This window comes from Triturus cristatus, chromosome 12 (genome assembly GCF_964204655.1).
Source record: "Triturus cristatus chromosome 12, aTriCri1.1, whole genome shotgun sequence".
Taxonomy (NCBI): Eukaryota; Metazoa; Chordata; class Amphibia; order Caudata; family Salamandridae; genus Triturus; species Triturus cristatus.
In genome coordinates this window covers 759,111,858-759,400,215 of record NC_140595.1, presented here as the reverse complement: position 1 = coordinate 759,400,215, position 288,358 = coordinate 759,111,858, and the positions used below count along the sequence as shown (strand labels likewise).

General features: G+C 42.9%; 3 protein-coding genes across 3 annotated transcripts; all 3 read right to left on the bottom strand.

Moving 5' to 3' along the window:
* Positions 1-35,854: 35,854 nt before the first annotated feature.
* Positions 35,855-64,901, bottom strand: LOC146782731 (vomeronasal type-2 receptor 26-like). The gene is made up of 5 exons (XM_085637214.1): positions 64,863-64,901; positions 63,021-63,245; positions 41,331-41,437; positions 36,898-37,052; positions 35,855-36,783 (listed from the first exon to the last, which is right to left on the bottom strand). The coding sequence occupies exons 1-5, from the start codon at positions 64,899-64,901 to the stop codon at positions 35,855-35,857; spliced, it is 1,455 nt and encodes a 484-aa protein (XP_085493340.1).
* Positions 64,902-68,013: 3,112 nt separating this feature from the next.
* Positions 68,014-76,853, bottom strand: LOC146782730 (extracellular calcium-sensing receptor-like). Its single transcript, XM_085637213.1, has 4 exons — positions 76,804-76,853; positions 74,587-74,878; positions 71,371-72,201; positions 68,014-68,094 (listed from the first exon to the last, which is right to left on the bottom strand). The coding sequence occupies exons 1-4, from the start codon at positions 76,851-76,853 to the stop codon at positions 68,014-68,016; spliced, it is 1,254 nt and encodes a 417-aa protein (XP_085493339.1).
* A 28,364-nt stretch (positions 76,854-105,217) lies between these two features.
* Positions 105,218-283,451, bottom strand: LOC146782729 (extracellular calcium-sensing receptor-like). Its single transcript, XM_085637212.1, has 6 exons — positions 283,165-283,451; positions 246,681-246,972; positions 161,220-162,050; positions 151,197-151,421; positions 106,209-106,332; positions 105,218-106,131 (listed from the first exon to the last, which is right to left on the bottom strand). Exons 1-6 carry the CDS (start codon positions 283,449-283,451, stop codon positions 105,218-105,220), a joined length of 2,673 nt encoding a protein of 890 aa, XP_085493338.1.
* Positions 283,452-288,358: the final 4,907 nt, after the last annotated feature.

The following is a 288,358-nucleotide window of genomic DNA, read 5'->3' as shown; positions in this document are numbered from 1 at the left end:
CTCTGTGGCCGACTTGCATGGGGCCTGCTCCAACGCCGAAAAAGGAGATAAAGAGTCTGGGCATCTGGCTCGACCAGGATCTCACTTTTAGTACCCAAGCCAGGAAATCCGCCGCCACCTGCTATGGTCTGCTCCGAACCACACGAAAAGTACTTCCTCTTCTACCTTGCCACTCTAGAAAGCTCCTGATTCAGGCGCTGATCCTCTCCAGGCTGGACTACGATAATGCCCTTTATCTGGGTGCTCCCAATTCAGTCATTTCTAAACTACAGGTGGTCCAAAATTTGGCAGCAAGACTTCTCATGGGCACAAAAAACTGCTGCTCAGCCAAGCCTGCCCTAAGAGAACTCCACAGGCTCCCGATACAGGAGAGAATACACTTCAAGGCCCTCTGCATCGCGCCTAAAAACCTTCAGGGCAAGGGTCCGCCTTTCATCAAAAACCTTATCAAACCATACAAAGCCACCACAAGCCTCTGCTCAGATGAACTCCACATGGCCGAGGTCCCCAGAATTAAGAAGGCTCAGACAGGGGGCCGCCTTCTTTCCTGCAACGCCTCTAAGCTCTGGAACTCCCTTCCTCTCTTTATCTGCAAGGAAGTTAACCACTTTACATTCCGCAAACATCTGAAGACATGGCTATTCCCATAATCCCATCTGCTCCTCTATCCACCTCCGCAGTGCTCGGATGCCTCCGAGTAGCCATGCGCTATACAACAACATTTTTCAGTTCATTTCATTTCATTTCAAGGGGTCCCCTGTGTGCAATTTTTAATAAATCTGACACTGGAAGCAGTTCAGATTTATTAAGACAAGATGTTAGGTACCAAACATCACATAATACAGTGAAGCCATCAAGAAGCTGGTGAACTCATAATGATGAGTATACAGCCCATGTACTCCTCATGGCTTCCCAGTTCACTTACAATATCCAGGAATTGACATGGATATTGCAGGGGCATCTTCGCAGGGGATATATTGCACCCTGCCTTAGGGCTAAAGGACTGCTAGAGGGGTATCTCACCTATATCCCATTCAGTGTCTGTGGGCATGGCACACAAGGCTGTGTGCCATGTCGACTCTGGTTATGTGTGCACCAAAGAACAAAGTCTGCAATGGCAGTGTGCATGGCCTTGTGGGGACCCTAGGGTGGCACAATTCATGCTGCTACCCTTGGGGTCCCTCTTCAGTGCCTATGCCCTAGGTACCAAGGGTACCATTTACTAGGGACTTACAAGGGGTACTGAAGTTTTGCAATTTGGGAAACAAAAGGTACAGTTTAGGGAAAGAGCTTCCGGCACAGGGGACTTGGTTAGCAGGGACCCTGGACATTTCCAGTCAAAATTACATAATTTTCCAGGCAAAAAGTGGGGGCTAACCATGTCCAAAAGAGGCACTTCCTACAACTGGTAGATAGTAATGTAAAGCCTCATTGTACCCTGAAGATGATGGTCATGAGAAAGGTATTCGAAAGATAATCCTTCTGGAGTAATCTAGTGGAATCCTTTGCTTGGGAATCTGTTACATATGCAGTTGTTGCAATGCCTTCTTAGGCCCACTTTGGTTCTCCATTTTAGTTTTATATTTTGTATGTTTTAGGCTGACATTGTTTTAGCAATGCTATTTTTACATGTTGTGCTTGTACAATATTATTCTGAGAAGACGCTGTACATGCTGCTTGTTTTCAGAAATTCGTTCCCTGTATGTAATCAGTACACTCCGTTCAAGGCAAGGAACACAGAACAAAATGTGATGGTGCCTGGATTGCCCATTTGGAGACAGCTTATAAAATCTAGACATTACATTGCATCAGAGCTGTAACTCTAACACAGTGGCTTTTATTATATAAATGTTACACTGGCCTTCAGAGATCAGAGAGGAGCACTCTGGTCATAATTGTCCTGGGACCGATCCTGTGTGCAACATGCAGCTCTGCTGACACTGATCCTCCATCCTGCAGAGAAGGATTGCCAGTTCTATTCCAGGCCAATTCCCTGGTCGAGCTCAGGCTATCCTAAGAGATTGGGCAGAGGGTACACCACTATGCTCTCAGAGTAGGAGTAGTGATAGCTAAAAATATATAGAAATAATGCCATAGTTGGACTGTTGATTCTTTACACTACATTCATCATGCTGGTTACATTGCTTTGTTTTATCTAACTATTAATCGCAGCTTATTCTTTCTATGCAAGACTATAATTGTTTCAATAAATATTTTGAAAACTTTACTCATATCTTTCTTATTTGTACCATGGGCATACATATGTAAACAGCGAAAGGTGTAAGATCTGTTTCCCTGATTCCTATAAGGGTCAGAGTGTTATGCTTCAGGTTGCCAAAATTAACTGCCACCCAGGATGGTTAGGGGTCCAGGTAAGGCGCTGTGAGCTAGCTAGAAATTGGTCCGACAGTCTCACATGGTATAGATGGAGTCAGTCCCAGCTTTCTTAAGTTCTGTCATCCTAATACGCAGTCCTACCTTTTCAAGTGGGAACAGTATAACATGGCACCACCATTGTTCAGAGGTCAGGTAATTATTAAACAGGTCTTTTGAGTAATTCTTGAGTTTGCCCATGGTACCCTGTTCACCTTTCAACAGAGACGACAGTGGTGTTAGGGACAAATCCTCCTCAGTATTATCGGGAGCACCAATTTTTTCTGTAGGTTGTTCAAACTTGAACGTTTAAATGGCGGCTCCACTGTAGTAATTCACTGTCCGAATTCCATTCACTACCATGGTGAATGTAATAAATATAGCTGCAAATTGCAGACCTGCTGTTACAGCACATTTACCATTACATTGGCTGTAAAATGGGGGTGGAGATGTTACCTTTGTGGTTGAGGCACAAAAAGTTTAAAGAACTTAAGTATTCTATTCATGGGTCACTTTTCTAATAATAAATACGATACATAATAACATTTCACATATACACTGAAGCAGGGCCGGACTGGGAACCAAAACCGGCCCTGGCAAAGTGCTCGGCAGGCCCCCGGGGGTTGGGGGTGCCGCCGAGCTCTTTGCCAGGGCCGGTTTTCAGCCGATTTTGTTACAGGGCCGATTTTGCAGCTATGCTGCAAAAACGGCCCTGTAACAAAAACGACCCTCAGGGGCCCAAAACCGGCCCCCACCCCTGCGGCGCACCGGGGGATTGCCCGGTGCCCGCTACAGCCAGTCCGGCCCTGCACTGAAGCTGCTTTACTAGGCCAATGCAGAACTTATTTAAAATACCATTATCACTTCAGGAACCCACAAATTGGTTCCAAGGTGCCCTATCATATGTATTATACAACACTTGACTGAGTCCCCACAGCAATGGCAGGGCTACATGACCAGCATTAGCCGGCTACACCCATAAACAAATTTACCACCACTTATTGTAGGGGAGCTACGTACTCTCCATACTGGTCTAGTTAGACTGTATAGACGTTTAACACAATTTGTTATGCACACAATAACAACTGCCTTCCCGAAGGCTGTTCAACCTGTCCAGCCACAGTTAGTTGTGCCTGTGATTAGTTTTGCAACTATTAATGCTATTATGGGCAAGAATTCCACAAGACGGGAGGAATTTCCGTTCTAGATTGCACAAAAAGGAAAACAGCTTGAAGCAATGTTTCCCCTTGTGGGACCCCAGGATAAACATAAAATTATCACTATATGTGTGATACTTGTGATGGTTACCCCATTGATGACTATGTCACTTGGGGTACAGTCTTTGCTGCAATTTATACCATAACCCATGATACACCTTCACTTGCTGTTTTGCCTGAAGTGCTAAAACAGTTTCAAAATGAAGATGGGCAGCCCCTGCCCTGAATTGGCGGCTGAAATAATTGGCAACTTTGCCACAGCATCTCCAATCATTTCAAGGAATATTAAATGGGAAGCAGTAGCACTGCTGATACGACAATGCCTAGCGCAAGTTGCGGTAGTGGACCAGGAGCACGAGTTACCAAACATTATTGTGGACATTTATACATCTATAGGTCAAGATAACTTGGGAGCTAGACCAAATAAGCCACAGCTGAAAGGTAGTTCTGAAAAGGACAATAACAAGCATGCACTTAAGTCTCCTAAAAACACTAAGACAAACAAAAAAATAAAGAAAAAGTAAAATCACAGGGTGGATCTCTGCAACCAGAAACCTCTGCTAGATGTTATAATTTACATAACAATGACACAATAAAGCAGCCTGATAGGAATCAATACGCTGATACATGTCCTTCTCGTTCCTTTCAGGACTTGTCGGGCAAACGATCTGAGAGGGGGTTCGATTAGAACACAGACAAGAAGAGCACAAATCTCACCTGATGTCATCATAAAAAAGGAGGAGAAAAGTCCACAAAAAAAACCAAATTAAAAAAGAAGGTTGCAGGGATTTCAGCTAAATATGCCACACATATTTATAACTCTTCTTCAGAATAAAACCTTGGCAGTGACTCTGCTATGCAGCACGGCAGAGTTCACGATAGTTCACCAGAATCTTTTAGGGTTGATTTTTTTCAGGTCTCTTTTCCATACTTTTGGTCTTGTGGATTGAACCGAGTTAAGTTTCACAATTTCCTTGATAAAGAAGGTAATAATATGATGGTCTGACCAGTCACAGGGTTGGATCGACTCTAACTGAATGGATTAGAGATTATTATATCCAGGATTGAACCTTTATCGTGTGTAGGGCTGTTACAAATTTGGGTGAGGTCTAGGTCTTCTAGGACATTTTTGAGACTGTTGACCACTGCATTGTTGTGATCGTCCCAATGGAGATTGAAGTCTCCAAGGAATATTTGGGTATTTTGGCGCCCAATGTTCGTTGATACCATATCCATGAAGTGTTCCGTTGTGGTAAATATTTCATTACCGGTACTATTTTTTATGCGGTAAAGTCTAGTAAGAATAACTCAGTAAATATAAGAGGCAGAATCCGTGGTATTAGAGGTTCTAAAAGGCTTTATTCCTCTATAAAGGAATTACAGTTCGAACTGTAGGCTTCAAATTCCATCACCACGAAGGTTCAGGAAGGGAAGGCAATACATTATTGACAAGTAATGATATTTATATGAAAAGTATTACATTAAGACAGATGCAAGAGGCGTAACAGCTGATAATACAGATAATGATACACATACGTAATGAAAAAAGGCGTAAACATAGGCGTAACTAAATACGTCATTAAACATGATGTCACAAGTGGGTGGATCCATAAGAGAATCCTGCAATGTCAGCAGAAATACTTGGCAGAGATGCACGCGCAGCCGCATGACGTGTGATTGACGTGCAACTAGAGGGTGAAGGAGACTTGACATTTAGCTCTACATGTGGAGACAGAAGTCTGAGGGGTCATGTCAACCTAATCCCAAATCATATCTAATATCTTATGTTTAAAGAACTGTATTATCCAAAAGGAAAGGTCTCTCGGACGGAATCTATTCTATACTGACTGTTAGTGTGTGTACAAGCGTCTAAATGTCTACATGAGATGCGAGGGGGCAGGAATCTTCCATGGTAACAGGGGCTATGAATTACTTGCATGAGGACAGTGAGGCCTGGCCCTTTGCACGGTAGCTGGAAGAATGTTTACCTAAACTACTAGACAGGAATGCATCGGATGAGGAGCGGAGCAGATAATCTTGAAGGTGAAATACAGTTTTTGGCAGGCAACAGGCTGGATCAGGCACCGTTAGCCGCGCAGGGAGTAGGACAAAGTTCATGGATACAGATGCAGGTTCGGACTGGAGCTTTTAGAGGCAGAAGGCAGGAAAAGGCTTGATGGCAGAATTCAGGGCCTACTCACCTGAATCTGTAAAATGTGGAAAGTGAACCACATAAAGTCGGTGGCCTTTCATACTTAGGAATGGAATATCTGACCCATTCATGGCGGATCTGAAAGAGGACATGTTGACGGTGGACGCACATGTATTTGCGTCTTCATAACTGGAACTGGAGGGAACATACATGTACTTGTAACATGCACATGGAGCCGTTGGGGTCTACGATAGGGGACATAACTGATCACAAAATTCATATTTCCTCATTCCCTCCTTGTCCCCTACGGACCCTCAGGAGATATCGATCTTCATCAATCCATCGATCTGGTCATATAGCATCATTTGTTCTTCTTTCTTCTTCCGGGATCTTGAACGAAAACTTGGATGCGGGATACACGATGTGGCACACAGACCACAAATCGCTGGCCCACATTGTAGACATAAGCAGCAACTGAATAGTATGAGAAAGCCAATACCTAGGAAGGATAGGATCCTCCATCCCCAGGCTGACAACACGCTCCAGAACCAACCAGACCAAGTCCAGGTGCCCGGACTCTGGTGTATCTGGCTTATAATCTTATGAAGGCGAGTTATGGCTTTATATACTGACGGCGAGTTTTCTGGTATGAAAACACAGCAACTTGATCCGATGACCCTACAAGCTCCGCCCCTATCGGCCAGGATGACGTCAAGGACAAGACGATTTTGAAGCACAACAATCCGCATCGCAGACTGCTCTTCTGTTAAATTTCCTAAGGCGGAAGTAGTCTCGTTCACTACTGCTTCAAGGGTTCTAGTTAATCTACGTATCAGCTTACTATTAGTGACTGTACCTATATAGGGAAAGAAACCTTTATTGAAATCTGTGTATTGTTCCCATGCCGTTTCAGTGTAATCGACAATCGGGAGATCTCTCTGCTGTCTATTGTGTACTAAATGGGTATTTCTGTGATAATCAGGAGGGGCTAGGAAAACAGGTGGCAGAAGGAATGCTATGTAACAGGTACCATCCCAATCTAGAGGTAGACGTATATATGCGGTCTGGCCACATATGAAGTAGGAATGACGGGAAGCTCTAAATGTAGACTTGCCTTGATCACTGAATTTTATTACAGTGGTGCATTTACTATGGCCCATGTGTATGGAACCATTCTTTCTTACACATAATTCCCCTTTAACTGGGAATACTGACATAACGGATAAGATTGGCGTAGCTTCGGATTCAACATTCAGAATCAGGAGGTTAAGTGTAAAATTACCTAATCCATATACTTCATTTTCTAGATCAGTTCCTGTTCTTTTGGGAAGTCCCTCCTTGTTAGGGTAGCAGACTTTAAGCAAAACTAGGTTCAGGTTTCCCCATACCCAGTTGTCTTGATAAACTACGGGATTTGAATCTAGGGAATTAATCAAACTAAACCATGCTCCACAGGAGCCATTGTGTGTGAACGGATACGGAAAGAGGGGCAAAACTCCCTTATAGTTCTGATAGGGAGGGAGTCGGCCACATATCCAACAATTTGTAGCATTGCTGGTCTGATGGGAATGATGTAACATACTAATGAAAGTGTTGTTGCGCAGCGCAAATCTATAAGACAACTCATGCGGAGGTAATTCGCTAAAAGAATGTTCTGCGGTAACATTGTAAGCATGCTTAGAAATAGGGTAATACATATGTAACAATACACTAGAAATGATGATCAAAAGACTTAGAAAAAACAAAATTAATAATGTAACTGCAGTGACTACGAAGCGATTTACAGTACGCATGTTTTTTAAGCTTTATCTGTCTATTTCTCTCTCTATTTCGGTCTAGAGGATACATGTCAGAGACAAATTCAACCGATTCACCTTGGAGAGGACTTAAACAATCAAATTGTCTGACTTGCTAGACCTTAATTTCAGTTTATAGAGTTCATTTTTTGTCTGTTCAACCAAGGGGAGCTTTGAGTCTGTCTGTGAGGGAATGCAGGGCTGAGTGTTCACATCGGACGGTAGTCCATAAAATTTCTTGATATGACTCGAGTGTAACCACCCTTTACGTCCCTCAACCTTCACGGCTGTCCTTGTTGTCAGCAAGACGAGTTTGGGCGATTTCCACCTGGGCTCCAACTGGGTCTTCCGGTCGAAGTTCCTCACAAGAACCAGATCACCTGGAACCACGTCATGGGGCTTCACCTCAGTGTTATCGGGAAAAGCTGCAGCTACCTGTGAACGACAAGATTGTAGTGCAGACATCAAGGAAGCCAGGTAGTCTGTCAGCATATTACAGTCAACATCAGTGATTTTGCGAGGTATAGGCGTCCCCCACATATTTGGTGGTCTACCGAAGATCACCTCGTACGGGGATAGCCCTGTTCGAGAATGTGCTACCATTCTCATATAAAAGAGCGCAACTGGTAAGGCTACTATCCAATCGACACCTTTTTCTCTACATATTTTGGACAATCTAATTTTCAGAGTTTGATTATGACGTTCCACAAGACCTGCTGCCTCGGGATGTCGAACACAGTGGAATTTCCATTGGTAACCTAACAGAAGTGAAACGTGTTTCATTAGTTCAGATGAGAATGGCTGGCCGTTATCTGAGTACACGACACGTGGTAAACCGAATCGTGGGAAGAATTCTCGAACTAGCTGTTTGGCAGTAGTCGGGGCAGTGTAATCTGAAACCGGGTAGGCTTCTGTCCAACGGGAAAGAGCACAGACAACTACGAGAACATATTTGAATCCTCGACATCGTTCCATCTGGATATAATCCATCTGGAGGACTTCAAAAGCATGATCGGGAGGTTGAAATCCACCCTGCTCTACGGGGATGCTTTTACCTGCGCTGGACTATGTATTGTGTTAATGATGACTTGAACCATGGAGTCGGGAAGAAACCATATAGATTTTTCCTTCGTCATCCATCCTTGATCCGTTTGGATCCCTCCTAATTCAGTCCATTTCTTTATTTCTTCTGGTGTAGCATGTGTCTGTATGTCAATTACATCAATTACATCAAGGGCGGGATCCTTAACTGTCATGCAATGTGTTGGTGTCGGAACTATTGTCTTTGTCGTGTCAGTTGTATGGGTCTGATTCTGAGCAGTCTGTTTAGCTGTTCTGTCAGCTAGGTCATTACCCTGAGAAATGATATCGGTAACTTTTGTATGGGCTTTGCATTTCATAATCGATATTGCAATAGGTAGATGAATCGCGTCTAATAGGGCTTGAATGAGGGGTCCGTGTTGGATGTGGGCACCGTGAGAAGTTAAATAACCTCTCTCTCGCCACAGTACGCCGAAGTCATGGACGACTCCGAATGCATAACGTGAATCTGTGTATATGTTGACTTTCTTATTTTTGGCTTGAATACAGGCTTGTGTCAGAGCGATGAGCTCTGCTGCTTGAGCTGACAAAGTGTTAATACAATTTGTTTCAATGACTTCAGTGTCTGTTGTGCCTGCGTAAGCGGCCACTAACTCTCCTGTACTTGTTCTCATACATGAACCATCTACATACAATGTCAGGTCTGGATCTGATAAAGGGATGTCTGTCAATTCTTGTCTGGGTTTCGTCGTGATAGTAATGACTTCAATACAATCATGTGCTAATGGATCTGTTCCATTTACGGGCAAAAGTGTGGCAGGATTTAACGTATTACAACGTCTGATTTCTATATGTGGCTGAAACAATGTTAATTCATAACCGGTGAGTCTTGCTATAGTCAAGTGTTGTGTTTGTGTGCGGTTCAAGAGAACCTCTACTGCGTGTGGTACTTGTACTGTCAATTGATGTCCTAACACTATGGCATCGCTTTGTCTGATTGCTAAAGCTGTTGCTGCCACTGATTTCAGGCACGCAGGAAGAGCCTGAGCTACTGGATCTAATGTACTAGAGAAATAAGCACATGGTTTGTGTGATCCTGCTTGTTCCTGAGTGAGTACTGACAAGGCAGTACCTTCGCGTTCTGTAACAAAGAGTGTAAAAGGCTTACTGTAACATGGTGTTGCTAAAACAGGTGCTTGGCATAAAGCTTTCTTTAAGCTTTCAAAGGCATGTGTATGTTCTTGAGTCCAAGGGAGGACAGTCGATGTGGCTGCCTCCTGTGTTGTCAACTGGATGAGTGGTTTTGCTAGAAATGCATATTGAGGGATCCACTGCCTACAGTATGAAGTGAGACCTATAAAAGCCCGCACCTCCTTTTGTGTCTTTGGTGGTGACATGTTAGCAATTAACTGGATGCGGTCGGGTGTAAGCTGTCTTCCCTCCTTGGACAGCGAGTGCCCAAGGTAAACAACTTGCTGGACACAGAATTGCAGCTTAGAAGGGGACACCTTGTGCCCCTTGTCGGCCAGAAATCTTAAAACCGTCAGTGACGCTTTTTCACATTCAAGTTCGCTTCGGGCGGTGATCAGCAGATCATCGACATATTGAAGCAAGGCAGTGTTAACTGGCATGTGGATACTGTCAAGTTCTCGTTTCAGTGCTTGGCTATAGATGCTGGGGCTTTCTGTAAATCCTTGAGGTGCGCGTGTGAATTTAAAACTTCGTCCATTCAAACTGAATCCGAACAAATATTGACTTTCCGGATCTATTGGGACGCTAAAGAAGGCATTCTTGAGATCAATTACAGTGAAGAACGTTGCTTCTGAGTCAATAGCTGTTAGTAATGAAGAGATATCTGGGACCACGGGGTACTGTGGTACAATACATTTATTTAAGTCGCGCAGATCAATAACTAATCGATATACTGGTGATGCTTTTGGATCCGTTCTTTTAAGAATCGGAATTATCGGGGAATTACATACATTGGAGTCGGTTTCTACAACCACTCCTTGTGCAATGAGTTTGTCAATGATTTGCAGCAAAGCCACAACAGCATCTGGTGGTAACTTGTATTGTCGCATTCGTGGTAGTACTACTCCTGTTTTTAGTGTGACTCGATATGGTGTAATGTTCATGCAACCAACATCAGTTGGGCCTTGTGCCCATAGATGTGTAGGTAAATTCTGCAGCCGGTGATCCATGTCTCTGGACACGTAGTGACCTTTGAAATCACGTAAAAATAATCGTACTCCTTCCGGAGAACAACATATTATAGCTCCTAGAGCTTTCAATGTTTTTATACCTAACAAGTTTTCTGGACATGATTTAGTAAGCAATAAATCTGTGGTTCGTGTCAATGGACCAACCGTAAGTGGAAGGGGTTGCGTTACTTCATTAATGATAGGCTTTCCTGAGAATCCAAGGGAAATATTCTGTGAGCCTGAGAGGGGTGCCCCTGGAACTTCACTGCGTCGTATAGTTGTTCTGCTTGCCCCTGTATCAAGTAAAAACTTTCTGTCTTCCCCTAATAGTTCACTATGTACATAAGGTCCCTCTTGATCTACAGGAACCTCGATAAGGGGTAAGCCAACTTCCCTCTCTAGGCTATTTCATGTGTATCGCTGATAATCGGGATAGTCATTTTGTGCATACTGGTACATCTGTTGCGTTGTTGCTTGTGTGGCAGCAATAGGCTGCGCTTGTGGTGGTGCTACGGTCTGTTGTAGAGCTGCCTGTTGCGGAGCTAGTTGTTGCGGAGCTGACCTAGGTTGTGCATGCTGAGGGATTTGTTGTTGATTCTGATCCTGTCTAGGTGGACGTGGTCTTTCCTGTGTTCTACCCGTGGCGATATTATGTTTCAGAACTGGACAATCGTGTATATAATGACCTTGTTGCTTACAATAGTTGCATGTCCCTTTCGTCGGACCTGCGGAATCACCTTTTTTATGACCATCAGCTGGAACTGACTGGGCAACAAGCATTTTCATTTTCGTATCTTTCATACGTCTTTGTTCATGTTCTTGTTCTTCTCTAATTCTATTGTGGTGATATTGTAACATCTGTAACATCTGTGACGGGGTGTTACCTTGCCAGGTACTCTCAAATTTCAATACTCTATTCTTAACTTGCGGCAGGGAATTTTCAACTAATTTTGTCACAAACAGATGTGGATATGACTCGCTACTTGCTTTTATGCCACTATTGATACCAAAACATTTTTCAAATCGCGAATAGAAATCACTAGTGTCTTCATCTTGCTTTTGTTTACAGGCTGAGATTGCACCCCAGTCCTCCTTTTTCGTAGTTAATAAACGTGGCAGTACCTGTACTAGTAATCCTGGTAGTGCTGTAGTCTTTTCCCCAAGCCCTGATCCTGCAGCTCGGGCCTTTTCTTCGTTTTCTAATGCTGTCCAATCTATCTTTTGGTCTCCCACCTCCCATTCCTTTTCTTTGAGTTTCTCGTAAACACCGGCAGGCATTAACACTTTCAATATTTTCATAATGTCGGGGTAGGTATACTCTCCCATGAGCAACATGTCTTTTATCTCACGGTGGAAACCTGCTGGATCCTTGTCATGGCTGGGTACTACTTTCTTCATTTCTAATAATTCAATTTTAGTTATAGGCGTGTACACAAACACGCGTGTAAAGTTATTATCTTCACCTCTGATTGGGTGTACTTCGCGTAACGGATTCTGTCTATCTATGTGATACATTTTTCTTCCCATAGTGGGATTTGGAACGTGTTCTGGGTATGCGGAAACTATATACTGGTTTCGAAATTCTAGAATTTCTTTAATCAAATCAGTACCTGACCCTCTCCATTTATCCGTGAGTAGTTCTGTCAATATGTCAGGTAAGGGTCCAGGATCGGAGTGTTGGCTTTTATATAATATAAGGAGGTGTTGAATCATGTATATACTAGCTAAACGCTGTTCGTCTGGGGCAAGATTCAGAAACGTGTGTGCTAGTGCGTCATCACTGTATTTGCGGGGACTGTCAGCCCATTGTACTGCTGACCTGGCTAATTCTTGTTCATCCATGGAATCGAGCATATGGTACCCCCTTCGATCTCGGAGTAATTTATCAGCGGCTTGGAATAGGTGTTCAGGGGACCTTGTATTTAACATAGGGGCTTGAAAATGTCTGTTACATTCTGGACGTATCGGACGTATCGGATCATTAAAGCCTCTAGTATTATTATGGGGTCTTCCTCTACCTACGTAAGCTATCGTATCTAATTGTTCTGATTCTTGCTCCTCCTCTCCCTCTGATTCAATTCTGTCTGCTTCTCGTCTTTCTTTATGTATTCGTTCTACTTCCTTGCGGATCTTTCGATACATGGCGATTATACACGCCTGTCTATCATGTTTCTCGTCTGATATGTTCTGACCCCATTTGGCAAGTTTTTGCATGGTATCATGATCTGCCTCAGGCCTGTCTTGGTTCCTGATCACGCAGTTTATGAAAAAACGTAGTAGTTGTCTTTGTACATCCACTTTCTGGTATTCCATAGCTTCGTTAATACTTTCTGGGCCTCGCCCTGATTGGACAAAGTGATATATATTGTCTAGGTGTTCAACCATTCCTGGTATCGTCATTAAATACAATGTAGCTCGTCGTATACGTAGTGATGATAGTAGCAATCTGTCCTGTTTACCTGGCACTGGATCGTATCTACAATCCACAAGGTGTTCTTTAAACATGTCGGATGTCGCTAGTTGGGGTGTACGTTGGAGTGCTAAATCTCTAAGGGTCTGTTTATTTCGCGGCGGGGTGGCAAACATGTCTGTCGTACCTCTTGTAGCACCATCTGAGGTGCTGGGCAAGAAAGGATTTGTTGGATGTAAGATAGAAATTGTAGATGCGGGAAAAACGGTAGAAACGGACGGACCTGTGGGAATGGGCGTAGGAGTTTGTTGTTGCGGGGATACAGACGGATGATCTTGGCGTTGAGCACCATCGGTGGGCTGTGCGTGTGGCGGAGCATTAGCATTAGGGGTGGGCGGAATTTGCGGAATTAACCTTCGCAAATTATCGCGAGAATGTTTAAGATTATCGCAAACAAGCAGAAATATCGCAAAGATGCGGAAGTTTTTTTCCGGCATGTTCGCGAGATTTTCTGCATGGTTGCGGGTCGCCAACTTACCCATGTGGTTGCTTGCGGGCGCGGCCATCTTGTTTTGAGTTGTTCTCGCGGTGCATGATCGCGAGAAGAAAGACGTGATCGCGCGACGCATGACGTCACTGCGGGCGCGACCTGTCGCGAGACAGCGCAAATGGCTAAAAACAATACAACATCTCATGGAGAACGCGACCGGATCAAGAAAACTTGTCGGCGAACGCAGGGATTCAGGTAAGGCGATCGCGCGCGCGCGAGAATGTATCATTTTACAGCGCGAGCAAGAAACAAATTATCGCCAAGCTGCGGAAACCGGAATTTTTGACATTTTCGCGCTCTCCGCGGAACGCAAAAATGTCAAATTATCGCAATTTCCGCGAACGGAACGAAATTTTTGCCCAGGCCTAATTAGCATATTCAGGAGCTACATCATCTAAATAGGAAGAAAGGAAAATATCTTTTGCTGTTTTGGGATGTGCTTTTATCGGGAGCAATGGGGGTGTCAAGTTTTTCGGTATTTCCGGGGTGGCCTGAGGTAACCCTTCGGCCAAAAGAGGATACATACCATTCATAAGAGTGTTTCGTTGTCTGTCTACTTGTTCTGCTTTTACTCGGGTACCTTCCTCAATTAATACATTTTCTCGGGTTTTATTCGAGTTCTCCCTACCTTTCTCTTCTTGTCTGAGCGCTTTTTCTGTACGTCTATATGATTCTTTACGCCATAATTCAATGGCATCTTTCTGTGACTGTCTGGCTTTCTTTTTCCATAATTCTTCTTCTACTCTCATGATGCAATCTGCATCCCAGGTCCCCGCTGCGGGCCACCTCTGACTTTCTGGCAACTCTTTGGTGTAGTCCACCCATAAATCAAGAAATAACACGGCATCTAGGCCATGCTTATGATACATAAAGTATCCTGGAGTGTCCCTAGGTGGAATGGGAACAGCTTCTTCGAGTACCCCTTTTCTGGTTTTGATCTGTCTTAGTTTTGAAAAGAGCGGCATTTTTAGACCTTATTATTTGAACACACTTAATACAATAAATACAATAATGAACAATCATTCACACCACAATATGTAGAACGTATTAAAACATTTAACATTTAATGAACGATGATAATTAATAGAAAACTAGTTACTGACATAATACTGACACTAAATAATACTGAATTATATGCAAGACATACTAGATATACTGCTAAACAGTACAGATACACTGCTAAAACAGTGCAGACCGGATTTGTGTACCCAAACCCGTCTTGACCGGCACAACCTATGTGCACGTTTAAATGCCTCCCCGGCAATGGTACTCACCGGGTAGCGCGGAACGGAAGGCCTCGGAACTGAACTGAAACTGGACCGGACTGGACTCAACTCGACTGGACTCGGAACTTCGGAACCTGGTGGGCCTCTGTATACCTCGGATCTTGCTCTCTCAGCTAGGCTCTGGTCGGGATACTTCGCACTTCTCACCGCCTCGTCTGGGTGTTGATCGCAGCCTCAGTCACCCCCGCCTGGCGGGAGGGAGATACAGGAAATCCTGCAGGTACGCGTTTTTGTCCGTTCAGCTGTGGCAGGAGACCGGGCCTGCAATGCACCTCCGGCGCGTGAGATGAGAAAGTGTCCCTGTTCGGGCGCCAATTTATGTGGTAAATATTTCATTACCGGTACTATTTTTTATGCGGTAAAGTCTAGTAAGAATAACTCAGTAAATATAAGAGGCAGAACCCGTGGTATTAGAGGTTCTAAAAGGCTTTATTCCTCTATAAAGGAATTACAGTTCGAACTGTAGGCTTCAAATTCCATCACCACGAAGGTTCAGGAAGGGAAGGCAATACATTATTGACAAGTAATGATATTTATATGAAAAGTATTACATTAAGACAGATGCAAGAGACGTAACAGCTGATAATACAGATAATGATACACATACGTAATGAAAAAAGGCGTAAACATAGGCGTAACTAAATACGTCATTAAACATGATGTCACAAGTGGGTGGATCCATAAGAGAATCCTGCAATGTCAGCAGAAATACTTGGCAGAGATGCACGCGCAGCCGCATGACGTGTGATTGACGTGCAACTAGAGGGTGAAGGAGACTTGACATTTAGCTCTACATGTGGAGACAGAAGTCTGAGGGGTCATGTCAACCTAATCCCAAATCATATCTAATATCTTATGTTTAAAGAACTGTATTATCCAAAAGGAAAGGTCTCTCGGACGGAATCTATTCTATACTGACTGTTAGTGTGTGTACAAGCGTCTAAATGTCTACATGAGATGCGAGGGGCCAGGAATCTTCCATGGTAACAGGGGCTATGAATTACTTGCATGAGGACAGTGAGGCCTGGCCCTTTGCACGGTAGCTGGAAGAATGTTTACCTAAACTACTAGACAGGAATGCATCGGATGAGGAGCGGAGCAGATAATCTTGAAGGTGAAATACAGTTTTTGGCAGGCAACAGGCTGGATCAGGCACCGTTAGCCGCGCAGGGAGTAGGACAAAGTTCATGGATACAGATGCAGGTTCGGACTGGAGCTTTCAGAGGCAGAAGGCAGGAAAAGGCTTGATGGCAGAATTCAGGGCCTACTCACCTGAATCTGTAAAATGTGGAAAGTGAACCACATAAAGTCGGTGGCCTTTCATACTTAGGAATGGAATATCTGACCCATTCATGGCGGATCTGAAAGAGGACATGTTGACGGTGGACGCACATGTATTTGCGTCTTCATAACTGGAACTGGAGGGAACATACATGTACTTGTAACATGCACATGGAGCCGTTGGGGTCTACGATAGGGGACATAACTGATCACAAAATTCATATTTCCTCACCGTGAAGGCGAGGTTCTCACCTGGCAGATGATAGATGGTGTGTAAAGAGCATAATGGTTTGCCATTGCTGGTGATGTCGAGGCATATGTATTCACAAGAAGGGAATACATGGGATATGGATCTGTTTACTGAGATATTGCTACGGTGTATACAGACGATACCTCCCCCTGTCCTATCAGTTCTGTCCAGTCTGATGATGTCGTAGTTTGGGGGTACTAGTATTTCAATGATTGGTGTGGAGGATTCCTTTAGCCAGGTTTCGATTAACATTATCAGGTCCGGTTCTTGTGTGAGAATGAGGTCAGCTATGTCAGCTGCGTGTCTAGAGGCCGATCTACAGTTTAAGAGTATGCATTTGAGACGGGGCGTGATGAGGGATGAAGTAGGTTTCTGAGTGAGGGGGACTCTTCTTCGGTTGTTGTCGATGACGCCTCTAGTGTTGAGTTTAGTGGTCCTATGGGGGTTGGGGGGGATAGTTGGGATCATCATTGCGCGGGAGTGAGCGGGTTCATGGGGGCGGGTTCATATGAGTGTAATAGAGAGAGTAAATCGCTCTCCGAAAGCGGATTAGTGCTTCGGATTGGTCGGGTGGATTTATTACGGGAGGGGACTGAATTCCAGCTGGGAAGATTGAATTTCGAGGTGACTGTTAGGTGGTTCAGAGGCCAGCTAGATTTGGACTGTCATGTAGCTCTAGTGAACCACGGTTGTCTGGATATCCGATCATTAAGCGCCTGAAGTTCTTCTTTGATTTCATTTAATGAGATCATGATCTCATCAAGCCTGGGGTTTGGTGTGGATATGAGTAGGGTATGGGGCTGTGTTATGGATGTGGATGCCTGCAATATGGTCTGGTCGGGTTTGTGGACTGGTGCAGGTATGAGTGGAGTTGGAAGGTGTATTACGGGTGTGAGTGGATGGGTTGTAGGTGTAAATGAGTGGGCTGTGGAGGTGGATGGCTGGGATGTGGGTGTAGGAAGAGTACTTGGGTCCAAAGTTTTATCAGAGGGCAGCATGTCTTCAATGTGGTAATGGAGTTTCCTATTATGTTCTAACCCCTGAGGTGGGGGTGGTGGTCTAGAGTGGGGGATGTACATGCTAGGAGTGTCAGTGTTCAGCAAGGTTGAGGTAGCTTAAGTGTTAGTAATGGAAGGGATGGTGTTAACAGGGGGGGATCTGTGATTGTAATTAAGGGGGATTAATTATCTATTGGGGGTGCGTAGGTAACTGTGGTCGTTCTGGGTAGGTGTATTATGTGTGTCAGGCGGCGTGGTAGTGGTATGTGTCTCCAATGTGAATAGTAGTCGGTGTAATAGAGAAACAAGTTTGGTGGGAGGGTTTGGTGAAGTGATGTGAAGTGTGTTGGTGTAGGGGGTAGTCTGGGTGGGAGTAGCGTATGATTCGGATGCAGGTAAAGGTCGGAATGGTAGTGGGGTGTGGTTGTCAGAAGGGATAGGCAATGGGATATTTTGTGTACTGGTGGAGGGACTAGCCTGTGTGGCAGTTTAGGGTTTAGACACTTGTTCTTTAATAATAGGGAAGATGTTATCCAGGAGGTTTAAACTACGGTCTATGGATTGCATGAGGATGGTTCCGTTATTGTAGATGGTGATGGTTGCAGTGGCTTGGAAGAGATGGGAGGGGGAGATATAAATAACTAGGCCATGAGCAGTTTTCCTAGTGGAGGAGATCGCAAATAAGGTTAGGAATGCGTTCCTCCATTGCGCTCTTAATTTCGTGTGGAAAATGATATCATTGGTTGTGAGTCAATTGTGTATTGAGAACTAGGGATCAGCGATAGGTGTTTCAAGGTGAAGTTTTATAAAATTGTGCTTATATCGTTTGGCTGAATTTTTTGAGAGGTTGGGGGTAAATGATGGTGTAGGTATGTGTGCCTGTGAGCTCCATGATATGATCAGCACAGTTGGTGAGATGTTAAGGGCGCAAAGTGTGTATGGGGCTCGTATAGGGGTCCGCGCTGTATGGTGTGTTGGGCGGGCTAAAGGAGGTGGGTGGGTATGGGAGGTGGGGGTGTTGTCAACTTTAGTAGTGGCTAGGTTTTAGTCTGGGTGGGGAAAGGGGATTGGTTCTAGAATCCAAGTGATTGCGCTATTGGCGTCTCGTGCGGGGTAGGATGAGGGACAGGCTAGGTAAAGGACAGAAAGGTACAGTAGTGGATTCAATTGCAAGAGGTTTACAAAGAAATTCTGACCTGAGATAAGTGGGTAGGGTGATCGGTGGACGTAGATTATGTGTTGTATCCTTGTGATGGAACCATTCCAATTTAGCTGCCTCATTAGGATAGAACCTCATAGACAGCTGTGCAGTCCTATGTCTTTTTCCATTGACTGTGGATCGCCTGGTGTAGTCTTGTTTCACTTTCCCATCATCTTTTGATGTTTTTAGTCTTTTTTCAGTTGTTGTGTTTTGTGTTGGTTCCACAGGGGTTGCTGTTAATCTCTGATTAGAGTGACCCATGGCAGGGGGTGGGCCTCTCACCCTTGTTGTTGGTGTGGTCAGCCATTTTGATCTATGCCCCAAATATACTGTCAGCCATGTTAGCATGAAGTTAAAAATAACGATAAAAGTTAAAATAAGAATACAACAAGTAAAGGTGATATTAAGGTGTCCACGATGTTGCCGCTACAGTCATTGTTTACCCGGTGTGATCGAGCGGCGGTCCGTGAGGAGACTGAAGCGTGATGACTTGCGATGCTGCGGTGCGAACCTGCTGCGCCGAGGACAACCCCTCACCTCGTCTGTGGTCCACAGGGGTCCGCTCTCGCTGCGTGCAGGAAAGCCTGCCACCACATACAGGGGTCGGGGGGTCGTGTTCCTGCCACCACGCAGGTCGCCTGCAGCCCCGACCGGTGGTCGCAGAGGTCCGCTCCAACCTCCTCACAGACAACCCGCTGCCTCGCTCGCAGTTCAAAGCCTGCGTCTGATCGGACTGAGGTAGTCTGTGATGATCTCTAACGCCTCGATGACAATCACTCAGCTTTGCTGATGGCGGCCAGTCAATCGTCCCTTCCAATGGCTATATCCAGGTGAGCGACGTTCTCTGATCTTGATCCTTCCCAGAATAGCTTCATAGGCTGTCTGATTAATTCCTGGTATGCTTGTACTTTCTGTTCTGTTCCGTGGCTGCCACTAACAGGGATATTACGATTATGGGATCCCAAGTGCTCGGAGCTCCTTCGGAGAGCTCCTACCAGTCGGCTATCTTGGTAAGATACAATGAGCCAAGTTCCTGACTGCTACTGAAGTAGTCTATGTCTTTGATCTACTTTACAAACTCATGATGGTCTCCAGTATGAACATGAATACCCCATGCCCAGTAATATATTGCCTCTTGAACAGTATAACCATATTATATATACCGATGATAAGTGTTCTATAGGCACCAAACTGCACTACTCAGTGTCCTGAGTTACAGTACATGGTGCCATGATGGATGAAAAATTCCATCCTCAAAAAGCATTTACACGGTCCCTAGGGGATTGTACTGCACAACTAGCTGAGTTGAAAGTCTTGATTCTAAGCTAGAGAATATGGATCCATAATTTCCTACACTTATAGTGTGTGATGTGTATTACTGTATCCAGTCTTTTAGAGAAATTCTACTTTAGTGGCGCCTGAATGTATTTAGAGATTCAAAAGGGAATACTATAAAACACAAGCTGCTTTGAGGAAAGGTGGCACAACTTAAAGACAGTTTGCCACTGGTTCATGTGATACACACATTGAGTCATCAGCTTGTTGGAATACATGCTATAGGGAATTCATTGGCTGATAACGCAGCCAAATCTGTAACTGCGATTACTTGTTCTCACACAAGGGTGGATGAAGCTATCATGGGTGCCATCAATGCTTCGGTCAAATGCACTGCTTTACCTAAAAAATGTCTAGAAAAATATTCCAATCACTTAAGTCCCCAAAATATTCCTTTTGCTACCATCTCAGAGTTAGGTGATCTTGTGATTCCCAACCCAAACCGCAGGCTAACATTAATCATAGCTGCCCATGAGGGTGTAGCGTCTGCCAGTTGGTCTACTGCAGAAGTGCTATTAAAATCATGCTCTTTACAAGCAGAAAAAACAGTATGTCCTTATTTGTAACATTTGCAAACAAATTAAAAGATCCACCATTGTACGCCCACCGAAAAAGTTTCAACTAAACCTCTCCAACATGTGTACCTCATTCATTGCGGTCCCTTAAATTTGGATGACGTATTTAAATTCAGTCTACTTGCTGTAGATTATTGCTTCAGATTCCTATGGGTTTGACCACAACGATCGGCTGATGTTCACACTGTTATTAAGATTTGCACATTTTTCTCGGGGCATATGCAGTGGCTTACTTCTGCTCAGACCAGGGCCCTACTTTTGCCTCCAAGGTTTACAGGGATACAATGGGAACCCTGGGTCTTGCTATGAATTATTCCTCTCCATATCATCCTGAGGGAAATTTGATTGTGGAGAAAAATAACTGTGACTTAAAGCAATACTTAGCAGCTAGAGTATTAAGTTCAAGTCATAGTTGGATCAATCGCTTGTATGGTGTCAAGAGAGCACTAAATATTCTGCCTAGACAACCCTTGGGTGGTCAGACCCCCTAAGAGGTCCTGTTTGACATCTAGGTGTATGTTTCGATCCTAAATGTCCTTGCACAGTGGCGGCAGATTAACCTTTTGACATAAATGCAATTTCACTGTTTTATAGGAACTACAAAACTTCCAGTATGAAGAGTGTAGAAAGCTTTCAAATAATTCTACCTTTCAAGGAGTGAATGTACAACCAATGTACAACCAGCACCTTCTGGCTGGATTCCACAAGTTGAGGATTTAATTGGGGAGAAAATTGCAATAAAGAAAGAGTGTGGCCCATATTACTGAGCACCAATGCCAGTCCTCGGCATTCAAGGTACAAGAACAGCGATTTTGCCACCACTTGTGTGCTATAAAGGCAGGCAACTTGTATCAATTGATCAAGTAAAATTGTATCATGTGGCCAGTACTCCACAGTAGGCCATGAGGACACCTGTGTCGTTCCCTGACTCCTCTCACTACCGTACAGAAAAAAGTTCTCTACAAGTTTTAAGCAACACCAATGTTGTATCACCCCCTGCTGGGGAGGGTGGAAAATTATCTATTGTTGATTCCTGTTACCACTATGAATACAAGCCATACCCCATATGTGAGTATATCACTTGCTACAGCTACTCCAAACAAGAGTTATTCATGATGAACCCACCTTTTGAGGTGTCTACCTATTCTCTTCTGCCTTCAGCAGCACCTGCTTTTCAACAGATTGCTTCTGGTTACTTTGTTGATGTTGATGACTTCTCTTCTGACATTTCACTACAACAATCAATCAATCAAACAAACAGGATTTGCCAAGCAAGGCTAATCACCCATGAGGGTATCCAGGTGCTGCCAATCCTGCAGCCTAGGTTGGTTTAGTTGAACAGTCAGGTCTTGAGTCCTTTACTGAATTCCAGCTGGGAGGATGAGGTCCGAAGGTGGAGTGGGAGACCGTTCCAGTACTTTTGCAGCAAGGTATGAGAAGGAGGGTCCTTCACTGTTGCTTTGGTGGATGTGGGGGGTATGAGCGAAGGAGAGGGATGCAGAGCACAGGTGTCTGGAGGGTTTGTGGAAGTTCAGGTCCTGGTTTATGTAGAGCTCCTACCAGTCGGCTATCTTGGTAAGATACAATGAGCCAAGTTCCTGACTGCTACTGAAGTAGTCTATGTCTTTGATCTACTTTACAAACTCATGATGGTCTCCAGTATGAACATGAATACCCCATGCCCAGTAATATATTGCCTCTTGAACAGTATAACCATATTATATATACTGATGATAAGTGTTCTATAGGCACCAAACTGCACTACTCAGTGTCCTGAGTTACAGTACATGGTGCCATGATGGATGAAAAATTCCATCCTCAAAAAGCATTTACACGGTCCCTAGGGGATTGTACTGCACAACTAGCTGAGTTGAAAGTCTTGATTCTAAGCTAGAGAATATGGATCCATAATTTCCTACACTTATAGTGTGTGATGTGTATTACTGTATCCAGTCTTTTAGAGAAATTCTACTTTAGTGGCGCCTGAATGTATTTAGAGATTCAAAAGGGAATACTATAAAACACAAGCTGCTTTGAGGAAAGGTGGCACAACTTAAAGACAGTTTGCCACTGGTTCATGTGATACACACATTGAGTCATCAGCTTGTTGGAATACATGCTATAGGGAATTCATTGGCTGATAACGCAGCCAAATCTGTAACTGCGATTACTTGTTCTCACACAAGGGTGGATGAAGCTATCATGGGTGCCATCAATGCTTCGGTCAAATGCACTGCTTTACCTAAAAAATGTCTAGGAAAATTTCCAATCACTTAAGTCCCCAAAATATTCCTTTTGCTACCATCTCAGAGTTAGGTGATCTTGTGATTCCCAACCCAAAACGCAGGCTAACATTAATCATAGCTGCCCATGAGGGTGTAGCGTCTGCCAGTTGGTCTACTGCAGAAGTGCTATTAAAATCATGCTCTTTACAAGCACAAAAAACAGTATGTCCTTATTTGTAACATTTGCAAACAAATTAAAAGATCCACCATTGTACGCCCACCGAAGAAGTTTCAACTAAACCTCTCCAATATGTGTACCTCATTCATTGCGGTCCCTTAAATTTGGATGACGTATTTAAATTCAGTCTACTTGCTGTAGATTATTGCTTCAGATTCCTATGGGTTTGACCACAACGATCGGCTGATGTTCACACTGTTATTAAGATTTGCACATTTTTCTCGGGGCATATGCAGTGGCTTACTTCTGCTCAGACCAGGGCCCTACTTTTGCCTCCAAGGTTTACAGGGATACAATGGGAACCCTGGGTCTTGCTATGAATTATTCCTCTCCATATCATCCTGAGGGAAATTTGATTGTGGAGAAAAATAACTGTGACTTAAAGCAATACTTAGCAGCTAGAGTATTAAGTTCAAGTCATAGTTGGATCAATCGCTTGTATGGTGTCAAGAGAGCACTAAATATTCTGCCTAGACAACCCTTGGGTGGTTAGACCCCCTAAGAGGTCCTGTTTGACATCTAGGTGTATGTTTCGATCCTAAATGTCCTTGCACAGTGGCGGCAGATTAACCTTTTGACATAAATGTAATTTCACTGTTTTATAGGAACTACAAAACTTCCAGTATGAAGAGTGTAGAAAGCTTTCAAATAATTCTACCTTTCAAGGAGTGAATGTACAACCAATGTACAACCAGCACCTTCTGGCTGGATTCCACAAGTTGAGGATTTAATTGGGGAGAAAATTGCAATAAAGAAAGAGTGTGGCCCATCTTACTGAGCACCAATGCCAGTCCTCGGCATTCAAGGTACAAGAACAGCGATTTTGCCACCACTTGTGTGCTGTAAAGGCAGGCAACTTGTATCAATTGATCAAGTAAAATTGTATCATGTGGCCAGTACTCCACAGTAGGCCATGAGGACACCTGTGTCGTTCCCTGACTCCTCTCACTACCGTACAGAAAAAAGTTCTCTACAAGTTTTAAGCAACACCAATGTTGTATCACCCCCTGCTGGGGAGGGTGGAAAATTATCTATTGTTGATTCCTGTTACCACTATGAATACAAGCCATACCCCATATGTGAGTATATCACTTGCTACAGCTACTCCAAACAAGAGTTATTCATGATGAACCCACCTTTTGAGGTGTCTACCTCTTCTCTTCTGCCTTCAGCAGCACCTGCTTTTCAACAGATTGCTTCTGGTTACTTTGTTGATGTTGATGACTTCTCTTCTGACATTTCACTACAACAATCAATCAATCAAACAGGATTTGCCAAGCAAGGCTAATCACCCATGAGGGTATCCAGGTGCTGCCAATCCTGCAGCCTAGGTTGGTTTAGTTGAACAGTCAGGTCTTGAGTCCTTTACTGAATTCCAGCTGGGAGGATGAGGTCCGAAGGTGGAGTGGGAGACCGTTCCAGTACTTTTGCAGCAAGGTATGAGAAGGAGGGTCCTTCACTGTTGCTTTGGTGGATGTGGGGGGTATGAGCGAAGGAGAGGGATGCAGAGCACAGGTGTCTGGAGGGTTGGTGGAAGTTCAGGTCCTGGATTATGTATGCTGGTCCATGGTTGTGTAGGGCTCTGTAGGCATGGATCAGCATCTTGGATTGACATCTCCTGTGGATGGGGAGCTAGTGGAGCTTCTTGAGGTGGGGGGGTGATGTGGGTCCACTTTGGGACATCAAGGATGAGCTTTGCTGCTGAATTCTGTATGGTCTGCAGTCTCTACAGGAGGTGCAAGGTGCTTCCTAAGTAGAGTGTTTTGTTGTAATCCAGCCAGCTGGTGATTAACAGTGTGATTACAACTTGAGTGACCATGTGTCAGGTGTTGATGAGGAGCCACTTGAAGATCTGGAGACTACATGGTGTATATGATTTTCTTCTTTGGCTGAAACACACTTATCTGATCTCTCTGTGGCTTTACATTTGGATTGCAGACTCATTACTTTGCCTACTTTTTGGATGGGATTTGTGTCAGTTTTGTTCTTGCTGATATATAAATATTAACTCCCAGAGAGTTCTACTGCAGAACTGGTAGTTAAGGTGTTGAAACCTCATTCATATTTCCACAAAGTGCAAAGAGACCTGTCCCTTGTGAAGATTTCTGCTTTTCCAGTGATTGATGGAATTGTTTGAGATAAGGTCTCATATGATATTTTCTGTCCTAAAGAGAAACTTCAGGTTCCTTATGTCTTTAAGGTTGCGATGGGTGACGTGATTACTCCTGGCATTATATCTGACGATTGGGATGTAAAAACCGTTACCTCAATGCTCTTAGAGCTTGATTATTATGCTGTATTTGAAAATGAAGATTTGTACCTTAACTCTGCTAATTATGGAAACATATTTTGCTAGCATTACAATGCACATCATCATGTACACAGAACTAGTGTTCCACGTACAGTTTTCAATTTTACACAGTGGGAACATTGCCTGACTCCTCCAGTGGGTAGCTCCAAGACATGCATGGACAAATGTGCCTTTATTTGGGGGGCATAATCCTTTAGATTCTGTTTCCTTTTATTTTAAACATACCCCCCTACAAGGAGAGAAAAATATGTTGACCAATTCGGATTCATTCATTTCCCAAATGGCTCTAGAAGACTATTGTAAATACACTATTGATTTTAAATCAGTTTGGGGAACTAGATACTAGAAAGTGCAGGGAACAGACACTTTATTTGGAGTCTGTATGATTCTGATACAGATGATTTTCTTAAATAAGACAGTACATCAGACTACCTGCTTGGGTCTAGCCAAAATTAAATAAATTGGTTAGCACAGCTTTCCCTTAATTGCTTGTTTTGATAATTGGCAAAATCTGGTAAATTACACTGGGGAACTGCTCACTAGTATGGTACAAAATGTTACATAGAATTCTACACTTTCAGGTCCTAACGGGTGGCTATTGTGGTTAGTGGACACCAATGGTTGTCAGGTATGTTTTTGAACTCTACACAGGGTTTTAAAGCTAGTAGACTGGACCCTCATTACATTCAGTCTGATCAGTCAGGGGTTATTATTACTTATTCTATGGTAAAAGTATACCAGCAATGGCTGCACCATTGCACTTTATCTGAAGTAAAAGAACATATTTTATCCTTTCGGATGACATGGGTTTGTAAGATTTTGTTTTAGGTCATAGTTCTCCACGTTCTAAAAGATTCATTTATGCTGCTTGTAATGTAGTTTGGAAAGTATCACAAATGGAAGTTGGCGTACTTTTGATGCTAGTTGATCAAGCTAATTTAGAAAAAGCACTTGCTATGCTACAGGATTTGTAGAGTGCATGGTGGCCCAGAAGCATCCCAGCGCTAAGAGAAAGCGAAAGCACAGCAAGCCTGAGATCAGGCATACTCAATCCTATGAGAGGTCACTGTAGACAAAGCCAGGTTTTAATGGCTTTGCGAATGCGTAGATCATTGACCTGATACCTAATGACCAAGGGCAGATAATTCCAGAGCTTATCTACATTCAATTGAAAGGAGAGCCCTCTCACTCTCTGGCTTTTTTAACTCCAGGAACGGTGTCCAGATGCTGGTTGGAAGAATGAAGGGCCCTATTTGTGGTGCAGTGAGTGACAATCTTTTGAAGGATGTGTGGGCCTTTCCCTTGGAAAATTCTATGGGAAATGCACAAGGATTTGAATTCAATTCTTTGAGCAATGGGAAGCCAGTTCAATGCCATCAACCCCAGCTGAGCTGATGGAGACCTGGAAATACCCAGTAACATATGAGAAGCTGTATTTTGTACCACTTGAAGTTTCTGGATAGGAGCAATGGAAGAACCCAGGTAAAGACAATTCTCGTAGTCCAGGTGGGAATGGATGAGTTAATTACTTCTTGTTGTTGATAATGGCATTAATACATTTCCAACTCATATTTAAAGTCTAAATAACATTGCATCGTCTACAATTGACATTATAGCAATTAACATGTCTTCCTTATACCATGAGCAGAGTCATATTAGGTTGATTATGCAGTTGAGCTGGGCACTATAAGTTTAACATTTTTGCTGCTTGCCATGGCGGTACTTGAACACAACAGAATTGTTTTTGCCTTTTTATTTAACACGTAGGCAACAGGTCATGGCTAATAAGGACGCTACATATACAATGTTAAACAGTGAGACGTTCACAGTAGCTGAGACACCTTCAGCAGTATGGTGAATACATGGGGTGATCTCATTGCTAATTTCAACATTTCATTTCACATTGGGCTGAAACATTTTTCAATGGGCAGATATGAGTCTTTAGGGGAGAGTTTCGTCCACGAATTGTAGTCATTGCCATTTGATTGCAAATGTGTAAGTGGAGAACAGAAGGTGTTCCTTAGTGGAAATTAATGTGCATCTTCGCTCAGCAACTCAGTCCTTTGTAAAAAGGTGCCACTACTCGGGGCATGTAATGCTTCGGCGGCCAATCTGGCATGTCATCTGAAGGGAGAATCAGCTTTTTCAATTCATCCAGTCATTAGATTACTTTCAAATGCAAGTAATTTGAATTTTGAACAATGAAAGTTGCTGTGGGATGACAGCAGGTGTCCCATATGTTTTTTGGTCTCCCAGATAGTAACACGTTGCTATTCTGAGCTATTTCCGCCAACACACTTGGTTACAGAAGTTATCCTATAGCCCTCCATTCTAACATGCAAGGTTAAATTTGACAAACTGAGCAGACTAAAAGCCTTATTTCTTTCAGAAGGATATGGCACTTACATCTGCCCTTGAAACCTCTGAACTTCAAGTATCAAGGTTATCCTGTGAAATTAATTCGATACTATGCACAAACCTGGCACACATCTTCCTCTTTTAGAAAGTAAAGCACTGAACACACAAAATGTAGAACATAGAATAAGACTTTGTGAAAGTCAGAAGAGGTCCAATAAATATGACGACTGAAGCATGAGTTCATATAAGTCACACATGTTAAAAGTAGATCAGTTTTCTTAAAATAAGAATGTTGAAATAAATCTGGGAACACCCGTATTAGAATAATTATTCAGTTAAATAGTCTTGGAGATATGTAGGTCTTTTGGAAGATCTCTTAGTAATCATTATCTTACCCAGATTTTGATTAGGAGAAAATAATCCTTCATGATGAGAGTTAATGTTATAAGAGAATTCACCTTGTGTAGTTTCTCCTGGTTCCCCATTGAAACATTTTGACACTCTGCTCAAGTTCCATAGTCCACCATCAAAAAACTTTCACTGCGTTTTTGAAGAGCTTGAACACTTTCAGTGGGTTTGGAAATTGAGAAAGTTTTTCTGAATCTACAGGAGCCTTGACTCTTACCCAATCCCAAAATGCTACACATATATTTTTTCATTTTTCTTTGGAGCATATTCTCCCTATTTCTGCAAACACTGTCAATGGAAATTCAAATACAACTTTTGTGCCAACTCAGCCATCCTGGGCATTTACAGTTGGGATTGCTGCCCCTAAAAAATCAAAAATTAGTTTCTCCTGTGGTCTGATGAGAAACAAATCTATAAGCTTCAATTCTCTCAATTAACTAATAGCTTCCCTTCCAGTCCAGACACTTTTGCTATCTGTGTACAGTATTTAATGGTACGAATGCGTCCTATTGCATTCTGGATAATATAATGCCCGTGTTTTGTGTTCTATCTTTCTATATTTTTTCACGAAGTCCTCCATCTCATTGGAGCTATATCTTATTCCATTGTCAAGTAAAACATTTTTTTAGAATACTTTCTCTTTGAATAATATCATGTACAAAGATGTTCAAACTCGATGATGTGATGTCATGTATTTACTTCATTTCCAGTCATCTTGAAAAAAGATCAACAAGAACTAAAACATAAGTAAACTTTCTTTCCCCTGGGAGAGGTCTAATAATATCAAGAGCAACATCTTCACAGGCACTATTAGGTCATTTTCTGCCACACATTGGTGGTTTGTCTATTTTTAATAATTTGCTAGTTTTAGCACATTGCCAGCAATCCCTCACGTGTCTATCCACTGCTATCCAAACTCTTCCACCAAAAATCTGATCTTATTCTCTTCTTAGCCTTTACAATGCCCAGATGTTCCTGGTGTACAAGAAGAATCGCATAATTCCTCAACACATTAGGAACAACCAATCATGTCCTTCTGAGAAGTAAACATATTTTTCTGATAATAAATTATTGGCAAGTGAAAATGCTTTGACTTAACACGTCAGATTGGATTTTGAATTCCACTCAACTCTGAAAGCTTTTAAAACTTTCTGAGAACATTCTCTTTGCTAAGTTCAGTTCTTCAATTATTTTCCAAAATTGCACCCTCAGGTATTACACACACCTTATCTTCCTCACACCACTCCTCCAAGTGACAATGGGTTCCACTAATCGTGACAAACAATCAGCTGCTAAATTCTCTCCATTACATAGGTACTGTACATCAAAGGTGTCTTCTTGTAACCCAATCACCCATCTTCAAATCTCATTGAAATAGAATCAAGACCTTTCTTTTAGAAAATCTCTCCGAGTGGTTTGTGGTCAGTGCGAAAAGTATATGTTTCACCCCAAAGAAAATTGTAAACATTAGCTGTGGCCCAAAACACTGCCAATGCCTCCCTCTCTATGACAGAGTCGTTCATCTCAGATCCTTTTAGTGCCCTGGAAGCAAAAGCAATGGCTTGTTTCATCTTATCCACTAGTTGAACTAGAACAGCTGCAGGACCTTTAGCACTGGTATCAATGGTAAGTACACATCTTCTCCAAGGTGCAAAAGATGTCAAACAAGGTGTGCTTTTCAAATCATCCTTGACTCCACACAATTCCCCTGGACACTTCTTTTGAAGCAAAACATATGCAGATGTCTCCTGTACTAAATGCTGCAAACCAAAAGCTGGTGAAGTTGATTTGCTTATGCTTCACACACTTCCATAGGTGATACTGTCTCAGAACCTGCCAAATAGTGCGAAGTGCCCAAAGATCATAGAGGGTACCACAAGGAAGATCGTTTCTGCTGAAGGAGTGTTATAATGTATTTTATTTTCTGGCACAGAAAAAAGAAAAAATATACATGAACATACTCTTTACAGCGCACTGTGAACTGGGTGCATACACAGCAGTTTCATCTTCCAACACGGTTGATATACATTTATGAAGCATCTTCACCTGAATGTGCTCTGCTCTCATAGAACCTTTGTATTTTGTCACATGCAGAAGTTCTTTCAAGGCAAGTGTTTAATTTTACTTCTTAGCAATGTCATTTTAGCTGCCTCTTATTGCCTCAAACTTTCCACACCAGTGCAATACCTCCTTCAATTCAACTTTCCACACGAGTGCAATATCTCTATCAATTCAACTTTCCACACCAGTGCAATATCTCCTTCAATTCAACTTTCCACACCAGTGCAATATCTCTTTCAATTCAACTTTCCACACCTGTGCAATATCTCTATCAATTCTGACCTCGGTGTAGATCCACGCTTTATAAAGTGTTACTTATACTAAAACAAATTACTGTGACATTCATGTCTATATCTAGCTTCTCAAAGATTTAAATGCGGCTAAACTTGAATTACAGTGTCAGGTGCATAATTGCTTTATCTCCTTCTTACACTAAAGACAGTAACTTAAATGACAGTTGTTCATGCTTAAGATACAGAATATGTCTTGTGTATGATCTTTCACAGAACACTTTGTTCAATGCAAGCATGTCAAATCACCTTGCAGATGTGTTGAGGTGATTAATCCTCAAGCTAGTCACCCGTGTAAAATATGTAAATATGTTAGGATGAATGCGATGAAGCACATTGGGTTATACACCTTATCCATATCCTTCCCCGACTGCCACCTTCAATGTTTATTTCTCCACTTCAGTTGTCTGGAATGGAGCTTTCTGTTTTATACTATAAGAAAGGTAAGCTCAGACTTCCCTTTCATCCAAGAGGGTTTAGAACTCAAATCCCCTAGCAACAAGTTGTCCCGGTGTGTAGTCACTACTCCTCTGAGGACGGAGAGCCACCAAAACCCCCTTACAAAGAGGTGGCTCATCGAGCCCTACAGTATGCCACTTGTAAAGAAGCAGTAAGTGGGTAGGACGTTTCCAGGACTGCATAGCTCTTGCTGGAACTTGACACAGGAAACTGTTGCCAGGAACACAGTATCACCACACAGGCATCCTCACACAACTAATTTATTAAGGAGATTGTTGCAGGATGGAAAAAACTGAGTTATCCTCCAGACTGATCGAAAATGTAAACAACACTTTCTACAAGCAGTTAGTAAAGGGGGCAAGTTCAGGAGCATTCAGGGTGGCATAAAAATGGTTGGTAAAAGGGACTGATACAAGCAAATCAAAGACTAAAGGGGACTGGCCTCTTAGTTTGTATTTTGTTGGGTTCATGAGTAAAGTTCTGGCAGACAACTAAAGCTGTTGAAGAAATACATATCCCAACATAAACATCCTCTTTGCGACTTAAAACATTTTTTTACAGAAAATGTGTCTTGCAGAGAAGTTATTGCACGTCCTCTTTGTAAAAGACAATGGGCCAGAACATTTTTACAGTTAGTTATTTAGAGCTTGTACCAGTGAAAATGTTTTGTGTAATGTACTAAATCCATCATTTATTCAGAATCCTACAATGGGTTTAGAAATGTGTAAGAAATCATAATTTGGAAGGTGTGTGTTGAAGGTGTTGCTTCAAAATACTGATTCCTATCCATCAGTGTCAATGATTTAGGAGTGAAAAAGTGGCTATAAACCATTGAAAATGTACAGACCACCAATTTGGGTTTGGGCATCTTCCCCTTTATGAATGATAAAAAAAGCTTCTTGGACAAAAGGCAGTGGTCAACAGTACCACTGCCAACTGTTAAAAAAAACTCTTTAAAAAAATAAACTTTTCATTTTAAACAGTCTCATTATCAGGAAATTGGGCTTTATTTAAAAACATGTTTATTTTATTCAGTCACAGACATGATCACCTGCTGACCTTTGCTTTGTGGCACACTTGTTTAACAATGCATGTTTGTGCTTATTTCAGGTTTTTTCTTATAAGTCCCAATATTAGCTACACTCCTCTGAACATTCCCATGTTTTAGGATTAGTTTTGATCTGTTTGATAGTTCTGGCATTAGCCTGTACATTTTGATTTAACAAATATTATAAGTATAATATACTTACTTAACAGGGTTTTAAGCCAGCTCTCTTCATCGATTGATCTGTTGTTCTGTTATTCACATTTTGCTTGTTCCCACTACAGCATATTGCAAGGTGCAGTGGGTCGGCCTACTTTAAACCACTGGCTAACTTCACTTTGAGTGACTGTATTTTTCTGATTCACAAAAAGTACTTTAGCAAAAAATGTAGTTACCTTCATTGCTTGTGTTTTTTTAACTTAATTATTAGTTTAGTGTTGCCTTTGTGATGAGAGCATGATACAATAGCAGCATATGTACAACCAGCTCTACACAGCAAAGGACACAATCCAGCTTTATTGGTCCCTGTCTCACTGCTACTGAAGGTATAAATTCCTGTTGGAGCTGCCTTTGTTTATTTGATTGCTGGTATGTCAAAGCTTACCTGTTTGTGCCCATTTGAACCTATTCCCTCTGAAGTAAATTGCTTTTTAGAATGCATGCAATGAAATACATGTATAACTGCAGTCCTCTGCGTAATTTAATTGAGGACCACATCTATACTTGTAAAACAATTTAGTCCGTATGTCTTGTTTGTGTGTCTTTCTAGTTTGCTTTCAGTGTGCTTGTGAATTGTGCTTATGTAGATATTTAACTATTATATTACTATGTGAATCTGTGCTATTCTATCTATCTATCTATCTATCTATCTATCTATCTATCTATCTATCTATCTATCTATCTATCTATCTATCTATCTATCTATCTATCTATCTATCTATCTATCTATCTATCTATCTATCTATCTATCTATCTATCTATATATCTATCTGTAAGTCTGTCTGTGTGTGTGTGTCTGTCCACCGTCCATCTGTCAATCTACCTGTCAATCTATCTGTCAATCTACCTGTCAATCTATCTACCTGTCAATCTATCTACCTATCTACCTGTCTATCTATCTATCTATCTATCTATCTATCTATCTATCTATCTATCTATCTATCTATCTATCTATCTATCTATCTATCTATCTATCTATCTATCTATCTATCTATCTATCTATCTATCTATCTATCTATCTATCTATCTATCTATCTATCTATCTATCTACCACAGTGTATATATCTTCCTGTTCATCTGTGTATGTATCAACCTGCCTATCTAACTGTCTATCAACCTGTGCATCTTCCTAAGTGCTGTCTATTCTTTGGTCTGTCTATCTGTCTATCTATCTATCTATCTATCTATCTATCTATCTATCTATCTATCTATCTATCTATCTATCTATCTATCTATCTATCTATCTATCTATCTATCTATCTATCTATCTATCTATCTATCTGTCTGTCTGTCTGTCTGTCTGTCTGTCTGTCTGTCTGTCTGTCTGTCTGTCTGTCTGTCTGTCTGTCTGTCTGTCTGTCTGTCTGTCTGTCTGTCTGTCTGTCTGTCTGTCTGTCTATCTATCTATCTATCTATCTATCTATCTATCTATCTGTCTGTCTGTCTGTCTGTCTGTCTGTCTGTCTGTCTGTCTGTCTGTCTGTCTGTCTGTCTGTCTGTCTGTCTGTCTGTCTGTCTGTCTGTCTATCTATCTATCTATCTATCTATCTATCTATCTATCTATCTATCTATCTCTCTAGTGCAACACTCTCTACCAGAGGTGGCTCCTCCAATAAGGCGGATGAGCATCGCCCTACGGCTTTGCAGCAGTGAAATAAAAGAAATATAAAATGATAATAACTAGATTTTTTTCCTGCTGCGGCAGCTTTGTGGGGTGGGGCTGCTCACATAGCAGGGGAGGAGTGGTGGGCAGATTAAGTGCACATGACTGTTTGGCCAGCCATTTCAGGCCAGCCAAACAGTCATGCGCACTTTGAATGTTCTCCACCCAGTCTGCATCACAGCCCAGACTACCAGCTCCTGGCTGAGCACCGAACCACGACCCTCAACCAATCACAACACTGCATTGAAGCATTGGGATTGGCTCAGGGGAACTTAGAAGCCTGGGTGCTTCCTGTTCGTCCCGACAAAGATACGGCATGGGAGAGACGCGGACAAGGAGGTACGTTTTTTCTTATCTTACTTCCCCCTCCCGCCCCACCCTGCCACCTCCAAAACATGCTGCCACCCCTGCTCTCTATCTATGTGTGATAAAGATGTACCAACACATTACAACTCGGGTGTTAGTATGACATTCTGATTTTACTAATATTATGAGCCTAACATAATGCCTTATAGGGGTTTTCAGCCAGACTTCATCCATGAGTCTGTTGTTGTGCCATTTACATTTTTCTTCCACCCACAGTCCAATTCAGCCATTGTCTGACTTTACTGAGTGTTAAAACATTCTTCTCTTTCACAAGGAGCACATTCACACACAAAGTAGTTCCCATTAGTGCCAGGGACTACTATGGTAATATGTGCATTTTTGGCAACAAAAAATATTTTTTCATTTACTCAAAATGTTTTTTAGATTAATGGGGGTCTAGGAAGTTTCCTGACATTAAAAGTTTGCAAAATCCAGGGCAGGATAACATAAAACGTGCCAATGTCATAAGATTGGCGACCAAAGCCAAATATTTAGATTTTTCCAAATCTTGCTTTCAAATGTTTCTAAAACATTAAACACAATTGTAATAAACAAATGTGTAATTAAACAACAAGCATGGTATGAAGTTTTATTTTGTAGAATAAATTATCTAATTAACACAACCCATGAAATGAACATTGATACATTTTCAAAATGTAAAAATAGTGACAAAGCTCCATACACATCTACCGATTCAATTTCTTTTATCTCTGCATTTCAAACATGTTGACATCAAAACTCTTAGGAAATGTGCTCCTATTTAAATTAGACCCAGGTAACATTTTATTTACATAATCTGGCGTAATTTCCAGCATTTTCCATTATTATGGTTAACCAAAATGTACAAGGTTACACCATTATGGCATGTTCCATAATTGAAATTTTGTTTGGATGAAAAAACGATTGCGTGGGCACAGTTTGATTGCGAACAAACCACACGGAAGTGACTGTTGTTCAAGTCACTTGCAAAAGCAAGCATTTTGGAAATTAACATGTCATTTTGCATTACATTTTGGCTATTTCATGTAATTTACACAAAGGAAATTAGGTGTATTTCTACCAGGCCTAAATGTAATATTGACTACTTGAAAATCGGCAAAGCAATGTTTTTTCTTTGCTTTTCCTTATGCATCCTGGTCAGACTTAAAATGTGATTGACAAGCTTCACAAGCTTCTCCAGATGGACAAAAACACGCTTGGGCCCTTCTAAGTAAACATGCCAGAGAGCGACTAAGAAAGGCCTAGTGTAAGCAACGGTTTCCACGACACCAGGGGCTGTTGGAATGGGCCCTCTTGCTGTTATTAACTGATACTTTGGAATTCACAGCACTCCATGGTTCTTGAAAAATTACAGAATGTGCCCAGCTGACGATTACAAGCAGATTAGATTTTTTTAGATTCAGTGATCACCTTATTTCTCAATCACAGGTACATCCTTACAAGATACAACTCCATATCAAAAATCGTCTTCATTTTAAGAGGTTAAATGCAAAATCCGCCATGTGAGTAACGGTCTGTCAGGTGATAGCAGATAACAACGCATCATTAAATTGCTTCAATTTTTCTCCTCTTGGCTGGATTCCTCCCCATTAGATATTCTCTTGAGTTCATCTCCGGTCTCAGCAGGATAATATAACACTTTGGAAAAAATATACAAGACACAAGAGAAGAGCTAGAAGAGAGTATTGCAAAGATCTCCATGGCCACCATGTACTTGCCCTTAGTGCTGAGATAGGCTGGAAAAAATGAGAGCCAAACGCTGAGGAAGGCGAGCATGCTGAAGGTGATGTATTTTGTTTCATTGAAACTGTCGGGCAGTTTCCTGGCTAAGAATGCTAACATGAAGCTGGTGGTAGCCAGAAGTCCAAGATACCCAAGCATGCACCAGAAAGCAATGGAAGAACCCTCATTGCATTCTATTATAAGGATTCCAGGTTGGGTATTAATGTTATATTCTGGGAAAGGTGGAGATAAGCTCAACCAAAAAGTGCAAACAATACCCTGAATGAGTGTGCAGATAATGACAACCATATAAGACATTTTGGGCCCAACCCATCTCCTTAAGTCACTATTAGGTTTAGTAACACTGAAGGCTAGGATCACCATGATGGTTTTGGCCAGGATACATGACACACAAAGAGCAAAAATGATGCCAAATGCCACCTGGCGCAAGAGGCATTTCTCTGTTGTTGGGTAACCGATGAAGGCCATAGAAGAGAGAAAGACCAGGGTGAGTGAAAGGAGGAGGAGGTAGCTGAGCCAGCGATGATTGGCTTTCACAATAGGTGTTGCTCTTGAATGAAAAAAGAGTGCAAAAATTGAAGCTGGGATTGCTGAAAGAAAAATACTAATGGCTGCCAAGGAGGCACCTAAAGGATCTTCATAGGAAAGGAAAACACTGGGCTTCATGATGCATCTTTTTTGGTAAGAATCAGCCCATTGATCCCAAGGACACATGGAACACTCCACAGAATCTGGAAGGAGACACAAACAAATGTCTTTAGTACTCTCAGATACTCTTGAGGTGGTGTTGTGTTGCATTGTGTTGTACTGTGCTGACCAGACATCTAGTTGGTTGGTCCAGTTACCTGTTTGGTTAGCTATCTCTCCCTGAGGACATTGAACACACAAGAAGCAGCAGATAGGATCTCCTTCTTTAGAAGCTTTTCTAAATCCTGGAGGACAGGTTGGAGTGCATTCTGAGGCAGGAACCTGGAAAGCAGAAATACATTTGTCTATTGTTCTATTTAATATTGCACAAATGGGGAATACAATTAGGAGATGCTGTGGAAACGTACCATATCAAATGGGACCGGAAGCAAAAGCAAAAATAATATTTTTTAAAATGAGCCAATGTCCTGATAACTATGTAAAATTTTAATATCCCTTCACACATGTATGAGGAGGTTCAATATGATGCCGAGAGCAATAGAGAGAGTTAAAAATATGATTTCAGATGTGAAAAAAGGAACCTGGAGAGATCAAAAAGAGTTATCCTTCTCAGAAAGATATTAGGTCTCTGTTATGAACTTACAGAATGAAAGAAAAAACTCCAATGCCCAATTCATGCATCTTCATTTGTGCCTAACCATAGGGGGACACACCTTTAGGAATGTATCTCCATGGTAGTTTCATTTAACACTGACCAGTGCCATCTTCTCAAGGATGCCTTTTTAATACCCATGTATAATAATGGAAATAAGAGCAGGTCTCAATGAATAAGTCGATAATGGTTTAATAGCTATATCAAGGGGTAACAGGTTTACCAAGGAAGTTTGGAAATTATGGTTCTTTCAAGTCCCCGGCACCAGGTGAGGGTGCTACACACCTATTTCGTAAGCTTGTCATTGGGATAAGGTGAAGCGAGTTAGGGGCTGAACAGTTTTGTACTAATGTATGTATTGGTGTAAGTGGTGGGAATGCGTCTACAGAGTTTGTCATGTCAGGTGAGTAGAATCTGGGAGGACAAAAGTACATAGAAAAGTAGCCTATAATATTAGAGGTTGTGAGCACAGTATAGAGCAAGACCACAGTCTGTGGGCACAAGGTGTTTGGTGTGGCACAATCTGTCAAACACAGTGTAAGGTATAATTGTAGGAGGGAACAAAGACTGTTCTGAATTGCCTCAATTGACTCAAGAAGAGAGTCAGGTATAGCACAGTCTGAAGGGACACATGTCTCGGATAAACCGTCTGAGGGAAGCACAGTCTGTGGAGCCCATTTTGGGCAAGGGGTTGCCAGAAGAACAGATTGGGGAGCAGTATTTGAGGCAACCATCTGGAGGATAATTCTAGAGGACTCAGTCCTAAAGGAACACTACAGATTTGAAGAAATCAGCCAGATAACATAACAGATAACAGAGCCTAGAAGTGGCATAGATCGGAAGAAGCACAGTCAGCTAGAAGTATATAATACATATGATTCTGCAATCCCTGCATAACCTCCTGTGAGAAACTGGGCGGTAGGTTGACTGGGGTGTTGGCCCTGGTCAAGCAACAGCCACAATCCCTTGCATTGTGACCCACAAAAAGTCACTAATTTAACCTGTGCTTAACCCTGGGTAGCTTAGCACAAGAAACAGTCAGGCTTAACTAAGAGGCAATGTGTAAAGTATTTATGAAGCAGACAAACAGCAATAAAGTAAAAATACAACAAAAGAAAAATCCCAAACAAATGTAAAATATAGAGTACATTTTAATAAACCTTATACCACAAAAATGGCACAAATCAAAATAGTAGAACCAGAGTTATACATTTTGAATTTTTTGTGTGAAATCTAGCGCCTAAAAGATCAAAGTTCTAACTGCGGACATTAGTCGTGCAAGACCAGGTCAAAGTTGAAAGTTAAGGCTGACTGCTTTGGTTTATAGTTTGGATGCAGGAAAAAGATTGGTCACGGTCAGCGCTTACCTTTGAACTTAGAAAAATTATTTGAGGAAAACTACTTAGAAGGTAAAGTTCAGTGGGGCAAGGCCGCAGGAGGTGTCTGAGGAGGTAGCGTCGTCATCGATGGCCTTTGGTTGATGCCACAGTGAAGATTTCTAAATTTGGAATTATTCTTTGAAATGGAAGTAAAAAAAACCCAGCAGGAGGAAGCAGAGGGTTGCAGCCAAAGACAGTTCCACGAGGTCGAATACACATTTGGTGAGAGACTGCTGAAACGGATTTTCTGCTGTGGAAAAGAATGTAATGGGAGAAGCCCCAAAGTCAATTTGACTGGTGATGCATCTTTGGTAGATAGGTGAGCAGGTTGGTCCCGGTCTCCTCCTGGTTCTCAGAGCACTCTCTGCCCATAGTTTTGGAAGTTTGCCATCTGGGTGCATTTAGCACCATAACCAAGGATACAGGACTGGTGGGACACCTCTTTGGGGTTTAGGACTCACTGAAGCTGTGTCCAGGTACGTGTTCAAGATGGTGGGAGCCTGTTATGTCCCTGTGGATCTGAACAGCAGGCCACCAAACTAGCCTTTGGAATCACTTTTGGTAGTCCTGGGTGAAGGAGTGGATGTAAGACTCAACAGCAGGGCCGGGCTTTGATAGTTCAAGGCAGGCTCCAGGCAGAACAGTAGACTTTCTAGGTACAGCAGAAGTCTGGCAGAGTGCACAGTAGCAGTCTGGCAGAGTGCACAGCAGGTCACAGCAGGAGGCATTCCTCTGCGAGTCCTTCCTTGGGTCAAATAGTGAACTGAAGAGTGGGTCTAGAGGTTCTATTTTTATGGCCTGCTGCCTGTCTTCTGGAGGTGGGAAAAGTGTCTGAGAAAGTTCTTTGAACTTCTTAGAATTTCCTGACTCTCCTGCCTGACTCCAAGCTGGCTGCAGTGACAATAAAGAGTTGTTAGGCCTTTTGTGTGAAGGCTTCTTAGTTGTAAGTAGGGCTGTGCTCAGCTCCACACCCCCATCCTGCCAGCAGATGGCCCATCCAGGCACACCTATTCTCTCTACTGTGTCACTGTCTAGAAGGAATTCAAAAAGTGTAAATATCAGCAACACCCAGTCATGTGACCCAAGAAAGGCTGCAGGCACAAAGGGCTAAGGGCAGAAAAATGGCAACTTTCTAATGATGGCATTTTCAAGATTGTCATGAAAAATTTAACTTTACCATTAAAAAGGGTTTACCATTACAATTTCATGGGTACCAAACATGACATATCTACCTCAACTGAACTAGAAATTACAACGTATGTAATAAGGTTTCCTCAATGTTATCCTATGAGATGCGCAGGACTCACAGTAGTGAAAAATAATGTATTTATTTTTTCACTACCAGTACATGTAACACTTAAAAGCACATGTCGAACCTTTAAATTACCTTTGAAGTACATAGCTCTTTGCCACATGAGCTACCTAGGGCCCACTTTAGGGGTGTCTTATATGCAATAAGAAGGGAGTTTAAGGCTTGGCATGGGGGTTTAAATGCTAGGTCGTCTTGGCAGTGTAACACTGTATTCAGGATGCAATGGCAGGCCTGGGATATGTTTTAGAGTGCTTTTCATGTAAGTGACACAATAAGTGTTGTAGGCCCAATAGTAGCATTTAATCTACAGGCCCTGGATGTATGGTATAAAACTCAACAAGGGGCTTATAAGTAAATTAAATATGCCAATTACGCATATGCCAATCAAACTATGTTTATGGGCATGAGCACAAGAATGCTAGCACTGGCTAGCAGTGGTAAAGTGCACAGAGTCCTAAGGCCAACCATGTTTGGGGGAAGACCACCCTGATGCTGACAAGTCTAACACATGCCCCACTGAGCTGAAACCATGGAGATCTAGCCAACCTCATGGGAGTGCTCATCACTAAAATGGAAGAACCTGGAGAAACCATTAGCATTGGTGTGTTCTGAGTCAGGTCTGTGTTCCACCATAAAATCCATTCCCTGTAGGGAGATTGAATACCTCAATAATTTTAGATGCTCACCCCTCATTTACATTATCGGCTTGTGATCTGGCTGACCCCGGATGTGCGTCCCAAACAAATATGGTCTCAGCTTCTGCAGTGCCCAGACCACAGCAAAAGCTTCTCTCTCAATAGCACTTCACCCCTGTTGCCTGGGAAGCAACCTCCTACAGATGAAAGCTACAAGTTGGTTTAGGCCCCCATCATTGAGCTGTGGAGGACTGACCCTTTGTCATGCTCTGAGGTATTTGTCTGAACTATAAATTCCTTGGAAAATTAAGGGGCCTTGAGCACAGGGCCGTGCATCTGGCCAGTTTGGGCAAGCCTATGTCATCTATATCAACATCCTTGGCATCTTCTTGGAATTCAGCTCAGTTAAGGTGGCAACAATGGTGCCATACCCCTTGACACAGATCCTGTAATATCCTGTGATGCCCAGAAATTTCTTCACCTCAGTATGAGTTTTTCGGGGCTCCCAGGCCAGGATGGGCTCTATCTTGGCCTGGAAGGGCTACACCTTACCCCTGTCCATGAGGTGTCCCAGGTACACCACAGACCCCAGCCTTATCTGGCACTTACTGGCCTTGATAGTTAGGACTGCAGTTTGCAGGACCTGAAGTACTTCCTGCAGGAGTGGTGGTCCTTCCAGCTGCTACTGAAGACAGCTGTATCATCCAAGTAAGCAGCACTAAAGGCCTCCATGCCAACCAAATCCTGGTCCACCAGCCTCTGCAAAGTGGCAGGGGCATTTTACAGCCCAAGAAGCATCAATTTAAACTGGAAGTGGCCCTTTAGAGTAGAAAGGCTGACCTGTTACTTAGGAACTTGGCAGCCGTAACCTATCAATGAGCTCATAAGCTATGGGGATGGGATGAGCATCAGTCTGGTGACTGAGTTGAGCCCCCCTGTAATCATTACAGAACCGGAGTACTGGGGGGTGCCCCGAGGAGCAGCTTTTGGTACCAGCACCACTGGGATGGACTAGGGGCCACTGGAGGGCTCAATCACACCTAACTCCAACATATTAGAGATTTCCTCCTTGTTTTTGACAGGGGGCTGTCTCTAGTATCATTGCCATGGGTACACAGGTGTCTAAGCCCAGGAGTGAGGAAAACAAGAGAAGCAAACTGCCCAACAATTGGCAGCATTCCCTCTGCTGTTCTATTTTCAGGGAAGGGAAGAGGTTGACGCTTTCTACTGACCCATCTTTCTCTCCTGATGATAGAAGGTCAGGGAGAGGTTCACTCTTTTCTTCCTCCCCATCATTTGTTACCAACAGCATGGTGACTTCAGACGTATGAAACTGTGGCTTTAGACGGTTGATATGGAGAACCCTTAGGGTGTGTCTGGGGGTCTTAATGTCCACCAAGTAAGTGGCCTCCCCCTTCCTCTCAACTATCTAATAAGGCCAAGTCCAACATTCTTGGAAGACCCTGGACTCCTCTGCCTTCATTATCCACACTTTCTGCCCAGGCTGGCATTCCACAAGGGTAGCCATCTGGTCATGCCTTTGCTTTATCACTTCCTGGCTAGCCTCCAGGTTCTTAGAAGACTTCTTCCAGAACTTGGCCATCTGGTACCAGAGGGTTAGCATGCAGCTAACCACATTATGAAGAAGCTCCTTGGAAGCTTGCTTTCACCCCTCCTTAACCAAACTGAGAGGAACCCTAACAGGGTGACCATGAGTTCAAAACCCCCTTCTTTGGTACCTCACTGTAGGGAAAGAGCAGGCATGGTAATAGGACATCTCAGTTACAACTCATAGGCTAGGCCCATAACCATTAGGGGTGGACGGTAATCTCCGGTCTGCCGGTGGAGTCCGCTGAGTTTTGCCACTCTGTGCTGCACTTGGAGTGCAGAGTTCGGCAAGAACTCTGCCAACCACCCCGTGGTAGAGTTTACTGGTGCCCGACGCTAGAAGTCATGTTTTGCCATCTGTTAACACTGCCTCACATTCAGCCTGTTTTTGCATTTAACTGAAAAATGGACACTAAGCTTTTGAACAAATCAAATGGCAAAATGCAACTTCTTCAAAGGGTGTGGAAGAGCTTAATGGCTGTAGGTGCTCAGATTCTGCAACAGAGACGCAATTATAAAAGATGCGGTGCATATTCATATTATGTGCAGCCGTAGATTCACGTTTTGTTTTTGAGAATTGCAGGGGTATAAATTAACAGCAGAAGAGACAAACAGAAGGTTCTTGGGGTGGGGACAGCATGGAAGGAGGGTGTCTCCGGTCCATGACCATGACCTTTCATATGCTCGGAGAGTTTGGAGATAATTGGTATGAATGACGCATGAATGGTACAAAGAAGGGAAGCTTGTTCAGCTCTGCAGAGTGAGGATGGATGGAGAGGGGCTAGGGAGGGGAGAGAGGGGGTGTCTTCGGCTCTCTACACAACAATGCAAAGCTTTACTCCAGTTCTGCAAGGAGAAGGGCTGACTTGGGATGGGGCAGTGCAGGACTGTAATGTGTGTGTGTGATTTTGTGCATAGGAACATGCTTGCAAGTGTGTTAGGGGTCAGTGAATGAGTGCATTTTTGTATGTCAGCGAGAGCGGGTGACTATGCACGAGCCTTTGAATGTCTGAATGTGTGTGCACGTGTAAATGTGTAAGACTGTTTCCATTAGTATGATTGTGTGGCTGTGTTCATGTGTTGGCACACGTGTGTAATTGTTGGAGTGTTTGTGACTAAATGAAATGGAGAGGGGTGGAAGAGAACCTGTGAGTGTATGCTTCAAAGCAGGTGGCATTGTGTTAATGTGTTGTTTAGACAGTGTCTGTGTCTTATGTGCAAAAATGGGTGAGCATAGGTATGCATATGTGTAGTTGTGCGTTTATGTATAGTGAGTATGCATGTATTCGTTTGTGTAAAACCAGGCTATTGTGTGCTTATAAAACTTTGTTTATATATGTATAAGTGTATCTACACATGTGTATATATGAGTGCATTTTCTTTTGTGCTGCGTATGTTTGTCCCTTTCTGTTTGTGTATTTGTGGTGACCGTATGTTTCTGCTTGTGAGAAGGCAGGAAGGGTGTCTAAGGCTTGCATTTGTGTTAAAAAATGTGGCTGTGTTAGGATGAGTGATTGGGGGCATATGTTATATGTTATGTTATGCAGCTTGTAAAGTGCATGGCTGTCCCAGCAAAGAGACGTCCCAGCGCTGGAGAGTGGGAAAGGAAAAAAGCGAGATAAAAAGTTACTGGAACAGCCATGTCTTCACTGCCTTTCTAAACATCAAATGATCAGAAATCCTCCTAATAGCAAGAGGCAATGAGTTCCATAAAGTAGGAGCCAATATCCTAAAAGAATGGCCTCCAGTTCTGGCTCTATGGAAGTGTGGCACATGCATCAAATTTAGGTCGGCAGAGCGCAGAGCACGAGCTGGAACTTAGTGTTGATCCAAGTCATTGAGGATCGCAGGGCAGGAGCCCCTCAAAACTTTATGCGTAACACAAAGCACTTTAACCTAATTCTCTGCTCCATGGGAAGCCAGTGGAGTTGAAGCAGTATCCCTGAAACTGAACTGTACTTGAGCAGAGCAAATAGAGTGTGGGCTTCCACATTCATAGTATGTTGAAGCCTATTTATCACAGACTTATTAATCCCCTAACAGGAGGCTATTGCAATAATCTAACCTGGTCATGATGGTCACTTGAACATCTAGCTGGCTCGTTCGAGGATCCAGCAAACCCAAAATGAGTTTGAGTCCGCGCAGACTACCGAAGCAGGTCCCCGCCACAGACTTAGCATGTTCTCAAACGAGAGTGCAGAATCCATCCTTACACCAAGATATTTTACCGTTGTTTTGGGCATGGGGGGATTGCCCAATTTTGGTGGCCACCAGTTATTGCCCACTGATGTGAATCTTTGCCAAGGAATAGAATCTCTGTTTTGGATGAGTTTAATTGGACACAAGATATGTGATTGTTATTTGTAATTGTGTGCATGCATATGGGATTGTTATTTGTAATCATGAGTTCATTTAATGGCGAATGAATCATTTAATGTCACATTAGCTTCTTGAAACGTTTTTCGTTTGTGCAATGAGTACAGGACAATTCTGAAATGTATAACTGAACTACACTCCCATTTATTAGAAATAAGATATTGGTTCAATTGTGTGTGCATTGATTGATAACAGACATATTTTCTCCTTTATAATCAGAGGTTTCATAACATTAAGACAAATGTATGCCATTTATTTGCGGGTGTAGGTCGGCGTGTGTATGTGAAAGTGTTATGATTGCAGGTCTGTGTGTGTTAGTAAGGTCTGACATGCCTATCCAAGTCATTGGAGTGAGAAAGGGGTTTTAAAGTGAGGGGCACAAACCCTTTTTGAGCAGATGCAGGAGGAAACCTGGCACAATCACAGGTGGCCATACACTGTGACTCCACTTCCCTCTTATGCCCTTTGGAGGTTTCCTGCCTCTTCTCAGCTCCGCATCTCCATAGGACCTGTTTCTCATTGACCTGAATGCAGCATGCGAATAAATCAGTCACAGCTGGCGGCAGGCAGGCCGGTGTGTTGTTCGAAGACATGTGCAAAGTTATTTCAGAGTGGCAGCCAGTAGGCCAGAGGTACTTTCCAGGTGGTGGAAGGGTGGGAGGAGGAATATGTAAGAAGGAGACTGGAGGGGGACTTAACCTGGTTGGGGATAGGATAATAATGAATTTGGCTCGATTATATATTTTTGTCCCTGCAAGTTACTAATGCCCATAGACATAGCACTCACTCTCCCACAGCCAAGCTAGGAATGTCACTTCCACCAGATAAGAGAGGAGAACATTATATCAGCAGCCAGCCAGGTCCTTGAATTCTGTTCGCAAGTGCTTCTATGCAGCACCTGTGTGTGACCAGTTTAAAACAGCCGGGTGATGTTTAATGGAGAATGCACAGAGGGGACGTAATTCTGGCATCACACAGTCCTACACCATACCTCTTTGCTGAGCTGCCCTGAAGCACCATTCCTTGCATTCGACTAGATGTTGTGCACCCTGAAATGTGGGCTGCACAACAGTTCCCCTGCCCTGAAAGTTTAAGCCCATGGATTCACCACATCTGGTGCAGTAAATCCAAAATGTCCAAAGTGTACACCAAGGGCGCACATATTACATCAACCCGCCCTTTCCCCTTGGATCACACTCACAGGGGACCTATAAAAACCTGCCTAGTTACTGTGGCTCACTCAAGTTGTTTTAGCCCATCTTCGAATCAAAGCAGAACTGTAGACTTATACTAGCACTTCTCTGAGTCCCTTAGACCTCCATTTAGCACACAGCACACCAACAGCCTCTCTACCTCCCTCTGCTGAACACTCCTGCACTTCTTCTGTCCACTGTGAGGTTTGATGCCAGATGCTCACTGCGTTCGTGGTCCCAGCTGGTGACTGAACCCTGTGCTTACATCGCCACTGTCAAGCAACCACTTAAAATTCATAAAATGCTCTGAAGTGTCCTCTCACACGTAGGTCCAGCTGATGACACAGGACTCACAGAGTTCCACTGCGACATGGCTTGCTCTTCGTGCACACCCATTTTCACCTCTACAGCTCCCCCTGACATTTCTTCCACTATTCAACTTGTATACAACTTGCCAAAGTGCCTGACAGAAAAAGGTGATATTTGGTTGCGTTTGAAGCTATAAAACATTAATTAGCATTAGCATAAACACTCCGGGGGTGCATGGCATCTTCAGTTAATTTAGGGTGGTTGGAACTCCATAGTTTCTTGCAGAGTTTTTATGCAAACTCTGTGGAATTCAGAAGAGTAAAACTCTGTGTGTTCCGCCTACCCTTCATAATCATGCCCATCAGGCTCTTTTTGAGTCTCTCAACAAGCCCATTCGTTTGTGGATGGTAGGGTGTGTAAAACTTATAAGTAAGTCTGCATTCCTTCCAGACGGACTGCATTTATGCATACATAAAGTTGTTGCCCATGCCAGATACCACTTCCTTGGGGAAATGTCCATCAGGGTCACAACCACTGCAGGTGCAGCTGCAGTCTTCAGAGGTGTTGCCTCTGGGTAACTAGTGGGATGATGCTCCAATACCAGGATAAACTTGTTGCCAGAGGCGGTATTGGGATTCAGGGGCCCAATGATGTTGATGCCCATCCTTTCAAAGGGGGAGGAAAGGCGGAAAATAGCCAGTTGAAAATCTAAGGAAGAATTTAAAAAGGGGTCACTCTGAAGTCAAATTATTTATCTGGGATTTTTGTGTAACACAAATCACTGTATGGTACTACACAAACACATAACCTAATCCACACTGCTGAAGACCAGTGTTGGAAATTGGGTTGTTGGTTGACTGGGGTGTGAGCCCTGGTCATGCAATGGCCACACTCTCTAGCAGTGTGAACTACAAAAAGTCACTCAATTATCCTGTGCTTAACCCTGGGTAGCTTGGCATAAGAACCCCCTAGACTTAACTCAGAGGCAATGTGTTAATTATTTATTCAGCACACAAATAGAAATAATGTAAAACCACAACAAAAGAAAATTCCGAACCCAATTTAGAAAAGTAGAGTACATTTTATTAGATTATTTGACACCAAAATGACAAAAATCCGTTCTGTAGAACCAGATTTATGAATTTGTAAAGTTTTAAGTAAAATCTATCACCTAAAAGATCAAAGCATCAACTGCGGACATCCAGTCACACAAGACCGGGTCAAAGTCAATAATTAAGGCCATCCAAGATGGAGCAGTGTCCGGACAGAAGAAGTGGATTTGAATGTTCACTTTTTCTGAGGACTGCATGTGCCAGCAGCCCAGGGCCCCAGGAGTTGGTCCCTGCTGCCCTCACACCTAAGTTACATCAGCGCTATATAGCGCATTCAACCATTCCACCACACTGGACACACCCGGGCAAAGCCCAGGCCAAGGATGGGCCCATCTTGCACCCATCAGTGACAGGAGAAGGCGGGGCCTCCCACCTTCTCAATGAAAACCTAGCATTTAGGGCTACCTTGGTGTCCAGGTGGGATTCGGTCCATACTCAAGTGAATCTTTATGGTCTATGGATGGTGCCTAATTCCATACTTGGAACTGCTGCGAGGATCCTGATATTTGTTTTCTATCGGCTCCATAGCCCTGGAGATGCAATTCCAGCAACTGATGCTGACTGAGGGGAGAGTCGCTGTAGGCTCACTGCTACTGGCATTTACGTTTCCCATAACCCTCTGCTGGCCCCTAAACCACTGATACCTGTATTACAAGGCACAGGCAGGCGCCCATCTGTGATCGCCATCGCAAATGGCCAGATTAGGTTGGGATGGGCCCCTCCCTCCACAAGTTGGCCCTTTAAGGTACTCTCTCCATGCAAAGAACTTTACCATCTACTGCCTGTCCTTGTGTTGGCATTTGTGGTGAATAGACATCTTGATGTGGACTGTTTCTTATTCATAATTTACAATATAACTCATTTTGCAATAGGAGTAATCGTAATTGCTTTGGGTGGGTTCAGTGGGCATAGTCTGCATAATTGAGCTAGCATGGGGAAACGTAAGGCTGCAGATCAAGTCCAGAGAAAAACAAAGCAGCATAAAAAGCGTAACCAAAGAAATAAGTACCCTAGAAGAAATAAATCACTTAATAGAGAAAGAAGAAATCCTCATTGGCCCGAGCACTCTCAGATGAGCGTGCCTCAGATTGAAAGCAAGTTGAAGCTTCTACCTATGAAATGTCCAGAAGCTGCAGCAATATTGGAAAGTAATAAGAGTGTCCAAGGGAATTTACATGGGGCAATGGAGATGCAACTAATCCAGGACAAAAAAAACAACACAATAACTAGTTATCTAACTGGGCATGCTATACATAAATCCAGGCCAAAGGAAATCCAACACAGTGCTAACCCTTTAAATGCTACCAAACCCGCATCTTTGTTGCCCCGAGACCAACTCAATGGCACCAAACAATCTTGAACTCGAGTTGAACCTTCACTAAACGATGACCATGATAAACTAGTCACCCCACCAATAACCATAACTACACATGAAGAAGGGCCCATAAATCATCTTAAAAAACAGATTATGGATTTAAACCAGGAAGTTAGTGACCTCAGAGTAACGGCTAGTAGTCTATCTGACACTCTTAACAACGTACTCCTTGAAGCACTACATATTAAAAATCAGTTTTAAAATCGTACACTCCCTGAGTAAAGACATATGTACCAGGAAAGACAGGTGGATGGGTATAAAGAGGGTTCCATCAGACATTTCCCGAAGGCACCATGCATAGGCTCTTTCCCCACACATAAATACACAGATCGACAGCTAGTTACACATTCCAATAGGCTAGTGAAAACATTTTCAAGCCAATTACATCCTGCCAAATCTTTTTTTTCTCCTGGTCTTTTACTACGACCATTTCCCTATTCGATTAGGCAAAAACAAATCCCACGAGAGACAGCAAGGGCACCAGATTAAAATTGCATAGTGCATTTGATAAATGTTCCGAAACCACCACCTAGCTTAATCAAAGAAGATGAAGACTCATTAATAAAAAAATGCACCCAATGGATTCGACATGTGAGGAGATGCCGATCGATTATAAGGAAGGACATACTTGGGCCCAAACAACATTCTTATCATGGTACTCTTTTGGATTGCATTACATTGACACTTTCCCACAGTGAAAATAGTGGACAATCTAGTGGCTTTGATGCTCGTACTTTCCATCTAGCTAACACAAGCATCCGATTTAAATATAAGCTTCCAGAAATGCCACCACAGTCTGGTACGCACAATTTACTCCCTCCATACACTGTGGGGACTCCATTACAAGAATTAGATTGATGTTCATGGATACCCTCCCAAGAGCATAATCAGGTCTTGACTCCTGAATTCCCTGGAAGGGTCACCAATCATCAACCAATAGCAGGGACTTCTATGAAACCCCTCTCAATCTGTGAACCTATGAGCCAATGGAATGACAAACCTAGCACCGTAGTTCTTACCGATCGGGCAGCCCCACTTCAGTCCTCCGCAGTATGTCAGATATCTTTTTTGTCTTAGAACATAGCCAGTCTAAGATCCAAGGATGCCTCCCCAAACTAGAATAGCTTAGTCAAATTGTACAATATCTGCCTATTTCAAGAAACGTAGTCTATAGATCCATTATTTCACCTTGGGTACATGAACTACTACGCTTCGGCGACCAGTGGTACATTGGGCAGGCCATCGGGGGAGGGGGGGGGATTAACAATATGGATAAGGCAAGATTTAGGCAATAAGATACAGGTCCTTCCCACAGACTTCCTTGATATCCTTGGCATTTTCCTGCAGATCAGCTGTCATGTCAATATTGACATCTATAATGTATATGAGAGAGGATCAAGAGGTGGACAGAGGTCAAGAACTGTGATGGCTCTCGACGAACTATTAGATAATTCCCCAGGTACACCTTCTTTTGTAATAGCTGGGGACTTTAATACAATTTTCGAGCCACTTGACTTAGATTACAACAATCTCACGGAACAGAAAGATGCGCTCTGGGGTATCCCAAACTTAGAATTAGCACCTATCAAAAGATGGACAGAAGCAGCCCTACAACTTAAAGCTTTTTCCTTGGAAAAGGGCATCATGGCAACCAATGGGAGATCCATATCTGACAGACAGGGGGCCAATACCTACAACAATGGCCACCATGCAAGTTGTATTGACTATCTCCTAATCAATCTGAAACTGTGGTCTGCTCTCATCAATATGGCAATAATCGAGTCCGACCACAACCCGCTGAGCTTTTCAATCGAATCTTTAAAAAAAAGCAAGGGAACAACACCTCCTACTTTGACTTCGACCAGAATCCTGCTAATTTCTAATGACGAGACGTGTCAAGTGGACAAAGTTAGTAAAAAACCCAGACATATTGTCCACTATAAGTAGAGGCATGTCAATCGCGACAGCGGAACTAGAGGTGTACCTGCCAAATGCAGCGACGTGTGAAACCATGACAAATGTTCATAATAAACTATTTGATAATCTACAAACTCATTTTCTCAGACCTTTTCACATTAATGGCTGTCTTTCTAAGCTCCAGCAACACTGGTACAAAAAAGAATGTAGAAAGGTTCCCTTAGAGGCTATACATCTAAAAACCCAATCCGTATTCAACAAGCGAGGAAATTGTATAAGACCGCCCAGGGCAGTGCCAAAAAAGATTGGGATGAAAATTGCTGGCAGGATCTTAAATTGACATGCTCTGGCAAAAAATTTCTTGCACTTTTGGCAATTAGTTAAATGGGGAATGGGGGGGCACCCAACACCCCTGAAAAATTATATAGCCCCTGATGGATGTACCAAACACTTTGCAAGACAATATGCCAGGGAAGATGATCAGCAAAGCAAGTCTTTTGTAAATCCTCCCGCAAACTGTCAAATTGACTTTGTATCTTCAGATATAAAAGCTGCCCTTAGCTCTGTCATGGGGGGAGAGCCCCCAGTCTTGATTGCATTCCGGTTGATTTATTTTTGCACGACAAGGATACATGGTCAAGCTAAATACTATTACTAGCTAATACTATAGCCCGTGGTGCTTCAATTCCAGATTCCTGGTGGGGCGCTGAGATAATACCTATCTACAAAAAGGGTGAAAGGTCCACGCCAAGAATCTACAGGCCAATAAGCCTTGTAGATTCAATTCAAAAAGTGGTGGTCGCTTAGTACTGGCAAAGGTACAGGAATGGATAACTGCTAATCACATCCTGTACCCACTACAGGCGGGCTTTCAAGCGCATGTTAGCACTATTGAATGCTTTCTGCTAATATATTGGTGGAGAGAAGTGATAGGTAAGGGCAATATGTATTCTGCCTTTGTTGAGCACAAGTCAGCCTTCGATTTACTTGGACAAAAAAAAAACTCTGGATAGTGCTACAGGATTTGGGAATGCCCATGGATTTGTTGTCTTTAATTGTCTGGTTACATGAGGACAATTTTGCACAAGTCTGCTGGGGCGCTCAGGGCAATGCCACTGATCGATTCCCAGTAGAACATTGGGTACGCCAAGAGTTTGTCATGGCTCCGACGTTATTCTCCCTCTTTATAAATGGAGTGTCACAATTTTTAGCTACATATCAATCAGATGCCCCCTGTTCTAGCAGGCACAAAGATCCTCAGCCTGATGTTTGCAGACGACACGCTCATAATCTCTAAAACTCCTAGCGGTTTGCAATGTGTACTCTCCCGCTTTGAATACATCTGCAAAGTACGAGGGTTAGTAGTTAATACAACCAAAACAAAATGTATGGTTTTTAACAAGCAAAGTCCATTCAGGGGCACTATTAAACGTGATGGGGAGACCTTAGAACAGACCTTAGAACAGATAGATGTATTTACTTATGTAGGGATCAACCTAGAAAAAATTTAGTTGGAGGCCCAACATAGATATCATCGCCCTAAAACACCAGCAGCTAGCAGGTGCATTAACACAGAAATGTAAAACCTCATTGACAAAGCTGATCAGCCCAGTACTGCAGATCAATGATACCAAAGAAGTGAATTTGGTCCCATATGGGTCAGAACTCTGGGGCTTTGAGAATCTGGCTCCTTTTGTCTCAGCAGAGAATAATTTATTCCGAACAATCATTAGCCTTACACAAAACACCCCTCTTAAACCTCTTCTTAATGATCTGGGTTGAAACCTTTGGAAGATTAAACAAGATTTCCCACTATTTTATTTTGGCGTAGAATATGGTCCACTCCTGAGCTGGCCAATTATGCTGACGTTCGTAGGGATGTCATTGAGGCCGACCATTCATCCAAAATAGGCTAATACCTTGACCACAAGGGTGTATTGTCCAACTTGGGCATGCAGCAACTATGGGAGAATCCAATGGTTACTAAGTTTCCTACAAAAAAGAAAAAATTATGGAACAGTATTGGGAAATATTTAGGACAAACAACTTCAGAGCAACCGAGAGTACCTCATTGACAAGGAGGTTTTTAGGATTCAAGCCATTCCCTCAGTGCGAGCCATATTGGGATGCACTATCAAATCCCCTTGACAGGAGATTATATTTTCAATTCCGCATTGGTATTCTCCCATTAAAATCTTTCTTTTATATGCAAGGGGTCCCCCACTGTAGATAACAAATGCACCAATTTTGCTGACCAAACTGAAACATATTCTCATGTTATATTTATCTGTCCCGCTTATGTGGGCCCGCGAAAGATATAGTTCAAACCGACCTGTAAGATCTTGGGTACCAGAAACAGCAGTGTTGGTCTGACATTACTGCTCTCAGACTGTTCTTTCTAATATGCAATTTCTGTTGCCAAGTTCCTGGGATGGACGTGGATCATAAGATCAAAAATCAAATCCTACTTTACTGTAACTTTAAGAAAATGGAAATAAAAATTTAACTGGACCTATTTTGATCAATAGAGCTACTATGAGTATCTCTCTTTGTTTATCCATGCTGTGTTTTTGTTCCATTTACATGTTGGTGTGATATGTTATGGTTTTAATAATTTGGGGGCATATTATCAAGCACGGCATTAAAATTATCGCCGCTTTAGCGGCAGAAAACTGCCACTAAAATGGCGATAATGGGCTTGATAATATGCCGCAGAGAATTCCAATACAGGCTCATGTTCACACCAGAACATGGGCTTCTATGGGAATTCTCAAGGGCATATTATCAAGCCCATTATCGCCGCTTTAGCGGCAGTTTTCTGCCGCTAAAGCGTCAATCATTTTAACGCCGTTTCTTGATAATATGCCCCTTATATTTTATATTGCTTTTATGACATGCATTTTCAAAATAAAGCTTTTGATGATGATGATGAAAAGAAGAAGTTTTGGGTCCGGTCAGAGCTTACCTTTGTATTTCAAAAACAGTCTGAAGAAAAATTTCTGAGATTGTAAAGGTCAACGGGGCAAGGTTGCAGGAGGTGTCCAAGAAAGGAGTGTTATCGTCAGATGGCCAGAGGTCAAAGGCACTGTGAAGATTTCTTCATCTAGAGTTCACCAAAATGGAAGTCGAAAAACTCTAACGGGATGAAGCAGAAGTTGCTAACCAAAGCTAGTTCCATGAGGTTAGATACTTTTTTGGCAAAGGATGGCTGAAATTGCTTTGCTGCTACAGAGAAGAACATAGCAGGAAAAGCTGACCGGCAATGTACCTCGAGCGGACAGGTGAGCAGGTTGTTCCAGGTCTCCTCAAAGCACTTTTTGGACAAATTCCTCATCCTCAGTGTTGGAAATTGTCCATCCGGACAAATTTAGCACCACAACCAAGGGTCCAGGACTTATGGTACACCTCTTGCTGGTTCAGGACTTACTCATGCCAGATATAGGTGCGGTCTCAAGATGGTGGGAGCCTTCTATGTCCCTGTGTCTCTGAACAGGAGGCCAGCAAATTAACCCTTAGAGTTACTTCTGGTAGTCCTGGGTACAGGAATAGATGCAAGGCTCTATAGTAGGGCTGGCTTCTGAGGGTTCAAGGCAGCCTCCAGGCAGTAAAGCAGTCCTTTCAGGTACAGCAACAGTCTAGGAGAGTGCACAGCATGTCACAGCAGCAGGCAGTCCTCTGAGAGTCCTTATGCAGGTCCAAAGGTGAACTGCAGAGTGGGTCTGAAGGTCCTATTTTGATATCCTGGTGCCCTTCTTCTGGAAGGTGAAAGACGTTTCTGGAAAGGATCTTTGAAGTGCTTGAGATTTTGTGACTCTCCTGCACCAGTTCCAAGCTGGATGCAGTGAAAATACAGGGTTATTAGGCCTTTTGTGTGAAGGCAGAGTCCAGGCTATTCGGATGTAAGAGGACTGTGCTCAGTTCTGGCCCCATCCTGTCAACAGATGGCCCACTGAGGTACACCTAATCCCTCTATTGTATGACTGGGAGGAATTCACAAAGTCGAACTGGCATAAAGGGCCACGGGCAGGAATATGGCAGCTTTCTAAAACTTTACCATTAAAGAAGGGTTATCGTTACATTTTCATTAATACCAAACATGAAATATCTGCTTCCTTTCAATTAAGAATTACAGCTTATTAAATGTAATACGGAATCTGCAATGTTATCCTATCGGAGGGGTAGGCCTCAAAATAGTGAAAAAGAAATTTGAGAGTTTTTCACTACCAGGACATGTAAAACTTAAAAGTTCATGTCCAACATTTTAATTACAGAACACTCTGTCCTGCGGGGTACCTAGTGCCTACCTTAGGGGTGACTTATATGTAATAAGAGAGAAGTTTAAGACTTTGCAAGAGGGTTTGAATGCCAAGTTTACATGATAGTGTGACACTGCATTCAGGATGCAATGGCTGGCCTCGGACATGGTTGAGAGTGCTACTTAGGTGGGTGGCACAATAGGTTCTGCAGGCCCACTGGTAGCATTTAATTTACAGGCCTTAGGTATATGGCATACCACTCTACAAGAGACTTAGAAGTAAGTTCAATATGGCAATTAGGTATATGCCAACCAAACCATGTTTAGGGGAGTGAGCACAAACAATTTAGCACTGTTTAGCATTGGTAAAGTGCACAGAGTCCTAAGAACAACAACATCAAAATTCCAGCAGAAATTGGAGGTAAGCAGGTGAAACCATTTGGGAGAATACCACTTAAGGCTGACATGTATAGCAACCCCTGTCTCTAATGTCTTTATAATTGGCAAATTGTTACACATCCAGTCGCCCATTATAAAGGAAAGATGTCAGAACTCGAGTATTAATGACAATGTATTGAAGTCGAGTTCTGAAATCACAATGCCTGCTGCCAGAGCCAGCAGGTAAGGTGAAAGGCAGGTCAGGTCATGGTGCAGCTGTTTAAAGCAACAAAAATTAAATGCTGCTTTTTTTTCTTTTGGTCTAGCTGATAGTGACTACCAGAAAGAACATGATTATTTTTTGCATTTCTTAAATAATTGCTGAGAAATTAGTTTATTTCTGCATTTTTCTACAAATTTCAAGTTACTGCAGCTTTATTTATCTTTTTTATTTGACTTGTATTGAACTGATTCTAATATATTTTTGAAACAAATATCTGACAGATTTTCTCTTTTTCATATGAAAGACCTATGAACCAAGGTTTTAAGTGGTTTGTGGGGAAGGTGATGGTGTGACCATGTATCACATGGAATAAAGCACCCCTTGCCATATATGATAGGGATATTGCAAGTAACCTCAGAGTTCCCCAACCTTATAAAGGAACACGGTCTTCGGCCTTGTTCCTCCGTATGGGTATTGAACTCCTCGGTGACTTGCAATATCATTATATTGTATAGCAGGAGGTACTTTATCCCCATATAATGGAGACTGCATAGTCTGCAGAGTGTATGGAATGGATGGAACATTTTCATTCATTCATTCATTTCACAGTGTATAGGCAGTATTGCATGGATTCATCATAGGTTCGAGGACAGATAGTGTGGACGGGAATAACGTCTGTGGAAGCATATTCTGAGGAAGCATAGGGGAGTGGAGCTTAAAAAAACCTGATTTGTGCCTGCAGTATGGGGTGAGGTACAATCTGAAACAAGGAAAGAGCAAAGCCATTTTTGCCTAGTTTAATCAAAAATCAATGGACTGCAATGCAGCCTTAGCAATTGTCAGGGAGTTTTGCAAGCATTCCAACAATCTTCTCTGTGTTTCCTCAATGTGATGTCCTAAGGGTGCCAGGTATGTCAAGAAGGGACTAACCATGCTCACTGTGCCAGACAAATAAAGTTGTATCTTTAATGGTGAGGCATATGTAATCCAGAACCGATCTGAGGTTGCTTGTATTGCTCTTAGTGAGGACGTGCCTTGGCAATTTGGGGTGGACTGTTACATTTGTAGAATGACTAAGGCTGATTTGCATGCATCTGTACTGAGGAAGGGCAGGTGGACAAAACACAATCAACTGGAAAGCAGCACTGAGTGATTTCCAGTGTTCAAGACTTTTTGCAAGGATTCAAAGCATCAAATTGTGTTTTCACTACATAGATTTCTATGCATCCTGCAGTACACCTAGAAAAAGGAAAATGTCTATGAGGATTGTTTTTGTCAAGGAAGGTGTCCCTTCCTGCACAAAAACAATCCTGCCTGTGATGCAAGAGTGCTGCGTTGTGGCTAGGCTGCACTGTACGCGCCAGCACAGAAAGAGCAGACATGGGCCTTATCTTAGTAGATATGGCTCATTCCTGCTCTTTCTATGTGATGTAGTGCATCAAGATGTCTTCCTGCATTTTGTTGTGTCAAATCTTAGTAAATCTTGGACTGAGTCACTATATCATTAAAATATGAACAATCTAGTATTGCACATACGCATTCATTGAAACTTTGCAAAAAGAACTATTGATGGACAGAATGCAGAACAATGTAATACATTCACCCCAGTACAGAAATATGGGCCTAAATCCATCGTTTTTTTGCTCACCAAGCCATTCCAGTTTGGACCCAGCCATATGCAAATCAGTCTTGACCCTGTGCCCTATGGGAACAGTCCAGCCCGAACTGCCAGGCCAGGTCCTCCCTGGACCGGAAACAAGCATCCTAGGACCGGTTTCGGGGTTTCACCCCTCTTCAGCCAGGATAGCTTGATTCCAGTGGCATGGAGAGCACGGGACTCACGTCTGAACATACCCGTCCCACTCGGGTGACAAATGCAAAAAGAACTATTGATGGACAGAATTCAGAACAATGTCATACATTCACCCCAGTACAGAGATCTGGGCCTAAATCCATCTTTTTTGCTCACCATGCCATTCCAGTTTGGACCCAGCCATATGCAAATCAGTCTTGACCCTGTGCCCAATTGGAACAGATCAGCCCGAACTGCCAGGCCAGCTCCTCCCTGGACTGGAAACAAGCATCCTAGGACCGGTTTCGGCGTTACACCCCTCTTCAGCTAGGATAGCTTGATTCCAGTGGCATGGAGAGCATGGGACTCACGTCTGAGCATACCTGTCCCACTCGGGGTGACAAATGCAAAAAGAACTATTGATGGATAGAATGCAGAACAATGTCATACATTGATCCTAGTACAGAGATCTGGGCCTAAATCCATCTTTTTTTGCTCACCATGCCATTCCAGTTTGGACCCAGCCATATGCAAATCAGTCTTGACCCTGTGCCCAATGGGAACAGTCCAGCCCGAACTGCCAGGCCAGGTCCTCCCTGGACCGGAAACAAGCATCCTAGGACCGGTTTCGGGGGTTCAACCCTCTTCAGCCAGGATAGCTTGATTCCAGTGGCATGGAGAGCACAGGACTCACGTCTGAGCATACCCCTCCCACTCGGGGTGACAAATGCAAAAAGAACTATTTTTGGACAGAATGCAGAACAATGTCATACATTCACCCCAGTACAGAGATCTGGGCCTAAATCAATCGTTTTTTGCTCCCCATGCCCTTCCAGTTTGGACCCAGCCATATGCAAATCAGTCTTGACCCTGTGCCCAATGGGAACAGTCCAGCCCGAACTGCCAGGCCAGGTCCTCCCTCGACCGGAAACAAGTATCCTAGGACCGGTTTCAGGGTTTCACCCCTCTTCAGCCAGGATAGCTTGATTCCAGTGGCATGGAGAGCACGGGACTCACGTCTGAGCATACCCCTCCCACTCGGGGTGACCAATGCAAAAAGAACTATTTATGGACAGAATGCAGAACAATTTCATACATTCACTTCAGTACAGATATCTGGGCCTAAATCCATCGTTTTTTTGCTCCCCATGCCATTCCAGTTTGGACCCAGCCATATGCAAATCAGTCTTGCCCCTGTGCCCAATGGGAACAGTCCCGCTCGAACTGCCAGGCCAGGTCCTCCCTGGACCGGAAACAAGCATCCTAGGACCGGTTTCGGGGTGTCACCCCTCTTCAGCCAGGATAGCTTGATTCCAGTGGCATGGAGAGCACGGGACTCACGTCTGAGCATACCCGTCCCACTCGGGGTGACAAATGCAAAAAGAACTATTGATGGACAGTGTTAGACTTGGCCCTTTTTGCAGGGTCATCCCTAAACTTTTTGCCTTCCTCCTGCATTTTTTCTGACCTGTTGTTGGCTGTTTTATGAGTCTGGGCACTTTACCACTGCTGATCAGTGCTAAAGTGCATATGCTCTCCCTATTGTAAATTGATATGTTGGTTGGATTCCATGATTGGCTTATTTGGTTTACTGTCAGACCCCAGTAAAGTGCACCAGGAGTGCCCATGGCTTGTAAATACAAATGCTGCTGGTGGGCTTGCAGCACTGGTTGTGCCACCCACAGTAGTAAAATGTGTCTAAGGTCTGCCATTGCAGAACCTGCGTGCAGTCTGGTACTGTCATGCTGACTGGGCAAGTGCACCCACTTGCCAGTCCCTAAACCTTCTCTTAACTTCATATTAGTCACCCCTATGGTAGGCCCAAGGGCAGGGTGCATTGTAAGCATAAGGTAGGACAAGCCCTGATGTGTGTGGCATGTCCTAATAGTGAATTACAGCCATTTTCGTTTTTCACTATTGTAAGGCTACCTGTTCTCATAGGCCAGAATGGGCTGCTAGAATTGTTACATTCTATGATCCTAACAGACCCAGGGAACATGGTAGAAATTCGAGTTTTGTATGCCTGAACTCAGAATAATAAAATACATCTTGTAGTAAAGTTTATTTTAATATTCTGTGTTTGCAAATACCACTTTTAGAAAGCTGGTATTTGCTTGCCTAACCATTTCAGCCCGCCTCTGCTATGATGTGTATCTGCTGTCTGGTTTGTGTGAGTGACAGGGCTGGGGAATTCCAGGAGACAGTCTGGGCAGCCAGGTGGTGAATAGGAAGATTACACCAGGATGGGTGGGAGGAGTACACCTGGACTCTGAATAGGGCTGTGATCTGCCACTTCAATGCTGGCTCCACCTCCTGTGGAGCGTCTGATGTCTCTGCCCTGCACACTGAAAGCAGAAGCTGCATCATGTCAACAAAGTACTCAGAAACCGGACTGAACTAGGCAAAGGCCCCCTGGCCGCAAAGAACAAAAGAAATGTAGTATAAATATAGGAGCCCTGCTCCTGAGAAATTAGATCCTGCTTGACAAGAAGAACCTCTGCCTGAGGAGAAGGAACTGGGAAATCTGTAAGGAGGAGTACTGTCCCTGACCTGGGGGATTGGCCTGCAGTGGTTGCCTTGCTGCTAAAGGAGAGGAGAAAGACTACAAAGAAACTTTACTTCAACTTGTGCTTAAAGATCTCCAAGGGCTTGTGAGTGAGTTTGCCCCCTGAACGAAGTCCCAGGACCAGTGGACTTCATCCGCCTCGCAATCCGCTGCTAGAAACGCTGTTTTTGGCATTTTCCGAGGCCGGGAGCTGTGTACGCCTCGTACCGCCAATTCGTGTCCAGCAACGCACCGAACCCGCTTGTCTGCCTCAATCAACGCGTACTACGATCTTTAGTTTGCACCGTAACTGGCCGACTTCACCGCGTACAAACGCTGAGCTTCATCGAGTCATCTTGGTGGGTACGACCCGCACCCTGCCGTTGAAGTTCAAGGCTGCCGTTCGCATCGAAGGAGGGAGTACGCACCGTACGTCCGCTCCGCACTGCAGCCAAAGACTGAAAGCCGCTCCCAGAGTACGGCTCGTACGCCGCAACGAACAGCAAAGCACCTTACAACGTCCCGTCCCCCCAAGCAACGCGAGTCAGGGCCCCAACGAGCCGTAAGCTCGCACCGTGAAAGGAGGACATCGCAGCGTACAACGCATTGCCTTCACTGCAGCGTCCATTACGAACTCTTCAAAGCTAAGGTACTGTGTACGTTTCGCACAGTAGGGTGTAAGCTTCACACCGGAGCGTCCGCAGCTCTTATAGACTCATTCTGTAGGGCAGTTCATCCCCGTACGGGCCGAACCAAGAAGAACGAAGCGCACAGAACTTTTAAAGTACACTGTAACAAAGAACGGTTTATTGCAAATAGTATTGTGGGCCTTTTTATCGTTATTTGGTCTTGTGCTAAGCCTGATATAAAATACCTATTTTTGATAATCCCAGTGTGGAGTCCATTTGTGGTGTTGTCACTGAGTTACTGTATGTGGTCACAAATGCTTAACCTATAACGCTTTGAGATAAGCCTTGTCTCCTCGCGCCAAGCTACCTAGAGGGTGAGCAGGGGTTATTGTTAGAGTGTAACCCATTACCCTGACTAGAGGAGAGGATCCCTGATTGACACAAGTCCCTACCTGTGTCAACCAGAGACCCCCGATTCTAACAGACAGAATGCAGAACAATGTCATACATTCACCCCAGTACAGAGATCTGGGCCTAAATCCATCATTTTTTTGCTCACCATGGCATTCCAGTTTGGACCCGGCCATATGCAAATCAGTCTTGACCCTGTGCCCAATGGGAACAGTCCAGCCCGAACTGCCAGGCCAGGTCCTCCCTGGACCGGATACAAGCATCCTATGACCGGTTTCAGGGTTTCACCCCTCTTCAGCCAGGATAGCTTGATTCCAGTGGCATGGAGAGCACGGGAATCACGTCTGAGCATACCCGTCCCACTCGCGGTGACAAATGCAAAAAGAACTATTGATGGACAGAATGCAGAACAATGTCATACATTCACCCCAGTACAGAGATCTGGTCCTAAATCCCTTGTTTTTCTTCTCCCCATGCCATTCTAGTTTGGACTCAGCCATATGCAAATCAGTCTTGACATTGTAACCAATGGGAACAGTCCAGCCCGAACTGCCAGACCAGGTCCTCCCTGGACCGGAAACAAGCATCCTAGGACCAGTTTCGGGGTTTCACCCCTCTTCAGCCAGGATAGCTTGATTCCAGTGGAATGGAGAGCACGGGACTCATATCTGAGCATACCCATCCCACTCGGGGTGACAAATGCAAAAATAACTATTGATGGACAGAATGCAGTACAATGTCATACATTCACCCCAGTACAGAGATCTGGGCCTAAATCCATCGTTTTTTTGCTCACCATGCCATTCCAGTTTGGACCCAGCCATATGCATATCAGTCTTGACCCTGTGCCCAATGGGATCAGTCCAGCCGGAACTGCCAGGCCAGGTCCTCCCTGGACCGGAAACAAGCATCCTAGGACCGGTTTCGGGGTTTCACCCCTCTTCAGCCAGGATAGCTTGATTCCAGTGGCATGGAGAGCACAGGATTCACGTCTGACTATACCCCTCCCACTCGGGGTGACAAATGCAAAAAGAACTATTTATGGACAGAATGCATAACAATGTCATACATTCACCCCAGTACAGAGATCTGGACCTAAATCCATCGTTGTTTTTGCTCACCATGCCATTTCAGTTTGGACCCAGCCATATGCAAATCAGTCTTGACCCTGTGCCCAATGGGAACAGTCCAGGCCGAACTGCCAGGTCAGGTCCTCTCCAGCCAGGCCTACTTGGATCAAGCTATCCTGGCTGAAGAGGGGTGAAACCCCGAAACCGGTCCTAGGATGCTTGTTTCCGGTCCAGGGAGGACCTGGTTTGGCAGTTCGGTCTGGACTGTTCCCATGAAGCCCAGGGTCAAGACTGATTTGCATATGGACAGGTCTAAACTGGGGTGGCATGGTGAGCAAAAGAATGATGGATTTAACCCAGATCTCTTGACTTGGGGAGAATGTATTGATTTGTTCTGCATTCTGTCTATCAATTGTGTGTCTTTTGCTTCCTCGCCCTAAGTGTGCCGGGCATGCCTAGACGTAGGTCCCGGGCTCACTGTGCCACTGGAATCAAGCTATCCTGGCTGAAGAGGGGTTAAGCCCCGAAACCGGTCCTAGGATGCTTGTTTCCAGTCCAGGGAGGACCTGGCTTGGCAGTTCGGTCTGGACTGTTCCCATGAGGCACAGGGTCAAGACTGATTTGCATATGGCCAGGTATAAACTGGGGTGGCATGGTGAGCAAAAGAATGATGGATGTAACCCAGATCTCTTGACTGGGGGAGAATATTGTGATTTGTTCTGCATTCCGTCCAACAATTGTGTGTCTTTTGCTTCATTGAAACTGTGGCAGAGAAAAAGGCTGCAGTGACACTGGAAAAGCAATGCAAAATAGAGAGGTCCTACTAACGTCAATCCATCACAAACCTTTTCCCCAGGTGGTAGGTAACAGTAGTTATCCCACTATAGGTAAACAGCCTTTTGTGTCCTTCTAGTGACATGTGGAAACCAGACTATGGCAGACACTATATTGGTTCAGTTTTAGCAGCTGCTCCATTTTAGCTCTTATCTAAATGACCTCCTTACATCTTAGGTTGCAGGGTGGGCAATATTTACTGTAATCAGTTCAAAGGTATTTGGGACCAACTCTTATTCTACCATGGTACATGTTTCTCTCCCAGTGGCAAAGGGGAGGTAACATACAGAAGAGCCTTTCATACGCATCTCCTACCTGTGCAGTTATTGGCCACTGGATGGCACTGGAGTTTATCTGAAGGTTCTTTCCTAGGGGGGCACTGGAGGTAAAATGTCCCACCGTTCTCTGATGTATTGTGCCATCTGATCCCTCCTGCCACTGTATGATGTCATACTGGGCCGCTGGGTTTCCAACTCCATCAAAGAAAGCCTTTGTTCCAAATGAGTCCTTAAAGTGTACATCCTGAATATAGTGAAGAAGCTAGAAAAGAGGAGAGGAAGAGATTACACAAGCACCTTTTCTGGAATGCATGAAATGGTGAGTGATAAGAAAGACGTGCGTAAGCCATATCGCGTTATCTCCACAATTAAAAGGGAAAAGAGGTTAACTTTATAATTAAAGAGTTACTGTCACTTAAGTTTTTTCCAATAGTCCCTTTGCAAACTCTACTTGGATGGAGTAGGAGGGAGTAACTAATTACACATTGTTTTTGCCCTAACATCAATGATGAAATCAACACCTCAGTTTCTCCTGCAGACCCCCCCAAAAAAGAAAATAAACTGTGATCAGATGATGCGGCGACAGTGCTGGACTGTCCACCTTCTTTCTACCTGTCTGATCCAGATGTGCCAGAAAATACAGTGTGGAGACATGGAAGAAGTCCCTCCAACACAGAGAAACACAGCTCCAAATAGTGAGCAGGCGTTGCCTCTGAATGTTTCTCAGCTGTGCTGACTGCAGTACATGTATTAACTTGGAGAAAGTGCAATGTTTCAAATAGGCATTGGAGCATCCAATAGTGCTCGCCTGTGACATCTATTAGCTTTGAGATGCTTGATTATTCTTATTGAGATGGCCACTGCACTTGACATGCACACCCTGTAGCAATCTTAGCCGGATTTTTCTTATAGCCAAAAACAATCACTGCAAGAAGGCGCCATGCATGTGCGCATGACTATGAGACATCAAGGAATGATTTTTCTTAGAACAGAAATAAATTCAGCCCTAGATGGTTACCACACATGAGCAGATATTTCCAGCTATCTTGGAATGGTTTATAAATTACTTCCCCGTGGCAGCACATGCAAAACAGCGTTTTTGGGGCAAACAGATACTTAGAGGTCCACATTTTTTTAATGAAGAGAACAGGGGTGTAAAGGAGAAGGGGAGCTGGAGAGTGGCACACATTGGTCCCTCCTGCACTGCGATACAATCTGTGATGTCAAAACATGGTGAGACCAAAATACTCCATGCGCACAACAAAGGAATAGGGCGGAAAGCCATCAAATCAGGTGCAGGGCAGTGAGAAAGACAGGAAAGCAATCAAATCAAGGTGTAGAAAAAGACAAAATATATAGAATTATAAATGGGTAACAGTGAATTACAGGGATATTTTTCACCTCAGGTCTGGGTGACATCAAGTAGACAACAAGAGCGAAGCTTGAGCTGCCTATGATGTCACTCAGAACCCAGAGGTGAAAAACATCTCCCTAATTCCCTTGTTACCCATCTATAATTTAATGTCATGTATTGCCCTCAAAATCATGTGCCTCTGCTTTCAACTGCTGCACAGTGGCAAAGGCATAAGGGGGGGTCTTACATAACATGGCCTCTTATTGTAAATGAAAGGGAGGAGAGCTCTCAAACTTCAAGTGGAAGCTTTATTCTCAGGAGGCAGCGCAGTCACCCAACCAGCACGGCCAGGCAAGGAAACAACTCCAACTGCCACACCATAGAATATTCTGCATGAGAGCATGGAACCCAAGAAATGTCATGACAACACGAGCCTGGCAGCACGAGGCGAGCTGCTAAGCTGTTAAACAGATCATAGCACCTCTGTTATGTATCCCTGTACCCAAGGTAAAAAAAATACTTTACCTGCCATCTCTGAGCCACCCTCAATACCTTTTCTGCCATCCTTACCTGTCCTTCAACTGTGCTTTCTACTTTGCGCCAAAGTAGACCAGCAGTTGCACTGACAGGCTCTCTGAGAGCCCTGACTGCCTGGCCTGGAAGACCGCTGTAATGTAGCAACAATGGCTAGCTAGTTTTGTTATGAACTGTTGCTTCTCACAGCGTGAGCTGTCAGATTTAGAAACTGAAATAAATAATAGAGACTCTCTGTGAGAGCCATCTTTATTTAAATTCTTTTTTGTAGGAGTTTTATATAATGGGTGATCTTGACCCGAAGGTATTGGAGTGCTTTACATGAGCACCAGTTGCATTACCTAAGGACAAATTCATTTTTGTTAGGCACGGGGAGATTAAGTGATTTGCTCAGAATCAGACAATGTTGAGCGTCATTGCCAAGACTCAAACCTGGTTCCTCAGATTTGAGTTTGAGGGCCCTAGCAGTTAGGACACATCCTCTACACATAACAAGTGCATATTGGATAAAATATGCCTGTTTACTAATAAACCTGTAGACAAGACCTTAAAAATTGAAAAACTCCACCAGATCCAACATACATGATATGGTCCCATCTTTAAGTTTATTTTGGTAATTGGTGCACATACGATGGTCCCGATTGGTTAGTGCATCCAAAGAGAAGATATTAAATTTGTGTTCTAGTTTGAGCTAATTCATTATTTACATTCACTTTCTTCAGCAGGTAGAGTGAAATGAGCTGAAGGTTTAAGTCCTAGGCATACTTCATGAACAATGCATATATGTGTTAACATTGGTGTGAACACACCTGCAGTTATATTTCTGCTATTTTTCACCCAATTAACAAGTATTAGAACATTGGAATGTTGGAAGCTCCATTGAAAACAATGGAGTGCTCCGGGCTTATAATGGCTGGTATAAGCCCGGAGCACCAACATTCCAATGCTTCTTTGTTCACAGCTCTGGCTGTAAACAAAGGCTTCAGGGAGCCTGAGGGGATTTCAATCCTCTCGCGCTCCCTGAAGGCTTTGTTTTGTTAGAACATTCTGCCCTCTAGTGGCAGAATGTTCTAATAGCCTTATAGCCCTTGGTAGCAGGGCTATACTGGCATTTAAAGTCCCGCTGCTTTGTTAAAGTCCCTCGACTTCGGCTCGGGCCTTTAACGCTGCAGCGGGCCTTTAACGCTACGGCGGGCTATAAGGCTATAGTATGTATTGATGAATGGCTCAGTAGGTAACAATCTTTTCCTTGCTTAAGATTATGAAGACCGGTGATATGGCTAGAGGTTCTTCAATTTCCTCCAATAACCAATGCGATGAGCTGGCCAACTACTTTATTAACAAAGTGGAAAAAATATATCAAAATCTACCGGTAGTCGCTGTTCCCGTTACAAAGATTTTGGCCACTGTCCCGGCCTCCCAAGGTCTAAATAGCTTGCTATCTTTTCCAGCGCTATCTTTAGCAAGTCTGGAGGTCTTGTTAAAAAAAATTAAATCTGGTTCACCTATTGATCCATTGGCCCCAAAACATCTTTCCCAATTCATGCCATCTATTCTACCAGTGTATCTGGAATTGATGAATCTCTCTCTAGAGTCAGCTATAGTACCTGCAACATGGAAACATGCAAAAGTTATCCCTCTGCTGAAAAAACCATTGTTGGACCCAGCTGAGCCAGGTAACTATCGACCCATTTCGCAACTTCCTTTTCTAGCGAAAATGGTAGAACTATATGTTCGGACTATTCTGACGGAGTTCAACGAACAGAACACTATCCTTGACCTGTCGCAGAATGGGTTTAGAGCCCGACATGGCACTGAGTCTGCCTTGTTGACAGTGACGGAGGAAATCCGAGGGATACTGGATGTAGGGGACTCGGCGGCCTTAGTTCTTCTCGATCTAAGTGCCGCCTTTGATACGGTCTCCCATGAAATCCTACTGAAATGGCTATCTGAAATTGGAGTGAGGGATCTGGCTCTCGACTGGTGCCGAGCCTTTCTAACGGGTAGATCTTTTCAGATTTGGATGCCACCTTTTCAATCCCAGAGGTATGCCCTACAACGAGGAGTGCCCCAGGGGTCAATCCTGAGCCCCCTCTTGTTTAACCTCTTCAGTGCCCATGACGAGATAGTCTCGTCATGGAGCACGGTTGCGCTGTGCCCATGACGAGACTATCTCGTCATGAACCCCACCCACTAGTGCAACGCCCGGCACAGGAGGGGGAAAGGGCGTGGCACTGAAGGGGTTAATGTCTATATGCAACCTTTGGCCCAGGTGGCTCGGAAGAGGGGTTTGTCAATGGTGTCATACGCTGATGACACCCAATTAGTGATTGCTTACTCCAAAAAGAAAACCGCCAATCTAAGTAGATTCAGGGAAGATCTGGTTGAGGTGGCAGACTGGATGGCCAGCAATTACCTGCAACTTAACGCCAGTAAATCCGAGGTGTTAGTATTTGGAAAAGATCGGGACCTATGGTCTGATCATTACTGGCCTGACAGCCTTAAGCCAGCCCCTGTGCCCAAAGAAGCTGTTAAAAACTTGGGTTTCTGGATTGACAGCGGACTGACTTTTGACACGCAAGCCAAGGCTGTGGCTGGGTCGTGTTTTGGCCTATTGCGTGGTTTGAAGCCAGTACTGGTCTTTTTTCCCCCTAGAGATCGCCAGACCATCATCCAGGCGGCTATACTATCTAGACTGGATTATGGGAATGGATTATATCTCGGGGCTAACAAATCCTGTATCATGCGTTTACAGAGAGCTCAGAATGCCGCAGCACGTATGCTAGTGGCACTCCCGAGATCTGCGTCGGTTGCCCACATCCTCCGCAAGCTGCATTGGTTGCCTGTTGAGAAAAGAATTAAATTTAAAACCTTATGTGTTGCTCATAGAATTCTCTCTCAACAGGCTCCATTGGGTCTATCGAAGCTACTTCAACCATATACACCTCAGCGATCCCTTAGATTGTCCAATCAGCTGCTGGCTATTGTACCCCGGGCGGTGAGCGCAAAAGCCGGGGGGCGTTCATTCCGCTGTGTTGCAGCGTTACTTTGGAACCGACTCCCTCTCTCCATCAGACAGATCTAGACTCATTTGACCTTTCGCAAGGCGATCAAGACCTGGCTTTTCCCTGCCGTTGTATAATCACCTCCTGTCCTTCACTCTCTCGTGTCTCTGATCGCGCTGGGACGCCCCATTGCTGGGGCAGCTACGCGCGTTACAAATCTGAAAAATAAAATAAAATAAATAGGTCCATTATTCATACTGGTGCCAGGCTTTTAAGTGGAGGGATTCCGTATACTACACCCACATTTGGTTCTGGTAAGTTCTTCACTTCCCCAGCCGAGGCTCCAATGAGTATGGGGTGACAAAACACTAGCGTCAGGTTCCTTTGTGTGTGCTGGAGGCAAGCCCCTTTGAAGTTCAAGTGGGGCATGGCTCATTCTGCCTACACCCAGTTCCCTTTGTCTCACTGTGTAGCTGGAAAACACAAGCATCAACAGCAGAGTCATGTGACCCAGGATACTGTCTGAAAGCATAAATAGGACGAGATAATGACAACTTTCCAACAGTGACATTCTCAGAGTTGTACCTTTAAATCCACTTTTTCTATGAAAGAGGGTTTTATATTACAATTCATTTGAGTATAAACTTTACAACCCTATCTGCTCTCTATCCAAAGTTGTAACTTATTACATTTAATAAGGTAACCCAGTGATATCAAATGGGAGAGCTAGGCCTTACAGTAGTTAAAAACTAATTTAGGAGATCTTCACTAACAGGACAAAAAACCTAAACCCACATTTCCTACTTTTTAAATACAATTTAACGTGTCGTATAAGCCTTTAGGGCCTACCTTAGGGGTGACATATGTATTAAAAAGGAATGTTTAGTCCTGTCAAAGGTTCCTTTTGCCAGGTCAAAATGGCAGTTTACAACTGCACTACAGGTTGCAATGGCAGACATGAGACATGTTTCCAAAGGCTACTTTAGTGGTTGGTGCAATGAGTGCTGCTGCCCACTAGTAGCATTTAATTGACAGGCCCTGGTTACCTAGAGTACCATATACTAGGTGCTTACAAGTAAATTAAATGTACCAGTCAGGTGTAGGATAATTTTACTGTGCTTAAGGGGGAGAGCACAAGCATTTGAGCACTGGTTAGCAGTGGTAAAGTGCACAGAGTCCTAAGGCCAACAAAAATGAATTTCAGATAGCAGGAGGGTGGCAACAATAGGTTTTAGGAAAGACAATACCAAGGATGTCTAGTCTAACATGGTGCACAAGCCTTCATTCGTTATTAACACAGAGGTACATAACACACTTTCATCGGCTGGTGTGCATTGTATGAAGTTGCACGTAACTGACTAACTGATAAGATGGCAAAAGGTTTTTGGGCATATTCTGAGTTAGACAAAACGTATTAAATCATGCACCGATGCACCAAATGTGATGTGCGCATCAGCACTAACACAAATGCAGACACAGATGATTCGTCAAAGAAATGACATAAGTACCCCTGCACCTGTGCAAATGGAGATCAAACCACAGGGGTATATTGTTCAAGATACAGCTGTGAGAGTGCACTTTGTAAAACAAACTTTCAGAATTAAATATAGGCACTTTTAGACAATGCAGTGTCTTCAAAGCAGGCAGCTCTGCGCCACTGTGGCCATTTATGCTAGTTAGGCATCTTCCAACTTCACACGAGCAGACCAGGGGGCCTATCATGCTGCTTTCTTCTGCAATGAGCCACCACAGAAGTATCCCTGGGTGAAGGCCTGGTCATTCTGAAAGCAGAGCTCGGAAACAGAGGCTCGTAATTGCTGCCGTTTACAAGCTTTATCATCAGAAAAGCATGTGTTAATTCGAAGATATTTTGAGTTAATGTATGCACGCAAGATGCCAACAAGAAGTGCACAGATCTCTTCTGCCCCTGAGACAGTGCTTAATTTGAGCTGGTGGTTTCTGATTGGGCGCACTGGCACTCATTTCTGGGGTCTGGCAGTTATTTCTCTTCATCTGACATTTCCGGACAGCATGAGAAGAAAAAACACACAAAGATGAAAGAAGAAGAAGAGAATGACAGAAACCCGTCATGAAGAGAGAAAGCAGGGACCCTCAAAAGTGAGATAAAGGGGCAGGGAGTGTCTGGTAGTAGACTAGGGAGACATGAGGTGGATTCAGAAGTATGCAGCCTTGGTATTTGGTGCGCCAACCTCCATTAGCCGGGTCGAGGGCTTCTGAGCAGAACTTTGGGCACCAGAACTCTTTATTTTACAAACCAAGCACTGGCTGGCACGGCGCAGAAAACAACATCATGATACGGCCCTAGAATTTTACTTTACCCGAACTGATGTAGTCAGCAATATCAACAGAGAGGGCAATGTTTAAATGAACATTGAACCTAACTGGATGCTTCATTGTCCTGTGCAGGTTTAGGCATACTGATTAGGTAGGGAGGAAACTAAGGGGCATATGTATCAAAAACCGTATTTGCGATTCTCAAATAGCGATTTTTTGAGAATCGCTATTTGAGAATTGAAAAACGGGATGTATTTAAAAATTTGCGCATATTTTGTGAATTCTTAATATTCCTTAATTGCGATTAGCAAATTGCAAAATCGCAATTAAGGAATACCTTCCCATTCATTCCTATCTGCCAGGAGGCCCATAGGAATGAATGGGAAGTAATTCTCAAATTGCGAATTGCAATTTGCTAATCGCAAATTGAGAATAATTTCAAAGGTGCAAGGGTGTCATGATGACACCCTGATGCACCCCTGAAATTAACATGTGTGTGCATATGGCGCACATACATGCCCTAAGGGCATGTATGTGCGCCACATGGCACTTTGAAAAATGCCAAAAATTAAATTTTTCAAAGAAATCGCAAATTACCACCAACTTGAAGTCGGTGGTAATTTGCGATTTCTTAAGGAGAATTTGCACAACTTGGGTGCGTGTTACATAGCATTTAAGGAATCGCAATTTACGATTCCTTAAATGCTTACGCAAAATTAAGGAATTGCAAAATTAGCGATTCCTTAATAATGCGATGCGAAAATGTCACATACATCGCGTTTTGCGATTTTGTATTCGCAAACGCTGTTTTTTTGGGATTCGCAGCGTTTGCGAATACAAAATCGTTTGATACATATGCCCCTAAGCGACTATTCCTGTTCTGTCACTGTTGACATTTCACATGCATTCTATTCATTACATCGTTTAAAGACAATTGAATATAATGTGTCCAGTACAAAAATACACAATTGCACACTTAGACCATGCATTTCCATTCCTTTACATATTTGTGCAACGTATAAAACTTGGCATTCATTGGAACTCAAATTATATTTAGAGTTCTACCCAAATAATGTAGAACCTGGCCACCCCATTGAGACTGCCTCACCCCAATGAATGGGTTACCACTACTGTGTCACTTCAGCACTGCTCCTTCCTTGAATGTCCAGAAGGACATGTATACAAATACCAGTGCTTACTTGCCAAGGGTGGAAAGACAAGATCTTGGCACAGCCTCTCTGACTGAAAGGGCCATTCAGTGGCTTGCAAGAATGTAAGTCTTCTAATGCGATCGCAAAGGCGTAAACAGCCTTGTAGACATTGTAGGTGACTCTTGGGCTGGTCACTTCATCATAGATGTCACTGTTACTGTCTAGCCTCTCATCGCCTGTGCATGGTTCTGTTTTGTTATTCCACGAGTCATACAATGTTTCTTGATGTGGCCACTTGCAGCCAAAAGCTAATTCCCAGGATGTTCTATTGAAATAGCCATTTGGTGTCCAAAAAGGACGATTGTTGTTGACAAACTCTTTAAATCCTAGCATCTCCCTGCTGTAGACTGCAAATCCAATTGTGCCAGAGAAGGTTTTTGCATACTTCTCTGTTGATAAGAGGGCTGAGGTTGACCAAGCTTCACTGGCAATGAAGACCTTTTCAGTAATGTTCTGCTTCACTAGCTCGTCCAAAAGAGGCAGCAGATGGGAATCAAGGCCAAATATGACTATAGCGTTGGCGGTCGTGTTTCGGATCACCTGGACAATATGGGGTGCATTTCTATCCGCACGGCTGAGGATGATGTTCTCTGTGAAGGCCACACATGCCCCATTCTTCTTCAGCTCTGCCTGAAATATATGAGCCCCATTTTGGCCATAGTCATCATCCACAGCAAGGAGGCCCACCCAGGACCAATTGAAGTGCATCACCAGCTGGGCCAGCCCACGGAACTGGACGTCATCACTAGGGATGGTCCGGAAGAAGGTAGGGAACTGGTTCCGGTCACTCAGAAGTGGAATTGATGCTAAATAACTGATCTGTAAGAAAATATTCTTAATGAACATTCTTTGGATTGCTGTTGCATTAACTGTGGTATGCACATCAAGGCGTTACTATCTTTGTGTTTTGTGAAGTAGAATAGCATTGAGGGCACCGTCACTATGTGTATAAACATTTCTAATGTGTTACCAAAACTCTTTTTCATTTTACTTTATGTGGGTGCATTCATTTACAGTGATCTCCACTACTCACGAGGGTCCCCAAACACATCATGACAACAACTCATGGTGTACGTATGGAGACTATATGAAAAACCCACTGAGCCCCATTTATTAGAAGGTTCACCTGTGAAGATTGTGCAAATCCAGGCATGTCAGGCCTGTTCTGGGTACACCTTTAGACGCGAAATAAAAATGTGTGGCTTTCCTTTATATTGTATACAGTTTTGTGAGCATATTTCTATTTTCAAGTGGTAGGAAGAGAAATAAGAGCAAGATAATCGTGTAATGAATGAACTTGGAACAGGTGTAATGGAGGTATTATGCTCTCTTTCATGGTTGTATCCGGGAACATTGAGTAGGGAATATCATGATATCTTATATTATAGGCAAAATCTTGAGGACAAAAATATTATAAGCTCAGTACATACAAGTTCAAATTTAGTATTCTTAACTCCACATCTACATACTATATATCATTGTGGTACATATATGAGGTGTTGGGTATAGAAAATCTATATAGACTTATCTGTTGATATTTTTGGCCTCAAAATTATGGGTACAATATTAAGGTATAACCTACTCAATATTCAGGACCCACACCATATTGCATGCTTTCGAGTGGGGTTAGGTCTGTGTTAGACCTTACACCCTAGACATAAGCATGGCTGAGTCATCATTTGGAAATTGTGGTGGTTGATTGGGGAGAAAGAGGTTTTTATTGTTTTTTTTTTTAGAGTTTTATATAGCGCGAACTAGACCCGAATCATCGGGTATCAGAACGCTTTACATGAGCACCAGTTTCGTTACAGATGAGCACATTCATTTTTGTTAGGCAGATATAGGGCCAGATGTACGACCAAGAAAACTGTGCATCGCAAATTGCAACTCTTTTGCAAGGCGCAATATGCAAGGCCCAATTTCCGATGTACAACAGTGTATTTCACACTGTTTGCGATTCCTAATGGGGTCGTAAATTGCGAGGCTCATTAATATTAATGAGCCTCTCGTAATTGGCGGGCCTATTGGGAATGACAGGCCCTCCCAGGTATGGTGGCCTGCTGGGCTCAGCCGACCACCATGTCTGGGACTGCTTTTTAATAAAGCAGCTTTTTTTTTTTTAATGCAGCCCGTTTTCCTTAAAGGAAAATGGGATGCATTTTAAAAAGAAAAATGAAACTTTTCAGTTTCATTTTTTTAAGAGCAGGCAATGGTCTCTGGGACCACTGCCTGCTCTTAAAAAATATTTTTTAACATACTCACAAAGGGGAAGAGATCCCCTGGGGACCCCTTCCCCTTTGCGAGTGGTTTACCACCTGCTTGAAGTAGGTGGTAAACTGCGAGTATTTTGCGGTCGCAAATGCGGTCGCAAAACACTAGTACATAGCATGTTGACTTGCTATTAGGAAGCGACGCCCCTTCCTAACAGCAAGATTCGCAAATGCTATTTTGCAAGTCAGGGACTCGCAAAATAGCGTTTGTACAAGCTATTACCCTTTTTTGTGGTCGCAAACGGGAGGATCTCCCGTTTTCGGCCACAAAAAAGGGTCGTACATCTGGCCCTAAGTGATTTACCCAGAATCACAGGATGCTGAGCGCCGTTGCTGAGACTTGAACCTGGTTCCCCAGGTTCAAGGTCGACCGCTCTAGCCGTAAGGATACATCCTCACAACAAGCTGGTGGCTGTACACATCATGGATTGGTGTTTATGGCACAGGAAAGATGAGTAATGATATCAGATGCAATTGGTCTAGATAGCCAAGTGCAATGAAAATAACATCTAAATTATGCTCTTTTACATATGTTGTGGACCCAGATGTCAGACTAAAGAGAGATTGGTATTGATGATGGCACCAGGAGGGTGGCATGTGCAGGTGTTTTTGCACCTGTATGCATGCTCATGCCTGTAAAACTATCAAATGAAACAGAGCACCTCAGAAAGCAACGTTCTTTTTCAGGAGAACTCGCGAGCATTGATGCAAGCAAAACACTATAATATAAGAATACACTGACACCAATTGGACCTGGGTCTGTCCCCATGCTCCCTCTTTTACACAAATCAGATTTTATACGTCACCCTGGTTGTGACTATAAAGATCACATGTGTGCAGTGCATTATGGTCAGCTGGCGTGCTATCTTCAGAAATCATAGACTAACTGTCCATAATAATGTGAAACAAAATAGGGCACTTTCCCACATCTTACCTGGGGGTATCTGTAGAGACCCAACACTCTTGCCATGGGGATGGAGCATGAGGAGCCAGCATCCCCAACAATACCAGCAATGTGGCCCTCCCTGTGGCAGCGGAAGTTCAAAATGTGTCGGTCCTGCCCCGTCAGCATCCACAGGGTGCCGTGGAGGGCCAGCAGTGGATCCGCGCACGAGTCATAGATCTGGAAGCCCAGTGTGACATTGGGCAGGAGTTCAGGGTTCCTGTTGATTTCCTCAATGGCAAACGCCAAGGCCTGGAACCACAAGTAATTCTGAAAGACAAACCTAGGAAATGTGTTTCAAAGAATGGCCAATAAAATCAGTCCATTCGATTTCTTTTTGAATGAGCTGCATATTTTAAAGGGCAATTGTGGCCTATTTATTTTAGATGCACCCTTTTTCTCTTTTCTCTTTTGTATACATTAATATATTTTTGGTTAAGGTTTTTGCAAAATATAGCTATGCATTTGTGCACAACAATCAGTTTAAATAAATTCTCTATCTACAATGGAGCAATGAACACAAACATAGTGGCTAATGCAATGATCTAAAGCCCGTCGAGAGGGCGGGCCCAGCCCGTCGAGAGGGCCGCCCAGCCCGTCGAGAGGGCAGGCCCACCAAAGTACATTTCATTGTGACATGACACAGTATCAGTATCTGTGGGCCCTTTAATCTCATTGCATTTTTCATTACACACTCCTCCTCCTGAGAAGGTGTGGCAAAGGACTGGTGTAAATATAGGTTTGGATAACACAAACATCCTGTCTTAAATATCATCTTCTTGGTTGTAGATATTCGGTTATTAACACCAATGGGGCAATATTTTTTAACATTACGATATTGAACCAGATGGTATTTAGTCTACAACATGCTGGGAAGATACCCTCACGATATGGGAATATTATGGAGCTCTCTTCTTGGTACAGTTGTCTGGGGATTTACTCATTCCAGAGCAGCCTTCTGAGGGTTACGGTTTGTTTGGCTGGCCAATGCGGAACAGTGTTTTGCTGACTTTTTGGTTATTCCCATAGATGTACCTTAAAAGTAGATGAGTGGCATAATGTAAAATGGTGGGGACCCCCTGCAGAAGGTGAAGAGGGCCCTCGACTCTCCCATATCTCACAGATATTCCTTGGCCTTGAGTGGAATGAGCACCCTCATTCCTCTCTAAGGGGTGGAGGCCCCCCTGCACTGCAAGCACTGCAGGCGCATGCGTCTCAGTTGATCTTTGACCTCTGAGGCGGAAGCCGGAGGTGGAAATTTGCAGAATTTTTAAAACTGTTGTATCTTTGTGTGTTTTTAACCCACTCACTCGCACTCTCACCTGTGCTTGAATTGGGGCTGAAGCGCTGACAGGATCCTACAAACTAGCGGTTCTCCGCTGTTTGGGACAGCTTTCTGTCAGGGACGCCATCGTGGCTCTTGCGAGGCCACGCCCACTTCATAGGCCACGCCCACAACCCCCTGCCCTTAAATTGCAGCGCGGAGTACCGGCGCGTTCAGTTGATCTTTGACCTCTGAGGCGGAAGCCGGAGGTGGAAATTTGCAGAATTTTTAAAACTGTTGTATCTTTGTGTGTTTTTAACCCACTCACTCGCACTCTCACCTGTGCTTGAATTGGGGCTGAAGCGCTGACAGGATCCTACAAACTAGCGGTTCTCCGCTGTTTGGGACAGCTTTCTGTCAGGGACGCCATCGCGGCTCTTGCGAGGCCACGCCCACTTCATAGGCCACGCCCACAACCCCCTGCCCTTAAATTGCAGCGCGGAGTACCGGCGCGTTCAGTTGATCTTTGACCTCTGAGGCGGAAGCCGGAGGTGGAAATTTGCAGAATTTTTAAAACTGTTGTATCTTTGTGTGTTTTTAACCCACTCACTCGCACTCTCTCCTGTGCTTGAATTGGGGCTGAAGCGCTGACAGGATCCTACAAACTAGCGGTTCTCCGCTGTTTGGGACAGCTTTCTGTCAGGGACGCCATCGCGGCTCTTGCGAGGCCACGCCCACTTCATAGGCCACGCCCACAACCCCCTGCCCTTAAATTGCAGCGCGGAGTACCGGCGTGTTCAGTTGATCTTTGACCTCTGAGGCGGAAGCCGGAGGTGGAAATTTGCAGAATTTTTAAAACTGTTGTATCTTTGTGTGTTTTTAACCCACTCACTCGCACTCTCTCCTGTGCTTGAATTGGGGCTGAAGCGCTGACAGGATCCTACAAACTAGCGGTTCTCCGCTGTTTGGGACAGCTTTCTGTCAGGGACGCCATCGCGGCTCTTGCGAGGCCACGCCCACTTCATAGGCCACGCCCACAACCCCTCACCTCAAATGTGCTGTCTACGCAAGCACAGCGGACGAGCGCAGCGGGAGCGCCGACTGCGCGCCGAAGTCGCGCACAAGTCAAACCCGTCTGCGCCCGTCCGCGACCAGCCGGGACCCGGGGCCACAAACCCTGGTTCCCACCAAATACAGAGTAGGACTTATAGCGGGGCGGCCTTACACAGCATAGGCAGGACTGCCACGCCCCAGTGTTCCCATATTTCTGATCCCACAGAGCTACCCGCTCGATGTCCAGGGTGCAAACACTCCTTCCGCAAACCCTTATTGGCTGCGACACAAAAGTACAGGATGTATGTGCTTAATTGCCGCTCCCTACCAAAACACAGCACACAGATTGCCCTGCTGCTCGAGGAGCAAAAGCCAGACGTGGTTTTCTTGACTGAAACCTGGCTTACTGTTCATTCTGAGCCAGACGTGGTGTTAGCTCTACCCGGAGGCTATCATATCTTTAGACTGGACAGACAGGTAGGGAGAGGCGGAGGTCTGGCAATTATATTGAAGAACCATTACCGATGCCGCACTACTGCAGAAACCATCTCTGAGTGCGAGAGTGTAGCTTTTTGCATAGAGTTCAATGCAAACAGCTCCTTTTCAGGCACCCTGATCTACCGCCCCCCCGAACCTGTAAAAATATTCCACAGGTCTCTTCCTGAAATTATAGCTGAAAGAATTCTTTCTTCCGCTACCTACACGATTCTAGGGGATTTGAATCTTCATTTTAACTCCTTGTCAGACCACATTGCTCAGGAACTTTTAGATGACCTAGAAGCTCTCCAACTGTTCCAGCTGGTTGCAGCCCCGACCCATGAAAGAGGTAACTTACTGGACCCCATATTCAGTAACTGCCCGGATATAATTGTTGACCAACCCATCCCTCTTCCATGGACAGACCATTTCTTGGTCTCATTCACCTGGATCTCATCTAAAACCTCCAAAGTACCTCCGCAAGCGATCACCAGGAGGAACTGGCCAAAACTCCCTCTGGAAACCTGGCTGCACAATCTGGACGCTACGCGCCCAGCACCCTGCCTAGACCCTAATAGGGCAAATGTCAACTATGAAAATTGGATCAATCACTCGTTAAACTCGATCCTCCCGCTTCATAGATCCTCCTCGAAGAGACTACAGAAATCTGCTCCCTGGTTCTCTGACTCTCTAAGACAGTTAAAGCGCCGCTGCAGGCAACGAGAGAGAGCCTGGCGTTTAGACTTCCTTCCAGACAAAAAGGTCGCTTATAAAGAGGCGATTAAAGCTTATAGAGAAGGGATCAGAGCAGCCCAGGCAACCTACTATGCTGAGAAACTTTTAGGAGCACAATCTAAACCCAAGGAAATTTTTCAAATTATAAAGCAATGTACTGGTACCAACACGGCACCCCCTCCTAAAAAAACCCAGGACCAATGCAACGAGCTTGCAGATTTCTTCTACAATAAAGTCTTAAAAATTTACTCTTCTTTTTCAATTACAGCAACATCTACGGACGTGATTAATCCTCCCCCTCATAGCTCACCCTGCCACCCTGATCTGCCTTGTCTTGATCACTTCCCTCCGCTAGACCTCGACACTTTAAGTAAAGTGGCTCGACAGGTCAAGTCAGGCTCTCCCTGTGATCCCGCCCCCCCAGAAGTATTGATGCAGGCTAGTAAAGCCACCCTGCCTGTGGTGCTGGATCTTCTGAATGCGTCAATTTCTGCCTGCTCCTTCCCCACAGTTTGGAAGCAAGCCATGGTACGGGCGCTACTGAAGAAACCTAGTCTAGACCCAGATGATCATTCCAGCTACCGCCCTATCTCACTGCTTCCCTGGGCCAGTAAGGTACTAGAAAGATATATAAATACACAGTTGGTCCAGTTCCTGGAAGAGCATTCTCTACTACACACATCCTAGACAGGCTTCAGACCAAAACATGGTACGGAAACCGCCTTGTTAGCAGTCACCGAAGAAGCTAGAAGGATACTGGATCAGGGAGGGTCAGTGGCAGTGATCCTCCTTGATCTAAGTGCCGCCTTCGATACGGTCAGCTATACCACCCTGCTGGACCGTCTCCATAACATCGGAGTTTCTGGTGATGCTTTAAGGTGGTTTGATTCCTTCCTGTCTGGGAGGTCGTTTCAGATCTTCGACGGTGAGACAACATCCTCCATCAAACCCCTGAGCTGCGGAGTACCACAGGGCTCCTCCCTAAGCCCGGTCCTGTTCAACGTGTACATGGGACCGCTGGCGGGCGTTGTCGAACCGTATGGCATTAAAATGGTGTCTTACGCCGACGACACCCAGCTCGTGGTCTCGCTGACAACCGGGAACGATAGACACTCCCCAACCAATTTGTTAAAATGCTTAGAGGACGTTAAGGGATGGATGACCGCCTCCTCCCTCAAACTAAATGGAGAAAAGACGGAGCTCATGCTCCTTGGTCCAACCTCTCCGGTACCCTTCACCTCCCTGTGGCCCAGTACTCTGGGACCCCCCCCCCTCCCCTAAGGAAAGTGTTAAAAGCCTGGGAGTATGGCTGGACAATAAACTGTCCTTTTCCACCCAAGCCAAAAAACTGTCCGCCTCATGCTTTGGTCTACTTAGAGTCTTGAGGAAGGTTATCCCGCTTCTTCCCTTAGAGGCTAAAAAGGTGGCTGTACAAGGTCTCATACAGTCTCGCCTGGACTCGAACAATGCCCTATATGTGGGGGCTCCTGAGATGACCTTCCGAAAATTGCAGGTTGTGCAAAATTGTGCAGCACGTTCTCTGTTGAAAGTTCCACGTACCCAGTCGGCTAGACCTGATTTAAAAAGTCTCCACTGGCTGCCAGTGAGGCAGCGTGTGGCCTTTAAGGCACTGTGCCTGTCGCACCGCGCTTTTTGGAAAACTGGCCCAGCTATTAATAACGACCTTGTCACCCCCTACCACCCTAACAGGAATCTTCGGTCTTCAGAGGCGTTCCTTGCCGTCATTCCCAGAGTGAAGCGAGCCAGGTCGGGGGGTGGGCTGTTCTCTTTGAATGCCGCCAGGCTGTGGAATGCTCTCCCCCTTTCACTTCATTCCAATCCAGATCTTTTTTCTTTTCGTAAAAACCTGAAGACACTGCTGTTCGCCAAATCCTGCGTTTCTTAGCTCCTTCATCTTTCACCTCTCTGATCAACCCAGCGCTTGGACGCCTGCGGGCAGCAATCGCGCTTAATAAATACCTTTACAATTACAATTACATGCCCCTGCCAGCATGGCAATCTGCCATCATTCCCTGCCTGATGCATTATTCTTCATAGCATAGTATTCTACTGGCTCTTTGGAAGTCCTGTCACTTTTCTATGGTGCATTCTCCATTTATTCATCCTTTCTGCATGTACAGTCGCTCTTCCTGTGCGCCTAACTTACCCTGTTCAATTCACTACATGATTGGATAGAAGAGTGAATCATCAAGAACATTATTCTAATTGACACACCACTGATTTCTTCTATTTCCCTAACCATTCTGAACTGGGATTAGGGAGGTTTATGAAACTATTTTTATTTTGATAAATTGTGTAATTCGGCTCTAATTTGGAAGATAAACTTTTTGTGAAGCACCCAAACCATATTTTAGCACTTTCAGATAAAACATGTAAGGTATAAAGTGAATCTAAAGTTTTACATAAAGACATGTACATATAATGAATCGATAGTGAGCTAATTTATATAATCAGTGTAACGGGTAAACTGTTTCTGTGGCATGCAGCTGACCTTCCATAGTTCCCATTGGGCACCCCTCTTCTAACTTTTCACAAATCCAAAACACGAATTCAGTTTGGCTTACCAAATAAAATGTAAAACATATTTAAAATAACCCAAGCCACAACAACCCAAGACGTGACTTCCAAAAGAATCTCTTACGTTCGACAGGTTATCGGTTCCGGCTCAGTGTGGAAAGAGGTTTTGTGCAGGACTCTGTCCACGTGCAGTGGGAAGACTGCCCCGATCAGGATGTCCCCAGCTCGGTAGAACCCATTAGCGGCCGGTGTGTGAATCCGACAGCCCGGCGCCTCATGTGTCCCAATGCACTCTGTCATCAGGCAGGGAACTAAGAGGTACCATGCCAGACGCCACCTCTGAGGAGGATTGGTGCAGGTTCTTAACAAGCATAGATCACCAACAGCAGACATGTCTTTTGGGAAAGTGCACTGCAGCTCATAGTCTTTTTTCACTGTCTTTTATTGGTGAGTCACGTGATGAAGGACGGAGCACTGTCTCATTGTGTCATTCACTCTGCTTCACCTTGGGGTTGACTTGTTCCTCCTTTTAAACTTGCGTTTGGATGCTCCAGACTGTGCTGCCAGTTTCTTGCTTCTGACAAGGCTGCACTTGTAACCCTCTTATATCACTCTAGCCTGCTGGGGCTGTCAGACAGGGATAATTAAAGCATTTTCACATGTTATTTATATATAGTATCCGCACATGGACCTGCCAATTACAACACCCCCTCTTCTCCCTGAGGTGTTTTCAGGAAGGCACAGTTTCTCATATCCCAGGGGCCACTCTGCCAGTTGTAATTACCTCCACACCAGAGATGCTGCTGATTCTACTGTGAGAAGTAGAGCACTAAACCTTCCCCATGTAGTAGGATTAGGGACTACAGAGCAATCGCCTGAACAAGGCATGCCCTGGTGCTAGTGGCGGGGGGCATATACCAGGCAAGATAGTGGAGGTTAAATGCTTCGTTGAATAAATCTGTGATTGAATATATTTCACTCAGACGTTTGCATTTATTTACATGCACTGTTTTATTGAGCCTTGACATGTTGTTTCAAAGCTACATTCCATTCCTTTATTTTTTCAATTTATAGAGAACTAACTTTCACTCAAAGGTTTCAAATCGCTTTGAAACACTACTATTGATCCAAACATACCAGGGCAGCTGATTAGCTGATTAGAAAAAAACTACACTGACATCGGAAAAGCCATATTTTCAACTTTTTGCCTACATCTAAGTAATGAAGTTTTGACTTGTAGAAGTAGAAGTAGTGAATTCCAAATTCTGGCTGTTGCCACAGAAAATGCTTGGCCCCAAGGGATGAGTGCTTAAACTTAGGTGACCTGACAAGAGTCCATCCTCTAAAAATGAAAAAAAAAATCCAGTTGCCACATTCTGAACCAGATGCAGATTTTTTAAAGATCTTGCTATGGGGGCGTGGCCAAGATGGCGGGCATAGCGGATGTGCAGCCTCTGAGCTCCCGCTGGCGGCCTATTACAGCATCAGCCCCCGGGCCGCATCAGCGATCACCGACTCCCGCTGGGGTCCGTGGGAGTGCCGCAACAATCAGGAGGCCGACCGGAGTGGCGGTGAGACCAGGGGGAGCTTCCGGCCGAGTGGCCTGGAGGAGCGGCATTGGTGCGCGGTGCTGGCGCGGGCACCCAGCGAGGCCTAGTCAGCAGGGGCCTGGAGTGGTGGCAGCGGCAGCAGAGGTGTAACGGGAGCGGCATCCACAGGCGAGATCAGCGGCCCCCGATGCTCGGCGGCGCTCGGCGGGGGCCCAGAGGCCTGGGAACGGAGGCGCCGAGTGGACCCGGGAGACTGAGCAGGAGCTAGAAGGCTGACGGACGCTGTGTAGTCCTCGTGGCTGCAGAGGAGGGGCCCAGAGCGAGGTGGGTGCCCCGGGCTGTGGAAGCCCTTGCTGTGACTCCTCGGAGGGGGCCCAACCTTAGCGATTGGAGGGCTGGGGGCCCCCGGCAGGATGGTGTGCCACCATTGGTGAGCCTGCAGCCAGAGTAGCGGCGACTGAGTCCCTCAGTCAGAGGGGAGGAAGCCTGGCGCCGCCCAACGGTGCTGAGGACCGGGCGAGATAGTCTGCAGCGGGCCTGGAGTTCCCGCCTTTTGCCGAGGTGAGCGGCCCAGCCGGCAGAGCTGGGGGCAAGTCTGATGCCTCCCACCGACAGAGAGCGGAGCCGCGGAGCAGTGAGGGCGGCCGCGACATCAGAGCAGCGGAGACGGGCAAATGACATGCCGGAGGAGGCCTGCTTACCAGGTTAGTGGGTGCCACCTGGGACTTCCCTGAGGGTCGGCCCGCCGCCCTCGGTTCAGCAGGGAGAGGCGACTGCGGAGGTGGCGGTGGCTGACGCCTCCAGCGTTGAAGGGACTGGCCGCCATCTCAGAGACTGGCTAGTGGGCCGGAGCTTTGGAGGGAACTGGAGGCCCGAGGGGGGCTGGCAGGGGGCTACGGGGTCAAACGGGCTGGAACTCCTTGATGAGCCTGGGTCCCCATGGTGGTCCCGACGCCAAGCCATCACATCTCGGACGTGAGCTATGCCCGTGGGCACCCCCTGTTGGTTAACAAACGGAGAGGCTGAGCGACGCACTTGTGTGGCTTCTGGGAGACACCACCGGCGCTGATACGGAGACAGTGGTTGAAGAGGGTCGTGTCGGACGGAGGGCCCGGGGAGATCGTCCCGCGGCCGGTCCCCGGTTCATCGTCGGGGGACTACCAGGTCTTACCGAAGTAGAGGCGGTGGGTGCGCTGCCGTTCGAGGGGGACTTCCCTGCCTTGGTCCTGGGTGCCATTTGAACTGGAGAAGGGACGGTGGTCCGGAGGCGCCGGAAGACGGAGGAGGGGTGTTGATTGAGACCGACAGACTACCGACGTTGGACAGCTGCCAGGCAGGGTCACGTCTCTCATCGGGCGAGCCGGCGGTGGGGGCAGGGTTGAGTTATGGTCCCCCCTAAGGGCCGCAAAGACAAGACACTGAAGGAACTGTTCGCAAAGACACAGGTTGGGCCCACGCCGGATGCCATGGCGGCGAGCGCACCCTGTCCCCAACCCGCGTAGGCAGATGGATCTGAACAGATCACCAAGTCCTTTCTAGAATCCATGTTCACTGCCCTTAGAGCAGACATTCAGAACCTTCAAAAGGAATTCACGGAGGAGGTTAAAGAAGTTCATAGGGATGTGGACGGCATCGGAGAAAGAGTCGCCGCGCTAGAGGACAAAAGTGATGGGCATGACACGGAGCTGGCGGCGTTGCAACAAGAGATCATTCGGATCCATGATCAGCAGGTTGACCTCCAGACGCACGTAGAAGACCTGGAAAATCGGTCTCGGCGCCATAACATACGAATCCGCGGAGTGCAGATGGCCGAGGACTCGAGGGACCTGTTTAGCTTCACGAGAGAACTCTTTAATCATATCTTGGATCAACCAACAGAGTCGAAACTGCCGATCGACCGGGCGCATAGAGTGGGTCCTCCGAGGCCCTCGTCCACCACTCCGTCCGACATTTTAGTGTGCGTACAAGACATACTCCGTAAAGCTCGTCAAAAACACCCGGTGGCGTTTCTTTACCATGCGCCGGTCCTTTACCAGGATCTCTCGGCCCTCACCCTCCATAAACGTAGACTTTTCAAGCCAATCACAGCACATCTTCAGCAGCGCAACATTCCGTATAGCTGGGGGCATCCCTTTTGCCTGGTGTTCCGTATTTATAACATGCTATACCAATTGCGCTCTTTGTCAGAGGCAGCTAAGCTGTTGGGGATGGAGCTACCGGCGGAGGACAGTGGAGATGATGGGGCCCCAGTGTGCGCAGGGGATGCCAGACCTGGGTGGCGCCAACAGGGCCGTCGTCGGCGTGCTAAGAAACCTCCAGTGGTGGAGATCCTCAGGGGCCAGCAAGCAGCTTTAGAGACTGTCTCTGCGGGACTGAATAACTCCTCACTCGGCTGAATTAAGCGGCGTTTGCAGCTGGCTTGAGTCCTTGGTTTCTGTGCAAGCCGTCGGCGGGAGGGGGGCCTTCCCATTGTGGTACCTCATTCCACGTTGCTGACTTACCATTCACTGGAAAGTGAAGGACACTGGTTCTGGACCTTTTTGTTCAAATGTTGGGATGTTTGGGTAGGGGTTGGAGGGAACTGGTTGGGGGAGGGCATGGGGTTCCATGTCCATCATTGGGTGGGGTTGCGACCGACACACCGGCGTGGGGAGTACACACCACTTGTCCATGTCATGTTCCCCTTGCATGTGCTGCGCTGCTTACCTTGCGTTTCCTAGGTTCTCTGGATCACGTGAATGGCCCTGCACACGCTTAAAGTATTAACTCTTAACATTCAGGGTCTTAACAACCCAGTTAAGCGCAAAGCCATACTGTCCTGCTTAGAGAACACGCAGGCCGATATCTGCCTCCTCCAAGAGACCCACCTCCTGACTCAGGACTGTCACCGGCTCAGATCCCGAAAGTTTCTGACACAGCTCTTTTCTTCTGGTCCCACCAAGGCTGCGGGGGTGGCGATCTTGGTGGCCCAGCAGTTCAGGGGGGAGGTTCTGCAGAAAGAGGCAGAAATTAGAGGTCGGCTATTAGTTTATAGGTTCGCTCTGGGTGCCCTGACCTTCACCATTGGCTCTCTCTATGCCCCTAACGAGGGTCAAGAGCGTTTTCTGCAGTCTGCCCTCACGGACGTTACGGCCGCAAGCGATCGCAATATCCTCCTGGGGGGGATTTGAATCTTGTCTTTGACAACATACGAGACAGATCCTGCCAGCGCACTCATCAGATTGGTGCGCTCTTGGCAGCAGGACTTGACCGCCTACAGGACCTAGGGTTGTGTGACTTGTGGCGTAGCTTCCATTCTCAGAGCAGGGAATTCTCTTATTATTCTCATGCACATAAGACATATGCTCGGCTGGATTACCTTTGGCCTCTACCTCGGTCAGGGACATGGCATCAGAGGATGAGATAGGAGTAGCTTCCCTTTCCGACCATGCCCCGGTGCTTACTACTTTGACTCTGCCGCCGGTGGTGCGGCCGGACAGAGTCTGGCGCCACAGGGACACTCTGTTACACCGGGAAGATGTGATAGTGCAGATTCGAAGTTCTATCACTGATTTTCTTTCGCACAACGCCAATACCGACATAACCTTAGCGACACAGTGGGCGGCTCTGAAGGCAGTCCTTAGGGGTGAGTTTATTGCTATCTCGGCTGCCAACAATTTAGAATGTGGATGTAAACGGGAGGAGCTTACACAAAAAACTAAGGAATTGGAGCAAATACATCAGAGGACGGGTGCCCCCAGAGTGTGGCGCCAACTCAAAGCAGTACGACAGCAATTGGCGGCTCTCGATCAAGATAGAGCAGAGTACGCTGCCCTGCGATTAAAGCATGCCTATTACACTGGGGGGATAGGTGCGGGCGCCTTCTCGCCCATAAACTCTGGGAAGTCCGGAAACGTCAGGGGGTCCGCAAGATCTGTAAAGAGGACGATACAAGAGTTACGGAAGACAGGGACATAGCCGAGGCATTCCGTGACTATTACGCTAACCTGTATGCCAGCTCCCCACTGACCGCCGATAATGGGGCGGCTTTTCTAGACTCGGTCACGCTCCCAACTTTGTCCAAGCTTCAGGCGGATCAGCTGGATAGAGACATTCGTCCAGAAGAGGTGATTGCTGCTATTTCCCGGTTGAAACTGGCAAAAGCCCCTGGACCGGATGGCTTTACTGCCATCTTTTATAAGAAGTCCTGTACCTTGTTGGCGCCTCTTCTCACCCAGCTATTTAATTCCTTCTCAGCTGCGGGAGCGATCCTCCCGGACCTTTTGGGGGCCCTCATAGCAGTTATCCCCAAGCCGGGAAATGATCGGACTCGCTGTGGGGCGTACCGTCCCATTTCGCTGTTAAACGTCGATCTTAAGCTGTATTCGGGAATATTGGCCAGTCGGCTGGCACCCCATATGCCAGGTCTTATTGACCCGGATCAGGCGGGGTTCATCCCAGAGCGTCAAGCCCCTGACAACACGAAACGTGTCCTGCATCTTATTGAGAAAGCCTCCCGTACGACCGGAGAATACATGCTGCTCACGATCGACGCTGAAAAGGCGTTTGACCGCGTCCATTGGCCTTATTTGGAGCAGGTGTTGCTAAGGATGGGTCTAGGAGAGAAATTTCGCACCCATATTTTTAACTGCTACAAATTTCCGCCGGCGTCGGTTTGGATAAATGGCCACGCATCCTCTAGCTTCCCTATAACACGGGGCACGAGGCAGGGGTGTCCGTTATCGCCTCTGCTTTTTGCAGCCTATATGAAACCCCTTGCCCAGAAGATTAGGCAAAATCCAGAGGTCTCAGGAATCAAGTTCGTGGGATATGTTCACACCATCAGCTTCTGCGCGGACGATGTGCTGCTATCTTTCTCTAACCCGTGGGAGGCACTGCTGGAACGCATGGTGGACCTGGACGCCTTCGCACAGGTGGCGGGGTTCAGGGTGAATGCCGACAAGTCGTTGGCCCTTAGCCTCTCCCTGTCTCCACCCACCCGGGAGTACTTGCAGCGCTCACACCCCTTCCAGTGGGCGGAGGATTCGGTTCCATACCTGGGGATTCAGTTGGCCCCTACACTTCCTCGGGTGGTGGCCCTCAACTATGCAGCCTTGTGTCAGAAGATCCGCAAGGAGCTAGGGCAGTGGAAGTATTATCCTCTTTCGTGGTTGGGCAAGATTGCGGCGGTTGAGATGACCATACTGCCGCAGATTCCATATCTATTCCGCACCATCCCCCTACATCCGCCTACCGGATGGATCCAACAGACACAATCAGAACTGGCCCAGTTTATTTGGAACGGGCGAACGCCGCGAATAAAGAGGTTGTTGTCCACTCTCTCACCCGAAAATGGGGGGCTTGGGATTCCTGACCTTCAGCTCTACTTCCAGGCCACACAGCTACGTCACCTGGTGGAGTGGAGTCGCTGGGAGTCGGAGAAACACTGGCTGTTTCAGGACCAAGCAGTAGCAGCCCAGCCTCTGCAGGAAATCCCCTTTCTGCGTAAACAGCACAGGCCTCCTAATCTCTATGCCTCCTACATCACCCGCGTCCCCCTAGAGATATGGGATCGCACCAACGTCTCCCATGACTTTACTACCTTTCCCTCTCCGCTTACTCCCCTGTTCGCCAATCCGGAGTTTGCCCCCGGGATGGATTCAGTAGCCTTTAGTGGGTGGAAGCCGGCTGGCTGCCGTTTCCTCTATCATATGTATGATACTGATGGCGTGCGCCCGTTTCAGCAATTCAGGCAGGAATATGGGTTGCCGGAAACGGAAGGGCTCTGGTATTTCCAGGTCCGGCACTGGGCGCTTGATGGGTGGGTTCGCCCATTTGCAGATCGAACGCTCTCACAGTATGAGCAATGGTTAGTAACACGCTCATCAGACAAACAGCTAATCTCCGATCTGTATAGAATGCTGCAAGTTCGATTAGCGCACACTTACAACTCGGGTAGGACGCGATGGGAGAGGGAGTTGGGTAGGACTCTGACTCACAAGGAGTGGGAGGGAATATATTACAGGGCTCGACACTCAGCGTATCACATGGGACTCACCGACACATTCACAAAGGTTGCGACCTATTGGTACTACACTCCGGAGCGCTTAAACGCTATGGACCGGATGAGGGATGCAAATTGTTGGAGGGGCTGCGGGCAGATAGGCACCTTGACCCATTTACTTTGGGAGTGCGAGTTTGTCCAGCCATACTGGTCCCAGGTGCTTGATGAGGTGGATAAGCACTTTAATACTGCGATACCACGCATCCCGGCATACACACTGTTGGGCCTCCCAAATTCCCTTACCTACCCGCTTAAATAGCGTAGGGGGCGACAGATAGCCATAGCACTGGGCTCAGCGACACAGAACATACTTATTCACTGGTGCACTCCTAACACTCCAGCTTTCACGGGATGGTTATATCGGTTGTGGCATGTCCTAGGCATGGAAAAGCTCACGCTAACGCTGGCGGGGGAGGGCTCCAAATACGGGGAGCTGTGGAAACCCATTTTGGCGCTGTTGTCCTCTGAATTTCGGGAGGTCACCTTTCCTTGCTATCTACGCTTGCTGCGTTTATCTGAAGAGCAGAAGGAAGAGTGAGGCTCAAGTACTGCAGGGGTAGCGGGGGGAGAGAGACAGATGGACGTGGAACGTGGGGAGGGGGGCGGCAAGGGAATGAGGGAGGGGGTTTTAGATCCTTTTTTTGTTTGATGGCATCTTATTGGAATTCCTTATGGAATTTCTGGGGTGGGCAAAGTCTAGCTTGGATTTTAAGCATAGAGATAAGGGGCCCGCCCACTCTTTTTGAACACGGAAGGAGTTGATAATTTCCTTTGTTGGAGTTTCGCTGTGTGTTTTGAAATGTCAATAAAATATTTAAACCATTAAGATCTTGCTATGAGGGTCTAGATAAATGCACCCCAGTAATCCATTGAATCAAAGGAAAATTATCTATGTTGTTGGCATATGTGTCAACCGACAGACCGAACAACTGAATGATGGTAGCCAGAGGGACCATGTACACAATTACAAGTAATGGAGACAATACACAGCCCCGAGGGACTCCACATGTCAGAGAAATGTTGACAGACAAGGAAGAGTCGAGGAAGACTTGAACAGGGCTTCCAGGTAGAGGATTCAGTAGCCAGAGTGGAGCTGTGCCCAATATACAGAAAGTCTCCAGTCACCTTAAAATGATATGGCAAACAAATGCTTGACATGCACCTGAGAGATCCAAAAGGTTAAAGGCTGCCAGGATGTTAAACTCAGAAACTTTAATTAGTCTGGGTAAGCCCAGGAACCCTCAGTGTCTTGATCTACTATATATACACTTACAAAGTGATTCTATCGAGTAACCCATTTGTTTTGAAGAAACAAAAGGGTTTCTGCACTTGGAAAAAAGGGGTAGCTCAGAAGAATTCTCTTCATGAGTTAAGCATTAAACACCCACAACACGCTATATAAGAGAAACAAACTGTAATAAATAATGTAAGGCAAACAATGCATCACAGAATGGTGAGCCACAGTGTAAAAAACAGAGGTGAGCGTGTGAAAGCAATGATGAGGTCAGGATACAACACATAAACAACATGTATTAACTCAAAGAAAGATCTTCTGAACTATTCTGTACACAGCCAATAGGGCAAAAAGTACTGTCCTCATTTTGCCCATAAGCAGTCCGTATACATCCAGCTCTTTGAAAGTTCAATGCCATTGTTTCAACCCTTATGTTTACAATTTGTGGAGCAGGGGCATGCTACACTGGGGGAAAGTCAGATGTTTAGGCAGACCAGATGGTGCGTGAGCCGCATACAGGGAGCAGATCATGTTCTTCCCTTCCCCTATCAAGGCTCGAAGAAGTCTAGCGTGTTAAAAGACTGGTGTCAGGTTCGTTTGTGTGTGCTGGAGGCAAGCCATTCGAAGTGTAAGTGGGGCAGAGAACAGCTCTGCCTTGCCATTTAGGTACACCAAGTCCCTTTGTCTCAAACTCTCTGTATGGAATAAATTAACCCTAACAGCAGAGCCATTCACCATCATGTCACCCAATAAACTGGCAGCAGGGACCAAATGGTAAGAGGAAGAGAATGCCAACTTTACAGAAGTGACCTTTTCAGAATTGTGACCTTAAATTCGATTTTACCATTAAAGAAGATTTTAAAATACAATTAATATGAGTCTCAACATGGCATTCCTACCTGCTCCCAATCAAAGAGTATCACTTAGTGAATGTAATAAGATAGCCCAAAGTTATCCAATGGGAGAGATAGGCCTTACAGCACTGAAAAATACATTTAGCAGATTTTCACTAACTAAATATATATAATGTAAACCTACATATCCCATCTTTTAAATTTGACGAACCATGCCGTATGGGTCTTTAGGGATAACCTATAGATATTAAAAAAGAAGGTTTGGGCATAGCAAAAGGATTATTCTGCCAAGTCGATGGAACAGTTTGAAAACTGCAGTAAAGGCTGCAGTGGCAGGCTTGAGACATGTTTTAAAGTGCTACTTAAGGCGTGTCACTATGTGTGCTGCAGGCCTACCAGTAGCATTTAATTGACAGGCCCTGGGTACACGTAGTACCCTTTTACTAGGATCTTACACAAAAATAAATGTGCCAATCAGGCGTAGGCCAATTTTGCCATGTTTTTTAGTGCAGGAGCACAAGCAGTTATCACTGGGTAGCAGTGGCAAAGTGCACACGGTTCTAATGCTGACAAAAATAAATTCAGAAAACAGGGGTGAAGGCAAAAGGTTAGGATGAAGACCACACCAAAGATGTCAGATCTAATAGCTAGCATATCCAAATCCTCCGTATTCCAGTTACAATCTCTTTTCACTGAGGCTGCCCCACATGAAGACGAAAGCTCACCATTCCACACAAAGGAAACAGTAAAATTATGTCACCACGCACTAGCCAGTGGAGAAACACTACCACTAGACCATTGTCAGCTCACACAATTTCTAAAGTATGGCCTAATTGGGGAAAGATGCCACAATTAGCTTATGTAAATAGTGTTAAAAAGTCTCTAAAATATGCCTGGGCTGATTATTAGTAACATTGAAAAGGACATTAAAATCACACATAAGAATCGATTGGATAGTATCTGATAATAAATTAGTTAGGTGGGTAAAAATGTATCTAGAACGTCACAGCAGGGGCTCTGTGGAGGGTGAGAAGATTGAAAGATATTCCAGTCTTGAAATGCCCCATCTGTATTTTGTAGTGGCTTAAGGATGGGATGCATATAGTCAAGAAGGCTTAAACAATGTATTGTAAATAACTGAAAGTTTGCCACCCCTTTACTATTACTATTAGTTGACACAATGGAATAGCTGGGGGTAGTAGGTCTTAAACAACTGAACAATATACCTCGGTGAGACATGGTACAGTCACAAAACACAATGTTGAGATTCTGTTCATTAATAGGACTGCGGGTATTCAAACAGTTCTTATCTGATGATCAGATATTCATTTGCATGTCAGAGGTCGATTTCATATGGGGAGAGAATACGTTTGACAGGATTCACGCATATGTTTGGAGTAAGCAAACAATGGCTTGTGGTATAGAGTATTATTGATATGTGGTTTGGCCAGATTGAGGAACCAATCATCAGCCAATGGCAATTGAGGGTTACACAACAGACATAGTTATTCTGTAGAGAAAGAATTCTTGCCCCACACTTTGAAATTGCCAGCACTTCTGACTAACAGCCATGAACAAGGTATCTTTTGCCTTTTGAAGCAAAGGTCTTTGGCAGAATGCCTGTTAATTCATGACATCTAATTTATTGCATTATTCCCAATCAAATATGTCTGCCAAAATAAAAGCATATTACCTAAAACTGGCACATATGTTGACCAACACAATCCTTTCTCAAGGGTACTCATGTTTTACTATGTCAAAGAAAATTTTGCAGATAACTCTTATCAACCTATGTTCTGGGTGCAGGTGAGTGTTTATAAAGAGAAGTATGGACTTGTTACGTGAGAGAGATACATTGTGCACATGGACAATGGTTAGAGGGTAGTACAGGAGATGTACAAGATGTGTTTTCTCTTTGACTCTTTACATGAACTGCCATCAGCAGTGTGTTCATAGTGATAGTCATTTTATAGTCAATGGATGTTTGTTTAGAAATTCTGTTTCTTAATTTCTATAGTAGTTTCTTTTCACTGATCATGTTTTCCCTATCCTTGTGGAAGGTTAAGGTGGTGTGAGCTGGAATTTGGTGTGAGTTGTGCTAGGTTGACACATGTCTGTTGGTCAAGATCAGCGAATAGAACTAAGGGCGTGATTACAACTTTGGCACAGTTGCGCTGGCTCTCTGCTGACGCAGCTGCACTAAAGCTGCGCAAAGAGCGCCAGCTTTATTACGAGTTGAACTCATGTAAAGCAGACGTTCCTTTGCCTTTCTCTTAGTGGTGCCCAGAAAACAGGCACTGCAATGGGAACGGCAAAAAAGTTCCAGCATGGCATGGACAATGATGTCCATGCCGTGCTGGAACCTTGGGGGAATAGAGACAGGGGGGCCAATGTTGTGCCCTACTGAATGTATCCCCATGGAGGGGTGCTGTTCCTCCACTGCCAGACTTTTCATGGAGTGGCTCCCGCCATGAAATGGCTGGCTGTGGCGGAACTCGTAATATGTTAAGTGGGACTGCGCCAGTCCCGCTTAGCATGTTACATTGTGGCGCAGCTCACCCACCGCCAGGGAATGACTGTTCCCTGACGGAGCTGGTGGTCCTCAGACGCAACGACTTTTGAAGTCAGAATGCGGCGGATGGACCACTGCCACCGCGACTCTGGCGGTCTTATGTCTTGCTCCTATGTTTAAAGGTTTTAAAGATCCAAAGGTGTAAATGATATACACGAGTTTGTTGGCCTAATTGAGGCTAAGGTTGCATTGATAGGGGACTCATATGTTACACTAAAACAGCGAGGATCATGTGAGGTGCTATTTAAAAAAAAATTGCTCTTCCACAGAGGCAATTTCGACATTTAATGCTCCCACTGCAGTTATTGAAAAGGTCATAATGTGTGTAGTTGAAGGCCTATCCTTACCTTTGTCAGGAGCTGCTGCTGATTTCCTACTCCCCATTGTAAAGTGTGCCTAAAAAATGAACTGAAGAAATGGGGCCCAGTCTGGCCTTATACCGGCACAAATGGATGCTGTCAGGCCCAGTCTTGATCCGGGAATAGCTCAGACATGTTCTGTGCATATCTTATGCTGCAGCAGCAATAAGTGCTATATAGCGCAGACGGTTGGTTCCACCTCCTCCTCCACCCTTTAGCACCAGATGAAGCCTGGGAAATGTAGTGCTCTTCTTCCCAGGCAAGCACCAAAGCCATCAGTCAGAGCTGATGACTATTTTGTAAAGCCATTCTGATTTCAGACAGGCTCCTTAATGTGTTTTAATAGGTTTATGCTGAGGAAAGGAGTTTCATGTACGTCTGGGATTGCACTTAAAAGAGGCCTGTCCCAATCTGAAGCGGTGGTGTTGCAGGTAGTTGTCAGGTAGGTGGACATGGAGAGGGCCTCTTTAAAAAGGGATGGCTGCAATTTTCTTTCAACGTTACCAAAGTTGGTTGATTTCCTAGACTTGGTATAATGGAAATCTAAGACTGTGTGACACAACATTTTCAAGGAACAGAAGATTGGATGTGGGTGCTAGAGTCACTCATAACCTTTTGGAGCTGTCATTGAAATACTGGAGGAGAAGAGTGTTTGTTAGAGGCTTCACCATGGAAAGACATGTTAAGTTACAGTGCCATACAGTACTGAGGATGATGGCTGTGCAAGGTTGTGTCCACTTATTATATAATCTATATATTTATAAATGCCTGTTAGTTAGTTAGCTCAGAGAGTTTGTTTCTTTCCCTTTCTTTAAATTATTTTAAATAGCTTCTGAATGCTTTATTATATGCACAAATAATGAGGCTTCTCTTGGAGGCTGAATAATGTACACCAAAAGTAGCAGGCTATTCAGTTAAGGCTGTCTATATGGATTTGAGCATGTTATAAACATCCTTCTTGAAAGCCCTTGGTTTTCCTTTTTTCTGTACTATGATGCAATAGCCGGTGGCAGCAAATAGGAGAGTCCTCGTTACAATGTGGAATTAATGTGAGGAGGACCCATTGAGGTGGAGGTGCAAGGCAAATGAAGGATGGGTGAGGGCATGCTTTACAGTTAGGGGAGGGGAGGTTGCAGTTGCAGAGTGACAAACAGTCAGTGTGATGAATAGAACAGCACAAAAGAGTAGTTGATAGACATGGGAGAGATGGGCACAGAGTTAAAAAATGCAGTAGAACTATGGGTGTGGGGGACCAGGCAATTTCAACACCCTACATTTACCTCATGAAGATGCTCACAATTTGTTGAATTGAAGACAGTGTTAAATATCAATTTCATGAGGTAGGACACATTCCAGCAAATAAAAAGTATAAGAAAAGAAAAAAGAGCCCACTCAATAACTGAGTTCTAGATCAGCTGTAAACGTTAAAGGATTTATTGTAAAATGTCATAGGAAATGCTGTACAGAGTTAGTGTCATGAAGGCTCTTTAGCAAACAGGGCACTACAGAGAAGTTCAGAATCATTCACAGTCCCAAGTTGATAGCAAAATCAGGAGACAAACAGACAGCATCCATAGCAACATCTAAGGGGCCGATTGCGATGTTGGTCGGAAAGGCTCCTAACGGGATTCGATTCAGAGCCTATATTTCAAACCGAATTGGATACATTTCTGAGCGACCGATTATGATGCAGCAAAACCACTCGGGGTGTCCGATTCGGTTCCGAATGGCATTCGGACAACCCAAGTCGTTTGGAACCGAATCGTACAGCTCTATGGACACGGTTTCCAAGCGAGCGATTACGATGGCCGATTCTGACAGGCGTTCCGAATCGGTTTGCCCAACATGAAATGGCTGTGGGAGTCTGACTTTCACACCCATAGTTCTACTGCATATTTTAACTCTGTGCCCATCCCTCCCCTTACCCTGAGGCCTCCGGTTGGGGCCCATGTGGGCCCCTCTTTACAACCAGGGCGTTCTCCAACCAGGAAAAATCGTGCCCACTAGGCACTCCTTAGATGAGTTTTATAGTACATTGAAAATAATGCATCCAAATGTGGATCAGTTTTCTTTTTAATTCTTCTTTTCTTTCCTTTTAAACTTCGCAGGGTGGGGATCTTCATCAGGGGTTAGTTCCCAGAAGAAGGAGTACCACTCGTTTAATTACAAAGTCCTGAATGCCACCTTGAATACTGATAATGTCTAAATCCCCTGTGATGACATCAAATGGACAGTCATTAACGTTGTGAAACAACCTCCAAGAGGTGGAGACATTGCGCAACTTCGGAATAAAGAGGAGCTTAGACTGATCATCCGCATGAACAGCATTAGGAATGGATTGAACCGGAATGAGGATTGGACCACCCTGCTCTAGACCTCTCCTTGGACACATAGTATGGTTCTAACTCTGAATATGGTTTGCTGCCAACGTGCCCCATTAATACAATCTCATTAACATGTTTATGATTTTAATTGTTCACTCACTATGTCACTTATATGCCATTACAGCACATTCACTTGTCACATACGGTTTTTGTAGTGGCATAAATCGATTTAAACACTTTAAATCAATGGCTTTCCCTGTTCTCTGCCCAATAATTTGTATTTCCAATTGAATCTGCCCTGAGACACTTCCAACTAACACCCCACACGTTATTATGGCTCAACCATTAGCGTCTCAAATGCAGCAAGGGATCGATTCACTCGACGCAGATTCTGCTCCCTTTATTATGATTATCAATAGTATTTCATTAGTACCATTGAGTTGGGTTAACTAACCCTCTATCAAACCATGCAACTGATTGGCTCTCTAGTCTTATCTCTGCCGTGGATAGTCTGTCCTCTATTTTCTGCATAAACCCTCACCCAACATGGCCGCCAATACGCTGAGTCACTGTTCACTATAAATACATGCATCCTTACTGGTTGGTTGGTTCCCAGCTATTGAGCATCGGATCTCACATCATTCTGGTAAGCACGCTGCCCTGTTCAGTTGCCCAACCCCCTGCTACTCCTTATGATATGGGTCCTAAACCTTTTTTTCCTTCCTTACCTTGCAGTGCATCGCCACATGCTAATTTATTGAATATACTATCATGTATTGCTGAAAAACGCCCGAATAGCTTCACCACCGTATCCACAGGTGAGGACATTCACATAGCTAATCACCTTTTAACACAATATTGGACTAGCCAACACGGCACCTAACGCATGGTTCTCCATTCCCCTAGAACCATCATTACTGCGGCTCTGGCCCCTCCTAAGTCCGTGTACGGCTATCCTTTTCCCGCAAGCACTATCCAGGTGAACCTTACCCTTAATCCACTATTGTTCATCCCTATCACTAGAGCGCTACGTTCTACACCTTCTGCCTTGGACTTATCTTCAGCCCACCCGGCATACCCACATTTGCGCAGCCTTCACACCATTAATCTCTCTCTTGTACCCTAGCGCATCCTTCACTGCCTGAAGTTCTCCTTGCCCTGCTTGGCGCAACTCTCATGCTCACAACCAAGCCCTTAGGCCATCAGCCACTCGTACCTTCGGGGCAGAAGTACCACGCGCACGATATCACCCATTGTACCCTTGAGCAGCCCACACTGATTGTAGTTCTCCATTTACCACTTGGCGGTGTTCACTGGCTCACAACCAAGCCCTCTGTCCATCAGCAACACATACCTTCTTGGCAGACGTACCACGTTCTTGTTCTATATCCTTTGCTGCAAGCATTCCGGCGATTCTATCCTTTATCTTTTATATAGGCACTTCATTAATTGTCACCGTGCATCACCTTCCTAAGTCTAACCTTTCGCCATTTCATGTTTGGAGTGCACTCAACCACGTTCATATTGCGTCTGCTTCACACCTTGACTGCCCCACGGCTGGCACAATGTTTTACGGCTCTGTTTTAGACGTTCCCTAATCTCCTTCCCTTTTCCACATTATCCACAGGCTATTTTCATTGATTCAGGCTTGCACCTTAACTGTCCTGATGATGATCCTATTATTGCTTTTAAAGGAACGAAACGTCGTCATTTAATGTAAACAGTTTGCACGTTAATCGCACATGATAAAAAAATGCAGTTACTGTTTCTCTAAGCTTGTTAGAAATTGTGCTCAATATTCAACAAGCTACCCCGTCTTGCTTGATATGTTTTTTTTCTAAATGTATTTGTCATGTGTTCATGTAGGATGCAAGAATGTGTCCCACGTTATTGCTACGTTTGTATTTTTGTTCTTTGAAATTTTTGATTTATTACATTGATTGTCCAGCTGGACACTCGCATTATAGTACTGATTCAAGTCTATAATTATCCTATTTTCTCAACTGTTGCGTTTAAGGACCACTGTTCAAATACTATAAAACGGCTATGTGACACATGTAAAATAATTCAAATTTCCATTGAGATCCAGATAAAAAGTGCACGTACTAATGTTTTGCCTACTTTAAGTAGGTGGTGATTGCATGTGTTTTGCAACCGCAATTGCGGTCGCAAAACCTTAGTACGTGGGTTTGAGAGTCGCTATTTGGAAGGGAATGCTCCTTCCAAATAGCGATTCTCTAAACACTTTTTTGCGAGTCGCAATTCATTTGCGACTCGCAAAATTGTGTTACATGGCCATGACAATTTTAGCATGCATAAATGGGTCGCTAACCTGTTTGCACATGCTAAAATTGTTTGTACATCTAGGCCTCGGACTCCTGGTGGATTATAGGATTAACAAATCTTTTTCCCTTATATCCCCCTCGCCTGGTTTGGTGGTTAAGTCCTGACCCCTTCCTAAAAAAGAGGTTTCTACATTGGATGTATTAGAGGTAGATGGTGTGCTTTCCTTTTCCCGCTGGGAGTCTTTGATTCTGGGCTGTTGAATCCTATTTTGGGACTCGTCAGATGATGATGTTTCTCCATCAGCAGATTTAGTTGTGAAAGATTTTTTGTTGTCGCAGACAGGCATAAACCTCGGCCCAGCTATTAACCTCTCGCAACTTGTAGTTGATGGTATGTCTCTCATTTTTTTGGATTTTCCCTTAATTTATTTCATTAGTGTATTGATCCAGTTGGATATTAATGTCTTCTAGTGTCTTGTCCCAATCTTCGTTGGTAATTTTTTGAGTGAGTTCTTGTTTCAGTTGAACAACCTCTTTGTTGAGTTCTTCCAGCAATTTAGACAAGTCTTCAATTATTAATAATATTAAATCGAGGGAACATTTATTAAGGATGGCATGCCAGCGTTCTGTAAACTCTCTATTGTTTTTGATTAAAGTACACTTAAGCGGTATACGTAATCCTCTTGGAATTCTTTGAACGTTATGATATTTTATGAGTGTACTAGCCTGAAGTCGTTGGTTTATTTCTTTTTTGGTGATTTATAGCAATTGCTTAATGTTAGATTGAGTTGATCCTGTGCTTAAGGTGGTGTTATCAGTCTCTTGTATTAAAGAGTAAATTCGCTGTGTTTCTTCAGATGTGAAGCAGAACGTTTCTGCTCAGTTTTCCATCAAATTTGAGATTTCCTCATAGGACATGTTCGGGGTTGGGTGCGGTATGTATTTGATCAGTCAATATTTTAGTTGAAAAAGTTATATATATTTCATGTGCACTCCTAAATTCAAATAAACCATATTCTTCTTGTTAATTAATGTTTCTAATTTTTTCGTATATTTTTGGGTGCCTGTGGGTATCATCTCCTGATTCTAAGGTGTGAAAATATAGATGTGGTGCCTGCCACAGGGTGCAAGGTTTTCCCCGACCACCCCTTTTTTCAATGGGAGCCTGTGTTCTTGTTCATAACAAAGGCTCCCATTGAAGTCAATGCAAGTCCGACCGAACGATGTTGGAAAGCATCGTAATCAGTCGGTCGGACTCGCAGAACCTGATTCAGTCGGAAACGATTCCGAAACCCAATTTGGTTGGAAGAGTTTCTGAATGACAACGAATTAGCCCATAATTCTTCAAGAATGTCTTCTGGCTTACCTCCAAAGCAGGGTATTTTGTAATTTTGTATTGACAAATGAAATCAGGAAAACTGTAGAATCACTGTGGTATGGACAACTGTATTATTTCATTAACAAATCATAACACAGAAATATTAAATGTCATATTGCCTTAACACCTAAGAACTATCCCACAACATGAACAGTTATTCTGCCCGCTATTGCCATCTGGAAATGGTAGAAACAAATCTAAAAACATGAACAACAACATCGTATTATGAATGGATAGGCTATAGGGAGCTATAGGGAGCTAATAGAAGGGTCTTGAGATGTTGTTACAATTTGTGTCTGCGCCAGGGACAGTTAATCGAAAAGAACATAAACAACGTCAATAGAAATAAACCTACATGATTTTACTTGAGCGTGCCGCAGAAATAAATAACTGTGAGATGTGTTGGGGGAGGACAAATTATGGCTGCTGGGGTTCAATTGAGGTCTACTCGGCAAAGGTCAGGAAAATACACTTTTGAGTAATAGAGACTATCATTTAAAAAGCAGAAACACCATATCAGCATCTACCTGTGTAATCAAGTGTAAAGCTTCTTTCTGCAAGCTGGTAATAATGCACAAGAATGTAAATAATGCTACACAAAAATGTTCCACAGAGATCATTAAGAGATGTGGGAGTGAGCTACACTGAGTAGCGCAAGAGTAAAAAAATAGAAGGGTATACAGGGAAAAAAGTGATACAAGGTACATGTTTTAGATGAACCTAAAAAACACCACTTGGGTGGAAACAAGGTATGTCTTTTAAATGGACGGTTAGAATAGCAAATATGGTTGACATAATAAACATGCCTGTGATCTTTTGAAACATTTCCATATATTTTCCTTAATAGCTTGAAGAATATAAAAGGAAGTGGCACTGAGGAGGAATTTTTTTTCCAATCACCCATCAACACAGGAAGTGACATCACTGGATCTCCCATCATCCACCTGCACTGGAAGCAACAACACTAAATTTCCCACCATCACCTGGACAGGAAGTGACATTACTAGTTTCCCTGCCAAAACTGTCTTTAAAAGAAGAAGCCACGCAAGAGGACTTAATTTTCCATCACCCATCAGCCCAGGAAGTGACATCACTGGATCTCCCATCACACACATGCACAGGAAGTGACATCACTGACGTTCCCATCATCCATCTGTACAGAAAGTGGCATTACTGGTTTTCCCACCAAAGCCATCTTTAAAGAAGAAGGCAAGCAAGAGGACTTAATTTCCAATCACCCATCAGCACAGAAAGTGACTTCACTTAATCTCCCGTCATCCACTTGCACAGGAAGTGACATCACTGACATTCTCATAATCCATCTGGTCAGGAAGCTACATTTCTGGTTTTCCCATCAAAACCATCTTCAAAAGAAGAAGCCAAGCAAAAAGACTTCATGTTGACATCACTGGATCTCCCATCACCCAAATGCACAGGAAGCTACTTATTTGAATTTCCCATCATCCATTAGGACGGGTAGTGACATTACTGGTTTTCCCACCAAAACTGTCTTTAAAGGAAGAAGCCACACAAGAGGACCCAATTTCCCATCACATCATCATTGCAGGAATAGATATCATGGCACCCTGGACTCCTCCCCCTCCCAGGACCTACTTAATGACAGCTGCATCATGGAGGGCCTGCGCCAGGCAGGTCCGTCTGTGCCTTTCTACTCCTGTACCATACACAGTGCCAGGAATCATGGTCCGATCATCACCCAGCAATAATCTCCAGCACTCCTTAGATCTCTGAATCTTGGACAATGTTCCCCCAATTCCTGCTATGCCGCACCTCACACCACAATAGGAAATTTAATTTGTACCCATTGCCAGTTCTTCAACAAGCACTCACCAACACCTCCACACAAATACTAACAACGTCTTCAACACCCCCTCTCAACACTCACACCACACAAGCACCCACAGTGTCTACACTTCCACTCTACTATAATTAGAAAAATAACCACTTGCCAGAGCAAACCTGCATGTCAATTCCCACTCACATGCATGATTCTCAACACATGATCACTCCTTCTGAGCAGCGACACAGCCGACATCATCTTCATCAGAGAGACCTGGCTCAACCCCTCATGGGCTCCCGACATCACTACAGCAATCCCAGTGGGCTACAAGATCACTTAACAGGACAGCATTCACAAGCCAGAAGGAGGACTCACTATCATCTACAAAGAATCCATCAAATACATAACATCCACAGAGAATGCCACCCCATTCATGGAACACCTGCCCTTCAAGCCGCAAATCTCTGAAAAATTCTCCCTGAACAGAGTCCTCGGCTACCGACCACCCAAGCCACCTTCACCAACCTCATCACGACTTTGTCACTCCACTCACCATTGACTCCAGAGTCAACATTCTCTGCAAATGAGAAGAAGCGGGCGTGTATAAATGAAGAGCATAGATAAAGGAGCTCAACCAAGCTAGAGAGGTGAAGTAGATAGAACTTTTGTAATTTACGGCGGCGACCCATTCCTTTTATTGGGGTTTTGTCTAAACGTAGCCAGCTAATTTACTATATAGAGTGATGTGGTATGTGTGTCATTACTATTCTGGCTCCGCATACCGGGTTACCGGTTCTATATGCCCCTCTCACAGAGGCAGCATACTAAGGGAAAACTGGCACCACCTATTACTAGATAGATTACACCAAGAAATGTATACAGCTTACTATGACTGCCAGAAAACCTGCAGCACTTAGCTGTGACCCCCACTGGCTCCCACTAGTATTGCAGTAGAAGCGCCTTGAGATAGGGGGTTCTCATGCATCAGTGACCTCTGGGAATAGACACTACTTTTGATATGCGCTTTTTTCATAGCAGCTAGGTGAGACTACCTGCTCACTCTCTTTCTTCATTAATATAATTTTTTACTTACAGAACGCAATTTCGGGCTTTATCGACAGCTGTTTGTTGTAAATTTGCGGACCACTGAGTGCTCTGGGGCTACATACTTTGGATGCCCTTGTGATCCATTTTTAAGGTGAGACTGTTTGTGGCTGAAGTACAACTACTCCGCTGTCGCTATCTTGCTTTATCTTCTTCAGCGATGTCTATTGCCAACGACGTTCCCCTACTTCACCTCTCTAGCTTGGTTGAGCTCCTTCATCTATGCTCTTCATTTATACACGCCCGCTTCTTCTCATTTGCAGATATTGCCGTTTTGGTATTTTCCATACTTGTTTTCTCAGATCCAAGGGGAGCGGCTGCTTTTACCTTTGTGCTACATACACTTAAATATATCTTTTTGGAAGAATTGGCAACGTTCAAGGTGAGACAGCCTATGTTTGCCCTTAATTTTATATTACTTCTCATAAGTATGAATAGCCTTAGGAATGGCCTTTCGTAACGCCACCTCTTTGACAAGTGCTATTCACCAGCAGGCTGGACTATGGTAACACTCTCTGCACCAGAATCTCCAAACAACCCCTACACAAACTCCAGACCATCCAAAATGCAGCTGCAGGACCTCCCACTCTGCACCCACATCACACAGCACCTCAAGACGCTTCATAGGCTTCCCATTCACATGTGTTGCCAATTAAAACTTCTCAGACACACATACAAAACCCTAAACAACACAGGACCAGAATGTCTGAAGATCTCCCTACTCTTTCACCAACCCACCAGACACCTACTCTGCTTCACTGTCACTTGCATATATGCCCCGCATCCCCAAAAGCAAACCTTGAGGCTGCTCATTCGCCTACATTGTACCCAAGAAATGGAATTACCTTCCTCAACACATCAAATATTGAGTTGTGCAAGAAGCTGAAGACCTGGCTCTTCATATGCGAACCTTGTGACCATACACCTACACACCTTGCCCAAGCACCTGTATACCCTTTTCGGTGATTAGTGCACTATGCAAAACAACATAACATAATAAGAGTGTGTGTAATAATAAAAAAGTGTTATAAAGGAGAACAAAATGAAAGGCTCTGGTACAAATGGGGAAACAGTCAGAAGAAAGGAAGATTGAGAAGGCTGGGAAAACAGAAAAGAGCAAAGTCTAGTTAAGAAGGAATAGAAAGAAAGGGGTAGGCAGAGGCAAGTACTTATATTTTGCAAGTAGCAAATAGAGAGAACATTTTGGTCTGGTCTGCTGATTTATATAGCCAATCAAATCATAATACCTTAGTTTGCCATCCTATTTTATTGCTGTTGACAAGATCAGATTAAAGAGATATTTTATATTGTACCACCTCATTATCTTATAATAAAGTCATCCTTGCTCACTAAAGCCAACGGGGTTTGTAAAGGATTTGAGACCCAGTGCGTGGGTCTGCAGTGTGGAGGGCACACTAAGCATGAGTTTCTAGGACATAGGACTGCTACCTAAAGCCTGGGACATAATTCAAGGAGCAGTTATGACTAGATACCATTTTCCTGATCTATAGTGCAAGACAGACCTTTTCTTGATAAGTATTCACATTTACACCTCCATAATTCTGAGTATGAAGTGCAAAAATGTATTATGGGTTTTTGTGCTCTATTGTTTGGAAGACCAGTCCTAATGCTCAAGTCCATAAAGTGAGGACAATCGTCAATAACTAATAAAGCAGTTAAAGCCTCTTGACTACAGTGCAAGTTGATGGACAGAATGCTGAACAATGTCATACATTTACCCCAGTACAAAGAATTGGTCCTAAATCCATCTTTTTTTTCCGCTCCCCATGCCATTCCCATTTAGACCCAGCCATATGCAAATCAGCCGTGACCCTGTTCCCCATGGGAACAGTCCAGCCCGAACTGCCAGGCCGGGTCCTCCCTGACCTGAAAACAAGCCTCCTAGGACCGGTTTCAGGGTTTCACCCCTCATCATCCAGGCTGGTTTTTATCAATTTAGTGTATAATTTTAAACCACACTTGGGTTTTGCAATTCTTTTCTCAGAATTCTTTTCTTTTTACACAGAGGATGTAGAGTATGAGAAATATGGAGCAAATGGAATATTGTAATTTGTTAGTCTTACAACAAGGACAGAGATCAGTTTGGCCTTATGATATTTCAGAATCTTAGATTTAGACAATTTGCTCACTTTGGGCTACTGTTTATCATGTTATGCTGATGTGGTTAGGAAACCCTAGGATTTACTTAAAACAAAATTGATTTTATATCTGCTTCAGTATGGAAGGTACGGTACAGTAGCTCACTTGGGTGGGATGTTTGGGTATTGATACATTAGTACATAAATTTGGATTGTAACATTGCTCTGTATTTTGGTATTGGTGGTTGACTTCTGGTGTTGTCAACTAAAGAAATGAAAACACATATACGATTAACTATGTGGTAACAAGTTGTCCAACTATACACTTTATTATTAGATATTTCTTTGACTTTTAAATGTAATAATTGTTTCATGTTTGTATTTGGCCATTTCAATATGTCTCCTGTGATATTTATGTTAAACAGGAAGTCTTTGTTGTATGTGTACTACTCATTGTGATGTTTTGTTGTTTTGGGGTGATCATAACTACAACAATGTATATGCATGCATATTTTTATAAGCATATATATCACACATAAACATCATATAAAATCATATGTAAATTTCTCTAATGCCAAATATTAGAGTTCAACTAAATGAAAACAATTCAGTCTATAAAGCAAACATTATACCTCATGATATAGGCCATTATAACTATAAAGACAAGAAAATAAATTTTAAGAAGTAAGATCAAATCTTGAATATATCAGATTTATGTGGTCATTGCGGAGTTTAATAAAAATTGTATTCACCTGAGCTCTAGAAATGTAAATTTCCTTTAGGCATTATTCTACAAAGAACTTAATCAGAGTTGACTTTGGATCACATTGGATATCCGAAGATTAAAAAGTAAATTAGTGTCAGAAATTCATGGAATTACAAAACTATGAAATCCATAGCACAAAGATTTCCCAATCTGAAAGGAACAATGTTATGTATAAGTCTCTTTAATTTAGTCCCTGTGGCGTTCTTCTCTGCCCATGAGGCTTTCCTTTGTGTTCATCGCAGGCTTCAACAAAATAATGTAGCATTTGGGGAAAAATATGCAAAAAATAAGGGAAAAAGTGGAAGACAAAATTGCAAAACTTTCCAAAGCCACCATGTACTTGCCCTTAGTGCTGAGATAAGCAGGAATAAAAGAGAGCCACACGCTAAGGAAAGCGAGCATGCTGAAAGTGATGAATTTAGCCTCATTAAAACTGTTGGGCAATTTTCTTGCCATAAAAGCTACTATGAAACTAATGGAGGCCAGAAGTCCAAGATACCCTAACATACACCAGAAGGCCATGGGAGACCCCTCATTACACTGAAGTATGATGAATCCTGGTTGAGATTCAATGTTGAATTCAAATGCAGGAGGAGAGATAATTAACCATGAGGCACACAAGAGAACCTGAATGAGTGTAGAGCCACCAATGACTGAGTAGGACAGTTGTGGACCAACCCATCTTCTTAAGCCACTGTTGGGCTTGGTTGCATTAAAGGCAAAAACTACCATGATGGTTTTCGCTAAGATGCAGGAAATACACAGAGCAAAAGAAATTCCAAAGGCAACCTGACGAATGAGGCATTTGACTTCTGTGGGATAACCAATGAAAGCCACTGAGCACAGGAAGCACAGAGTGAGAGAAATAAGTAAGAGGTAGCTGAGACTGCGATTGTTGGCTTTGACGATGGGAGTGTTTCTGTAATGGATGAAGAGAACCAGGATAGCAATTGAGACTGCTGAGAGAATAAGGCTGATTACTGTCAGGCTGGTGCCCAATGACTCTTCATAGGAGAGAAACTCAGTAGGCTTCAAGATGCATTGGGTTTGCTTAGCATTTGGCCACTGATTCCAGGGACATTTGAAACAATCCACAGAGTCTGAAATCAAGAAGAGTTTTTCAGTGATCAGTTAATTATTATTTATGTATGAGTCATAAGCACTTTTATGTACGTACCTGTTTGGTTGGCAATCTCTCCCAGAGAACACTGAATGCATGAGAAACAGCAGGCAGGCTGTCCTTCTTTAGCAGCTTTCCGAAACCCAGAGGGGCAGCTGGGGGTGCAAATGGAGACTGGGTTCTTGAAAGAAAAGAGCCAAAGGAATCCAAAGATTGGATAAAGTTGTTTAACTAGTGTTTATTTTCACATTTTTGCAACAAAAGCACACATTGCCTTTCATAGTCCTCTTTATATCTTGCTTGCCATTGCTGCAGTTGCTTACATAATTATTGCACAATGGTGAATGGTGTCAAATTTCACTGCCCTTCTTAACAGGTTTATTTCTGATTCCACAGGCACTGTCCCTACAATTTGTACTGAATAGTCTTATGTGTATCTGTTCAGAGCAGTACCTGTGGAGTATGCACATGCTGACGGGCCTGTGAGTGTATGCTATAATGCACCTGTGTGAATACATTGGAGCATTTAGATGGAGCTTTGCATGTTCTGTCATTAATTGTGTATGGATCTGATAAATGTGCAATTAACATGTATCTGTTAATTATATTTGCTCATTAATCATATAGATTAATTGTAGGAATACAACATGTCTGGCTAAGGAAGAGTGTGGTCACAAGTTTTAATGAAGAGCTGTCTGATAATTGAAAATTTGCTTAAGGGAATTGTAAATCTTGATGAAAATGCACTGGTAAAATGCCCCGCTGGTGGATCTGGATTTTGCACTTTGCAAAATAGAGAATTTTCCATAATTAACCAACTCTGAATCAGGGCCACAATGCTGATGTGACCCGTGTCTGAGCTTCATCAGTAGGCAACCGACCAGTACACAGACGTGGGCCGGTTTCTTCAAGGATGTTTTGGTTCATTTTGGTAGCTGGGCCTATGCAGTGAGGTGGTCCCATGAGAAAATATGCAAAGTGTTCAGTGTAACAGCACAAATAAAGAGAAGTTACAAATAAGGACATAAAGCTTTGTACCAAGGTTAAGTTTAAAAAGATAAAAATAATTAGCTCATTGAAAAATATCAGGGGGAAATTGAGCAAGGAGTCACATATTATGAACACATTGGCAACAATCTATACTGTTATTTAATGGAGAAAGACAAATCTTCAACCATATCATTATCTGGATGAAAGTCCAAAGTAAACGGAGAATGCATGCCAGGATGAGTTGGGAGGGTGGTTTGGATGTTGGTTAGAGACAATAGAGAATCATATTTTATTTTACATATCTCCTCATAGTAAAACACATAGGGGCAGGCAGATGATAAATCCGATCAGGAAATCAATATTAGGTGTACTGTGAGTGAAAGAGGTTACACATTGAAATGGTCAAACTACAAAAGCCATAGTTTCTGAAGTAAATGTCTCTAACTGGGCAATTATTCTTTCTGGGGGCATGACTCAAGGCAAGGTGTCCAGCTGATTTTTCAGATAGCTCTCTAGTTCAGTTTAAAACATGTTTGCAGATTTGAGTGTCAAAAAAGTGTAAATTGTTGCATACAGAAAGCTAATTTTGGTGATTGTCATTAGCGCTGATTTTACCAGGCCCTGATAGATTATCACCGGCTAGCAAATATCTCTTACTTCATGGCTTCTCATCTCCACTTTACCCAGGCTTTTACAAGAAAGTGGGGAATCATTCCACTCATTTATTTCCCAGCAACAAAAGAGACAGTGCGATCTAACGTTCTAAAATACATCCCCTCTCCTTGGGAACAGTAGCAATTCCATGCTTTTTTTGCATTGATGGTCCTCCTCACTGGGGTGCTAGTCATGTCTAATTTATGTAGCATGCTATGGAATCCACAACTAGGCGTACCATGGCCACTTAACATGTTCCATTGAGAAAACAGGTCATGTGGGCTAGAAATGCTTACATCAATTTTATCTGTGAGAAAGTTGGGTCTAATGTAGTGAGTCTGGTTAGTCTTCACCATGCGATACCTTCATGTTACCCCAACTAGGTCCTTTGGAGTCACACTAATAAATACTTAGCTCAGTCCTGATAGTGTGGCACAGAGCAGTCAGGCTTTACTAGAGGAAAATGTGTTAGGTATTTAAGAGTATCAACACGGAAGATAAGTAATCAGAAAATAAATCTGTGCATTTTAACTCTTGCAAAACGATAATTTTGGGATCATTGGGAAAACACACTAATGTCACTTGGTCACTTACTGGTAGAGTTCAGTGGAAACCACTTGGGAGAAAGCTGATGCAGGTCCCAGGACCAGATTCTGTCAGTCAGTTGAAATTTACCAGGCTCGTAAAGGCCGGCTGCATAGTGGTGCTGGTTGCACCTGGTGCTGAATGCGGGAGCTGTGGGTGCTGATTTTGCTGCTTGGATGACGCTGGTGAGGAAAGGGGTGCAAAAGTTCCAAAACAGGGCCAGAAGTTGTTGGGTTGAAAGTGTTGCTGAGTTGCCACGAGATTCAGCATCGCATAAAGGTAGTGGTAGCTGGGATGGCCACCAACAGGCCTTGGTAGTAGCAAACACAAAGCTTGGTTATATTTATTTTGATGTCCTGGATTCCAGGGGAAAACAGTAGCCTCCTAAACTTGCTGGAGGTCAGGAATACATTTCCTACAATGCACTAGACCATTTACTTTTGAGTGATCCCTCAGCTGGCCCGATGGTCAGTCATTCTTTGATTCCAGGGGTGCGATTTTCCTGCAGGCTTTAGGGGACTACTCACAGGAGTACAACCGGCTCAGACAAAAGGAGAAATAAATAAAATAGCGGGCGTCCTATGGAGACCTAGATGGGGGACAGATTCCCTCAGGACAATGTCTGTCTGGGTCCACTGACACTTTATTTGGTGGTCACAATGACATAGATAAAACAAGAGTTGGATAGGGATTCAATAGATATGACCTACTGTGTTTAGGTCAAAATGTTTCTGCCACAAGGAATTTGTCAGGACCTAAATAGCAAGTCACTTAGCAAAAAAGGTGATAAAAGTTCAAAAGAAAATAAACAAGGTGTACAAGCCACCACTGGAGCTGTGTGGCTCAAAGTTCAGCTTCCCTCTTCTGGTCACCTGCCATCTCATTGAGGGACGTCCACGGCTTTGTGAGCTGGGCACCACAAGATGGTCCATGAGTATAGAGAGTGTACGTGACTTATATGCACAATAGTTTCACGTTTCCCTCTGAACAGAAGAGGGATGCTGAACTTTGAGCCACACAGCTCTAGTGGTGGCTTGTATACTCTGTTTATTTTATTTTTCACTTTTATCACCTTTTTGCGGTATGACTGGCCAGCAAATTCAGGGGCATATTATCAAGCCAGGCGATAATATTATCGCCACTTTAGCGGCAGAAAACTGCAGCTAAAACGGCGATAATGGGCTTGATAATATGCTCTATGGAATTCCAATTGAAGCCCATGTTAGACGTTCTTCACATTTAACATGGGCTTCAATTGGAATTCCATAGAGCATATTATCAAGCCCATTATCGCCATTTTAGTGGCAGTTTTCTGCCGCTAAAGCGGCCATAATTTTATCGCCTGGCTTGATAATATGCCCCATAGTTTCAGTAGACCCACACAGACATTTTTATACCACACCCTTCACACCGTTTTGAACTCTGCCCCTCAATCACGGCGTCTCTACGCTCATCTTGGGAGATAAAACACCTCAGTTCCTCCCCTAGGAGGAGGGAACCCAAATGATGAAGCATGTCACCTAACTGTGAGTGAGGGTTCTTGTCCTGAGGGAATCTCTCCCCCTCTAGGTCTCCATAGGATGCCCTCTCTTTTATTCTTTCTCTTTTTTGTCTGAGCCAGTTGTACTTCTGTATGATTGATAATTCCTTTAGGCAACAGTACTTCCTGGCTCTTACGGATCCCGTTTGATCCCAAGTGTGTAGTTGGTTTAGGGGACTACTACCTCTAATCTTAGGGAGTTCCAGAGTTTCCTGGAGTTACCTTTGGCTTGAAGAGAGGTTCCTCTTGCCTTAGGAGCTGATTTCTGGTGCGGTTGCTGGGTAGACCAGAATATCACAATTTTGCTTTGTGCTGGTCCTTATGTCTCTTCTTTGTCCTTGGTCACAATTCAAGCAGATCTGAGGTTCTGGTACCAGGGGAGCCCCTTAAATCCTGGTTTTAAGGGCATTGTGGGTGTGACTCCTGGTAGCCAATGGGCTACGATCCCCAGTGGCTAATCTGTGGTGACTGCAAACTGTGGAAATTGGCATCTTTTCTACCGGGAAACCTCTATTCTACCAAATTTAAAAATGAGGGACCCCTTCTTTGGCTGTACAGACCAGGTAGTCAAAATTAGGGGAGAAGTTAGCTTTCCGGGTGTATGCCTTCTGACTACCTATTTTTCCCTGCCTGGGTTGCAAATGTGCCTGGGGCAGGGGGTTGGCTTTTTCCTCCTCTGGGAGGAAGCCTGGTTGCATATCAGCGGCAGTGAAGGCTTTGGAGCTCACGCCTTTATGTGTCACTTTACTAGCCATCCTGCCCGGAAGGGAGGTGATACCTCCCTCCCAGGCAGGCCTTTGTTTCTGCCTCCTTAGAGAGTTCACACCTCTTGGCAGGGGTTAAGATTTCTGTCTTGGTGGCAGCAGCTGCAGGTTGTCAGCCAGGACACAGGAAAGTCTAGAGCAACCAGTTGGGTAACCTCTAAAATACCCACTGTGGTGCATTTCACATTAACTCTGACTTTAAAAAAAGGTCAGGTTTGATGAGAAAAGTCCTTTCATACAAAACATGACACTTTTCAGTGGGCCGCTAATGGAGCCGGCAACCTGGGGGTGCCCGGGTGGTAGCCCATATTATCATATGGCCATCTGAACAATTATAGTAGCCCCTAATGGAATGAGGCTACTCTAGGGACATATATATTTGCACTTGCATGTCCACAGTGTTAATATAATGCACCTGGTCTACTGGGCTCAGCTCAGGAAGCCTACCTTAGAGGTGACTCACATATATTAATGATAGTGCTGTGACCCTGCCACTCATGGTGAGGGCGAAGTTTGGTTTGAGCAATTTGCACTGCTCCTGCAGCCTAAAAAGGAAGACTTGCTTTCATCTGCTTACTTGGGTCATTCAGTGTGGCACAATCAGTGCTGCAGTCCCTGGTGACCCCTTTAACTACTGTGCCCTGGGTACCACTTGTACCATTTACAGGGACTTATAAGGGGGTTAAAGTAATTGCCAATTGGGGTTACCAATTCACATACATCATATCTTAGGGAGAGAGCACTGGCACTGGGGTCTGGTTAGCAGGTCTCAGTGCACTTTCAGAGTCAAAGCCATCAGCATTGGCAAAAAAAGTGAGGTGGTAACCACCCAAAAAGGACACAATCCTGCTTTATTCATTTGAAACAATGTGTTGTTTTTACAATCGCAGTTTACATTTATGTTAAAGCATACATTGTGAATATGAGCTCTCTTTTGTTTTTTAAAGGTCCATTATCAATTCTTTTTTCCCATCACCTTCTTCCCTTACTATGGGGCATATCAACAACAACCGGCGATAATTATTGCTAAGCGCACTTAGCGCTAGGATAATTATCACCAGCTAGCGTGGATTTTCATCGCAGAGATAGCGTGCTATTAGCAACGCTTATCTCAAAAGCGATAAAAATCCTAGCGCTAACTGCCTAAAGTGAGATTATCGCTGGAAACCCAGCGATAATCTCACGAAATGTGGCGTTAGCTTGTTGATAGGGACTCACAAACTTAGCCATGATATCCTCCTTCCATAGGATATCATGGCTCAGTCAGTCCTGAAGCAGGCGTAAGGAAAGTAGCGATAACAGGGGTTATCGCTACTTTTCCTGCCGCTATGCTTCATAGCGTGGGGCTTGATGATAGGAGAAATGTCGCTTAGCGACATTTCTCATGTCATGTCAGGTCAGGAACGCCCACTTTGCATCTCATTAGAGATGCAAAGCTGGGCGTTAAGATTTCGTACGCTAAAGCAAGGTTTCACGCGTTCCTTCTTTTCACAGTTTTTGTCCTTCTTACTTTTGCAGTACCAAGCTCTGTGCATGGCATAGTCATTGGTGCGTACCCAGGCTGGGGAGGAGGCTACAAGTGGCAACGAGATAGGGGAGAAGTAACTCGAAGATAGGCAGTGCTCTCCCAAAGAGCAATGCCTTCCCTGGACCGGAAACAAGCTTCCTAGGACCGGTTTCTGGCATTTCAGCCGTCTTCAGCCAGTCACTGGATTCAAGCAAGCCTTGCTCACTTTGTCACTGGATTCAAGCAAGCCTTGCTCACTTTGTCACTGGATTCAAGCAAGCCTTGCTCACTTTGTCACTGGATTCAAGCAAGCCTGGCTGAAGATGGCTGAAATGCCAGAAACCGGTCCTAGGAAGCTTGTTTCCGGTCCAGGGAAGGCATGGCTTGGCAGTTCCGGCTGGACTGTTCCCATGAGGCACAGGGTCAGACTGATTTGCATATGGCTATGTCTGAACTGGGGTGGCAGAGTGGGCTAAAGAACGGTGATGGATCAAACCCAGATCTGTTGACTGGGTGTGAGTGTTTGATTGGTTCTGATGCTCCGTCCATCACCACCCCCTTTTGTACCGCTTTGTTTGCCATAAGTTGACAGGGTATGCTCAGACGTGAGTCCCTTGCTCACTTTGTCACTGGATTCAAGCAAGCCTGGCTGAAGACGGCTGAAATGCCAGAAACCGGTCCTAGGAAGCTTGTTTCCGGTCCAGGGAAGGCATGGCTTGGCAGTTCTGGCTGGACTGTTCCCATGAGGCACAGGGTCAGACTGATTTGCATATGGCCATGTCTGAAATGGGGTGGCAGAGTGGGCTAAAGAACGGTGATGGATCAAACCCAGATCTGTTGACTGGGTGTGAGTGTTTGATTGGTTCTGATGCTCCGTCCATCACCACCCCCTTTTGTACCGCTTTGTTTGCCATAAGTTGGCAGGGTATGCTCAGACGTGAGTCCCTTGCTCACTTTGTCACTGGATTCAAGCAAGCCTGGCTGAAGACGGCTGAAATGCCAGAAACCGGTCCTAGGAAGCTTGTTTCCGGTCCAGGGAAGGCATGGCTTGGCAGTTCGGGCTGGACTGTTCCCATGAGGCACAGGGTCAGACTGATTTGCATATGGCCATGTCTGAACTGGGGTGGCAGAGTGGGCTAAAGAACGGTGATGGATCAAACCCAGATCTCTTGACTGGGTGTGAGTGTTTGATTGGTTCTGATGCTCCGTCCATCACCACCCCCTTTTGTACCGCTTTGTTTGCCATAAGTTTGCAGGGTATGCTCAGACGTGAGTCCCTTGCTCACTTTGTCACTGGATTCAAGCAAGCCTGGCTGAAGACAGCTGAAATGCCAGAAACCGGTCCTAGGAAGCTTGTTTCCGGTCCAGGGAAGGCATGGCTTGGCAGTTCGGGCTGGACTGTTCCCTTGAGGCACAGGGTCAGACTGATTTGCATATGGCCATGTCTGAACTGGGGTGGCAGAGTGGGCTAAAGAACGGTGATGGATCAAACCCAGATCTGTTGACTGGGTGTGAGTGTTTGATTGGTTCTGATGCTCCGTCCATCACCACCCCCTTTTGTACCGCTTTGTTTGCCATAAGTTGGCAGGGTATGCTCAGACGTGAGTCCCTTGCTCACTTTGTCACTGGATTCAAGCAAGCCTGGCTGAAGACGGCTGAAATGCCAGAAACCGGTCCTAGGAAGCTTGTTTCCGGTCCAGGGAAGGCATGGCTTTGCAGTTCGGGCTAGACTGTTCCCATGAGGCACAGGGTCAGACTGATTTGCATATGGCCATGTCTGAACTGGGGTGGCAGAGTGGGCTGAAGAACAGTGATGGATCAAACTCAGATATATTGACTGGGTGTGAGTGTTTGATTGGTTCTGATGCTCCGTCCATCACTACCCCCTTTTGTACCGCTTTGTTTGCCATAAGTTGGCAGGGTATGCTCAGACGTGAGTCCCTTGCTCATTTTATCACTGGATTCAAGCAAGCCTGGCTGAAGACAGCTGAAATGCCAGAAACCGGTCCTAGGAAGCTTGTTTCCGGTCCAGGGAAGGCATGGCTTGGCAGTTCGGGCTGGAATGTTCCCATGAGGCACAGGGTCAGACTGATTTGCATATGGCCATGTCTGAACTGGGGTGGCAGAGTGGGCTAAAGAACGGTGATGGATCAAACCCAGATCTGTTGACTGGGTGTGAGTGTTTGATTGGTTCTGATGCTCCGTCCATCACAACCCCCTTTTGTACCGCTTTGTTTGCCATAAGTTTGCAGGGTATACTCAGACGTGAGTCCCTTGCTCACTTTGTCACTGGATTCAAGCAAGCCTGGCTGAAGACAGCTGAAATGCCAGAAACCGGTCCTAGGAAGCTTGTTTCCGGCCCAGGGAAGGCATGGCTTGGCAGTTCGGGCTGGACTGTTCCCATGAGGCACAGGGTCAGACTGATTTGCATATGGCCATGTCTGAACTGGGGTGGCAGAGTGGGCTAAAGAACGGTGATGGATCAAACCCAGATCTGTTGACTGGGTGTGAGTGTTTGATTGGTTCTGATGCTCCGTCCATCACCACCCCCTTTTGTACCGCTTTGTTTGCCATAAGTTGGCAGGGTATGCTCAGACGTGAGTCCCTTGCTCACTTTGTCACTGGATTCAAGCAAGCCTGGCTGAAGACGGCTGAAATGCCAGAAACCGGTCCTAGGAAGCTTTTTTCCGGTCCAGGGAAGGCATGGCTTGGCAGTTCGGGCTGGACTGTTCCCATGAGGCACAGGGTCAGACTGATTTGCATATGGCCATGTCTGAACTGGGGTGGCAGAGTGGGCTAAAGAACGGTGATGGATCAAACCCAGATCTGTTGACTGGGTGTGAGTGTTTGATTGGTTCTGATTCTCCGTCCATCACCACCCCCTTTTGTACCGCTTTGTTTGCCATAAGTTGGCAGGGTATGCTCAGACGTGAGTCCCTTGCTCACTTTGTCACTGGATTCAAGCAAGCCTGGCTGAAGATGGCTGAAATGCCAGAAACCGGTCCTAGGAAGCTTGTTTCCGGTCCAGGGAAGGCATGGCTTGGCAGTTCGGGCTGGACTGTACCCATGAGGCACAGGGTCAGACTGATTTGCATATGGCCATGTCTGAACTGGGGTGGCAGAGTTGGCTAAAGAACGGTGATGGATCAAACCCAAATCTGTTGACTGGGTGTGAGTGTTTGATTGGTTCTGATGCTCCGTCCATCACCACCCCCTTTTGTACCGCTTTGTTTGCCATAAGTTGGCAGGGTATGCTCAGACATGAGTCCCTTGCTCACTTTGTCACTGGATTCAAGCAAGCCTGGCTGAAGAAGGCTGAAATGCCAGAAACCGGTCCTAGGAAGCTTGTTTCCGGTCCAGGGAAGGCATGGCTTGGCAGTTCGGGCTGGACTGTACCCATGAGGCACAGGGTCAGACTGATTTGCATATGGCCATGTCTGAACTGGGGTGGCAGAGTGGGCTAAAGAACGGTGATGGATCAAACCCAGATCTGTTGACTGAGTGTGAGTGTTTGATTGGTTCTGATGCTCCGTCCATCACCACCCCCTTTTGTACTGCGTGAGGTCAGCTCCAGTCGCTGCAGCTATTTCATCAACATCTCCTGGGTTTTGGCTCATTTCACGGACCGCAGTACTGCACCCGTCTGACCTCAACATGGCGTCCAGAATGTGAGCCACGGTGCTGCAGATTGAACAGCCGTTTCTGAGGCCCCATGTCTGCCCCCCATCAGTTGCCACCTTCGAGGATACATCAACCCTCTGTTCTCTCTGTACCTTGAGGCGGAATCGACGGAGTCCTCCCTCACGGTTAGTGACTTTCTCTGTATCAGCCACTGCACTTGCAAAATGGCGCCCAGTCCGAGTAACGGGGGATAACGAGTGCAGTGGTGTGGCCGAGATTGGTGAGACCTGCAGGGTCCAAACGGAGCATCATTCTGTGGCACTGTCCCTGGGGGGGGCTTCTGCTGTGATCTGGTGCCCTGCCTCCGCCTGCCCTGAGGGGAGCGTACCCCCACCCAACAGCATCACCCACACAGGAAGCCGCGTTGTATAGCACTCAGAGGTCTGGCCAGCGGCACTTCATCTGGGTGTGGTCGGTACCTTTCCCCACCCTTCTGGATTGCCGGCAGTCTCCTCCACCATCCTTCGGCACGGCGGCTCCCTCGTAGTGGTTCTTGGGCCTCCTGCCACGGGCATCACTGCTACCGGGATCCTCCTGGACTAGCCCACATGCCGCCAAAGAAAGGGACGACCAGGACATCCAACAAGGTATCAGACTTCTTCTGCCCATTAGATAAACACTCAATGCTACACAGAGACCCGGACACAACCGACATGGCCCTTACGAAAGCAGAGCAGACCTGCTGTCCATGCTTAAAGACTTTCAAACCAAGCTACGCAATGATCTCGGCCAGGACAAAAAATCGTCAATTGAGCAACTGAGGACGGATCTTTCAGAAAGGTTGGCCTTCCTCCAACAAGACGTCGACTCTGTGGGCACTAGAGTGCTGGACCTGGAGGCACGGCACGGCACCGAGACCAGAAGAGGCTCTCCACTGAATTGCGTGACAACGTGCGCACCCTCCAGGACCAACTTTACTAGACGCAGCTCAAGGCGGAGGACCTCGAGTACAGGGCACGGAGGGAGAACCTACGCATCAGGGACCTGGGGGAGGAAGCGGAGGGACCGGATCTGGAGGCCTTCATGGAGGGGCTCTTCACGGAAATCCTGAGCCCCCAAACCCTCAATATAAAGCTGGAAAGGGTACACCGTGTGGGAAATTTGCAGGCCGGCGAGAAGAAGTGTCCACGCGACATCCTGGCAAAATTCCACTCCTATAAAGTCAAAGAAGCAGTGCTCCTAGCGGCCAGGTCAAAGGGATCCATCATCTTTCAAAACCACTCCTGTTCCATCTACCAGGATTTGGCGCCGGCTTCTAAACTGCAAGAGGACAAAATCAGGTACAGATGGATCTATCCGTTTTCACTCAGCTTCGAATTCAATAATAAACAGCGCCATGTCACAGATTTGAAAGCAGGCCTGAAGCTCCTGGGTCTCCCCACGGAGGAGGTTGGCTCTGCCCACGATAGACCTCGGGAGCCTCTTCAGGGACCCCCGCTGACAACTGCATGATTGATGGGCGTGCGTAGGGGCCGCAGACAACCTCCCGGCGGAAGCTTCATGGGTATGTGCTGTACTTTTTCCATGCTATGTTGGGACTTATAGGCTTACGGAAGCCCATGCCAAGTCTTATCATGGGTGAATGACTTCTACCACTGTTGGCAGGTCTGAGGGCGGCTCATGGGGCTGGCAGGGACTTTCTCCCATACGCTTCTCTGAGTCTGGGAGCATTCTTTGGCCCTACATCCCAAACCCCTGACTGTTAACCGTGGAATGGACTTGGGGAACTATCATTAGCCTCTTCCTCCCAGAGCAATGACTTTATCCCCATTTTTCAGGTAGCTCTGTTTTGATGCTAGAGTTATAACTGCATAATGATATCTTCTTTGACTAACATCCGGATGGCGCGGACAGTGCCCTCGCACCCTTCGTCCCCCTTGTCCCTGTAAGACAGGATGCCTCCAATTAGGGACCAGACGGCGGCTTTCCTGCCGCCATTGCAGTTGTTGTTCGTTTTGTTGTTCTTGGGGTTGTGGGGAGGGGTTGAGAGGGCGATGGTGGCGGCTTTTTCGTTTTCCTTTCTAAGGGGTTTTTCTTTTGCACCTCTGCACTCACGGGGGGCACTCACGGGGAGGGGACAGATAACCCTGGGGCTAACTTGGACATATATCAGGCTGAGTCGACTGGCGATGACTGTAGAATGCTCTATCACCATTGACTGTTATGACGATTATGGTTGGTTCCTGGAACGTTAAAGGGCCAAACTCCCTGCAAAAACGCCACAAAGTGTGGAAGTACATCACGGACCATCATCTTGACATAGTGGCCCTCCAGGAGACGCATTTGGCTAGATCAGAGGACTCACGCCTTCATCACAAACACTACCCACTGATATACCAATCCTCGGCACTTACAAAACACAGAGGGGTGGCACTCCTTTTTCATTCCTCCACTAAATTCCAAACTTTGGATGTGCTCTCTGATAAAGACGGCCACTGGGTTATGGTCAAGGGCCGCTTGATGGGCAAGCTCTGTACCTTCGTAGCCGTGTCTGAACCTAACACTGGGCAAGCGGTGTTCTTAAATACTCTGGCGGGGAAACCGTTGGACTTCAGGGAGGGGTCATTGGTACTTTTGGGCAATTTCAACCTGACCTGGCAACAAGACCTCGACAGTACCCACCCACACTGCTCTGGCCTGGGCTCCTTTGCCTCCACCACCAAACAACATCTCCACGACCTAGTCCTTGTAGACGCATGGTGGACACTTCACCCCCACTCCTGTGACTACACCTTCTACTCCCATGTTCACCGCACGTACTCTCGACTCAATTATATCTTTATCAGCCAATCCCTGCTGGGTGCACTCCAGGAGGCTACAATATTTCCCCTCTCCATGTCAGATGATAGTCTCCTTTTCATTTGTTTGGCCTGGCATGGTAATGTCTCCTGTACCCCTAGATGGTATTTTCCACCTTCTCTCATGCGAGACAAAGAATCCCGCACCAAATTGAGAGAAATCATCACTGAATTTTTTGATCTTAACAAGCCAGAGGATACCTCAGAGTACACCAATTGGGACACGTTCAAAGCAGTTCTTTGGGGGAAATGCATTGCCCTCAACTCAGCACTGAACACACAATAGGCTAGGGAACGGGAAGCATTGGGAAACGAAGTAGCCACTGTTGAGCGCGCAAATAAAGTAAACCCCATTAGAGATTCCCTTGGTGGTAGCTCAAGCCCGCTCAACTACCCACAACATTTCCAGGTGAAAACGGGGCTTCACTTCCTTCCAGGTAGTGTGCTCTAAGTCATCCCTAGCAAGCAGTCCACAGGCATGGCGGGGCTCACATCTACTTTAAGAAGACCTGAGACCCACACCCTCTCAAATGAAACAAGGGCCACTAGGTAGTGACCTACACGGTTGTCTGCTAAAACACAACATGGTGGAAGACATTGGATAAAATCTGCTCTGGGGGCACCCAATGATTCCTAACCATAGTCAATCAATCAATCAACTAATTAATCAATCCAATCTTTATTCAGTTAAAACCATAAAAGACCTTACATATAAAATCATATAAATTATTTTCTTTTAAAATAACAAAGCCACACAGTGATTCTATCATATAAAAAATAATTTAAAACATTTTCTTAAAAGATTTGAAATGCGTCTGTGTTCATAGGACACTCACATAGTTCAGTAATTTTCTAAGCCCAACCAACCCATCTCACTATTTGAGACTACAAAGTGCCATGTGCAAATGTGGATGAAAACATGATCAGAGTACTCAAACTTGTCACAGACTCAATCGGACCAACCAGTCTCTCCTGTTAAAATAACAAGTGCTATATACATATAAAAACAGCTAATATAATCAGAGAATTCATAATTATCATAAGCTCAGCCAAGCATCCTTTTTCTTGATCTAAAATCATAAGGTGCCAAAATGTAAACATTTTCATATGACCGGTTTGCTCAGATTCCCTTCCGCATGTTACCGTGGGGATACTTATTTCCCTTCAAAGTTCCTCAGTCTCACAGCTGCAGAGATACATATTTAAATCATACAGATATATTTTGTCTGTAAAGTATAAAACAGGGCTGGTCTACATCTTCTAATACCTCAATGACTGGTTTACAAATTCTTTCCTAGATGCAGCATATAATACACAAAAAAGAGAAAGTGCAACATAGTCTGACTAGAATTTAGTCACAAGGGCAAGGTTCAAGTTCAGAATCACAAAATGCATTCCTAGGATATGAAACCAGAATATGGGCTATGTCAAACCTTACCCTTATCAGATAAAATCTTTGTGACTGCCAAAATGTTCAACAGATAGGGTTCCATTGAATCTGTGGTTACCAGTGGGAGGTAACCAGACACCCTCCACTTTCCCATCACTGAATGTTCTCTCTGCCTTTTACATGTGGCTGGGAAGTCTTGTTTCAACTGGTGTTTGAAAGTGGTGTCAATATAATGGGGAATGTAATAACAGTCAGCTCGCCCTAACATGACAAGTTATTCTTTTACATATCTCAGCCACTGGATACTGCGTGCATTATCAAGATGTAGAACATCATTGATTATATCTTGATTGAGAAGGGTTTTGTATTTATCCCAAATTGAGTGCCATACCATGATAGGTGCTAGCTTAATACGATCTTCAGAAGTCACTATATCTAAATCTGCATGGCAAAGAAAAATAGGATGGCTTTTTGGTACAGACGAAAGCCTTCTCAAATAGTCATACTTGCACCAGTGCCCCACAGAGCCTTCACACCTTGCCCATTGATGGTAACCTATTGCCTATACTTGGTAGTATTGGATGACACATGGATATTTTGGACCATTTCCAAGTCACCCCGGGACACAAGGGTAACCCCTCTAGTATCCTCCCCATGAACTGGGACATACTCCTACCCAAGCAAAACACTCGCTACCCTTGATGTCTTACCTCCAGTGGGAGGCTGTGCTCTTTTAGTGCATTTGGGATCACCCTTTACATGCCCATACTCAAAGCACTCAAGGCACTTGGGGGTTTATACTGACTCGTGTCAGTGAAGCTCTTTGTCTTGTGTTCAGATGAGGTATATGACCCTTTTCCCTGAGAATTGTTTTGGGGGCCATGAGAGATTTTCTTTTTTTATCACCCCCTCTCCTTCTTCTGGTGGGAACCCTGACCACCCTTTTTGAGTACCCGCATATAACTTATTTTTTGATACTCCAGCACTGGCCCAGAGGTCTGCCTCTTCAGCAAGCTTCCTTGGATCAGTCACATTGCTTTTCACTCTGAAAGGTCTTCAGGTAGCTCCCCTTCAGGACCAGGAAAACAGTCACACAGTCCCTCATCACGAGTAACTAGACTACAGCAACACACTCTATGCCGGTGCCACCACTGAACTCATGCAAAGACTCCAGATGAACAAGAACGCAGTGGCCAGACTGATCCTCAACCTGCCCAAGACAACACATATCACCCAGCACCTGAAGGACCTCCACTGGATCCCCATTCAGAATAGGTGCCTTTTCAAGCTTCTAATCCACGCCTGCAAAGTCATCCGTGACCAAGGACCAGCCTACATGAACTACCTCCTGCATTTCCACCGACCAACCAGGACGCTCTGCACAGATACCACGTATACACCACTGCCACTCCAGAGAACACTCCTTCTCCTACCTCGTCACCAAAGCATGGAATGCCCTTCCCTTCAACTCAGCACCACACCCTTCTTGACCCACTGCAGGAAGGGACTCAAGACATAGCTCTTTGGCTGATACCTGCAGCACAGTGCTTGGATACCCTCTTGGATGATAAGCCACACTATACAAGTACTACTTGATTGATTGATTGATGAATTGATTGATTGATTGATCCACTAGGTGTTGACTCAGCTCTGGAAATCTTCTATCTTCCAGCCCCTCAACCAGCCCTTCAATGCCTTGCTGGAGTAGTCCAGGGAATCCACCCAGGTCTGCGTAGGGAGTTTGTGGCTATTCCTGAACATCTATCTACACCTTTCAGATGTTAACCCAAATTTCCTAATTAAAATTGTCTTCATGGGGGTATACTGGGTCTGGTACTCTACCTCTTGTGTTATGAGTGTGTCCCTCCCCACTGGGTGCATATAACTCCCACCCACCCAGAACTCCTCAGGGACCCTGTGCATCCTTAGAGCCACTTCATAAGCAGATAAGCAATTGTCAATGTCATCCCCAACCACATAATAGGACACCAAGACTTTTGTTATGTGAACTTTCTCCATGGGACACTGTAGATATGCTGCCACCACTGCTTTTGCATTCTGCTTGCTTGGCTTTAATGTTCAACTCCTTAAGCTTAAGCTCATGTGCCATCTTTAGTTTAACCAACTCCAATTTAAGTTTACTCTCCTCCCTCCTGCCTTCCAGCTCCTGGGGAAGAAAGGCCTCTGGAAGACACACTGCTCCCTGCTGAACATCAGGAGCATTCATGTCATCTGCTAGGTCAGAAACCAACTCTTCTTGGACCCCCGGAACCTGTTCTAGTGTTTCCCTCTCCTCATCCAAGATAGTGTTCCGACCTCCTCATTGTCATCCTGTGGTAAATAAAATATTACGCTCTATGTATTTCAGAATATCAATAGGATCATGCATAAAGCAAGAGGCTGAGTCTGTGGTATCAGGTTCATAAAGGGCTTTATTCCAATAACTCGAGTCAAAGGGAGAATATTACCATCACCAAAAAAGGATCTGGAAAGGGACTCAAAAGTATTCTCAATATTCTCAAAACATTATTCACAGAGTACAGTATATATACATTTCTCAATTGTACGTAAGCAAAAGAGCAAGAGAGAATGAGATAAGAGCATGTGGGCGTGTAAGTAGGCGTGAAGGTGGGCGTCCATGTGGGCGTCCACTTGATGATAATGGGTAATTTGTCATGTGTGGGTGGATACCTGGAGGGGGTTGCGTGATCTGCTGGAATTGTACTGGAACTTTGCCTTACTTGTGCTCAACTCGAGCATGACGTGTAACTGACGTGGGGAGGGTTGCTATGCAACCGGACAAGTCTGGAAGTGAGGCCTTCAGTGAGTGAGGCCTTCAGTGTCAAGACGACCAGCACATCTTGTATTATCTGATATCCGATGTCTGGAGCAGGGACTGATTTGTGACATAGGTTGCTCATCACCAAGAGCCGATGTGGCATCTATTTCTTCATTTACTTCATTTACTGCAGAAGCCTTACATGGGGGCTATGGGCTTTTTACTGACGTGAGCTTTGCAATCTCACAAATAGAGACAGTAGGGCTGGGCTCCCTCCTTGCAGATGGGTCGCGTTCATTCCTCCTTCACCAGGCAAGAATGTGGTTTCAGTAAGAGTAAGCAGATAACCGTGCTCAATACTGTCTCGACACCTCGGTCGGGGCCCCTTTGGCTGAGGCCCAAGTGTGCAAGGCCAAGGATACGTAGCTGTAGCTTTCAGAGCGTTCTGAGGCATGAAACCTCTTTTTGGCTCTGGCTGAGCCATAAACATGGGCTTCATGAAAATGCAGGAAAACATGATGAAAAACGTGTAGGCCTCAATACAGATTTGTCGTTTCTCTCATGGGAGACTGGATGATGGCAGGCCACGTTATAGCATAAGCATCATGATAGAAAGGCCATGGAGGGGAAATACATAGGTTACATGTATGTGCACATAAGCGTTTGGGGGGGGGCACATGGGGACACATAGGCCTCATAGATTTTTATTTTCCTCATTCCCTCCTTGTACCTTAGTGAACCCCCTATGTAACGTCTATTTTCATGAGACAGTCGATCTGTTCTTGCAGCATTATTTTTCCATTTTCAATGCTTTGTAAATAGGGATGTGGAACACATGCAGTAGCACACAGGCCACAATGGCCGGGCCACACTGCAGACATAGGCAACAACTGAATATCATTAATAGTATCAACCCACAGACGGTCAACACTTTCCATCCCCAAGCCGATATTAATCCCCAGAGCCAACCGGACCATGTCCACGTGCCTGGGTCTTGATGTATGTTTTGGGCAATCTTGTGGAGCCTTGTTATTGCTTTGTATTCTTTGGCATCACCATTGATGGATGTCATTAAGGCAAACCATGCTCCGCAAGAACCATTATGGGAGAACGGAAAAGGAAAAAGAGGCAACACTCCCTTTACCTTCTGATACGGGGGAAATCGGCCACAGACCCAGCAGTCTGATGTGAATGGTGCAGTATCTGAATAAAGGTATTGTTGCGTAAGGCAAGTCGATATGATAGCTCATAGGATGGCAGATCACTAAATGTGTGCTTTATGGTATCATTAGTGGAGGAGTATAAGAGTGAGGCAATAGGAGGAAAAATAGCATGTAGTATTAAGCTGATACATATTATCGTGATGCACATCTTGCTCTTTTTATCAATGTTATTGTCCAAGATCTTATGCAAGCCAGAATACATGTTCAACCGCTTCACCACCTAGTGGACTTAATTGATCAAACGGGTTCTGACTTTTTAGATCTAAGTTTAGCTTTGTGGAAACTGCTGGGGAGTCTCCTCTAGAAAATGGTGTTCAAAGTCTTTCCTTTGTAAAAGAGTGGTGAAGGTGCAACCATCCTTTCCGCCCTTTGACTTTAACGGCCGTCCCCGTGGTCCAGAGCACTGACTTTGGCGCCTTCCATCCAGGAGCGATGGAGTATTCTTTGACCTGGGTGTTGTCAGGGAAGGCGGCAGCAACCTGCGAACAACAAGAGAGTAGTGCAGACATCAAGGAAGCCAGGTAATCTGTCAGCATCAGTAATCTTTTAGGCATTGGAGTGCCCCACATATTTGGTGGTCTACCAAAGACCACTTCATAGGGAGATAAGCCTGTTCTAGAATGAGCTACCATTCGCATGTAAACGAGAACCATATATTCTGTAAGCTGTCTAGCATTGCTTTCTCTCCTAAGTGTGCAGGACTATGTGCGGTATTTATGATTATTTGTACCATTGAATCAGGAAGAAACCATGTGGATTTGCCCTTTGTCATCCAACCCTGATCAGTCAGTACCCCTCCTTGTTCCGATCATTTCTTTAATTCGTCTACAGTAGCATGTGTCTGTATGTCTTGTACATCCTTGGAAGGATCCCTAACTGTCATGGCTTTGGACAGTGATAGTATCTGTGATTTTGTCATGTCTAGTGGGGTCTGAGCTGTCTGTTTAGCTGTTCGGTCTGCCAGATCATTGCCTTGGGAAATGGTATCTGTGGCTCTAGTATGTGCTTTACATTTTAGGATAGCTATGGCTGTTGGTAAATGTATTGCTTCCAGTAGGGCTTGAATAAGGGGGCCATGCTGTATCTTGGCCCCATGAGAGGTCAAGAAACCTCTTTCTCGCCACAGAATCGGTGTAAATGTTTACTCTCAGGTGCTTAGCTCTTATGCACGCTTGTGTCAGGGCGATGAGCTCTGCTGCTTGTGCTGACAATATGTCTATTCTTTTAGTCTCTATTATTACAGTATCAGTAGTCACTGCATATGCTGCCACTAATTCTCCCGCCCCTGTCCTCATGCATGAGCCGTCAACTTATAGTGTTAGGTCGGGGTCTGGGAGTGCAACGTCTGTCAAGTCTTGTCTTGGTTTAGTCACGGTATGTATTACTTCAACACAGTCGTGTGGTGAAACGCTTTCTGTACTGGAGGGCAAAAGGGTAGCAGGATTCAGTATGTTGCATCGTCTGATCTCTATGTGTGGTTGAAATAACGTTGGCTCATAGCCTGTCAGTCTAGCTACAGTCAGGTGTTGTGTTTGTGTCCGGTTCAAGAGAACCTCTACTGCGTGTGGTACTTGTACTGTCAGAGGGTGGCCCAGCACTATCGAGTCACTTTGTCTTATGGCTAAGGCCGTTGCTGCAACTGATTTTAGGCACGCAGGCAAAGCCTGTGCTACTGGGTCTAATGTACTAGAAAAATAAGCACAGGGCTCGTGTTTTCCTGCATGATCTTGTGTTAGGACAGATAGTGCTGTTCCATCCCGCTCTGTCACAAAAAGCATAAACGATTTGTTGTAATCAGGGTTTGCTAAAACTGGTGCTTGACATAAAGCTCTCTTTAATTCTTCAAATGCCACAGTGTGTTCTTGTGTCCAAGGGAGGACTTTAGTAGAAGCTGTATTAGGGGCTTGGACTAATACCCCTGAAAGATCACAATAAAACATGAGAAAAAGGGGAAAACACCATACCTATTTCCTCGGCTTAATTTCTAAGGGGGCTAATTTCTAAGGGGCTTAATTTCTTAAGGGGCTAGCGGGAAGCGAACATCCTCAGGGGCCAGCAGAAAGCCAATATCCTCCTCCTTCCCCCCCTTTTTGACAGGAGGAAATCTGAAACAGATTTCACTGCTGTCAAACACTATCAAACCCTGTGTCTTGTCAACACTATTAATCCCTGTGTGTAGCTACTGGGCGTAAGCAAAATTATAGGAGATACACAGCGTATTTGAAACGGCGAGAAATCCTTCAAATTAATGTACAAACCTCATTGTGTTAGCTCATAAGCTGGCCAAATGACATCTCATATGCAAATGTCCCTATCACATGAACCTACACCAACCTGAAGTCAATATTAATGCTAGGAGGCCCTAATAGGAATGCTAAATTACCTAAATATTCGGAAAACCAAGTTTAAGAACAGTTGTTAATGTTGATAATTAATAATTCATCTGCTAAAAAAATCAGTCATTTTGCAATAATTTCCACCTATATAAAAAACAGCCTAATTTAAAAAACAAGTCAACTTTTGGGGCCACCACTTACAAGAATGAGCTTACTAAAGCAAACTTTAAAAAGGAAATCCTGTCAGATATTTTCTCATTACCCTAAATACCGAGCCTCATTTGTCACTCTGGGGTGGCAGTCCTTATTTAAAACAGGCCTTTCAAGAGGTAAGATGCGAGTGCACAGATCATAATGGTTCCTCAATGTCCAATCTGGAAACATATGACCGAGGCTGCCTGTCTATAAGAGAAAGGCAGTCATGTGATACATATTTAAGTCTTGCATAACTATTTTCTTCTTTTATTCATCACCAATACCAATTAGACATACACTGATAACGTGTTGTCCGCTATTTTGACAGCATGATAAAGGTAATATCATGTCTGTGAAATTTAGTAATTGTGAACAAGTTCCAGCCAAGTGCTGCGCAAAGATTTACGTCGTCACGTCCATCTCCGTAACGCCCAGGAGAACTTGTATTAATGCCAAACATACTGGTCAATACAACACAAAAACAAAACATATATAAAATACATATGCCAAGCCATCAGTATACCAAGCACAGAAAGCATAGACAATTACACTAACATATATAAATGAGCAGCGATGCGCAATTATAGTACCTACAGCTCAGAGGCGAACACTCTGGCCTGCTTAATTTGTCAGGCTTATAATCAATAACTTATTTACCTGCCCTATACACCCCCATCTGAAATCACCGTGTCAAGTCTGACACACAGAATCAGCAAGAATAATCAAAAACGAAGAACACACGAACCTGTTTGTTTTTTTTTTCATAAAAATGAGCTATGCATCTTCGTCAACACAATGTACCCTAATGTCCCAGACGAAGACGCACCTCTCATCTCTCCCCACAGACTTTTAACCACTGGATCATTTATCCAATGCAACTGGTGGCAGCTTGTGGCCACAATAAAAAAATGTCTGAATTTGAAAATCGTTTTTATATAGGCATATAGCCCTTAAAATTCCAAGCAAGAGCAACATTTTACTTTCTGGCCAGAAGCAATATAACATTTGCTAAAAAATAAAACAAATCTTCTCCATAGACATTTCCCCGGGGCACTGGTTTAGCACAGAATAGACCAAGGGAATCTTTCTCGATTTACATTTCTCAGCTGCCCTGTCTTATCAGAGAAGCTAAAAATAGCCCCTCAGCGCGGCCTGAGCCTGGGCTGCCAGCCAACTTTTTTGTTGTTCCGGCTGCAGGCATTACACAGATGCGATGTCAGAGAAGCTTTCTAAGCAGTGCCTCTGTTCTGCTCCTCTCACCGGCCCCCACCTACACTGGCTACAAGGTCAGAATCTGTTTCCGATTTCTGTATCACATACTGCTCTACACAGCCCCCACCTTCTCCTCACTCTGAAGCTGTCAAAGACAAAAAGACTACTCAATTCCATAAAAACTGCAATAATTCGCCCAATTGAAAAATTATTTTTATATACAATTTGCTCTCAGGGGGTCATAATCTTACCGTCTTGACCCAGCACATTGGCTCACTGGACCACCAAGAACACAAACCTGGATTCTGGAACAATTTTGCAAATTCGAAATACCCACAATTTTTCTCAAGCTAAACTTTTCACTAATTATTTTTCATTAACACTTTGTACATTAGGGGTGTCATCAAATCACAGGTGTTGCTCCTTCTCTAGCTACACCCCTCTCAATTTCCTATTGACAACGTAGTCAAATGTTGGACCATGTAAACACCGGCTATGCGCTGTTCGTTTGGTGGGAGGCTCAAGAACCTTTGGGCTACTATATCATTATTATATGTATCGTGGTACTTGCGGTGGCACTCTAACTGGTCTTTCTACTGGGGCCACTCTTGCTAGGTCCTCTGAAAGGACGGGATAAATACCAGCAACGTCAGTATTTCTTCCTCTGTCAGCCTGCACTCATTTCACCTGCTCCACTTCCTCCTGTAACATCTCTTCCTTGGCTTTTCCAGACTCCAGTCTACTTCTCTCTGCTTCGTGAAACACTTACTCTGTCCTCCAATGTGACTCCTTGCGCCAAAACTCAATGGCATCTTTCTGTTACTGTCTGGCTTTCTTTTTCCATAATTCTTCTTCTACTCTCATGATGCAATCTGCATCCCATGTCCCAACTGCGGGCCACCTCTGACTTTCGGCTAGATCCTTGGTGTAGTCCACCCATAAATCAAGAAATAATACGGCATCTAGGCCATGCTTATGGTACATAAAGTACCCTGGGGTGTCCCTAGGTGGAATGGGAACAGCTTCCTCGAGTACCCCTTTTCTAGTTTTGATCTGTCTTAATTTTGAAAAGAACGGCATCTTTAAACTTTGCTACTTGATTTTGAACACAATAAATTACAATAAACACAATAATGAACACTCATTCATACCACAATTTTTAAAACATATTAAAACATTTAACATTTAACATTTAACGAACGATGATAACTAATAGGAAACTAGTTACTGACATAATACTAACACTAGAGAATACTGAATTATATGCAAGACATACTAGATATACTGCTAAACAGTACAGATACACTGCTGAAACAGTGCAGACCGGATTTGTGTACCCAAACCCGTCTTGACCGGCACAACCTAATGTGCACGTCAAACTGCCTCCCCGGCAACGGTACTCACCGGGTAGCACGGAACGGAAGGCCTCGGAACTGAACTGGACTAGACCAAACTGGACTGGACGGGACTCGACTCGTGACTTGGATACTTCGGAACTTCGGAATCTGGTGGGCCTCTGTATACCTCGGACACAGCTCTCTCGCAGGTGGGCTCTGGGTAGGACAATCTGCGTTCCTCACCGCCTCGTATGGATGCCTGGTCGCAGTCTGTCCCCTTCGTTGGCCTGAGGGAGTTGGCGGGAAGACCCGCGACGTGCGCGCTTGAAGTCCGTCACGGCTATGGAAGGGGGCAAAACTGGACCTTCATCTCCGGCGTGTGGGGAAAGAGATGTCCCTGTTCGGGCGCCATTATGTGGTAAATAAAATATTACGCTCTATGTATTTCAGAATATCAATAGGATCATGCATAAAGCAAGAGGCTGAGTCTGTGGTATCAGGTTCATAAAGGGCTTTATTCCAATAACTCGAGTCAAAGGGAGAATATTACCATCACCAAAAAAGGATCTGGAAAGGGACTCAAAAGTATTCTCAATATTCTCAAAACATTATTCACAGAGTACAGTATATATACATTTCTCAATTGTACGTAAGCAAAAGAGCAAGAGAGAATGAGATAAGAGCATGTGGGCGTGTAAGTAGGCGTGAAGGTGGGCGTCCATGTGGGCGTCCACTTGATGATAATGGGTAATTTGTCATGTGTGGGTGGATACCTGGAGGGGGTTGCGTGATCTGCTGGAATTGTACTGGAACTTTGCCTTACTTGTGCTCAACTCGAGCATGACGTGTAACTGACGTGGGGAGGGTTGCTATGCAACCGGACAAGTCTGGAAGTGAGGCCTTCAGTGAGTGAGGCCTTCAGTGTCAAGACGACCAGCACATCTTGTATTATCTGATATCCGATGTCTGGAGCAGGGACTGATTTGTGACATAGGTTGCTCATCACCAAGAGCCGATGTGGCATCTATTTCTTCATTTACTTCATTTACTGCAGAAGCCTTACATGGGGGCTATGGGCTTTTTACTGACGTGAGCTTTGCAATCTCACAAAGAGAGACAGTAGGGCTGGGCTCCCTCCTTGCAGATGGGTCGCGTTCATTCCTCCTTCACCAGGCAAGAATGTGGTTTCAGTAAGAGTAAGCAGATAACCGTGCTCAATACTGTCTCGACACCTCGGTCGGGGCCCCTTTGGCTGAGGCCCAAGTGTGCAAGGCCAAGGATACGTAGCTGTAGCTTTCAGAGCGTTCTGAGGCATGAAACCTCTTTTTGGCTCTGGCTGAGCCATAAACATGGGCTTCATGAAAATGCAGGAAAACATGATGAAAAACGTGTAGGCCTCAATACAGATTTGTCGTTTCTCTCATGGGAGACTGGATGATGGCAGGCCACGTTATAGCATAAGCATCATGATAGAAAGGCCATGGAGGGGAAATACATAGGTTACATGTATGTGCACATAAGCGTTCGGGGGGGGCACATGGGGACACATAGGCCTCATAGATTTTTATTTTCCTCAATCCACATCCTCCTCTCCTGAGATAGCCTGCCATCTTTGTACCTTTTTCAAAGGCCCTGAGGGCTACCTGCAGATCCACTTTAGTAGTCTTCTTGCCTGCTTTCAGCCCTCCCTGAGTGCAAAGATTCAGTAGCTCAGACCTGCTGAGGGTATCAAGGTTTCGGGAATCCATGGTGTAACAGCAAATGTCTAGGACACTTACATTGGTGGAAGGGGGAATAAGCCAATTGGAAAACTAAGAAAGAAAAAAATAAGTTGTAATGGTCTTAAAAATGTGGATGGTAGTGTACACCAAGTCACCGTAAGACACTCCACAAACACAAGTCCTATCCTCACCACTGTTCAACAACGTTAGAAATGGGCTCTCTAGTTGGCAAAGGTATACACCCTGTCTAAGTAGGGACCACCACTCTAGTCAGGGTAAGTCAGATACACTCCCTAAATTAACCTGCTCTCACCCTCTGGTAGCTTGGCATAGAGCAGGCAGGCCTAATATGAGAGGCAATGTCTAAAGTATGTGTGTAACCAATATTTCAGTATTTCAGTGAAAAGCCCCACACATAAATTATCCACACCAGGTTAGGCATATGGAGCTTAATTTAATGAACAAAACCAGACCAAAATTACAAAAGTCCAATAAGTAGAACCGGCGATATGAATGTTCAAAGAATATCTTGAAATATAGTGCTTAGAGCCATAAAGCGTCATTCGGGGATATCACGCTGGACCTGGTCAAAACAGAAAAGTCAAGCCCGACCGAAATTGAGCGTGAGTTTGATACGAAATCCATGCACCTTCACAGAGAACAACCATCGATGTCGAGGTGCAGCTGTGAGGAGTGGAGGAGGCCATGTGTTGTATCCAGCCTGAAGGATTGTAGGCGAGGCGAAGGTGAAGAATCACGCAGTCAGGTCCTAAGTCATCTTCAAGGGCCGGGTGGTGAGGTCAATGTGTTATCATTGACCCATGCTGTGGGGTCCTGTGCAGTCATCAAGCTTCACAGATGAAGGCAATGTGTTGTCATCAAGCTGCCTCTCGACGATGTGGAGTCCTCGAAGTGATGATTAGGGGTGGGTGGAATTTGCGAAAGTGACTTTCGCAAATTATCGCGAAAATGTTAAAAATCTCCGCAAACACGCGGAAATATCACGAAGATGCGGAAGTTTTTTCCCGCCCGTTTGCGGTATTTTCTACGTGGTCGCGGCTCGCCAACTTACCCATGCGGTTGCTCGCTGGCGCGGCCATCTTGTTTTCACTCTTCTCGCGGTGCATGATCGCGAGAAGAAAGACGTGATCGCGCGACCAATGACATTACTGCGGGCGCGAACTGTCGCGAGACAGCGCAAATGGCTACCAACAATCCAACATCTCGTGGAGAACGCGACCGGATCGGGAAAACTTGTCGGCGAACGCGGGGATTCAGGTAAGGTGATCGCGCGCGAGAATGTATTATTTTACAGCGCGAGCAAGAAACAAATTATCGCTAAGCTGCGGAATGCGGAAATTTGGACATTTTCGCGCTCTCCGCGGAACGCGAAAATGTCAAATTATCGCAATTTCCGCGAGCGGAACAGAAATTTAGCCCAGGCCTAGTGATGATGCATCAGAGTTGATGAGAATGTGTTGGTTCTGACCAAAGTAAATGGTTGTTCAATACCTTTCATTACTGACAGTGGTGCATCAATAAACTTTATGCCTGAGGAGAAACACAATGAACTGTCTCCATTGCCACAACTTAAGCCATCGAAGACTGAAGTGCATACTTGGACTGCATCAACTGAATTAAAAAGTCATGGTTCTTTCATAGTGATAATTAAACACTAAAAAGACAAAGTACAAGCACCCATTCATGTGCTTTAAGGTACAGCTTTGTGTCAGTGAACTACTACATGAATGCTCACCACGAAATAGTAGGTCAGCTTCCTTTGTTGTTTCATGGGCTAGGAAAACTTAAGACTATGAAAGTGCAATTGCATAATAATGAGGATGTATGTCCTGTTGCTCAAAGACCCAGATGAATAGCATTTCATTTACAAGGAGCGGTTGAAAGAGAACTTGAATCGTTACTCAAATATGACATCATTGAGCAATCTACTGGTCCAACACCATGGGTTTCTCCCATAGTGTTAATACCCAAAGAGGAAAGTGAAGGAGCTGTACGCATCTGTGTTGACATGCGTCAAACAAACAAGACAATTGAAAGAGAATGACATCCAAGTTCGCACATTGCCGACATGATAACACAACTGATTGGTACGAAGGTCTTCTCTCGACTTGATCTTCAGTTCAAACTTAAAGAGAATTGCAGGTACATTACAACCTTTTCAACACATATTGGTGTGTTCCGATAAAAAAAGACTACCTTTTTTTGTGGCTGTGATCAGTCGCAGAGCTGTTTCAAGATGTTATTCAAAGTATCATACAGCCTGTCATGAATGCTTTAAATTATAGTGATGATATTTTGTTTTGGATCTACACAGAAGAAACTCACATGCAGGTGTGTTGCCTACTTGCTGATGTAGGTTTAACTTTAAATGCTGATAAATGATCTGAATTCCTTAAGAACAAGCTGAAATTATTTGGCTATATCATTTCTGATTGGGGTATGTCACCCGATCCAGCTATATTTCAAGCGTTGTCAACTGTCAGTCCCCCATAAGATGTTTCTATGTTACGTTCATCCCTTGGCATGGCCATTTACTGTTCTAGATTCATAGGGAGGGTTTATTCCCGCTAAATGTGAAAGTTGCCTCAGTACTCCCATTGTTAAAGAAACCCCATCTGGATCCTTCTGATGCTGGTAACTATCGCCTTATCTCCAGGTTTCCTTTTATAGCCAAAATTGCAGAAAAAGCAATAAATAAAGAACTTACCTTGTTCTTGGAATCCAATAATCACTTGGAACACTCACAGTATGGGTTTTGTTCCCAACTCAGCACGGAACTGGCACTAATTACTGCCATAGAGGAATTAAGGGCCTCGTTGGATGGGGGGAACTCAGCAGTGCTTATCCTTTGTGACCTGTTGGCAGCATTCGACACGATAAATCATGAGATTTAGATTGAACAGGTTGAATCTTTGGGGATCTGTGGCCCAGCTCTATTATTATTAGCCTCCTTTCTCACAGGCAGAGTGCAGGTAGTATCATTGGGGGGCTATTGTTCAGACTTCTATCCTTTCTTGTGTGGGATTCTGCAAGGATCATCATTGACCCCAACCCTGTTTAATCTTTACATGGCTCTGTTGGAACATTGATAAGAAATTTGGGTTTCTCAGTTGTTTGTTATGCTGATGAAATTATTGTCTCTGTTGCTGGCAACCACAAGGAGTCAGCAGCCACCTTCAGAAACTGCATGCAACAGGTCAATAACTGGATGTCATGCAATTGTCTGAAGCTGAACTCAGATAAAACTGAGGTGTTGCTGCTGGGAAATTACACTTTTTTGGTCAACAGACTCGTGGCCAGAGGAGCTAGGCTCTTTCTCAATCCTGGTGACTAAGGTAAAAAAATCTGGGGGTGATTTTTGACAACCATCTGTCGTTTGACAAACAGGTGAATGCCATTACTTCTAAAACCTTTTTTATGTAAAAAAAATCAGAAAGGTGCTAACTTTTATCCCCTTGGAGTTGAAGAAACTTGTGGTAACTGCCCTCACTCTATCCAAAATAGATTATTGTAATGTTTTATTCATTAATATACAGAAATGACTCCTCAGCAAATTACAAATCTTACATAATTCAGCAGCTCGTCTTTTACTAGGGATACCTATACACAGCTCAATGGCCAAGGCTCTAGTGGAACTTCCCTGGCTGACAGTCAATTAGAGGATAGACTTCAAGGTGATGTGCATCGCCTATAAGGCCCTTCATGGAGAGGTCCCCATCTTTTTCAAAGATACATTTATCATATACACTACCGCTAGGACACTTTGATCATCCTCAGCAGGTAACCTTACAGTGCCTAAGGTCGGAAGATCCTGCTGGGGGGTAGAAGCTTCATATATGGTACAACCGAACAGTGGAATGTCCTACCCCTCAACTTAAAGACCAGTTTTTCCCAGTCAATATTTTGGAGTAACTTTAAGACCTGGCTTTTTAATCCATAGCCTCTTTTTTTATGGCCTTCAACATTGTCTGCTGTGCTACCAGCGCAAAAATGCCCTAGGGCATTTGAGCGCTTTATAAAAATGATTTTAATTTAATTTCAATTTATTACAAGACTATGCCACTGTACGTGCTCTGTTGAGAGACCTGACAAAAGAGAATGTTTCATTTAATTGGTCACATGTATTGTGCACAGCTACAAGACAATCAAAGAAACTAGGCGAACACTACTGAAATGGTATATTTTGATACAAAGCTTCATACAGAGATTGTTGTTGATGCTATTCCAGTCGGGTTAGGCACAATCCCGGCACAGTGCGGCTGAAAACCAACTGCTTGCAGGTATATTGTGGCATATGCAAGCAGAAGTTTGTCTCAAACAGAATGTGCCTATTCACAACCTGAGAAAGAAAGTTTAGCAGTCGAATAAACATTTCCACTTATTCTTATATGGAAAACCTTTAATGCTTGTGACAGACTATAAAGCATTATTGACTATCTTTGATAATCTAAAGGCCAAGATGCCTCCTCGCAATGAATGTTGGGGTCTATGATTACAAGTACACCGTTTCCCAATCATGCACCTTCCGGGGAAAGATCAAAAGCTTGTTGGCTACTTCTCAAGATTGCCTATACCAAGTCATGGTACCCCTTTCCAAGATGGCTTAAGCTTACATACATTTCACAGTGAGATAAAACACACCAGCTGCCATTTTGACAAATTATCACTGTCATGAGTAACGATAGTGACATATCAATCTTGGAACTAACATACTCGATCTCTTGCCAGTGATAGTTATTAGCAGAAGTTTGAAAATGTTAAAGCTCAACTTCCCATTACTCAAGATCTCTTAGAGGTTCAAGAATTGTCATTTCAAAAAGCTTATGACAAAAGACAATTGAAGTGGCCCATAAATATATCATGGAATGGTTGCCAAAAAACGAGCTCTTCTAGTCTGAGTCTGATTTCCTCATCTTGATAAGAGAGTTGATGTCCTGTCACCTATGCAACTGCCTATTACCGAAAACTACTCAACACACCTTGAACATGACAGAGTTGCCAAAGCATGCTTAGGAAAGAACTTAATGTTGACTTCTTCGGTCCTCTTGACAATGGACATCACCTAATGGTGATTGTTCAAAAGTACTCCAGTTTTCCATTTATAGATCTCTCGTCTATCACTCAGGAAATAAAACAAGAGATTAGATGGCATCTTTGGGACACAGGGTGCTCCTGCAATTTTAAAATCTGACAATGGTCCACTTTTCAACAGTCGAGACTTAAAATACTTTCTTGATCATCTTAATGTGAAGCATCAGAAATGCACACCTCCATGGCCACAGGCCAATGAACTAGTCGAACGTTTCATGAGTACATTAAAGAAAGCTGTTCAGCGTGCTATGTTGGAAAAGCTCAAACTTAAAACTGTGTTGAATTATACCTTGCAAACTTACTGTTAGACTCCTCACAGGTGAAAAACCTTCCAGCTTTGATGTTCTGGAGAGTAATGGCGACCAAGTTACCTCAATGGACCAACAGACAATCAACTACTGAGGAAGACACCCATACCAAAGAAAACGTAAGGCCTATGCAGACAAGGGACAACATGCAAAAGACATTATTTACAATAGAGGAGATTGAGTGCTAGCTCATCAGTCGAGAGCACAAAAATCTAATGCTCCTTTCGATGCTGTGGCTCTAATGTATAGGGGGAGAAAATTCTATTCATTTGGCGATATCACGACAAACCTGGTGCCGCCCAATCTCTTTCTATTGAATGTAGGGACTTCCAATAGGTTTTGGAAGGCAGATCTAAGGTTGTGTTTAGGAGTGTATTTCCAAATTCTAGAGGACACAAATGTTGACCTTTTTCAAAGTTGAGATATAAAAATAATAATTTTAAAAAGAAGCCAGTGTAGTTTTGCCATCATAGGTTTAATTTGATAGTGTCTGGGCTGACACCAACCAGCCAGCTGCCTGATTTTTGACCAGCTGCAACCTCTGACTCAGTTCCTTTGGGAGTCCAAGATAGAGGAAGTTAGCATAGTCCATCCTGGAAATAACAAGGGCAATGATAATCTGAATGTTGGCTTCTAAAGTGAAGTATTTACATTTTTTTTTTGGAGCTGTGAAAAACAGGATGGAGTTACAGAGCCCATCTGAAGCTTCATGGATAGGACCTTATCAACTAGACTCCTGAGTCTTTTGACAGCCTTTTTTGGAATAGGAGGAGCGGCCATTTCTACAGGCCAGAGGGAGGGGTTCTAGCTATGCAGTTTGTTTTTATCATCAAAATTTCTTTTTTTTCAGTGTTCAGCTTCAGCTGATGATCTTTTGTCCAATTTTGGATGCATAACATAATACTCAGAAAGAGCTCTGTAGATTCTGTTCTATCATCAGTATGAAAAAGCCACTGCATTTCATCCGCGTAGTTGTAGCTTCTCACCCATTTCCTCTGTAAGGTGCTAACCAGCGGGTGGATATAGATCTTAACCAGATGAGGGGGCAAGGAAGAACCCTGTGATACTCCACAAACCAGCTTCACATTGGGTAAAATGAAATGTGCGAGGTGGACCGATTGAACCCTCAGGCCACTTAGAATGGGCCTTGGCAGAATATCGGTTCATCTGCTCTTCATTCTGCCTTATCAGAAACCTTGCCAGAAATCAACCTTAGTCTTACGTCAGATCTTGACATAACTATAAAAAACTATTCTGCTTGGATTGGAAGGGCGATTGATACTCTTGCACCTGAACATGTTTTAACCAACCACCATAAAACCCCCACAGAACCATGGTTCTCTGAGAGGCTGAGAGCTCAGAAACATCTGTGTAGACGGATGGAGTGAATTCGGAGCTCTAACTATGATTCTCAAGACAGAGACGTCTATAAGCAACTGATTGCAGAATACAAAATGTTAATATTAGAGGAAAAAACTAAATATTTTTCCAATAGGATTCTACATTCTATTAATTCTGCAAAAGAGCTCTTCACTGTGGTAAAAAAATCTAGCAAAGATGCCTATGCCTAGCACCAGTAGCTGTAGACAAATGTTTTGTAACAATCTCACAAATTTCTTTCAGAAACAAATCAAGGAAGTTTTTGAAACTTTCATAACTAAAAATCAAATACTGCCCATATCTATGGCAGATACCACAATACAATCATCACCTGCTGCCTTCGACAAGTTTCCATTGCTTAGTGTAGAGCAGGTTTTTGATCTAATGAGAGCCAGTAAATCTGGATTGCCACCAGAGGCGTGTCCACCAAAAAATTATTTATCTTTTCCCAGAGATCATAAGTACTCAATTGACTATGCTTTTTAATTAAATTATTAATATTGGATATTTCACTTATGAGTGGAAGAAAGGCTCCATTCTAACTTGGATCCTCAAGAGCCCAGTAGTCACAGGCCCATCTGAGGAATTGAGGTCCATTTTAAATGGAGGTGGCCGGGCCACACTGATATTATTGGATCTTTCAGCGAATTCGATATGGTCAATCATACTATCTTGATCAGCTCGCTGAGTTAGGAATAAGCAGTCTTGTGCAAAAGCTAATAACATCTTTCCTAATGGACAGAACAAATCATGTTGCTGTGGGCAAATTAATTTCTGACCATTTTCAACTGCCATGTGAGTTCCTTAGGGCTCTTCCTTGAGCCCTACTCATTCAATGTTTATGCCACCTCACTGGCAAAACTGATTAAATCATTTAGATTTAATAAGGGCATCATATGCCAATGATACCCAAATAGTTCTATCAATATCCAGCAATCCTGAAGATACTGCTTTAAAATGGAGTTCTTGTATAATTGTTGGATGAGGCTACATTTTTTAAAGCTTAATTCTGGGAAAACAGAGGTCCTTCTTATAGGCAAAGACAATTCTTTTTGGCCGCCAAGCTAGTGACCTCAGAATAAGGGGTACTTCCCCCACCAGCTCAGAAAGTGAAGAACCTGGGGATTGTCTTTGATGATAAAATTAACTACAATGATCAGGTCAACGCTCTAGCCTCATCAGTATTGTTTTCCATATGAATAATTAGAAAAATCTGTCCCTTCATTCCCTCTAACCGCCCAAAAATAGTGGTTGTTACTCTAGTCTCAGCCAAATTGGATTATGGGAATGCCCTATTTATGGGCATCTAGGAAAAATCCCTCCACAAACTTCAGATGTTACAGAATGCCACAGTCTGGCTTTTCTCGGGAATACCAGATTATCAAACAGTTTTGCAGGCCTTAATTAAGTTACATTGTCTTCCAGTGGCAAAGAGATTTGATTTAAAGACTGTTTGTATAACTTTTAAGACATTGTACAACATTGGTCCAGACTCTATTCAGGAGAGATTTTTTTGGTACACCCCTCCCAGGAAACTCAGATCTTCTGAAGCCAAGCACCTAGTGCTGCCTAAGGTCAAGCATAATGGGTAGGTAGGTGTTTTGTTTTTGGAACAGCAGAACTATGGAATTCTCTCCCCATCAATTTAAAAAGCTGCCCAGAACTCTCCTCCTTCCAAACGTCTCTGAAGGCCTGGCTCTTCAGTCATTAGAGCAACATTTTCTTTCATTGTCTTTTTTCCATCATTAAAGCAGCAGGTCCAAGACGCCTCGGAGCATTTGAGTGCTAAATAAAAGTATGAATACAATCAAATCAAATTGAAAGTGATTTGAGAGTAAGGATTGCATTCAATAAAGTTCATGTCATCAACCACGAATAGTACAACAATTTCTGTGGAATGGGAGGGATGGAAACCACCCTGATGGGAGTCTAGGAAGGAAGAGTCCTCCAAAAATGAGCAAAGAAATTGGGCAATATGTGCCAAATGTCCCACTAGTACGGAAGTAAAGAAATTGTATGGTAGTTTTTCAAAACTGTAAGATCTTCACCAACTGTTTTTGAAGTGGGATGACTACCACCTCCTAAAATGTATGGGGAACAATACCCTGGCTCAAACATAGATTAATCAGGGTGATCTATGGGTCAGAACAATATGCAAAGGCAATTTTTTAATCTGAGGGGGCCAGATGTCTTTAGTCATCAACTTCAGAAGCCCATCTTTGGTAATGGCTAGACAACTTGTCAGCATTGTAGAATGTCGATTCTCATAAGTTTTCTGCATAGTGAATCAGGATTGTATGAGAGACAAGGAGGCTAGCATTATGCATAATACTTTTATTTACCACTTCTGAACAGCAAACACTTAAAATAATCTTTAGAACAGAACTAAAATATCAAACAATAGAAATAAAACTTTAAGATCCCATATAATCTATTCATCCACCATCTTCTCCCTCTTTATTTCCTTGTACTCCATGTTTTGTCTTGTATCAACCATTAGCTCAACCAATCCTTAAACTTGAAGACACTTCATGACCATAAACAGATCCTAATTTTCTGCACTAAATAAAAAAAAAAATCTTAATTTAAATAGTTGATCCATACATTTAAAACACTAAAACCAAATGCTTATCACTTGCATTATAATTATTCTTAAACAACTAAATAAAGCAAATTATCCATCAAAATAAAATATTGTAAATAATAACCTTACATCTCCCAAACCCAATTACTAGGGAGGGATCATACTAGCCACTTTGTCTTTAATAAAATCCAAATTTTCCATGCAGTAAACCTATTAGAGGCAACATTTTATGGCAAGACATGAGGCTATCATTATGCATGTTCAAAGCCCTTTAAGACTCTATTTGTTATAGGTTTGAAATACAACTTTCTGAAAACCTTTATTTTAGATCAATCATCTGCTTTTAAGATCTCCTCCAGGCTACCCCCATTTACATAAGCTTTACTGAGCATAGCACCACTGATAGATTGTGCTGCAAAATTATTCAAATCCACACCTTCATCCTTCATAACTGACCTCACCAATCTAGCTATAGTAGGTGAGGTATCCTGACCTCGCACTGGGCACTATTATCATACAGATTAAAGCAGAGAGAGCACCCTCACAACCAAGGAATGTTTCAGGGTTATTGAAGCTCATCAATGAGAAATGGGGATTATCAGTCACTCCTGAACTTGCCATGCCACGGGCCTAAGGCCCTACGACCTTTATTATTCCAAACGAGGCTGGTGTATTTCTGTGTGAGTTTGCAATGATGGAACCCTTGTGGCTCCTGATGGACTCCGTAGAACTGTGATGTAAAGGATAGGGCAGAGTGGAGTGAATGCAGGTTTAGAATGATGATTTTGTGGTTACCCACAGAAGAATAAAGACATGGTATAATAAGCCCCTTGTGTAGCATAGTCATTGGCAAATAGCCGGGTCTGGGAGGACGCTACAACTGGCGATGAGATAGGGGATAAATAAATGAAAGATCAATAGTGCTCTCCCATAGAGTTTGCTGTGATCCAGCAAACTGCTCATGCGAGCCATTTGTGCCCCCATCGAAGTGCAGAATTGGCGCTTGGCGTCTGTGGAGTCAAAGTGCAGCCCCAGTCTGTGTAGTTCAGTGGTAGAATTCTCGCCTGCCACGCAGCAGGCCCAGGTTGGATTCCCAGCAAATGCAACTTACTTTGGGGAGAGGATGTGGCCTAACAGCTCGAGCGGTTGAGTTCAAAGCTGGGGAACCGTGTTCGAGTCTCGGCAGTGATGTTCAACATCCCGTAATTCTATGCAAATTACTTAATCCCCCTGTGCCTAACAAAAAATGGATGTGTCTGTAACATAACTGTTGCTCATGTAAACTGCTCTGATACCTTCCGGTCGAGTTTGCGATATATAAATCTCCCAAATGAAAATGCTAATGAAAGCTTTATTGAGAAGTGTACACATCATTAACCAAGAACCCGCTGGGGAGGCCACAAAGAGAGTTAGCACCCTACGATTTAAATCAAAACCATAAATCCTTTGAAGTAATAAAGCTATGGTTGAATGCAACCAGGTTTTGAAAGAGCAGCAAATTGCAAGATAACGCTGCAAACAAAAGTGATGCAAGGCAGAGATCAACCACGTTCCAGGCATTACCAAGATATAGATAACAGTGCTAATATTAAAATACAAGAAACAGCCATCTGCTTACCGGAACTGAGTAAAATGAGTCATTGTGCCATAGTGCTGGGGAAATGGATCCCAGCGAAAGCACCCGGGACTGTGCTTGTGGAGCCATCCATTTCCATAGTGGCATATCACCAATGCTGTGCTGCAGAGTGGGGCCCAAAATATTTACAGAGGTCTCCAGAGTTCAGAAAGCCGATAGCAGTAATTGGTATCGTGAAAGTTTGCTTTTCCAATGGAGACCAAGAAAATGGTCATGTTGCCTGTCACTATCAAAGATGACCAAGAGGTCAGCACGTCGGAAGGTCTCAGAGTTTGTTTGCATAAACAAGATTACCAAGCGGCATCGGAAAGAACGCTACTCTCCGCATCAGTAAGTTCTGCCGATGGCTACAATGCCTCCACCTTCTTGAAACCACTACCGCCATTCAGTGCTGCCAAAAAGTGTCATATTGATGACAGAAGAGCTGCCTGGATAGAGACATTTGATGATTTCATTGATCCGATAGAAGAAGCAGATTACAAGAAGAATATCAAGTACCTTAAGAATCTTGCTGGTGAAGGTGTAAAAGAAGTCATAAAGAAAATGCTGCGAGTTGAGGAAATTTCATACAGTCAAATCAAAGCAGCCTTGAATCTTAAACTTAGTCCAATGCCGAATGTAGATTATGAAAGGTACATCTTTCTTCAAGAACAACAAAAATCTGGTGCGACCATAGATGATTTTTTTGAGACACTAGACATGCTCATCAAACACTGTAAGTTCAATTAATTTAATGATGAGGAAGGTATACGCCGCAGAATGACTGACATGGATGCTTGTCAGATTTGCGCAGACAATGAATAATGAGAGAAACTCTTAGTCTGGCGTGAGTTCTCATAGCTGCCAGATCTGAAGAGAAAGCTGATTGACATGCTGCTGACATGGAGGCTGGAGGTGCCCAGAGTGAGTCAGTCATGAGAGTGAAAAGTCAGCCAAAGCACAAGGCTGCGGGACACAAATTGATTTAGCCTCAAAAAAAGAAATTGTGCTTCAGGTGAGGATTTTCGTTTCCACAAAAAGATAAGTGCCCAACCATTAGGCAGCTCTGCAATGGCAGTGGAAAGGAGAAAGCTTTTGCAATGGTGTCCACGGCGAAGTAAAGAGCAAGTGCATCACTGCACAAAGACAAAATGGCCGTCTGAATGTTCCAGAAGTAACATTCGACGCACACCCACTAGGCCAAGCGACCACATCAACTGAGGCAAATCAACACCAAACAAAGTCAATCAGGATCTAAATCTTCATCATTTCTGGCTCCTGCATCCTGGAACAAAATGCCATTTGAACTTCGCAGCATTTCAGACCACAACTGTTTCCGAAAAAGACTGAAGACCTGGCTGTTTGGATAAGAGCAGTGGGTCCCTTTTTCCCTTCTGCTTCAGTAGACTGCAAGCGCCATGAGACTCGCAAGAGTGATATGTGCGTGATATAAATACCCATGACTTGACTTGACTTGACAAACAGCTCTTCAGTATTAACCCCTTCGATGCGCCCGTCGACCAATGGCCGTCGCGAGCACTACCTCAGTAGTGCTGCACACTGCCGTTGGCCAACGCGGCCCCGCCCACTCAATGGAACGCCCGCACCGCGGTGGAATTATCGCCGCGGTAAATGGGTTAATGTCAAGTGAAAGTGAAGAAAATGGTGTTGCAATGTTGATGTTTACCTCTGAGAAACGTGCATGTTGGATTGGCCACATGTGAGAAAAAATACCAGTCCTTGAAATGTCGACATGACAAAGTACTAAAGTCATTCAAACATTGTTTACAAATCACATTAAAAGTCAACAGTTGTTCAATACCTTTTATTATTGACAATGGTGCGTTGATAAACATTATGCCTGGGTAGAAATATAATGAATGGTCTCTGTTGCCCAACTTCGCCCACAGAAAACTAAAGCGTATATGTGAGCTGACCAGACGCCACTGAAAATTCAAGGTGCATTTGTAGCAATGATGAAACACTAGAAAACAAAGGTTCAAGCAGCCATTCATGTACTTCAAAAACGGCATAAAGTGCCCGTTTACTCAGCTTCAGCACAGCTGCTGATATGGGACTGATAACCGTGAACTATAACATGAATGCTTATCATGAAATAGTACATATATTTCCTTCATTTATTTCATGGGTTAGGAAAACTCGACACTATGAAAGTCCAATTACTCATTAATGAAGACGTCCATTCTATTGCCCAAAGACACAGATGAATTGAATTCATTTACAGGAAGCTGTTGAAAAAGAACTGGAATCCTTACTCAACCATGAAAATAGTGAGCATTACACTGGTTCAATACCTTGGGGTTCTCCCATAGACATAGTATCCAAAAAGGACAGTGAAAGGGCTACACACATCTGCGTGTATGCGTTAAGCAAACAAGGCAATTGAAAGAGAATGACATCCAGGTCTGCACATTGCCGACATGATAACACAATTGAATGGCGTGAAGGTATTCTCTCACCTTGATCTGAATAAAATATATCATCAGTTGGAACTCAAGGAGAATTGCAGGAACATTACAACCTTTTCTACACATATTGGTCTGTTCCATTACAAAAGACAATTTTTTAGTGTGTCATCAGCTGTGGAGTTATTTCAAGATATCATTCAACATATAATACAATCTGTGAATGCTTCCAATTATAGTGATGCCATTGTTTTTTGGAGCTACACAGCAGGAGCATGATAAGGCTCTCAAGCAAGTGTTTTGCTTGCTAGCTGATTCAGGTTTTACTTTAAATGTTGTGAAATGATCCATAAGACGAAGTTTGAATTCTTTGGCCATATCTTTTCTGATGGGGGCATGACACCCAATCCAGCTAAAGAACAAGTGCTGTCCACTGTCAGTCCCCCACAAGATGTTTTCATGTTACGTTCGTTCCATGGCATGACCAGCTATGGCTCTAGATACATACAAGACCTTGCCACGTTCAGTGCACTATTAAGAGACTTTTCGAAGAAGAATTTTTTTTATCATTGGCATATGAATGCGAGCAAAGCTTTCAGATAATTAAACAAGCTATCAAGAATACTCCTGAAATGGCATACTTTGATCCAAAGCTTCATACCAAGGTTGTTGTTGACACTAGCCCAGTCGGGTTAGGTGCCATACTGGCACAGCACAGGGCATACCCAAATGCTCAAAGACGTATTGTGGCAAATCTAAGCAGAGGTTTGGCCCAAACCGAATATGCTCATTCATAACATGAGAAACAAAGCTTAGCAGTGGTGTGGGCTTGTGAACATTTCCATGTATTCTTGTATGGGAAACCCTTCAGGCTCGTAACTGATCATTAAGCATTGTTGATCATACTTAGCAATCCAAAGGCAAAAATGCCTCTTTGCATTTGGGTCTGCGATTGCAAGAATACAGCTACACCATCATGCATCGTCTAGGAAAAGATCAAACCCCTGCCAACTACTTCACACAAGTGTCTCTACAGTGTCCTGGCAAACCTTCCAAGACGGCTGAAGCATACATAAATGTAATTGTGGAATCAAGCACCCTAGTTGCCATTTTGTTGGAAAAAGCTGTCACTGCCCCATGTCATGATTGTGATATGCTGAAATTAAAAGACATCATTACACAACAGTCTTGATACCAGCACTTTTGACCTCTTACCAGTGACAGTAATTACCAAAAGTTTTAAAGTGTCAAAGATGAAGTGCCCGTTACTCCGGAAGGCATTATTCTAAGAGGTTTGAGAATTGTCATTCTGTAGAGTCTGCAACAACTGATAATTGAAGTCGCCATGAAGGACATCGTGGAATTGTTGCCACCAAGTGAGCTCCTCGAGACTGAGTCTGGTTTCCACATCTCGACGAGAGAGTTGAAAAAGAATTGAAGGCCTGTTCGTTATGCAACTGAATGTCATCAAAAACCACTCAACACACCTGAAACATGTCGAGTTGCCAGGGCAAGCATGGTAAATAATTGCTATTGACTTCTTCGGTCCTCTTGACAACAGACATCACCTGATGGTGATGGTTGATGAATACTACCTTTTTATACTCATAGAAAATCTATCATCTATTACTCAAGAAATAGTCATTGAGAGATTAGATGGCATCTTTGTGACATGGGGTGTGCCTGCATTTGTAAAATTTGATAGTGGACCACCTTTCAACAGTCGAGAATTCAGAGTCTTTCTAAGTTATTTAATGTGAAGCATCAGAGGACTATACTACTTTGGCCTCAGGCCAAAGGCCTTGTCAAACATTTCATGAGTACTCTTAAGAAAGCTGTTCAGCCTGCTGTACTAGAAAAGCTTGATCATAAAACTATGTTAGACTTGACTCCTCAAGCTTACTGTTTGACCCCTCACACAACCACAGGTTAAGGCCCTGCAACTGTGATATTCAGGAGAGCCAAGATGACCTAGTTACTTCAATGGACAAAGAAGAACAACTACTGAGGAAGAAACCCGCAAAAAAGACTTGGATTGTAAAAGGAAAATGAAGGCCAGTGCCGACAAACGTCAACAGGCAAAATACATAAACTTTACTATATGAGATCACATGCTTGTTCTGCAGCATAGAAAAGGAAAGACTGATGCGCCTTTTGATGCTGAAATATTCCATGTTGTGACCAGCAAAGGACACATGGTGACTACCCAACTTCCTGGGAAGTCCATTACGTGAGATTCCTTGCATTTCCGACATGTGGCTCATTGCTCGTTGGGCAATGCTGCTGTTCCTACATCACAAACGCAGGTCATGGACACTTCTACTCTCTGTTCTCGATTTCCGAAGACACGGTCAGGACGTGTGATCAAAGCACCATGAAGACTAATTGGGGAGCTAGGATTGTATATATTTATATATATATATATATATATATGTAAAAAGAAAATTTAACAGAGGAGAGAGGTAGTGTTGTGTGAGTTTGCACTGATGGAATCCTTTGGCTCCTGATGGACTCCGTAGGACTGTGATATGAGCATTAAAGCGAACAGAAGTAAATGCTGGCTTTCAATGTTAAGTGTGCAGTTACTGGCAGAAGATTAAAGACATGTTATACTAAGCTCCGTGTGTGGCATAGTCATTGGTGATTGCCCAGGCTGGAAGGACACTACAGATGGGAAACCTGTTTTCGACCCAGCTGAGAATTATGCAATCCTTGTGGTTACCACATATCTCTCATGTTGCTGACAATATTCTGCTGGGAATTATGAGGAATGGCCATATGAATTAGACCCCAAATTGCGGATTCTCCTGTGGTGAGGGGCAGAGTCAACAATTCAATATCCACTAACCTCATAATGAAGCTGTAGGATGTCAAAACAAGGCATATGATTGTTTTTGGTTAAGCAAAGTTGTTTATGGCAGACTGGTGGAGAGCTGAACTCTTCCTTTTGCAGTGGGGACAATACCAATTTATAAATGACTGATCCATGTGTATAATTATGGTTTAGAATGAAGCACAACAATAACTAGTTGCTGAGATTGATTGTGGCATTTCTGACCTTAATTTTTATGATAAAATAGTTCTGTTTTTAAGACCAGCTAAAAGCAGGCTGACAGTTTGCTTTCAAAAACATGAGCATTCTTTTATCTCCCTCTAAACTTGTTTACTAGTGCCATTGCTCCCTGTAATGTTATGTGTGAATCTCAAAATGTTAAAATTTTTCCCTCACAGTCATAAACCTATATCCAGTTACTTGTACATTTATTAAATAGACCCGTTCTGTGGCACTGTTTTTTTTTTATATAAGAAGTATGTACAAAACAGTTCTATACATTTTTGGAAATTATGCCTGAAAGATATTATTTTAAGGAGGTCCTCTCCCAGTCAAATCGAATTTCAGGAATCAACATATGGTTCACCACATAAGTATTGTCACCTCATTTATTAAAGTGAAAGATGTTTGTGTTTCTAGTCAGCAATGCTGCAGTGGTGCTGAATGCTGAACATTTTCTTGGTAGCAATCTTTTGTAGAAAAGATAGACCTTCTATCCTTTTTATATGTTTGACAACTTATTTTCTATTGATGGAAATACTTTGTGAGTTCATCTTTTTGTGTAAATACTTAAGTGCTTTAACATGCTTGTGTCCTACTGTATATTTTACACAATATTGCACTCTATATAAGGGGACCACCCTCTCTAGGTCAATTCAGACACTGTTTCAAGTCCTGGACATTTGTGTGACACACTAGAGAATAGTGTGTGTTGTAGTGTTAGAAATGAGGTTTCTGATTGGCTATGGTAAGCACCTAAACCAGGGAGAACCCAGCACTCTAGTCAGGACAAGTATGTTACACGCCAAAGATAACCTGTGCTCACCCCTGAAAGCTTAGCACAAAGAAGTCAGGCGTAAATAATTTGCACAACACACTCACACTAACAATGCAATAAATACACCACATAAGAGACTCCACACAAGATTATGTAAGCATATATATTGTATACCGTACATAAAACAAAGATCAAAAGGACATAACCAGGAAACTGTGCATACTATGCCAATTCTGAGTCAGTACTCCTTATCCTGACAATGCAAGAATTAAAACATATGTCCTAACATCAGAGCAAGAAATGCAGCAGGTTCTAAAAAGGTACAAGAATTAATACTACTGTACATATTACGCAAATCCTGAAATGATACTTGTTATTCTGTCAATGCAAGGATCAAAGTTCCATACATTATAATATCAGGGCATGAAATACTGTAGTTAGGTTAGATGAATATGCATAAATCAATACAGATCGTCATAAGCAAATCATCAACAGTAAATGAAAATAGATTCAGGAACACTAGCCCTCCTATTAGCAGGGGTAGGGTCATCACAATGGCCTAACTGCAATGAGTGTGTTTTATTTTCAAAGCATAGGCCACAGGAGCCCCTGCGCACCTACTATGTGTAATGTGGTGATTTTAGAAATCTCCATCTGCAACACGCTTTTGATTGGAGGGCCTCCATCAAGGTTTCCCCCCACCAGCACCATCGAGCAAATGCCCACAGTGGGGTGCAAAGTGCTAGGAATGTAGTAATTACTTTTTCAGATATGCGTGAGCCACGCACTATGTAAAGCAGGGCTCAGAGGCGATGGTGCCCCTATCTGATCCTTTATGTTATCTGTGAGTAGAAAATCCCCACCATGCCTTTCTGAATGCAGCAGGGGATTTGAGAGCGATTGGGTCCTCCCACGAGACTTTCCTCATTATAACCTGCCAGAGAGGGTTCCCCCGTCCAGGTATGTCAACACAGATGGGGTACAGGAAATGCACTCGGAAGAAGGAAGTGGGTAAACTTTCTTCGGGCCACTGTGTGCAACAACCAGTGACATGCACTGTTAATGGGAGACGTAGGCTTGGGCACAAGTCCTGCTTCTGTTCTCCAGAGTGAGGAGCGGGTTAAGCAATCAGGAGCATGCTGTCTCCAAGGTCGTGGTCTTGGCCCTGGTCCTGGAACACCTATTTGGGAAGCGGTGCTCTGCGGGGGCCCTTCCTTCTTGTCGGATGAGGAGCACTCATCACGTGCCCACCAAGTCAGCCCTAGCACTCAACACGTGCTCAGGCTGGCGTACAACAAGCACTAGTGTGACAAGAAGTTCTCCACATGTGCTGTGAGTAAAACTGAAATTCACACCATGTGCTAGCATCCCTGGGTAGAACATTGAGAGGGTTCACATGCAGTGAGTAGCAGACAAGCAGGCAGCACATGAGAGCAGGTAGTTCACACAGCTGTTCCTCATGGCTGCCCAGCAGTGCTTAGTGTAGCCAAAGTCAGGGGCAGCTGGCAGCAGAGCAACAAGCAGAAAAGAAATTCCATGAAAGCTTTAACCACCCAGCCAGTAGCAGGGAGACATTTGTGTAGAGCAGGCAGTTCTTGTGACAGAGGTTCAGTTCCAGTTCAAATGTGCTCTCAAAATGTGGGGCCTGAGCCCCTGTACTTATACCTCAACATTTTTTTTAAGGGGCAACTTCAAAGAAAATCCTTTCCAGTACAACACATCCCCTTTCAACCCGTCGCTGGCTCCAGACATCAGTAGCGGGTAAACAAGCCCTGTGTGTGAGGGCAGGACACAGCCTATACAAATGTAACTGTACTCTCACCTCCCTCTCTCCCAGCCCAGGAAGACTATTAGTGAGCAGATGCCTCTGTTGAAAAAACAGGCTTTCCTGTGTTGTGGCAGTCTGGAAAGTATGCACAAAGTGTAACTGTCACTCTGCCCAATGTATGGATTGGAGCCAGGATGCAAAGCACATAGGGTTAAAAACACAGAAAAATGTTCCCTTTCCAAAAGTGGCATTTCTAAAATAGTAATAAAAACCCACCTACATTCATAAGCATAATTTTTCCCTACCATTCTAAACATAGCAAACATGGCAGCGCTACTCCTTTCATCTCAGGAATTTCCACTTCAACATATATAAGGACATTTTCAATGCTAGCCTATGAGAGGAGTAGGCCTTACAGTAGTGAGAAACAAAGTAGTGTTTGTTTCACTACCAGGACATGCCACACAATAATGGCACATGTCCTACCTTTTACTTTTACAGCACCCTGCCAATAAGGCTACCTAGGGACTACCTTAGGGGTGACCTATGCATAGTGAAAGGGAAGTTTAAGGCTTGGCAAGTTGTTTTAAATGCCAATGTGGCAGTAACTGCGCATGCAGGCACTGCAGTGACAGGCCTGAGACAGGATTTAAAGGCTACTTCTGTGGGTTGAGCAAACTGTGCTTCCGGCCCACTAGCAGCATTCAATTTACAGGCCCTCGGTATATGTTATACCACATTACAAGAGACATTCAAGAACATTAAATATGCCAATACCTTTTTTAAGGGTAAGAGCACATGCACTTTAGCACTGATTAGCAGTGGTAAAGTGCCCAGAGTCCTAAAGCCAACAGAAAGAGAGTCAAAAAAAGTAGGATGAAGAGGCAGAAAGGTTGGGGATAACCCTGCAAACATGACCAGGTCGAACACATAATCTTCTTTTTCTTCCATTTATCTAATCAAACTAAGTAACGTGAGAAAAATGATTTCTAGGTGAAACATCAAGGACTGAAAACAGTGTCCACAATGGCAGAGAGTGTGGTAATCACCTTCAGCTCTAACACTCTAAAGCAAGGCTCTAAACATACCAGAACCACTAAAGGATTTGAACATTTCAAAATAACCCTTTTTAGAAACTGAGACATGAAATGCATTACTCCTTCTCTTGGTGGGGGACATTTATAGATCTTATTGGTCAGGACACATTACTAACATTCATTCTAAGTTTATACAGGCATTGTGTTTATCAACTAGAGGGGAAGGACTCATGGAAGCTTTGGAAGAACTTTGTACTCTTAACATGGTTTTACCTGCGCAGATCCTGGCCAGACAATGATGCTGGAATTAATGTGCAGGCTCTTCCCTGATGGGGCACTGGAATCATAGCGTCCAACTGTCCGGTGCTGTATTTTGGCATCCATTCCCAGCTGCCAGTGTACAATATCATACTGAGCCAGGGGGTTCCCAGAACTGTCAAAGAAAGCCTTTGTTTGAAATTCATCCTTGAAGCTGGCACTTTTGATGTAGTGGTGAAGCTGGGGAATAGATTCTCATTATTACATTAGAATATTTCATTGTTGTGAGGTTGGAGGTTATATAATATGATGATGTAATTTATTCCCACTTTTTTTAGTTAAACAAAAAAAGCAGAATATAACAGGCAACAGTTTATAACTTTAGCTGCATTAAATTTAAAATAGAGGCCCTATCATAGTTTTACGGCATGCAACTGATGTGTTGTTGCATTGACTTTTGATTAGATTTTTTCTACCCACAGATTCTTTGGAGTAAGTTACTAATTGAAACGCTCGTTCTGCGAACAATTGGATTCAGAGACCCGAACCTAAGGGGTGGGAGGAGGTCCATAATTTTCAGAGATCTGGGATCTGAAAGGTCTTGTTGAAGGCTGTGATGACCTGAAACTGTAGTATTAAACATTTGAGTACACATAACCATTGAACACACACAAAAGAAAAAACAGAATATGTTATTCATGAAAAAGGTAATATTTTACTTTGTATTTTCAATTTGTTCAGGAAAAGGTCAAGAATTACCACGACAGCAGGACGACGCACTGAAGTACATGGCAGATCTTGACCTACCAGTGCTCGCAGATGGGGACCTCAAAGAGCTGGAGGCTCCCCTCACGTTAGACGAGGTCAAAAAGGCGCTGACCAGGCTGCGGGTGGGGAAAGCGCCGGGCCCGAACGGGTTCCCGGCGGAATTCTTTAAAAAGACGGCGGACCTTCTGGCTCACCATTTGCTGGCACTCTTCGAGGGAGTGCGGGAAGAGGGGAGCCTCCCCCGGACCTGCGATTGGCCACGATCACCCCGATCTTTAAGGAAGGGAGGCAGCCGGAGGAGTGCAGCTCATATCGCCCGATCTCCCTTCTTAACACTGAAGTGAAACTATTGGCGACGGTGCTGGCCCTCAAGCTGCGGAGGGTACTTCCGGGATTAGTTCACCTGGACCAGACGGGCTTTCTCCCAAGCAGAGCGACGAGACTTAATTTGCGGAGATTGCATAACTGGCTACAGGAGGTGAGCGGAAGGCAGGATCCCCACTGGTTTCTCTCACTGGACGCAGAGAAGGCATTCGATGCGGTGCATTGGCCCTTCCTGGAGGGGGTCCTGGGGCGAATGGGCTTCGGACCCGTCTTCCGCCAATGGATACGACTACTGTATACGGATCCAAGAGCACGAGTGAGAGTAAATGGGGTCACCTCCGGGGATTTCCCTATCTGCAGGGGCACACGGTAGGGGTGCCCCTTGTCCCCCCTGCTTTTCACAATGACAATAGAGGTACTGGCGGCAATAGTCAGGCAACACACAGGGATTAGGGGTTTTCGAAAGAGACCGCAGGATGAGATGGAGGAAAAATTATCCCTCTATGCGGATGATGTCCTTCTCTATGTTACCCACCCGGCCACGACGATCCCGATAATCTTTCGGAGCTAGAGCGGTACGGAGCCCACTCGGGATACAGGGTTAACTGGTACAAGTCGGTATTGTACGACCCGAAGGGGCAAGAGCAGTGGCCGTGTCTTCCGGACAGGCTCCAGACAACGAAGGAAGGGTTTCATTATCTGGGTGTGTTTCTGACGCTTGACCAGAACGTCTCATATGACAGGAATGTAGGGAGGGTTTTCAAAAACTTCATAGAGGACGCGAACAGATGGCGACGGCTGCCGCTTACGATCCTGGGGCGCGCAGCCATGTTTAATATGATGATGCTGGCCAGGTTCCTGTACGCGTTCCAAAATGAATACTATCCAGTTCCCAGAGGGGTCTTCCGGGAGATCAACTCAGAGGTCCGTAGCTTCCTTTGGTTAGGCAAGCAACCCAGGGTGGCGCTAAAGACCCTGCAGCGACACCAATATAGCGGGGGGATCTCACTTCCTAACGTTGAAACCTACTACTGGGCGGAACACCTAGTGTCCATTAACGACTGGTTCCATGTCCCACCACGCACCCAACATATGCTTTAGAACGGTTTGCCATGAGCACACACTCATACAACCACTACCTGTATGGTGGTAAAGGAATGGGACGGCTATTGACGGCAACTAGACTCACCCTGGCGATATGGCAAAGGGCGAACCGGGTGATTGGATGGATAAGAAACTTACTAGACAAACGCCTTTATGGCACTGCGCCTGGTTACCGGAACTGAATAAGTTGAAAGGGTTCAAACACTGGGACACCATTGGGATCTCGACAGTGGGGGACATGCTAGTACGAGGGGAACTGAAGTCGTTCTCGGTACTTAGGACGGAATTTGGCTTACTCCCCACGCAATACTACAAATATGCTCAGCTGAAGCATGCATGGAGGGCGGGAGGGCTGCAGACGGCCTCACTCCCAGAATACGCACCCTTGGAGGGGCGCCTATTGCAGGACCACATGATAGAGAAAGCGGTGTCCTTCACATATCGGACCCTCATGAACAACATGCCCGACACTCTGGGGGCGCTTAGAGTTACCTGGGAGAAAGAAGTGGGTGAGATGGACGAAGTGGATTGGATTTGGAACACAGTTCTCATGCATCCACGAGAAGTGGCGATTAAGTCTCGGCTGCGGCTGATACAATTTAATATCCTGCATAGGACCTACTTTGACAGAATACGGTTGTACGAAATGGGGAAGATAGGGGACACGGCCTGTCTGAGATGCGGAATGGAAGGGGGGGACTTTTATCACATACTCTGGAGGTGCCCACAAATTCAGACGTATTGGCGAGGGATGTTGGGGGAATTAGGTAAAGTGCTAGAGGTTCCATTGCAGGAAGATCCCAAACTGGTATTACTGGGCATGACCAACGATGTAGATCTCACTCACCCACTGCTGACCTTCTTGGTTCTGGCCCTAGTGGTAGCTAAAAGGGACGTGGCGAAATACTGGGGAGCGCCCGCGCCACCCAGACTGGAGGAATGGAGGAGGGGTCTCGACCTTTACATGGCAGCAGAAAGGGTTACATACAAGGCACGGGGATGTCCCAAGAAATTTAGCAGGGTGTGGTCTAGGTGGAGGAAAATTCATGTCCTGGACGGGGGTCCCTAGAAGGGTGGCTGTGAGGGGGCTACTACACGGTCCACGGAGGGCATGGATAGCCCAGAAGCATGGGCGTATACGAACATTACGGACGATGGTACGGAGCAACTATTGAACTGGCTCCTCGTATGAAGGGGGAGGGGGGGCGGTGGGAGACAAGCAAAGTGGGTGTGATGACCAGTGATGACCTGTCTGTTTGGTTGTTCTTGTTTTGGGACAAGGAAACAAATGCAAATAAAAATAATACAAAAAAAAAAAGAATTACCACGACAAACAAGAAAGGCTGTTTGGTAATTGAATTGATAAAGCGGCACATGTGAGCATGATTAAAGTGACATGGTAAGTGTGGTGACAAAGTGACAACATTTGTGTATTAAACACAAAGGTGACAAAATACTGTACAAATATTTACAATAAAAACTTTTTAAGAAACAGCTCCAATTTCAAATTTGGAAAACAATGAGGCTAGCTCGATAATTGAATGATATGGATTTGCGTGCTAGCGGGCCTGTTGGAGCATGGAAGGACAAACAACCGTCGACCTTTCGACCCTGACAAACAGCATAAGATAAGGATGTCAAAGACAGGTCTTCTTCAGGACAGGATGGTAGGTTGGACAGCCTGCAGAAGAAATGCTGGGTGAGTGTGTGTTCATAACGTATGCAATAGGCCGGACTTTTTTTTACCAACATCATCTTTTGGTTGTACTGGTGGATGAAGGAACATTTATCTGCATGAACAGAGCAAACATTGCATTCCATTAAAGGGAGCTACTGATTCCCTACTCTTCAATTGGCCCACAGGCCTTAGCATCTCTTAAGCAGCTTTCCTGAAAATAAAGAACTGGCATTACTTTGTGAATCCAACCTCCTGATTACTCCTCCAGTTAGTGCAGTTGATAATGGTATCAACCTCTAGTTTTGCATAAATGCTACTACTACTTCATTTTGCTCACTGAGTAAAGTTAACAAAAGACCTAGGCATGGCAGACATTGACTGCTGGTTCTCAGTGTCACAGTGAGATTTGACCAGAAAGGTAACCCAACATGTAGCATCCCTATTATCAAAGGAGTGAGACAGGGCTGCATATAAACCCCTCTTCTATTCACCTTATATATTAACATCCTTAAATCAGTTTTAGCGGGGGCTAGTTTGGACATTCCCCGTGTAGGAAAGCGTCTAATTCCGGCTCTCCTATATGCAGATGACGCCGCCTTATTAGCCAGAACGGCAAATGGCCTACAGCATCTTTTAACAACCATTGCCACTTTTATGAAGTCCTTGGACTTAGATGTTAATTTCTCTAAGTCTCACATTATGATTATGGGGGTAAAGCCTAAGAAATGTAAGACCCATTATTGTGAAGGGCATGAACAAACATGGCAGGCGTCGTTTTTATATTTATGAGTGTTATTTGATGAAAAGGGTACATGGATCCCACAAATGAAAGCCAAAAGAAACGTAATGGCCAGATCAACTATTGCAGTCCTAAATTTTGCCCGTAGACTGGGATTGAAACCTATGCATGCTATGTTAAATATCTACAGGGCTAAATACCTTGCTATAGCTAGCTATGGTACTGATCTCTGGGGATATAGAGATGCCGGTGAAGTCCAAATAGTAGAAAACAAGTTTCTAAGAACCTTCTATCTGTGCCGCAATCGACATCAACCAATTTCATACACCAAGATATGGGTATAGGTTTTTATATCTGATGTCATAGGTATGGCCCCTCTACTTAAATGGATTGGTATTTGGACTAACCCGGAGGTTGAGTTCAACCGCGAAATTATTGTTTAACTCTAGATTTAGCCAGTAGTATCCCGTGGTTTAATTATGTGAAAAGGATTGCATCTTATTTGGGGACGACCTGAGCTATTTAGCTCCCCGGAGAAACTCCTAAAGGCGGACCTGCTCTGGGTTAAAAGCATGAACGTGCAGTTATCACAAATCGATAGAGAGTCCAGGGAAGTAAGGAAACCTCTTGTGTGGGCTCACCAGTTATTATGTACATCACAAACGATTGAGCCATACTTAACTATAGTTACAAACCAGCATCATCGTTTTCTTCTGGTGAGATTCAGACTGAATCAATTACATTTGCTCCTTGCTGAACCAATGGGATGGAAAAAACTGGAAGATTTGAATGTATGTACTTGTGATAATTTTTCCACCCAGGGCACAATGCACTTTGTATTATTTTGTGAGCGTTTTTTGCACATCCAAAACCGGTTCATTTCACCAATTTTAATAGGCAAAGGATTTATAGCTAGCTTTTTCACCACTGCTGTTAGATTAAGGAGAAAAGAAAGAATTGTGAATAACGGGCATTCCTTTTAGAAAACTCATAACATTTTTATGTATATGTAGATGATTTAGCTTTTGCCATTGATATTCTGCGATGAATGTAATTTTGTAATGGTTTTTAAAATAATTTTTATTGTGTCTTTTGTAGTATGCTTTTATGGTTTTAATTAACCGAATAAAGTGAATTTGACTGATTGACTGCTGGAATATCATATACACTTCCAGTGCCAGGATACTCTTCTGGATGAGTTGTCTGCTATATAAATGTACAAATACACATAATATATCTGTTCTACCTAAGAACCTCATTCCAGGATACAAAGCCTGGACAGGCAACATTGAATTTTCCTATGCCTACCTATGCAAGTGTAAAAACTTAAACTCAACCTGAAAGCCCTCCATGGACTCCCTGTAGAGGCCAGAATCAAATTTAAACCTCATGCACTATCTAGACCACTCCCTGTGGTAATGGTAACAGAAACTGCCACTTTACTGACTTCAGCCTCAAATTTCAGTTCATCATACCTCCAGCTGATTAGCAAATATGTCTTTTAAGACAATTAAACATAATGGAAAATCCTTGGGAGGTAGAGAAAATAAAATTTAAAACACATTTAACCCTATCCTCAAAGCAACGTCTAACCATAAGCAGTCAGGATACCTCTGCAAACTGAACTATTTAGACTTGCTTACAAGTGAACTTAAAACATGCGCAGGTTTGACTGCCCAAAATTAGAAAGGGTCTCTCACCGATTGTAGGGCCTGTCTGCCTTAAGGTGGTATTCCCCAAACCATTCCCTCTCTTCCTCCATTTTGCTGAACTTATTTTTATTGCCCTTAGGACTCGGTGGACTTTTCCACTGCTAACCAGTGCTAAAGTGCTTGTGCTCACTCTCCTAAAACATGGCTAAAATTGATTATACCCATTTGGCATATTTAATTTATTTTTAGGTCCCTGTAGAGTGGTATACCATACACCCAGCCTCTGTAAATTAAATGATACCAGTGAACCCTTCAGCACTGATTGTGTAACCCAATTAAGTAATACCTTAAAACATGTACCAGGCCTGCCACTGCAGTCTGAATGCAGTTCGAAACTGCCATGTTGACTTGGTATATAAGTCGCCCCTATGGTAGGCCCTAGGTATCCCTTAGGGAAGACTGTTGTGTAATTAAAAGATGCGCACACACGCTTTCATGTTTTACCTGTCCTGGTAGTGAAATACCCCTAAATTTGCTTTTCATTATTGTGAGGCCTGCCCGTACCAGAGAATTGCATTAGAAATTCCATACTATTTTTAATTAGCTGTAATTTCCAAATGGGAGCACATAGCTACATCATTTTGGTGTGTTTGGAATTTAAATAAAACACCCTATTTAATGGAAAAGTCGATTTTTTTTACTACAATTTTGAAAATTGCACTTTTAGTAATTTGACATTTTTCTGCCCTTAGCCCTTTTGTGCCTGCATCCTGTCTTGGGTCACATTACTGGGTGTAACTGACAGTTAGACTTTGTGACTTCCTTCCAGACAGTCACATGATAGATAGATTAGGTGACCCTCAATGGGGCATCAACCGGCAGGTTCTACGTTCACACAAAGGACCTTTCATCTCCCCATTGTCACTGCAACCAGTTTGGAACCAGGCAGGGCAGTCAGGAAGTTCCATATAATTAAGGGATATGAAAATATGAAAGTCCTGACTCTCAATTTCATTTACAAATCTTGTGACCATCACTGTGTGCAAATCACTTTGTGGTATTTATGAAAAGAAATAGAGGACAGTTCTACACGTCTTTACAGCAGCAGGAATCTGTCCTTGCTGTTCCAAAGGATCATGGGTGCACTGATGAAGCTGAGCAACAGTCTCACCTACCTTGATTTTAGCATCTGTGTGCAGAGTTTTACCCACTTAACCTCTCCTAAAGTGCTTGACTCTGCTGGCCCAGATAGTTAAAGTTCTATAATATAATATATAGGTCCTTAATATAGTTTATAAAAATAACAGCACTTAAATATATGAAAGTCCTTATTCCACCAGCTTCCAATATTTCACCAGCTAAAACACAGTGAAATCTATAGGTAGGAATGGACAGAAAATGAATTACCACAGTACTTAGATATGTAACTCCAACTCACAAAGAGGTCATTTACCATTTCTTAGGGTTTTCATAAAATGCAATTTGAAATAATGAAGGTTCCTTGAGCCAGCTCCCCCCTCGTTGTCTCACACAGCAGGTCTCCCACTTCTGCCATTTCCTGACTTGCTCCACTGCCTTTTGCCTTGCTACTTCTTTTCTTGCCTTAGTTAACCCTTATTGCATTTGCCTTATTGTGCTCAACTTCTTAGTCTTTGACATGTCTGCCTTGCTTATTTGCCTTGGTGCTTTTTGTTCTGCTTGCCTCATTGAATTTGCCAAACAAAGTAAAAAAGTGGTGATTATTATGCACCGATCAACTTAACTTCAATAAAATATTTCAATCCTTATTGTACCATGAGTAAATCAAGTAAAACATTTAATGCACACTATTTAATGTTGCCATCATCCAATATATCCCATAGGCCTCTAAAGTCCATGAGTACATTTCCATAGAACAGACATCTAAACAAATATTCACTATCTACATGGTTCACCAATGATTCCTTATTCTCTTGTCCGTGGCATCAAAGCCAACTCTAACCCCAGCAAAGAACTCTTCAAAATAGTTAGAGAATTCCCCAATCCCTCAGCCACCAAAAATGTCATCACCCATTCCCAAGAACGTTGCAACAGCCAGGTGTACTTGTACCATGACAAGATCTCCACCATCTACAGAAACTTTGAACCCCAGGACACCCCTCCAACATTGTTAGCCACCTCACTAATAAAAGCAATCCCCAACCACCAACCCACCAGATTGAACCAGCTCACCACACAGACCCCCACAGCCATCTTGGACTCTGTTCACTCAGGTGCCCTCACGGACCCCTGTCCACACTAACCCTGGTCAATGAACCTCGCTCCTCTGCCAGAGTTTACGGAGATTTGTCAACTACGCATTCCATTATAAACACGGAATTCAGGCAAAAACTCTGTTCCTCCATGTAGCGGAGTCAGCTACTATACTGCACCCACAAATGCTTTGATAAAGCAATTTTACATGCTAAAAAGCATATAACCAATTCACAAAAGTGAAATTTGAAAATGAATAATATGAGGCAATGAGAGAGGTGATGGTTTAGGGGACCCCCCTAACCTAGGGAGAGGACCAAGCTGATGCCTTGAACACAAAGCTGCAGTTCAACTAGTCTTTTCTAGGTGTCCCTCAATTGACTCACAAGGGACACCTAGTAATGACTAGTGGAACTGCAGCTTCATGAAAGGGTTTCAATGCTTTTGCATTTGACTCGTGAGGGACACCTAGTGACGACTAGTGGAACTGCAGCTTGATGTAATAATTTCAATGCTTTTGCATTTGACTCGTGGGGGACACTGGATCATCGCAGTCTCATCCACCTGCTTCTTCACTCTTCGCATGCTCCACAAGATCTTCAAATGGCTTCCCATCAACACCAGATGAACCATCACTCAAGCTCTAGTCATCAGCTGGCTGGACTAAGGCAACACACTCTACATAGGAATTACCTACCACTCACCTTCTGAAGATACTACAGACCATACAGAACTCAGCAGCCAGTCTCATCTTCGATCTCCCCAAACAGACCCACATCGTCCCACTTCAAAAAACTCCACTGGCTCCTCATTCAGAAGAGATGTCAATTCAAGTTGCTGATCCACGCCTACAAATCCCTTCACAATCAAGGACCAGCATGCTTCAACCACTGCATGAACTTCTACCTACCCTCCAGACATCGGCACTCCATCTCCCTCGCACCCCCCGCATATGCTGAAGCATCTACCTCGCTGCTAAGTCCTGGAATGACCTCCCACTTCACCTCCGAACCTCATCCTCTCTTATTGAATTCAGAAAAGGGCTCAAGACCTGGCTTTTCAACTGAACCTACCTGAAGCAGCAAGGTTCGCAGCCCCTGCATACCCCGCGTTTGATTAGCCATTCTTTATAAATCCTGATTGATTAAGTGTCTCACATCCTTGAATTATCAGTATTCCTCTGTCTTTCTGAATACAAGTGCATGGCTTTCACAGTAGCATGACCATAATCTTAATATTATGCAACTATAGAATTTGGAGATCACAAGCACAAAGACCAAAAAATGAAGTGTTCACATAGCACGCAGTACTGTGCCTTATGCGAAAAACCCAGGCTTGTCCAACGTGTTGCCTGGAATCGTAAGCAATATGGTTGATCATGATATAGTTCACACTCGTTTTATGAATCTTGATAATAAAGTCATCAATGTGCATTCTAATTCCCTAAGCCCAATAAGAAGCCAATCATTGTGCCTCTTGTTGCTATCGTGGCTTGACTTGGCTATTTCAAACTATTTCTAGCAAAAAATTAGTTTTCTTACTTGCCAGGGCTGGAAGTCCAATACACTGGCACAAGCTCCATGATAGAAGGGTCCTCCCGGTGTTTGGCATGCATTGAGATCATGTAAAGCTATTGAGATGGCGTAAACTGCCCAATACACATTGTATGTGAATCTTGGGCGGGTGACATCATTGTAGATGCCACTGATGCTATCAATCCTCTCTGCCCCTGTGCATGACTTTGTTTTGTTATCCCACAAACCCGTCATTACTTCTGGATCTTTCCACCTGCAACCAAAAGCTGTTGCCCAGAATGTTTTAAAATAGTTATCGTCAGGAAAATCTGAAGGACGGGCATTGTTTACATATTCTTTGAAACCTGGCATCTCTCCACTGTAAATCGTGAGTCCTATTGTGCCAGATAGGATTTTAAAATACTTGTCTGCAGATAAGAGTGCTGATGTTGACCAGGCTTCACTGGCAATGAATGTCTTTCCAGTTATATTCTGTCTCACTATTTCATCAAACAGAGGAACCAAATGGGAATCAAGGCCAAATACGACCACAGCGTTAGCTGCTGATTTTTGTATTATCTGGACAATATGAGGTACATTCCTATCTGCTTGGGTGAGGATGATGTTCTCAGAGAAGGCCACACAAACTCCAGCTTCGTGAAGTTCTCTCTGTAATATTTCAGCTCCAAGATGGCCGTAGTCATTGTCTTCTGTAATAATACCGACCCAGGTCCAATCAAAGTAAATTACCAACTGAGCCAGTCCGCGGGACTGGAAGAAATCACTTGGGATGGTCCGGAAGAAGGAAGGAAACTGGTTCCGGTCACTTAGGACTGGACTAGTTGCAAAATAGCTGATCTGTGAAAACAGAAATGTAGACACTTTTACCAAGATGCTAAGTAGAGGGAGTTCTAGTTTTTTAAGCAGAATTTGTGCTTGGAAACACTTCCATGAAATAAAGGAAACTCATTACACTATGCCACTTCTCAGATGTATTGGGAGAGGAGGTCAATTCAACAGAAGACTAAAACCTCGCCAGAAGACTGAGGGGTCTATTATGATGTCGGGTGGATCCCCACAACCCGCACGACGGTGGCGATCCGCCTGACATCATCCCCCGCCCACCTCCCATTTCCCCCCACCATATTATGATGGTCGGGGGTACCAAAGTGGACGGGAAGACCAGCTGCTGCTTTTCTGCCCGGTCGACGAGTCGACAAGTCGACCGGGCGGAAAAGGGTTGTTTATGGTGGCGGTGTCTGCTAGACACCGCCATCCATATTACAATTGCAGCGGGAAGCAGCCTTTCCATGGCGGCATTGCCGCCACGGAAAGGCATGCGGATTCCTCAGTTGGGGGCCATTGCGGGCCCCCGGGATGTTGGAGGGTGGGGGGCACATGGGGGTTACCTATGGTAGCCCCTGCATTTACATGGACGATGTGGCAGGCACCGCGCAGTAGTGCATGCAAATGCACAAATAACTTTTTGGATTGCGGCGGGTGCTGCTGACAGCACTGCCAGCCACAATGCAAAAAATGCGGAATGCGCCCGCCAGTGTGGTGGGCACATCCTAATTGCACATGCGGGACCGCTGCACACATAGCGGGCGGTCCCATTTCCCAGGGCGATGGCGGATGGACAAAGTCCGCCCGCCATCGTAATAGACCACAATGTTTTGTTTTCTTCTTATCAAATACACACCAGGGGTTCATTCAATTAATTTTACTGTAAAATATATGGACATAAGTTAGCATTATGGAAGGATGGAGAAGAAAAACATAAACATGGTCTAGACTTGAAAAGCTTACTAAATAGGGAAATTAAGAGGACATGCTTGTTTCTGTCAGCAGAACAAGCATTATAATGCACTTGGCTTGGATGGACTGGCGGGGTAAGGATTAAACAGTTTCTTGGGTTCAATGAGAATAAAATCATGGTTGTTTATCATTCTGTCGGTTTGTATTCACCAGGATTAACCAGATTTCTAAGTGAGTTGATCGAGAAGAGCATTCTTGGTAAAATTCACTCATAGTTATGCATGCTGCTAGCAAAGATAAAACCTAGAACTGAAAAGCAATGGATTGTCTGCCAGAACCTTTCTGTGTACCACAAACACCTTGTAATGTGCTTGTGTTTTTGTGCAATTTAAGTAATTGAAACTAACATAGAAATAAAGGTAATACATGCCCACTTGGTCTGCATGGTAATGCCCTTTTCAAACTGTTTTTTCTAACTGTATTTACCTATGAATATAACTGACACTAGCGTGATGCAAAAGTTGCGCTATAATTGTTTGCCCCATTGCAATATGATATACATGTGTGCCACTTAATTTTAGGGGACCACAAAGGAGATTGGATATTGTTCACAAGTGAGTATTTGGAATTATATGAATTTGCATCTTTGAGGAGTTATAATTTTGATTATTACATCCTAATTTAACAACATATATTAAAGTATTAGGCATGCATAAAATGTTAAGATTAGAAACAATAGTTACAATTTTCATCTATTGATCCTATGAAGCTTATATTTGTTGTAACACAGTAAGATGGCTGCCACAGATTTAGGTTAGATCACAAGCCTGTTAGACCTTCCTTTATTTCTATGTGAGTTTCTATGACTTAACTTGTATGAAAACATGAGTACATTACCCATGAGTAAAGCATGTGGGGTACACCAAAATGTGTAGGGGTTGTCTAGGGTGTAATCTGCCTATAAGCATGTTTATGACTACAATAAATCCATGTTGATTACTGAACCCATCACGAGTGCACGTCATTTTCAAAGACTCGACTGAGTCTAGAAGTGGTGATTCGAATTAGGAGGCAGAGGAATACTGATAAATGAATACTGATAAATGTCTGTATCAGTCTGTCAGTTGGTGTGTAAGCAGTTGCATGGGTTGGTGAGTAGCTAAATGAGTGTCCATATGGGTTATTGATTGGTTGTCTGAATATTTGTATGGGTGCCAGAGTGTCTATGTGGGTGGGTGGAGTGTGACTCCGTGCATGGATATATAAGTGGGTGATTCAGTGGGTGTATGGGTTGAAAAGTGCATCTTTGAAGAGCGGTATGGATGGGTGAGTGTGTATATGGTTGTGTTTGTGAGTGAATGGATGTCTCAGTGGTACATGTGTGAGTAACTACATATCTGAAAAGCAGTATATGTGAGTGATGGAGTATATAAATGAACTATATGTGAGAGTGAGTGATTGTGAGAGTGGCTGTATGGATGAGTGTGTGGTTTTATCAGTGATTGTATAAGAGAGTAAATATGTGTTTGTGCCTGTAAGTGATCTTGTTTTTGAATAACTGTATAGGTGAGTGAATGGAAGTGTGATCGATCTTTTGCATGACTGAATAGGTGTGTTAGTAACCGCTATGGATGTGTGAGGTGTGTGAGTGTCTGTATAGGTGTATGAGAACATGTGATAGTGCTGTATTAATGAGTGACTGCATGTATGAGTGACTGTATGGGTGAATGAGTAGATGTGTGTGAAGACCTAGGAGTCAGTGAGTGGGTATGTAGTAACTGGCATTGGTGTGTCTATGGTTTCGAAAATGTTAATCTGTATTGTAGAGTAGTTGTATGAAAGGTTATATTAGGGTGTGAGGAGGTGCTTCAGATTATCACATGGATGATGTCATCAGTGATGTCATTTGAGATGTCATCAGTGATGTCACTGACCATGCCATGAATGATGTCAAATGTGATGTCATCAGCAGTGCATTACACGGGTGCTCAGCTAACTATAACAGGTGAATTTCTAAGGTTTTGTACTAGTGAAATGTCCAACTAACTATAACATCCCTGAAACCTATGTTTTTTTTAGTGAATTTCAAAGGTTTTTTAAATGATAATTTCTAACTATAACGTCCCTGAAACCTATGATTTTTTCAGCAAAATTCCAATGTTTTTTAAATGCTAATTTCTAATTATAACTTCCCTGAAACCTACGTTTTTTTCAGTGAATTTCAAAGGTTTTTTAAATGCTAATTTCTAACTATAACGTCCCTGAAACCTATGTTTTTTCTGTGAATTTCTAAGGTTTTTTAAATGCTAATTTCTATCAAGAAGGTCCCTGAAACCTGTGATTTTTTTCAGTGAATTTCTAAGGTTTTTTAAATGCTAATTTCTAACTATAACATCCCTGAAACCTGTGTTTTTGTAGTGAATTTCTAAGGTTTTTTAAATGCTAATTTCTAACTACACCTAGATAGTTAAGACGTGTGCAGAAAGAGAAAGAACGGCACAGAAAGAAGCATGAGAAGTTCAGAAAGAAGCAAGAGAAGTACAGAAAAAAGCAAGAAAAGTACAGAAAAAAGCAAGAGAGGTGCAAAAAGAAGAGAGTGAGGTGCAGCAAGAGGAAGAAAGGTGCAGACAGAGGCAAGTGAGGTGCAGAAAGAGGCAAGAGAAGTGCAGAAAAAAGCAAGAGAAGAGCAGAAACAAGCAAGAGAGGTGCAGAAACAAGCAAGAGAGGTGCAGAAAGAAGAGAATGAGGTGCAGAAAGAGGTAAGAGAGGTGCAGAAAGAGGCAAGAGTGGAGTAGAAATCCAAGAGAGGTGCAGATAGAGGCAAGAGAGTTGAACAAAAAGGTAAGAGAGGTACAAAAAGAGACAAGACTGGTCCAAAAAGAGGCAAGAGATGTACAGAAAGAGGCAAGAGAGGTGCAGAAAGAGGAAACAGAGGTGCAGGAAGAGGCCAGAGGGGTTCAGAAAGAAGAGAGTGAGCTGCAGAAAGAGCAAAGAGAGGTGTAGAAAGAGGCAAGATAGGTGCAGAAAGAAGAGAGTGAGCTGCAGAAAGAGGCAAGAGAGATGAAGAAAGAGGCACAATAGGTGCAGAAAGAAACAAGAGAGGTACAGAAAGAGGTAAGAGGTGTAGAAAGAGTCAAGAGAGGTACAGAAAGAGGAAGAAATGTACAGAAAGAAGCAAGTGAGCTACAGAAAGAGGCAAGAGAAGGAGCAAAAAGAGTCAAGAGAGGTCCATCAAGAGGCAAGAGAGGTGCAGAAAGAGGAAGACATTTTCAGAAAGAGACAAGAGAGGTACAGAAAGAAGCAGGAGAGGTACACAAAGAGGCAAGAGAGGTACAAAAAGAAGAGAGTGAGCTGCAGAAAGAGGGAAGCGAGGTGCAGAAACAGGCAAGAAAGGTGCAGAAAGAAGAGAGTGAGCTGCAGAAAGAGGAAAGCGAGGTGCAGAAAGAGGCAAGAGAGGTGCAGACATAGGTAAGAGAGGTGCATTAAGAGGCAACAGAGGTGCAGAAAGAGGCAAGAGAGGCACAGATAGATGCAAGTGAGGTGTAGAAAGAGGCAAGAGTGGTACAGAAAGAGGCAAGAGATGTGCAAAACAGGCAAGAGAGGTACAAAAAGAGGCAAGAGAGGTGCAAAAGAGGCAATAGAGGTTATGAATAGAAGAGAGTGAGCTGCAGAATGAGGGAAGAGAGGTGCAGAAAGAAGTAAGAGAGGTGCAGAAGAAGAGTGCGAGCTGCAGAAAGAGGCAAGAGAGGTGCATAAAGACGCAAGAGACGTGCAAAAAGAGAGAAGAGAGGTGCAGAAAGAGGAAGAAAGGTGCAGAAAGAAGCAAGAGAAGTGCAGAAAGAAGCATGAGAGGTGCATAAAGAAGCAAGAAAGGCGCAGAAAGAAGAGAGTGAGGTGCAGAAAGAGGCAATAGCAAGAGAAATGCAAAAAAAGGAAGAAAGGCGCATAAAGAAGCAAGAGAGGCACAGAAAGAAGCAAGAGAGGTGCAAAAAGAAAAGAGTGAGGTGCAGGAAGAGGCAAGAGAGGTGCATAAATAGGCTAGAGAAGTGCAGGAAGAGGCACAAAAAGTGCAGAAAGAGGCAAGAGTTGAGTAGAAAGGCAAGCAAGGTGCAGACGAAGGCAAGGGAGGTGCAGAAAGAGGCAAGCAAGGTGCAAAAAGAGGAAAGAGAGGTACAGAAAGAAGAAAGGTGCAGAAAGAGGCAAGAGAGGTGCAGAAAGAGACAACAGAGGTATAGAAAGAGGAAAGAGTGGGTCAGAAAGAGGCAAGAGAGGTACAGAAAGAGGCAAGAGAGGTGCAGAAAGAGGCAAGAGAGTTACAGAAAGAAGAGAGTGAGCTGCAGAAAGAGACAAGAGAGGGGCAGAAAGATGCAAGAGAGGTGCAGAAAGAAGCAAGAGAGGTGCAGGAAGAGGTAAGAGGTGTAGAAAGAGGCAAGCGTGGTACAGAAAGAGGCAAGAAAAGAGCAGAAAGAGGCAAGAGAGGTGCAGAAAGAGGAAACAGAGGTGCAAAAAGAAGAAGAAAGGTGCAGAAAGAGGCAAGCGAAGTACAGAAATAGGCAAGAGATGTACAGAAAGAAGAGAGTGAGCTGCAGCAAGAGGCCAGAGAGGTGCAAAAAGAGGCATGAGAAGTACAGAATGAGGCAAGCGTGATACAGAAAGAAGAGAGTGAGCTTCAGAAAAGAGGCAAGAGAAATGCAGAAAGATGAGAATGAGCTGCAGAAATAAGCAAGAGAAGTGGAGACATAGGTAAGAGAGGTGCATTAAGAGGCAACAGAGGTGCAGAAAGAGGTAAGAGGTGTAGAAAGAGGCAAGCGTGGTACAGAAAGCGGCAAGAGAAGTGCAGAAAGAGGCAAGAGAGGTGCAGAAATGGGCAAGAGAGGTGCAGAAAGAGGCAAGAGAGGTGCAGAAAGAGGCAAGCAATTTGCAGAAAGAAACAAGAGAGGTACAGAAAGAGGAAGAAAGGTGGAGAAAGAGGTAGATGAGGTGCATAAACATGAAGAAAGGTATAGAAAGAAGCAAGAGAAGTGCAGAAAGAGGCAAGAGAGGTGCAAGCGAGGTACATGAAGAGGCAAGGGAAGAGCATAAGGAGGCAAGAGAGGTGCAGAAAGAGGCAAGAGAGGTACAGAAACATGAAGAAAGGTGCAGAAAGAAGCAAGAGAAGTGCAGAAAGAGGCAAGAGAGGTGCAGAAAGAGGCAGTAGAGGTGCAGAAAGAGGCAAGAGAAATGCAGAAAGATGAGAGTGAGCTGCAGAAAGAGGGAAGAGACATGCAGAAAGAGGCAAGCAAGGTGCAGAAAGAAACAAGAGATGTTATGTTATGTTATTTAAATTTATTGAGCGCACAGATACTCGGGAGTGTCCCGGCACTAGCAACAGAAAAAGGCAACAATCCCACAAAATTCATCAGAACAGCAGGGTCTTCAAGGATTTCCTGAACAGGAGAGGATCACGAATGGCCCTCAAAGAGAGGGGAAGGGCGTTCCAGGCAAGGCAGGCTCTACGGGCGAAGGAGTTGCCCCCCCAAGCGGGCCCGCTCAAATTTGGGGGTCTGCATAAGCAGCAATGAGGAAGACCTCAGCTGTCTCCTAGGGATGTAAAAGGAGAATCTGACCTGAAGATATTTGGGGCCAAGACCATAAAGGGCTTTTTGAACAATTGCCATCATTTTAAATTTAAGACGAGACTGAACAGGGAGCCAGTGAAGAGCCCGCAGTTGGTCCCGGGCACTTTGCCGGGAGGACAGTCCGCCCAGAAGTCTAGCTGCTGAATTCTGGACCACCTGTAATTTAGATACAAGGTAACCAGGGCTCCCTACCAAGAGGGCATTGGCATAGTCTAAACGGGATAAGAGCAAAGCGCGCACCACCGTTTCTCTAGCCCTGACCGGGAGCATGGGAAGAAACTTCCTAAGACTCCGCAAAAGCCCAAAGCGATGTACAGGAAGAGGAAGAAAGGTGCAGAAAGAGGCAGATGAGGTACATAAACATGAAGAAAGGTGCAGAAAGAAGCAAAAGAAGTGTAAAAAGAGGCAAGAGAGGTACAAAAAGAGGCAAGAGAAATGGAGAAAGATGAAAGTGAGCTGCAGAAAGAGGGAAGACAGAAGCAGAAAGAGGCAAGCAAGGTGCATAAAGAAACAAGAGAGGTACAGGAAGAGGAAGAAATTTTCAGAGAGGCAGATGAGGTGCATAAACATGAAGAAAGGTACAGAAAGAAGCAAGAGAAGTGCAGGAAGAGGCAAGAGAGGTACAGAAAGAGGTACCTGGTATGGAAGGAGGGAAGAGTGGTACAGAAAGAAGAAGAACGTTGCAGAAAGAGGCAAGAGAGGTACAAAAAGAGGCAAGAGAAGTGCAGAAAGAAGAGAGTGAGCTGCAGAAAGAGGCAAGAGAAGTTCAGAAAGAGGCAAGAAAGGTACATAAAGAGGCAAGAGAGTTCCTGATAGAAGAGAGTGGGCTGCAGAAAGAGGGAAGAGAGGTGCAGAAAGAGGCAAGAACGGTGCAGAAAGAAGAGAATGAGCTGTAGAAGAGGAAATAGAGTTTCATAAACAGGCAAGAGACATGCAGAAAGAGGCAAGTGAGGTGCAGAAAGAGGAACGAGGTTAGAAAGAGGCAAGAGAGGTACAGAAAGAGGAAGAAAGGTACAGAAAGGCAAGTGAGGTGCAGAAAGAGGCAAGAGAAGGGCAAAAGGAGGCAAGAGAGATACATAAAAATGCAAGAGAGGTACAGAAAGAAGAGAGTGACCTGCAGAAAGAAGGAAGAGAGGTGCTGAAAGAGGCAAGAGACGTGCAGAAAGAGGCAAGAGAGGTGCAGGAAGAAGAGAGTGAGCTGCAGAAAGAGGCAAGAGATGTGCAGAAAGAGGCAAGCGAGGTGCAGAAAGAAAAGGGTGAGCTGCAGAAAGAGGCAAGAGAGGTTCAGAAAGAGGCAAGAGAGGTGCAGAAAGAGGCAAGAGAGTTACAGAAAGAAGAGAGTGAGCTGCAGAAAGAGACAAGAGAGGGGCAGAAAGATGCAAGAGAGGTACAGAAAGAAGCAAGAGAGCTGCAGGAAGAGGTAAGAGGTGTAGAAAGAGGCAAGCGTGGTACAGAAAGAGGCAAGAAAAGAGCAGAAAGAGGCAAGAGAGGTGCAGAAAGAGGAAACAGAGGTGCAAAAAGAAGAAGAAAGGTGCAGAAAGAGGCAAGCGAAGTACAGAAATAGGCAAGAGATGTACAGAAAGAAGAGAGTGAGCTGCAGCAAGAGGCCAGAGAGGTGCAAAAAGAGGCATGAGAAGTACAGAATGAGGCAAGCGTGATACAGAAAGAAGAGAGTGAGCTTCAGAAAAGAGGCAAGAGAAATGCAGAAAGATGAGAATGAGCTGCAGAAATAAGCAAGAGAAGTGGAGACATAGGTAAGAGAGGTGCATTAAGAGGCAACAGAGGTGCAGAAAGAGGTAAGAGGTGTAGAAAGAGGCAAGCGTGGTACAGAAAGCGGCAAGAGAAGTGCAGAAAGAGGCAAGAGAGGTGCAGAAATAGGCAAGAGAGGTGCAGAAAGAGGCAAGAGAGGTGCAGAAAGAGGCAAGCAATTTGCAGAAAGAAACAAGGGAGGTACAGAAAGAGGAAGAAAGGTGGAGAAAGAGGTAGATGAGGTGCATAAACATGAAGAAAGGTATAGAAAGAAGCAAGAGAAGTGCAGAAAGAGGCAAGAGAGGTGCAAGCGAGGTACATGAAGAGGCAAGGGAAGAGCATAAGGAGGCAAGAGAGGTGCAGAAAGAGGCAAGAGAGGTACAGAAACATGAAGAAAGGTGCAGAAAGAAGCAAGAGAAGTGCAGAAAGAGGCAAGAGAGGTGCAGAAAGAGGCAGTAGAGGTGCAGAAAGAGGCAAGAGAAATGCAGAAAGATGAGAGTGAGCTGCAGAAAGAGGGAAGAGACATGCAGAAAGAGGCAAGCAAGGTGCAGAAAGAAACAAGAGATGTTATGTTATGTTATGTTATGTTATTTAAATTTATTGAGCGCACAGATACTCGGGAGTGTCCCGGCGCTAGCAACAGAAAAAGGCAACAATCCCACAAAATTCATCAGAACAGCAGGGTCTTCAAGGATTTCCTGAACAGGAGAGGATCACGAATGGCCCTCAAAGACAGGGGAAGGGCGTTCCAGGCAAGGCAGGCTCTACGGGTGAAGGAGTTGCCCCCCAAGCGGGCCCGCTCAAATTTGGGGGTCTGCATAAGCAGCAATGAGGAAGACCTCAGCTGTCTCCTAGGGATGTAAAAGGAGAATCTGACCTGAAGATATTTGGGGCCAAGACCATAAAGGGCTTTTTGAACAATTGACAGCATTTTAAATTTAAGACGAGACTGAACAGGGAGCCAGTGAAGAGCCCGCAGTTGGTCCCGGGCACTTTGCCGGGAGGACAGTCCGCCCAGAAGTCTAGCTGCTGAATTCTGGACCACCTGTAATTTAGATACAAGGTAACCAGGGCTCCCTACCAAGAGGTCATTGGCATAGTCTAAACGGGATAAGAGCAAAGCGCGCACCACCGTTTCTCTAGCCCTGACCGGGAGCATGGGAAGAAACTTCCTAAGACTCCGCAAAAGCCCAAAGCGATGTACAGGAAGAGGAAGAAAGGTGCAGAAAGAGGCAGATGAGGTACATAAACATGAAGAAAGGTGCAGAAAGAAGCAAAAGAAGTGTAAAAAGAGGCAAGAGAGGTACAAAAAGAGGCAAGAGAAATGGAGAAAGATGAAAGTGAGCTGCAGAAAGAGGGAAGACAGAAGCAGAAAGAGGCAAGCAAGGTGCATAAAGAAACAAGAGAGGTACAGGAAGAGGAAGAAATGTTCAGAAAGAGGCAGATGAGGTGCATAAACATGAAGAAAGGTACAGAAAGAAGCAAGAGAAGTGCAGGAAGAGGCAAGAGAGGTACAGAAAGAGGTACCTGGTATGGAAGGAGGGAAGAGTGGTACAGAAAGAAGAAGAACGTTGCAGAAAGAGGCAATAGAGGTACAAAAAGTGGCAAGAGAAGTGCAGAAAGAAGAGAGTGAGCTGCAGAAAGAGGCAAGAGAAGTTCAGAAAGAGGCAAGAAAGGTACATAAAGAGGCAAGAGAGTTCCTGATAGAAGAGAGTGGGCTGCAGAAAGAGGGAAGAGAGGTGCAGAAAGAGGCAAGAACGATGCAGAAAGAAGAGAATGAGCTGTAGAAGAGGAAATAGAGTTTCATAAACAGGCAAGAGACATGCAGAAAGAGGCAAGTGAGGTGCAGAAAGAGGAACGAGGTTAGAAAGAGGCAAGAGAGGTACAGAAAGAGGAAGAAAGGTACAGAAAGGCAAGTGAGGTGCAGAAAGAGGCAAGAGAAGGGCAAAAGGAGGCAAGAGAGATACATAAAAATGCAAGAGAGGTACAGAAAGAAGAGAGTGACCTGCAGAAAGAAGGAAGAGAGGTGCTGAAAGAGGCAAGAGACGTGCAGAAAGAGGCAAGAGAGGTGCAGGAAGAAGAGAGTGAGCTGCAGAAAGAGGCAAGAGATGTGCAGAAAGAGGCAAGCGAGGTGCAGAAAGAAAAGGGTGAGCTGCAGAAAGAGGCAAGAGAGGTTCAGAAAGAGGTAAGAGATGTGCAGAAAGAGGCAAGTGAGGTGCAGAAAGAAGTAAGAGATGTGCAGAAATAGGCACAAGAAGTTCAGGAAGAGGCAAGAGAGGTGCAGACAGAGGCAAGAGAGGTGCTGATAGAAGGGAGTGAGCTGCAGAATGATGGAAGAAAGTTACAGAAAGAGGCAGGAGAGGTGCAGAAAGAAGAGAATGAGCTGCAGAAAGAGGCAAGATATGTGCAGAAAGAGTCACAAGAAGTGCAGAAAGAGGCAAGAGAGGTGCAGAAAGAGGCAAGAGATGTGCTGATAGAAGGGAGTGAGCTGCAGAATGATAAAAGAAAGGTGCAGAATAGGCAAGAGAGGTTTAGAAAGAAGAGAGTGAGCTGCAGAAAGAGGAAAGAGAGGTTCAGAAAGGGTCAAGAGAGGAGCAGAAATAGGAAGAAAGGTGCAGAAAGAGGCAAGTGAGGTGCTGAAAGATACAAGAGAAGAGCAGAAGGAGGAGAGAGAGGTACAGAAAGAGGCAAGAGAGGTACAGAAAGACAAAGGAAGGTGCAGAAAGAGACAAGAGAGGTGCAGAAACAGGAAGAAATGTGTAGAAAGAAGCAATGGGAGGTGCAGAAAGATGAGAGTGAGCTGTTGAAAGAGGGAAAAGAGGTGCTGAAAGAAGAGAGTGAGCTACAGAAAGAGGCAAGAGAGGTGCGGAAACAGGCAAGAAAGGTGCAGAAAGAAGAGAGTGAGCTAATGAAAGAGGCAAGAGAGGTGCAGAAAGAGGCAAGAGAAGTACAGAAAGAGGCAAGAGCGGTATGGCAAGAGTGGTACAGAAAGAGTCAAGAGATGTGCAGAAAGAGGCAAGAGAGGTGCAAAAAGAGGCAAGAGAGGTGCAAAAGAGGCAATAGAGGTTATGGATAGAAGAGAGTGAGCTGCAGAATGAGGGAAGAGAGGTGCAGGAAGAGGTAAGAGAGGTGCAGAAGAAGAGAGTGAGCAGCAGAAAGAGGCAAGAGAGGTGCAGAAAGAGGCAAGAGATGTGCAAAAGAGAGAAGAGAGGTGCAGAAAGAGGAAGAAAGGTGCAGAAAGAAGCAAGAGAAGTGCAGAAAGAAGCATGAGAGGTGCAGAAAGAAGGAAGAGAGGTGCAGAAAGAAGAGAGTGATTTGCAGAAAGAGGCAAGAGAGATGCAGGAAGAGGCAAGAGACGTGCAGAAAGAGGAAGAACGGTACAGAAAGAGGCAAGAGAAGTACAGACAGAGGCAAGAGAGTTACAGAATGAAGAAAGGTGCTGAAAGAGGCAAGAGAGGTGCAGAAAGAGACAACAGAGGTATAGAAAGAGGCAAGAGAGGTACAGAAAGAAGAGAGTGAGCTGCAGAAAGAGACAAGAGAGAGGAAGAAATATGCAAGAGAGGTGCAGAAAGAAGCAAGAGAGGTGCAGAAAGAAGAAGAAAGGTGCAGAAAGAGGCAAGCAAAGTACAGAAATAGGCAAGAGATGTACAGAAAGAAGAGAGTGAGCTGCAGCAAGAGGCAAGAGAGGTGCAGAAAGAGGCATGAGAAGTACAGAATGAGGCAAGCGTGGTACGGAAAGAAGAGAGTGAGCTTCAGAAAAAAGCAAGAAAAGTGCAGAAAGAGGCAAGAGAGGTGCAGAAATAGGCAAGAGGTGTGCAGAAATAGGCAGGAGAGGTGCAGAAAGAGGCATGAGAAAAGCAGAAAGATGAGAGTGAGCTGCAGAAAGTGAGGTGCAGAAAGAGGCAAGCAAGGTGCCGAAAGAAACAAGAGAGGTACAGAAAGAGGAAGAAAGGTGCAGAAAGAGGTAGATGAGGTACATAAACATGAAGAAAGGTGCAGAAAGAAGCAAGAGAAGTGCAGAAAGAGGCAAGAGAGGTGCAAGTGAGGTACAGGAAGAGGCAAGGGAAAAGTATAAGTAGGCAAGAGAGGTGCAGAAAGAGACAAGAGAGGTACAGAAACACGACGAAAGGTGCAGAAAGAAGCAAGAAAAGTGCAGAAAGAGGCAATAGAGGTGCAGAAAGAGGCAATAGAGGTACAGAAAGAGGTAAGAGAAATGCAGAAAGATTAGAGTGAGCTGCAGAAAGAGGGAAGAGAGATGCAGAAATAAGCAAGAGAAGTGCAGAAAGAGGCAAGAGAGGTACAGAAAGAGGCAATAGAGGTGCAGAAAGAGGCAAGAGAAATGCAGAAAGATGAGAGTGATCTGCAGAAAGAGGGAAGAGAGGTGCAGAAAGAGGCAAGCAAGGTTCAAAAAGAGGCAAGAGAGGTACAGGAAGAGGAAGAGAAGTGCAGAAAGAGGCAAGATAGGTGCAGAAATAGGCAATAGAGGTGCATCAAGAGGCAAGAGAAATGCAGAAAGATGAGAGTGAGCTGCAGAAAGAGGCAAGAGTAGTGCAGAAAGAGGTACCAGGTGTGGAATGAGGCAAGAGAGGTGCAGAAAGAAGAAGAAAGGTATAGAAAGAGGCAAGAGAGGTACAGAAAGAGGCAAGAGAGGTGCAGAAAGAAGAGAGTGAGCTGCAGAAAGAGGCAAGAAAAGTTCAGAAAGAGGCAAGAGGAGTGCATAAAGAGGCAAGAGAGGACCTGATAGAAGAGAGGGATCTGCAGAAATAGGGAAGAGAGGTGCAGAAAGAGGCAATAAAGGTACAGAAAGAAGAGAATGAGCTGCAGAAAGAGGAAATAAAGGTTCAGAAACAGGCAAGAGACATGCAGAAAGAGGCAAGTGAGGTGCAGAAAGACGTACAAGGTTAGAAAGAGGCAAGAGAGGTACAGAAAGAGGCAACAGAGGTGCAGAAAGAGGCAAGTGAGGTACAGAAAGAAGAGAGTGAGCTCCAGAAAGAGGCAAGAGATGTGCAGAAAGAGGCAGGAGAGTTGCGGAAAGATTAGAGTGAGCTGCAGAAAGAGGCAAGAGAGGTTCAGAAAGAGGCAAGAGACGTGCAGAAAGAGACAAATGAGGTACAGAAAGAGGTAAGAGATGTGCAGAAAGAGGCACAAGAAGTGCAGAAAGAGGCAAGAGAGGTGCATAAAGAGGCAAGAGAGGTGCTGATAGAAGGGAGTGAGCTGCAGAATGATGGAAGAAAGGTGCAGAAAGAGGCAAGAGAGGTGCAGAAAGAAGAGTGAGCTGCAGAAAGAGGCAAGAGAGGTTCAGAAAGCGGCAAGAGACATGCAGATAGAGGCAAGAGAGGTACAGAAAGAGGTAAGAGTTGTAGAAAGAGGCAAGAGAGGACCAGAAATAGGAAGAACGGTGCAGAAGGAGGAGAGAGAGGTGCACAAAGAGGCAAGATAGGTACAGAAAGACAAAGAAAGGTGCAGAAAGAGACAAGAGAGGTACAGAAACAGGAAGAACGGTGCAGAAAGAAGCAAGAGAGGTACAGAAAGATGAGCGTGAGCTGCTGAAAGAGAGAAGAGAGGTGCAGAAAGAGGCCAGCGAGGTTCAGAAAGAGGCAAGAGAGGTGCAAAAAGAAGAGAGTGAGCTGCAGAAAGAAGCAAAAAATATGCATAAAGAGGCAAGAGAGTTGCAAAAAGAGGCAAGAGATGTGTAGAAAGAGCCAAGAGATGTGCAGAAAGAGGCAAGATAGGTGCAGAAAGAGGCAAGAGAAGTGCAGAAAGAGGCCAGAGAGGTGCAGAAAGAAGCAAGAGAGGTATATATATATATATGTATATATTCAATCTCCTCTCACTCTTACAAGGAAGGAATCAGCACTTGGGTTGCAGTTTGGAAGTTTTTAATCTACAAAGGACGTGATCCACGCGTTTTGGCTAGTCCTAACCTTGATCCCGATATAAGACGTCATTGTAGCTTCCTTATTTAAATTTAGAAATGGCTCCAGTTGCCAACATTAACAAAGGACTACATATTACATTAACCCAAAAAGTTGTCAACCATATTGGCCTGGTCATGATGGGAACATTTTGTAATTCATACAATAAAGAAAAGAAAACAAGTGTTTAATATGCACACTATGTAATGTCAGCATATCTTGCCCTGTGACCGCTGTACCTGTATGTTCATCAACAAGACTTGTTTATAATAAACATACTTACAATTGCAAACATCAACATAAACAATGGACTTCCCATTCCTTTAAAGTGAAAGGCTATCGGCCATATTGATCTGGGCACTTTGCATATTATAGAGGTTCTTATACGAAAGAAAAGAAATAAAAAGCGGTGTTAATATACACACACTATCCCTAAATAAATTTCTAGTGATTATAGTACCATTCCATTCACAGCTCATTTGAGATGTCATGAGTGATGTCTTGAGTGATGTCACTAACCATGTCACTGACCATGTCATGAATGATGTAATGCCTGAGGTCAGAAGTAGTGCATTGCCGCAGCGTAAGTTATAGTTAGCTCAGGCAACTATAACTGCTGAATTTCAGTGGTTTTGTACGAGTGAAATCTGAGTTTAACTATAACGTCCCTGTAAACTTAGTTTTTTTCATCGAATTTCTAGTTTTTTAAATGTTAAATAAGATGCCTATCACAATGGATGGTGGGGGGTTGGAAGCAGAGCCTGGCCTGGCAAAGTACTGCCCCCACCCAAGTTTGCTGCTCCTGCCTCCCCTCCTCCTTGCCATCCATTATCCACGTCCATGCCCCTACTCCCTCATTACAGTCCTGTGTGGCCATTGCTCTGCCACTGGCCTTCCTGCCTTCTCTGACCAGTTAACTTGCTGCCCCATCCACTTTCTATTATCCTCTGTTGTCTGAATCCATGCACTAGCCTCCTCCCTCCTGTCATGCATGGTCTGATATGCTACAACTGCCCTCCATTTAGCATGATGTCCTAGTCCACTCCTCCTGCCCATCATTGCTCTCCTGCTTAGCCTCTGTGTTTAGCTTGCACCCCTATTCTCTCTTCCCCTCTGATGTCTGTGTGCATGCCCCTGATCCATTCTTTTTGCCCACCATGTTCCATGTACCTGCCCCTCCTATCTGCTCTGAGTTTTCTGTTGAACTGCCACTCCCCTCCCACCTGCCTAGCATTGCCAGATGACTGTAACTTCTACCTGCCACCTGCACCCTGCCTGTCCACGTGCCATGCCACTATCCCCTTCCTCTTGTCCTCCATGGTCCATTTTACTGACACATCCTTCTGCCCTACCTGGTCTGTTGTGCTGCAACTGCTCCTCCTGCTGCCCCGTGTGGCCGTTGTGAGGCTCCTTCCCCTGAACTCTCTTGTCTGTGCCCAGCTCCTACCCCTCCCTTCTAACCTCCATGATCCTTTGTGCATGCCCCTCACTCTCCTTCTTGCCTATCATGGCCAAATTGTGCTGCCACTAACCCTCTTGCTTGCCATGCATTGTCTTCTGTGCTGTCACGGCCCCTCCCACCTTCCCTGTGTGATCAGCTAGCTGCCCCTGCCCCCCTACCACCTTCCCTCCATGGTCTGTGTGTATGCCATTATAGTCTCACTGTTGCCCTCCATGGTGCTTGGTGCTTCTAGTGCCAATCCTGCCTTGCTGCTCCTGCCCCCATGCCCCTGCCCTCCCTTTTCATGTGCATACCCCTATTCCCTCCCTCCTGGCTTGTCTGTTCCATTGTCATGCCCCTGATTCCTCTCTCCTGCCATCTATGGTCCGTTATTCTGCAGCTTTCTTTCCTGTCTGTCCAGTATGGTCAACTTGCTGCCATTGCCTCTTTCCCCTCTGTTCTCTGTTGACCATGTGCATGGTCCTGTCCCCTCCCTGTTGCTTTCCATGGTTTGTTGTGTTGCACTGCCATCCTGCATGCCCTTTGTGGTGTATTGTGCTGCTGAAAACCCTGATGCCTGCCCTGTAAGGTCAGTTAGGTGGACCTGTCCATGTTCCTCCTGTCCTCTGCTATCCGAGTCCATGTTCATACCCCAATTCCTCCTGCCTTCCATGATCCAATGTACCATACTTGCTAACATTTTGAACTTGGTAAGAGGGAGATTTTGGGAAAAAAACTTGGGAATTGATTTTTCCCATTGACTTGTATGGAAAAAAGAGGAGATTGTAGACAAGAGACAGATAAAATAAAGCCCTTGCCCTCCTTTCCACTGCCCTCCATGTTGTGCTACCACTGCTCTTCCTGCCTACCCAGTGTGGTCAAATTGTTGCCTCTGCACCCTCCTACCTGCCTTCAATTTTCCGAGTCTGTGCCTCCCAACAGTATCCTAATCAACAACTAGATTGCTAACATTCTATATTTATTACAAGTGTGGCACGCCTGAGGTCATATTGATGTAATCAAAACTGTAATACCTAAAGCATTTCCTTTAGAAATTATAGAAATGAGAGGGTCTCATTTGCATAGAAATTATGGTTAGTGATCTAAAAAACTAAAATGAGGACATATTTTCTGAGTTCTCAAATAGCCACAAAGCACTTTTAAATTATTTGTTATCTTTATATTTTTTTATCCAGTTGACCACTTGATTAAATGTTACCCTTAGGGGAGAGAATGTGGTGGTACTTCCAGAGCTGCAAACTTTGCGAATGGGGAACCAAGTTGGAGTTCCTGCTTCAGCTCGACAATCTGTGATTCTGGTCAAATCACTTAATATCCCCATGCCTACAACCAAAATGACCAAGTGCTAGAAAAGGGTATTAGTATATAGGAAGAATTGGTGCTCTGCAAATTTGCGTATTGAGTATGTGAATGTACAAGTGAATACGGTGCTAAACAGGAAGGGGAAACCCTTATAACCCCTTAATGTGTGTAGGGAAGACCCTACAACAAAACAATTTTCAAGCAATCCTGTGCACACATATAAGTTAAAAGTCAGTAAAGACAACAGTAGGAACAAAGAAATATACACAATTATTACACAATACACACAATATACACACTTATGCAGATCTTAATCGAGAGTGCAGAGAGGGAAGTGGGTAAATTACAAGCTGAAATTGATATCCTAGAAAATAGAAATTAAAAATCTCAATCTTAAGGAAGCTACAGAAAAGAATTACTCTATTCTTAAGGATATATTATTAAGTCACCAGAATTAGATTAAGGATAGGAAAGCTAGACAATTGAAGCGTGATGAGATTGATTACAAAGTGGGCAGGGTCTTTACCTATGCCCGCAAATATTACTCTCTGTTACAAACAGGTGCTCCACATGAGAAATCAGCGAGAGTAGACACAACGTCTGTCTCCTCCAGTTCTACTTCATTAAGTGCCCCAGCATCTATTGATAGCGATATAGAAACCAACCCAAGTGTTAGACGCATGGAGTCTTCTTTTTTACGAGAGGTCAGGACCATTCGAAGAGGAAACAGAACCATGGGTGCACGGGCAGCACACGACGTAAAACCCGCAGAGGAAACAGAGGTAGGCAAAGGGGATTACAGAAAGAAACTGCGTTCCGGCAACGAGCGGAACTAGCAGAGGACATAGGATCGAATGTACAAGTGGTTAATCTCCCCTCTAAAGATCATACTCAAGACATGAATTCTCTGTTAAGCAAGGGCCTAAGTTTTAATCCGCATGAATCAGGTGACATCTGCAGACTAAAGATTGATCTGTTTAAGTTCATTAGAGGTCTCAAACTTAAAGCATTTTTTGCTGACAATCCATAATGCGAATAAAAAAGTTACAAACATTCCCTGTGATGATGTGTTTGGTGTTCCAACAATTCAGGATATACAGGCCACTAAACTTCTTCTTTCTCTAACTGACATTGAAGAATCACCTTACACTATGGTACGACTACTTGAGGAACTAGATATAGACACTGATGTCACTCCATCTAGTGGTCTCAAAAACAAATCTAATTGGATCCCTACCCTTTCAGGTGGCACTGTTATTGATATTTTTTACAAACGGGTTTTGGAAGATCTGAATTTGCATGAATCCAAAAGAAATAGAACTAGGATTAAATTTCAGGATAACCTTACACATGGCGAACTTCTGGCACTTAAAACACTTGCCAGTGATAGCGATATACTCATCAGAGAAGCAGATAAAGGTGGGAATGTTGTGGTTATGAATCATGCTGATTACAATAACGAGATTTTGTCACAATTAAATGACAATACATGTTACCATCCCATCACACATAACCCAATGGGGCTGCTTACTATACTTATCAACAAACACCTTTCAGAGTGGCACGCTAAGGGCCTTCTTGACGATGATGAAGTCGCATACTTGAAAGTATTCAGACCTACTTTTCCCGTTCTGTAGACATTACCCAAAATCCACAAGCATCTTCCTTTCCCCCCGGGTAGACCTATTGTGTCTGACATGGGTGGTCCAACAGAGAAACTAGCTGAGTATGTAGATCTTCTTTTGAGCCCTTTGGTGTGGATCCTTGCATCTTATATTCAAGACACCAAACATATTTTGAGCATACTGTCAGACTTACATTGGCAACCTGGCATGATCCTTGCCACTTTGGATGTGGTGTCTCTGTACACCAGCATTGAACCTGATCTACGTCTAAAAGCAGTTACTAAATTACTTAACAACAGACCAGCCACACAGTGGCTACATAATGAGATGTTGATCACAATGATGCACCTTATTCTACATAACAACTACTTTATGTTTGAGAATAAGTGGTACAAACAAGTCAAAGGTGTGGCAATGGGGTCAAAATGTTCACCTTCATTTGCCAATTTGTTTATGGGTTGTCTTGAAAACGAATGGATTTGGGGTACAAATGGAGCACCATGGATAGATTCCATCATCTTCTGGGGCCGCTACATTGACGATTGCCTTCTATTATGGTCCGGCACCCAAACAGAATTGGTCCATTTCTGTTCCTACCTGAATACTAACAACTTTGGTATGCAATTCACTATGGAACATAGCACCACTAACATTACGTTTCTAGACATGGAATTGTACATCAAAGAGGAGGAACTGAACAGTCGACTTTTTCGTAAAAGTACTTCCTGCAATTCTATTCTACATGCTGACAGTAACCATCCTACACACCAAGTTAGAGCGATCCCTTACGGTGAATTCTTAAGAGCCAGAAGGAATTGCAGCGAGGAACTAGAATTTGTCAACTGTATTGAAGACATGAAACAGAGATTTCGGAGCAGAGGTTATTCACCCCAAATTCTCAAAAAAGCAGAAAATAGGATTTCTAGGGTAAATCGGGTGGACACCCTACTTCCTAGAAACAAAACAGTCATTGACAACCAGAGTATGCGCATGATTACAGACTTAAATGACCTAAGTCACACCATCAGAAAAAGCCTAAATGAACATTGGGGCATTTTACAGACTGACAGTTCCCTTAAGGGCTTTCTCACCAATCGCCCCTAATCACCTTTAGATGGGGTAACACTTTACGCACCAGATTGAGTCCCACTGTACCCAGGTCTCTAAGTAGACAGTCGTGACTAACCCCACATACTCTTGGTTTCCATAAATGTGGCTGCTGTGGAGTCTGTAAATGGGCCAAACACAAAACCAATACTTTTCAATGCCATAACAAGAAAACATGTGAGATCAGATCCAACATCAACTGTACTACCAAATTTGTTGTCTATATTATTGAATGTACGTGCGGCAAACAATATGTGGTCAGTACAATCAGGGCACTGAAAGAAAGAATTGGGGAGCATGCTAGGGCATTACACTAACATGATGCAAGGTATCCTGTAGCGATACATACAGCCACGTGTTCCACACAGAGCTCACACAAGGGCTTCCAATTCTTTGGGATTGAAACCATCGACCAAGGGCCACGGGGTGGCAACAGAGAACTGCAACTAAGGAGGTCTGAGGCAATTTGGATTATGCGCCTCCAGACAGTTGAACATGGTCTCAATTATGATTCTGAAATGCAATATTTCCTGGGTTAATGTTATGATGTATTTGTTCTGTTAACAAGAAAATATGAGAAACAAATTGAGAGTCAATCATAGTGTGTCTATTTAGACATTTGTCCCTTTTGTATATCTAACGAAAGATCCACTATTATCTGCTTTGTCATGGTTATAACTGTTTGTAGGTATTTAAGATTGATTGGTCTAATCTCCTATGCCACACTTTAACACTTTTATGGATTCTGCAAATCACTGAATTTATTATCTAATTCTGCTCTGGATCAGTCCATGTCTTTTACCCTCTCAGTATGATGAGTGGAGGGAGACTACATCCCCCAGCCTGCCCTGCTCCCCGTGACGCTGTTCCCGCGCCTCGAGTCTACATAAAAGACCGCATAGCCCGGTGGAGCGGGTGCTCTGTTACTTGGGGAAAAAGATAAAGAAACTCTTGCTGACCTGCCCAGTGTGCTGCCGCCATTGCTGTCTCCCCTCCCGCTGCCGCAACCGGACACGCAGTGGCCGCCGAGTGGAAGGAGACAACATCCCCCAGCCTGCCCTGCTCCCCGTGACGCTGTTCCCACGCCCGGAGGACACATAAAAGACCGCATAGCCCGGTGGAGCGGGTGCTCTGTTACTTGGGGTAAAAGATAAAGAAACTCTTGCTGACCTGCCCAGTGTGCTGCCGCCATTGCTGTCTCCCCTCCCGCTGCCGCAACCGGACACACAGTGGCCTCCAAGTGGAGGGAGACTATATCCCCCAGCCTGCCCTGCTCCCCGTGACGCTGTTCCCGCGCCCGGAGGCCACATAAAAGACCGCATAGCCCGGTGGAGCGGGTGCTCATTTACTTGGGGTAAAAGATAAAGAAACTCTTGCTGACCTGCCCAGTGTGCTGCCGCCATTGCTGTCTCCCCTCGCGCTGCCGCAACCGGACACACAGCGGCCACCGAGTGGAGGGAGACTACATCCCCCAGCCTACCCTGCTCCCCGTGACGCTGTTCCCGCGCCCGGAGGCCACATAAAAGACCGCATAGCCCGGTGGAGCGGGTGCTCTGTTACTTGGGGTAAAAGATAAAGAAACTCTTGCTGACCTGCCCAGTGTGCTGCCGCCATTGCTGTCTCCCCTCCCGCTGCCGCAACCGGACACACAGTGGCCGCCGAGTGGAGGGAGACTACATCCCCCAGCCTGCCCTGCTCCCTGTGACGCTGTTCCCGTGCCCGGAGGCCACATAAAAGACCGCATAGCCCGGTGGAGCGGGTGCTCTGTTACTTGGGGTAAAAGATAAAGAAACTCTTGCTGACCTGCCCAGTGTGCTGCCACCATTGCTGTCTCCCCTCCCGCTGCCGCAACCGGACACACAGCGGCCGCCGAGTGGAGGGAGACTACATCCCCCAGCCTGCCCTGCTCCCCGTGACGCTGTTCCCGCGCCCGGAGGCCACATAAAAGACCGCATAGCCCCACGTTGCGGGATCGCGTGCGGGTTGCGCCGGGCGAAGCCCGGGCAAAGGCCGGGCCGTCTGTGGGCATCCGGGGCTGGTCGTGGCTGGGCTGGTCCATTCCACTAAATCATCCCTTACCGCCCTGGTGGAGAGGCTGTTTGCGACCCACTTATTCTGACAGTACTGGCTGCTCACAGGTGATCTTTTTATAATTGGACATACTGCCTCTAACAGCCATTGCTATTATCATTCTGTACTGTAATATCCTAAAATGTTGATTTCGGTTCTGTGTTACCATCGTTACTGTGCTCAGGGATCATGACCTCACGTGTTACCAAGCCCAGAAAATCAACGGTGGGCGGTTCAGTGAGGGGGACCTTGGATCTCTTTATAACTAGAGCAGCCTCAGCGCTGGAGCATGAAATAGCTATCACAGAACGACGTTTATCTTCTGAACCTCTGTACAAGAAGCGTTCTTCACTGGGTAACATTCAAAGGGCTATTACACCTCCCCCTAATAAAAGGAACAAAATAGATCAAATACATGATCATATTACACTCATGGACCCACAAGATTCAACTATCTCAAATCATAGGGATGTAGAAGATCTGCATTCTACTGCTACTCCCGATGCTATTAGCGTCGATCACGTTTCAATTACATCTATAGATGACCCTAAAGGTCCAATGTCCCATAAAACACGGGTGTACCCAGCACTGAAGGATAAAAAGAATAGATGTGAGATCATTCAGTCTAGGCGGTCTGTTAAACTTCCTAAGAGGAAAAACACCCCTCTAAATAACCCTAATCAAATAGCGGATATAGAAAGTTTCCCCACCTCGCCTAAATCATTAAAGGAACTATTAGGCTCTATGGAACTACTAGTAAAAGCATTGATATTGCCACTTATCGAGAGAGTAAAAAGAATGTCTGTTCAATTGGAATGCATGGAACAAATTCTTAAAACCAATACAGAAGCGAACAGGGCTTCTACTACAGCTACAGACCCAAATATTACGGTCCCTAAACCTCCCCAAGAACGAACGGGTGATAAATCATCCATTTAATATCCTTTAGTAGGGAACGAAGCTCCACCAATGACATCCTGGACTCATAATAACCTTAGTATCAGACCCAGTGTAAATCAAGATGCGGATAATGACATAATTTCTAACAATCAGGAGAAACAATATAAACTTACGAGTAAACCTCTCCCAACTAATGACATGATAAGGGGTAAACAACAAATAATAGATTTCAGTGGGAAATCGGATGAAGGACTTTGATACACACATCACTGTACTAAGTGACCACTGTGCCTTGTCCATAACATTTCTTCCCTCATACGAATCCCGAGCCCAAACTGTATTAAGTTCATTAAGACAAAATTTCCTTTACCTGGACAAGCTTAACGGTTATGCTCTGAAATGGGAAAAGGTGGACCCAGTAGAAATATTAGACAGAATAATGAAAGAGGTTTCTAATGACATCGTAAAATGTCTAGATTTGTACACCACGGAACCTGAACTTTTGGTCCACTTTGGGGAGATCTTGAAAGCAACTAATAAAGCTTTGTTTGTAAAATCAAAAAAACTAACCCATCTGAAAAAAACAGGTTGGTTTAATCATAGATGTACAACTGCCCATACCAAATAAAAAAAAGCTTTGCAAAAAAATGATAGGGCACCCCAGGAAATATTAAACCTGAGAAGAGAATATAACTCAGCCCTAAAAGACAGAAAATCTGAACTTAAATTAGATTTATGGGCACAACTTCAGAAAAGCATTACAACTAAAAATAGTTCTGCTTTCTGGACCATAGTCAAATCCCCGTTCTTAAATAATACTAACGATTCTCCAACCATTGAGGTGGCAATCGATGCGGGGGCCTGGGTAGAGCACTTCTCAAAGATTTTTTCAAATAATCACACGGAAGGGGACACCCAAGACCAGGTAGTGTCAATTTCCCCAGGAACATCTTATCCCCTGAATATTGACATAACCATGGAAGAAGTGATATTTGCACTTAAAGCGAGCAAAAACGGAAAAGCCCCGGGCCCGGACGGGGTTCCTATAGATCTATTTAAATCAAATCTAGAACTCTGGGGCCCCATCCTAACAAGGGTCCTTAATGCAGCTTGCAGGGTGGGTCTACCAGCTTCATGGTCTAAAACAATCATGATCCCTATCTTCAAGAAAGGAGATCGTCAAGATGTCACTTGCTACCGACCAATTTCACTACTAGATTCGGTGGGCAAAATGGTGGGGAGGATTATATTAGAAAGCCTCCAGGACTGGGCCGAGGATTTCAAAATCCTATCGGATATTCAGTTTGGGTTCCGGTAGGGGCTAGGGACAGTTGACAAGGCCCTAAACCTGTCATTATTACTGGGAAAATACACATCTGCTAAAAGAGGTAATGTCTATATGGTCTATGTAGACCTCTCTGCGGCCTTCGATTGTGTTAGCCACTCAAAATTATGGTCCACACTACGGGATATGGGAGTAGATACAGCACTATTAAATTTTTTACGCGAACTGTACTCTAATGCTTCAGCTACTGCTACTCCCGATGCTATTAGCGTCGATCACGTTTCAATTACATCTATAGATGACCCTAAAGGTCCAATGTCCCATAAAACACGGGTGTACCCAGCACTGAAGGATAAAAAGAATAGATGTGAGATCATTCAGTCTAGGCGGTCTGTTAAACTTCCTAAGAGGAAAAACACCCCTCTAAATAACCCTAATCAAATAGCGGATATAGAAAGTTTCCCCACCTCGCCTAAATCATTAAAGGAACTATTAGGCTCTATGGAACTACTAGTAAAAGCATTGATATTGCCACTTATCGAGAGAGTAAAAAGAATGTCTGTTCAATTGGAATGCATGGAACAAATTCTTAAAACCAATACAGAAGCGAACAGGGCTTCTACTACAGCTACAGACCCAAATATTACGGTCCCTAAACCTCCCCAAGAACGAACGGGTGATAAATCATCCATTTAATATCCTTTAGTAGGGAACGAAGCTCCACCAATGACATCCTGGACTCATAATAACCTTAGTATCAGACCCAGTGTAAATCAAGATGCGGATAATGACATAATTTCTAACAATCAGGAGAAACAATATAAACTTACGAGTAAACCTCTCCCAACTAATGACATGATAAGGGGTAAACAACAAATAATAGATCTCCCCCCGGAAGCAGCGCCTTATGTGGTGGTACTGACAGGGGTTCCGGAACTAAAGGGACCAAGGATTGAAGGGCAGCAGGAACTAAAGAACAAAGTGATCCATTGGTTAGGGTGTAATAGACCCCTACCGGCACATATTGATGGAGAAATTCTCAATGTAAGGAGACTATGGTGGTTGGGACATAGACCCAAGGATATCAGAGGTGACCTTATCATTATTAATTTCAGAGATAGAAATGTGGTTAGACACATGGGAGACTGGCCGAGGGAGTATGGAGGTGACACAATCACTACTCGAGATTTAACTTATCTTTATCCCCAATCTATGTTGTCTAAACCTGACAGAGCCTGTCCCCGACTTGGTAACACTAGAGAACGACCTAGATATAATGTGCCTATTTTTAATCTATACTCCGCGCTTTCGGAAATGGAAGCAGTGGACTGACGCCTCAACCGGGTCCCCAGAGAAACACAAGCTGAAAAACTACAACTACACAATACAGCAATATGCCCACACATTAAAGATACAAGTCCTATAGTTCAGTTGGGCAGCAATTATCAAATTTTACTAACACCCTTAAAAGATTTGTTAATCCATCCCGATTCCTCCCTTAAAAACCTAGACCTAACGGAATCGATAACGCCCAATATCCTTGGAAATAATTCCATCTCGTCTGGACCTATGGAAACTTTAACGTCTGGACCTATGGAAACTCTAGCATCAAAAAAGTCTAAAACACATCCGGAAAAAATTTCATATAAACAAGGACTACCTTTAACGCTGCTCTTTTGGAATATAGCAGGTTTATCTCCTAAAATTGAAAATGGTCAGGGCTCTTCTCTTTTTGAAAATTCAAATATTATCTGCCTACAGGAGACGTGGACTACAGATGTAATACACATAGTAGGCTATAAAACCTACTTTTCATCTGCGGTCCCTACATCCTCTGGCAGAGCAAAGGGCGGTCTAATCACCTATATTACTAACTTGCTAGGAAATGTTCATATCATTCCAGTCATTTTAGATGTCCATTTTCAAATACTGAGTATATGCTTCGCTAAAGAAGATTTGGTTCTCCTTGTTAACTTCTACAACAACTTAAAGGATTATGATGTACGGGTAGTTCTCCGACATATCTCCTCTCATTTAACAACACTGATCAAAGCATCCCATATGGGTGCAACCATTATCTGGGGAGGTGATTTTAATTTACACTTGTGCAAAATTAACATAGGTATTCTGTGTGGGCTAACAGATGAACAAGAGGAACCAACTCTCCATTTCTCGCATATCGGCGCAGGTCCTACTTTAAATGAAATATTAATCGATATGGACCTTGTAATTGCTAACAGTAGGAATTCTGAAACTGATTGGCCGGATTCGACCTTCATAGGTAGAGAAAGACACTCTATCATAGATTTTATCTTAATCTCAAATTCAGTGGGAAATCGGATGAAGGACTTTGATACACACATCACTGTACTAAGTGACCACTGTGCCTTGTCCATAACATTTCTTCCCTCATACGAATCCCGAGCCCAAACTGTATTAAGTTCATTAAGACAAAATTTCCTTTACCTGGACAAGCTTAACGGTTATGCTCTGAAATGGGAAAAGGTGGACCCAGTAGAAATATTAGACAGAATAATGAAAGAGGTTTCTAATGACATCGTAAAATGTCTAGATTTGTACACCACGGAACCTGAACTTTTGGTCCACTTTGGGGAGATCTTGAAAGCAACTAATAAAGCTTTGTTTGTAAAATCAAAAAAACTAACCCATCTGAAAAAAACAGGTTGGTTTAATCATAGATGTACAACTGCCCATACCAAATTAAAAAAAGCTTTGCAAAAAAATGATAGGGCACCCCAGGAAATATTAAACCTGAGAAGAGAATATAACTCAGCCCTAAAAGACAGAAAATCTGAACTTAAATTAGATTTATGGGCACAACTTCAGAAAAGCATTACAACTAAAAATAGTTCTGCTTTCTGGACCATAGTCAAATCCCCGTTCTTAAATAATACTAACGATTCTCCAACCATTGAGGTGGCAATCGATGCGGGGGCCTGGGTAGAGCACTTCTCAAAGATTTTTTCAAATAATCACACGGAAGGGGACACCCAAGACCAGGTAGTGTCAATTTCCCCAGGAACATCTTATCCCCTGAATATTGACATAACCATGGAAGAAGTGATATTTGCACTTAAAGCGAGCAAAAACGGAAAAGCCCCGGGCCCGGACGGGGTTCCTATAGATCTATTTAAATCAAATCTAGAACTCTGGGGCCCCATCCTAACAAGGGTCCTTAATGCAGCTTGCAGGGTGGGTCTACCAGCTTCATGGTCTAAAACAATCATGATCCCTATCTTCAAGAAAGGAGATCGTCAAGATGTCACTTGCTACCGACCAATTTCACTACTAGATTCGGTGGGCAAAATGGTGGGGAGGATTATATTAGAAAGCCTCCAGGACTGGGCCGAGGATTTCAAAATCCTATCGGATATTCAGTTTGGGTTCCGGTAGGGGCTAGGGACAGTTGACAAGGCCCTAAACCTGTCATTATTACTGGGAAAATACACATCTGCTAAAAGAGGTAATGTCTATATGGTCTATGTAGACCTCTCTGCGGCCTTCGATTGTGTTAGCCACTCAAAATTATGGTCCACACTACGGGATATGGGAGTAGATACAGCACTATTAAATTTTTTACGCGAACTGTACTCTAATGCTTCAGCTAGGGTAAGGTTTGGGATAAATGGCGAACTATCCGCCCCATTCAATGTGGAGAGAGGGGTGAGACAGGGGTGTGTCCTGGCCCCTTTTCTCTTTACCCTTTATACTAATGGCTTGGAGAGAGCCATGCTGAAGGGGAGTCAGGACCTCCCACGTGTTAAGGATCGTCAGATTCCGGCCTTATTATACGCCGACGATGCGGTGATCTTGGCAAGAACCCCAATCGAGTTACAAAGGGCTTTGAATAGATATTGCGATTTTATGGGTTCCTTAGACTTACGAATAAATATAAAAAAACTTTTGTTATGTCCTCTGGTCCCAGCAAAAAAACCAAGAAGGAAATTTATCTGAACCAAGAGAAAATTGCCACAACAGCCCAATATCCCTATTTGGGAATTATTATTGACCATAAATTACAATGGAAAGCAGCACTTGAATCTAGAAAGCTTCACTTTGTACGAACTACAAAGGCCATTGTTAACTTTGCTGAAAAATTGGGCAAAAGACCTCCCGTGGAATTACTGAAAATCTATATTGCTAAATGTCAATCCGTAGCATTATATTTGCAGGTCTGTGGGGCTATCTAGATACACATTTACTTCAGGTAATTGAGAATGCTTTTCTGAAATACCTTTTATCTCGTCCCACGAGTGCATCGACCTTTGTTTGTCATACCAAACTAGGCATTCCCCACATTTCAGATTTAGCCAGAATTCAACCCCTTTTACTCTGGCACCGCATCTGGTCTTCGGATAAGAACATTTTCACACAATTAATAATCTGAGACTGTATGGAGCTGGACTCTGTAACTAAAATTTGATGGTTAACTTACATAAGATCTTTTCTAACTGATTTAGGTATGGAAAAGTACTATCTAGTTCCAACCTCAATCATAGCGGTATCTAGAAAAACGTTGAAAAAGGAGTCTCTTAGCCATCTCGAAAAACTTCGGATTGCTAAAGAAGGGTCAAAACCAACTGTACAACAAAGCATTGCCCTTCAAATTACCCCTAATATTCAGCCTTATCTAACCTTTGATCTTACCACCTTTGAAAGATTTCTTTTGGTCAGATTTAGGCTGAACTTGTTTCACCGTTTGGTTGCCTTCCCAACAAATAATAACTGGGATAAGGTTCTATCTTGTTGTCCGTGTGACAATATCTCCAAACAGGCAACAATTCATACAGTTTTTTTCTGCCAATTCTACAGAGAGTACCGGAAAAAATGGTTAATTCCGCTTTTAAGACTCATCGGAATTAGAAGATGCCGTCCAGCATTACTGGCTTTACAGCAACTGGATCATGTAGGGACAGCAAGGATAATAGTGAAGTTTTTGAAACATATCTTCCGACATCGAATGAATTTATAAGAACTACATGATGTTCCAGTTTCATCAAAGTTTTCTTCTTTTAATTTAAATTTTATCCTTTTAAATGTCTTCTTATGAAATATCTGTTATATTAACATAGACACTTGTATAATTAAGTGATGTATTTTTATGTGACTGCCTTTATGGTTTTTTACAATGACAAAAGCCGAATAAAATAATTATGACTATGACTATGATTGCAGCCATGTTTTTGTTCATCGCTTCTTATAGGATGTTGTTCAATTATTTTACTATTTGTTATGTTATTTTAATTTGTATTCCAGTTTAATATATGTTGTTTTCTTTTTCTCCTGTCTCCTCCTTCCACAATCTTGACATAATTTCCTTTTTTCTTATTTTCCGCATATTCTTATTTTCTTGTACCTTACCCTTTTTTACTTCTCTACTCAGTCTGTCTACCCTTCCCACGGCTTATTCCCGCTCTTTATAGTTTTCTTTTTTTGCCTTTTTATTATAATTTTTGGGTATTAGGTATCTCTCGTTTATGTGTTTTTTGCGTTTCAAAATAAAAACCAATTCCGTGCTATTTTCGTTTCACCACATTGAACAGTCCGGAATTACGGGGACGATTTCCAGTTTTCTGTATACAAAGACAGAGACGCGCTCTAGTGGTTGTGACTCGCTCAACCATCTATATCATTGATGCATACCCGGAAACATTTTTTGCCGACACGGGCGCCGCTAAGACGCACGAGTTGCTGCTCTGTCAGTAAGTACAACGTTGCTTTTTATTTCTAGGCAATTTCCCTCCCCAAATGTAGAAGTGTGGTTTTTACATATTATTTTTCATGGCATATAATGTCGTCCAGGTTCTTGAACCGGGCTTTATGCCCTTCTTGTCTCTTTCGTCTCTTTTAGATCGAGACCTCGGACACACACTCGTGTCTGGTCTCTTCGCTTCAATCGATTACCACTATACATGTACCACACTTATACTTACTAACTAAGTGAATTCCTCAATATGTTTTCATAGTTGTTAGCAAACGTCAATTGCTGCCAATAAGAGCCATGACGTTTCTTGTCTAAATACGTGCTGCTTCTACACTTTATTTCAGACATAACATTTCCTGGATCCGTTCACACTCTTTACTAGCGGCACTATTTTCAGTTGTGTGGATAATTAAGGTGAGACCTAGCTCTTTATACATTTACATGATTATGATGTGCTTGTGTTGCTCCATTGCTCACATGTTTTGCACACCAGTAATAGATACACTTTACCTTGCACTTAGCTTCTTAGATTACATCCGCCCTTTTTTGACATAGAGAACGTGCTGAGCAACGGCTTGTGATTTTTTATCGGCATTGAGATAAGATCATGATTTGCTGCTCTTTCTTCTTTACAATGAATTTTATTATGTATTATTTGGTTTTTAATCTCTTGGCATAGTCGTAATCCCCCGTTTTTTGATTGTTGTTCCTCTTCGTTTTTGCCGATTACCCTTCATTTCGTAACCTTGACTGATTCATCCCTCCTTTCTTTTCCACTTGTGATTCGTGTACCCAGCCGGGTTGTAATTATCACCGGCTGTGGGGTAAGAGTGGTCTGATCTCTTATATTTTTACTATTTTCTATCCGATCTTTTCATATGACTTATCTTTTCATTCCTTTCCCTTCTTTTTACCACTTTCTGTGTAGCAACCACCACGTTCATGCAACTTCTGTCAGGTATTTCAAAGACCGCATTAATCTCTTGTCATTAATCCTTTATGCTTTCTTCGTCTCTCTCTAGGCTCTCTTCTCTTTCTCTCTCTCTTATGCTTCCTTCTGTTCAGCTATTTCACTTTATATGGAAACATCATTTTCTAGATTCGGGATTCTGTTGACTATACACGACGCCGTTATGTTCTTATCCTGAATTTTCCTTTTGACTGAGGTGTATACATTCTATGCCTTTTCAATTCCTATATTGTGTTCATCTCTAATCATCACTTTGTATGTGATCACTTGAATTGTTTGAACCGTTTACATCTTCTTCTTTTTGGTGATCTTGTGTTGGTTTTTCCACGTTGGTGTTTCTTCAATTATAAGTTGATAGCAGAGAGGGGTGTTCCCTCTGGATATTGTTACTTCACTTTTTATGTTTATACCTTATATTTGTATCATTCCCAGCCCTGAAGAGTCGTGGGTTCATCTTTCCCAGACGAAACACGTGTCGGCTGGTTACGCTTCTCTAAGGATTAAAGAAAATCTGTTTCATCTTAATAATTGTGTATATTTCGTTGTTCCTACTGTTGTCTTTACTGACTTTTATCTTATATGTGTGCACAGGATTGCTTGAAAATCTACAACCAAAATGAGTTTGTCCTTGTATTATGTAACCAATGCTCATGTAAAGCACTCCGATATCTGACCAGCCTGCATATATAAAACTGCAAAAAAACAAAGTATAAAAAGTGTTTTCCACACTTCTGTCATTGGGCTATATGTGGGTTACATCTGGGTGATATTTGTGCTACATTTGGGCTCCTTTTTCTCTGGTGGCCATCTTGGGAGACTTTAATTAAATTCATTAAAATGTATTCAATCTGATTTAGAAATATAGATCATAAAAGTGTACATAAAAACAGTAAATCCTCTTTCTTAATACAATACAGTGAGAATTAATTAAAACCAGTAGGTAAAAATGGATGTTACAAAGCCCGGTTCAGAGCAACTTCAGGTTAACAGAATAGTAAAGTTCAATGTTTCGTACGATCAATCTCATGTACTTCATGCAAAATATGCAATACGAGGTCCAAAAAAGATGCAACGCTCCAATACCTGACCAGTCTGCACTATATAAAACTGCAAAAAACCAAAAATAAAAAGCGTTTTGCACACTTTTGTCATTGGGCTATATGTGGGCTACATCTGGGTGATATTTGTGCTACATTTGGGCTCTTTTCTCTCTGGTGGCCATCTTTGGAGACTTATTTGTTATGAAGTTTCCTAATTTCCTCATTTATTGCAGTCTCCTCAATAGGAAATGCTTTCAGTTTTTTACTTTGATTCCATCAAGAAGGCATTCAGATGTGTCACACAGTTGCCATAAAATCAGAATGTTAGCACTCTAGTTGGTCATTAGATCACTGTAGTAAAGCTACTGCTCACCAGGGAGTTAACTGGAAGTCTACTGCTGGTATTGAAAGTGATTGTTTCAGTCTGCATGTTAGACTTTACTAATGAAATAGAAAAGAATTTGAGATCTCACATAAAACATGCCCTAATTTTTCTTTCTGCAGCACTAACCATAATTTCTATGGCAAAATGAACCCCCTCATGTTGTTCCTTTTTAAATTAAATCTTTTTAGTGTTACCAGTTTATTCCAATCAAGATGGCTTCAAGAGTTCTATAATTTTGTCATATGTAAGATTTTTAACTCTCTAGTTGTTCTTTAGAACACTCTGGGGAGCTGCAGTAGAACACAAAGGAATCAATTGACAGGCTGCTCCTGTTGAAATATAACAGGAAGATATTTGAGATCACTCTTAAAACATGTCATAATTTTTCTTTCTACAGAACTAACCATATTTTCTATGACAAAATGAACCCCATCATTTTGTTCCTTTTTAAATTAAATGTTTTAAGTGTTACCAGTTTATTCCAATCAATCAATCAATCAAGATGGCTTCAGGTGTGCCATACTTTTGTCATAAGTAGGCATGGGCGTAGTGCTCCGCTTTGCCCGTGGAGTGTGCGTAGTGCTGCCTACTTCGCGGTCCGCAAAGTAGGCGTAGCAGGCAGACTACGCATACGCCACGGCGGAGCAGAGTTGCCCGCCACCCGCCTCCCGCGCGCCCTCATTTTAAAATTACTTACAACGTTAAAAGTAAATGCGCATTTATATGGAAGAAGTCGGCAAGGAAGCAGGAAGAGGGAGCCCTGGGACGCCGCAGCTCAGGTAAGTAATTTTCTTTACTTTTAACGTTGTAAGTAATTTTAAAATGAGGGCGGGAGGGAGGCGGGCGACGCGTAGTGGGGCTACGCAGAGTGAGTGGATGCGCGTAGATTTGGCCGCACTCCGTGATGCTCCGCGTAGCCCCACTACGCCCACTATGCCCAGGGTTAATCATAAGTAAGGCTGTTAGCACTCTAGTTGTTCTTTAGAACATTCTGGGAAACTGCAGTAGAACACAAAGGAATCAACTGACAGCCTCTGCCCTTGTTGGATGTACATGTTTTACTGAGAATGTCAGACTTCATTCAATTTCTTACATGACTGAGAAAGATAATGTGAATTTACAGAAAATATGCTCTCATTTTAACTTCTGGAGCACCTTCCAAACCTCTATGGGACAAGCATGAGAAAATAGTTTTTTCTCAAACATGATTCATGATATATCAGCAGAAGGTTATTAACAGAGTAAAATCACCTTAGAACACACCACAATTCCTAAAATCAGTATGGTACCATCAACAAATGAATGCTAATATAACTAAAGTCTGTTATCACCCGTTCTAGTTCTCCTTTTGGTGACCCTCAAAATCTTCTATTCACTACAATGCATATCAATGGGGTGCTATCATGTATATTGGTCCAAAGATGGCTGCCAGAAATTCCAGGATGAAGTGCTGACAGCCAATCAGATCTCACGATGAGACGTGTGGTTAGGCTCCGCCCATATATTGATAGTTTTGTAGTTTTGAATTTCTTAGAAACTACTGAACGGATTTTCACCATTTAACAAAAAGGACTCTTTCTGAACCAAGACCAACCTTTTTGCTAAATTTGGTGTAATTCCGTTGAGCGGTTCGGGCTGTAGCTTTGTCTAAAATTTCCAATGGAAAAATACATGGGGAAAACGCGTTTTGGGACCCCCTTTTTTCTCAGCCCCCGCTTGATGAATCATCCCGAAACTTTCAAGGCAGGAGGTAGGTAGTTATAGTTAGGACCTAGTTACCATAGGAAAATGGCAGCATTCTATTTGTAATAACTTTAGCGCCGATTGATGAATCTTCGTGAAATTTTCAAAACTAATTCTTTGTTGAGATCTGCTCCTATGTTGAATGTTTGGGGGTGATTCGTGAAGGGGGGCCGAGAAAAAAGGGGGGTCCCAAAATGTGTTTTTTCAATGTTAATTTCCATAGGAAACTTTAGACAAGGCTGCAGGTCGAACGGGTGAACGGAATTACCCAAAATTTGGCAGGAAGAAGGGTCTTAGTCTAGAAAGCACGCTCTTATTTATTTGGTGTAAATCCGTTCAGTAGTTTTTGAGAAATATTGAAATTTACAGATATCGATATTTGGGAATTCTGCCATCTGATTGGCTGAGGCGTTACAAGCACGAGCTTGTTGCTGATTGGCTGCGAGCAGTGCGAGCAGTTGCAACTAGGAAGTGTTGGCTGCCATTTTGTGATTCCGTTGAAGCGAGTAAGGTGAAAAAAGGGGGGAAAAGGGGGAAAAAGAGGGAAATAGGAGGGTAGGAGCACTGTAACGTCTGTGGGGTGTTTAGGGCGTGCTATAGAGGGGGTGTGAAGCGAAGTATATACCCCTACCGGTGTGTAAGTGGTTGGCTACGGAAATTAAGTGAGGTATTGGGTAGAGTCTGATACAGGTAAGGTGAGCTTATGCGGGACTCGGGGATTAAAGCGTGAGCCCAAATTGTGTGTCTTATGCTGTGAAGTCATGTGCCATGGTCGCTGCACTACAGTTGTGGAAGTAGTGTCCGGATGTGTTTATAACTACTAGGATGAACTACTGACCCATACTGGTATGAAAGTCCTGGGGTACGGAATATATGTGAGGTATTGACTAGAGTCTCATGTTGCTAAGCTGAGCTTCTGCTGGAGTCGGGGATTAAAGCGTGAGCCCAAACTCTGTGTCATATGCTGTGAAGTCATGTGCTCTGGCCGCTGTGCCACATCTGTGCAAGTAGTGTCAGCATGTAGTTATAGGTACTTGGATGAACTTTTGTTTAGAACATTGTAGCTTGTGTATGGTGCTTAGGTGGTGGTGTATAGGGAGTGCGAAGGTAAATCAATATGGTATTTGTAGAGCGCAAGCTACTCACCCCTATGGGTGAGTAGAGCTGGGGATCAAACCGAGAGGTCTGTGCTGCAAAGTGAGATGGTCTGGCCACTGCACCACAGCTGTGTGGAGAATACATTTTGGCCAGGGTTCAGAAGTTGGTATTATATGGCCCTAAAATGGTGAACAACCTTTACAACGCAACTGTTACAACGCACTACACTTACAACAAAATGTTTACAACGCAACATCCACTACAACGCATTCCATTACATAGCATGACACTACAACGCATGTTTAAAAACTACCTTTACAACGCATTCCATTACATCGCATACTACCTTTACAACGCATACCATTACAACGCAATCCAACACTTACCCTACTGTTGCACCCCCTGGAGTTAGAATAGTAATTTTTACCCCTATACTATGCGTTGTAATGGTATGCGTTGTAAAGGTAGTATGCGATGTAATGGAATGCGTTGTAAAGGTAGTTTTTAAACATGCGTTGTAGTGTCATGCTATGTAATGGAATGCGTTGTAGTGGATGTTGCGTTGTAAAAAATGCATTGTAAGTGCATGCGTTGTAAAAGTGTGCGTTGTCACGACATACATCCCCCTAAAATAGGGGGCCTAAATTGTAAGTTATAGGGTGGCTCTAAAAAGAGCCCTTGTGTTCATTAGTTGGACCTACATATAAGTGTGGTTGCACAGCTTCCAGTTATTCAGGAGAACTCAGTTTCCCTGATCTGTGAAGTGTACTCCATCACTTCTGTATATATCTGCCATATCAAAACGTATGTTGTTGTATATGGACCCCATTTTGTGGTCTCTGAGGTATGCAGAGACAGCTTTGTTGACTTTTTTCCAAGATTTTTCAATCTGAGGACAAAATTGGTTGGACCATTTCCAATTCCGTCTTTGGCATATATTGGAATATACAAATACAGTTTGAGGCAAAAGTAACATCAATTGTCCAAAGGTGTCCTTCATAAGCATTTCCAAATCTACCCCAGTCAATGTACCTAGGTTGTTTCCACCACAGTGCACAATCATGAGGTCAGAGTGTTGGAGATGCAAACAGGTTTTAACCAACAATTGGTGCCACTTCAATCCTCTCTGTCCAAACCTTTTAATGTCCACATTTTGTAAACCTAGGTCTAAGTCAATACATCTCTGTTCTGCATACCTCTTGCACTAGAAAACATAGCTATGTCCTACGATCCACGCTAGCATTTTGAAGGTATGGCTGCAAGGTATGGAAAGATGTCTGTAGCTCATGCAGTTCCTTCGTAGAATAAGAGATATGTTTAAAGAAGGGGAACAAGTTTCTTTTAGCATACAAAAGAGTACCTGATTGGGAGATGAAAAGCATTATTTTTTAAAAGTAGGGCGCTTATTTGTTTTTTGGAAAAGTATGTTTGTGATTGGTTAAAAAAAAGCAGTTTGCATGTACATATTATAGGATAAAATTTGCTCAACTCAACCACACCTGCTACTTGCATTTGGAAGGCACTGTTCGAACTTAAAACAATCGTGAACTTTTAATCTGCACGTGCCTTTAAATGTTCGAGAAAATGTTGCAAAAAATATCATTAGGTTTAAAAAATGTTATGAACTTTTAACCTCCACGTATTGTAGAATGTTCTAGAAAGTGTGTTGATAGAATACGTTGCATTTCTGACTTCGATGTGTACTTGAATATTAAAAAAATTAGTTATATGGAAAAGAGGAAAGACAGTGATAGAGAAAATTTTTGAAAGCTAAAAGAATCAAGGAACTATTGTAATTTGTTCTTGATTACCTACTGGCGGTCGCCAGTAGGTAATTATCACTGTTAACGGTCTGAAAGTGCGGTGTTGCTCAGAGTGGCATGGTGGTGATATGATATGGTGCTACACTCGGGTAAGAAACCGAGAGTCTAAACCGTGAGGTCATTGCTGTAAAGTGATGTGGTCTGGTGTTTGTAGCATATGTGTGCAAGTAGTGTTAGCAGGCGTTTATACCCTACAGGGAGTGGGAAGCGAACTACTGACCGCTACTGTGTGTTGATAGTATACCGGAAGCGGGAGGCGAAGTAGTTACGCCTACTGGTGTGAAGACTTGGGGATGAAACCGGGCTGATTGCTGTAACGTGTTGGGCTCTGGGCGGTGTAGGATACTAGCCGCTGTTGTATAAGTGTGTAAGTAGTGTTAGTATGCGTTTGTAGCATATAGGGAGTGGGAAGCAAACTACTCATCCCTACTGGTGTGAAGACTCTGGGATAAAACCATGAGCCTAAATTGTGAGCTCATTGCTGTCAAGTAATGTGCTCTGGGCACTGTAGCATACTTGTGGAAGAAGTGTTAGTTTACGTTTATACAATATAGGGAGTGGGAAGCGAAAATCTTACCCCTACCGGTGTAAAGACGCATGGATGAAACTATGAGCTCATTGCTGTAAAGTCATGTGCTCTGTGTAGTATTGCATTATAAGTCATAGTAGAATGTTCGTATGTAATTCTACTAGAAACTAAGGGGTATATTATCAAGGAACGGCATTAAAATTATGGCCGCTTTAGCGGCAGGAAACTGCCGCTAAAATGACAATAATGGGCTTGATATTATGCCGTAGAGAATTCCAATAGAAGCCCATGTTAACACAAGAACATGGGCTTCTATTGGAAATCTCTACGGCATATTATCAAGCCCATTATCGCCGTTCCTTGATAAAATGGCCCTCAGTATGTAATGTTTGAATGTAGGGCTGTCATGAGGGGAACCTTGTGGACTTTGTACATGGTGCTGGATTAGACTGTTGCTTTGCTTTCTGCTCCTGTTGGTGGTTGTTTCAGGTGTCTTGTTTTCTTGTAATAAATCTACTGGATTCACTGCTGTCTGCCTCTTCACTACATAAATTTGGCGACGAGTGGGAGAAGGCAAAAAGAAGGCACCACACAGCAATATTTCAGAATTGCTTGTGTTGTGCTGAAGACCCGTTTTGTTCATTTAGCTGTTTCTGCTCATGCCAGGGTCATCGGCTCATTGAACTGTCATCCGACTTCTGGTAGGATTTATATTTTTAGATTTTGCACTTCCTCTGCTTCTTCACTACATTCTGGTCGCTGAACTACACGTGTGTAAGTAGTGTTAGTATGCGTTTATACTAACAAATGCATCATGGTAGTAGGGAGGGCGACTTCTCAGGCGCAGCTCATACAATGTCCCAGGGTGTGCATCTGCTGGACATTTGTGTTTGCTATTAGAGGGTGGTGCATGGCTTCCACCCTGTCTTAACAAATACTTGTTCGACTACTTGAAGCGAGAGGAGGAAAACCTTGTATCGCTGTAATAGAGGGGATGCGGATGGTAAAAATGGAGAGAAAAGAACAAAATAAAAAGTGGGGTCTCACCCGTTCTTTTAAATGAGGCCCCTGGTGGGTGGGTAATGTTTTGTGGCCAATCCAATTATTATATTGCGGGGTCTCTGTAGGACTAGGGATCTTAATGTCACATGTAAATTTGGCACGGAAGGGCACAGAGACATTTTGCAGCCTAGGGGAGCGCCACCTTCCCGGGTATTGTTTACTAATTGTTCGAGGGGTTCGAGGCCAACTGAAGTCCGGAGATCGCCACACTCCGGGTCTTTATTTAAATATGCAGGGTGGGCCTTGGCAGTCCCTGAAGCCTCGGTGGTCCGAGGCAGTGCCTTATTTGTTCTGTAATCACACGGGCACTACTTATGGTGTTATAAAGTAATACACTAATAGAACTCTTGCAGTTGTACAATTGCCTAGGCTTAATTTGTCTAATAGTCAGTTAGATTATGTTTGGTAGGTGCACTCTAATATTAAATAATGTTGTCCTTAAAATCTCCTATAAACAGATGATTTTCACAATAAACAATAGACAAGAGTCGTCAGAAAAAGAAGACCTATACACTCAGTTATTTATTTGAAAAAATAAGTAACCTTTATTAAAACAGAAATAAATAGAAATGTAACTTTAATAGAACAGTATAATAAAAAATGGGTTGGACTCCAGTGGAAGCAGCGTAGGAAACCTGGAAGACAAAAATTAAACATAAGTATGTGTGCTACGTTGAAGAGATAAAGAAAGGTAGTCTGAATGAAAGGACCATAGTGAGAATGGAAGGAAGGGGAGTGGGAGGAAGGGAGAAGGGGGGGAGAGTCAAAAGAAGAGAGGGAGGAGGAGACAGAGCGTCGGTCTATTGCACCCAGCCCTTAGTGTTTACCCTCCGTCACCCGTTTGTCTGGGACGTTGGGATCTGCGAGAAAGAGTGTGGTTCATCAAGTCCTTAAAATTAAATACATGATGCCTGAGATTATGGGCCATATTATGAAGGAAGAACGATAACATTATCGCCGCTTTAATGGCAGAAAACTGCTGGTAAAGCAGCGATAAGGGGTTGATAATATGCCCTTGTGAATTCCCTTAGAAGCCCAGGTTCTGGTGTGAACCTGGGCTTCTATGGGAATTTACAAGGGCATATTATCAACCCCTTATCATTGCTTTAGCTACAGTTTCCTGTCGCAAAATTGGTGATAATGTTATCGCTGTTATTTGATAATACATTATTAGCTATGGGAAAACCGTTTGCATGCACCTGTGCACCCAGGGTGCTGCACCCCAACCCCTTCTCCCCCACTGTGCTCAATTGTAGGTCTTGCACACCAAGGCTTCACTGCTCACCTGCCACCACTGGTGTGTCCCACGACGTGTTGGTGCAAGCTCCTAGTCTGGGGTATGTTTGTCCGATAGACCAGGTCTCTGGTCAGGGAAGGTGTCTTGATACCACGATGGAAGGTGTCAGAATGCCAGGGCATCATTGCGGGGTCAGCTCCCACTCCGCCCTTCTTGTGGCAATCAATGGAATGTCTGAAAAGGGAGAAATATTTAATGGTGGAAACGTCTGGAGGTAAATTAAGGTTTATTTCAAGCTTGATAGAAAATAGGAGTTGAGTGCCTCCTTCGTTTTTGAAGTATGATCTACCAACTGTTAGTGGTAATCATGGTTCAAAGAGGAGTTGGAGTGCACGAGGATACACAAGGTTAAATAATAATATGTTATGCCAACGTTCACATACAAAGGAACAGAGTGCATGCTAGAAACATCATGTGCGCATGTAATGCAGTGGTGGGAGCCTGAATGCATGTACATTTAGTAAGGAGCTCACTACAGATTCCTAAAAGACAACGCCATGTATCTCTAGGGCAGCGCTGCCCGCTGGCTCAGGTCTACAGCACGGTCCAGCAGGTCCTTAAAATTGGACCGATGTGCCTGAATGAGGTCAGGAAACACATCATTATGCATAGCAACATCGCTTTTCGCACGTGTGCACTCAGGGTGATGCACCCCACCCGCAGAACTGCCCTCAACACTGCCCGTAGGTTCAGGCCTACCTTATGGTATAGCAGGTCTTTAAAATGAGACAGAGATGAGACTGAATGAGGTCAAAGATCACATCATAACACATGGCAATATCGCTTATTTGCACGTGCGCAGTCTGGCTGATGCATCTCATCCCTCCCGTAGCATCTCGCTTAAGAGGTGTCTGTAGGGCAGCGCTGCCCGCTGGCTCAGGCCTACAGTACAGTCCAGCAGGTCTTTAAAATGAGACAGAGATGTGACTGAATAAGGTCAAAGATCACATCATAACACATGGGAATATTGTTTGTTCGGACCTGCGCAGCTAGGCTGAAGCATCCCACCCCTCTCGCCGCAGCAGGCTCAATTGGAGGCCCTGTGCTCCCAGGCCGCTCTGCTTACCGGCTGTCATTGTTGTTTGAGCAAACACTACAGGCAGCAGTGCTCACAATTCAGATGGAGTGTTGATTGCAGGAGAGTGTACACCTCATGGATCCCTTTCGTAGACGACAGGCAGTAGGGCTCACAATTTAGAGCCCGTGTTGATTGCCAGGATGGAGTACACCTCATGGATCCATTTCATTTTTTATATTGCGCATTGTGATATGTGAGGTGGATGCGGCAAATCATTTGAGGTAGTGTGGAAGAAGAGGGACGTGTGGCGTTGTGGTTATCCTATTTATATGTACGCAAAGTGGGCTGGGCTTGCATACGCCAGGCCAGCATAGGGGTGTGAATAATTATTCCGGGGACTTGGGCATTGTTCAGTTCCTGCCTGGCCAGGAAGGGTACTTATGTGTGTTTCTTTTGTTGTTTTGACCTCGCAGAGTGTGCAATTTAGATTAGTGTAGCATGTGTCAGGAGGGTAGAAACTATCATTAATGAGATGGCATGTGATCTAGGATGTGCAGTCTGCCCGTGGCTGATGAAGCTCCTTAGTGCCAGCAATACCCAGGCCGAAAGGCAGCACAATAATGTGGAGACACACACACCAGGGGCGTCGTGTAACACATATTTGTTTTTTGATGGAACGTTTGAGATGCATGGCAATCACACGTGGAAGGCTAATGTACAGAGCATGAATATTGATCAAGATGATTGTTGGATGTTGTGTGTAGTATAAGATATGTGTATACAGGAAAACACTTTTCAAAAAAACTTTCTAAGCAGAAGAGGTGTCTCTCATCAAACGCTGTAGAGAGAATTAATAAAATGGCTGGGGTCGTACAACTGTTACAATAATACACAATATTATGAACCAATCTAATGCTTTTTCTTAAGGTCACATGAGAATCACGCACCGATCATAATATAAGTTTATTACAGTTAGAAATATGTAAATGTTTAAAATAATTTAGATTTTCGTGTGCTCTCATATACTGTTTAAAGTTATTTAGATATGCTTTTGAGACAAAAAAAAGGGAATGGCATACCCAGCGCGATAATGTACGCCTGTGATGTAACACAGGGCCTGGCAGGGTATACTCGTCGAATACGCAACGCGCAGCAGGCGCTACCCCATATGTACATGACATGGCTTGGTACTGCGTACCCATCGGATACCAATACCAAAGTAGTACCTGGGGTGACTTCATGCATATATGATGTTATGTGGGACACGGTGCCACGAACTCGTCGTATACGAAATGCGCATCATTTACGAGTTTAGCAATATGGCAGAGAGAATTCATGTGGTGATGGAGTTTGGTACGCTACTGGTATGGGAGTGCAGTTTTCTCTCCCCCCCCAAAAAAATATACATATTTTTTGGGAAGATATAAAACATTACATGATTTTTAAAGTTAAAAACAAGACTTATAATAGAGTGCCAAAATATTTTAAAATATAATAGAATAAATATAGGTTGTATAATTATTAAAATATGAAATTGACATTTAATAACCTTCGAAATTCACTGACATTAGTTGAGCTAACTATAACTCGCGCGCCCGCAATGCACTGCTGATGGTGTCACATATTACATCACTCATGACATGGACAGTGACATCCCTGATGACATCACTGATGACATATCGAATGACATCACAGATGACATCACTCATGACATCATCCACGTGACAATCTGATGCACATACTGATGCTCTAATATAAACTTTGATACACCCATTGTAAAATGCTGATTACTATTTTTGAAACAATACATAGAAGAATGCCATATACTACATAGCATTCACTATTTCCTAGTTCTACACACACATCCAGTCACTTATACATGTAGTTACTCATCAATAGAGGACTATAATATGCACTCAAACATCTATACATGCAGTCACACGCTGCCACTCATCCATAGAGTTACTCACTCACCTAGTCAGTAATGCAAAGAATGAATCACATACCCATTTAATGATGTATACAGTTATGCACACCAACTTCGTTGTTTTTAGAAATACCACATCACTTATTTATACAGATACTAACACATATTTACTGTCTTATACCATCACTGATAGAACCAGACACTTATTTATACACCCACTCTTGAAATAACTTAGTCTCAAGTATACTCATTTATATACTCCAACACTCACATATAGTATCTTAAAACATATGTAATTAGTCACAGATATACCACTGAGACATGTATTTACTCACCAACACACTAACTCACCCATACAGCCCTTTCCAGATGCACTTTTTAATCCATACAACTACTGAATCACCCACTCAGACATCTATGCACAGACTCATACACCCACCCACCCACACAGAAACTCAGAGACCCATACAGATACTCAGACGACAAATCAATAACCTATATAGACACTCATGTAGGTATTCAGCAACCCATGTAGTTGCTTACACACCAATGGAGAGACTAATACAGACTTTTACACAGCTTAGTCACTAACCCATGCATTCAGTAAGACACGTTCAATCACTCACTTATACAGTCAGTCATATACATACGAAATAATTCCTTTAGGCACTTGTAAATGCATTCATTCTTCAATACACCTTGGCATATATATATAAAACATATTTACATTTTATAGAAACACACATTCACTGGATGATGTCATGAGTGATATCATCAGTGATGTCATTTGAGATGTTATCAGTGATGTCATCAGTGATGTCACTCACCATGTCATGAGTGATGTAATATGTGACATCATCAGCAGTGCATTTTGGGCGCACAAGTTATAGTTAGCTCAACTATAACAGGTGAATTTCTCTGGTTTTATATGAGTCAAATGTTCAACTAACTATAACGTCCCTGAAACCTCTGTTTTTTTTTGTGAATTTCTAAGGTTTTTTAAATGCTAATTCCTAATCATAATATCTGTAAAACCTATGGTTTTTCCAGTAAATATATATATATATTCACTGCAAAAACCATAGGTTTCACACACGTTATAGTTAGGAATTAGCATTTAAAAAACCTTGCAAATTCACTGAAAAAACCATAGGTTTCACACATGTTATAGTTAGCTGGACATTTCACTCGTACAAAACCAATGAAATTCCCCCATTATAGTTAGTTCAGCTAACTATAACTCGCGTGCCCGCAATGCACTGCTGATGACGTCACATATTACATCACTCATGACATGGTCAGTGACATCACTCATGACATCACTGATGACATCTCAAATGACATCACTGATGACCTCATCCTTGTGATAGAGTGGCAGACCTCCTCTCCCCCTAATATAACCTTTGATACACACATTCAAAAATAGAAACTAAAATTTTCAAAACAATGAACATACCAATCTCAGTTACAACAACCTATTCATTATTCTAAGATCCACATCCACTCATTCACCAACAGTCCTATACAGTCACTCATACATGTACTCAGTCATCATATGTTCTCATACACCTATACATCCTGTTACACAATGCCACTCATCCATTGAGTTACTCACACACATAGTCACTTATGCTAATAAAGAATCAAACATCCATTTACTTGCATATACAGTTATACACACACCACCACACTTACTTTTACAGAAACTTACACAAACTTAGTCTTTTAAACAATCACTTATAGAAACACATACTTATTCATACAGGAACTCTTTCAATCTCTCACTCTCACATATACTCACTTATATACACCAATAGTCACATATACTAGTTAAAAACATATTTAGTTACTCATAAAGACACTATTGATACAGTCATTCACTCACTAACACACCCATGCACACACTCATCCACCCATACAGTCCTGCACACATGCTGTCTTCAACACATACAAACAGTGAGTCACTCATTCATGCACCTATGCACTACGTAATACCCCCCACCGAACCATACAGACACTCAGACACTCGTACTGATACTCAAAAAAACAACTAATAACCTATATAGACACTCATGTAGTTACTCACCAACCCATGCAGCCACTTATACACAAAGTGAGAGACTGATACAGATATTTACATATTTAAACATTACTCACTAAGCCATGTATTCACTAAGATACACTTAATCAGTCAGTTATACAATCAATTTTTCAAAAACAAATCATCCATTTAGACACTTATATAGCCATTTATTCTTCCATCGACCTTTAGATAAACATATATAAAACATATGTAATTTTCAGAAAAACACACATTCACTGGATGATGTCATGAGTGATGTCATCAGTGATGTCATTTGAGATGTCATCAGTGATGTCATGAGTGATGTCACTGACCATGTCATGAGTGATGTAATATGTGACGTCATCAGCAGTGCATTGCGGGCGCGCGAGTTATAGTTAGCTGAACTAACTATAACGGGGGAATTTCATTGGTTTTGTACGAGTGAAATGTCCAGCTAACTATAACATGTGTGAAACCTATGGTTTTTTCAGTGAATTTGCAAGGTTTTTTAAATGCGAATTCCTAACTATAACGTGTGTGAAACCTATGGTTTTTTCAGTGAATTTGCAAGGTTTTTTATATGCTGTTATGTATTTTTTATTTATATTTTTTAAATATTTGTTTTTTTTAAAATGTCCTATGTATTCTTTTATATATTATCTTTATCCTTTAATTTTGTTTGGCTCATTTTTTTAAAAATTTGCAATTAGGATAAAGTTGAACAGCATAGTTAATATTTTCTATTAGGTTATGTCCTTTTTTTTAAATATTAATTCTTAGGGTGCACGCTCAGAGCGCGCACCTAGTACGTTTGCGTAAGTTTATTAAGAATTCCGTTTTACGTTAGTTACGTACGCATACATACGTTTTCTTTCGTGCTCGGAGCACGCACCCAGTACGCATGCGTACGTCCGCGTACGTACGCATGCGTCCGTACGCATGCGTGCATACGTATGCATACGTACGCATGCGTGCGTGCGTCGTACGTGCTCCACGCGGTACACTTCCGTATACGCGTAGAGTACGCGCGCTGTCGTTCGCGTATAAGCATGTGCTACGTATGCGCATTACGTACGCGCATACCACGTATGCGCATGCGCTCGTACGCGTTTGCGCATGCGTAATTGCCGGGTGCGCGCTCCGAGCTTGCTCCGTGCGCGCACCTCAGGTTATGTTCATAATAAAACAACACTTCTAATTGGTTTTCATTACTTTCAGTTTCTGATTGTTTCAACACCACACCCAATCCCCTCATTGCAAGTCATGTGATCCACAATAATGACTTTTGATTGGTTTGAAGTACTTTCAGTTCCAGATTCTTCCAACACCACTCCCACTTTCTTCATTATTAGTTCTGATTCCCTTGGAGAAGGAGCTAATCTGTTGTTGAGAGACAATGGCTGAGCAGCAACCATCTTCAGAGAGTGAACAGGACACTCTTGAGAGAAAGAGGAACAGGAAGCAGAAAGACAGCTTTATATGGCAGTTTTTTACTTTCCCTGAGGGACAAAAAAAAGTGAATGCACCAAAAGTTACTTGTGTATTGTGTCAAAAAGTCTTATCACGTGGGAATGCTAACAAGAAGTATTCTTTTAGCATACACACAATGATGAGGCATGTTGAGGCAATGCATCCAGTGTCTTTTCGTCGAGCTTCTGGAGCAAACCCTCCACCTGCTCAGCCGACGACATCTGCAGCAGCTCAGCCGAGCACATCTTCGGCAGCTCAGGCAAGCACTTCTACTGCGATGGTGCCTTCACCTTTTTCTACACCTCTTGTTGGTCCACCTTGTTTGGCGAGGTTGTCTACACGGTGCACTGATTGCGGTAGTCTTATTTCTGTGGGGGAGACCAGTCTTGATCTCCTTCAACGAAAATTTGATGCGCATCAGTGCTCTAGGCCATAGATGTTTTTTCTTTTTTTCGTTTTTCTCTTCCTGTTTCCCTACATTAACTCAAGGGCTCTTTTCAGAGCCACCTAAAAACTAAGCCCAAAAATATTTTTGGGGGATTCTTTGTAAAAAAATTTTTTGGGGTGCGCGCACGCTGCGCGCACCCAAGGAGGTTTTTTAAAATGTTTTATTTTTTTAAAAAATTTTAATGAACAAAGAGAGGTGAACAAAAAGGAATCACGAAAAGGAAGGATTAAGAAATACAAATATGTTTTACTTATCTTATTTTTAAAATAACTTATTTTGATAAAAAACATTTTTAATAATTTGCAAGGAAACAGAATTTCATTTTTTAATTTTTGTTTCAAGTTCTGAAAAAAAAGAAAAAAAGTAGTAATATTCAATTACACAGTGCTATCTGAAACACCACACAGAGCTGAGTACTACGCATGGGAGTGTTGGAGAAGCTGCTGCGTGTGTGCCAAGAGTGTGTTTCTGGAGACTGTGTATTGTCTGGTGCAAGACAGATGAGCAAAGAGACTTCCAAAACTGCATGAAGACTGCTGGGATGTATGTAACAGTGCATGTGTGGTAAGGGTTAATTTGTGTTTTGAAAACAGACTGCCCCTTTCCTGGGTCTGCAATTCTTACAGAACAACAACTTCACAAATTAAATCTCAGACAACAATTCCTATATGCACACAGACTCATGCTGTGTTTGTAGGCACAACACACAGGCTGCCCCTTTCCTGGGACTGCAATTCTTACAGAACTAATGCTAATTTCAAATGTGTTGCCATTTTCCTCTCTTTTCTTTCAAAGTGATTTCTGCTTATTCCTAACCATCACAATTAAAAAGAAGCTGTCCTTTTCTTTCAACTGCAAGTCTTACTTTTCAACAGCAACACAAATTAAATCTCTGTCAACACTTCTTCTCTGCACACAGACTCATGGTTTGATGGTAGGCACAAAACAGTATTCCTCATTGTTACCAGTACACATTAACTTATGGTGAAAACATACTCCATAATATTTAACTAGTTAAAGACAGTTAAATATCTCCCAAACCTCAAAATGTAAAACATAACTTTTGAAGAAGATTCACAATTCTAATATTTATATCATAAATCACCACATACTTCCCCTCTCAAACTCATAACTCACCTTTAAAATTAGTTAGTTGTGAAAGAAATGTGCCACTCAATCAGCAGACTATCAGAGTCAGAATATCAGAGCTCTACACCTCTCTCCTCTCTCCAGAACCAGTAAATGGCAATGTTTCCCTCTCCTTTTTCACACATATACATGTTAATTTCAAATCTCAGTGCTTCCCACTTTTTTTTAAAATGAAATCACACATTTCTATTGGTTGAAAACTTCAACCCCTTTCCAAATGTCCCCTTCCCCCAACTTGACTTCTGCCTGCTACCATAGCAACAGCTCATGGAACACTGCTGTGAGGAGAGAGGTCAGAAGTTCAGCACACAATGTTTCAAATCCAGAGAGCAAGAGTGGTTCACCTGTCCAACCTAACAGCAAATCCAATCTATTCTTCTGTGGGAACACAATTTTCTGAACCAATACGAAACATGCTTCTAAAAATATACACATTCAGCCTACTTTTTTCTTTTAAAAGATTTGAATCAGCCAATGTGTTCTTTTTATGTTAAAAAAATATGTATGCCTTCATTTTACAACTGTCTTTCATTTCATATTGCCTTTCTACTGAAAGACACCTCCTGAGTGCATCCAGATCTCCTTGGAAGATGTTCACAGTGTGGATTGTAGGTCACAGCTATGTCTTCTGGAGTGAAAAGTTTGCAGAAAAAAGAGGTATGGGGAGAGACCTTGGTTTGCCAAATGTAGACATTAAATGGATTGGTCAGAGAGGGTTAAAGTGGCACCAATTAATGCCTTTGGTGAAAACCTTTCTACATCTCCCACAGCCTAACCTTATTATTGTGCACTGTGGTGGTAATGACCTAGGCACTCTAACTGGGATAGGTCTGGAAATGCTTATTAAGGACACCTTTGTGCAATTGATGTCGCTTTTTCCACAAACTGCCTTTGTATATTCTAATATATGCCAAAGGCAAAAGTGGAACTGGTCCAACCAATTTTGTCCACAGATTGACAAATCAAGGAAGCACGTCAACAAATCTATTTCTGCTTTCCTCAGAGACTATGGTATGGGTTCTATATACCACAACAACTTGCGTTACAACATGCAAGACATTTATAGAGGAGATGGTGTACACTTCACTGATGAAGGCAACAGAGTCTTCCTCTTGAACTTAAGACTCTGCATTGGTACTTACTTGTAGGTACCAAAAACACACAATGAACACAAGGGCTCTTTTTAGAGCCACCTTATATCTAAACACTTAAATGCGATTTTTTATTCTTTTTTTTTATTAGTTTTTTTTTTCGGGTGCGCGCTGGGTGCGCGCACTCGGCGATATTTTAAAAAAAAATATTAATCTTTTTTTGCCCTACAAGGTCCTACTGTGACCCCCTTACAATGCCTAGTGGGCCAATATCTCCCCACTCTGCCCCCTTTACACGTTCTCCCCCTTTGTTTCTCACCCCCTCTTTATGCGAGAGACAAAATGGCGGCCGCCGCTTCCTGATTTCCACTGATTCAAATGTTTACTTACTTCTAACAACCAATCAGAAGTGCGCTCGCGCACTGCCGAGTGCGCGCACCCAGCACGTACGCTGCGCGCTTACAGATATATATATTGTTTTAAATGCTTTTTTCTCTGGAAATACTGAACAGATTTACACCAAACCTGCAAAAGGCACTTCATGGACCTTTTAGCTACCTCTCTGCCAAATTTCACATAATTATGTTAAGCCGTTCAGGCTGTAGCTGCGACTAAAGTCCCTATGGAAAAATCCATGGGGAAAACGTGTTTTGGGACCCCCCCCTTTTTCTCAGCCCCCGCTTTACGAATCACCCCGAGACTTCCAGGGTAGGAGCTGAGCGGAACGCCCCATTAGTTTTGAAAATTTCGCGAGGAATCGTCAACCGGCGCCAAAGTTATTCAAAATAGAATTTTGAGATTTCCTATGGAAACTCGGTCCTAACTATAACTATCTACTGGCGACCGCCAGTAGATAATATATATATATATATATATCTCTATATCTCTCTCTCTCTATATATATATATATATATATATATATATATATATATATATATATATATATATATATATATATGATGCTTTGTCTCTGTGTGCAGCCTCTATCACTTCTGCCCAAAAATTTGGAAATCCATTTTCGCATAAAAAAACAGTTATGTTTAAAAATATCATCATAATAAATAAGATTAAAACAATAAATATCACTGATTTTCTTAAAAAGAAAAGGACAATGTCCAGGTTTAAATACCTTTGGCAGTTTTCTATCTCCATACAAGAACAAAGTGCTAGTGCTTCCGTAGTTTTACTAAAATGTATTAGGCTATTTTGTCAACAAAATTGACTGGTTGCATGTTAATAGTGCAAGTGCAATAATAAGTAAAGTGCTAAGTGCTAAAATTACTACTGTTTTAATCCTAAAATGTGAGTACCTAAAACCATATGTGCATAAAAATAGAAAAATATTGAGGGATACGGCATGGGAAAGAGCAGTATTAGAACATAGTGTTCCTCAGTGTACTGTTGTCTTTCCTTTATGTTGATGACAGTATATTCCTGTATAAAAATCTTCATGAATTACTGGACAAACTGTCTCGCAGCATTCTAGAGACAGGTATATAGATGTTCTGTTTGATTTAGACCATTTAGATACTTGGTATCAAGATTTAAAATGTATCTAGTCTCTAGCTGTCTAAGGGCTCTAACACGATCTCCTCCTCTCTTTTTTAATCGGGATGCTGTCAATTATACTTCAGTAGGGTAGAATCTGACTTGTGCCTATCTTCAAAATGTCGTGCAACAGGATATGCCTGGTCGAGATTCTTGATTGCTCTTATGTGCTGGAGCACCCTCTTGTGTCCCTGTAGTATAGTACTACCCACATATCTGAGTCCACAAGGGCACTCCAGCACATAAATGGCATGATCCGTTTTGCAAGACAGATGCTTAGTAATCGGGATTTCTACAGGATTAAATGGTGTATTGAATGTGGTGGTATTAACTCCATTTATATATATATTGGATTAACTTTGTCGCCGATTGACGAATCTTCGCAACATTTTCAAAATTGGTGGGGCGTTCTGGTCCTCTCTTATCCTGAAAGTCTTGGGGTGATTCGTCAAGCGGGGGCTGAGAAAAAGGAGGTCCCAAAACATGTTTTCCCCATGCAATTTTCCATAGGAACCTTTAATCGCAGCTACAGCCGGAATTGCTGAACGGTATTACACCAAATTTGGCAAAGAGGTAGCCCTTGGTTCACACTCGTGCCTTTTGGTTAAATGGTGTAAATCTGTTCAGTAGTTTTTTAGATAATAAAGGAAAAAAATATATATATATCTGGGCGGGGCCTAACCACACATCTCATCGTGAGATTTGATTGGCTGTCAGCACTTCATCCAAGAAGTGTTGGCAGCCATCTTGGTACCAATATAAATGATAGCACCTCATTCAAAAGCATTGCAGTTCATAGAAGGTTTAAAAATTGTATTGACATTATAAATCATTTGTTGATGGTACCATACTCATTTTAGGAATTGTGGAGTGTTCTAAGGTGATTTTACCATGTGAAAAAGCCTTCTGCTGGGATATCATGAATCATGTTTGAGAGAAAGCTATTTTCTCATGCTTTTCCCACAGAAGTTTGGAAGGTGATCTATAAGCTAAACTGAGAGCATATTTTCTGTAAATTCACATTATCTTTCTCAGTCATGTGAGAATGAAGTCTGACATTCTCAGTAAAACATGTACATCCAACAAGGGCAGAGACTGTCAGTTGATTCCTTTGTGTTCTACTGCAGCTTCCCGGAGTGTTCTAAAGAACAACTAGTGCTCTAACAGTCCTACTTATGACAAACGTATGGCACACCTGAAGCCATCTTGATCAGAATAAAGTTGTAACTCTTAAAACATTTAATTAAAAAAGGAACAAAATGAGGGGGCTCATTTTGCCATAGAAAGTATGATTAGTGCTACAGAAAGAAAAATTAGGGCACATTTTGAGTGACTTTTCAAATCCTCTTCTATTTTATTAAAAATTTCTGACATGCAGACTGAAACATGCACTTTCAATACCAGCAGCAGACTTCCCTGGTGAGCAGTAGATTTACTACAGTGATCTAATGAGCAACTAGAGTGCTAACATTCTACATTTATGGCAAATGTGTGACACATCTGAATTAAGGGTGGGCGTAGTTCGCGAAGTAGCACTTCGCGAAGCTACGCAAAGTGAAGTTCGCACTACGCGAGCTACGCGTAGCACTTCGCGAACTGTGTAGTAACATGTTCGCACTGTGCAAGATGTTGTTTTCAATGATTGCACAGTGCGGACAAGCAACCGGCACTGTGCAATCATTGAAAATGGCATCTTGCACAGTGCGAGCTGTAGTTTTCTGCTGCTCGAGTAGATTTTTACTCGAGCGGCAGCTTTCTCAACGCGGACTGGTAGTTTCTAATCGCGAGCGGTCGCGAGCATACGCGACCCCTCGCAATGAGAAACCTGACCTCCTCGCGTTGGGAATCTCGCCGGGAGGTTTATTATCCATGCTCGCGATCGCCAACCTGATGTTGCTGATCGCGAACAAGGAAAAATTCTCGCCGGGATGTCATTTTGCTTGCTCGCGGTCGCCAACTTGACGTTGAGGACCGCGAGAAAGCAAAAAATGACCGCAGCACTACGCAACACTACGCTACGCGTGTTCGCACTGTGCTACGTGCAGTTCGCGTAGTGCGAAGTAGCGCGAACTTCACAAACTACACGAGCGTAGCGTAGTGCTTCGCCCAGGCCTAATCTGAATGCCTTCTTGATGGAATCAAAGTAAAACACTGAAAGTATTTTCTCCTGAGGAGACTGTAGTAAATGAGGAAATTAGGAAACTTCATAACAAATAAGTCTCCCAAGATGGCCACCAGAGACAAAAGAGCCCAAATGTAGCACAAATATCACCCAGATGTAGCCCAAGTATAGCCCAATGACAGAATGTCCCAGAGTGTTCTAAAGAACAACGAGAGAGCTAACAGTCTTACTTATGACAAAAGTATGGCACACCTGAAGCCATCGTGATTGGAATAATGTGGTAACACTTAAAACATTTAATTTGCAAAGGAACAAAATGAGGGGGTGCATTTTGCCATAGAAATTATGATTAGTGCTGCAGAAAGAAAAATTAGGGGACTTTTTGACTTCTCAAATCCTCTTCTATTTCATTAAAGAATTCTGAAATGCGGACTGATACATGCACTTTGAATACCAGCAGCAGACTTCCCTGGTGGGCAGTAGCTTTACTACAGTGATCTAATGAGCAACTAGAGTGCTAACATTCAGAATTTATGGCAAATCTGTGACACACCTGAATGCCTTCTTGATGGAACCAAAGTAAACAAGCATTGAAAATGCAATAGGTCTCACCCTCGTTTAAGTTAAAGCACTTCGGTTTGTAATTAGGTGGCTTTTTTGCTTTGCTTTTATTAGTGTTTTTTAAACTTTCATGTACATAACATGCATATGTATACATATATGTATATGTATGCATGCATTTATATTTGTATTTATATAGATATGCAGATTATATATATGTTTATATATGTATGTATATATATATTCACTGAAAAAAACATAGGTTTCAGACATGTTATATTTAGGAATTAGCATTAAAAAACCTTAGAAATTCACTGAAAAACCATAGGTTTCAGGCTGTTATAGGTAGCTGGACATTTCACTCGTACAAAACTATTGAAATTCCTCCGTAATAGTTAGTTCTGCTAACTATAACTCGCATGCCCGCAATCCACTGATGATGATGCCACATATTGCATCATTCATGACATGGTCAGTGACATCACTGATGCCGTCACTGATGACATCTCAAATGACATCACTGGTGACATCACTGATGACATCATCCAGTGAATGTGGTTTGGTTTGTTATTTAAATATGTATTATACATATAGCAATCTGCATTGAAGAATGAGTGGATATATAAATATAAACATCTGGATGGAGGATTTAGTAGCAGTGAATGTTTACTTGACTAATTTATAGTGTCTAACTAAATATATTGGATAGTGACTAAACTGTGTGAATATCTGCATCACTTTGTCCGTTGTTGTGTAAACTGCTGCACCAGTTGGTTACTAGCTATGTGAAAGTCTATATTAGTTATTGATTAGTTAACTGAGTATTTGTATGGGAGAGTGAATGTGTGTGTAGTTCGGTGGGGGGGTGACTGCCCAAAGATGTGTGAATTGTTGATTCAGTAGGCATATGAGGTTAAGACTACATGTTATAACAGTTGTTTGGGTGAGTGAATATCTTTATGGATGAGGTGATGAGCAAATATATCTCTCAATGGTACATGTCCAACAAACTAGAACAATAAAAGGCAGTGTATGTGACAGTTGTTGTATATAAATAAGTATACATAAGACTCAGTGATTATATGAGTGACTGTATGGATAACTGTATATTTGTAATAGTGATTTTATAACACACTAAGAATGATTTACTATCTATATGAATAAATTAAGTGATGTTTGTATAAGTGTGTAGCTGAGTAAATGTAAGTATGATCCATTGTTTTCCTAAGTGAGTAGGATGACTGCATAAGTGAATAGGATGCGTGCTGGTGTGTAATGTCGATATAGGTGTATAAGTATATTTGATAGTGTTCTATTGATCATTGACAGCATGTATGAGTGAATCTATAGGTAAGTGATTACATGTGTGTGTAGATCTAGGAATCACTGAGGGGGTTTTTAGAAACTTGCATTGGTGTGTCAATGAATTCAAATTTGATAATCTGTATTTTACAGCTAGTGATGAAAGGTTCTACTAGTGTATGATGAGGTGTATCTGATTGTCACATGGATGATGTCATCAGTGATGTCATTTGAGATATCATCAGTGATGTCATCAGTGATGTCACTGACCATGTCATGAATGATATAATATGTGACATCATCAGCAGTGGATTGCGGGCGCTCGAGTTATAGTGAACAGAACTAACTATAACAGAGGAATTTCAATGGTTTTGTATGAGTGAAATGTCCAGCTAACTATAACAGCCCTGAAACCTGTGGTGATTTGCGGCTGGATGAAGGGGTGAAAGTTCCGCTCTTTTCACTACAAGATCCAGGATTCAGTGGTGTAGCTGCGGACACCGCCCACTTGGGCAAGTACTTACGCAGGTGCTGCTGCAGCTGAGGAGGTTCGGACATTGGTTTGAATACCCGCCCCTGAAATCATGTGGGAGTGTCTCTACCAATCAGAGTGAGGCGCTTTTAAAAGTGAACAGTGAATCACAATCCGATGAAAGGCATCTGAGGAAGGCTATTATGCTGAAATGCATCATGCCGATCGTTTTTGTGCACTGCAATAAAGAGAGGAACTTTCACTTACCTGTGTGGGCTGACATCCTTTCAAGAAGGGGAAGGACGTTTGGTGTGGTGTTAGGAGCTGGCCACAAGCTCTTTCAAGTCCCCGTCCTTAAGAGTTCGGCGTTCAGTGGCAATTTGTGGGAAATCTCAAGGCGCTTGGGAAAACGCCGAACCGCCACACTCCGCAGTGAGTTACAAAGCCAGGATCTGCTGGGCCATGACTGCGTGGCTACATTCATACTCACTGTAGCGGTGGATATTTTGGCTCGCTGTGGTGATTTGCGGCTGGATGAAGGGGTGAAAGTTCCGCTCTTTTCACTACAAGATCCAGGATTCAGTGGTGTAGCTGCGGACACCGCCCACTTGGGCAAGTACTTACGCAGGTGCTGCTGCAGCTGAGGAGGTTCAGACATTGGTTTGAATACCCGCCCCTGAAATCATGTGGGAGTGTCTCTACCAATCAGAGTGAGGCGCTTTTAAAAGTGAACAGAGAATCACCATCCGATGAAAGGCATCTGAGGAAGGCTATTATGCTGAAATGCATCATGCCGATCGTTTTTGTGCACTGCAATAAAGAGAGGAACTTTCACTTACCTGTGTGGGCTGACATCCTTTCAAGAAGGGGAAGGACGTTTGGTGTGATATATATATATATATATATATATATATATATATATATATATATATATATATATATATATATATATATATATATATATATATATGTATATATATCTATATATATATATATATATATATATATATATATATATATGTGTAAAAAATAGAAAAATCATAGGATTGAGGTACATTAGACTTAAAAATTTTCATTGAAAAAACCTTTGAAATTCACTTGAAAAACCATAGGTTTCAGGCACGTTATAGTTAGAAATTAGCATTTAAAAAACAATAGAAATTAACTGAAAAAACCATAGGTTTCAGGAACGTTATAGTTAGTTGGACATTTCACTCATACAAAATCATAGAAATTACGGCGTTATAGTTAGTTCAGCTAACTATAACTCGCGCCCCCGCATTGCACTGCTGATAACGTCACATATTACATCATTCATGACATGGTCAGTGACATCACTGATGACATCACTGATGACATCTCAAATGACATCACTGATGACATAATCCACGTGAAAATCTGATGCACCTTCCCACACCTGAATATAACCTTTGATACACCCACTCTAAAATACAGACTACCATTTTTGAAAAAATAGACACATCATTACCAGTTACTAAATACTCACTGACTGATTCCTAGGCCTACACACACAAACAATCATTAACCCATACAGTCACTCATTCATGCAGTCACTCATCAATACAACTCTATCATATGCACTCATACACCTATATAGACCTTCACACACTGCCACATATCCAGAGTTACTCACACACTTAGACAGTCTTGCAAAGAATCAATCATATTTCCATTTACTCACCTATACAGTTATACAGACACAACCTCACTTATTCATACAGATACTAACACATAATTACTCTCTTATAGAATCACTGATACAAATACACACTCATCCATGCAGCCACTCTCACAGTTACTGACTCTCACATATAGTTATTTATATACACCACCACTCACATATACTGCCTTTTACATATGTAATTACTTGCACATGTACCACTGAGACATCCATTCACTCACCAACACACCCATACACACACTCACCCACCCATACAGCTGTTTCCACATGCACTCTTGTACCCATACACCCAGTGAATCAACCACTCACACATCTATGCACAGAGTAACACCTCCCACCCACCTACACACACACTCAGGCAGCCATACAAATACTCAGGCAAGCAATCAATAACCCATATAGACACTCATGCAGCTACTCACCAACACATGCAGCAGCTTACACAACAACAGACAGACTGATACAGACATTCACACAGTTTAGTCACTAACCCATGCATTCAATAGGACACATTTAATCACTCACTTATACAGTCCGTCACGTACCCACTAAATCCTCCATACAGACACTTATACACCCACTCATTCCTCAATACAGCTTGGCATAAATATAAAACAAATTTAAGCTTTACAGAAACACACAGTCACTGGATGAACTAACTATAACACTGGAATTTCTATGGTTTTGTACGAGTGAAATGTTCAACTAAAAATAACTATAAAGTGCCTAAAACCTATGGCTTTTCAGTGTGTGTATATATATTCACTGAAAAAACCATGGGTTTCACACACGTTATAGTTAGGAATTAGCATTTAAAAAACCTTAGAAATTCACTGAAAAAACCATAGGTTTCACACACGTTATAGTTAGGAATTAGCATTTAAAAAACCTTAGAAATTCATTGAAAAAACCATAGGTTTCACACATGTTATAGTTAGCTGGACATTTTACTCGTAAAAAACCAATGAAATTGCCCCGTTATAGTTAGTTCAGCTAACTATAACTCACGCGCCCGCAATGCACTGCTGATGACGTCACATATTACATCACTCATGACATGGTCAGTGACATCACTCATGACATCACTGATGACATCTCAAATGACATCACTGATGACCTCACTGATGACATCATCCAGTGAATGTGTGTTTTTCTGAAAATTAAATATGTTTTATATATGTATATCTCAAGGTCGATGGAAGAATAAATGGGTATATAAGTGTCTAAATGGATGATTCGTTTTTAAAAAATTGATTGTGTAACTGACTGATTAAGTGTATCTCTCACTTTGTGTATAAGTGGCTGCATGGGTTGGTGAGTAGCTACATGGGTGTCTATATAGGTTAGTAGTTGTTTTTTTGAGTATCAGTCTGAGTGTCTGTATGGTTCGGTGGGGGGTATTACGTAGTGCATAGGTGCATGAATGAGTGACTCACTGTTTGTATGTGTTGAAGACAGCATGTGTGCAGGACTGTATGGGTGGATGAGTGTGTGTATGGGTGTGTTAGTGAGTGAATGACTGTCCCAAAAGTGTCTTCAGGAGTAACTACATATGTTTTAAACTAGTATATGTGACTATTGGTGTATATATGTGAGTATATGTGAGAGGGAGAGATTGAAAGAGTTCCTGTATGAATAAGTATGTGTTTCTATAAGTGATTGTTTAAAAGACTAAGTATGTGTAAGTTTCCGTAGAAGTAAGTGTGGTGGTGTGTGTATAACTGTATATGCAGGTGAATGTATGTTTGATTCTTTATTAGCATGAGTGACTATGTGTGTGAGTAACTCTATGGATGAGTGGCATTATGTAACAGGATGTATAGGTGTATGAGTACATATGATGAGTGAGTACATGTATGAGTGACTGTATAGGACTGTTGGTGAATGAGTGGATGTGTATGTGGATCTTAGAATTACTGAAGAGGTTGTTGTAACTGGTATTGGTATGTCCATTGTTTTGAAAATTTTAGTCTCTATTTTTGAATGTGTGTATCAAAGCTTATATTAAGGTGAGAGGAGGTCTGCCACTCTATCACAAGGATGATGTCATCAGTGATGTCATCAGTGATGTCATTTGAGATGTCATCAGTGATGTCATGAGTGATGTCACTGACCATGTCATGAGTGATGTAATATGTGACGTCATCAGCAGTGCATTGCGGGCGCGTGAGTTATAGTTAGCTGAACTAACTATAACGGGGCAATTTCATTGGTTTTTTACGAGTAAAATGTCCAGCTAACTATAACATGTGTGAAACCTATGGTTTTTTCAATGAATTTCTAAGGTTTTTTAAATGCTAATTCCTAACTATAACGTGTGTGAAACCTATGGTTTTTTCAGTGAATTTCTAAGGTTTTTTAAATGCTAATTCCTAACTATAACGTGTGTGAAACCCATGGTTTTTTCAGTGAATTTGCAAGGTTTTTTAAATGCTAATTCCTAACTATAACGTGTGTGTAACCCATGGTTTTTTCAGTGAATTTGCAAGGTTTTTTAAATGCAATTTTTTTTTTTTATTCTTCATTTTTTTCAAACATATTTTTAATTTAATTTTCTTTCATTTTATAAAGACTATGCTTAAATTTTTAAAATCCTTAAATATTTTTTTTTAATATATTTTTTAAAATAAACATGTAAAATTTATTACCAGATTTTTTTTTTTTTTTTTTTTTTTTTTTTATAGTACGCGTACCGTAAGCTCACGGTAAGCGTACGGTTTACGCAACGTCCGTAATCTATCTACGCTGCTTGCGTATAGTTACGCACTTTGCGTAGCCGCACGTACTGCGCGTGGGACGCGTGCGCGCTTACGCCACACGCGCACGTTACGCGGAAGTGCCGGGAAATGACTGTTATGCGCATGCGCGCAAGCGCGTGTCTTTTTTACGCGCACGCGTACTTTTTGCCGTAAGCGTACCGTAAGCGTACCGTAAGCATACGGTAGGTCATGTGATCTTGAAACACAACTTTTGATTGGTTGAAACTACTTTCAGTTCTAGAACTCTCCTACACCACACCCATTCCCCTCATTTCTGCTTGTGATCCCTTGGGAGAAGGAGCTGGTTTGTCTTTGGGATACGATGGCAGAACAGCAGAGCTCTTCTGAGAGTGAGGCTAGCACCAGCAGCACTGTCTTGAGGCAGAGATCGAGGAAACAAAAGCCTTCTTATGTTTGGGATTATTTTACTTTTCCAGAAGGCCAGCAAAAGGTGAATGCACCCTTAGTTACTTGCAAGCTGTGTAAGCGTGTACTTTCTAGAGGTAATCCTAACAGGAAGTATTCCTTTGGGAATCACACCATGAAGAGACACCTCCAGGATGTACACAGAAGGACACATGGTCATCTTTTTGGAGGTAACTCTTCAGAAAGACGAGCCAGTACATCCACAGCAGCTCAGCCTGGACCATCATCTGCAGGGCTGACTCCTTCTTCTGCAGGTCAGGTGAGCCCTTCATCTGTGGGGGGAGAATCTCCTTTTGCTGGCCCTCTGGAAATGAACCTTCGATTTCGGAAGGTTGATATTCATTGCACATTTTGTAAAGGTCTAATTTGTCATAGGGAGACCAGTGTTTCCCTAGTGAACAACAAAATAGATCAGCACATTTGTAGCTTTGAATGATTTTCCCATGCTTCCTTTCCTTTGTCCCTGCATGAACACAACGGTTCTTTTAAGAGCCAACCTTATCTTTCATCTTTTTTTTACATATGTTTTTTAAAACCTTTTTTTTTTTTTTTTACCGTACGCGTACGGTGCGCGTACCTTTTTTTTATTTTTAAAAAAAAACACTAAAAATCAATTATCATATTACAAGGTCCTTGAGAGACTACAATTATTATTATTGACTTACCATACTCACTCAAAAAAATATTTATTCATTTGTTTTTTTTAAAAATAGTTTTAAAAATGGTTGTAGTTTTCGAAAATTTTCTATATCGATCTGAAAAAAAAGAAAAAAGTATTAATATTTTTTTAACAATTTATAATACAGTATACATATTTACATTTTTTTCAAAAAAATATTTTTGCCTTATTTTTGCTGTTTTCAGAATATATTGCATTTCACTATAAATTGTGAAAGCAATTGCATTCATCATTTTACAGCGGGCAAAAAAAAATAACAATCTCAAAGATTGTATTAAAAAAGCCCAGAATCTCTTCTCACTTAAACTTATCATTACAGAAATGCATATTATTCTAAAAAAATATCATCTAAAAACAATACTTATTTCTTTAAAATACCGTCTGATATGTTTGTTTCAGAAGTATAATCACAATATTATATCTCAAATAACTCCAAAATACATCTGATTTCATTTCCTTTAGGCCAAATAGTATTTTTTTTTTTTTTTTGGAATAAATTTCCAAGGGAAATCCATTAAAATTCTAAAGTTTAATCTGTCCAGATCTCACCGATTCTCTGTAACATTTTGGTTCACGAAAATTTTTTGAATAATTTATTTAGTCCACAATAGAATTGCTTACTTTTCCACATGGCCAAATAGTATTTTTTTAAATCATTTTTGAAAAAATTTCCAATGGCAGTCCAATAGCATTCCAAAATTTAAAATGTGCAGAAGTTACCGATTATCTATAAATTATTGGTTTTTCAAAATTGCATTAAAAATTAAAAAAGTCCACATTACAATTGGTTATCTTTCCTTTAGGCCAAATGATAATTTTAAAAATATTTTTTCTACAAAATTGCAATGGTAATCCAGTAAAATGGTAAAATTATTTTGTCCAGATCTTGCCAAGTCTCTCTAAAATTTAGGTTTCAGGAAGATTAGATAGGAATTTGCTAAATCAAAAGGCAAACGTTGTTTGAAAATCAATTGGGAATCATTACACAGTGTCCAGCCTTTTTCACATTTTAGATAAACTGTGTAATGTCCAGAAGTAACAGTAGGTCCATCATGGAAAATTATTGCAACAGTTACAAAAGTTTTTCCTGAAATTGATAATTGCTGTCCTGTAAACTTCTTTATTAAAGTATCCAATTTTGAACCATCAGCTCTACATCGTTGCATCATTAAAATTACATACTGTCCGTATTCCCTTAAAATTAATGTTGAAAACATGTCAGAATTACACTCACCACATTTCATGCTATGATTAGCATCTTTAACTAATTTTGCAAAAGTGACTGTTTTACTCTCTGGCAATGTCAAATAAATAAACCTTTCATTATCAACAATAGAGCCACATATATTATAACAATTATCACAACTATGTTCCCATTTATAAGAGAGACCAAAAAAAATGTCAATGGGAACTCCTTCTTCTTCCACTACCTGAAGAAAATACATCAAAAATTCGTGTGCATCTTGCTGTTCATTTTGAGAAAACTGTGTTCGTCCTGAACATACATCTAAAAGTTTTCTAATATCAGTAGCACTTTCTATTTGAGTTTTATCTTTACTCAGCTTTTGAAAAAGGAGACTCAGCTCTGAACAGAATCTTTTTCCCTGATTTACTATTATCTGCTCTTGCAAACTTTCCAGATAAAATGCAACATTCAGCACTACATTAGCGTAGCAGTTGACACCAGAGCTATTTTCAAAATGACATCCTACAACCTGTTCTTCATTGTCCTTTTTCTTTTTGCTTGCAATTACATCACTCCTCTTTTTTTTCCTCTTCTCTATATCTTCATTACAGATATTCTCATTTCTCCTTTTACGAGAAACTACACGTTTCTCCAACACAGGATACTGACCTAAATGAGGAGCATAGCTTCTTCTTAATCTATTATACTCCTTTACACAGTTTGTATCAGCACTAACTTTTGAGTCATCAAAGTCTATCATGAATAAACCTGATAATGTTTTGACTCGTGACAAAGCTACATATGCCATACCTTCTTTGAACACAGTTGAACCAATGTTCACAAATGCACAATCTACAGTCAATCCTTGAGACTTGTGGATAGTTACAGCATATGCTAGAGAAAACGGAAACTGCTTCCTACGTACATATAAGTCTTTCACAAGCATAAAACGAACTGTACAACGACAAATATCTTTAACTTCATCTATCTGATCAAATTTTATCTGTAAACATTCAATTCCTTCTTTTTTCTGATCATTAATAAAACCCACAACTCTTCCCATCGCTCCATTCACTAAGCCTTTCTCAACATCCAAATTTCTCCTTAAAAATACTCTACAGTTCATGCAAACATATAGATTTTTTTCTAATCCTGCTGTTTTGGAGATGTTCTTCTCTAGTGAGTCCAATTTATTTTTCAGTTTGCCTGTTACTGTGACAGTAATTCTTCCATCCTCAATTTTGTCCACTGCTTCCAATTTCCTGATCTCTTCCTTTTCCAATTTCAAAAGCTCCTCATTAAATATTGAGCATTCACGTAGAGTTGGCATTAAGCAGATGACACTTTTGTTTTCTGCAATATTCTTGTATATTTTCTCTGCAACTATTTCTTCCTTTGGAAATAAATTATGTAGCAGCCGACTCTGTAATGCTTTTTTCCCAACTTCTGTGAGTAGTCCAATTCTGATATCTTTCAGAATACTTCCATATTCTTCATCGTTTGCTTGCCTCATATTAGTTGTAAGTTCCTTGTACTCAAAGAAGGACCAAATATTTGTATTTCCAATGCTTCCCAATGACTTCTTCGTGTCTTCATGTGTCACAGTATTAAACACTGGTTGTCCTTTAACTGGAGTAAGTTGCAAAAGATCCCCAAAAACTATGACGTGTTTTCCACCAAATAACACGTCATAGTCTGTCTTCAAAATTTGCTGCATTCTTAAATGCACAAAGGCAAGCATTAAGTTTGATACCATGCTCACCTCATCAATAATGAGAACTTGCATCTTCTTCAATACTCTTGAAACTTCCAAGGATGCTTCTCCAGTTAGCTTGTTGAATTGTATTTTGTTCTCATGCTCCACTGGTAACATTAGCAAATGATGTAAGGTGATTCCTTTTATGTTATATGCTGCTAACCCAGTTGGAGCAGTAACCACACAAGACAAAGTAGAATCCGTTTTTTGCTTTAGGTAGCTTCTGATGACTTTAATTAGGAAACTTTTTCCAGTGCCAGCTTGTCCGCTTACATACATCCTGATTGGATGAAATGATGTGCATGAGCACTCTTTTTTTATATGTAGAAATCCGTGATCAATTTTGTTTTTGATCTCTTCATAAATGTGTTGCTGCTCTTGATTCAGTTGTCTTTCCAAATTTTGTAAGTCTATAAATTCTTCTTGAGCTTGATTCATAGCCGTTTCCACTTCATTCATGGCTATTGATGCTTCATTTTCAACGATTGGTTGTCCTAGGGGATCTTGACTGTATGTTCCTGAACTTTGGCTGTCCTGAGAACTGTCTCTAGCTATTTCTGCTGCAATTGTAGTTTCCTGTTCAATTTCTTCATTTAACATTTGCAGATAAGTTGAGAATGTACTGCATTGTATGCTGTCTTTGCAAGCATTAAAAGAATCTTCATAGCTCTGGAATTCTCCCAGTAGTTCATCCTCTGTACGCCATGGTTTAAACAACTGTAAAAGAGCCAAGTAGTAAAATTCTTTCTTGTCGGTTGTGTCGCAACTCAGCTTCCGGTGATTTATCAAACTTCCTTTGGTTTGCTTCACCAAACATCCTTCTTCACCAACAACTTTATATTTTCCACTGTTGATGTCTTCTGCAGCTTTCCGTGAATAAATGTAGTTCTGCAGCACTTCATAGAGACACATGTTCTCCAGATGATGACTTCTCTTGGGATAATATGTGTCCAACATGTTTGTTTTCAATATATCTGTACTTTCTGGGTCATTCTCGGCCAAATATTCAATTTCTCCAACAGATTTCAGTACCCGATTTCTCATTGCTGCAAGGCCTAAACTTGCCCAAATTATTCTTCTTGACTTCGAGTAGAGACTTGCAGAAGATAACCTATCTGAACATTCGTAGGATCCAATTTCTCGATGCGATAACATCTTCAAACTGAAACTGTACAGCTTCTTACTGACAGTCTTCTCGTGAGAAATCTCTTCCCACATTTCCTTCAATTCTGTTTTTTCTGATTTCGTAATGTAAGACGTTACATATCGTGCAACAGCAATGGAATTGTCAGCTACATACTGTATATCCATGTTAGCGTTCCACATGGATAAAATGACTGGGTTGTAGTCATTTATATTTTTTGATTCTTCTTTTCTTTTAAGGTTGTAGGTATTCTTAGGTGATTTTCTTGTGATAGTATGTCTCACAGCTGACTTAAAACTGTTGACTCTTCCATTTGAAAGAACAGGTCTAGGAAATCCAAATCGACATTTAGTGTAGTATTTTTCTTTGCTCTTGTATTTCCGTCGACAGTATTTTCCACACCGATGACTTTGGAAACGTAGAACTTGCTCCTTTAACTTGTTCTCTTCTTTGCTTTTTGGTATACCACATGTTGCATATTCTTCAATGTAAGATAGCACTGCTTCATCAGTATCTGTTCCAAACTTTGGGGCATCCTTGATCCACAGCAGCATATGAATATGAGGAGCACCTCTTGCCTGGTACTCTTTTCTCCAAAAGAAATCCACTACTTCTCCAAGGGGTGGATTTTTTTTATTGCAGATGAAGGACATCATAGCCTCAAATCTATGATTGAAATATCTGCAAACATTAACCGGATCCAATGAGCACAGTTCTCCTGCTGTCTTGTATTCGATGTTTTTAATGTTTGAATTGGCCTCTCGTAGAAAATCCAGTAAATCATCCCAAGCGTACTCGGCACAGCTTAGGGTAAGGAACCATGTTGGTGTTCCTAAATTGCGTAACATGCATTTTAGTTCACCATGGCGTCGGTACCAATATTCATTTGTCCCACGCTGACAAGCCATCAGATTGATCAGTTGTGTTTCCAAATGATCATCTCGGTGCTGCACTTTCTCCATAAAATCCTTAGCAGACACATTTTGTAAATGTACTCCACTTTTTAAAATGTGATTTACTGCATAAGACAGTGCAGACAAGTCGCTTTCAAATAAAAGATGGAACAAATAAGGAATACTTTGTCGAAATCTGGGATCTTCAGCATATAGTCTTGTAGTCCGATACTCTGAAGCTGGAATCTGTTCTGGACGTTCATCGTATCGTCCTCCTTTTCCTTTAGGAAACAGCTGGGGAAAACATCGAGCTTCCAAGCTCTCCTCCCATACACTCACGGAATTTCCTTTTGCTTTCTTCATCTGAAAGAGATCAATATTGTCTCCCATAACTTCTTTCGAATGGAGAGGATGTATGCTAAAATGTTCATAAATTTCTTCTTCCTTTGACTTGTCCACTTTTTCAATTTGTCCAGTTGGTGTTTCTGTGTGTTCTTGAAAATCTTCTTCTTCTTCTTCTTCTTCTATATAAATTGATTCATACCATTTGTTATTTTTTTTCAAATACAAATTTGCTCTTTGTACTTTCCGCACATCTACCAGCTCCTGCCAAATCTTCTTATTCTTTGTAGGTACACCATTAACCAGAATAATTAATGGTTCAGTTTCCAAAGTATCCGCATCAATAGTTTCCATATTTTTTTTCAAATCCAAGGGCAAATACACCACTCTACCTTTTAAACCTCTCAGTAAATCTGAAGGAGGTAATTTACCAGTTTTGGGCTCCATACGTACTATGGTCTGGAACGGATGAACACATTGAATGAGTATAGACTCATATGTATTTAATTCAGAAAGTTCAGCAGGAATAGCATCCAATTCTAAATTATTATGTACAGCTCTGGTCGGCATTCTATTTTCCTCTAACTTGTTGTAACAGTATTTACAAATACGCTGATCTTCACCCAATTCAAAACAATTTTCAAGAAATATATATGTGGCAAAATCCATCCACTTATAATTATCTTCATTTTCACTCTTTCTGTAGAGATCAACATTCCTAGTTTGTTTTCTATAATGAGTTCTGCGGCAACAAATACAAGTAACATTTGGTCTTTCATTACAGACTATTGCAAATTTTGTTATGTGATCATTAAATGTGTTACTTACAGAAGGTTCTACATTCTCTTCCACTTCTGCCTCATTTACTGTGTCCTTCTCTGCACTGTTTTGTTCAGGACCAAAGTAACAAAACTGAATTTCATCAACAACCTTCTCTACATCTGATACCGTTCCTCGGAACAGAGCCCTATTCAATTCATTTAACTTTATTGCTTTTGGCAAAATACAACCGTCTCACAAACTTTCTCATTTCAGTATGATGAACAGCCAGCATCCTAAAATGATGGAAAACACTATTGCACACTTTTCTAGATAGACAAGCAAGAGAATGACCCTGCAAACCAGTATTCTCTCTCACTCTGCATGGATCCAGACTTTGAAGCACCTTAATCTTTTGTTTTACACTTTTTTTACTATATTCTCTTAGAAACTCTCGAAATCTGTCAATAGATTCCTGACGCACAGTGCAAATACTACTACAATTCCAAGTGTACACTGGGGCTTTAGGACGTCTCCCCATTGCCTCATCTGCCATCACTTGTACCTCATCTCTTGGAACCATTATCTCCTTCTCCATTATGCAACCATTTTTTACTTCGTATGAACGACCTCTGGTGTCAACTGCATGCAGCAAACTATTACTTTGAAAATAGCTCTCTTCATTAAAAAAAGGTTCACTACTTGAACTATGCATCCACTTTCCTAAAAACACTTTACAAAAGTTTGTTCTGTTCACTACTCTTTTGCTTTTGCTTTGTGATTTCAGTACATTAACCATTTTATCTAATGTACGCATCCTATTCAAAATTAATATGAATAGTTTCCTTTTTAATTCTAATGCTTTTGCTGCAATGGCTTCAATTTCTTTTTTTCTCTTGTAATATTTTGCCTTTTGCTTATATTTCTTTACATCCTTTATCAAATTGGACATAACTCTTCTCTGAAACATTTTTCTACGTATCTCTTTAAACGCTGTTTTTCTGTTTATGTTAAACTTTTCAATTGCAGAAGGTATATTTGCATTAACTAAATTCTCAATTTTTTGCTGTTCTCTATGTTTTGTTACATTTTTCCGAGGACAGACATTTTGTACATTTTTCTTTGTTTTGAATATTTTGTTAAGAAATTGTTTTTTCTGCTTACCAGAAGATTTTTTCTTTTTCCCAACATGAGCATCTTCTACTAACTTTGGTCCTCCAGTTGTCTTCAAATATAGTTTTTTTTTTAGCGTTTTTTGAGCTCGAGATTTTGTAGGCATCTTAAATTTTGTTCACTGTTCTTCAGCAATACCTGAAAAAAACTAAAAAAAAAATCCTTTATTGTATTTAAATATATTACTACATTTGTTTTCACAATAGTCATAAAACAAAATTTCTTTGCCAATTTGAATGCACACAAACTGCTCTTTTTTTTGGGCAAGTGAAAATCTCTTTTACAAACTGTCACATTATGAAACCACTTTTCAGATTTTTTAAAAAGCCCATGTCCACAGTGCTACACTCCAGCAAGGGCAACCAGCCTTAGTGAAGCTCAATGTATTTGCATTACAGACTGAAACCTGAAAACCCCACTCGCTTGTAAATACTTTGCATGACTATATACGGCAAGCACATGGGTGTGTGCTAAGACTCTGCTTCTTCCCACAAAAATTCGCTCCCCCTTTCCATCTAATGCAACTGTGAAATCACCAGAGCAAGACGCAATAAATCTCTGCCTATAATTCCTCTATGCACACAGAGTCATGTTTTCACATTAGTCCCAAAACGAAATTTCTTTGCCATTTTGAAAGCACACTTACTGCTCTTTTTTTTTCGGGCCGAGTGAAAATCACTTTTACAGACTGACACATTATGAAACCTTTTTTAAAAATTTATTTAATTGCACATGTCCAAGCTGTTTTTTTTTCAGACCACCACCATGTGTATTCTCTGTGTCTGCCTACACTCCAGCAAGGGCAACCAGCCTTAGTGATGCTGAATGTATTTGCATTACAGACTTAAACCTGAAAACCTCACTGGCTTCTAAATACTGTGCATGACTATACATGGCAAGCACATGGGTGTGTGCTAAGCCTCTGCTTCTTCCCCAAAAAATTCGCTCCCCCTTTCCATCTAATGCAACTGTGAAATCACCAGAGCAAGACGCAATAAATCTCTGCCTATAATTCCTCTATGCACACAGAGTCATGTTTTCACATTAGTCCCAAAACGAAATTTCTTTGCCATTTTGAAAGCACACTTACTGCTCTTTTTTTTTCGGGCCGAGTGAAAATCACTTTTACAGACTGACACATTATGAAACCTTTTTTAAAAATTTATTTAATTGCACATGTCCAAGCTGTTTTTTTTTCAGACCACCACCATGTGTATTCTCTGTGTCTGCCTACACTCCAGCAAGGGCAACCAGCCTTAGTGATGCTGAATGTATTTGCATTACAGACTTAAACCTGAAAACCCCACTGGCTTCTAAATACTGTGCATGACTATACACGGCAAGCACATGGGTGTGTGCTAAGCCTCTGCTTCTTCCCCCAAAAATTCGCTCCCCCTTTCCATCTAATGCAACTGTGAAATCACCAGAGCAAGACGCAATAAATCTCTGCCTATAATTCCTCTATGCACACAGAGTCATGTTTTCACATTAGTCCTAAAACGAAATTTCTTTGCCAATTTGAAAGCACACTTACTGCTCTTTTTTTTTCGGGCCAAGTGAAAATCTCTTTTTACAATTTGAAATCACTTTTACAGACTGACACATTATGAAACCACTTTTTTTTCTTTTATTTAAATGCACATGTCCAAGCTGTTTTTTCAGACCACCACCATGTGCATTCTCTGTGACTGCCTACACTCCACCAAGGGCAACCAGCCTTAGTGATGCTGAATGTATTTGCATTACAGACTTAAACCTGAAAACCCCACTGGCTTCTAAATACTGTGCATGACTATACATGGCAAGCACATGGGTGTGTGCTAAGCCTCTGCTTCTTCCCCCAAAAATTCGCTCCCCCTTTCCATCTAATGCAACTGTGAAATCACCAGAGCAAGACGCAATAAATCTCTGCCTATAATTCCTCTATGCACACAGAGTCATGTTTTCACATTAGTCCTAAAACGAAATTTCTTTGCCAATTTGAAAGCACACTTACTGCTCTTTTTTTTTAGGGCCAAGTGAAAATCTCTTTTTACAATTTGAAATCACTTTTACAGACTGACACATTATGAAACCACTATTTTTGATTTATTTAATTGCACGTGTACAAACTGTTTTTTTTTCAGACCACCACCATGTGCATTCTCTGTGACTGCCTACACTCCACCAAGGGCAACCAGCCTTAGTGATGCTGAATGTATTTGCATTACAGACTTAAACCTGAAAACCCCACTGGCTTCTAAATACTGTGCATGACTATACATGGCAAGCACATGGGTGTGTGCTAAGCCTCTGCTTCTTCCCCAAAAAATTCGCTCCCCCTTTCCATCTAATGCAACTGTGAAATCACCAGAGCAAGACGCAATAAATCTCTGCCTATAATTCCTCTATGCACACAGAGTCATGTTTTCACATTAGTCCTAAAACGAAATTTCTTTGCCAATTTGAAAGCACACTTACTGCTCTTTTTTTTTAGGGCCAAGTGAAAATCTCTTTTTACAATTTGAAATCACTTTTACAGACTGACACATTATGAAACCACTATTTTTGATTTATTTAATTGCACGTGTCCAAGCTGTTTTTTTTTCAGACCAACACCATGTGTATTCTCTGTGTCTGCCTACACTCCAGCAAGGGCAACCAGTCTTAGTGATGCTGAATGTATTTGCATTACAGACTTAAACCTGAAAACCCCAGTGGCTTCTAAATACTGTGCATGACTATACATGGCAAGCACATGGGTGTGTGCTAAGCCTCTGCTTCTTCCCCAAAAAATTCGCTCCCCCTTTCCATCTAATGCAACTGTGAAATCACCAGAGCAAGACGCAATAAATCTCTGCCTATAATTCCTCTATGCACACAGAGTCATGTTTTCACATTAGTCCCAAAACGAAATTTCTTTGCCATTTTGAAAGCACACTTACTGCTCTTTTTTTTTCGGGCCGAGTGAAAATCACTTTTACAGACTGACACATTATGAAACCTTTTTTAAAAATTTATTTAATTGCACATGTCCAAGCTGTTTTTTTTTCAGACCACCACCATGTGTATTCTCTGTGTCTGCCTACACTCCAGCAAGGGCAACCAGCCTTAGTGATGCTGAATGTATTTGCATTACAGACTTAAACCTGAAAACCTCACTGGCTTCTAAATACTGTGCATGACTATACATGGCAAGCACATGGGTGTGTGCTAAGCCTCTGCTTCTTCCCCAAAAAATTCGCTCCCCCTTTCCATCTAATGCAACTGTGAAATCACCAGAGCAAGACGCAATAAATCTCTGCCTATAATTCCTCTATGCACACAGAGTCATGTTTTCACATTAGTCCCAAAACGAAATTTCTTTGCCATTTTGAAAGCACACTTACTGCTCTTTTTTTTTCGGGCCGAGTGAAAATCACTTTTACAGACTGACACATTATGAAACCTTTTTTAAAAATTTATTTAATTGCACATGTCCAAGCTGTTTTTTTTTCAGACCACCACCATGTGTATTCTCTGTGTCTGCCTACACTCCAGCAAGGGCAACCAGCCTTAGTGATGCTGAATGTATTTGCATTACAGACTTAAACCTGAAAACCCCACTGGCTTCTAAATACTGTGCATGACTATACACGGCAAGCACATGGGTGTGTGCTAAGCCTCTGCTTCTTCCCCCAAAAATTCGCTCCCCCTTTCCATCTAATGCAACTGTGAAATCACCAGAGCAAGACGCAATAAATCTCTGCCTATAATTCCTCTATGCACACAGAGTCATGTTTTCACATTAGTCCTAAAACGAAATTTCTTTGCCAATTTGAAAGCACACTTACTGCTCTTTTTTTTTCGGGCCAAGTGAAAATCTCTTTTTACAATTTGAAATCACTTTTACAGACTGACACATTATGAAACCACTTTTTTTTCTTTTATTTAAATGCACATGTCCAAGCTGTTTTTTCAGACCACCACCATGTGCATTCTCTGTGACTGCCTACACTCCACCAAGGGCAACCAGCCTTAGTGATGCTGAATGTATTTGCATTACAGACTTAAACCTGAAAACCCCACTGGCTTCTAAATACTGTGCATGACTATACATGGCAAGCACATGGGTGTGTGCTAAGCCTCTGCTTCTTCCCCAAAAAATACGCTCCCCCTTTCCATCTAATGCAACTGTGAAATCACCAGAGCAAGACGCAATAAATCTCTGCCTATAATTCCTCTATGCACACAGAGTCATGTTTTCACATTAGTCCTAAAACGAAATTTCTTTGCCAATTTGAAAGCACACTTACTGCTCTTTTTTTTTAGGGCCAAGTGAAAATCTCTTTTTACAATTTGAAATCACTTTTACAGACTGACACATTATGAAACCACTATTTTTGATTTATTTAATTGCACGTGTCCAAGCTGTTTTTTTTTCAGACCAACACCATGTGTATTCTCTGTGTCTGCCTACACTCCAGCAAGGGCAACCAGCCTTAGTGATGCTGAATGTATTTGCATTACAGACTTAAACCTGAAAACCCCAGTGGCTTCTAAATACTGTGCATGACTATACATGGCAAGCACATGGGTGTGTGCTAAGCCTCTGCTTCTTCCCCAAAAAATTCGCTCCCCCTTTCCATCTAATGCAACTGTGAAATCACCAGAGCAAGACGCAATAAATCTCTGCCTATAATTCTTCTATGCACACAGAGTCATGTTTTCACATTAGTCCCAAAACGAAATTTCTTTGCCAATTTGAAAGCACACTTACTGCTCTTTTTTTTTCGGGCCAAGTGAAAATCTCTTTTTACAATTTGAAATCACTTTTACAGACTGACACATTATGAAACCACTATTTTTGATTTATTTAATTGCACGTGTCCAAGCTGTTTTTTTTTCAGACCACCACCATGTGCATTCTCTGTGACTGCCTACACTCCACCAAGGGCAACCAGCCTTAGTGATGCTGAATGTATTTGCATTACAGACTTAAACCTGAAAACCCCACTGGCTTCTAAATACTGTGCATGACTATACATGGCAAGCACATGGGTGTGTGCTAAGCCTCTGCTTCTTCCCCAAAAAATTCGCTCCCCCTTTCCATCTAATGCAACTGTGAAATCACCAGAGCAAGACACAATAAATCTCTGCCTATAATTCTTCTATGCACACAGAGTCATGTTTTCACATTAGTCCCAAAACGAAATTTCTTTGCCAATTTGAAAGCACACTTACTGCTCTTTTTTTTTTCGGGGCAAGTGTAAATCACTTTTACACACTGTCACATTATGAAACCACCATGTGTAACTACAACAAAAACAATTCCCATTTCTATTATTCATTTCTTAAGTTACCACATACATCCCCTCTCAAACTCTAAACTCACCTTTAAAATTAGTTAGTTGTGAAAGAAATGTGACACTCAAACAGCAGATTATCAGAGCCAGGATCTCTGTTGTGTTCACCTCTCTCCTCTCAGCAGAACCAGATAATGGCAAACTTTCCCTCTATTTTTCCACACATATACATGTAAGTTTCAAATCTCAGTGCTTCCCCCTTTTTTTCAAATGTAATCACACATTTCTATTGGTTGAAAACCAACCCTTTTCCAAAAGTACCCTGCCCCCAACTTGACTTCTGCCTAGTACCCTTCCCCCAACTTGACTTCTGCCTGCTACCATAGCAACAGCTCATGGAACACTGCTGTGTGCAGTTAGGTCAGAAGTTCGACACACAATGTTTCAATTCCACAGAGCAAGAGTGCTTGACTTTTCAAACCTTACAGCAAATCCATAGTACTGTTCTTTGGTTACACATTTTTTTGTACCAATACAAAACATGCTTCTATTAATTTTCACATACAGCCTAGTTTTTATTCTAGAATGGTATGAAACAGCCAATCAGTTCTTTTTGTTTTAAAAAAATATGTATGCCTCCATTTCCAAACTGTCTTTCTTTTCATATTGCCATTCTACTGAAAGACACCTCCTGAGTGCATCCAGTTCTCCTTTGAAGATGTTCACAGTGTGGATTGTAGGGCACAGCTATGTCTTCTGGAGTGAAAAGTTTGCAGAGAAAACAGATATGGTGAGAGACCTTGCTTTGCCAAATGTAGACATTAAATGGATTGGTCAGAGAGGGTTAAAGTGGCACCAATTGATGCCATTGGTGAAATCCTTCATTCAAATCCAACACCCTGACCTCATAATAGTGCACTGTGGTGGCAATGACCTAGGCACTTTGACTGGGGTAGGTCTGGAAATGCTTATGAAGGACACCTTTGCACAACTGTTTACACTTTTCCCTAAAACTGCCTTTGTGTTTTCCAACATATGCCAAAGGCAAAAATGGAACTGGTCCAATCATTTCTGTCCACAGATTGACAAAGCAAGAAAGCACGTCAACAAATCTGTTTCTGCTTTCCTCCGTGACTATGGTATGGGTGCCATTTACCACAACAACTTGCGTTATGACATGCAAGACATTTATAGAGGAGATGGTGTGCACTTCAATGATGAAGGGAACAGAGTCTTCCTCTTGAACCTTAGACTCTGCATCGGTACTTACTTGTAGGTACCACTAAAAAAATGACTTCATAAACACAACAGCTCTTTTTAGAGCTCCCTAATTTCTAAACTCTTAAATCTGCTTTTCATTTATCTATTTTTATTTTTTTACCGTACGCTTACCGTAAGCTTACCGTACGCGTACCCCGTGATTTTTTTTAAAATCAATAAATGTTTTTTTTGTACTTTTCTGTCCTTCTTTGACCCCCTTACAAATGTTAGGGGGTCTGTAACTCGCCTCATTGCCCCCTTTCCTTGTTTTCACTCTTTTTTTTCAGAGTGAAATACACAAAATGGCGGCCGCCGCTTCCTGGTTTCGGCCGATTCGAATGTTTACTAAGATCTAACAGCCAATCAGAATCGCGCTCGCGCACGCCGCCGTACGCTTACCGTAAGCGTATGGTAAGCGTACCGTAAGCGGGCTCAGATATATATATTGATTTAAAGGCTATTTTCTCAGAATCTACTGAACAGATTTACACCAAACCTACAAAAGGCACTTCCTTGACCTAGGGACTACCTCTCTGCCAAATTTCGAGTAATTCTGTTCAGCCGTTCGGGCTGTAGCTCGTTCTAAAGGTCCTATGGAAAAATGCATGGGGAAAACGCGTTTTGGGACCCCCCTTTTATCTCAGCCCCCGCTTGACGGATCCCCCCGAGACTTTCAGGGTAGGAGCGGAGCGTAGCGCCCCACCTATTTTGAGAAATTCGCGAGGATTCGTCGACCGGCGCCAAAGTTATTCAAAATAGAATGTTGAGGTTTTCCTATGGAAACGTGGTCCTAACTATAACTACCTACTGGCGACCGCCAGTAGGTAATATATCTATATATATATATATATATATATATATATATTAGGGGTGGGCGGAATTTGCAAAATTCACTTTCGCAATCTATAACGCAGAAGTTTTTTTCCCGCCCATTTGCGATATTTTCTGCGTGATCGCGGCTCGCCAACTCACCCATGCGGTTGCTCACGGGCGCAAGATCTCAATTATCTCATACTTTCGCGGTGCAGGATCGCGAGAAGAAAGACGTGATCGCGCGACGAATGACGTGATCGCGTGACAAATTATGTTAATGCGGGCGTGAACTGTCGCGAGACAGCGCAAATGGCTACCAACAATCCAACATCTCGTGGAGAACGCGACTGGATCGGGAAAACTTGTCAGCAAATGCGGGGATTCAGGTAAGGCGATCGCACGCACGCGATCATGTATTTTTTTACAGCGCGAGCAAGAAAAAAAATTCCGGTAAGATGCGGATTGCGGAAATTTTGACATTTTCGTGCTCTCCGCGGAACGCGAAAAGGTCAAATTATTGCAATTTCCGCGAGCGGAACAGAATTTTAGCCCAGGCCTAATATATATATATATATATATATATATTCACTTAAAAAACCATAGGTTTCACACAGGTTATAGTTAGGTGGACATTTCACTCGTAAAAAACCAATGAAATTCCCCCGTTATAGTTAGTTCAGATAACTATAACTCGCGCGCCCGCAATCCACTGCTCATGACGTCACATATTACATCAGTCATGACATGGTCAGTGGCATTACTCATGACATCACTGATGACATCATCCTTGTGATAGAGTGGCGGTCGCGCGAGTTATAGTTATCTGAACTAACTATAACGGGGGAATTTCATTGTTTTTTTACGAGTGAAATGTCCACGTAACTATAACCTGTGTGAAACCTATGGTTTTTTAAGTGAATTTGCAAGGTTTTTTAAATGCTAATTCCTAACTATAACGTGTGTGAAACCTATGGTTTTTTAAGTGAATTTGTATGGTTTTTTAAATGCTAAGTTATTGTATTTATTAATATATATTTTGTTTTAAGGTTTTTCACCGTGCGCGCGCTTTGGGCACACGAAGCGCACCGTGCGCTCGCATTGGGCGTAAGGTGCGCTGCACGCACCGTTCACCGTGCGCGCACCCCGCAATTTTTATGGAAAAAAATAAAAGGTTTATTTTACCCATGGGGGTCCTTCTGTGACCCCCTGACAAAGGCTAGGGGGTCAGGAACTCTCTTCCCTGCCCCCTTTTCACGTTTTCCACCTTTTTTCCCCCTTTCCTTTTCAGTGCGAGAGACAAAATGGCGGTCGACACTTCCTGATTTTGACCGATTCGAATGTTGACTGACATCTAACAACCAATCAGAATTTCGCTCGCGCACGGCACCGTGTATAGATATTTATATGCTTTTAAATGCTATTTTCTCAGGAAATACTCAACAGATTGACACCAGACCTGCAAAAGGCACTTCCCTGACCTGAGGACTACCGCTCTGCCAAATTTCAAGTAATTCTGTTCAGCCGTTCGGGCTGTACCTTCGACTAAAGGTCCTATGGAAAAATGCATGGGGAAAACGCGTTTTGGGACCCCCCTTTTTTCTCGGACCCCGCTTGACGAATCACCCCAAGACTTTCAGGGTAGGAGCTGAGCGGAGCGCCCCATTAGTTTTTGAAAATTTCACGAAGATTCGTCAACCGGCGCCAAAGTTATTCAAAATAGAATTTTGAGATTTCCTATGGAAACACGGTCCTAACTATAACTATATACTGGCGACCGCCAGTAGATGATTTATATTACCTACTGGCGGTCGCCAGTAGGTAGTTATAGTTAGGACCCCTTTTCCATAGGAAATTCGCGACATTCTATTTTGAATAACTTTGGCGCCGGTCGACGAATCCTCGCGAATTTCTCAAAATAGGTGGGGCGCTACGCTCCGCTCCTACCCTGAAAGTCTCGGGGGGATTCGTCAAGCGGGGGCTGAGATAAAAGGGGTGTCCCAAAACGAGTTTTTCCCATGCATTTTTCCATAGGACCTTTAGACAGGGCTCCAGCCCGAACGGCTGAACAGAATTACTAGAAATTTGGCAGAGAGGTAGTCCCTAGGTCAAGGAAGTGCCTTTTGTAGGTTTGGTGTAAATCTGTTCAGTAGATTCTGAGAAAATAGCCTTTAAATCAATATATATATCTGAGCCAGCTTACGGTACGCTTACCGTAAGCTTACCGTACGCGTACGGTGGCGTGCGCGAGCGCGATTCTGATTGGCTGTTAGATCTTAGTAAACATTCGAATCGGCCGAAACCAGGAAGCGGCGGCCGCCATTTTGTGTGTTTCACTCAGAAAAAAAAGAGTGAAAAAAAGAAAAGGGGGCAAGGAGGAGAGTTACAGACCCCCTTACATGTGTGAGGGGGACAAAGAAGGACAGAAAAGTACAAAGAAAACATTTATTGATTTTAAAAAAAATCACGGGGTACGCGTACGGTAAGCTTACGGTAAGCGTACGGAAGAAAAAAAAATTAAAAAAGAAATGAAATGCAGATTTAAGAGTTTAGATATTAGGGGGCTCTAAAAAGAGCCGTTGTGTTTATGAAGTGATTTTTTAAGTGGTACCTACAAGTAAGTACCGATGCAGAGTCTAAGGTTCAAGAGGAAGACTCTGTTCCCTTCATCATTGAAGTGCACACCATCTCCTCTATAAATGTCTTGCATGTCATAACGCAAGTTGTTGTGGTAAATGGCACCCATACCATAGTCACGGAGGAAAGCAGAAACAGATTTGTTGACGTGCTTTCTTGCTTTGTCAATTTGCGGACAGAAATGATTGGACCAGTTCCATTTTTGCCTTTGGCATATGTTGGAAAACACAAAGGCAGTTTTAGGGAAAAGTGAAAACAGTTGTGCAAAGGTGTCCTTCATAAGCATTTCCAGACCTACCCCAGTCAAAGTGCCTAGGTCATTGCCACCACAGTGCACTATTATGAGGTCAGGGTGTTGGATTTGCATGAAGGATTTCACCAATGGCATCAATTGGTGCCACTTTAACCCTCTCTGACCAATCCATTTAATGTCTACATTTGGCAAAGCAAGGTCTCTCACCATACCTGTTTTCTCTGCAAACTTTTCACTCCAGAAGACATAGCTGTGCCCTACAACCCACACTGTGAACATCTTCAAAGGAGAACTGGATGCACTCAGGAGGTGTCTTTCAGTAGAATGGCAATATGAAAAGAAAGACAGTTTGGAAATGGAGGCATACATATTTTTTTCAAAACAAAAAGAACTGATTGGCTGTTTCATACCATTCTAGAATAAAAACTAGGCTGTATGTGTAAATTAATAGAAGCATGTTTTGTATTGGTACAAAAAAATGTGTTACCAAAGAACAGTACTATGGATTTGCTGTTAGGTTTGAAAAGTCAAGCACTCTTGCTCTGTGGAATTGAAACATTGTGTGGCGAACTTCTGACCTAACTCCACACAGCAGTGTTCCATGAGCTGTTGCTATGGTAGCAGGCAGAAGTCAAGTTGGGGGAAGGGTACTAGGCAGAAGTCAAGTTGGGGGCAGGGTACTTTTGGAAAAGGGTTCGTTTTCAACCAATAGAAATGTGTGATTACATTTGAAAAAAAGGGGGAAGCACTGAGATTTGAAACTTACATGTAAATGTGTGGAAAAATAGAGGGAAAGTTTGCCATTATCTGGTTCTGCTGAGAGGAGAGAGGTGTAGAGAACAGAGATCCTGGCTCTGATAATCTGCTGTTAGAGTGCCACATTTCTTTCACAACTAACTCATTTTAAAGGTGAGTTTAGAGTTTGAGAGGGGATGTATATGGTAAATTAAGAAATGAATAATAGAATTGGAATTCCTTTTGTAGAAGTTGTGTTTATTATTTTCTGTTTTGGGAGAAATTTAAATGTGAGGAACATGTAAAATAATATGGACTATTTTTTCATGATAAATTAAGGTGTACTGGTAAAAATAAGGAATACTTTAAGGGTTTGAGGTTGCAGTCAGTAATGCAAATACATTCAGCATCACTAAGGCTGGTTGCCCTTGCTGGAGTGTAGGCAGTCACCGAGGATACACATGGTGGTGGTCTGAAAAAGCAGTTTGGACATGGGCTTTTTAAAAAAATCTAAAAAGTGGATTCATAATGTGTCAGTCTGTAAAAGTGATTTTCACTTGCCAAACAAAAAGAGCAGTAAGTGTGCATTTAAATTGGCAAAGAAATTTCGTTTTGTGACTAATGTGAAAACATGACTCTGTGTGCAAATAGGAATTACAGGCAGAGATTTATTGCGTTTTGCTCTGGTGATTTCACAGTTGCATTAGTAGGAAAAAGGGGGAGCGATTTTTTGGGGGAAGAAGCAGACTCTTAGCACACACCCAGCTCCTTTCCATGTATAATCATGCACAGTATTTAGAAGCGAGTGGGGTTTTGAGGTTTCAGTCTGTAATGCAAATACATTCAGCATCACTAAGGCTGGTTGCCCTTGCTGGAGTGTAGGCAGTCACCGAGGATACACATGGTGGTGGTCTGAAAAAGCAGTCTGGACATGTGCAATTAAAAAAATCTAAAAAGTGGATTCATAATGTGTCAGTCTGTAAAAGTGATTTTCACTTGCCAAAAAAAAAGAGCAGTAAGTGTGCATTTAAATTGGCAAAGAAATTTCGTTTTGGGACTAATGTGAAAACATGACTCTGTGTGCAAATAGGAATTACAGGCAGAGATTTATTGCGTTTTGCTCTGGTGATTTCACAGTTGCATTAGTAGGAAAAAGGGGGAGCGATTTTTTGGGGAAAGAAGCAGACTCTTAGCACACACCCAGCTCCTTTCTATGTATAATCATGCACAGTATTTAGAAGCGAGTGGGGTTTTGAGGTTTCAGTCTGTAATGCAAATACATTCAGCATCACTAAGGCTGGTTGCCCTTGCTGGAGTGAAGGCAGTCACCGATGATACACATGGTGGTGGTCTGAAAAAGCAGTCTGGACATGGGCTTTTTAAAAAAAATCTGAAAAGTGGTTTCATAATGTGTCAGTCTGTAAAAGTGATTTTCACTTGCCAAAAAAAAAGAGCAGTAAGTGTGCATTTAAATTGGCAAGGAAATTTCGTTTTGGGACTAATGTGAAAACATGACTCTGTGTGCAAATAGGAATTACAGGCAGAGATTTATTGCGTTTGCTCTGGTGATTTCACAGTTGTATTAGTAGGAAAAAGGGGGAGCGATTTTTTGGGGGAAGAAGCAGACTCTTAGCACACACCCAGCTGCTTACCATGTGGAATCATGCACAGTATTTAGAAGCGAGTGGGGTTTTGAGGTTTCAGTCTGTAATGCAAATACATTCAGCATCACTAAGGCTGGATGCCCTTGCTGGAGTGTAGGCAGTCACCGAGGATACACATGGTGGTGGTCTGAAAAAGCAGTCTGGACATGGGCTTTTAAAAAAAACTGAAAAGTGGTTTCATAATGTGTCAGTCTGTAAAAGTGATTTTCACTTGCCAAAAAAAAAGAGCAGTAAGTGTGCATTCAAATTGGCAAAGAAATTTCGTTTTGTGACTAATGTGAAAACATGACTCTGTGTGCAAATAGGAATTACAGGCAGAGATTTATTGCGTTTTGCTCTGGTGATTTCACAGTTGCATTAGTAGGAAAAAGGGGGAGCGATTTTTTTGGTGCAGAAGCAGACTCTTAGCACACACCCAGCTCCTTTCCATGTATAATCATGCACAGTATATACAAGCGAGTGGGGTTTTGAGGTTTCAGTCTGTAATGCAAATACATTCATATATTTTTTGGTAAATATGTAAATACGTGTACTTTATTTTAAAATGTTTGAAAAATATTAATTTTTTTTCTTTTTTTTCAGATTGATATAGAAAATTTTCGAAAACTAGAACCATTTTTAAAGCAATTTTTTTTTTAAAAACAAATGAATAAATATTTTTTTGAGTGGGTATGGTAAGTCAATAATAATAATTGTAGTGTCTCAAAGACCTTGTAATGTGATAATTGATTTTTAGTGTTTTTTTTAAAAAAAAAAAAAGATTACGCGCACCGTACGCGTACGGTAAAAAAAAAATAAAAAAAGTTTTTAAAAACATATATAAAAAAAAGATGAAAGATAAGGTTGGCTCTTAAAAGAGCCGTTGTGTTCATGCAGGGAGAGAGGAAAGAAAGAATGGGAAAATTAGTCTCTGTGACAAGTGTGCTGATCTATTTTGAGGTTCACTAGGGAAACACTGGTCTCCCTATGACAAATTAGATCATGACAAGAGGCACATCGAATATCAACCCTCAGAAATCGAGGGTTAATTTCCAGAGGGCCAGCAAAAGGAGATGCTCCCCCCACAGATGAAGGGCTCACCTGACCTGCAGAAGAAGGAGTCAGCCCTGCAGATGATGGTCCAGGCTGAGCTGCTGTGAATGTGCTTGGTTGACTTTCTGAAGGGTTACCTCCAAAAAGTCGAGCATGTGTCCTTCTGTGTACATCCCTGAGGTGCCTCATCATGGTATGATTCCCAAAGGAATACTTCCTGTCAGGATTCCCTCTTGAAAGTACACGCTTACACAGCTTGCAAGTCACTAAGGGTGCATTTACCTTTAGCTGGCCTTCAGGAAAAGTAAAATAATCCCATACATAAGAGGTCTTTTGTTTCCTCGCTCTCTGCCTCAAGGTAGTGCTGCTAGTGCTAGCCTCACTCTCAGAAGAGCTCTGCTGTTCTGCCATCGTATCACAAAGACAACCCAGCTCCTTCTCCTAAGGGATCACAAGCAGAAATGAGGGGAATGGGTGTGGTGTAGGAGAGTTCTAGAACTGAAAGTAGTTTCAACCAATCAAAAGTTGTGTTTCATGATCACATGACCTACCGTACGCTTACGGTACGCTTACGGTACGCTTACGGCAAAAGTGCGCATGCGCGTAAAAAAGACACGCGCTTGCGCGCATGCGCATAACAGTCACTACCCGACACTTCCGCGTAACGTGCGCGTGTAGCGTACACGCGTACGCGTCCCACGCGGAGTACGCGCGGCTACGCAAATTGCGTAACTATACGCAAACAGCGTAGATAAATTACGGGCGTTGCGTAAACCGTACGCTTACCGTAAGCTTACGGTACGCGTACTAAAAAAAAAGGAAAAAATGTACTGCAAAAAATTATAACGTTTATTTTATGAAATATATTTAAAAAAACATATAAAAGAATTTTAAAAATTTAACCATAGTCTTTATAAAAGGTTAGAACATTAAATTAAAAATATGTTTAAAAAAATAGAAGAAAAAAAAAAAATTAGCATTTAAAAAACCTTGCAAATTCACTGAAAAAACCATGGGTTTCACACACGTTATAGTTAGGAATTAGCATTTAAAAAACCTTGCTAATTCAATGAAAAAACCATAGGTTTCACACACGTTATAGTTAGGAATTAGCATTTAAAAAACCTTAGAAATTCAATGAAAAAACCAAAGGTTTCACACACGTTATAGTTAGCTGGACATTTTACTCGTAAAAAACCATTGAAATTCCCCCGTTATAGTTAGTTAAGCTAACTATAACTCGCGCGCCCGCAATGCACTGCTGATGACGTCACATATTACATCACTCATGACATGGTCAGTGACATCACTCATGACATCACTGATGACATCTCAAATGACATCACTGATGACATCACTGATGACATCATCCTTGTGATAGAGTGGCAGACCTCCTCTCACCCTAATATAACCTTTGATACACACATTCATAAATAGAGACTAAACTTTTCAAAACAATGGACATACCAATACCAGTTACAGCAACCTCTTCAGTAATTCTAAGATCCACATACACATCCACTCATTCACCAACAGTCCTATACAGTCACTCATACATGTACTCACTCATCATATGTACTCATACACCTATACATCCTGTTACACAATGCCACTCATCCGTAGAGTTACTCACACACATAGTCACTCATGCTAATAAAGAATCAAACATCCATTTACTTGCATATACAGTTATACACACACCACCACACTTACTTCTACAAAAACTTACACATACTTAGTCTTTTAAACAATCACTTATAGAAACACATACTTATTCATACAGGAACTCTTACAATCTCTCACTCTCATATATACTCACTTATATACACCAATAGTCACATATACTAGTTAAAAACATATTTAGTTACTCATAAAGACACTGTAGAGACAGTCATTCACTCACTAACACACCCATACACACACTCATCCACCCATGCAGTCCTGCACACATACTATCTTCAACACATACAAACAGTGAGTCACTCATTCATGCACCTATGCACTACGTAATACCCCCCATCGAACCATACAGACATCAGACACTTATACTGATACTCAAAAAACCAACTAATAACCTATATAGACACTCAAGTAGCTACTCACCAACCCATGCAGCCACTTATACACAAAGTGAGAGACTGATACAGATATTTACATATTTAAACATTACTCACTAAGCCATGTATTCACTAAGATACACTTAATCAGTCAGTTACACAATCAATTTTTCAAAAACAAATCATCCATTTAGACACTTATATACCCATTTATTCTTCCATCGACCTTGAGATATACATATATAAAACATATTTAATTTTCAGAAAAACACACATTCACGGGATGATGTCATCAGTGATGTCATCAGTGATGTCATTTGAGATGTCATCAGTGATGTCATGAGTGATGTCACTGACCATGTCATGAGTGATGTAATATGTGACGTCATCAGCAGTGCATTGCGGGCGCGCGAGTTATAGTTAGCTTAACTAACTATAACGGGGGAATTTCAATGGTTTTTTACGAGTAAAATGTCCAGCTAACTATAACGTGTGTGAAACCTTTGGTTTTTTCATTGAATTTCTAAGGTTTTTTAAATGCTAATTCCTAACTATAACGTGTGTGAAACCTATGGTTTTTTCATTGAATTAGCAAGGTTTTTTAAATGCTAATTCCTAACTATAACGTGTGTGAAACCCATGGTTTTTTCAGTGAATATATATATATATATGCATAAATGTGGATGTACGTCTATGTGTAAATATATATAAGGATATATAATGGTATAAGAGATATAATATAAGAGCGTGTAAGCAGCGCATGGAGAAGGCGCGAGTTATAGTTAACATAGTGTGTTTACCAAGTTCTATACACTGTGTATGGAGGTGTCTAAGTTATACTAACTTGAAGCTGTTGCGTAAAATATAAATTAAAGAATATAGCTTTGTAATTTGTATTGTTTGTGTACTTTAAGTTTTAGTTTGTATAGTTTTAGTTTGTATAAGAAAGAATGAATAAAGTTTTCCCAAATTATAGCAAATGTTTAACCTTTGTTTTTTTAACATTGATATATATATATATATATATATATATATATATATATATATATATATATATATATATATATATATATATATATATATATATATATATATATATATATATATATATATATATGTAGATATAGATACAGATGGAAAATTCCAATAAACTCAATTAGATTGAATACAAGGTCACAAAAGCCACGTTTCCGGCCTTTAAAAGCTTTAGCTTGATAAATGACACCATATGAAATTGAACTGAAAGATGTTTTGGATGTACAATTCTAAAACAATATAGTCATATAGGGTCCTTAGCATTGGATCATTTTCCATATCCTACCTGTGGATGTCTGTACAATCCCAGAACTCGTGCCAGGGGGATGGAGCAAAAGGAACTAGCATCTCCAACAATTCCAGTAAGACGACCAGCCCTTAGACAGCGGTAGTTCAGAATCTGCTTTCCCTGCCCTGTCAGCATCCATAGGGTGCCCTGGAGAGCAAGAAGCGGATTGCCACATGAGTCATAGATCTGGAAGCCCAGTGTGATGTTGGGTAACAGGTCAGGGTTTCTGTTTATCTCCTCAATGGCAAATATCATGGCTTGGACCCATTGGTAGTTTTGAAAGACAAACCTAGGAAATGCATGTTAAAGAAACATTAAAAAACAAATCAGCATATATTATCTATGACTTCTGTGTATTCCTAACAACAGTTTTTAAAGAATTATATTAATATATATGGCCATGATTACAAGTCGCCAGTTAAACCAATACTAATTAAGTGAAAGCTTTGCCAAGACACAGTTCTTTCCATGTGTAAAATAATGATGCAATACTATTACAAAATATGCCACATTACACCAGGTAATTTCCCTATTCTTGCCACATAATTTAAAAATACAACATATAATACTTTATTGTATATGGTTATTAAAAAAAACTTTACAAATGTGCAAAAACAGGACACCCACAATTAAAAAAGTACAAATCATTTGAGGTAAAAACAAGATTTAGATAAATACATAAAATTCTGATAATTTGCTAGTGCCTTCAGGTGCTGCTAGAATTGTTATTACAGTAAATAAGTGTGGAAAAAAGATAATAGGTTATCGCAGGTGGTCCACCAAGAAGACTGTCCATAATATAAATTGATTAAATATAATAAAAAAGCAGATTATAAGTATATACGTAAAACCCCATTTGGATGTCTAAAATGCCTTAAAAGATTAGCAGCAATATATTTGTATATAACCATTCTAAAAAAAATGTCAAGATAGAGTTTAACAGGTAGTTATTTGTCAGCTTGGACTGAATGGCACCTTGAGGTCCGTAGCCTTCTACAGGCAAAGTGAATACATTTTGTCAAACAGATGTTTAAGGACATATTTTCTGGAGTTAATGCTGCATTGATACTCTACCGACAGGTTCCGAGTATCAGTTTATTCAACTCAGCCCTTAATTTGAATTTACATGAGTCCCTCATCGCGGGGCAGCTACACAGGACATGCTCCAAGGATTCGTCTGATACACCCCAGACTCTACATTTGAATTCTTCTGATGGACAATACCAGTAGGCTAAATTATTCAAAAAGAGCCACCCATGAATCTTAGTTTTAAATGCAAAGAATATGTGCAAGCAAGGTATGAAGGTGGAGAGGCCGCCTGGTATGTGTTAATTACTGCCCATGCATGCTTACGTTTGGCTAAGCTTGCTCTGTCTTCAAAGATGAATATGTTTCTTTAAACTTAGTTTAAAAGCCTTTTGACTTGGGTTCAAGTTCCACAATTCATTTGTAGACAGTTGCAAAATATAATCATTTAAAAAGCGACAATGTGATCCGTCTGGCCCACCGGAGCTAATATCTGTCCAAAGCAGGGACTCCAGAGAACCATCTCTAGGCCGTCTCAGTTTGCTGTTTAAGTTAAGGAAAGCACCGGCACCTACCGCTTGATGATTGAGAAGTCCAAGCTCCAGTCGGATCTTGGCTGCCGATGAGGTTTTGGAAGCCATAGCATAGATTTGTAAACCATAGTTAAGTGTTGGTTCAGTGTGATACTAAGCTTACCTAGGAGGATTTCAGAGCTGTGTGATAAAGTAGGAGCTATCTTAGCTTGCATGACTTTCAGCATTGGGGCTAGACTTTGACTTGATAGTTTTTTGAGAGTTTGGATAAGCTGACTTGAAGAGTCATGGCTTTTTGCAGTGATTTCTCTCCGGTGCTTAACAAAGGCACCCTTCATATTGATGTGAATCTCCAGATACATATGTTTGCTATATTATGATCTGGAGCTTATTATATGACCCGCCACCTCCTTGGTTCTTTTTCCTGACAAATGTGACCACTTGCATCAGTTACAAATTAACCTCTAGGTTATTATTGATTGTGTATCTGTATAATTGATTCAGTAACTGTTGCAACCCTACCCTCGTAAGGCTAAAGAGAGTGAGTTTGTCAACATATAGGAGGTTGCTAACCTGGGCACCACTGATTTTTGGAGGATGGCAGCCTACTATGTTGAGTGCCTGACCAAGGTCGGTTATAAACAAATTGAAAAGCAGGGGAGCTAGCACACATCTATGCTTAGCACTCCATGACATGAGGATCTTTTTTTACCAGATGTGAGCCATCCCCCAGCTTAACATCAATCCAGATATTAGTGCGCAGCTGGATAGCTGGCTCCAAAAGCTTAGTTGAGATTACCCATTTAATTATCATAGTCCTAAGCGCCTCCCTCGGCACAAAATCAAAGGCTAGTTTGAAGTCCACAAAGCAGCAGTATAGTAATATGGACAAAGTTTTTGCTTTCTCAATCAAGACTGATAGGGATAGAAGGTTTGTAAGTGTACCTGACTTCACTAAAAATCCGGTTTGATTTCTTAGCATCAGCCCTTTTAGTTCTACTCACTATCTCAGATCTTGAAGGAGAAGGCTGGCAAAGTACTTGGCCTCATTATCTAGTAAGGCTTTCAACCTATAGTTGCTGGGGGCTGATTGAGAACCACACTTATAGATTGGGTGAATTATAGACCCATGCCCAGGCTTTAGTCAAAGAGGCTTGTTAACTGGTTGGCCCATAATGAGATTTGAATTAAAAAAAAACCTGTGGCAGGCTGTTACGGCCTGGTGCTCCGTCTGTTCTTCCCTTAGACATTATTTTTGCCAGCCTATTTAGTGTAAGATGGATTTCTATGCTTGGGAATTGCTGTTGATCTTATGGTTGAGGCGAACACTCCCTGAGAGTTACAGTTGGGTTTGTTGCGATATGTGTCATTAGATGGTCATTTCCTTCACCTACATGGAAGTGACTGACCAAAAACATTGCCGATTCTTGCTCTGTGGTATTTGCATTGCCCAGTCCAGTGTTTCTGTTCATTTGCCTGTTCACCAGAGCCAAAAACATTTCTTGAATCTAGATGTTTATTCGTACACAGGGGAGTGCAGCAGTACTTCTAGAGATATTATTGTTTCTCTGTGTGGCATGCCCATCTGTAACTTTTTTGTGCTGTTTTGTAAGCAATAATTAACTCTGTGGTCTCTGGGTTCCCTCAGATAAGGCCTTATTTTGAACTTTTTATAAGGCCAGGGTCTGTGTGGAGGTTTTGTTTTGTTTAAGGTGAACATGTTGCCGAGCTGGCTGTTTGAATTTTCCAAGAAGTTAAGTACAGAAATGTAACCAGTCAGATATCCGAGAGATAGTCATGGAGTTAGCGTGGGGAATGAGCTGCACACACTCTTCCTTAATAAGGGAACTAAAAGCAGAATTCTATTTTAATTGCTTTATATTTTCAGAGTGAACGCTTTGATATGTAGCTTTTGATTGTTATGGTGTGCTAAGTTTAGAGCAATGGTGGTAATCTGAGGGCATTAGTCACTCACTGTGCGTGGAATAATACTGTAATTTTCTATATATGGAAACAATTCTGCACTACAGATAATGTAGTCTAAATAAGATCGCTCTTTACTATTTGCCCTGGTCCAGTTTGGTGGAGTATCTAGTGGGAACCTGCCATTCAATACTGTGCAGCCAACACTTAGAAGCTGTTAAACCAGGAATTAACCAAAGTTGCAATGCAATTGACCCTTTGGTTTTGCTTGATCCTTAAATCCCAGTGGAAGGGCTAAAGGAAAACTTTTCAGATTCTTAGGGATCCCTTGAAAAAGGTTGGTATTAAAGTCCCATGTGAGCAGATAAACAGCTTGAGGAAAGTCTTCAGCCAAGTCACAGAGAATTGGGATTAGGTGGTTTAGTTGTGACCATTTTATTGTTGCACTAGGGTTGATATATACATTAAGAATTAAATGGGGGAACTGGTGTCTCCACATTTTGATGTTGATTCCAAGAAGCTAACACTCTTGGAATAATATTGGTTTGATGGTACTTTCAAAACTGCATGAAATGTATATGAATAAGCCCCCCTCTGGATGACCAAATTTGTGATGTCTGACCGCTGGCTTCTAGTATTCGATGGATCGGGTTATGGGCTAGCTTTGAGTGGCCAATTTGTGTCCTACAGAGTGAGGAAATCATGGCCTGCAAAAAAGGTGAGTAGATTTGGAGAGTGGATTTTGTGTTGAAGACTACTGATATTCAAAGAACACAAGACTAGAGGGGACTGCAACAGGAGTTTGGTTGAAGTTAGGGTTTTTGATTGTGGACCGTTAGTGTCCAATTTTCACAAGGTTTGTAAGAGCCGCTTTTGGTGATGAAGCGATGGATTGTCAGTTCAGGCTATGCAGCTGCTGGACAGGGATGCTGGCAGCCAGCTCCAGTCAGACTCAGTGTACAAAGTTGTAGTCATAGTCCGGGCCTGTCTTTTGAGACTGCATGGCCTTGTGAATGTCTTAGTATTGAGTATGGTTTGTTTGTACATCGCTCTGGTGTCAGTTGTGTTTTTACCAACATGGTTGGGTAGCCTGGTCCTGAGTATGGGTGGATTTTTATACCCTATGCTCTAAAAATGTCTGTAGTGTATCGGAGAATTGGTACCCAGGTAAGGGAGTTAAACGTTACCAGTGTGACTTCTGAGGATTGTGAATCTCTTGGGGGGGGGAGGAATTTGATGTACTTCAAATCTCGTGATTCCAGAGCACCAAACCCGGGGGTTGATTTTAGTAATTAAAGGATATTTCTCCTATTTAGGACCTCATGCCGGCCTTTTGAATGATACTCCGGTATTAATAGCAACTTGACTTTTGCAGAATTAGAGTGACCTTTCTGCTGCTGGTCGTTTGTCCTGATTAAGTCTGGATTGTCCACAGATGGTCCTAATATAGTTTCTAGTCTGAGCATGTTTTTTTCTCGATCCAGGAAGCAGTCTCGTTGGTATTTACTTAGTTACCTTTTTAGGTTGCTGATTATTACTTTTTAGTTGGTCATCACCAGCCTGGGTTGCGCCAGTCTGAGACCGTGATGAGAGCTGGTGATGTTCCAGCAAGGTTGTTTGGACAGCCTGCTGCCTGTTTAGGATTGCAGTTTCATTGAGGGTTTTAGTTGCTGCAACACTTTTGACCTTATCACGATGGGTGAATGATATGAGTATCTTAATACTATCTGAGCTGGAATGTTGCTTTGTTGAAACAGACGTCAGCCCACCAAGTACAGGAGCTGCAAATGTAGTTTGCCGCACACTGAGGGGGCCAATCCGCTCGTGTTGCTGGCTATGTGTCTCAGATGCATTTGTAACATGTAGGTGTGGTTGCTGTTTTGAGCCTGCTCTGTGTTTTTTGTTGTAAACAATGGGTAAAGTTTGCGGGGACTAGAAACAGTGTTTGAGATGGGTTTGTTTTGTTGCTTGCACAGTCTTTTCTTTTCCCTCTTGCTATGAGGGCGGGTGATTTTGGTTTGGCAATCAAAGATGGATTAGCCGCTGAGAGAAGGCTGGGGTCCTGCATTATATTGGCTGACTGAGCAGAGAAATTTCTATCTTGAGGGATCTGTGGCGAGGTCACCACGCCATGGCATTTTGGTGGTAAAACTTGTCTGTTAAAGATGGAGTTAGGAACCACGCTGTCAGTTGCCACTGGACTTACTGCCTGCAACTGTTCCAAAAACTCCGGCTCTATATTATTCTTTGTGACCGGTGCTGATTGGGTGTGGTTAAGAGGCTCCTGTATCAGATGCTTACTTTTTCCTGTGGCTCCAGACAAACTCTTTACTACATCCAGGATTTTGTTAAGGAACATCGGGAGAGATGAACTGTCTATGATTGGAAAACAGCAGCAAACGGACTGGAACAGTTTTGATGCTGATTGTTCCCTTACTATTAGTTGATTCAGATTATCCAGCTTGCTGTCAATAATTGCCGTAAATATGGCTAAGGTGTTCACGAGGTCCACCTGCATGTCTGGCTTGTCTGAGTGATAATTTAGTGCAGTAACCGTTGACTGGAGTGTTTGCAGCAATTGAGGCCAAACCTCTAACCTGGAGGTTGTAAGCTCGTTGGGGCTAGATTCAATATCCTGGTTGGTGGACCATTTAGGGTATTTGAGAAAGAACGATAGCTCCAAAAGAGATTGGTCATTTAGTTCCAAGTCTCCTGGTTTATGTGTGGTGTCTTCAGCTATTTTCGTGTAGGTTTCTTTTATGGGCGAGAGTGGATTATGTTCCCCTTCAAGGACCTAGCCCCTTGGGCGGCTGGCAGGCTAGATGTGTCACAATGGTTGGTAATGACTTCTCCGAGTTCTCATGAAGGCTAGTTCTGAGACATTGTGAGGCCTGTGTTGAGGATTGTGCTACTTGACGCAGCGTTTGTTTAGAAGCTGATTCTGAATCTTCAGTAGATGGTTGTTTGGATTGTGTTGGACATAGATGGTTACCGGTGGTTGACCCAGGGAGAGGCTCTCTGCTGGAATGAAGTTTAAGAGATGTTAAACATGGCTTCGGATCAAGTGCCTTATGTTGGTGTGAGAGGGTTGCAAACAAAATGGTTTCAGCACACGTGATACGTCTATATATGGATTTCATTATGTCTTCAATCATGTTATTGTTCACTTTTGAAATGTCCTTGTCTCTTTTATTTCCACAAGGTCTTCAGATGCAGTCCCCTTGAAGGATCTTCTTGGCCAACGATGTCTCTCGGACAGAAGAAAGGCTCAGATAAATGTTTTGTGAAAACCTTTTTTTTTTCTTTAGGGAAGGAGTGGTAGGACAAATGAAAGTCACGAAAATGTGAAGGGAGAGGAAACTGAGGAGGCTAAAGTGAAAACGAAAGCAGAAAAGTGGAAGAATTGCCGTGTTGTTCTTGTTTTTCCTCCTTATGTTAATCCCTCCCTTTCACCTCTTTCCTCCCTTCCCTCCTTGCTTCCTTCTGTTTATTCCCCTCAAGATATCCGCACAAACGCCCACGCACCTGGGAAAGCCACATCCCTCAGGGGCTGTGGCGGGGTGCTTCAGCTCTGCTTCGCGGCATCAGGTCGCCAAGTCTTCTAATCCTCACCTTGTCACTGGAAATAATCGCGTTCCCTCCAGCCCTAACGTAGCCTAACGTTCCCTAACGTAGCCTTTTTTATGCTTGGCTGTGTCCCCTGTTCTGGGACTCGTCTCTCTCTTCCAATCTGCTGGACCCGGCATCTTCTCTCTTTGTTTTTCCCACTCTTCATCTGGTGTTCTCTCTTCTCGCTGCAGCATATCCCGGTAGGTCATGTGAACCGTGACTCTCTTGGAAAAAGTTTACAACTGATTAAGAGTACAGGGCATTCTACACCATCTTTTGTATTTTGGGAAAGAATGGCCCGAAGCCTGCTTCTGAAGCGTCCATTCGTAGTATAAAAGATTCCTTGAAGTTAGGCGAAATTAGCATAGGACTAGTGGTTAAGGCTAGTTTCAGGTTATAGAACGCCTTCCTGGTGGTCTGAGGGGGGCATATCAGTTCTTTATTTCTTCCTTCGTTCCTCATTAGATCTGTTAATGGGGCTGCAACCTCAGAATAGTTAGGTATAAACCGGTGGTAATAACCTATTAAACCCAGAAATGATCTAACGCCTTTTTTGGTAGTGGGGAAGGGTGCATCTAGGATTGCTTTAACCTTCTCTTGTTGTGGTGCAATAAATACGTCCCCTAAAAGACAGCCCAAATATTTAACTTTCATGAATCCTACCCTGGATGTTTTTTAATTGACATGGAGACCTGCTGTTTTGAGGACCTGGAACACCTTTTCACAATGAAAGAGGTGTTGTTCCCATTTAGAACTAAATATAATGATGCTGTCTATATAAGCTGACGAATAGGCTTGATGTTGATAAAGCACCTTGTTCATAAGTCTTTGAAAAGTTGCTGGGGCTCCATTTAACCCGAAAGGCTGTACAGTGAATTCATATAAACCGGTGGGAGTGCTAAAGGCGGTCTTTTACTGGTCTTCTTGTTTTAGCAGCACCTGCCAATAACCTTTTGTCAGATCGAGCGTGGTTATATATTGGGCTTCACTCAGTTTCTCAATTAACTCATCAACCCCTGGCAAGGGATAAGAATCAAACTTAGAGATAGCATTGACCACTCTAAAATCTATACCAAAGTGGATCAACCCGTCCGGTTTTGGGACTATGACGATGGGGGACAGCCAATTACTATGTGATGGCTTTATGACCTCTAGTTGCAGCATGTTCTCCATTTATGCGGTAACAGCTACTTTTCTGGCTGATGGAATTCTATATGGACGTTGATATTGCTTTTCCTGGGGGAGTGATAATGGAATGCTCTACTAGTGTTGTCCTACCAGGAAGGTCAGAGACAATGGAGGAAAAGGAGCCTAGAAGTTCATGAAGAAATGCTCTCTGTGCATGTGTCAGGTTTTCGTTTATGTTTAATTGGTTCACTGTGGAAGAGGTGGGAAATGTTTCTGAGAGAACCAACTGTGTGGGTTTAGGGGGGGTCCTAACCACTTTTTAAGAAGATTTATATGATATATTTGGGTCTTATTGGAGGATATCTGTAATCGGTAGGTAGTAAGGCCTATCTTCTCAACAATTTTATAAGGACCCTTCCATTCCACTTGTTTATAGGGTATAGAAGATGGAAGGCAGACGAGTGCCCAATCACAAACTTTCAGTTGTCGCCACTTCTTCTCCTTATCATAATATATCTGTTGTTTTCTTTGGGCTTTCTCTTACGTAGCATAGGAAAAGTCTAGCATCTTTTGGAGGCATGTTCTTAACCCTAGTGTATAATCGAGTAAGCTCTCGTGTCCTCCTGTTTCTCTTGCTCCCACTGTTCTTTCGTCATCTAGAGTAAGGTTCGATGCTGTCTCCCATAAAGGAGTTCAAACAGGGATCAGCCTAGACTACTCTGAACCTGGCTTATGATGACAAAGAGAGTAAGGGGTAGTAGTAGGTCCCATTCCTTTCCTTCTGTTGACAATATTTTTTTAAGGGTAAGCTTAAGGGTGGCATTATATCATTCACATAAACCGTCAGTTTAGGGATGGTATGCGAAGGTTCTTATTTGGGTGATATTCAGCATCGTACTCGACTCATCACTCAACATTAACCGACAGGTCAACGCCGTCACCTCCAGCTGCTTCAACACCCTCTGCATCCTCCGTAAGACCTTCAAAAGGATCCCTCCTGAGTCAAGGAAGACAGTCATCCATGCACTCCTCACCAGCAGACTGGACTATGGAAACTCACTCTACTCTGGCATCAACAAGTCCCTACTCCACAAACTCTAGACAATAGAGAACACCACTGCCAGACTCGTCCTTGGCATCCCCCGACACAAACACATTAGTGAACAGCTACGAAGACTCCACTGGCTCCCCGTGGGAAACGGTCACTTTCAAAATCCTCACTCACGCCTACAAATGCCTACACAACAAAGGACCCAAATCCCTCAATGACAGAATCAACTTCCACGTACCCAAAAGAAACCTCCGATCTTCCAACCTCACACTGGCCGTGAACTCACTTAGCTAGAGCAGGCGGAAGATCCTTCTTTCACATTGCAGCCAGGACCTGGAACAAGCTACTGGCAGACAGCCATTTTGCCTCGGGCCATCCATAGGCCTGGGTAGCCCTTTCGAAGTTCATCAGAAAAGCGTCCGGATCTTCTCCGGGTTGGTATTTTTGTAAGGATATGTTGGGGTAACCCAGATGTGCCTCCTGTCGGCTCTGTTGACTGGGGATAGAGTAAGCCTTGCCTACGGCAACCCTTTGCATACAGTCAACCTGCTGGGTTAATGAGGCTTTAAACATATCCCTATCAGCTTGTGCTGAATTCATTTGTCTTTCTATGGCCCATTCCAATTTTTCCTGGCCGTGTATCTGTTGTTGTATCAGGTTCTCCATTATGTTTGCCTAATGGATGTATGCCCGCATTCTCCACCAAATATGTGAGAGGGTTGCAAACAAAATGGTTTCAGCACACATGATACGTCTATATATGGATTTTATTATGACTTCAATCATGTTATTGTCCACTTTTGAAATGTCCTTATCTCTTTTATTTCCACAGGGTCATCAGATGCAGTCCCCTTGAAGGATCCTCCTGGCCAACAATGTCCCTCGGACAGAAGAAAGGCTCAGGTAAGTGTTTTGTGAGATACTCTTTCTTTTCTTTGGGGAAGGAGTGGGAGGACAAATGAAAGTCACGAAAAAGTGAAGGGAGAGGAAAGTGAGGAGGCTAAAGTGCAAACGAAAACGGAAAAGTGGAAGAATTGCTGTGTTGTTCTTGTTTTTCCTCCTTATGTTAATCCGTTTCTTTTACCTCTTCTCCCCTTCCCTCCTTGCTTCCTTCTGTTTATTCCCCCAAAGATATCCCCACAAATGCCCACTCACCTGGGAAAGCCACGTCCCTCCGGGACCGTGGAGCGGTGCTGCAGGTCTGCTTCGCGGCGTCGGGTCGGCGAGTCTCCTGGCTCTAAAAATAATTGTGAGAAGCACAACATGCCAAATTCTGTCCGCTCACATAACTCCGCAGAATTCCACAGAGTGAAAATCTACGGGGACCACCCACCCCTAAATATGACATATCCTTGTAGAGAAAAACTTTTAAATTCATTTTTGCTAGTGCTAGGCCTACCTTTTCTATAGGATAGCATTGAAGTTACCTTATTACATTTAATACGCTGCAACTTCAAAATGGGAGTAGATGATCAATTCATGTTTGGTGTCTTTAGAATTGTAATGGAAAATCTTCTCTTATGGTAATCTCAGTTTTTAATTGTACTGTTGAAAATGCCACTTTTAGAAAGGTGGCATTTGCCAGCCTTAGCCATTTAGTGCCTGCAGCCTGTCACTGAGTCACATGAGTAGGTGTAATTGGCAGCTGGGCTTTGTGTATTCCTCCCAGAAAGCCACACACACTAGAGGGCTTAGGTGGGCCTGGATGGCCCATCAGTGGCAGGATAGGAGGGTGAAGCTGGGCACAGCCCTACTTATGATTGATTATGCTGCATCCTACCTCCAGACAAAGGGAAGCATACTGTCTGTAGTTAGTCTAGAGCCAGGGAAGGGGAGGATGGATACCTGTGCATTTGAAAAGGAAAACTCTAAAAGCTTCTCCTACATCACAAGAGGCACTTGGAAATATATTGGACCTCAGACACCAACTCTTCAGCACACTTCTGGACCTGTGGAAATTCTGCCAGTAAGAAGGACTACTGTGCTGCTGAAAGGATTGGCACTCGGTTGTACTTCTGCCCTCCTGGAATACTGCCATGCTTGACTGCTGCTTTGCTAGACTGCTGTCCTGCTGCCCTGCTGCCCTCCAGCCTGAGTAAGTGGGATTTGACCTGCACCTACACCCAGTACTGCCAAAGTGGGTCCAAGGGCTAGTCTGCTGGCCTCCTGTACAGAGCCATAGAAACATAATAGGCTCGCAACCACTGAACCATCCAGCCTGTGCCACCCCCTGACCCCCTAGTGGTGCCCCTCAAGTTATAAACACTTGGTGTGGTGTGCCTTTGCTGGAGCTGAATCGAAGTTTTGTGGCTCTATTCAACCACGAATTGGCCTGTTGGTGCCTAAACCTTGCCAGTTGCACAGTTCGGATTTTTGGCACAATGCTTTCTTAAATCTTTGCAACTGCATATCTCTGGTTCTAGTGATCAGATGTTTGTAGTTTTGGTCTTGTTATATTTATTAAACCCTACTCATTGTTTCTAAATTGGTATGGGGCTCTTTTTGTGTGGTGTTGCCATTGTATTACTGTTTGAAGTATCGCGCAAATAACTTACACATTGCCTCTAATTTAAATTTGACTGCTCTGTGCTATACTACCTGAGGGTTGAGCACAGGTTAATTTTGGGTTTGCTTGTGAACTCACCCTGACAAGGATTGTGGTTGCTGCTTCAGCAAGGTTTCACCCTCTCAACTAGGAACACAATTTCTTACAATTGGAAAAAGCAAAAGTCAATAGAATCAAGGGAATTACCATGAAACCAAACAAAAAAAATAGAATTTGGCATGTGTAAATAAGCACATCACATCAAATAAATAATATAGAAAGGACCAGAAGCAAATAGTCTAGTAGAGAAAAACTGAATAATCTAGGAAGAAAATACTATTCTGTCTCTTCCCTAAAAGCACATATTTTAATTTGCTCTTGATGAAGATAATGCTAATTTATAGCATGATTTTAAGTAAATGGGCAGGACCATCTCTAAAAATGTTGCTTGCACAGCATCACTTATATTAGTTTCCAAACAACAAGAACTTGCATAATATTTTATTGGCTGTTATATACATTATTTGTTGCACAAAATAAATCATACTTTTTTTATTAATGCAATAACATGAAAAATCAAAGAACTGATTTTGTATATAACTCATGGACTTGAAATGTTGCAACGTAGGTACATCCCTTCCCAAGATAGCAAGAGATAAATTCCATTTGCAAATAAGGATAGAGACCATGTTTGACAGTTGAATATAAATGATTTTCTGAAAACAAAATAAAAACACATGAACATGTGCAACATGACAAGCACTCCTGTTAATGTCTAGGTATGCTAGCAAAACCAAACCTATATTTGACACAATTATTTAATAAAATATGCTACTTTTACAATTCCCCGCACTGATCAATTTTAAATTATAAGATCATCATGCTATAATATCTCAGCCATCTTTCTTGATTTTAACGGAACTTCCATTTGTAACGCTCTCAAGTTTTGCACATTTCACCCTTCTGCTCATCAAGAAAAATTTCTTAATTCTTTGATCATCTCATCGTCTTCTTCTTCTTGTCCTGCAATTACTTCTAAAATCCCTCACAATAACTTTTTTTTTTAAATTATACATTAGAACTAAATTCATTAGAACTATAACTATTATTAAAATTGAAAGAATAATCTCTATTAGTATATCATTGCCTTTGCCACTAATCCATGAACCTATCTTTTCCCAGTGAAAGGGTATCCTAATGGGTAAATCTCCTTTCCAATATTAATAAGCTTATCAATATGTTTGTTACTATACTCTCTCTATATCTGGAATTTATGTAAAACACTAATTTTTCGCAACATGACAAACACTTCCCACTTTAAACAAAATCACGTCTAAAACTATTCTGTTCTGAATCATCATTGATCGATTGCAAGAAATTCTTCATTATTCTTAGCTATAACTGCTGCTGTGTTATCTGCTAACTGCTTTACTAACGTGGACAATGTTCTAATCAGTGCATCATTTAAAGCAATCCCTATATGAGTAATCAAAACACTAAACATATCTATTGCATGTTGACCTATCATTCTCTTTTCACTCTCTCATGATGCACATCACTCACACTACTTACATGATAGAATTTGGGAAAACTAAAGCTAAAAAGCACAATCCTGCCCAACCTTGTGGAAGAGTAAAATAAGCAGTTTTGTTACAAATGAGATAAATTTCCCAAAACACAGTTTCATCACTACCTACCGTAAACCTATCTATGATATAATTATAAGCCCACACACTATTCCTATCATAACTGGAATATGCCTCTCATTCATACACATTATACACTCACACCCTGCCTTCTCCCTCAGAATTATAAGACTATGATGTATTTGTGAATTGTGTTTGTATTTATTTAAACTTAAAAAGGAGCACATTACAGCATCGCAGTAGTACATGCAGAACACAGAGAGTAAGTCAGTACAGCAATCCAGTGGGGTGCTTGTTATACATTCATACAACAAAGAGAAACAATGGCAGGTCCATGTTACATGCAACAAAATCAAGTATGGGTAATACACTCTGGAGAGTGGAATACAACCCTCTGCCGCCTCAGCGGATCTGTCACCCACATCTCATTCCAACAACTCATTTAGCAGTCTTATCTTTGTCCAGTCACCTGCTCATAACAGAAACCTCTGGGGAGGGTGGAAGCTGCACATCACAGAGCACTCATAACCTGCAAACAATGGAGGAACTCTGCATCTGGAAAGCCTCATCTGGCGGGGCTCACATCCTCCCGTAGGCGTAGCTTGTGCATCCGAATTGGTGAAGTTGTGTGCAGTTTGCTCCTTGCACTATTTTAAAGTGAATAATATAGAAGGGGCTACTAGAAGACATCAGATACGTTTGGCAGCAGGCGAATGACCACACCAAATGACTGGCCTTACATCCCAGCTCCCTTTCCTATTTCGTCCGTACCATCCTAGGTGAGGGCCACCCTCAAACCTTCAGAAGCATTGTACAAGAGGTATATTGTACAAGAGGTGCCAAGTAGATGTTGCGGTCAACAGACTCTCCAGAGGTGCCAATGGCTCTGGTTCCAATGCAAACCACAGGAACTATATTTTACAACTGCTGCATCACCTGAAATAAAGAAATGCATCAAGCAGGGATCAAAGAGTGTCTCTTCTGAACTTCTCCAACCGAAGAAAGGAGCCATTCAGGTACAAATCCCCACAAGTTGACAACCCTCTGGTATGGAAGCACATGCTGGCTCTACAATCATATGTGATGGGCAGCAGGGGGTGAAGGGTCAACGGCAGTCTTGGTGAGTATATATAACCAGGTCCTGCCTTTCTCTGTAGCCTTTTCTATGCCTGAATTGTGCATTTCACTGTGGAAACATCTCTCCCAGTGGAAAGCACCAGGCTCCCCAAAAGGAAAGTAGCAGAATCGGAGAAATACTGCCAGCCTCGACTGCCAGGTGAGACAGGAAGGGGGGACTATACTAAATGTGGGCAAGATGCACTTATTCACACAGATAGTAAAGCTGAAGGTCCGACATCTCAAACCCTCGCAGGCTAAGGGGCAACTTAATGGTCTTCCACCCTATCTAGGGCAGCTTACCAGCCAACACCAATCTGACCATTTTTGAGCAGATGACCATGAACAGAGCCTTATTATGTGGTAGCAGTATATTTACGTACACATATAATATCTCGGACAATATCACCATTTTCATGAGCCACACTCACCCAGCCATAGAAAAGCAGTAGGGATGCCCATCAGCGACCACAAACTTTTCTCTAATCATCACTTCTGGGTCTATATACAACCCGATCCCTAGATATTTTTGAGATTATCAAATCCATCCAGGTCAGCTGGTAATCATCATGAAGTGCAGTATGCGGAGCATGAGGGACATAATTTGAGACTTTTCCCAGTTAATAGTAACCCCTGATAGCAGACTGAACTGCTATATTGCCTAGCTATAGATTTTGAACCCTAGCTCTGCCGGCTCCTGGGGACACCTAGCAAACATATACATTTTTTTAAACTAGACATGAGGGGAATCCAGGATGGGGTGACTTGACTGGCTTTCACCAGATTCTGTTAGAATCCCTTGCAAACCTCTAAATGTGTCAAAGAAAACACAATTTCCTCACATTTCTGTGGTGGAAAGTTCTGGAATCTGTGTGGATCCACAAAATTCCACCCACCCTACATTCCCCAAAGTCTTACAAGAAAAATGGTACCTCAGTTGTGAGGGTAGGCATAGTGTCCATGACACGAAACGGCCCAAAACGCAACGTGGACACACCATATTTTTACAGTAAAAACGGACCCTTTTTTTGTAAAGTGCCTAGCTGTAGATTTTGAACCCTAGCTCTGCCGGCACCTATGGAAACCTAGCAAACCTATACATTTTTGAAGACTAGACACCCAGGGGAATCCAGGATGGGGTGATTTGACTGGCTCTCAGCCGGATCTATTACCCAGAATCCCTTGCCAACCAAAAAATGTGTTAAAAAAAACACATTTTCCTCACATTTCTGTGGTGGAAAGTCCTGGAATCTGCCTGGATCCACAAAATTCCCCCAACCCCGCGTTCTCTAAAGTCTTCCGAGAAGAATGGCACCTCACTTGTGTGGGTAGGCCTAGTGCCCGCGACAGGAAACGGCCCAAAACACAATGTGGACACACCACATTTTCACAGTGAAAACGGACCCTTTTTTTGCAAAGTGCCTAGCTGTAGATTTTGAACCCTAGCTCTGCCGGCACCTAGGGGAGCCTAGCAAACCTATACATTTTTGAAAACTAGATACCCAGGGGAATCCACGATGGGGTGACTTAACTGGCTCTCACCAGATTCTGTTACCCAGAATCCCTTGCAAACCTTAGAATTTGTAAACAAAAAAAACATTTTCCTAACATTTCTGTGGGGGGAAGTTCTGGAATCTGTGTAGAATCAGAAAATTCCACCCACCCCGCATTTCCCAAAGTCTTCAGAGAAAAATGGAACCTCACTTGTGTGGGTAGGCCTAGTGCCGGCGACAGGAAACGGCGAAAAACGCAACGTAGACACGACACATTTTCACAGTGAGAACGGACCCTTTTTTTGCAATGTGCCTAGCTGTAGATTTTGAACTTTAGCTCTGCCGGCACCTAGGGAAACCTAGAAAACATTTATATTTTTGAAAACTAGACACCGAGGGGAACCCAGGATGGGGTGACTTGACTGGCTCTCACCAGGTTCTGTTACCCAGAATCCCTTGCAAATCTCAAAAATTGTCAAATAAAACACAATTTCCTCACATTTCTGTGGTGGAAAGTTCTGGAATTTGCGTGGATCCACAAAATTCCACCCACCCTACATTCCTCAAAGTCTTACACGAAAAATGGTACCTCACTTGTGTGGGTAGGCATAGTGCCCGTGACACGAATCGGACCAAAACGCAACGTGAACACACCACATTTTTACAGTGAAAACTGACCCTTTTTTTGTAAAGTGCCTAGCTGTAGATTTTGAACCCTATCTCTGCCGGCACCTAGGGAAACCTAGCCAACCTATACATTTTTGAAAACTAAACACACAGGGAAATCCAGGATGGGGTGATTTGACTGACTCGCAGCAGGTTCTATTTCCCAGAATCCCTTGCAAACCAAAAAATGTGTTAAAAAAAATAAATGTTCCTCACATTTCTGTGGTTGAAAGTTCAGGAATCTGCCTGGATCAAAAAATTACCCCAACCCCGCATTCTCCAAAGTCTTCCGAGAAAAATGGCACCTTGCTTGTGTGGGTAGGCCTAGTGCCCACAAGAGGAAACGGCCCAAAACACAATGTGGACACAACTCATTTTCACAGTGAAAACGGACCCTTATTTGCAAAGTGCCTAGCTGTAGATTTTGAACCCTAGCTCTGCCGGCACCTAGGGAAACTTAGCAAACATATACATTTTTGAAAACTAGACACTGAGGGGAATCTAGGATGGGGTGACTTGACTGGCTCTATCCAGGTTCTGTTACCCAGAATCCCTTGCAAACCTCAACATTTGTAAAAAAACAAATTTTCCTCATATTTCTGTGGTGGAAAGTCCTGGAATCTGCGTGGATCCTCAAAATTCCACCCACCCTACATTCCCCAAAGTCTTACAAGAAAAATGGTACCTCATTTGTGTGGGTAGGCATAGTGCCCGTGACACAAAACGGCCCAAAATGCAACGTGGGCGCACCACATTTTACAGTGAAAACTGAAACTATTTTGCAAAGTGCCTAGCAGTAGATTTTTAACCCTACCTCTGCCGGCACCTAGGGAAATCTAGCAAACCTATACATTTTTGAAAACTAGACACCCAGGGAAATCCAGGATGGGGTGACTTGTCTGACTCTCACTAGGTTCTGTTACCCAGAATCCCTTGCAAACCTCAAAATGTGTAAAAAAAAAACACTTTTTCCTCACATTTCTGCGGTGGAAGTTCTTGAATCTGCGGGGATCCAGAAAATTCTACCCAACCCGCATTTCCCAAAGTCTTCTGAGAAAAATAGTACCTCACTTTTGTGGGTAGGCCTAGTGCCCGCAACAGGAAATGGCCCAAACTGCAAAGTGGACACAACACATGTTCACAATGAAAATGGAACATTTTTTTGCAAAGTGCCTAGCTGTAGATTTTGAACCCTAGCTCTGCTAGCACCTAGGGAAACCAATCAAACCTATACATTTTTTAAAACTAGAGACCCAAGGGAATCCAGGATGGGGTGACTTGTCTGGCTCTCACCAGGTTATGTTACCCAGAATAACCTTGCAAACCTCAAAATTTGTCCAAAATAACACATTTTTCTCACATTTCTGTGGTGGAACGTTCTGGAATCTGTGTGGATCAACAAAATTCTACTCAGCCTGCATTCCCCAAAGTCTTCCGAGAAAATTAGTACCTCACTTGTGTGGGTGGATCAAGAACCCGCAAGAGGCAAGTGCCCAAAACCTATTGAGGCGACTTCAATATTACCTATCACAAAACAACATGGTTTTGCAAGGGGGTCCCATGAATTTTTGGGCCCGGTGGCCATCTAGGGAAACCTATCAAACCCACACATTTCTGAAAACTACACACTTGGGGGAGTCCAGCAAGGTTTGGTTTGTGTGGGTCCCCCAACATTACCTACCCAGAATCTCCTGCAGACCTCAAATTTAGCTGAAAAAATCATTTTTTCTCAAATTTCTGTGTGGGCAAGTCCCATAATCTTTGTGGATCCACAAATTTCCTGCTACACAGCATTCCCCCAGGTCTCCCGATAAAAATGGTACATCACATGCGTGGGTGGGTCAAGTACCCGCGACAGGCAAAGGCCCAAAACCAATTGAGGCGACATCAAAATTACCTATCACAAAACAACCTGGTTTTGCAAGGGGGTGACCTGGGTTTTTGGCCTCGAGCTCGGTGGCCATCTTGGAAGCCTACCAAACACACATTTCGGATAACTAGACATCCGGGTGAGTCCATCAAGTCATGGCTTACATGGGTCCCCCAACATTTCCCTATCCAGAATCCCCTGCAAACCTCACATTTTGTTGAAAAAATATTTTTTTCTATCATTTATTGTGTTTGAAAGTTGTAGGATCACTGGGCTGATACAAATTTCCTACCTAAAAATGGTACCTCACTTGTGTGGGCATAGTGACTGCAACAGGAAAGGGCCCAAATCGTACTGTGGAGACTTCAAAATTACTTATAACAAAACTGCCTGGTTTGTGGGGGCACCTGGGGTTTTGACCCAGGCTCGCCGCCATCTGTGGAAATCTACAAAACCCAGACATTTCTGAAAAATAGACACTGAGGGGAGTTTAATGAGGTATGGCTTGCGTGGATCCCCAAGTGTCACTACCCAGAATCCCCTGCAAACCTCAAATTTAGCTGAAAAAACCCACATTTTCCACATATTTTTGTGTGCAATCACCTTGGCGGCACAAATGTCCTAACCCACAGCGTTCTTCCTAGTGTCCTTGGTAAAATGATACCTCACTTGTGGGGAATGTGTTTTTTTCAGCTAAATTTTAGATTTGCAGGATATTCTGGGTAGGAAAACCTTGGGGGATCCACGCAAGCCATCCCTCACTGGACTCCCCCTGGTATCTAGTTTTCAGAAATGTGCGGGTTTGGTAGTTACCCAAAATGACTGCCGAGCCCAGGGCCAAAAACCCAGGTGACCCCCTTGCAAAACCAGGTTGTTTTGTGATAGGTCATTTTGATATCTCCTTAATATGTTTTGGGCCCTTGCCTGTCGCGGGAACTTGACCCACCCACGCAAGTGAGGTACCATTTTCATTGGAAGACCTGGGGGAATGCTGGGTGGTAGGAAATTTGGTGGCCTTCTTGGGAAACCTACCAAAACCACACATTTCTGAAAACTAGACACCCAGGACTCCAGCAAGGTATGGCTTGCGCGGCTCCCCCAATATTTACCTACCCAGAATGCCTTGCAAACCTCAAATTTAGCTGCAAAAATCTCTTTTTTATCAAATTTCTGTGTGGGAAAGTTCTGGAATCTACGTGGATCCACAAATTTCCAACCACCCAGCGTTCCCGTAGGTCTCCCAGTAAAAATGATACCTCATTCACGTGGGTGGGTCAAGTACCCATGACAGGCAATGGTCCAAAACTTATTGAGGAGACCTCAAAATGGCCTATCACAAAACAACCTGGTTTTGCAAGAGAGGTCACCTGGGTTTTTGGCCCTGGACTCGGCGGCCATCTTGGAAAACTCCCAAACCCACACATTTCTGAAAACTAGACACCCGGGGGAGTTCAGTGAGTAAACAACAAATTTTCCACATAATTTTAGGTTGAATCACCGTGCTGGCACAAATGTCCTACCCCACAACATTCCCCCAGTCTCCCGAGTAAAATGATACCTCAATTGTGTGGGTGGGGCAACGGCCTGTGACTGGGAAGAGCCCAAAACATAGGGAATAAGGGTATAGCACCGAGAATTCTAAATGCCTCATTTTTTTAAAGATACGTTTTTAGCCAATTCTAAATTTGACACCCGCACAAATGAGATATCATTTTGCTTGGGACACTAAGGAGAACGCTGTGGGGTAGGACATTTATGCTGCCACTGTGATTCCACACAAAAATAAGTGGAAAATGTGTTTTTTTGAAGTTCGCAGGGGATTCTTGGTAGGGAAACAATGAGGGATCCACGCAAGCCATACCTCATTAAACTCCCCAGGGTATCTAGTTTTCAGAAATGTGTGGGTTTGGTAGGTTTTCCTAGATGGCGGCGAGCCCGGGGCCAAAATGTGTTGTGTCCACATTGTGTTCTGGGCCGTTTCCTGTCGCGGGCACTAGGCTTACCCACACAAGTGAGGTACCATTTTTGTCAGAAGACTTTGGGTAATGCAAGGTGGGTGGAAGTTTTTTTTTTAACTAAGTTTGTGGTTTGCAAGGGATTCTGGGTAACAAAACCTGGTGAGAGGCACACAAGTCACCCCATCCTGGATTCCCCTTGTATACAAGACAGGGCCAATCGGGCCACTGTCAGAACCATCACAAGCACAAGTAGTACAAATAAAACACTACCAGTACCTACTGGCAAAAGACTGGACAGAGCATCACCTTAGGCATAAAACATCATAAGCATAAACGCATTATACCATCTCATTAGGCCTAAACATCACAGCATGACATTTGCATTAGGCATCACATTAGCATAAACACATTATGCAATCGTCATATTAGGCATAAACACATTATACAATTTCATTAGTCCTCACCATAAAAATGACCCCAGGCCTACTGGCCTTTCACTGGGGCCCAAACACCCTTTGTCCCAAACGTCAGGGTAACCAGGGTGTGCAATGTACTGGGGGTGGGGGAGTGTAAAACCAAAATGCACCTTTATTGCAGCTGCCCTCTGTAGGAAATTGGTTTTGGCACCACTGTGCCTGGGGAGCCTCGCTTTGGGGCTCCCACAACAAACTAGCCCCAACGTTGCAGCTGCCCACTCTCTCTCATAGTTTAGCTGTAGAAATTAGGCCTGGCACCACTGTGCCTCCTGGGCCCCCACTGGGACCCTAAAGACGAAATGGCTCAATGTTGCAGCTGCCCGTGTTTGTGCAGTTCAGCTGTGGCAGACCAAGTGCCGGTAATATCAGGGCCTTGGTAGCCCCTCCTTCCTGGGGCTCCTGTGCATGCAAGCGCGGCCACAAAATAGGCACCCACAACGTGGCAGTGGCCTGCGATCTGGCGGTACTGCTGCGCGGCAGAATTGGCACCCCCAGTGCCTGGGGAAGCCCCTTCTTTCCGGGGCTCCTCTTGGGGGAGAGAATTGGCCCGAGTGCTCGCCCTTCCACCCCACTCACCAGGGCTCCACCGATGACGGCGTCAGGCCCTCCACATGCCTCTGGACGGGACACAATGGTGGAGGGACACGGAGCAAGGTCTCCGTCGGTGTCATCCCCGACGCCTCTCCTCCTCCGCTGCGGGGCTTCCTCCAGCCACGGAAGCCCCGTGTACCAACAGGCACGAGCTCGACTGACTTCCGGCCGCCACATAGACTATTATCTGCTCCCGCAGGCCCCACCTCTAGTCAGGCTCTCCCAGACTTGCCTGGCTTCCGTTTTCTCCTTGGCTGGCCCAGGCTGCTGGTGGCAGTGATCTCTCTCCTCACTGGAGTGCGGGGTAGGCTCCGTCCTTAACGTACACACTACTGCGGGGTGGGCTCCTGCTTCCCAAGTGGAACACACAATGCGGGGTAGGCTTCTGCCGTTAAGAATGCACAAACGTGGGGTGGGCTTCTTCTTTTCTTTTCAGGATACCGCAGTGCGGGGTGGGTTCTCGCTTCCATCAGAAGTGGCAGTGCGGGGTGGGCTCCCACTCTGCTGCAGATGCACCCACCATACGGGGTAGGCTCCAGCCGTCAGGATCCCAAAACAGTGGGGTGGGCTCCCGCTTCCAAGATAGGAATTGTGGTGGAATCCCCGCGTCAGGATTCCCTCTACATTCTTCACAGCACAGCGCTGCAAATTGAAAAAAATGCTCCCCTCGTCCTCGAGCATACAAATAAAGTTGCAGCGTTCAAGAGGCGCTGGGACCCCACTGGTCAAGGGGAAAAGGCTTTGGCCAGGCAGGCCAGCTCACAGGGCCCTCCAGCAGGGAGCCAGTCCCTCTTGGTGGTTCCTGCTGGGGCCCAGTAACAGCAAGTCCCCCCCAAGTCACAAGGAAGCACAAGCACACTGACATGTGGTTACAGCCCCAATATTTATAGTACATTTTCTTTGTCTGCCCTGCACAGGGCTTGGGGGAATCCGGTCTCAACTGGTTCTGGGGGGTGTGGAGCGCTTTGTTTGGCTCCCACCCTCCTTTGTCAGGTTGGTGCTTTATCATCAGACACACCATAGGGGGTGAAGCCCGCATTCACCTAGGCAGGCACAGACCTATCCAGGGTCAGGGGACTACTCCTCTCACTATTCCAAATGTGGATCTCCCATTCAGCCTAGCGCTGACTCACCCTGCCCTCTCTGGAGCCACACACACCTAACCAGCCCCTGTCACTCCAGAGCCAGACATGCAATACACATCAGGCAGGCAGACACATAGCACACAGGAATGTCAACTTCTAAAAGTGGCATTACTAAAATAGTGATAATAAATCTGTGCACACCATTGCGAACATGACAAACTTGACCACGCTGCTCCTCTCATATCAGGAACTACCACAGAAACACTTATAAGGGAATCCCCAATGCATTCCTATGGGAGGGCAGCCTCACAGCAGTGAGAAACCAAAATGACTGTTTGTCACTACCAGGACATGTCACACACTTAAGGTACATGTCCTACCTTTTACCTACAATGCACCCTGCCCATAGGGCTAGCTAGGGCCTACCTTAGGGGTGACTGACATGCAGTAAAAGGGTGGTCACAGACATGGTGCACACTTTAGGTGCCAAGTCACAGCGGCAGTATCACTGCGCGCACTGGCCCTGCAATGGCAGAGGCCTGAGACAGGTTTGAAAGGCTACTTTGGCGAGTGGCGCAATCAGTGCTGCAAGCCCACCAGTATCATTTAATTTACTGGCCCTTGGTATCTGAGATATCCCTTTACAGGGGACTGAGAGGTAAATTAAAGATGCCAAACAGAGGTAGAGCAATCTTACCATATTTTCCACAGAGAGCACTCGCACTTTACACTGGACAGCAGTGCTAAAGTGCCCAGAGTCCTAAAACCACCAACGCCATGTCAGAAAAAATAATTAGGAGGAAGGCAAAAAGTTCAGGGCCAAGTCCAACAGAACAGTTCTAAACTTAAATCATTATATATATGTATTCATGCAACCTTTCCCCTTGTGTAGTGCATTTTCTGTACTTTATTAAAGTTATTATTGTTTTCTTTTTTATGTGTAATGCAAATGTTTTCAGCTTTTTCATTTATTGAGTTAAAATAAACACAGCTGTATTTACACTTTGAAAACAATCTATGTATTTTTAGTGTAAGTGTCCAACATCATGATGAATGCTTGCACCAAAACTTTAATGACCATTCTAATTTATAACTGTTTGGGCTGTATAAATATATAATTTTAAAAACACGTTTGTATAAATGCAAGTAATAATATGTATTTCACATTTTCATCATTAATCATTTTAATAATAAAGTATATAATAATAATAATAATAATAATCAATGAATGTCAAATTATTGATAATATCAGAAAAAACTTTGTACACTTAAAATATTTTTAGTTTTAAATGAGATACTTCTCTCATAAAGTTTTATTCAAATAAAAATAGAATAGGAGAACGTAGGGGTTTCACGACAGAACAGGCTGTGGCTATGTTGCCTATAACTTGCCTCTTAGACAGACCCCAAAGGGTAACCTCCTCAGGAAGTGGCCTCTATTGGGCACAGAGCAGGCACCTCAAGGATATTTCTTGGGAGTGGCAGGTTTAAGTTTGGTAGGTGTGAAGGACAGGTACCAGGTGAATTCAGACGGAGGAGTAAGGGTAGACGAGGTGGCAGAGTATTGGGTTTTGGAGGTGAAGGGATATTGAGTGGTTGATGTGGTTATGTCTGTATGTTTTAGCAGGTGCAGTTTTTTTTGTGTATGTTTTTATGTGTGTTGTTCGGCTGGTGTTTTGAATTCTGTTGAGTTTGTGTGACTTCTTTTGGTTGGTGTTGTTTTGTGTGTAGGGTTTACCACCACTCTGAAGAAGATGACGAGGTGGTGGCCTATTGTCCAGCCCCCTCACACTTCATGCCACTGTATCCATCAGTGTCAAATGTTTTGCCACCCAAAATACAGTGCGCAGCTGCATCCCTGCCTCCTTGGCCAATGTTTCCTCTGCCTGCTCTGGAAGAAGCTGTAAAGATATACAATAGTTTTTTTTGTATCTGTGTAAATATAACTGATCATGACATTTTTTTCATTACACATTTTCAAAATGTTATTTCACCTGCTTCAATGTTTTTAGACCTTGGTTTCTTGGTTTATCTCCTGCATGTAGGGAACATCTTCAGAAACCATTTGGTCCATATTTGTAATTTCCTATTCCTGCTCTTATCATATTTTTTTAATATTTTTTTAACCATTTTTAAATCTCTCCAGGCACTGTTTTACACCTCTGAATGGTTCAGATTTGTTGTTTGAATTAGTAAATATATGTCACAAAAATTGATTTAAAACAAAAATCCATGTGTACATTGTGTGTACATGACAAAAAAAATGTTTTACATTTTTTTGGAAAGAAAAATATGAATCAATGTTTGTTAATATTTACTTTTGTATTTATCTTTTGGATGTTAAAATTAATTTTATGGATTTTCCTCTTCAGTTGCTTATTTATGTATCATGCCGTATTTAGTTACTTATGCTGTTGATGAAATCCCAAAATCTTTTTTTGAGTAGGTTCAAATTAAGTCTACAGCATAAAAAAATACAGAGAGCTTGATAAATATGTAATCCATTTTAGTAGAAATATAAAAAAATATACAATTTTACTTCAAAAATAGCTTAAATTATTTTACCATTGTGAAAATAAAGTTTTAAAAAATCTGGCTTTCAGTTTAGTCAAACATTGGTACAACATTACAGTACATTTAAAATACATTGATTCAGATACGTTTTAAAATTTAAAAATCAAAATGCAATTTACAAATTAAAAAAAATTAAACTTTGATGCATTTCAAATATTTCCTAATGAGTCTTTATTTGTGCCTGATTTTGAGTTTTGCACATGGGAAACTCCATCATATATGTGCTGGAACATTCCATCTGCAGAAGTTGCTTTAAGTAATCTCTTTTTGCTCATTATTGATTTATCATCTGGACATGACAAAATACATAACATTATTGTTCTTGGGTATGTGTTACTCTGTCACTAATGTGTTCACATTCCTGTCTCTATTTTTTTTTAATGTATGGCATTCATAATAATTCTTTAATAAACAGACTTGCTTCATGCACATTTGTGAATGAGTAAGACATCATGCTAATCTGTTATTTTAACGTAAATACAAATGTTTTTGTTATTAAGAAGATAAATGTAATATGTTTAAAATACAAAATGTAGTCATTTATTCTTATGTTTCTAGTCATTGTGGCTCACATGTTTACTATTGTTTAATTATAATATTAACTGACAAATGCGACGTTTGGAACATCCAAGGTATAATTAGCGCATCTTATTCAATGTTACTTGCAATAGGGGTAACATAACATCCTTCAAAATTGTGATAGAGCATTACACCTGACAAAATTTTAGCTGAGTTGGTACAACTGTCCCGTACAACATCAAACAAACTTATGTTTAATTTTTTTTAGGCAGGCATGTGTCTGCTCAAAACAGTCCTTTGAAAGTATCATAAATATATAGGTACATTTTTCAACAAATTTATATTAAAAACTCATCATGATACGCCTTGGGCAAAACTTACACCTTAAGAACTCTTCTTGTCCATTGGTCATGCATCAACCTTTATTGTGATCCCAAAGTTTGTTTCTGTAAAAAAAAACCACATATTTAAAATGAAAAACTCAAAAAACTACTTACCACCTTCATGCTACTGTCTTTCTCTCAACTGCCCATCCAGCTGGATATAGGACCCCCAAATATGCAGGTGGTGGTCAGGGTGTGGTGTGCACGATTCAAATGCTAGAAGTACTGGCCGAGCTGGACTTCTGCTGACTTCTGTGACACGCATCATAGGTCCTCCGATCTCTGAATGAAGTGGATCCTGCGCTGCTTACAGACCTACTGGATGATGGCCTTCCATATCTCCTTTTTCTGATGAGAGTTGACCTGCATGGATAAAATAAATGAAATAAAAAATATGTTACTTGTTGTTTGTTTGTGTTCTCTGTCATGTGGTGGCACCAAAGCAATATGTGTGCTGTCAATTGGTCCAACCACATGTGGTAGGTGACCCAGTGACACAAATCTTCCTTCACATAGGCAAAATCCACTTTTTGTGCTAATTGTATGAAGCCCCATTGAAGAAAGAACTTCTTGAAGAAAACCACATAAAGTTGGTTGTGACATTTCACCACATACTGCAACCGTGTATTGGATTTAATCTGTGGCCACAAAAGGGAGTACTGCCATTGTTTCACTACTGATTTTATTGAAGTGGGTTTCTTATTGTGAGGCAGAAGATCTGGCTCCAGATATTGGCATTAATCAATAAAAGTTTGACTATATAATCAGATTTTTTAGATTATATCCTTTTTCTTCACAGTGGCAAGGTATAGAACTGTAGCATGACGTTTTTGGATTATGCATGGTTTCTAGTGTATTAGGAAAATAAGAAAAACATTTCCTTATTCCAATTAAATCATATACTAGTTATTGCTCTGTGCTTTTTGTTCTTTTTTGTAACTTTTTAAAAAATGTGAAAAGCAATATATACATGAAATTTATTTATGAATATTTTTTATTTTAACTTTTTAAAATGTATGATGAAAAAATTTAAAATTAAAACATTGGGAAAAGAAATTCAACACCAGTCTTTGATTTAAAAAAAAGGTATTAAACAAAACAAAATAAACTAAAACAGGATGGATACAAAAAAAACATGATATGCAAATTAAATGTGAATGAAACTAATATTGAAGAGGCTACAGTGTAATACAACTGGCATCAAAAAGGTGAATGTGCAAAGAAAGTAGTCCACAGAGTGAATGGTAGTCACATATTGGAGGAAATTAGGTTCTGCTTGCTGGTGGTGGTGGAGGTTTTGCTATCCTCTCCTGGTGATCTGCATGAACGTCTCTGCCTGAGGCGGACTGGTGAATCCACCATTACAGGGACTGAAGTGCGTGCAAGTGTTTCCTCTTGTGGCAGAGCCTCTCTTTCTGTGACTGAGGCAGATGTAGTATTCACATATATTGTTGGACCATAGAAAGAGGAAGATGTTTCAGGAAAAGCCCAGGTCATATGGGTAGAAAATCATGCAGCATCCCAGTCAGGGAGCCTAAATTTCAGTTTAGATTTTCCATCTGAACATTGTGCTCCCTCTGCAAATGCATCATCTCCCAGAGCTCTGTAAGGACCTGGCCCATCATGCCTTGGGACTGACTGAGTGACCCCAAGACTTGGTCGATGGTGGCTTGGGTGACAATGAACCCTATTGCCTTACTTTGCTGGCCCACAGATTCCCTTCCATGACCCTTAACGTGCTACCCAGTGCACTAGACCCCTTGTGCCCCATCATACTGGCTCCTGGACAATCTGGAGGTGGAAGTGGTGGTTTTGGATCAACAGCAGCAATGACTGGATGGCAAAGGATTGGGGTGATTTTCCTTTGGACACAAAAAGTGGAGGTATCCAGAGGGTGAGGTGTCATAACAGCTGGGGTGGGAGGTGTAGGTACCTGTCCAGGCAGGCCAGATGGGCCAGCCTACTCCTCATCAATTGGACTTGCAGGAGTGGATTCCTGACTGAAGGCTTTTTTCTGGTCTGGAGTGGAGGTATTGTCAGTAGAAGTGGCAGATGGTTTTCCACATACTCTGAGTGTTGGACCTATTATAAATTAAAATATAAATTAAATGTATTTAATTTATACATTTGATGTATTATCCAGATTAAATAATCTGGATAATACATCAAATGGGTTTGTAGCAAAAAATGAAGCAACGTAAAAGGAAATAGTGATTTAATATAATGATTATACCTTTCATTAGTATTAAGATAAATTACAAAACAGTTTAAATTACAAGCAAAACTACTTTTAAAGAGCCGGTAAAATGATGTCCTGAAATGAAAAACAAAATTAGGTACTATACATAAAAGTTAGCAAACACAGAACAGAGGAGAAATGTGAAATAAAGCATTCCAAGGCCTAACAGAGTAAACTTCCAAAACTGTAGCAACTTAGGATACATATCATTAGTCATCATATAAACAAAGTATATTTATTAACAATACACTTTTATTCAGAATACAACATAATATAGAATACAAGTTTTAATTCAACATACTTTGATTTGTGATGCAAATAACATCAATTCAATTAAATAACAAGGAAGTGACAACATAATAAATGATGCAAAAAATGACATTTTAGTACATAGCATAAAATAGGGATTGTTAAATACATAACACTGTAACATTGTGAAAATACGTAAGAAAATAAAAACAAGGCAACATGGTAGTTGTAGTAATTTCGATTAAACATTAACAGCGCTTGCAAATTTGTACGTTGAACATTCCTAGTGCAATAAAATCAATGAAAATGAACAGACATTTACAATATGGAACACATTTATGAAATATGGTAATTGGTGAAAAAGCACTTACAAGCACCATAGCATCATGTGAAATTAAATGGAGATTGAAAAGTGTAAACTTTAGTACAACAAAATACATTCAACCAAATAAAGCCAAAAGGCAGAAGAAATGTAGAAAAGCAGACATATTAACAACATATATTAACAATTAGTAAAAAGAGAGAAACGACAATGCTACAAATTTCCCAAAAATAAATGATTTTTTTTTATATCTGGGTTTACATGTTTAAAAAGAGTGCAACAAACATTAGCAATAGGTAAATTAAAAGCAAAATCACCATTTAGATTTAAACATTCAAATGTATAGCTCACCAGTCCCGCTCCACTTGGGATTCCTGTCAAGCCTTCAGGATGTAGGATCTGCAAGACCGTCTCCTCCCAGTGATAAAGCTGCAAGGGGGGCTGGGAGAACCTCCACCAGCCCTCATGGATTCCAGGTCCGCTTGGAGGCCAGGAAACAAACTCGCCCCCACAGGTCACTTCACCTCTCCCTTATTTCCTCCTGTGTGTGCAGGTTGTTTGCTGCAGCATTCACTCTGTGAACTATTCTGGCCCACATATGCCTTTTCTGAACTACAGTTGTATTTTGGGCTCCTAACAATTGTGGCTCTACTCTAATAATTTCATACACCATGACTGACAATTCTCCCTCAGGAAAACATAGATTTCTTCTCCTTGCCATGATGAATTAATAAACTTAAATACATTTATTAACCCACAACAAAATAAAAAAAGACAAAATGAACAAGGAGCAGCACAACTGTGAAATCTAAATCGCAATGCCGCCACCCTGACAGTGACAGAGTAATGTAAGCCGGCAGAGGAGTCCGCTGCGTCAACAGCAGTCAGCTGCTTATGCGACAGGAAATACTCTGTCAGCACGGGCAGAGGATCATCCAGCCCACATCTAAATATGATGGACGGGCTCAATGAAGTACTGGTAAACTGTGCCACAGAGGAACGATTGGAGTCACACTAAGATCTAAATCAGGCCCTATGACTTGACTGCGTCTCTCCGAGATATAGAGTCATGTCATCCATAAGTAGAGAAATGATCCATTATCCCAATCATATGTTCACTGCATATTTGACCCAGTACAGTGTTATGCTGTATTTTGGCTAGGTTTGATCTATATAAAAAAGACAAACACACATAGCTTATTGTTACTATTTATTCATTTTTCAGTCCCTGTAGATATTCCCACTGTAATGGAGAAAGCCAATGCCATGTTTGTTCCTGAACTCCAGACACTGGCATCTATAGAAGTGATTTTTAGGTTGGTCACACTCGGTGACACTGATAAAACTGATGGGTCCACCTACAACGGGCAACCGAGATGTGATTTGGAATTTGCATTTTCAATGTCCTCTCTAGTTAAACTACACTGCTGCTCTCCATGTCACTAACAAGTACATAGGCCAGTTACAGATTTCAAGGCACTAGCATGAAGGCCTACGCTATTATACCTGTTCACAGCTAACTCCAACCAGCTTTAGCATTGGTGGTGCCTGGAGCAACAATCTTTGTTGTCACCTCACCTCCTTCTTCATGAATTCCCTGATTACTACACACCAATGGTGCCCCTATTCTCTCATTAGCCCCCTCACATGTTATAATTTAAAGCACTATTCATTCCAAAATAAACTGTTGAAGTGCTTTACGTCACAAACATATTATACAGAGACAATTTCTCATACAAGTGTATAAGTCATGTTACTTAAGACAATGAGAACAACAAGGTGTAGGTGTCACATGTCATCCATACTGGTATAAATTATATGTTAAGAGTTGGAGAAATAAAGTGGCAGAATAACAGTTTTTACTGTGCACAGTAACCTAAGTTGCTGCTTTGCGTTGGGTGAAAAGGAGATAGCCGAACAGCGCCATATCTATTATAATGCCATTGCTCTTTCCTCTAGTGCTGGTGTACCTTAGACTGCCTTGGCCTATGATCACACCCTTGCACAATAGTGCAAGTGGGGTTTTGTGAGATCAATCTTAGGTATTATAATGGAAGGGTACATTTCTAGCTCAATATTCTATGCTTTCACAAAGTTTAACCCTTTACCACTTGTTATGTGTGCTGTACTATGCAGAACAAAATAAAAGTTAGAATGTTTTGGAGAACATAAGTTCTTTCTGCACCTTTACACCTGCCTTGAAGTGGCATAATTCTTTTGATGCTATTCCCTGTCTACCAAAGTTAGTGGATAGGGATTAGGATCACAATCAATATGTAAGTGCATAGGGACATCTATGTGTCACACATGGTGTGCTGCTATGCTGTAAATTAGCACATCGGGCTGCTTTATGTTACTTTTTGTCTACTGTCCAACATAATTGAGGATTTGTGCTGTAAAGCAAGCAACACAACAACACTTTCACTAAGTGTGCATCACTTTTGAGATAAAAACCAGGCACACAGTTGAGTAAATCTAGCCCATACACATTACACAATTGGGGTGTCATACTAATAAAATTGCATTGCTTTTAAAAGGAGCTCCTTTCAGCAACCTTATAATAATAAAAGATTGAGATGAAAAGTACGGGTGAGGCCAGGCAGGATGGCAATGGCGCGAGCGGCGGCGCAGTGTAGGCAGTCTCGCTGGCGAAACAGTATAGCCCCCATTATCATTGGTTCACAGGTGAGGCGTTTGGGAACACTTGTGGATATCTGCGCCCATCGGGGCTTGGAGGGGTGCTCCTGGAGTTGGGGGGGGGGGTCGGGGGCGGGCAGGGGGTAGGAGCACACCATACACGTCAATGTACACGCTGCCTTTGTTATGGGTTCTTTCCTTTGTATTGCATGTAACCTTTTCGACTTTACTGACGCCTCAGTTGCGAAGGCGAGCTTAGTTTCCTTGTACGGCTCAATGGCTGGTGGGCGGTGGGGTTGGCCCCTTCCCACGAGATGACATCTGAACTACTAAGGGTGAAGTGACTGGATCTCAGGAGGGCGGCGGTGGGCGCGCTATCAGACACCAGGTTGTCCCCCCCCTCTTGACAGTTGGCATGATTTACTAGCCTGTATAAGTTTCTGACCCAATGTATGTGACATGTGATGCCGTACGATATACTCCTGTACTACAATCTAAACTTAATAAAAATAGATTTGCAAAAAAAAAGATTGAGATGAAAAAACGATAAGGTTCTAAGCCCATGCCTTTCAATTTGCATGCAGCACTTTGCTGCAAGTTCATAGCTCAATGTGCTATATTAGACCAATTGTTACTTATCAATTATGTGATAAATTGGGTTTTTGGTTGACTGGGGTGTGAGCCCTGCTCAAGCAACAGCCATAATCCCTTGCAGGATGAACCACAAAAAGTCACAAAATTAATCTGTGTTTAACCCTGGGTGGCTTGGCACAAACAAAGTCAGGACTAACTTAAAGGCAAAGTGTAAAGTATTTATGCAGCACACGAACAGTAATAATGTGAGAGCATAACACAAGAAAAATCCTAAAACAATTTAGAAAAATAGAGTAAACTTTAATAAATTATTTGACGCCAAAATGTCAAAAATCCAGTCAATAGAACAGGAGTTATTGAATTTTAAAGTATATAGTGAAATTGCTTTAAAAAGCACAAAGTACTATTAGGGATATTCAACCGTGCCGGACCGGGAAAAAGTCACAAGTTTAGGACGACCGTGATGGAATACGGGCATGCTACAAGGACCCGGTTAGGCCCGCTGAGCAGAGTACCTGAAACCCTGGTTCTGCATTGGTTCCACTGGCAAGCACCTAAGGCCCACTTCCAAGAGTCCTGGACTGGGTGGCACTACTTGACAGGGTAAATCCCCTGGATGGCAGAGTCCAGGTGCAGGGGTTGGAAGCCCTTTATGCTCCTGAGGCTTCACATCAGGAGGCCAGCCAATTAGCCCTTGGAGTCACTCTGGGATCTGGGGTCAAGAGATGCAGGACAAGTCCTTCTCACCCAGGCAAGAGTCCAGCAGGCATCAGATCAGCACAGCAAAACAGGTTTCCACTAAAGTGCAGTCTTAGTAGAGTGACAGTCCTTCTTCAACACAGCAGCCCTCCTTCCTGGTAGAGTATCACCAGGTCCAGAAGTGTACTGATGTGGTGGTGTCTGAGGTCCAATATATATACAGTTTTGCGGAACTTTGCGTAGCGCGACTACGCACATTTCGCCCACCCCTAATATACACAGTGGTGCCGTTGAAGAGGGGGAGACTTCAAAAGGCATGCCTTTGAAGTGCACTGATGTCCTGCCTGCCGTGCTCTGGGTTCAGACTAAATGCAGGTGGCATGCAGCATTTGTGTGGTGTCAGGACACAACCTATCGAGGAGTAAGTTAGGTTGTGCCCAGCTCCTCCCTCCCATACTGGCAGTGTTGCCCCATTGAGACACACTAAAGCACCCCTTGAGTGTGACTCTCTAGGAGGTATACACAAAACTCAACTGCGAACTACACCGAGTAAGACGACCACAGACAGTCTGCAGACACCAAATGGCTAAGTCAAGAAAATTCCAACTATCGGAAAGAGGCATTTTTAAAACTGCAATTTAAAATCAGACTTTACCATAAGCTAAGATTTAAAATTAGTATTTCAGAGACACCAAACTTGAAGCACCTATATCTTTTCATTTGGAAATTACACCTATAAAAATTAATAAGGTGATTCCAATGTTATCCTGTGGGAAATATAGGCTGTACAGTAGTGAAAACAAATGTAAGAGTTTTTCACTACCAGTGCATGTAAACTTAAAAGTAAATGTCCTGCTTTTAAAATGCATTGCACCCTGCCCTCTGGGCTATCCTGGGCCTATCCTAGGGGTGACTTATATATATTAAAAAGGAAGGTTTGGGTGAGGCACAAGTTTTATTTTGCCAAATCAAAATCACAGTTTGAACCGCACATACAGGCTCTGCAATGGCAGACCGCAGTCATGTAGAAAGGGCTACTTGAGTGGGTGCTGCAGGCCTACTAGTAGCATTCAATTCAGTGGCCCTAGGCAAAAGTAGTGCCACTTTACTAGGGACTTATAAGTAAATTAATTATTTCAGTTGGAAATAAGCCAACATTATCATGTGTAAAGGAGAGAGCATATGCACTTTAGCACTGATTAGCAGTGGTAAAGTGACCAGAGTCCAAGGCCAGCAACATCGAATTCAGCAAAAGGTAGAAGGAAGGCAAACTATTTGGGAGTGACTCTGTAAAAACGGCTGTATCCCAAAAATTCCAAGTAACAAAGGATTTCTGTGACAAAAGCAATAACCACTGGGCTATCAACATAAAACACTATTTTGTGATCTGCATATCACAGTTTCTGCTTCGCATCTGGAATGTTTGCCCCATATGCTGCTATATCATGAGGCAAACCACTGACTAGGCACATCAGAGATCTTTCCCTCACTTGCATGCAACATACCAGTGCAACAATTTCTCTGTTGGTGCAGTCTTTCATAGTGGGGAAGGGGGGGCGCCAGTCTTTCTCCTCAGCTGCCACCTATTTTCTTTCCCGCTGGCATGCTTCTCCTTCCCTCTCTGTGGCCAGGCCACTATGGGCCTGGTGCAGGTAGAAGAAAGCACATTCAGCCTAGAATGGCACAAAATATAGCGCACTGTTGGACTGAGAGGGAAGGAAAGAACATTGTAAATTAAATCAACATTGCAGACATAGAAGTGGTTGGGCCACTAAAAGTTTGAGTCGGGCTCAAGTCAGATGGTGTGCCCAAAATGAACAGAGCTTTCAAGGGAGCCATGTGGCCTTGTTGGTGCAGCTGCCGACCATGTTATCAGGGGAACCAGATTTGAGTGCTGGGCTCAGCATCCCGACAATCCAGCAAATCTTCCTGTGCTAAAAAAACATGTAACATAGTTTGTGTCTGTTGTGAGCTACTCTTATGTCCTTGGCTAAGGTTTTTGAGTTCACAAACTCTCTGAAACGTTTTCTGAGGCATTAAATAAGTTTAGGAAACCATAAAGAACCAGTATTTGGTAGGAGCATGTTAAAGGCTTCTAAAATTCCACATCTTGATTCATTATGATATGTGGTAATGTTTTGTGACCAAAATCCAGTTGCAAAATATACAGATTTTGTCCACCACCTCACATCACTTAGGGACCCCTTCCTTTTGGTGAATCTGGCCAAAAATATTTTCTAGGAGCAAATGACTGTAATGGCAAAACATAATGTAATGTAATGTAAAACATAACTTCCTTTTAGGAAAATGGGCTGCATTAAAAAATAATACTGCTTTATTTAAAAGCAATCAGAGGCAAGGTGGTCTGCTGACCCAAACAGAGAGTGGTAAAGTATAGTTTATGCCTGGTGGTGCACTTTGTAGCACACTGTTGCACATATATTATTAAAGCACAGTGTGGTAGCACCCTGCCATTTATAGATAGCACATTTTCAATTTGCATGATCACTAGATTTTCACATTTGTGATAAACCTTTATAGTGCAAATAATGAGGTGTGGAAATTAAGTTTCTGTGATTATTTATAATTTGCACATCACCAAACAAAGGGGCAGATTTATGAGCCCCTTGCGCCACTTTTGCGTCACTTTTAACATGGGAAAAGTGACGCAAAAGTGGCGCAAGGGCTCATAAATCTGACCCAAAGTGTCTTGATTTGTTTGGACCCTATTCAAATCTTTGCTTCCATCACAATCCCGAGTTAGTAAAACTTTGCTCTATTTGTGCTTTCCTAACTGCCGATATATTTTAAAATATTTGTGCAGTTTCTCTATAGGTACCTTCATCCTAAAGCCTTTCCTTTCACACTGCCTATGACCCAGTGGGATCTTCACATAGTTCACTTTACAATTTTTTTTCACTTTGTAGTCAGAAAAAGAAAAGTGTACACCAGCTTCCAGCTACAATAATAAGCAGCAATTGTCAGAAGCCAGAGGATGACATTTGACCTTTATGGTTGAAGCACAGAAAATGTGACAAGATAAAAATAAAATGTAAAGGCTTCTTTATTGATTTCTCATATTCTGAAATTAAGCCCGTTTTTTGCAGGGTGCTGCAGCATCCCCCCTGCACCCTTTATTCCATCGCCTATACCCAAATAAAATGTGCGCAGGTGCACAATGCACTAATTCTATAAAAAGAACCGAAGAACTAGTTGAAATGATGTGTTGTCTGTTCTCGATGAATCGTGCTTCCAGATTGGGCTGTCTGTATTTCTGCTGCTTTCTGGTGGTGGAATGGCCTTGATTGTTTTTCTGTTTTTCACATGCACAAGTAAATTGTAAGGGAAGTTTGGTTAGATCTTTATATCATTTAGTAAGCCTAAAAATGGAGGAATTTCAACTTCATTTTGCCCGGTGCAATTTTTAGTCGATCATAGTTCTAACAGACACAAAAGACATTCATCCACAGGTTTCACATTCTGAAAAGTTGATCAACCACGTTAAAAAAAGGAAAGACATTAGCAACAAATATTGGAAGTTTTCCTTACGTTTGACAGGTTATAGGCATTGGTTTCTCTTCGAAAGAAGTTCGAGAACTGACCGTGTCAACATGCAGAAGAAAGATTCCGCCAATCAAAACATCTCCATCTCTTGAAACCCCGGTGGCCTCTGGGCTGTGAAGCTGGCACGTGGGTGCCATCCACTGTCCAGCACACACTAGCACCAGACGTGATGCCTGCAGGTACCAGAGCGCGCGCCACAGATGTTGGATATACCTTCTTAATGAGATGTTCTTGGTTGTCAGGAGCAATACGTTGCTGATGACTGAGTTCATTGTGGTTTGCAGCGGTAAGTTTGGGTTGACTGGTCATTTGTTGGGATATGGAATCTAGTTATACCGCAGCAGTGGACTTATGTCTCCTTAGCTCTCACTCGCCTGTTTCCTGTTACCACTGTTAGAGCTGGAAAGTTGCAGTACCATTGTTAGACTCTTAAATCATGTTTGCCAGGGCCTGTGGGGGCAATCACTTTACAATAATGGCAGCATTTTACATAATTAAAGGATGAGGTATTTGCCCAATGTGCAGCCAGAGACGTGTCAGTGGTCTTTTCAGCAAGGGAGGTGCCCAGGGATGAGTAATTGCACAACTCCCCCACCTGCATCTCAGACCTGCTGCTCTGTTAATGCTCGAATATTACAGCAGTCACTGCTCTGCTTCACCATCCCCACCCTCACCCCTCCCCACTACCTGTATAGGTCTGCCCTTATCCTCAGAGGAGCTGAGCAGGTCTTAACCAATGATCATGTATGAAGTTACCAGCACCAGTGCCTTTTCAGGGCACCCAAACATGTGTACCACTTCTACATGACACACTGTGTTAGATGTAAAAACACAAAGGGTCTGTTAACTCTGCCCACGTGACAGGCTGTGTTCCAGTAGACATGTGAATTTAGTTTTGCATTTTCTTAAACATGATACAGCCCTTTCTTCCTGGAGAAAAATCAGGCAGTGGAATTTTATTCAGAAGAGAATCAGAGGAAATGAAGGCCCAGATTTACTACTTTTTCACTCAAAATTGTGCATCTCCATATTTGCAGTAAGGGGGTAATACAGTGGTTTATATATACAAAGATTGGCCTGCTGCTGGTGCCATTGCCTTTAATGGCACTCAGCAAACATTTGTGGCTTGGTGCACAGCCAGACTCCATGGTACAGTGTGGTAGGCGTATTCTGTCTGGCATAAGATCTATGATGAATGTTTACCCTTCCACAACAATCCCAACTCCTATATTGAACTATATTGATAATGTACTTTCCTTCAGGAAGAAACTTAAGACATGGCTGTTTCCCTGTTAATGTACCTGAGGCCCTACTCTCAGCCCAGTACTCTCCAGCACGGGGAATCCTTAGGGTAGCTATGTTTGCTTTGTTTGTCATAAGTTGGCAGAGTATGCTCAGACGTGAGTCCCTTGCTCACTTTGCCACTGGATTCAAGCAAGCCTGGCTGAAGATGGCTGAGATGCCAGAAACCGGTCCTAGGAAGCTTGTTTCTGGTCCAGGGAAGACATGGCTTGGCAGTTCGGGCTGGACTGTTCACATGAGGCACAGGGTCAGACTGATTTGCATATGGCCATGTCTGAACTGGGGTGGCAGAGTGGGCTGAAGAACGGTGATGGATTAAACCCAGATCAGTTGACTGGAGGTGAGTGTTTGCAATGTTCAACACTCCGTCCATCATTTCCTTTGGTTTTTGCTTTGTTCGCCATAAGTGTGTAGGGTATGAACATTGCAAGCACTCACCCCCCCAGTCAACTGATCTGGGTTTAATCCATCACTGTTCTTTAGCCCACTCTGCCACCCCAGTTCAGACATGGCCATATGCAAATCAGTCTGACCCTGTGCCTCATGGGAACAGTCCAGCCCAACTGCCAAGCCGTGTCTTCCCTGGACCGGAAACAAGCTTCCTAAGACCGGTTTCTGGCATTTCAGCCATCTTCAGCCAGGCTTGCTTGAATCCAGTGGCAAAGTGAGCAAGGGACTCACGTCTGAGCATACCCTGCCAACTTATGGCGAACAAAGCAAAAACCAAAGGAAATGATGGACGGAGTGTTGAACATTGCAAGCCCTCACCCCCAGTCAACTGATCTGGGTTTAATCCATCACCGTTCTTTAGCCCACTCTGCCACCCCAGTTCAGACATGGCCATATGCAAATCAGTCTGACCCTGTGCCTCATGGGAACAGTCCAGCCCGAACTGCCAAGCCATGTCTTCCCTGGACCGGAAACAAGCTTCCAAGGACCGGTTTCTGGCATTGCAGCTGTCTTCAGCCAGGCTTGCTTGAATCCAGTGGCAAAGTGAGCAAGGGTTTAGACTGATTTGCATATGGCCATGTCTGAACTGGGGGGGCAGAGTGGGCTAAAGAACGGTGATGGATCAAACCCATATCTGTTGACTGGGTGTGAGTGTTTGATTGGTTCTGATGCTCCGTCCATCACCACCCCCTTTTGTACCGCTTTGTTCGCCATAAGTTGGCAGGGTATGCTCAGACGTGAGTCCCTTGCTCACTTTGCCACTGGGTTCAAGCAAGCCTGGCTGAAGACAGCTGAAATGCCAGAAACCGGTCCTAGGAAGCTTGTTTCCGGTCCAGGGAAGGCATGGCTTGGCAGTTCGGGCTGGACTGTTCCGTTCCCATGAGGCACAGGGTCAGACTAATTTGCATATGGCCATGTCTGAACTGGGGTGGCAGAGTGGGCTAAAGAACGGTGATGGATCAAACCCAGATCTGTTGACTGGGTGTGAGTGTTTGATTGGTTCTGATGCTCCGTCCATCACCACCCCCTTTTGTACCACCATTTCAGCAACAACAAAAAATAGAATTGGACATTTCCACATGTACAGCTGCATTACATGTCTCTGTATTGCCGGTGAGGGGAGTTAAGGCCAGAGGTTAATGCATACTTGTGTCTGCCCAAGGGGAGACATTTCTGCTCCTTCAAACTTCTTCAGGTGAGGGGATGGGGCGGGCAGTGCTGCTTGCCATACATAGCCCCTGCAGCAAGTCCTACGGGCCCAGTGTCTTCTGCACCAGGAATTATCTGGTCTGGAGTTTTCCGAACAGATAATGCCAGGACAGGACTCACTTTTAACAGCGTGAACCAACCCTACTCGTAATGAGACCCCATGAAGTTTATTGATGGCACTGCTCGCTATTCAGCTTCCATGTGGGTCCCTCTGCTTTCTCAATCACTGTTTCATTATGGCTGGGATCTCTTAGAGTCATGTGTGCACTTTGAGTTTCTGCTGGAGGATCAGCTTGGACATTCTGAGGAGAACGTGTAGAGCTGGGTCTGTTTCAGTGTAAATTGTGTGGGGTATGGGCTTCCTGATCACCCTTAAAACCCCCAAACTATGTGAGGATTAAACAGGTTTTATAATTTTAAGACTTATCATTTGTGTGATTTACTTATACTTACCAGATGCCATTTTTAAGGTTTATGCAGTTGGTACTATAGGACTCTGTTATGGATTAGCTGCCTGATTGCCAAACGGTGATTATGACAGTGGCTCATCTGCCTCTCTAGAAAGGACCCATAAATATCCCATTTAGATGTAGGCAGTAACAACTTTGAGAATTCTCGGTCAGAGGGTCCTGAAACAATCCGGAGTTACTGGGTCTCAGTCAAGACAAGCTGGTTCTTTTGCTTCAGGTGTCCTGGGGCCCCTGTACTGTGTATGCTCAACCTAGTACACATTTTAGTTTAGAACATTTTAATTTTGTTGATTACATTTTTTAGGTTTAATTTTTCTAATATTAATTTCCACGTAGCTGTCTAAGTCAGGGGAGCCCATCATGCACAAACAGAGCAAATGGCCTCCATGTATCTTTTATTTGTCCTTTTCTTTTACCTTGTTCTTTGATACCAATGTTGCTTAGCAATCACCGAGTCTGTTAAATACTGCCACAGAAGGAGCACTTAAGGCCATTGCATGCATGGTCATGCACAGTTGGTGCCTAGCTGGAGCACCAAACTCCGCTGCAGCTGATCCTGGCTTGACGGTACCCAGCAGCACCAGACCACTGTCTGCTCTACTTCTGGGATTTCTTATATACTGAAAAAGCCTCTATTTCCTTGAGAAACATCCAACTTAAACACACCTTTCATGCCCTGTATATCACTGCCTCAGTGTACCTCAAATATGCAACAACGTTTCATTCAGTTCGGTCACACTCAATCTTGTACATCTAGTTCATTAAGCTGTCTTCTTCTCAGTAGGGCACTCCCTCTTATGGGACTGAACAGAAAAATCAGTACTTATCAACTCCTCCTGGCTTGATGTCCTGTGTTAAATAGAAACATGGTTACAGGATACATCCAGCACTGTCCAGTTCATTGTCCTACTCAATGGATACAAAATAATCCTCAGAGATTTCCTCAGTAAACCCGATGCAGTCTCACCATAGTTTTTAAAGATAATTTACCCTTTACTATGCTGGACATGAACTCCTTCGCACATACGAATCCATTCATCTTAACCCCTCACTCTCCAAATGTAGACATCTTATTTACTGCACCTCCAAACTCTCAATTAATTCCAGTAGCACCATTGAATATGTTGCTGCACCCTATGCAATATCTGCTTCGACTGCCCACAAAATAAGTCATCCAAGCTGTCTATTGTTATCTCCAGTCATCAGTCACCTACTCACCCATTCTGCAGTTCAAATAAAAGGACACGTTTGCCCACAAATTCTCTCATTATAGTATCTACTCCTCCCCCCACTCCCTCTTTGGATCATTATAAGATGTCTTTCTTGTCCATCGTCCCTTAACAGCCCGCTGTGTGTCACTCATGCACCATGCCTTAAACTCACTTGGTGAAGGATTACAGCCACTACATTTTCTGAGGTCACCCTCCAAATTCCTCAGTCATTTCCAGTGTGGACAGCAATGCCAGTCACATTTACTCTTGGGTCACCTCTTCCCCTAATAAGGTTACTCCTCTTACATTGGGGTGCTCTGATGTATCATACATTCTGCCACTTGACATACTAGTGACCTAACAAAGGCTAAACAGCATTGTAAAGATCTGAAATACCTGTTGTTCAAGCACCTCAATTCTGAGGCTCATGGTGACTCCTCTGCAACACGGAAAACCTATAAAAACATTAAGGAGCCAAAGTATCATTCTATTCAGCTTGTTAACTCAATGCAAGTAATTCTTCTTGGAAGTATTTAA

Excerpts from the sequence above, each read along its gene's own strand:
- LOC146782731 (XM_085637214.1), bottom strand. The coding sequence starts at position 64,901 with ATGGCAGAAAAGGTATTGAGGGTGGCTCAGAGATGGCAG. Across the intron at positions 37,053-41,330 it reads GACCACCACTCCTGCAGGAA|AACAATAGACAAATGTATTT; the intron begins GTACTTCAGGTC and ends AATATTAAATAG. Across the intron at positions 36,784-36,897 it reads AGAGATAGCTAACCAAACAG|ATTCTGTGGAGTGTTCCATG; the intron begins GTAACTGGACCA and ends GTCTCCTTCCAG.
- LOC146782730 (XM_085637213.1), bottom strand. The coding sequence starts at position 76,853 with ATGGCGTCCCTGACAGAAAGCTGTCCCAAACAGCGGAGAACCGCTAGT. Across the intron at positions 74,879-76,803 it reads CAGCGGAGAACCGCTAGTTT|GTTTGTCTTTCAGAATTACT; the intron begins GTAGGATCCTGT and ends CACATTTCCTAG. Across the intron at positions 68,095-71,370 it reads TGTCTTTCCACCCTTGGCAA|ATTTGTAACGCGCGTAGCTG; the intron begins GTAAGCACTGGT and ends TTTATTTTTCAG.
- LOC146782729 (XM_085637212.1), bottom strand. The coding sequence starts at position 283,451 with ATGAACTCAGTCATCAGCAACGTATTGCTCCTGACAACCAAGAACATC. Across the intron at positions 151,422-161,219 it reads TGGACTTCCAGCCCTGGCAA|CTTCACCACTACATCAAAAG; the intron begins GTAAGAAAACTA and ends TCTATTCCCCAG. Across the intron at positions 106,132-106,208 it reads AGAGATTGCCAACCAAACAG|ACTCTGTGGATTGTTTCAAA; the intron begins GTACGTACATAA and ends TCTTGATTTCAG.